Source organism: Hyperolius riggenbachi, chromosome 10 (genome assembly GCF_040937935.1).
Source record: "Hyperolius riggenbachi isolate aHypRig1 chromosome 10, aHypRig1.pri, whole genome shotgun sequence".
NCBI classification, from domain to species: domain Eukaryota; kingdom Metazoa; phylum Chordata; class Amphibia; order Anura; family Hyperoliidae; genus Hyperolius; species Hyperolius riggenbachi.
Genome location: NC_090655.1, coordinates 24,265,518 through 24,487,816, shown reverse-complemented (window position 1 = coordinate 24,487,816; position 222,299 = coordinate 24,265,518). Strand labels below are relative to the sequence as shown.

The 222,299-nt window shown below is 45.9% G+C and overlaps 1 protein-coding gene across 7 annotated transcripts; it reads right to left on the bottom strand.

Moving 5' to 3' along the window:
- Window positions 1-13,871: 13,871 nt before the first annotated feature.
- CTBP2 (C-terminal binding protein 2) lies at window positions 13,872-190,560 on the bottom strand. 7 transcript variants are annotated; one of them, XM_068258281.1, is made up of 11 exons: window positions 190,404-190,560; window positions 149,112-149,230; window positions 62,652-62,806; window positions 50,417-50,561; window positions 38,392-38,598; window positions 36,905-37,119; window positions 34,634-34,764; window positions 30,320-30,447; window positions 25,447-25,564; window positions 21,096-21,152; window positions 13,872-14,599 (listed from the first exon to the last, which is right to left on the bottom strand). In XM_068258281.1, exons 2-10 carry the CDS (start codon window positions 149,167-149,169, stop codon window positions 21,113-21,115), a joined length of 1,197 nt encoding a protein of 398 aa, XP_068114382.1. In that variant the 5' UTR covers window positions 149,170-149,230; window positions 190,404-190,560; the 3' UTR covers window positions 13,872-14,599; window positions 21,096-21,112. The 7 variants fall into 7 exon arrangements, with proteins under 7 accessions (XP_068114382.1, XP_068114383.1, XP_068114385.1 ...); XM_068258282.1 differs by lacking the exon at window positions 149,112-149,230; XM_068258284.1 differs by lacking the exons at window positions 149,112-149,230; window positions 190,404-190,560 and adding an exon at window positions 101,209-101,403.
- Window positions 190,561-222,299: the final 31,739 nt, after the last annotated feature.

Genomic DNA, 222,299 nt, shown 5'->3' with positions numbered 1-222,299 from the left:
CGTTTCTAAAAACTCTTGTGCATAATGTATTTGACTGAGATGGAGCATACCAGAGCGATTCGTTTTTTACCTAAATGCAACCTCAGGTCCTGCAGCATTTTTGCTGATTTGAGGTGATTTAGCCTCAATCCTAAAGTATGGGAAAGTTGAAAAGCGCTAGATCAGAGCGATTTTCCAGGTGTTTTTGTTACAGCTGTTCAGTTACAGCTGTACTGTAACAAAAAAAATAAAAACCGCTACACCAAAACGCTAGGCATGTGTAGAAAATCGCCCTTCACATGCCTAGAATCGCTCTGAAAAAAAAACCTTCAACAATCGCAGAACGTTTGCGATTACGTCAGCGCTTTTTGGTGTGCAGTGGGCCTAACTAATCTGGTCTGGGAAGAGTTGTGTACCTTTGAGGCTAGGTTTCAACACGTGCAAATTTTGTAAGCGAAATATCTTAAACACACACATTAATTTAGCAACAAATTGTAGTGAATGGGGCTGTTTTCATTCAATACAAATTTTCATAAGGGAAAAAAGAATTGAGGTCCGTATATGTTACACGTATCGACTGTGATTTGTGTAGAATGCTTTGCATTGGCATAGCAACGTGAATTTTTGCTTTATTTGAGCAAAAGTTCACATTAAATTCATGGTTACAGGAAGTTGTCATCAGTCATGACTAAGCTGTTACTAGGCAGATGGTTAAATTTGACTAATGCAAATATTTGCATATGAAAATGTGCATAAAAACCACATACAAATTTACTTTGCTGGGTAGACTCTTACTCGAGTCAATAAAAAATTCCAGTTTAAGGTCAAATATTGGAGTTGATTTAGACACGAGGTCAACTTGTATTCGAGGATATATGGTAGCTGCTGGGGGGCTGCAAATCACTGCAATTCAGCATGACCAGTTTTGCACCTCTGAAACAAATGACCACCATGTACAACTGTGCTGTGGCTGGCAGCTTCTTCTAGCCTCGCTCAGCCTTATAGCCTTTCCACCACATGTTCGTCAGATTTTTTTATTACTATAAAGGTGAGTACACACATCAGATAAGTCTTTGGAAAATGAAAGATTACAGACCAATCTTACCACCCTTCATGTAGTATGAGAGCCATACTCTACATAGTCTATTCTATGGCGCTGAACTCCCCATCAGATAAAAATCTTTGTAAAGGTGGCCACACACGATACAATAAAATGATCCGATTTTACGGCAATTCGATAAAAACGATCGTATCTCCTGAAAAAAGGTAGATTTTTTTTCATTCGACTGAAAAATCCGATCGGATTTCCCGTTTTCTTCAATTTTAATCGATTCGGATTGACAGATTTTTCTTCAATATTTCTAAAAATTGTATGATGTGTGTGTTTGTCAATTTATTAATATACACACCCTAGCAATTTTCTCAGATTTCCCAATCATTTTTATCATAATTGGGGAAAAATTGAACACAGGTGTGAGGTACATTGGTTATATTTTTGAAATGTTACAATCAGTCAGAAAAATTGATTGCAATTCTTAAATTGAACAGATATTTAAAAAATTGTATGGTGTGTGGCCACCTTAAGATGCTGCACACAAAGATGCTGTACACCTGCAACAGATCAGTATCTGCAAAGGATCAGTTCCTGCAAAATGAATTCATAGTCTATGATATCTGCAGATCCTCATACACACCTTGTTTAACTGACATTCATCTGCAGATATGACCATTATCTGCAGATCTGAAAATCCATCCTGGTGGATCTGATCTGTAGATGAATGTCTGTTAAACAAGGTGTGTATGAGGATCTGCAGATATAGACTATGAATGTAATTTGCAGGAACGGATCTGTTGCAGGTGTGCAGCATCTTGCAAAGATTTCTATCTGATGGGGAGTTCAGCTCCATAGAATAGACTGTGTAGAGTATGGCTCTTATCAGGGGCGTAGCAATAGCCATAGCAGCTGCTATGGGGCCCTGGAGCAGAGGGGGCCCAGGTGGTACTTGATGTATTCACTAATTACTTTCTTGTTTTCCTCCACCCTCTGACTTTGTCTCAGAGTCCATGGACTATGTGCAGTGTAGAATTTACAAGAATGTAAATTGCCCAATCAACTTATATCCGCGTAGGGTAGGGGCAGATGGCACTGCGCGAGTGCCTACATCTGAGGGCCCCATGATAGTGTTGCTATGGGGCCCCATAATCTCTAGCTACGCCACTGGCTCTTATACTACATGGAAGGGGGTAAACTTGGTCTGTGATCTTTCATTTTCCAAAGATTTTAGTGATGTGTGTATCCACCTTTGTCACTGAACCCACATCTGTTATCTGTACATCAGGTCTGATTTGGGCATAGACATGATAGGAATGGATTATGGAGAGTGCTGATCAGACTGCTTATTTGAAACCTGTATCAGATTTGTGAACTACATGCCAATATGTAGAATTGTTAAGGCACACAGGAGTAGTTAAAGGGAACTTTAACACTTGGGGGGGGGGGGGGAGGAGAAGTGCACATACCTGGGGCTTCTACCAGCCCCCTGCAGAAGTCCTGTGCTCGCACTGGGACAAAACGATCCTCCAGTCCCCACAGCGAGTTTTGATTCAGGCGACTGGCCAGTCTGCTTGGCCTTGCTGGGTGCATCCCCCTCCATTCTCATGGAGATGTCGCTCATCCTCATGAGTGAGGGATGAGCACGACCGGGGCCATCTGACTGGTCAGAAACAACTAGCTTACTGTGGGGGACCGGAGGATCGGTTTGTCCTGGCATAGACTTTACTAAACTTATCAAAGATGCGGCTTCCCTAATCGGTACTATTTTTGATCATTTTTTTTTTAATCTCACACTTTAGTGCCATTCTATAGGCAGATTTATGAATGGCATTTCCCCATTTTATAGCAAATCTTTTGAATGGTGCAGACTGAACAGAGCTGTATGGAGGGCAATAGAACAAATGTTAGCTGTTCTTTCAAGTGAACCTGAGGTGAGAGTGATATGGAGGCTGCCATATTTATTTCCTTTTAAACAATACTAGTTGCCTGGCTGCCCTGCTGATCTATTTGGCTGCGGTAGTGAACTGAACTACACCAGAAACAAGCATGCAGCTAATCTTGTCTGCTTCTAATACTTTCAACCACAGACCCTGCATGCAGCAGAGGACCAACAGGATGCCAGGCAACTGGGGTTGCTTAAAAAGAAATCAATATGGCAGCCTCCATATCCCTCTCACCTCGGGTTCCCTTTCAGACTCAAAATTGTATCTGCAAAGTGTGGGAAGACCTTCAAGAAGTTCATATGGATATCAGAAAAAGATGACCACTAAGGTGACTTGTTTCCAGCATTGTTTGGCTGAGTGTATGTAGACTAGAGGTGGCCATACACTGGTCGATTTGCCATCAGATCGACCAACAGATAGATCCCTCTCTGATTCGAATCTGATCAGAGAGGGATCGTATGGCTGCCTTTACTGCAAACAGATTGTGAATAGTTTTCAGCCTGAAACCGTTCACAAACCGTGAAGCTGCCGCTGTTCGGCAACCCCCCCTCCCCCCCGCTATACATTACCTGCTACGCCGGTGCGAGTCCCCTGGTCTCTACTGTTTAAACTTCCCCGGACAGACCCAGCAGAGGGCACTCTACTGTTTTACTTCCTGTCCCGGTAGGACGTTTAAGCCAGCCGAACCGGAACACAGCGGAGACCAGGGCACTTGCGCCGGCAGAGCAGGTAATGGATTGCTGCTGTATTGCGTCGGTAGTCAGAGATTTGAATGCCGCTATCGACTCACTCCCGACTCGCTGGCGATCGAGCAAAATCTTCCGCACGGGTGCATCGACGGGAATTGGCGGGAACGATTGATTTTGGATCGTTCGGTCAGCATTTGTGCAACAATTTCACAGCAAATTTGATCAGTGATCGAATATGCTGTATATCGGTGGGAAAATTGGATGATCAATGATATGTAAATGTTTGTTTATGCAAATATTAGCAGCTTCAAAATGGACCAATACATGTAAACGTGAGTTTAAATTGACCTCCCTGGTTGTATGATTATTTCCAAATTTATTGTCCAAAAGTGGTGCAATTTTAGCTCAAGCTTTTAGACCCTAAAAAAACATAGTGCTAGATAGATCTGTGGCAGCACTGCACCTTCCACACCTCCGATGGATCCAATTCTGGATGATCATTCTGAACTGCAGCTTTCCGTCCCGAGCCTGACTCGGGGTTATCGCGAAGGAGGTTAACTTGTCCACTTTCAAACTGCATATATTTCCATAAACTCTGCTAGGAATGATGAATGCGATGCACATTTGTCAGAGTCGTTCTCTGCTTCCTGGGTGAGTTGAGATTTTACAGATTGGGAAAATTGTCCCCTCTAGGCAGTTTCCTAGATATCCTGTCGCACAGGTGTATCAATCTGGCATCGTTTCACCTGGCCTGACTGCCGGGAGTACCAGTCTCCAGCAGGAAGCTGTAACACCATTCCGCAGCTCTAAACCGCACTGTTCCCATAATTGACTTTGCTTCACTGATGATACAGATACGTGTCACATAGAACCTGTTATCTTTCCATGCATGTTTATCCCCTCAACTGTAGGGCTGGTTAATGAGATGCAAATAATTTTGAGTTGATACAGCATTATTCAAATGTATGCAACTTGAAAATGAACCAATCAAAATCCTGCTGAGGTAAAATTCGATTGGTCCATGTTCAAGCGGCATAAATTGGCAAATAAAATTTGCATAATCCTGCATTCACTTATAATTATTTGCATCGCCTTAACATCCCTACTGCTGGATCCACACTGTCCTTTTCTGAGCGATTTGTGATTGATTAGTGCCTTCTGAGCGCTTCTTAAAAAAATTCTCATTCACTTTCATTAAAATCGTGGCAAAAATCGCGACGATCGTGATCGATTAGCATTGATTTTTTTTTTCACGTACACGAAGTGCTCAGATAAGTGCTTATAGTGTGGATCTGGCCTAAATGTCTGTGTTGCTTTGAGGGCTCGGTTCCACTGTTGTGATGCAGAATCGCCTGGATTCCACCGCTGATGAAATCGCATGCGGATGCGATTCCCCATGCGGTTTTTGCCGCGAATTCGCATAGGTGAGGGTATATGCGATTTTAACCATGTCACTGCCTGCGTGAATTTACATCGGTACCTATGCGAATTCGCAGCAAAAAACGCATGGGGAAAATGCATGCGATTTCCCTATTAAATACATTGCATGCGATTCGCATGCATTCCACTCTCAGGCAAATTCGTTGGCTCTTTTGTGCGTTTTTTTTTCACCGCTCAAAAAAATGCACATCATCAACGCAACAGTGGAAACGGGCCCATTCACTTGCATACCATGTGCGAATCTGCATGCGTTTAATGCATGTGGATTCGCGATAGTGGAAATGAGCCCTTATACTACGCATCTCTGGACTATCCGGTAAGGCTGCAGAACTCTATTCCAGGTTGTGGAACTAAAATTTACATTACTCAGCCAGTAGGTATGATCAATGAGATGTAAATATTTCTGTTTATGTAAATATAGGCAGCCTGAAAATAGACCTATTAAATCCCCCCAGGTTTAAAAAGATTGGTCCATTTTCAAGCTGTATATATTTGCATAAACTCAAGGATGATTAATGAGAAGGAAATCTTTCTAGCAGCCAGTCACACACAGTGTATGGAATTTTTAAAAGTGAATTGTATGCTATTTAGAATTAAACTAAATTACACTTGGAACTGAAAAAAGATTGTATCCAAGTTGGACTGATTAGTATATATCAAACTTTCTTTCACCAATCTGGCTCAAAGAGGACCTGTAGTGAAAACCTAATGAATAAAATAGCTTATTTTTACTTTATTTATAGTTTTAGTCAGTGTTTACTCATTGTAAAATTTTTACTTTCGCTAATCTACATTTGGAAATGCAGCACTGGTAGAGACCTCTTTAACTCTGCCAAGTGATCTGTATGGAATGTACCTATGCACAGAGAGAGATGTTGCTTGCTTGGTATTTGGAAAAAGCAATGCGGTTCACAGACAGCAAACTGTCAGGGCCATGGCCACACAGTGGGTGGGGTTGCACTACAATCTGCCATACAGAACCCCCCCCAGATGATGATGGAGAAAAGGTAAACATTTATGGGGGGGGGTGTAGTATCAGCTACTGATAAAGAGGAACTGTAACTAAAGGTCCGTACACACGCCGGACTGGAGGCAATGACTGGTCCGTCGTCACCTCCCGCTGGGTGGGCGTTCCAGCGACAGTCCGGCATGTGTATAGTCTGTCTGAGCGATCCGCCATATCAGTCCGCCGACAGACTGTACACACGCCGGACTGTCGCTGGAACGCCCACCCAGCGGGAGGTGACGACGGACCCGTCGTTACCTCCAGTCTGGCGTGTGTACGGACCTTTAAGGACCTTGCTGATTGAAATCTATGCCCTGGTTTGATGGCTGCCTGGGTGTACATTGCAATACACTGACGCCGCGTGTTTTCGTCACTCCTGACTATCTCACCGCTGCAGCTCACTCGCTCTGCCGTCTCATTGGCTCCTGACCCTGTCCATCAACGTAAGCAGCACCCATTGGCTTACATTGATAGGCAGGGTCAGGAGCCAATGAAAGTGGCTCCTGACCAGCTTACTGGAACTCTTCCAACATAGACAGCAGAGTGGGTGGCCCAGAATTCTGATGTGTGGTGATGGGCTTTGTCGCTATTCCGCCATTTCTTGTACCAGTGGTCTCTGGTCCTTAAGGGAGCAGAGACCGCTGGTACTTAGGTGATTAACGGAGACCAGAGATGAACGCTTTGGCACAAAATAAACCTATCCCCCGATAGATTTTACAACACAAATACTATACCTGGTATTTGTGCCACTCCGGTGTGCTGGTTTTGTGGGTTTTCTTTTACTAAAACTCCATACAAAGCACAGATCATCAGAAAAGCATATGATTTAGTGGGCGGTATCCAAAATGAAATCACCATTTTTAAAAAACCTCTTTTAACTAACAAATATAAAGTTTTTCAATATACCTTTTACGTTAGCTGCTCATAACGGCTCTCTGTGATGCTGTGAGTGTATACATAGCAGGAAAGCAGAGCCAGCAGGGGGCAGACCTGGACTTGAAGACATCAGAGAAGACAGACTCAGCTATAATGATTCCCGAGCAAAGCCAGACTGAATGCTCAGTCCGAGATTTTATCAGAGCTGATAACAGGCAGGCCGTGCAGTGCAGAATGAAACGGAGCAGGGTAGGTGTTTTCTCTAATGTTCCCACTGATATAAAAATACATGAGGGTGCTTCGTCTCTGGTATACTTAAAGGATTACAGAAGCCGGTGCTTCTGTGTGCAACTTTGCCTACAGAATAGGAGGAGGTGAGCCAATGTACCATTTATGTAATCCAGTGTTTTTCACAGGCACTTTTAGCAGGGTGCTCCACCCAGCTAGTTTTGGTGACCACCTGGCTAAAAGTGCCTGGGAAAAACACTGCTAACAAAAAAAATAAAATGTACCATTAATGTAATCCAAACTATCAGTTTTTACACCACAAAACAATACAGATTTTTCATATAGGATTGCAATCATTTCTTTAAAGCAGAACAATTTTTAAAGGACTTTCGAGGCTAATATGGTAAAAAATAAGTTAAATACCTATTCAGTTTTATGATCGTTAGGGGACTCCATCCGCATCCCCCCCCCCCCCTTCCATTCCGCCACGCTTGTAAATTAATTTCTAGACTCGTGGGGGTCCCGACCCAATCCCTCGGGTCGTCCTCAGTTGCCCCACTGAAGATGGCCACCAGGTCCGGCCACGCAGTTCTCAGCCGCAAGTGTGGCTGCGCAGCTCTAAGTCCACCTCCAGCTTCGACGTCATTACAGCAGTCTCGCGTGCTTTATGTACGAGACTGCCGTAATGAGGTAATCTATTTACAAGCATGGCGGAATGGAAGGGGAGACGCGGATGGGGTCCTTTAACGATCATAAAACTGAATAGGTATTTTTTTTTTTTTTTACCATATTGGCTTCGTAAGTCTTTTAAGGAAACTATTAAGAATGTTAGCATTCAGGATAGCTTGTGTATAATCTGCTTCTGATTATTCTGCTCATATTGCATAAAAACAGATGTTAAATATTTTAATTTGCTAAAATTGTACTGTTAATGTGCAACTTAAATTATCTCATGTAATTCTAAATGATACCAATTGCTTTTATTTTTTTTATATGAAATTGCATGCAAATTCATATAAATCTGTTTACATGCAAATTTGCATGTATAATTACAAATTAGCTTTTTTGTTTCCATCCAAATTAATGAAGACACGTGTGAAAATGTTCAAAAAAAACACACATACATGTGAAAACTGATGTAAAAATTTGATGTGGTGTCTGGAAACTTTCAGTACCACTATTCAGATGGTTTTCCCAGATGCAAATATTTGTAAAAGACCCATTAAAATACATTGATATGTGATTTCGTGTGCAGCAAATCCACACATATTCATCTAGTGGGAACAGGACTAAAGGTGCGTACACACATGCGACTATAGTCGTTTGTAACGATTGTTCCCCGATCTTTACCAACGACGGTCGTTACAAAAAACGAACCAACGACTATTAAGGCAAACGACGAACGAGGCAAATCGCTACAAAACAAAGTTCTGTCTTGGCAAGTTTTTAACACCGACGATCGTTAGCAAAAGTGGTACATCGTTGGAAACGATCGTTCGTACCAGGCTGGACATGCGCATTTCACTTTTGCTCCAAGGAACTTTACAATTTTATGCGCAGGCGCATTAACTGCTTTTATGTGGTGTAACGTTCGTTCTAACGATGTGATCGTTACACACTTTTTACAACTAACTTTACTTCGGTCGTTCTTTCGTCAATTAAAAGATCGTTCGTCGTTGCCAACGAACGATCGTTGTCGCATGTGTGTACGTAGCATTAAAGTGAACCCTAAACCAGAAAAAAAAGTTTTACTCACCTGCAGCAGTCCTGTGCCCTCGCAGCCACTCACTAATCCTCTGGTCCCCCGTTGCCAGCTAGTTTCGTTTTTGCCGACAGGCCAGTCAGGACTGGCCATGCGTAGCTTTTTCCGCATTCCCGACTGTAATTAGCGCTATTGCGGGCCATAACTCGTACAAAAATATGCATTGCCGCATTACGAGCACATAGATATGCGGCAACGCGTATTTTTGTACGCGTTGCGGCCTGCAATAGTGCTAATTAGTCGGGAATGCGGAAAAAGCTACACGTGGCCAGTCCTGATGGGCCTGTTGGCAAAAACGAAACTAGCTGGCAGCGGGGGACCAGAGGATTAGTGAGTGGCTGTGAGGGCACAGGACTGCTGCAGGGCGGAGCAGTGCTTTTCAGCGCTGCTAGATTTGGGCGCCTCCATAGACTTCAATAGGAATCATTCCTATTGAAGCGCTCAGTGAGTAACGTCGGCTCCGTCAGAAGACAGAGCCGAAGTTGCTTAAAAACATAATAATTCAGCCTCCAGCAATCGCTGGAAGCCGAATTATTTCATTCCCCCACTATCCATGGTGGCCTGGAGGGGGAATAGTAATTAAATCGGCCCGGACTTGTGCAGAAGCAGGATCAGCTATATACCGCTGTATCCTGCGCCCAAGTCTACCGGCGCCGATTTGAAATGTACGCGCTGCAGGGGGCTGGTAGAAACCCCAGGTGAGTAAAACATTTTTTTTTTCTGGGTAAAGGTTCACTTTAAGATTTAGATAGGCTGTGGCTGGCACTGGCAGTTAGCCTGCTGAACATTTGTATTGGCCGTATGAGTGCCCAACCACACTATTCCTGATGCTGGCTGTGCTACAGTCAGAACACATTTGCAGCCAGCCTGCTTCTCAGAATTACTGCATAGCTGCAGGCGGCTACCAATGATTGGGGTCTAGCATTAGGGGGCAGCAAATGGGCACTTACAATGGCCTCTGAGCTGTCTGTCATTCACTGAATGCGCTGCTCATCGAGTAATTTATAATCTGATCTCTGCCACCATGTCACTAACTGTCCACAGGAGTTTATAATGTAATCCCTGCCATGTTAAGGGGTGGGGGAATTTATGCTCTGTCCGGGGGCGGTTGGTGATAGTGGGTCTTGGGTGGTAAAAAGTACAAATCCAGCCCTGAGCAGTAGGGTATTGTACCGTGTTAACCATCAGTAAAAGCAAGAAGTTTTGAATCGGGAGAATACCATTTATTGGGTAACTTAACTACTTACGTACTGGCAGTTTTGCGATCCCCTTAAGGACCAGAGACTGCTGGTACCATAAAACAGCAGAATACCGATGAATGGCCACAATGATCCGCTGCTCTCCCATCACCGCCGTCTGTATGATGGCAGAGCAGGTCTGGGTCCACTTTTATTAGCTCCTGAACAGCTCACACAGCTTTGCTGTCATACCGAAGGCAAGGCGAGTGGGTTGGGGTGGAACTGCGCAGTGGCAATTGTTGAAATCTACATCCTGTCAGAGCCGTGCTATCACAAGCAGGATGTAGATTTCAACCATGCTGGTCTGGAAGTGGTTAATAAGAGAAATCTTTCAGCTGTGCAGCCTTCGTCAGACTCGATCCTATTTGCGAATAGAACTGTGGTGCTCTCTCCCGCGCACATCATCGCGAGCTTACTGCACAGGTGCAGTATGAATTTTCTTGTACTGCACATGCACACTAGGCTCCTGATGATGCGCGCAGGAGTGCAGCCACAGTTCTATTCATCTAGTTACAAATAATTAGCAGGTTACCAACGGTGGGCCATTACAGCTGCAGGGGGCCGATAGAAGCCCCATGTAAGTGGTACTTGTAAAAAAAAAAAAAAAGTTGACAGAGTACACCTTTTAAAGGGAAGGTCCAAGCAAAATAAGAGTTTCACTTACCTGTGGCTTCTACTAGCCCCATGCAGCCATCCTGTGCCCTCGTAGTCACTCACTGCTGCTCCAGTCCCCCGCTGGCAGCTTCCCGACCTCGGAGGTCGGCGGGACGCATTGCGTACATTTTTACAAATTCCCGCTAGTGCAGGACTGTTAACACATACATTTTTACGCATTACTGGTTCAATGCGTAAAAATGTATGTGTTATAATAGTTCATGCAGTAGCAGGAATGTGTAAAAATATACGCAATGCTGCCCGCCGACCTCCGAGGTCGGCAAGCTGCCAGCGGGGGACTGGAGCAGCAGTGAGTGACTACGAGGGAACAGGATGGCTGCATGGGGCTGGTAGAAGCCCCAGGTAAGTGAAACTCATTTTTTTTATTTTGATTAAACCTTCCCTTTAAGGTCCAAAGACTGCTGATACTATACAAAATTACCAATGAATTGCTGCACAGCCCCTCCACTCACCCATCATCACAAGCACCTTGCTCTGCCCCCGTTATGACAGCAGAGCTCCGTGCACCAGCCAGGAGCAGATTCCATTGGCTCCTGACTATCATCCATGCGATTGGCTCACAGTGCTTTGTTGTCATGTTGGCAGAAGAGCAATGCGGTGAGGAAGAAATCTGTGAGAGCAGCAGGTCTGTGTGGCTTGGTATTTGAAATCTACACCCTGGCAGGAATAAGCAGCCAGAAATGGGGCATAGATTTCAATTACTGAGGTTAAAGCCAATGGTTACCAATTTAAAAATAAAGTCAGATACTCACTTAAGGAGAGGGAAGGCTCGGTCCTAATGATCCTTCCCTCTCCTCTCCCGATGTTGCGCTGGCTCCCCCCGTTCGCGTCCGCCGCTGCAGGGACTTCGGAGGTCTTCGGGAGCACTCGGGCTTCCGAAGACGGGCCGCTCCATAGTGGGCACTTGCGCATGCGTAGTATGGAGTGGCCCGTCTTCGGGAGCCTGAGTGCTCCCAAAAGCTCCATTCGGCTGCGGAAGTGGCAGTATTTGACCGAACTGGTCGAATACTGCTACGCGGGATCCTGCGCAGGACCGGGCACCGGGAGAGGAGAGGCTCATTAGGACTGAGCCTTCCCTCTCCTTAGGTGAGTATCTTACTTTTTGATTTTTAAAGTGGTGAACATTCACTTTAAATAATCATAAAAATGTTGTACAATTTAATATAAGCATATAAAATGTAATTTTTCTCCCAGAAAAAAATGCACTATAAATGTATTTATGTTGCTGTCACTTACAGTAGGCAGCAAAATTTCTCTTTTCAGGTATATGGACTAGTTGATCTAATCATGGGAGATTCCTGGGTATTTATTCATTTACAAATGCATTTAATAGATGCTCAATTCAACTGCCAAAATCGGGTGCAGATGAGTAGGGAAGTTGGCTGGCATCTGTTGTATAGATTATATCCACGGTATGTTGTTGTAAAGAATAAAGGCAACTAAAGCTCCCCATGAGGAAATGGACTAATCTAATATCTGTAAGCTTTTTACTAACTACTGTAAGTGACGGTAACACAACAGGTAATTAACTCTCATTTTGCCCACGCTTTACAGACACTTTAATGCGGGAGTGTCGCCATAAAAATCAAATTTCAACAGCAACTGGTCTGAGTGTATTAAGTGACAAAGATGCTAATCCTACAGTCAAAACTTTTTCTGCGGTTATCACATACATTGGAAGCTCTGGCCCTTTAATAGCCATTCCTATTCAGTTGCATTCTGGGGATGCTATTTATCTATAATATATTCCTCCTCTTCCCTTTATTTTCCTGCCTAGCTGAAACATTATCCTCTGCTCACGTGTTTACAAGCAAGGCTAAGGTGACAACTTTTTTTCCTCCTCCAATCGCTAAGGGAAGAAATGACATCAGTATTTAGCCTCAAACTGTGGGCAAAAAACTACGAAACTACGTCCAGGAAACATGCGCGCTACCGCGGCCGATCGTGCGCGTGCACGCGCGCTCCCGGCCCGCGGTTCGTTAGCCAGGCAATCAGTGAATCGGGCTATGGTGCCCGAGCACTGATTCCTCTCCCCCGCTGAAAAAGCGACAGCTTCTCTCGGAAGCTGCGCCTTTTCTGGCTGTTACCTCCCCCATGCGTTGCTCTAAGCGTGTGTTACGCTTAAAGTGATGTCATGTAAACAAACTAATGGCCGCCATCTTGTGGCCAAAAAGTAATACTACAACCAAAAGTAAAAAAAAATTAAAATCACACACATTTACATTTTAAACCTATTGTTTACATCCCACCCTCCCAAAACTACCCAAATAAAATGTTTAATATAAAAAAAAAAAAATTACAATAAAAAAAACATGTAAATATTTACCTAAGGGTCTAAATTTTTTAAATATCAATGTAAAGATGATATTTCTATATTTTTTATTTTAAACTTGTAAATAGTGATAGATGCAAAACGGAAAAAATGCACCTTTATTTCCGAATAAAATATTGTCGCCATACATTGCGATAGGGACATAATTTTAACGGTGTAATAACTGGGACATATGGGCAAATACAATACGTGAGTTTTTATTATGGAGGCATGTATTATTTTAAAACTATAATGGCTGAAAAATAATGATTTTTTTTCCATTTTTTTCTTATTCTTCCTGTTAAAATGCATTTACAGTAAAGTAGCTCTTAGCAAAATGTACCCCCCAAAGAAAGCCTAATTGGTGGCGGAAAAAACAAGATATAGATCAGTTCATTGTGATAAGTAGTGATAAAGTTATAGGCTAATGAATGGGAGGTGAACATTTATCAAGTGAAAACGACGGAACGCGAATGGGTTAAGATACTAATAATACACTCTTGATTGTAGTCGAAAGGTAAACTGAGTGACTTTGTATCCCTCATAATTACCCAAGCATGGTAAGATTAGTGGGCACCATACATGGTGTGAAGTGGTCATCCAAACAATCGACGGGCATACTGGCTAGATCTTGTGGTGTATGGTGCTTTTAGGAAGCTGTAACAAGGCATTTCTTTACTTTTTTTTACACTTTATTTTAAAGTGACCGGTACAGACAGTTTGATTTCTTTTCCAGCTGGGACAACAAATTCAAACATCAAACGTAAAACCCAGAAACACACAGAAGTGCAACACCTACAGTCACTCTGCATCCATGGTAACAGGAACATGTAAATCATAATAAAAAAAAAGTGGAAAATCATCAGTGTAACAAAATACAGTTATTATTCTGCAGATAGTTTTCCTGAGTCAGTGGAGCGAGAGGGAAAGACAAGATACACGTCACACTAATGTTCCTTTAAGGTTTGGTGTCTTATAGAGGTGACTATCACCTGTCACACTCATGCTATGCTGATGTGATTGTAAAAACGTCCCAGCGTCTGTCAGCTGGCTCCGCCGAGAGGCGTGGCATTGTCTCAGCAGTGATGTGAAATGGTTGTGTATGGAATGATCTGGACCTCACATAATCCGGTCCTGGATAGCTGCAGTCGTGTGCTTGGTGGGTAGTCCTTGTCAGGTGGTCAGGCTGGCTGATTAGTCCATGTTGTGACCACTCTGTTTAGCTGCACTTTCAGGCGGTGATCCTGGTGTGTTGTGATTGGCTGCTGGTGCCAGCGGAGTTGTCCTATTGCTACATGCGGGCCTGGCGGGATGGAGTATGGTCAGGGGTGCAGAGACATCCCTTGTGATGAATTGTTCTTTGATATGCAGTAGAGTTGCCCATGGCCAGTGAGGAATCTGCAGACAGAGAGAGCAGAGTATTATACACAGCATGACATTATTTGGTGTATTTATCAGTCTCAGGGTATTTCCCCTGCTTGGATGTTACTGCAGGAATCTGCAAGTATGTGCATAAAGTACATTTAGCGCAGGTATATGGTACTGATATTGCTAACACACACTACCAGCTGATGAGAACAGTACATTACACAGAAAGCATGCTTCGCTGCAGAAATAGTTACTGTCACAGCGCAGGCATAATGTGCAATGTGTCTCTTCCCTGACATTGAATTCCCTGGAAAAACAGGATCACAATGAAGGAGAAAAAAGTCACCTTGTGGTTTACAGTATATTTTCATTATAGTAAACTCTGATTTAGTAAAATTCTGGTATAATATTTAGTATTTATATAGCGCCGACATCTTCCGCAGCGCTGTACAGAGTTTATATAGTCTTGTCACTCACTATCCCTCAGAGGAGCTCACAATCTAGTCTCTACCATAGTCATATGTCTATATGGGCAGCACGGTGGCGTAGTGGTTAGCGCTCTCGCCTTGCAGCGATGGGTCCCTGGTTCGAATACCAGCCAGGGCACTATCTGAAAAGAGTTTGTATGTTCTCTCCGTGTCTGCACGGGTTTCCTCCGGGCACTCCGGTTTCCTCCCACATTTCAAAAACATACGGATAAGTTAATTGGCTCCCCCTAAAAATTGCCCCTGGACTACAGTACTTACACTATATAATATAGATATATGGCAATGGTAGGGATTAGATTGTGAGCTCCTTTGAGGGACAGTTAGTGACAAGATACATATATATATACACTGTACAGCACTGTGTAATATGTCAGCGCTATATAAATACTAAATAATAATAATATCGTGTATTGTAGTCTAGAGCCAATTTAGGGGAAGCCAATTAACTTATCTGTATGTTTTTGGGATGTGGGAGGAAACCGGAGTGCCCGGAGGAAACCCACACAGACACAGGGAGAACATACAAATTCCTTGCAGATGTTGACCTGGCTGGGATACGAACCGGGGACCCAGCGCTGCAAGGAGAGAGCACTAACCACTACACCATGCTGCCCTGGTAAATGTCCAGGTCTCAGCCAAGCCCCATTATAAGTATATGGGTGTAACTGCTGGTATAGGAAACCGAGATATAATAGAACTGTTCTAATAAAACCTTTTTTGGCCCCAGCAGTATTCTGTATCCGGCTATACTGGAAAGGGGGCGGGCACATGTGTCATACGTCAGTCAGTCAGAGACCCAGGAGCGGCTGGCAGCCACTTGATGCCTGCTCCCTATCTGCACTAGTGTTAATTTTACCCTGTAGCTACATACTCATAAGTACTCGAAAATTAAATTTGACCACTGAGGGATTTTTACCCATTTAGGACCAGAGCAATTTTCAACCTCTCAGTGCTCCTCCCATTCTTTTGCCAATAACTTAACTACTAGGGGACCGCCTAACGCCAATTGGCGTCAAGTCCTAGGGCTGCAGTTTGCAGGAAATCGCATCTCCTGCTCTGGGGGCGGAGGACCGCCCCGCCTTCAATCTCCGAGACTGTTATAAATGTTATTTGTCTTGTCTAATTAGGTCTATCGCGCTTTTCTCCTGGCGGACTCAAAGCGCCAGAGCTGCAGCCACTAGGACGCGCTCTATAGGCAGTAGTAGTGTTAGGGAGACTTGCCTAAGGTCTCCTGCTGAATAGTGCTGGCTTACTGAACAGGCAGAGACGAGATTCGAACCCTGGTCTCCTGTGTCAGAGGCAGAGCCCTTAACCATTACACCATCCAGCCACTGTAATTACATGTACAGCGATGCAAGCAGCAGCAGCGCTGTACTGGGGCACCAATATTTTATTTGGAAATAGTAGGGCATTTTTTCAGTTTTGCATCCATCACGAATTACAAGCACATCCATTAAAAAAGAACAGTAATATAACCTCAACATATATATATATATATATATATATATATATATATATATAAAAAATTACATAAAGTTCAGTCCCTAAGATAACTATTTTATGTTTGTTTTTGCTGTTTTTTTCCCCCTATACATAATTTCTAAGTTTGGGTTCTTTGGAAGAGTGTGGGAGGGATATAGTTCATTTTAGTTACTAAAATACCAACATTGACTTCTAAAATGGATTTTTATGTAATTTTAGTATTTGGCCACAAGATGTCCTCACTCATTATTTCTAATTCAGGTACATAAGTATGTGAATCGGAAGTAATGCGTGGCAGTGTAACACCAGGAAGATACAATGAAGCAGGCATCTAACAGACGCCGACGGTCATTGACTTGGGGACTCAGATTAATAAATGGGAAAGCAGTTGAGGACTAAGATTCACAGCCCTGGGACTCAAGTGAAGTTTTCCAGGCCGTGATTATTCCGCACCTGGTACAGCAAGTAGTTTAATGAGACAGCTGTGGACACTGCTAACATACTCACATGGCAACCTGATTATTACCTTCTAAACAATAGCTGATTTATTTGGCTGCAGTAGGGTCAATCACACCAGAAACAAGCATTAAAGGACAACTGAAGCAAGAGGTATATGGAGGCTGCCATATTTATTTCCTGTTAAACAATACCAGTTGCCTGGCTGTCCTGCTGGTCTCTCTGTCTGCAGTCGTGTCTGAATCGCACCAGAAACAAACATGCAGCTAATCTTGTCAGATCTGACATTGGCCTCAATTCACTAAGCTTATCTCCTGTCTTTAATAACTCTTCTAGAGTTGTTACCATGGTGATAAGGCATGTAGTATTCAGGAAACATTTTACCTCAGGCAAGCCTAAAGTTAACTCTTCTGTTTTTAAATTAACTCTCCAATCCTTAAAATAACTCCAGAGTTAAAGACAGGCTGTTAATTAGCTGCATGTGAAAATAACTACAGAGGAGGTAAATTAACTACAGGAGAGGTAACTTAAGGAATGAAGCGGTAAGGGCCCTTTCACACCAGAGGGATTTTTCGGCGTTTTAACGCCACGGCCGAAGTTGGCGTTTTGCTAGGTAAAAGAAAGTCCATAGACTTTCATTTTACCTTTCACATCTAACTCGGCGTTTTGGAGCGTTGCGTTTCAACGCTCCCAGGAGCTTTTTCAGGGCTGTTTACAGCCGAAGTTGGCTGTTGGCGTTTCAATGATAGTCAATGGAAAACGCCAACTTCAGCGTTTTCAAAGCGTTTTCAAAGCGTTTTACAGCTAACTTGTTCACTTATTTTTATAGAAGAAAAAAAAAAGGACGTTTTCATATGAGCTGTAAAACTCTTTCAAAAGGCTTTGAAAACGCTTTGAAAACGCTATGTATTGGCGTTTAGCAAAAGGCTGACTTTCAGCCTTTTCTACCGCAGCCTCTAGTGTGAAAGAGCCCTAAGATAACTCTCTCACGTGTGGAGGTAAGTTTTCTCTTGCCTTATCTCTAGCATGATCTTAGTGAATTGAGGCCATTGTCAGAAACACCTGATCTGCTGCATGCTTGTTCAGGGCCTATGGCTAAAAGTATTAGAGACAGAGGATCAGCAGGATAGCCAGGCAACTGGTATTGTTTAAAAGGAAATAAATATGGCAGCCTCTCATTTAGGGTAATTATTTGATCAGCTGATAGATTTGTAAGGCTCTAATTTGCTGGTCCTGATCATGTGTTAATTTGTAAGGTTCTGATTCGCTGTGATGACTTCCTGGTTTATCAGCTGATCACATGCTTCTCCATGAGTTCTAAGCATTGCCATCCTTACCTCTCACTACAGTTAACCTTTAAAGGCGCATACACACGCCAGATTTTTTTTTAACTATGGGTCAGTAGACCCGCCTGCGGGGCGGCCGTTCTGATGACAGTTTGCATGTGAGTACAGTCTGTTGTCAGGCTTATGCTGGGGATACACGGTACGTTTCTGTACCGTGTATCGACCAGCTGATCTGGCCAGCTGATAATATTCAGCTGGCCCGATCATGCCGCTTGACCCGCGCCCGCTAGATTCCCACCGGCTGACAATGGCAGGGAATCGAGTGGTGATAAGGAGCCCCGGTGAGGACGCGGCGGGGGTCGATCCGGCAGCTAATCGGCCGCCGGATCGACCCATGCATGCCCAGCATAAGGCTGGTTTTGATCGATCTGCTTGGCGGATCTGTCAAAGCCAGCCTTATCAGCCTGACAACAGACTGTACTCATATGCAAACTGTCGTCAGAATGACCGCCCCGCTCCGGCTTTATCATTGGAAAGAAAAAATGACTTCCAATTTTTGACTGAAGTAAAATACAGTACCATAGTATGACTATTTCTGATAGGAACTACATTGCCCAGTCCCTTAAAAATTACTATGAAGGGATGTTACTGTATATGCAGTATCCTCTCTGCATGTATTGTATGCAGCTGTTATGCCAACTGATTCTATCACACTAATGTCAACAGCACCATTACAATGTAATTGCATCATGCCAGAAATGCCATATTATCAAACACAATCACTGCACAACGTTTGAGACAGATGATTCTTCCTAAAGGCATTTCCACAACCCAACCTTTCCCCAGCATTGGACTTTAAAGGATTAGCAGTGTTTCTAAATAAACTACTAAAGGTTACATTTTATTCAATCTCTTTACAAAATAGTTTACAGTAGTTTTCCAGTAACTTTATACAACCACAGCAAATCAGCACATGTGATTAGAATTAAAGCAACAGTTTTTGTGGCTAGCATGCAGATTAGAATTGTGCCAATAACATGCGTTTTTTGCTGAATTTGATTGGCCTAAAGAGACACACACACACATCTGAGTTCCATCTGAGGATCAATCATTTTTTTTTAGTGATTTTCTGATCGATTTCCATTTGCTTTAATGGAAATCGATCAGAAAATCACTCAAAAGAATGGCTCAATCCTCATATCGGACATACTGGAAATAATAGATCTGGCAAGGGTATCTGCCCAAAAAATTGCATGGTGTAGATCCATCATTACTCAAATTAAATCAGAGAGAGATCTGTTGGCTACCAATACTCTCCAGACAAATTACTGATCGATTTAATAATAAAATACCTGGGAATTTGTCTCATGACGCTGCCTGGTCGCGCCCCCCATCCCCCCCCCCCCCCCCCGAATGTTAACGTGGCCATACATCAGGCAACTTGGCGGCCGATTGACCATCCAATTTTATTATTATAATCGAATTGGATGAAAATCGGTGCCGCCAAGTGCATGCTGGACTAAAAATGTGACCGACAACACGACCAATTTTCGGCCTGAAATTGCGCATGCTGCAAGATGTTGGGCCGACCTGCTCAATCGCTGAGCGGTGGGATCGGCATCCGATTTTGCAACAAAACGCCTGGCGCTGACTGACCCCCCCCCCCCCACGTGGTTTCCTAGTAAGGACGCACATGTGATGTCACGCGCATGCCCTTACTAGGAAACCACGTGGGGGCGTGTTTGCACTGAAGCGATCTCAGTAGCCAGCAGTGGACAAGCGGAGGTCGCAGACAGATAATGTATTCCTTGAACTTCCGGGGGTGGGGGGGGATGTTACACACAACGCTGATTCCAGAACTATTCTAAAGCTACCTTTACTCCAGCACTGTGCGATCGCACTGACACTGGCTTGTTTCCAGAACTTCAGCTCTGACACGGGTTCCTGTTTCCAGAGCTCCAGCACTGTGCAACCGCACTGACAAGGGTTTCTAAGAACAGATGGGAAGGAAAATCCCTTCCCTGCGAATGCAGATTTGTGCTGGAGAATTAAGCTTTGTAAACCTCTTATGAACAGGCTTGCATTAAAGTTCCATGACCCGACCAATTTTACTTCCCACTACCTCCTGATTATATCAAACTAGTAGACATAGTAGACATAAGCCTGTTTAAGAACGGTCTCTAGGTCTCTCTCTCACCACCATCAGTGCACCCCCGTCCGCCCGCACCCCCTGGCCCCGTCCTCCTCCTGTCCCAACGGCTACACATGCGCAGTAGCCAAAGCACACAGGACAGGAGAATGACGCAGGGACAGTTAGGGTCTTATTACATAGGATTGGCAAATTTATATTTTACAATAATACCAGTTGCCCGACTCTCCTGCTGATCCTGTGTCTCTAATACTTTTAGCCACAGCCCCTCAACAAGCATGCAGATCAGGTGCTCTGACTGAAGTCAGACTGGATTAGCTGCATGCTTGTTTCAGGTGTGATTCAGCCACTACTGCAGCCAAAGACATCAGCAGGAGAGTCAGGCAACTGGTATAAAAAACATCCATATCCTACTCAGTTTAGGTTCCCTTTAAGATAAAGTGAACTAGACGCGTTATAACATACACTGGCCTTTCTTATTTATATGCCTCAGACGTCACATTCTTTGTGTTTCTAAACAATGCAAATAAATCTCCATGCAAATAGCAAAATACACAGAACAAGGCTGGTGATCCCATGACAGGTGCAGCTGCTGCTTGTGTGTGTACAGGTGTGTGTGTGTGTGTGTGTGTGTACAGTGTGTGTGTGTGTGTACAGGAAGTTACCTGGCGGAGGTCAGAGGTCAGCGCTTCTCTCCCTGCAGCGGCTGGATGCACACGGCTCTGTACAAGGGAAGAGGCTCACTATTATTACACAGTCTTTATGTACAATAGTAACTGACAGCCGAGAGGACCATGGATGACTCTATGCAAAGTATCCCCCACCTTTTTTAAAGGACAATGATCATGAGGTTGTACGTGTCAGAGTGAAATGAACTATAAATGCTATATTTCCTATCACAGTAGGCAACAGAAATGTGACAGGTTTTGGACTAGTCCAGCTCCTCACAGGGGATTCTCAGGAATTCCTTTATTTTCAAAAGCACTCCCTGGATGGCATTAGCACCCTCCTACTGCCAGAATAGTGTGCCCAGGAGGACACTGGCTTTCTAGCACCCTTCCAGAAAGTGCTTTTGAAAAGAAGAAAGTATTGAAAATCCCCCATGAGGAGATCGGCTAGTCCAAAACCGGTCAGATTTTTATTAGCTAATAGCTACTGTAAGCGGCAGCAACATAGGAAAAAAGAATCAGTGCAATGTACTGTGGGACAAATGTAAAAATTCAGTGTATTAGTAGTACATATTTTGCCTTCGTTGTCCTTTAAATTGACACTGAAGCGAATAAACATGATTTAATTATCTGTACTACACAAACAATTCATTACTAGAACATTAGTTTAGAAACCACACTCTGTCTTTTAAGCTATAAGACTAAGCAGAGCGAATGACCCTTTGAACTTATCTCAAGCTGTCTCTTGGCTCGGTTCCCTTTTAAGCCTGATCAGTGGGAGTGGACAGTAGTAACGTCTGCTGTGGTCCGGCTGGAGCCCAGGGCAGATGCATTACCCCCATAAGGCTATATGGGGGAACTCATCCACCTTGTGACTCCATAACACGGCTGATTGTGGAGATACTAATTATGCGGAGATGTTCCTTTCGATTTGGAGATCAACATGCGTCAACATCATAAATGTTCATTATAAATAAAGAATAATGAATTAATAATCTTCCTATCAAATGGATTAGAGTAGGCTCTGTTCAGTTAAATAAGGCTAAATTTAAAATGACACGTCTGCTAGGAAACAACATTATATTATTACAGTTTAGGTTTTGAATACAGCCACTAGTGGGCGTGCACGTTTTATGTAGCACTATATGTGACAAGGCTTCTTTAGCAGACACCAGATTGGCTGTACTGTGATCAGCTGGGAGGGATTCTGGGTAAGCCACACCCACCATCCCTGCACAGCCTCCTGCAAGAACTGATTTATTTTTTTTCTAGTGTGACGAAAGTAACTTCAACAAGTACTGAAGAGAAAGTGGCATATTGGATTTCTCCATTTTCAAACAAGCTTCTGCTAAATTCAGCCTGATATCAAATGGTATACAAAGGGAAGGAGAACCGAGAGCCCAATATGGTGTAGTAAGTTTAGGCAATTGGTATAATGAAAGGAGTAAAAATTATACTCACAAACCAGGGTTACCTCCAGGCAACCACTGTATAGGCAGGTGAGGAGTTTGACCTGTCCCCACTCAGGATTAAAAAGTCGCTCTCTGTAGCCGAGAAAAAAAGGGTATCCCCCTCCACCAATGGTGGATATATAATACAGTATAGGTAGAACAGAGGCGCCAAAAGAATAAAAGCAGTATTTAAAACGTTTAAAAATAGCTGAGGAGGCAGTGGTGGATCCGCCCCCTCCAAGCAAACACAGAAACACTGTGCAATATAACAAGAATAGATTTATTGGTACACTCCAGGGTATAGATATACAACGCGTTTCGCGGGTATAAGCCCGCTTCTTCAGGCAGTAGAAGTAGGAGTACACTATTGGGGGAAGAAAAAGGCACGTATTGGTATGTGGTCAGACAGACATGCTCAACTAATAGTTCGTTTATTTGTTTATTTGTTCTGGGGTGTGCATTTTGTTCTACGTTGGGTGTGGGGGAGTTGGAGCTCGTTTATACTGGGGGGAAGTTAGGGTTAAGTGTGCGTTTTTACTGAAAAGGGATGTGTGGAGGAGAGGGGGTTTATTTATACTGGAAATGGGGGAGAGGAGCAGCAAGGATGGTATGGGTTTGAGTGGCAAGGAAAGGGTGAATGAGGGGAGGGCTATGAATAATTAGGAGAAGGGGGAGGAGCAAGATTAGTAGGTATAGATGGTTATTGAAAAAAAGATCCGCGTCTATGTACTTAAAATTATCCGCAAACAAAGGAGGAGTGGGTTGTTTATATCAAAGGTGGATTGATCACACATAAAAAACAATTATAGAGGTGGATTAGAAGATAAAATCGAAGGAAAGCTTACCAGCAATCTGTCAGCAACACACCTGGCGCCTTAGTGCCTAGGTGTTGTTTTCTGGTCGCTTAAATAGTGACTGCACCGCTCCTGATTGGTTATGTGCTGGGCGGGCAGTCGTGATTACTCGTGCTGTGATGTGGCCATTAGTGCGTGTCATCAGTGGGCGCCTGAGTGTTGCCGTGACAACGCATAAGGGGAAACGTAAGACGTCTAGCTGCGTGCAGTTGCGTGCTAACTTCCGCATTGGGCGGAGCTCCGCAATGCATCACCACCGCCCAGCCGGAGTTTTGTCGTAGGCTGGGAGTGGGCGCTAGGTGTGCGCATGTGTGAGATTCTATGCGCCATGTCGGAAGTGGGCAATTGCCAGGAGGGGTGTTAATGGTGTGGGAACGAGGGTGCGAACCACTTATACCCTACGTGATTAATGCCATAAGTAAGGGCATTGGATTTAATTATTACACAATTTTTTTTAAGTACATAGACGCGGATCTTTTTTTCAATAACCATCTATACCTACTAATCTTGCTCCTCCCCCCTTCTCCTAATTATTCATAGCCCTCCCCTCATTCACCCTTTCCTTGCCACTCAAACCCATACCATCCTTGCTGCTCCTCTCCCCCATTTCCAGTATAAATAAACCCCCTCTCCTCCACACATCCCTTTTCAGTAAAAACGCACACTTAACCCTAACTTCCCCCCAGTATAAACGAGCTCCAACTCCCCCACACCCAACGTAGAACAAAATGCACACCCCAGAACAAATAAACAAATAAACGAACTATTAGTTGAGCATGTCTGTCTGACCACATACCAATACGTGCCTTTTTCTTCCCCCAATAGTGTACTCCTACTTCTACTGCCTGAAGAAGCGGGCTTATACCCGCGAAACGCGTTGTATATCTATACCCTGGAGTGTACCAATAAATCTATTCTTGTTATATTGCACAGTGTTTCTGTGTTAGCTTGGAGCGGGTGGATCCACCACTGCCTCCTCAGCTATTTTTAAACGTTTTAAATACTGCTTTTATTCTTTTGGCGCCTCTGTTCTACCTATACTGTGATATCAAATGGTGCAAGGCCATAAAACAGGGGCGTCAAACTCAAATACAAAGTGGGCCGGCAATGAACACTTGGACCTAGCCGCGGGCCAACCTCTATGTCTACTGGCCACCTTATAAAAGTTCCCTGGTGTCTAGTGGCCCTTCTCCCTCCCCTATACAGCTATCTGGTGTCTAGTAGTCCTCCCTCCCATACACAGATCCTTGGTTTCTACTGCCCCTCCCAATACAGTTCCCTAGTGCTTTTCCCCTACCTCCCCCATGACTTTCCTGGTGACTTAGGGCTTCACCTCCAATATAGCTTCCCTGGTGGTCTAGAATGGGACAAAGATAATGCACAGTGGGGAAACCCTTTGAGGGCCAAATTTAATGGCTCTGAGGGCCAGATTTGGCCCGCGGACTGGAGTTTGACCTGTATGCCATAAAACAATCATTACACAAAGTCACTGTCTTAATAACCTCTTGAGGACCACATGCTTACACCCCCTAGTGGCCAGGCCATTTTTTACAATTCAGCACACTGCAGCTGTAACAGCAGTGTCAGCACAGAAGTCCTCAGCAGACAGCTAATTTGTAAAAAAAAAAAAAAAAAAAAAAAAAAAACACGATGTTAATCCTTTGTTTCCATGAAAGCAGGACGTCGACACATTGCAGGAGTTCTGTATGCTGTTACAAAGAAATGTTTTTCTTTAAAGGTTATTTTGCTGTTGCTTATCTTTTAGAGCAGAGAGGAAGTTCTGAGTTCAGGTCCCCTTTAAGGAGATAGCACTGGTTTGCTCAATATGTGGGTTAGTTTATGGACACTAGAAATTCAGTGAGATGCAGAAGGTTCTGACTTGCAGGAGGATTGTAAGCAGCTTGATACCTGGGCCAATCAAAATCAGCAGGAAGTGTATTTGATTGGCCCAATCCTAAGCTGCATAAAATTTGCATCTCATTGACCCTCCCTAGTAACGTCCACATAAGAATGCGCACGTGATGCAGTGATTTGGCTCCTCACCTGTAGGTGGCACCGTTCAGTTCCATGTTGGTCCCGGTTTGCTCCATGGTAGGCCACTGGGTAGAGGTCAGCAGGAATTCTTTATTCACACAGTTTCTGAGACTATCCGGAATGCGACCTTCAGATAAATGAAGCGATGTCATTATTACAGCCGGATACACTGAGTGCAAGTTCTATGTGCAATGGGGATATAGAATAGAAGCACAAATCACAATACAAACATTGTTAAGCCACTCCCATGCTTAATAATCCACACCCTGTATATAATAAAATTATCAATAATCCCCCTATTAACCAATTCTGTCCCTTTTTTTTAACCCTAAAAATATTTTATTATATTTACAAGGTGAAAAAGTGCTCACTAACAAACAAAAATCACCTTCATTTCAAAATCGGAAATCTTAACCATACATTGTGCCAGCAACAGAATTCCATTTCACCTCGAAGGTTTTTTAAAAATAATGAAAATGTATTTCATTTTTCTATGGGAAATTGTATATTAGGGTATTTGGATGTGGTTTTACTTTTTGGCCACAAGATGGAGATACAGAGTTAGTGTGTTCTAAAAATAGAAACAGAACCAAGTGTTTGTATTTGTTTATATTTGTGTAAATACAGGGAGTAGATACTCCTGCTGGGGGAGGTGAAAAAGTTGTGATAAATAGCCCAAAAAAATGTGTTGGTTTTATCTACAGTAGCATAGAAAATAAAGTTATTCGTGGGGAGCCATTCAAAGAAAATCTCAATGTGAACATCAGGAATAGATAACTTTTAGAATATGTTAAAGAAAAAAAAAAAAAGATGAAGGCACCAAATCTGGGATGATTGTGACCTTAGTGATATTACACCAGTATACATCAGTAGAGTCCAGCCCCCATACTGCCATTACATAAGGACACCACTCAGTGTGGCTATCGTGACATCTTGCTAATTTACTTTTTCTCTCTTACTTGACAGTCAGAACAACAGAATACCCAAGCAGCTTGGGGTGACCCAAAACTACTAGGAATGTACAGGGGACAAAAAGAGACCGAATGTGAAATTGATAGGCTGTGTTTCCCCCAGCAGGTGGCAGCACTGTAATAAGGCAATAAGGTACGGTAGAAAGACACATCATCCTAAGAACGAACCTCAGCGCCAAGCACTGTCATAGCAGCAGTGCTATGATGCGCGCCCTGTGCAATAGTAATTTGTGCATCCGGCGATCACCAGACCCTAAATTACATCTCCCACCGTGCTGCAGTGACTCTGAGGGGGAACACCGCCGGGGAGTTTAGCAGCAGCAGGGAGAACCGTCATCAGAAGATCTGATACTAATTGGGACGACACACAAGGTGGTGGATCTTGGGTAGATAATCTATCTGGCTGATAACTTCATATATCCAGATACTATAACCATTTCAGCCCGCGGGGATTTTTCACCTTATGCATCAGAGCAATTTTCACCTCCCATTCATTCGCTAATAACTTTATCACTACTTATCACAATTTATTGATCTATATCTTGTTTTTTTCCGCCACTAATTAGGCTTTCTTTGGGTGGTGCATTTTGCTAAAAAAAAAAAATTTTTATAAATGCATTTTAACAGGATTAATAAAGAAAAAAAAATGGAAAAATTCATTATTTCTCAGTTTTCGGCCATTATAGCTTTAAAATAATCCACACTACCATAATTAACACCTATGTATTTTATTTGCCCGTTTGTCTAAATTGTTATGTAAAAAATATGTAATGTAGTTTTACTATTTGGCCACAAGATGGCCACCTCAAGTTTTTCTTCAACTTGTGCTTCTCGCTAAGCAGAAGCACAAGGGGGACGCGGAAAATTTACATACAGAAAGACTGAAGCCTCTTGTAAGAGCGCTTCGGATTTTCTGCTGGGGACACGGATCGGTGATCGGGAACCATGTTCCCGTTCACTGATCCCAGGGCTACTGGGGGACAGCACGGGGGCGTGCCCGCAATCGCGCACGGGAGCACGCCGAAGCGCGGCAGAGCAGCCACCCGGACGTGAGCTTCACGTCCGGGCGGCAGAAATGGTTAAAGCACTAAGATTTTTCCTGAGAGCAAAAAGGAAACGAAAACGCCCCAGTCGCAGTCAAACCCACCAGTACAGCATCTGCCTTGCCAGAGGTTATTCAGCTGCACCTGAGCCAGAAGCACCCCCCATAATGCATCAGTTCATGTCACTGAGTTATAGGCACATAGAGGAATGATTTGCCTATTCACACAAACATGCATGCGGAGGTGCTGGTGAACAGAGTACTGGCAATATACGGTAACCTCATGCAGTGAGCACTACTTGCCAGGGTGGTCAGAACACTGTAGAAAATACACCGCTTTGTGAAAAGGACATTGTGGTGAGAGCGAGGTGAAGGCTGCCTTCTTCCCTTTTAAACAATGCACATTTCCTGGCTGTCCATCTGATCCTCTGCCTCGAATACTTTCAGCCACAGAATGAGTATGATCATCAAGTGCTGTGACAATAATCTGCCCAGATTCGTTGCATGCTTATTTCAGGTGTGGGATTCAGACACTACTGCAGCCACAGCGATCAGCAGGACAGAAAGGGCAACTGGTATTTGCATAAAAGGAAATAAATATGGCAGTCTTCATATCCCTCTCACCACAGGATCCCTTTATGACAGTTTCATGACAGAGCTTACTCTCTGCTAGAACTACACATCCCGAACTATACTGTATACTAAAGCAGGTCCTTGTGTCTAGAGGACAACATATAACAGGAACCTATACCAAGTCTAAGAGTGGACTATTTCCCCTTCTGCACAACTCTGTACTCATCTTCATCTCCTGTATTCAGTGCTTGTTTATAGCTCACCTATAGCCTAGGAGTATTTACACAGCCAACTTGCAGACTTCTTTTTAGCCATCATCAGTACAAGGTGCAGACTCTGTAATTTGCCCATGTCCTAAAGTGATGCAATATGCGGGTCACTGCTGGCTTATGTGAAGATGAACACTGGCAAATACCTTCCATTTTAGGAAGGCCACCTTGTACTTTTCCTACTGTGAGGCCTGGAACCCACTGGAGCGATTCAAAGCGCTAGCGATTTCCCTAAACACTCAGCTAATGTTAATGGATGGGCCAAATTCCAGTGGAGCTATTGCGTTTACCAAAACACAAAACGCAGGACATGCTGCATTTTTAGCGTTAGCGGTTAGCATTTCTGCAATGTAAAGTATATCAAAGCTGGCCTAATCGCTGGTCAAAACCTACACAGAGCGATTTAGTTAGCATTTTGCTTGTCTGAAACGCTACCCAGAAGGCCTTGCGCTTCCCAGAAGGCCTTAGAAAACAGTCTCCTACTTTCTGGTGACGTCTGCTGGATGGTCGGAAGTGCTACAGAGCTGCAGGCTCTGTACACAGAATACATCACTCCAAAAATACTGTGGGTTATATGTGCTTCATACAGATACAAAGTTGTATTTGAGGTTGTTTTTCTCAAAAAAATAAAAGAAAAAGGTGCCAAACATTAAAAAAGCAAAAAGAAAATAAAAGTTAAGTAAACTACCACTATTGTTTCTGTGTGAGTACTTATTAGTATTATTATCATTATTAATTTATAGTTTGAAGTATGTGATGCTGCCACTCATACAGGTGTGTAGTCCCCTTTAAAAGCTCCAAAAATCCAACACCAGCTAAATTTGGTAAAAAATAAATAAATTTGAATTTAACCAATCATATTGCTAATCGCTATCGCTCACAAAACGCTATGCACTTTTTGCAAAACGCTCACCAAATGCCAGAAAACGCGGATGAAACCGCTCACAGAAAACGCTAGCGATTGCGTTGTGTAGTGGGTTCCAGGCCTTACTCAGTATGTACTGAGGCACATGAACTGCCCTCTGTCCTACACCACTGTTCCCCCAACCCGGTCTTCAAGGCCCGCCCACAATGCATGTTTTGTGGAAATCCACAGAGGTAGTGAAAATTGCAGCATCTAACAATACAAAAAATGCCCCAAAATAGCTAGTGCCCTAAAAATATTGCAACTGTTTTTAGAAAAGGGGTTTACATATATGTCCCCCATTTTTTTTTCCTCTTTTTACTTTAGGTGCCTTTGCCTAACCGCAGGAACTGTGCAGTGACAGCAGGATTGGGGAAAGTTTATCTTAGCATGCAAATAACAGAAAACTTCCTATTTAGGATAAGATAAGGAACATATGACCAGATGTTAACTCAATCCCACCTCCATTTAGTTTACACAGTGATGTAAGCCTGTCATCTTCAGTGTTCCCCAACCCCATCCTCAAGGCCCACCAACAGTGCATGTTTTGCAGGAAACCACAAACATTCACAGGTGAGGTAATTAGTGTCTCAGCAGAGCTGATTAACTACTTCTGGGAATTTCCACAAAACATGCACTGTTAGTGGGCCTTGAGGACAGGGTGGGGGAAACACTGGTCTAGGTGATTCTTGCTGTGGAAGGGACAGTCAGGGCCTGTTTCCACTGGAGCGGTTTCTGCGCCAAATCCGCAGAGCTTCCCCACAGGCAAATTGTGCGGGGAAACTGCCGTAGGATACAATGGCGCCACCGGCCGAATAGTTTGCTCTAGCGATTCGGCCGACATTTCCATTCGTTTTGGTGCATGAGGCTGCGAATCCCATAGCTGTTCCCCCCCCCCCCCCCCCCTTCCCCAATATCATTTCTCCTAAATCTGTCAGTGAACACTAAAAACAACTTGATAGGCAAACTAAATAATTTCTTATTGGATGATTATTTTTTTTTAATGGAGTTTTAGCCCACTTTAATCAGCACTGCTGAGACACTGATTACCCCCGCCTGTGAATGTTATGGAGGACGGGTTGGGGAGCTCTGCTATCCAGGCAGTATACTGCATTGTCCTTACCTGTAATTGCTCTCCTCATCTCGGTGGCAGCAGCTTCTCTCATCTCTAGGGAGGCCTGCTCGCTGTACCATGCTGTATGGGGGGTGCAGATCAGATTGGGGGCATCTTTCAAAGCACCCTGAGAATATCTGCAAAGCAAGACAGTAATGTCACTCTCAGCGGATGGCTCCGCCGTCTCCCATAGTTACATAGTTATTTGGGTTGAAAAAAGACACAAGTCCATCGAGTTCAACCCCAGTACAAGTATAAGGAAGTGAAGCCGGCTACAGGCATGACGTATTTTACCAGCAGCATCCATTCAGTGGCAAATCAGCTGAACAAACTCATCCCATCACCACACATTGTGCCCAGCGCCACTGATTCTGCAGACATTAGTCTATAGGGTGGAGAGAGTTTCAGGCTCTGTTCATACTGTGCCGGCGTGGTAGCATCTCCTTATAGTACTGATGCACATGCGCAGTACGGAAGCACTCTTCCTCTGAACTACTTGGGGATGTGAGTAGATATGAAGATTGGCCAAGGAGTTCCCGAAGAGCTATTAGGTAGAATAGCTACAACTATGGACTGAGCTGGAACGACAGGCCGCACAGGGGAATGGAAAGGCTCTATGCTATCCAGAGTCTTCCCTCTACTCAGGTAAGTAACACTTTAAAGCTGGCCACTAACGATACAATGTTTTTCATCCAATCTTGCCATTTTTATGTAATGCCACACGAGAGTCAATTTTGTCTCAAAATTCCTAGATGGAACAGGGTAGGCCTGAACGATTTTAGGGAAAAAATGAATTGATCGATTTCTGTCCGAAATCACAATTTTGATTCGATTTACAATTTCCTTCAAATCAAGCTTTGTTCCCCTCTGTGCCTCTCTGCCTCCTCTCTTTTTGTGCCCCCTCTGGGTCTCTCTCTGTGCCCCCTGTCCTCCAAGCTGCAGCTGTGCTGGGTATACCTACTAGCATGAGTCCAGTGATGCCCATTTATCCACTTAGCCTCCTGTAGGCTCTAATGCATGGCATACTTCCTGTATGTCACATGACATACAGGAAGTATGCCATGCATTAGAGCCTGCACAAGAGCTGGCGGGGGCTGAGGATAGAGAGTGTTCGACTCCTGTCAGAAGGTATGTCCAACACTGCTGATGTTCCGGGCTGCACACGCTGAGACTTGGAGGGAGTTTGAAGCCACTTCTTCAAACTTCTCCCATGTGGAAATAACGTCAGAAATTGCCACTTTGACAATCCCGAAATTGTGAGCTTGGTGATTTTAATTCAATTTATCTTTCAGGCCTAGTACAGGGGTAGTGGGGAGTATGGCCACATACATATAATGAAATCTAATAGACTGTATATTTATTGATAAAAGAGCTGAAAGCTCAAAAAATTGAAGACCTTTTGCTATTTCGGCATTGTCAAGATGTGCGTCATTGCTTATCCCCCCCCCCCCCCCCCCCCACACACACACACACACACACACACACACATCTATCTGCACTCGTATTGCTACTAGCTGCGTACTGAGTGCACGGTGAGTGGGGTGTAGCTGGCCCTTAGACCCCAAACAATGAGCATAGGTCTAGTGGTGTTGGAGAAAGCCATAGGTAACCATTGAGGGTTCAGACAGACCGTGAGTCATAACGACATTTTATCGGTTCTTTTCTGACCTCATTTTTCAGTCACGAATAGTTGTACCCCAAATCTCCCACCCCATTGGCAGTACATCTGTCAGTATCACTTGTGCATCCTAGACCTGCGCTCATTGTTTGGGGTCTAAGGGCCAGCTACACCCCACTCACCGTGCACTCAGTACGCAGCTAGTAGCAATATGAGTGTAGATAGAGGTATATGTGTGTATGTGGGGGGGATAAGCAATCACACACATCTAGACAATGCCGAAATAGCAATAGGTCTTCGATTTTTTGAGCTTTCACGTTTTTCATCAATAAATATACAGTTTATTAGATTTTATTATATGTATGTGGCAATACTCACCACTACCCATGTACTATCTAGGAATTTTGAGCCAAAATTAACTTCCGTGCGGCATATGTTTTTTTCCTGTACGCCATCAGCTTTGTTTTTATACATTTTTATATGATATAAGATAACTGCCTAAATTATCCATTCATTTTCTTCACTCAGTTTACCCTTATACTACATAGATTTGGTAAAATTGGATAGATTTGGTAAAATTGGATGAATGGATTGTATCATTAGTGGCCACCTTAACCTTTCCCTGTGAAATTGAACTTGTTCTTTGCTCGCTGCAGCGCCTAATTTTTCCCCCCAGCTCTGCCCAAAGCTATCTGAAGTGACATAACTCAGGTGGGGCTGTTAAAAGGTTAATGAAGTTTTGCTATAAATAATTTAAATTTGGTACCCAACATAACTATGAGATAAAACACAAGAGGACTCAAGTCTTAGAGGGCTAGTTTCCCATGTGATGGCATAGCCATTACATGGGAAACCAAGTAAAAGCGTGCTGACCTTACTAAACTCTCAGTATCGGAACAGTAACAAATAAGGGGGCAGGGAGGAGGAGGGAATAGGTGACAGCATCACAGCAAGCCCGCCTCTTCCTGTTTGAAAATCTGACTTTAGCCAAAAGTCATATTTCAAGAAGTGATTATGGGAGCTGGGGGTACAAAGAGAGAAACAGACATCACACAGAGGTATGTGAACCCAGCATGAACATACTTCCCTGCTTCCCCTCTAGTATCTTTGCCTCAGGTCATGTGCCCTTTAATTAGAAGTTGTCAACAAAATGCAAATAATTTCAGATTGCATGCAAGTTTATGCAGCCTACAACTGGCCAATAAAATACAGCATTTGCATGAAAGCCGGCAAGATTAACACCTCATTTACCCTCTACATTCTTCATGCATCAGACAGACATCACTGCATGCTTGTTCAAGGGCAGTGGTGCATTAGGCAGTGCTATGCAGGTGATATGGAATGAGCATATAGTATACACACACACACACACACCAATTTGAAGTTGTGACACCACAATATAATGGAAATAGTACAGAATATTCCTATTGGCTGTGAAAAGCAAAGGTCTTTCTGGCCTGAAATTGGTCAATATTTCTTTTAACAATGAGTTTGATTGGATAGGTTTGGGGCAATAGATCCTTAGCAGATCCAATGAATTTTAGAGATTTTATCAAGACCCCTCCCCCCAGTAAATGATCGCTGCACAGATGGGGGATCAATGGCTGCATGAGTTGGGCGGCATCCAGTGGTAAAACACTAGTGGACACGTCACATTAGGCCTGATGCAGGGACTTGCGGTAATATTGCTGTGCACAGACAGCGCACAACAATATTATCTTTGCTGTCGCAGCAAGTACTGCGAGTTACACTATTGTCGCGAGCCACTGTAATCTAGTAGCGTGACTGTAGATACGGTAACATACGTTACTAACGCACTATCATTAGAACCGCTCGTTACCGTAGTAATGGCCTCGCTGCTCGAGTACCGGGCATTGCTCGAATAGCGTAACTCGCAGTGCTTGCTGCAGAAGTAGGAGTAATACTGCCATGCGTTGTCTGTGCAGAGCAATATTAGCGGCACATAGTGCTTCAACCCCTTTGGGGTGTTTTTCTTGTCTCCTGGGAGCTCCGGGACACCCCGCAAGCGTCTTCACCAAACTGCCATTTCTTCATTCAAAATTCAGCGTATTCTTTGCTAGCAGGGAATGATTGGCAAAACTGTATCTAACTGCAAGTTACAGCATCAGGCCCCTTGTGTCTAAAGGTGGCCACACACGATACAATAAAATGATCCGATTTTACGGCAATTCGATAAAAACGATGGTATCTCCTGAAAAAAACAATTTCAAGTTTTTTTCGATTTTTATCGATCCGGAATGCCAGATATTTTTCTTCAATCTTTCTAAAGATTGTATGGTGTGTGTTGGATTGTCAGTTTATTAATATACACACCCTAGCAATTTTGTCAGAGTTTCCAATCATTTTTATCATAATTGGGGGAAAAATTGAACATATTTGTGGTACATTGGTCATATTTTTGAAATGTTACAATCAGTCAGAAAAATTGATTGCAATTCTTAAATTGAACAGATATTTAAAAATTGTATGGTGTGTGGCCACCTTTAATCTGATCAAATGGTAGTCTATTGATAGTTACTGCCTAATCGATTGCCGAATCAGGGAGAGGTTGATCTCATGGCAGACCGAGTGGTTATAGCCCCGTGTATGGTTGGAATAAAGCTAGAGGTGAGGGAAAGGGCGGGACAGGTAACGCCAATTCCTTGCAGACATACAGGCCTATGGTGTATGCGGGCGATACTCACATGAAAGGCTCAGCTTCATGCACATCCAATGCTGCCCCTCTGACTCTGCCTTCCTTCAATGCCTGAGCCAGCGACTTCTCATCCACTAGCCCCCCGCGGGCCGTGTTCACCAGGAAAGCCCCCTGTCTCATCTGCAGAGAGGAAACACAATGCATCAATCTCCCGCCATCCATGGCCTGCAATATCAGGGGTGTGAAATGTCTGTGTGACCCTACACTGCAGCAACGCAGCTCATACATGCATCAATTCTATTACCGGCAGATTCCACTACTCTCAGTGGCATAGCTGAGGAACTTGGGGCCCTGGAATATTCTACTACTCTCAGTGGCATAGCTGAGGAACTTGGGGCCCTGGTGCGAGTTTTACATGGGGCCCCATGCACTCTATTGATATGAAGCCCAAAAACCTACCAAGGACAGTTTCAGTGTCAAGAGGTCTAACACCCAGCATTTCAACTTTGCTTTAATAGATTGCTTACAGCTTAAAAACTATTATGCCAGAATTTTTTTTAAAGCAGAAATTCACTGAATAGTTAAAACTTAGCATTTTAGTGCTAAGCTGCTTCTGAGCTGAGATTTAGATACAAATGTATCATGTTTGGAATGTAAATAAACCTCTGCAAAGCCTGTCTGGGAAGCCCTCTGTGCTCTCTCAGAGAGACTTGTTTATTTACATTCCAAACATGATACATTTGTATCTAAAGCTCAGCTCAGAAGCAGGATTCCTAGCTGAATACAGCACTAAAATGCTGAGTTTTAACTATTCAGTGAATTTCTGCTTAGAAAAAATTCTGGCAATCTGTTAAAGCAAAGTTGAAATGCTGGGTGTTAGACCGCTTAGAAACAGTTTGTTAAAGATTACTACTATCCAGTGCACATATAGAAACAGATACACCAATAAAAATCTAATAAGATGGAAGGTGGAGGGCCCCTAATGGGCCCCTCTAGCCCAAGGGCTCCAGTGCAGTCACAACCTCTGCAACCCCTATTGCTATGCCACTGACTACTCAGATCAAACAAGCCAGGAATCTATTACACCAACATGTGCAATTGTTCCAAGATTTTGACCTCTTGCAAGAGGTATACAGAGGCTGCCATATTTATTTCCTTTTAAACAATACCAGTTCCCTGGCTGTCCTACTGATCCTGTGTCTCTAATACATTTAGCCATACGCCCTGAACAAGCATATGTAGATCAGGTACTCTGACTCAGCTAACTCAGGTTTTACTTGATTAGCCATATGCTTGTTCCAGGGTTTGACTCAGACACTACTTATGCTAGGTATGGGTTTCAGTCATACAAGGAAGGAAAAGCTGGCCCTTTAAGAACCGCACCACAACAGTAATTCAAAATACAAAAAGTAGCCTTTATCATACATGATGGTGCTGGTCCTAAGCAGTTAAATCAAGGTGTGGAATTCAGACACCACTGCAGCCAAAGAGATCATCAGGGCTGCCAGGCAGCTGGTATTTGTAAAGTGAACCTCCGGACTAAATATCGACTCAGCAGCACTGAAAAGGCTTAGTCTTTCTTTAACAGTTTCACAGCATCAGAACTTTGTTTCTCTTATACAAGCCTCATTTTTAGCTGCACAGAAGAAAACTGCCCGGGCATTTTTCCCCTGATGCTGTGCAAAGCATGATGGGATTTCTGATTTTGTTTTTCTCGTTCTGCTGTTTTGGTGCAATTTTTTTTTTTTTTTTTTTTACATTTTAAATTTGACATTTGAAGCCTAGCGTGTGCAGCTGGGAGGAGTTATCAGGACACAGGATAGTTGGAACTGTGTCTCCTGCTCCTTGTCACCTCCTTTCAACCAAAGAGATGGCTGCCCCCATGACAAAGATGGCAGCCCCCATGAATCACAAACATTTGCCTATACTTTTAAAACAGGGTGGGTAAGAGATTATATTACCTATCTATTCTAATTAACATAACTAATGTAACTTGATGACAGTATGTTTGTTTAAGCTGAAGTTCCCCTTTAAGAAATAAATATGACAGCCTCCATATCCATCTCACCTCAGGTTCCCTTTAAGTCAGTTGGCAGTCCCCATGGCTACCAGCGACATCTGCCTGTGCCTAGAACTTCCCGACACCTGTCGGCTACGGATAACGAGAACAGTGCAGAGTGGAGGAAGATCGCAGCAACGTCTGCAGGACATATATTGGGGCTGAAGCAGTCCTATCGCAGCTTATCACACAGAACCTTTCCCCAGTGACAATGGAGGATTATAAGGTTCGGTAGGGATGAGGTTACAGCAGGCCGGGTACCTGTTTGATGGTGAAGTCATTGATGAGATGATGGTTATGCTCATTCAGGTTACAGTGCAGAGACACACAGTCGCTCTGGTAGAGCAGGTCTTGCAGTGTGTAGACCCTCTGTACCCCCAGCGCCCGCTCTGTCCCGTCCTGCAGGTACGGATCATAGAAGATCACACTGAAGCCGAACACTTTGGCTCGCACCGCCACGGCCTGTCCAACGCGACCTGCAGAGAGAGAACACATACAGGCGGGTGACTGGCGCCCATTCTGCCCTCTCAGCACAGCTCTGTCTGAGGACAACGGAGGATTTCATCACTGAGTTACCAGGCTCACACACAAAATGTGTACACTTGTGTTCCTGTCAGTTTTGTATGAGATTTTATGGGTGTGGTTATTATGTATATATATAGCATGATCAGCTTCTGCAGCACATTACATAGTACATAGTCATGTCACTGGCTGTCCTCAGAGAAGATCACAATCTAATCCTACCATAGTCATAGTCTAATGTCCTACCATGTTATTATGTATTTACATAGTACTGACATCTTCTGCAGTACTGTACAGAGTACACAGTCATGTCACTGACTGTCCTCAGAGGAGCTTACAATTTAATCCTACCATAGTCCTAGTCTAATGCCCCTTTCATATTATTATTGTTTTTATATAGCACTGACATCTTCTGCATCACTTTACAGAGTAAATAGTCATGTCACTGACTGTCCTCAGAGGAGCTCACTCTCTAACCCTACCATGGTCATAGCCTAGATAATAATAATATGTTACGACATTAAACTAACACTATGGTAGGATTAGACTGTGAGCCGATCTGAGGACAGTCAGTGATATGACTGTGTACTTTGTAAAGCATTGAAGAAGACGTCAATGCTATATAAATGCATAATAATATGTTAGGACATTAGTTGTATTAGGACATTATTTATATAGCACTGACATCTTCTGCAGCACATTACAGAGTACAGAGTCATGTCACTGACTGTCCTCAGAGGAGCTCACACTCTAATCCTACCATAGTCATAGTCTAATGTCCTACCATATAATTATTATTATTATTATTATTATGTATTTATATGGCACTGACTTCTGCAGCACTTTACAGAGTACATAGTCATGTCACTGGCTGATAACACTGTAACAGGCTGCCTTCCTGGCCGATCTCACCCTATTCACTGGGTTTCAGAATATAAATGTTCCTATTTGATTAAAATACACATTAGACAGGGTTTCAAGTTACTTCTTCCTGCTGCTGCATTTGCTGCACCACAGAAGTTTCCTCCAGAGTAATCCTATAGAAGGATAATGATACAGAAGACGGTACACATTTACAAACATGTGCTGCCTGAAAGCAGCCAATGAGCTTCCCCCCCAGGGAAAAGTTAAACCTGATTAGTGTGTGTGGGGTGGTCCAGACTGTTGCTATTTCAGGCATTTGATGTATGAGGCCCATTACCTCTGATCTGCAGTGCTGTACTCACCAAATCCTATTAAGCCCAGAGTCTCCCCGCGGACCCTGGCAGCGCCAGATGCCACCTCTCTGATCTGCTCCACGCTGTGCACCCGCGTCCCCTCCCGCAGTGCCTGGTACAGCCATGTGTTCCTCCGGTACAGGTTCAGTATGTGACAGATGGTAGAGTCCGCCGTCTCCTCCACAGCCGCTGACGGGATGTTACATACAGCCACGCCTAGAGGAGAGACGCATTACATGTGTAACTATGGAAACAGCCGCTGACGGGATGTTACATACAGCCACGAATAGAGGAGAGACGCATTACATGTGTAACTATGGAAACAGCCGCTGACGGGATGTTACATACAGCCACGCCTAGAGGAGAGACGCATTACATGTGTAACTATGGAAACAGCCGCTGACGGGATGTTACATACAGCCACGCCTAGAGGAGAGATGCATTACATGTGTAACTATGGAAACAGCCGCTGACGGGATGTTACATACAGCCACGCCTAGAGGAGAGACGCATTACATGTGTAACTATGGAAACAGCCGCTGACGGGATGTTACATACAGCCACGCCTAGAGGAGAGATGCATTACATGTGTAACTATGGAAACAGCCGCTGACGGGATGTTACATACAGCAACACCTAGGGGAGGGAGGCCACGTCTAGAGGAGAGACGCATATGTGTAACTCTGAACACAGCCGCTACTGAAAATTACATCCTATATAATAATTTGCCTGTGTCTCTGCGTCCCATGTCCCTGTGTCGGTGCTTTTGCGCTACTACACATGTCCAGCACTGACAGCTATTGGGACAGGACGAGGACTGGCCAGGCGGGCGTGTGTGCGCGCACACAGACATGCGGCGGTGTCAGACCTAGAGCCCGTTTTTAAATGGGCTTATGTCGACTAGTAATGAATAAAAATAAAATTGCTTATTTTTCCTATATTCATTTATTCAGTCTTTGCCCATTGTAAAATCTTTTCTATCCCTGATTTACATTCGGAACTGTATCACTGTCAGTGACATCATTAGTTCTGCCAGGGAGTTCTATTGCACACAGGGAGATGTTGCTTTCTTGGCAGTAGGAAAAAGCCATTATTTTCCACACTGCAATGAGGTTCACAGACAGCAAATTGTCAGTGCCATGGCCCTTATATCACACCGGCACCACAATATCAGCCATACAGCGCCCCCTGATGATTCGTTTGTGAAAAGGAAAAGATTTCTCGTGGTAAAGGGAATATCAGCTACTGATTGGGCTGAAGTTTAATCCTGGGATAAAGTCCCCTGTAAAAAGCACCTGAAGCGAGAGGTGGATAGAGGCTGCTATATTTATTTCCTTCTAAGCAATGCCAGTGGCCTGGCAATCCTGCTGATCTATTTGGCATCAGCAGCGTCTGAATTTTCCCAATTTTTCGGGCTGACTGACCTTCATTTCTTAAAGGAATGATGGACACTCGTTTTTCTTTACTTAGCTGTTTTTTTCTTGCCATAATACAAATTCTAACAGTCTATTCAGTAGGACTATCAGCTGTGTATCCACCTGACTTCTCCACAACGCAACTGATGGTCCCAACTCCATTTATAAGGCAAGTAATCCCACTTATTAAACCTGACAGGACACACCTGTGACGTGAAAACCATTTCAGGTGAAGGTACCTCTTGAAGCTCATCAAGAGAAGGCCAAGAGTGTGCAAAGCAGTAATCAAGCAAAAGGTGGCTACTTTGAAGAACCTAGAATATGACATATGTTCAGTTGTTTCAAACTTTTTGATTATTTACTATACTTTCACGTGTTAATTCATAGTTTGGATGCCTTCAGTGTGAATCTATAATGTTCATAGTCACGAAAATAAAGAAAACTCTTTGAAGGAGAAGGTGTGTCCAAACTTTTGGTCTGTACAGTACACATGTATACACACACACACACACACGTATATACACGTGAATACATGCACATGTATATATACACACACACACACGTATATACACGTTTATATACATGTGTATACATACACATGTATATACATGTGTATACATACACGTCTATACACACGTGCAGACACACGTGTATACATACACATGTATGTGCATACATAACCGTGAATACACACACGTATATACACACACACACACACACACACACACACACACATACACACACACACACGTATACACACGTCTATACACACGTGCATGCATACACATGTATGTGCATACATACACGTGAATACACACACATGTATATATACACACACACACACACGTATATACACGTCTATGCACACGTGCATACATACACATGTATGTGCACACACACACGTGCGCACACATACACCTGTATATACATGTGCGCACACATACACCTGTATATACACGCGCGCACACATACACCTGTATATACACGTGCGCACACATACACCTGTATATACACGTGCGCACACATACACCTGTATATACATGTGCGCACACATACACCTGTATATACATGTGCGCACACATACACCTGTATATACACGTGTGCACACATACACCTGTATATACACGAGTGCACACATACACCTGTATATACACGTGCGCACACATACACCTGTATATACACGTGCGCACACATACACCTGTATATACACACGAGTGCACACATACACCTGTATATACACACACACACGTGTGTAAACATACACCTGTATACACACACGTGTGTAAACATACACCTGTATACAGGAAGTGCAGAATTATTAGGCAAATGAGTATTTTGACCACATCATCCTCTTTATGCATGTTGTCTTACTCTAAGCTGTATAGGCTCGAAAGCCTACTACCAATTAAGCATATTAGGTGATGTGCATCTCTGTAAAGGTGGCCACACACGATACAATAAAATGATCCGATTTTACAGTAATTCGATAAAAACGATCGCATCTCTCGAAAAAAATCGAAAGCTTTTTTTTCATTCGACTGAAAAATCCGATCGGATTTCCCTTTTTTTTCGATTTAAATCGATCCGGAATGCCAGATATTTCTCTTCAATTTCTACTAAAGATTGTATGGTGTGTGTTGGATTGTTAATTTATTAATATACACACCCTAGCAATTTTCTCTGAGTTTCCAATCATTTTTATCATAATTGAGGAAAAAATTTAACATATGTGTGTGGTACATTGGTCAGATTTTTGAAATGTTACAATCAGTCAGAAAAATTGATTGCAATTCTTAAATTGACCAGATATTTTAAAAATTGTATGGTGTGTGGCCACCTTAATGAGAAGGGGTGTGATCTAATGACATCAGCACCCTATATCAGGTGTGCATAATTATTAGGCAACTTCCTTTCCTTTGGCAAAATGGGTCAAAAGAAGGACTTGACAGGCTCATAAAAGTCAAAAATAGTGAGATATCTTGCAGAGGGATGCAGCACTCTTAAAATTGCAAAGCTTCTGAAGCGTGATCATCGAACAATCAAGCGTTTCATTCAAAATAGTCAACAGGGTCGCAAGAAGCGTGTGGAAAAACCAAGGCGCAAAATAACTGCCCATGAACTGAGAAAAGTCAAGCGTGCAGCTGCCAAGACGCCACTTGCCACCAGTTTGGCCATATTTCAGAGCTGCAACATCACTGGAGTGCCCAAAAGCACAAGGTGTGCAATACTCAGAGACATGGCCAAGGTAAGAAAGGCTGAAAGACGACCACCACTGAACAAGACACACAAGCTGAAACGTCAAGACTGGGCCAAGAAATATCTCAAGACTGATTTTTCTAAGGTTTTATGGACTGATGAAATGAGAGTGAGTCTTGATGGGCCAGATGAATGGGCCGTGGCTGGATTGGTAAAGGGCAGAGAGCTCCAGTCCGACTCAGACGCCAGCAAGGTGGAGGTGGAGTACTGGTTTGGGCTGGTATCATCAAAAATGAGCTTGTGGGGCCTTTTCGGGTTGAGGATGGAGTCAAGCTCAACTCCCAGTCCTACTGCCAGTTTCTGGAAGACACCTTCTTCAAGCAGTGGTACAGGAAGAAGTCTGCATCCTTCAAGGAAAACATGATTTTCATGCAGGACAATGCTCCATCACACGCGTCCAAGTACTCCACAGCGTGGCTGGCAAGAAAGGGTATAAAAGAAGGAAAACTAATGACATGGCCTCCTTGTTCACCTGATCTGAACCCCATTGAGAACCTGTGGTCCGTCATAAAATGTGAGCTTTACAAGGAGGGAAAACAGTACACCTCTCTGAACAGTGTCTGGGTGGCTGTGGACAGATCAAAACACTGACAGAATCCATGGATGGCAGGCTTTTGAGTGTCCTTGCAAAGAAAGGTGGCTATATTGGTCACTGATTTGTATTTGTTTTGTTTTTGAATGTCAGTAATGTATATTTGTGAATGTTGAGATGTTATATTGGTTTCACTGATAAAAATAAATTATTGAAATGGGTATATATTTGCTTTTTGTTAAGTTGCCTAATAATTATGCACAGTAATAGTCACCTGCACACACAGATATCCCCCTAAAATAGCTAAAATTAAAAACAAACTAAAAACTACTTTCAAAAATATTCATCTTTGATATTAATGCGTTTTTGGGGTTCATTGAGAACATGGTTGTTCAATAATAAAATTATTCCTCAAAAATACAACTTGCCTAATAATTCTGCACTCCCTGTATACACACACACACACACACACACACACACACACACACACACACACACACACGTGTGTACACATACACCTGTATATACACACACACACGTGTGTACACATACACCTGTATATACACACACACACACACACGTGTGTACACATACACCTGTATATACACACACACACACGTGTGTACACATACACCTGTATATACACACACACACGTGTGTACACATACACCTGTATATACACACACACACACACACACGTGTACACATACACCTGTATATACACACACACACACACACACACACGTGTGTACACATACACCTGTATATACACACACACACACACGTGTGTACACATACACCTGTATATACACACACACACGTGTGTACACATACACCTGTATATACACACACACACACGTGTGTACACATACACCTGTATATACACACACACACACGTGTGTACACATACACCTGTATATACACACACACACACGTGTGTACACATACACCTGTATACACACACACACACACACACGTGTGTACACATACACCTGTATATACACACACACACACACGTGTGTACACATACACCTGTATATACACACACACACACACACGTGTGTACACATACACTTTGTATACACACACACGTGTGTACACATACACTTTGTATACACACACACACACACACACACACACACACACACACACGTGTACACATACACCTGTATATACACACACACACGTGTGTACACATACACCTGTATATATATATACACACACACACACACGCACACACACACACACACACACACACACACACACGTGTACACATACACCTGTATATATACACACACACACACACACACACACACACACACACACACGTGTGTGTACATATACATGTATACACATACACACACATACATATACATGTATACACATACACACACACACACACACACACACACGTGTATACACATACATATACATGTATACACATACACACGCATGTGTATACACACACGCATGTATATACACATACACACGCATGTATATACACATACAAATGTGTATACACACGCATGTATATACACATACAACTGTGTATACACACGCATGTATATACACACACACACACGCATGTATATACAGTGGTGTGAAAAACTATTTGCCCCCTTCCTGATTTCTTATTCTTTTGCATGTTTGTCACACTTAAATGTTTCTGCTCATCAAAAACCGTTAACTATTAGTCAAAGATAACATAATTGAACACAAAATGCAGTTTTAACCACTTCCCAACTGAGGGGTTTTACCCCCTGACCACCAGAGCAATTTTCACCTTTCAGCGCTCCTTCCATTCATTCGTCTATAATTTTATTATTACTTATCGCAATGAAATGAACTATATCTTGTTTTTTTCGCCACCAATTAGGCTTTCTTTAGGTGGGACATTATGCCAAGAATAATTTTATTCTAAATGTGTTTTAATGGGAAAATAGGAAAAAATGTGGGAAAAAATTTCTTATTTTTCAGTTTTCGGCCTTTATAGTTTTTAAATAATGCATGCTACTGTAATTAAAACCCATTAAATGTATATGCCTATTTATCCCGGTTATAAAACCGTTAATTATGTCCCTATCACAATGTTTGCCGCCAATATTTTAGTTGGAAATAGAGGTGCATTTTTTTCAGTTTTGCGTCCATCCCTAATTACAAGCCCATAGTTTATAAAGTAACAGTGTTATACCCTCTTGACATAAATATTTAAAAAGTTCAGTCCCTAAGGTAACTATTTATGTATTTTTTTTAAATTGTAAATTTTTTATTTTTTTTTTAATTACAAAAAAAAATAAAATTGGGGAGTGTGGGAGGTAAGGAGTTAATTTTTTTGTGTAAAACAAGTTTATTTGTGTGTAAAAAATGGTTAGGGTGTAGTTTTACTATTTGGCCACAAGATGGCAACATTACAAATTTGTTTCATGCGACCTGCAAGCGTCCTTCCGGACGCTTGCAGGAAGTAGAAAGAGGCTGGGACTTTTGTTATTTTTTCACAATGATCGCGCTGCTCAGCCGAGCGGCAGCAGATCATTGCAGGGCTTAGATCAATGAACGGGAATGGATTTTCCCGTTCGTTGATCTCTGGGCGAGCGGGCGGCGGCGTGTTTACTAGCGGCGGGCGGCGTTTACGAGCGGGAGCGCGGACAGCGGAGGGAGTGCGCAGAGTACGGATTTCTCCGTCCCTGGGGGTGAAAGGATGGAAAAAGGGGCGGAGAAATCCGTACGCGCAGGGGTAAAGTGGTTAAATGACGTTTTTTATTATTTAGTGAGAAAAAAAAATCCAAATCTACATGGCCCTGTGTAAAAAAAGTGATTGCCCCCCTTGTTATATAATAACTTAACTGTGGTTTATCACACCTGAGTTCAATTTCTGTAGTCACCCCCAGGCCTGATTACTGCCACACCTGTTTCAATCAAGAAATCACTTAAATAGGAGCTATCTGACACAGAGAAGTAGACCAAAAGCACCTCAAAAGCTAGATATCATGCCAAGATCCAAAGAAACTCAGGAACAAATGAGAACAAAAGTAATTGAGATCTATCAGTCTTGTAAAGGTTATAAAGCCATTTCTTAAGCTTTGGGACTCCAGCAAACCACAGTGAGAGCCATTATCCACAAATGGCAAAACATGGAACAGTGATGAACCTTCCTAGGAGTGGCCGGCCGACCAAAATTACCCCAAGAGCGCAGAGAAAACTCATCCGAGAGGCCACAAAAGACCCCAGGACAACATCTAAAGAACTGGAGGCCTCACTTGCCTCAATTAAGGTCAGTGTTCACGACTCCACCATAAGAAAGAGACTGGGCAAAAACGGTCTGCATGGCAGATATCCAAGGCGCAAACCACTTTTAAGCAAAAAGAACATTAAGGCTCATCTCAATTTTGCTAAAAAAACATCTCAATGATTGCCAAGACTTTGGGGAAAATACCTTGTGGACCGACGAGACAAAAGTTGAACTTTTTGGAAGGTGCGTGTCCCGTTACATCTGGCGTAGAAGTAACACAGCATTTCAGCAAAAGAACATCATACCAACAGTAAAATATGGTGGTGGTAGTGTGGTGGTCTGGGGTTGTTTTGCTGCTTCAGGACCTGGAAGGCTTGCTGTGATGGATGGAACCATGAATTCTACTGTCTAACAAAAATTCTGAAGGAGAATGTCCGGCCATCTGTTCATCAACTCAAGCTGAAGCGATCTTGGGTGCTGCAGCAGGACAATGACCCAAAAACACACCATCAAATCCACCTCTGAATGGCTGAAGAAAAACAAAATGAAGACTTTGGAGTGGCCTAGTCAAAGTCCTGACCTGAATCCTATTGAGATGTTGTGGCATGACCTTAAAAAGGCGGTTCATGCTAGAAAACCCTCAAATAAAGCTGAATTACAACAATTCTGCAAAGATGAGTGGGCCAAAATTCCTCCAGAGCGCTGTAAAAGACTCGTTGCAAGTTATCGCAAACGCTTGATTGCAGTTATTGCTGCTAAGGGTGGCCCAACCAGTTATTAGGTTCAGGGGGCAATTTCTTTTTCACACAGGGCCATGTAGGTTTTGAGTTTTTTTTCTCACTAAATCATAAAAACCATCATTTAAAACTGCATTTTGTGTTCAATTATGTTATCTTTGACTAATAGTTAACGGTTTTTGATGAGCAGAAACATTTAAGTGTGACAAACATGCAAAAGAATAAGAAATCAGGAAGGGGGCAAATAGTTTTTCACACCACTGTACACACACACACACACACACACACACACACACACACACACACACACACACACGTGTATACACACGAATGTATACACACACACACACACACACACACACACACACACACACACACACACACACACACACACATGTATACACACACATGTATACACAGAGCGAGAGAGAGAGATTGTGTGTGTGTGTGTGTGTGTGTGTGTGTGTGTGTGTGTGTGTGTGTGTGTGTGTGTGTGTGTGTGTGTGTGTGTGTGTGTGTGTGTGTGTGTGTGTGTGTGTGTGTGTGTGTGTGTGTGTGTGTGTGTGTGTGTGTGTGTGTGTGTGTGTGTGTGTGTGTGTGTGTGTGTGTGTGTGTGTGTGTGTGTGTATACATATACAGTGGGATGCGAAAGTTTGGGCAACCTTGTTAATCGTCATGATTTTCCTGTATAAATCTTTGGCTTATTAAAAAATGCCAGTTAAATATATCATATAGGAGATATTTGAGAAATGAAATGAAGTTTATTGGATTTACAGAAAGTGCGCAATAATTGTTTAAATAAAGTTAGGCAGGTGCATACATTTGGGCACTGTTGTCATTTTATTGATTCCAAAACCTTTAGAACTAATTATTGGAACTCAAATTGGCTTGGTAAGCTCAGTGACCCCTGACCTACATACTCAGGTGAATCCAATTATGAGAGAACGTATTAAAGGAAGTCAATTGTAAGTTTCCCTCCTCTTTTAATTTTCTCTGAAGAGTAGCAACATGGGGGCCTCAAAACAAATCTAAAATGACCTGAAGACAAAGATTGTTCACCATCATGGTTTAGGGGAAGGATACAGAAAGCTGTCTCAGAGATTTCAGCCATCTGTTTCCACAGTTAGGAATTGGAAGTCCACAGGTTCAGTTCAAGTTAAGGCTTGAAGTGGCAGACCAAGAAAAATCTCAGATAAACAGAAGCCACAAATGGCGAGAACAGTCAGAGTAAACCCACAGACCAGCACCAAAGACCTACAACATCATCTTGCTGCAGATGGAGTCACTGTGCATCGTTCAACCACTCGGCGCACTTTACACAAGGAGATGCTGTATGTGAGAGTGATGCAGAGGAAGTCTTTCCTCCTCCCACAGCACAAACAGAGCCGCTTGAGGTATGTTAAAGCACATTTGGACAAGCAGGCTTCATTTTGCAATAAGGTGCTGTGGACTGATGAAACTAAAATGGAGTTATTTGGGCATAACAAGGGGTGTTATGCATGGCGGAAAAACAGCACAGCATTCCAAGAAAAACACCTGATACCTACAGTAAAATATGGTGGTGGTTCCATCATGCTGTGGGGCTGTGTGGCTAGTGTAGGGACTGGGAATCTTATCATGTCCAGGAATCAGAGACAAAGCTGAAGCTGCGCAGGGGCGGGATCTTTAAACAAGACAACGACCCTAAACACTGCTCAAAATAAAAAAAAAGGCATTTATGCAGAAGAACAAGTACAATGTTCTGGAATGGCCATCTCAGTCCCCAGACCTGAATATAATTGAAAATCTGTGGTGTGAGTTAAAGTGAACTTCCGGACTAAAAATCTACTCAGCAGAACTGAAAAGGCTTGGTATTTCTTTAACAGTTTCACAGCATTAGAACTTTGTTTTTCATACCAAAGCATCATTTTTAGCTGCATTTTTAGCTAAGCTCCACCCATCAAAGAAAACAAGCCCGGGCTTTTTTTCCCTGATGCTGTGCGGAGCATGATGGGATTTCCTATGTTGTTATTCATGTTGCCCAGCAACTGGGAGAGGCGCTCAGGACACAGGACAGGTGGTATGCTCCCTGTCACCTCCTTTCAACCAAAAACATGGCTGCCATCATGAAATCAAACATTTGCCTGTTCTTTTAAAACAGTGTGGGTAAGAGATTATATTACCTATCTATTTTAATTAACATAACTAATGTAACTTAATGACAGTATGTTTGTTTCGGCTGGAGTTCCTCTTTAACCAGCTGAGCGGTCTGGACGAGCTCAGCTCGTCCAACACCGCCAGCGGCTGCCGCTCAGGCCCTGCTGGGCCGATTTTAATGAAATAAAAAGCAGCACACGCAGCCGGCACTTTGCCAGCCGCGTGTGCTGCCTGATCGCCGCCGCTCTGCGGCGATTCGCCGCGAGCAGCGGCGAAAGAGGGTCCCCCCAGCCGCCTGAGCCCAGCGTAGCCGGAACAAAAAGTTCCGGCCAGCGCTAAGGGCTGGATCGGAGGCGGCTGACGTCAGGACGTCGGCTGACGTCGATGACGTCACTCCGCTCGTCGCTATGGCGACGATATAAGCAAAACAAGGAAGGCCGCTCATTGCGGCCTTCCTTGTTTATTCTGGGCGCCGGAGGCGATCGGAAGATCGCCTCCGGAGCGCCCTCTAGTGGGCTTTCATGCAGCCAACTTTCAGTTGGCTGCATGAAATAGTTTTTTTTTTATTTAAAAAAAACCCTCCCGCAGCCACCCTGGCGATTTAATCAGAACGCCAGGGTGGTTAAAGAGAGCTGTCCATGCTCGGAAGCCATCAAATCTGAATGAACTAGAGATGTTTTGTAAAGAGGAATGGTCCAAAATACCGTCAACCAGAATCCAGACTCTCATTGGAACCTACAGGAAGCGTTTAGAGGCTGTAATTTCTGCAAAAAGAGGATTTACTAAATATTGATTTCATTTATTTTTTTGTGGTGCCCAAATGTATGCCCCGGCCTAATTTTATTTAAACAATTATTGCGCACTTTCTGTAAATCCAATAAACTTCATTTCACTTCTCAAATATCACTGTGTGTCTCTCCTATATGATATATTTAACTGACATTTTTTATCGTAACAACCAACAATTTATACAGGAAAATCATGATGAATAACAAGGTTGTCCACATTTTCGCATCCCACTGTATATATACATGAATTTCTACAAAAAGTTCAGGTCCGCTTTAAAATCAGCCCCCCCTCCACTGACATTACGCCACCACCGCAAGATTGGCCGCAAGGTCCCCGGAACAGAAGCGCCGACATGGGGATCCTGGCGGCCGGATCAACGTAGAGAAGCCTTCAGGGAGAAGCCTGGGTCCTGCTGGGCAGAGCTAATCGCGCACGGGACCCAGAAACAGTGCTCACGCGGAGGTTATTGCCAGCCCGACTGGAGCACGGGCTTACCGCTCTCAGCTCACAAAGCGGACCCTGTGCTCAAGTCGGGATTACCGCCAGGGGGGTTAAAGTGTGCAGTGTTGTAGGCATTTAGCATACAACCCAGTCTAAGCATGAAAGCTGTTGCATATTCTATTCTAACAGATATAACTGCTTTTGACAATTTTTTGCCATGGAAAACATTGTGTATTTTTAGTAGTTTAACCACTTCATCCCACAGAGTATTTTACCCTTACTGCCAAGAACCATTTTTCCCTGTCAGCGTTCCTCCCATTAATTTGGCCATAAATCAATCACTGCTTATCACACCTAAATAGTCTATATCTTATTTTTTCTCACACATACCTGTTTTTAGTATTAACTATTTTTTATGCATTTTATAATAAAAAAACAAGGAAAAAATAAAAAATACAGTTCATAATAGATAATTCACATCACAGACATTCGCACATACCCAGGTCTCCAGCCGCCTTGATGTCAATGTTGTCAAATCCGCTACCTATTCGCACGATTACCCGCAGAGACTTAAACTTTTCCAGGTCCTCCCGCGTTAGCGTTATAGTGTGATACATCATGGCGCCCACTGCTTCATTCAGGACCTGAAACACAAACACGAGGTTATAAGGCCTTGTAGAATTCAGTGGGTTTTCTTTAGCGTAAAATCATAAATCATTCGAGTGCATATGCCAAATAACTCAGTCTAGTACAGTACTGCCATACACAGGGCACAATCATTCAGGGCCTAGTACAGTACTGCCATACACAGGGCACAATCATTCAGGGCCTAGTACTGCACCACTGCCATACACAGGGCACAATCATTCAGGGCCTAGTACTGCACCACTGCCATACACAGCACATAATCATTCAGGGCCTAGTACTGCACCACTGCCATACACAGCACATAATCATTCAGGGCCTAGTACTGCACCACTGCCATACACAGCACACAATTATTCATGGCCTAGTACTGCACCACTGCCATACACCGCACACAATCATTCAGGGCCTAGTACTGCACCACTGCCATACACAGGGCACAATCATTCAGGGCCTAGTACTGCACCACTGCCATACACAGTACACAATCATTCAGGGCCTAGTACTGCACCACTGCCATACACAGGACACAATCATTCAGGGCCTAGTACTGCACCACTGCCATACACAGCACACAATTATTCAGGGCCTAGTACTGCACCACTGCCATACACAGCACACAATTATTCAGGGCCTAGTACTGCAGCACTGCCATACAAAGGACAGCACACACTCACTCAGAGCTTAGTACTGCACCACTGCCATACACAGGACAGCACACAATCATTCAGGGCCTAGTACTGCACAGCACACAATCATTCAGGGCCTAGTACTGCACCACTGCCATACACAGGACAGCACTCAGGGTCTAGTACTGCACCACTGCCATACACAGCACACAATCATTCAGGGCCTAGTACTGCATCACTGCCATACACAGGACAGAACACAATCATTCAGGGCCTAGTACTGCACAACTGCCATACGAAGGACAGCACACCCTCACTCAGAGCTTAGCACTGCACCACTGCCATACACAGCACAGCACACAATCATTCAGGGCCTAGTACTGCACCACTGCCATACACAGGACAGCACACAATCGCTCAGAGCTTAGTACTGCACCACTGCCATACACAGCACACAATCATTCAGGGCCTAGTACTGCACCACTGCCATACACAGGACAGAACACAATCATTCAGGGCCTAGTACTGCACCACTGCCATACACAAGACAGCACTCAGGGTCTAGCACTGCACCACTGCCATACACAGCACAGCACACACTCACTCAGAGCTTAGTACTGCACCACTGCCATACACAAGACAGCACTCAGGGTCTAGCACTGCACCACTGCCATACACAGGACAGCACACTATCACTCAGAGCTTAGTACTGCACCACTGCCATACACAGGACAGCACGCAATCATTCAGGGCCTAGTACTGCACCACTGCCATACAAAGGACAGCACACACTCACTCAGAGCTTAGTACTGCACCACTGCCATACACAGGACAGCACACAATCATGCAGGGCCTAGTACTGCACAGCACACAATCATTCAGGGCCTAGTACTGCACCACTGCCATACACAGGACAGCACTCAGGGTCTAGTACTGCACCACTGCCATACACAGCACACAATCATTCAGGGCCTAGTACTGCATCACTGCCATACACAGGACAGAACACAATCATTCAGGGCCTAGTACTGCACAACTGCCATACGAAGGACAGCACACCCTCACTCAGAGCTTAGTACTGCACCACTGCCATACACAGGACAACACACAATCATTCAGGGCCTAGTACTGCACCACTGCCATACACAGGACAGCACACAATCACTCAGGGCAAGGTACTGCACCACTGCCATACAGAGGACAGCACACAATCATTCAGGGCCTAGTACTGCACCACTGCCATACACAGCACAGCACACGATCATTCAGGGCCTAGTACTGCACCACTGCTATACACAGGACAGCACTCAGGGCCTAGTACTGCACCACTGCCATACACAGCACACAATCTTTCAGGGCCTAGTACTGCACCACTGCCATACACAGCACACAATCTTTCAGGGTCTAGCACTGCACCACTGCCATACACAGCACAGCACACACTCACTCAGAGCTTAGTACTGCACCACTGCCATACACAAGACAGCACTCAGGGTCTAGCACTGCACCACTGCCATACACAGGACAGCACACTATCACTCAGAGCTTAGTACTGCACCACTGCCATACACAGGACAGCACGCAATCATTCAGGGCCTAGTACTGCACCACTGCCATACAAAGGACAGCACACACTCACTCAGAGCTTAGTACTGCACCACTGCCATACACAGGACAGCACACAATCATTCAGGGCCTAGTACTGCACAGCACACAATCATTCAGGGCCTAGTACTGCACCACTGCCATACACAGGACAGCACTCAGGGTCTAGTACTGCACCACTGCCATACACAGCACACAATCATTCAGGGCCTAGTACTGCATCACTGCCATACACAGGACAGAACACAATCATTCGGGGCCTAGTACTGCACAACTGCCATACGAAGGACAGCACACCCTCACTCAGAGCTTAGTACTGCACCACTGCCATACACAGGACAACACACAATCATTCAGGGCCTAGTACTGCACCACTGCCATACACAGGACAGCACACAATCACTCAGGGCAAGGTACTGCACCACTGCCATACAGAGGACAGCACACAATCATTCAGGGCCTAGTACTGCACCACTGCCATACACAGCACAGCACACGATCATTCAGGGCCTAGTACTGCACCACTGCTATACACAGGACAGCACTCAGGGCCTAGTACTGCACCACTGCCATACACAGCACACAATCTTTCAGGGCCTAGTACTGCACCACTGCCATACACAGCACACAATCATTCAGGGCTTAGTACTGTGCAACTGCCATACGAAGGACAGCACACACTCACTCAGAGCTTAGTACTGCACCACTGCCATACACAGGACAACACACAATCATTCAGGGCCTAGTACTGCACCACTGCCATACACAGCACACAATCATTCAGGGCCTAGTACTGCACCACTGCCATACACAAGACAGCACTCAGGGTCTAGCACTGCACCACTGCCATACACAGCACAGCACACACTCACTCAGAGCTTAGTACTGCACCACTGCCATACACAGGACAACACACAATCATTCAGGGCCTAGTACTGCACCACTGCCATACAAAGCACAACACACAATCATTCAGGGCCTAGTACTGCACCACTGCCATACACAAGACAGCACTCAGGGTCTAGCACTGCACCACTGCCATACACAGCACAGCACACACTCACTCAGAGCTTAGTACTGCACCACTGCCATACACAGGACAGCACACAATCATTCAGGGCCTAGTACTGCACCACTGCCATACACAGCACACAATCATTCAGGGCCTAGTACTGCACCACTGCCATACACAAGACAGCACTCAGGGTCTAGCACTGCACCACTGCCATACACAGCACAGCACACACTCACTCAGAGCTTAGTACTGCACCACTGCCATACACAGGACAACACACAATCATTCAGGGCCTAGTACTGCACCACTGCCATACAAAGCACAACACACAATCATTCAGGGCCTAGTACTGCACCACTGCCACACACAAGATAGCACTCAGGGTCTAGCACTGCACCACTGCCATACACAGCACAGCACACAATCATTCAGGGCCTAGTACTGCACCACTGCCATACACAGGACAGCACACACTCACTCAGAGCTTAGTACTGCACCACTGCCATACACAGGACAGCACACAATTATTCAGGACCTAGTACTGCACCACTGCCATACACAAGACAGCACTCAGGGTCTAGCACTGCACCACTGCCATACACAGCACAGCACACAATCATTCAGGGCCTAGTACTGCACCACTGCCATACACAGGACAGCACACAATCGCTCAGAGCTTAGTACTGCACCACTGCCATACACAGCACACAATCATTCAGGGCCTAGTACTGCACCACTGCCATACACAGGACAGCACACAATCATTCAGGGCCTAGTACTGCACCACTGCCATACACAAGACAGCACTCAGGGTCTAGCACTGCACCACTGCCATACACAGCACAGCACACACTCACTCAGAGCTTAGTACTGCACCACTGCCATACACAAGACAGCACTCAGGGTCTAGCACTGCACCACTGCCATACACAGGACAGCACACTATCACTCAGAGCTTAGTACTGCACCACTGCCATACACAGGACAGCACGCAATCATTCAGGGCCTAGTACTGCACCACTGCCACACACGGCACAGCACACAATCACTCAGGGCCTAGTACTGCACCACTGCCATACACAGGACTGGGAAGACTGGAAACAACCCAATGCTAGGTCCTCCACAATTAGATGCAGATGTCATATCATTATGGTATTAGTGTTGCTATTAAGTCGGTATGCACCCAATTTAATATGTTACTTTCACCATATGAGGTACCAGTGAACTTACTGATCATAATACAGTAAATATGCAATGTCTTCCACTCACACTGTAGAGAGCAGGTATTGAACTCCAGGCCTGGTGGGCCAGATCCATGCCAGCGTTTAGGATGGACTGAGAAAGAGGAATGTGTTCTAGCTGATAGATCACACCTTTCCTGATTCAGACCCATCAATTCATTTGAGCGGTGTCAAAAATGTGAGGAACTCGGCCCTTGAAGGACCGGTTGGACATCCCTTCTGTAGAGTCTTTCATTTCTCCCTTCCCCACGGAGATGATTCATAACAGGCGATCAATGTTAAAGGTCTTTGGTGGTTGGAACAACATTTGCAAGTCTGGATAGCATAAAGCCAACTTGCGTAGAGTTTTTAATTTGTAAATTTGTAACACAACTAGCGCTAAGTGGTATCTGCAGTGTAAGCTGCGGGCCACAAAACGGGGATCCCTTCAAACCTTAAAGACACTTAGTAACTTATAAATATTGTGACCTGCGCTACAATTCATAGGATCGTTTATTCAAAATTCAACAGTTTTAACAATATCTCAATTATGAACACACCACCTCAACATACACTCCCAACACACGCACTTGTCATAGAAGGGCCCTTCATAAAAGAAGCAGCTGTGATAGGGTAGAGAAAAGGACGGGAGGAAAAGCCAGGAGCCCAATCTAGTGCAGTATTGTGACTTTTGAATGGTTAAATAATTTTAAATCTTATATAGTTGTACTCACAAAATTGGGTTGCAAGTCAGGCAACCACTTAAAAGTGCATGCGGGGAAGTACCGTCCCTGCTCGGCCTTGTCCTTAGATGGTCGCTGCTCCTTCAAAAAGTCCACTTGCCAAAGTGGTAACCCCGAATCGGGGTGAGACGTCAGATAGGGTAGGGTAGGAGGCGCTCGTGGTGGACAAATGTAATGTTATGTGACTAATTAGAGCATTAATTGCCAGTCAATCTGGTAATAGAGAGATAGCCACTCTGTTACCCGGAGGGCACATCACTCGACCTGAGGAAGCGGTTGTTCCGCGAAACGCATTGTCATTTTAAAAGTGCCCAATAAAGCTGATATTTCTTTATACCATTTAGTGGATGGACTGCTTTATTAAGGTAGGACCATCTTTTACTCTCTATTACCAGATTGACTGGCAATTCATGCTCTAATTAGTCACATAACATTACATTTGTCCACCACGGGCGCCTCCTTCATAAAAGAAAATTAAATCAAAATTAAATAAAAAATCCACAGCACTTTCTTATACGGCCATATTGGCTCTAAATTCCACTCCAGTTGCTAAAAAAGGCACAAAAGGATTAAAAATGGGGATAGTCCTGTTTCCAGTAAAAGACAACAAGGTGAGTAACTTTGTAGTATTATTCCACTGTCCTCAGTTTATCGTAGTTTTAAGCGGTTTACCACTCACGGTTTAGTTGATCTCATTTGGGTCTTGAGATAAGTCTTTATCAGGAGTAAGTCTTTCTCCGGCTGCTCATCCCCTCACTGGTTACCACAATAATACGTCCGGACCGCTCTCTCATAAGTATCAACCCGCTTGCTGCGTCCCGCTGTCGGCTTCTCCTCGCGGCATACGGCACTTCCGACTGTTAAACCCAGAGCTCCGCTTGCCGCACATCCGCTCAGCTGGTCTCGGCTAGCTGTTACAACTTCGGTGCTGTCACTAGTAGATCTCTGGAACTTTGTATTCAGGCAGCCGCTGCGCGCCAACACGGCTAGCCAAGTTCTGGATCTTGTAGCAGATTGGTAAAAGCTTTAAAAGAACCTCAACGCGTTTCAGCCGATATCATCGGCCCTCACCAGGAGGATTAATTAATATTAGGCAGCCGGTCTTCACTCCCATATATATAACTCTTCCATCACTATTAGAGTCCGCCCAAATGCAAATAGGTGGGAGGTCCATCTTAAAGTTGTAGCCTCTAGATTCCACTTCCCATTACTGCTAGCTTGCATACTTCTGCATTAATAAAAAATCCCCAGACAATTCAGAGGAGTGAAATAAAATAATGTTTAAAATAACACCATTCATACTCTACCACATCCAAACTCCCAATTATTTCACTTAAAGAAGGCGAAAAGTTCCATCTCACTATTTTAACCCCTTCGGGGCCAGTGTGTCCAATTGATATATCCATTTCGATTCATTCTGAGACATCTTTTCTATGTCATTTCCACCTATTTGGCTACGCTGTATTACTTCCTAAGTGTCCTTTAGACTTCCACTATGTTTTTCTTTATAATGTTTAGACAGTGAGTGTCTCATTTTTCTTTTCAATATTATTAACCTCCCTAGCGATATGGACAGATATATCCGTTCATAAAAACATGCTGTGAACAGTATAAACGTGCATACACATCAATACTCTCCTGCACTGTATACTAGACCCTTGCTTGACACATTTTGGCAAGTTACAGGAAAAAAAAGTTTTAAAAATAAATTTTATAACTTTTTGCACAGAAATCCTGGGAAAATTGAATGCCAGGGAGGTGTTAAAATGTTCCCCTATCCTCCTCTGTAAGGCCCTTTTTGTCCTCCCCACATACCTTTTGTGGCAGGGGCACTGCATGCAACAGATCACCTCACTGTAACGATTGTGGAATTCTCTCCGTGGTCAGTGCACAGGACGTGCGCTGACACTGCGAAAATCCTCCACAAGCGTATAATTTGAGAGAACCCAGCAAAAGGTGGAACGCACCTGTAGAGGGAAATTCCTGTCGGCAGATGGAGCTGTGGAGTGCAGAGGAACAGATCCTCTGCCCTGCCACAGACGCCAGATAGGAATTGTACGAAGGGAAGAACGCAGGGCAAGATAGCCCTTAAAGAAAGAGAGTAAAGCGACAGAGTGTATGTGTGTCCACCAATCTAGTCGCCACCCAGCGACGATGAACATACAACCATGAAGATCAGGTGAGAAGGCAATCGCAAGAGATGGCGATTGCTAACAGTGACAAGACAGAATAAGCACAGAGGAGGAATGTATGTATGTCCACCAATCTAGTCGCCAACCTGCGACGGTGGACACACAACAGAGGAAACCAAGTGAGAACGCAATCGCAAGGGAAGCGATTGCAAATGAGAATGAGCACAGGGACAGAATGTATGTGTGTGCACCAATCTAGTCGCCAACCCGCGACGGTGCACACACAACAGCAGATACGAAGTAGGAACGCAATCGCAAGAGAGGCGATTGCCAGAGGTGACACAAGGCTAAAGCAAGACAGGGCATGAGAGTAGCAAAGGCACAGCAATCATACAATGAGAAGATAAGGAAAATAACAAGCGCTAACTAAACGTGAACACCGCACTCATTTGCAACAGCGAACGCGTTTACAGCGCGATCTCCGCACGTTAAGCGCAACAGAGACAAGCACGCCTAACTAACCCCTGATACCCAAACACGAAACAGAGAACGCGAGCGCTTGCTTAACGGTTACCTCACCGAGCCTCCAGCAAGCGTCCGTATCAGACAAGACAGACAGACGACCGGGAAACAGGATAGGAAAGATCCACTGCTCTTTCCGCCAGAGCGAGTGCGATCCAAGTAAAGCAACAGAGCTTAGCAGGATCCACTGCTCTTTCCGCCAGAGCGATCCAAGTTCAGGAACAGGATATGAAAGATCCACTGCTCTTACCGCCACAGATCCTGTCTGTGGGTGCTAACCAGTGCAGTGGTTGCTACTGGTAGCCCTTTCTGTTTCATCTGTCTTACTTGGATGGCACCAGCCTCTAGCGGTAGCGGCTGTGGATCCTTCTGATTTGCTTTCTTGGAGTATAGCTGGAGCAGCGGTTGCCACCGGCTATCTCATCTGCCTGTCTTGCTTGGATCTCCATGTCCTGGAGAACATGGGACAGAGAAGGAGGATGAAATGAGTGCGTACACGCACTCTTGCTTTGCCGTCTTTCCCGATGTCATGCCTGGTATTCAGTGGTCAGAAGCCATTCCTTGGAGCATCCATCCCATCCTGGAGTGAAGTGATTGGTCACAAAGATAAGTCTTCATCCCGCCCGCAAGACCAGCGCTTCCTATTAGCATAGGAGCAGGGAGCATTGAGCGTTGTGATTGGCGGTTGGGGCCAGCGCCCCCTGCCTGATTGGTGCATATCTCGGCGGTGACATCCTAATGACGGGCGCTTCGGCTGCTTATGTGTATGGACACTGGAGAACATGGGATGGAGGAGGAAGACATGGACGCTTTCTCACTCTTGCTTTGCTGACGTGCATGTGCACTCTTGCTCTGCCACCTAATTAGTGCTTGTCACAGCGTCAGGAACGGTATGTATGGAACGGGGACACAGAATAAAGAACAGGGGGAAGAGGCACAGGTTACATTCGGACTATAAGACGCATTGACTTTTCCACCTCACTTTTCGGGAAGAAAAAGTGCGTCTTATAGTCCGAAAAATACGGTAAGTTAAACAATGTGTTTATTTTCTCTCTACAGTTCCGCTTTAAAGAGTAACGGTCAGGCTGCAAAAGCCAATTTAAACCTCTATTCTCCTGTGTTAAACAGTTTAGAAGGAAGCCAAAAAGTCAATACTGAAGTTAAAAATCTCTCTTACTGTGATGTGTGCTGAACAGCTAGGCTGTTATTCCCAAGCTCCTAAGGAGGCCGGCAGGACGCATAACAGATACTGCAAAGCATTCTGGGGCTGCTTCTCCCCAGTGCACTACCTTGGGTCATCCCCTTCATTTCCCTATCACGCCCCAAGGCCGCTTTTACAGTGAGAAGTTACAGGCTCATGTTACAGCAGCTTGTAATTTGCAGCCAAGCTCACAACACTGAAAAATCACAGGGCACATGTTCCGTTAGAGTATACTGCATGAGTCCGCTATTGTTCCTAGCCACATGGCTAATTAATATTCACTGCACAGTAGTGTTGTCCATTAGGATTTTTTTGTGAGTGGAATTATCAGGAAGCAGGGAGGATATGACATAACAATTGGCTTCATAGGAGACAGACAAACATGGAACCTGCCATGAGCTGTCAGGAGCATCATTCTGTGCAAATCCTATATAAAAATTCAGTGAACTCCAAACGTGGACAGTGAAATGCATATGTAATGTAAGTAGAGCCAATATTTAGCTACTGATATATGTGTTTTTTTCTCTGAGACCTTATACCTAACAGCTCCTCTTTAAGTAAGATGGACCTCCCACCTATTTGCATTTGGGCAGACTCTAATAGTGATGGAAGAGTTACATGCAGTGGGTTGCAAAAGTCTTCGGCCCCCTTGAAGTTTTCCACATTTTGTCACATTATTGCCACAAACATGCATCAATTTTATTGGAATTCCACGTGAAAGACCAATACAAAGTGGTGTACATGTGAGAAGTGGATCGAAAATCATACATCATTCCAAACATTTTTTTACAAATAAATAACTGCAAAGTGGGGTGTGCATATTTATTCAGCCGCCTGAATAAGTCAATACTTTGTAGAACCACCTTTTGCTGTAATTACAGCTGCCAGTCTTTTGGGGTATGTCTCTACCAGCTTTGCACATCTAGAGACTGAAATCATTGCCCATTCTTCTTAGCAAAACAGCTCCAGCTCAGTCAGATTAGATGCACAGCGTTTGTGAACAGCAGTTTTCAGATCTTGCCACAGACTCTCGATTGGATTTAGATCTGGACTTTGACTGGGCCATTCTAACACATAGATGTGTTTTGTTTTAAACCATTCCATTGTTGCCCTGGCTTTATGTTTAGGGTCATTGTCCTGCTGGAAGGTGAACCTCCACCCCAGTCTCAAGTGTTTTGCAGTCACCAAGAGGTTTTCTTCCAAGTTTGCCCTGTATTTGGCTCCATCCATCTTCCCATCAACTCTGACCAGCTTCCCTGTCCCTGCTGAAGAGATGCACCCCCCGAGCATGATGCTGCCACCACCATATTTGACAGTGGGGATGATGTGTTCAGAGTGATGTGCAGTGTTAGTTTTCTGCCACACATAGAGTTTTGCATTTTGGCCAAAAAGTTCCATTTTGGTCTCATCTGACCAGAGCACCTTCTTCATGGTTGCTGTGTCCCCCACATGGCTTGTGGCAAACTGCAAACAGAACTTCTTGTGCTTTTCTGTTAACAATGGCTTTCTTCTTGCCACTCTTCCATAAAGGCCAACTTTGTTCAGTGCATGACTAATAGTTGTCCTATGGACAGATTGCCCCACCTGAGCTGTAGATCTCTGCAGCTCGTCCAGAGTCACCATGGGCCTCTGCATTTCTGATCAGCGCTCTCCTTGTTCGGCCTGTGAGTTTAGGTGGATGGCCTTGTCTTGGTAGATGTACAGTTGTGCCATACTCCTTCCATTTCTGAATGACCGCTTGAACAGTGCTCCGTGGGATGTTCAAGGCTTTGGAAATCTTTTTGTAGCCTAAGCCTGCTTTAAATGTCTCAATAACTTGATCCCTGACCTGTCTTGTGTGTTCTTTGGACTGCACGGTGTTGTTGCTCCCAATATTCTCTTAGACAACCTCTGAGGCCCTCACAGAGCAGCTGTATTTGTACTGATATTAGATTACACACAGGTGCACTCTAGTCATTAGCACTCATCAGGCAATGTCTATAGGCAACTGACTGCACTCAGATCAAAGGGGGCCGAATAATTATACACACACCACTTTGCAGTTATTTGAAAAAAAATGTTTGGAATCATGTATGATTTTCGTTTCACTTCTCACGTGTACACCACTTTGTGTTGGTCTTTCATGTGGAATTCCAATAAAATTGATTCATGTTTGTGGCAGTAATATGACAAAATGTGGAAAACTTCAAGGGGGCCAAATACTTTTGCAACCCACTGTATATGGGAGTGAAGACCGGCTGCCTATTTTATTTTTTATATGAAGGGCCCTTCTATGACAAGTGCGTGTGTTGGGAGTGTATGTTGAGGTGGTGTGTTCATAATTGAGATATTGTTAAAACTGTTGAATTTTGAATAAATGATCATATGAATTTTAGCGCAGGTCACAATCTTTATTTATGACTTTTTAATTTGGTCTATAGATGGAGCTGGGTTGTTACTGCTTTGTTTCCAGTAGAATGTAGAAAGATATAACCCTGGACATCCACTCACCAGTATATTATCTGTTTTTGTCCCAAAGTAATGTCATCTGTGCAAAGATCACAATTTCCCCCTTGGTCTGAGTCAGCTGGGTTTGAATCTGAAGTTTTACATAACGCAATATTCGGTTTAGTCAGCAAGAAGCACACTGCTATTTGTCTAAATGAATATCACAAGACTTTATAATCTGTACAGAGCTATGGAAGATGTCAGTGCTATATAGATACTAAATAATAATATAACTTTTTAGTAGTATAATTTAATTGGCACACACAAGCTCTGTGCTATTAATCAATCCTTATTTCCTGCAGGCAAAGATAAAAAAATCAGCAGCACACTAGCAGCCTGGAGAGTTCAGTGCAGCTCAGAGACTCGTAAGGCTCCAAGGAAAAAATGAAAGCAAACCTATTAACCTTTTCAGGCACATTTTTTTCCTAAGTTTGTGTAAAGTCGGCATCATTGTGAAGCTAACAACCCATTGGAGCGAAGGGGAATGTTTGACTGCAATTCCAAAAGAACTCACAAATGACACCCTGGACCTCACCTTTTCATGGATCTCCTGGGTGGACTGGGCATCGCAGAAGGCCACGGTGGCCAGATCTTTCAGGATAGGCATCTCCACCGTGCAGTCCCTTCCATCCAGTAGAGCTATGAGCGGGCGGGGGTGCATCGGACCATTGAGGGTTTGAGGCCGCATACCTAAGAGACACACAAAGAAAAGGGAAAGATGTTTATCCATTTTACCTACGTGTTCTCCTCACACACAGCAACATGTTTTATTATTCTCAACCACCTTCTGAAGTAAAAAATGTTTCCATACAACCAGACATGGCGGAGATCATGAGAAAGGTACAGTTAAAGTGGATCCGAGATGAACTTTTACTCGTTGCATTATTGTGTTCCTTACATATAGCTTATAGGGCATTCCTCAAGCCAAATACTTTTTTGTTTTGTTTTACTACTCTAATTCCCTAGAAACTAAACAAGCCTCACTCACAGCTTCACCAAAACACCAAAGCAATCAGACCCATGTAGCAAGGGCTTATGGGAGCTCAGTCTGGGCAGGAGGAGGAGGAGGTTACTATCCAGAGATTTCAGAGGCAGAGGGGAGGGGGGAGTGAATTTTTCACAGGCTGAGGGGTGGAGATGCAGTTGCAGATTACCTGTGTAATGATGACAAACAGAACATGGCTGCTCTCATTGTATCACAGGAATAAATCATCACAACCTGTTGAAGCTGTATGCAGCCAGCTTTGCTGTGTAAACTATCTAAAAGATAGATAGGATAAGATACTGTATATAGACAAGTTACTTGTTATAGTTAGTTTTTCATCTCGGATTCACTTTAAAGGCTCACACACATGTGCAACTTAATGCACAACCAACCGCACTACATGATCAGCCGCATGACTTTTTTGTTTACACAACAAGTACATACACACGCTCTGACCATCTAAGCAACCAACTCATTTAAATACTGCACACGCACAAACATGTCCACATTCAAAAACAACAAGTCGTTAAAATGATTTGTATACACGTGGCCAACCTGCACGATAGTTGAACAGGTTAATCCTCCAGTTGGATCAGGCAAATTGCCTGTTATCAGTTGGATGGCTTGTCGTTTACCAGCCACACACACGCCCAACTCTCGTCCAACAGACCAAGTTTGGACGATAGTTGGGCGGAATAGTTGCACAAGTGCACGAGCCCTAAAGTGAACCCTAAGGTCAAAACTGAACAGATACTTCGATCGAAGAAGAGGGAAGGGTCTGGGTCCTCCTGGAGACTACCGTGGCTACCCGGGGACTGTCCTGGAGATCATGACCGCTTTCCTCTTCCTGCATGAGCGTGGCTGTGCAGCACCAGTGCACTCGCACAAGCAGCTCTGCTTTACTGCACAGGCTAAGTCATACTCCTGCACGAATAGCAGCACGATTACAATCAGAAATTCGGGGAATTCTTATCACAGCTTAACCAGATAATTAAGCAGAAAAGAATGGAACTAAAAGCAGGGTAGATGTTTACTGTCATATTCCCACTGATAAATGTAATAAAATACATGAGGGTGCTTCGTCTCTGGTTCTCTTTAAAGGGATACTGTAGGGGGGTCAGGGGAAAATGAGCTGAACTTACCCGGGGCTTCTAATGGTCCCCCGCAGACATCCTGTGCCCGAGCAGCCTCTCACCGATGCTCTGGCCCCGCCTCCAGTTCACTTCTGGAATTTCAGACTTTAAAGTCTGAAAACCACTGTACCTGCGTTGCCGTGTCCTCGATCCCGCTGATGTCATCAAGAGTGCACAGCGCAGGCACAGTATGGTCTGTGTCTGCGCAGTACACTCCTGGTGACATCAGCGGGAACGAGGACACGGCAACGCAGGCGCAGTGGTTTTCTGACTTTAAAGTCAGAAATTCCAGAAGTGAACTGGAGGCGGGGCCGGAGCATCGGTGAGTGGCTGCGCCAACACAGGATGTCTGCGGGGGACCATTAGAAGCCCCGGGTAAGTTCAACTCATTTTCCCCTGACCCCCCTACAGTATCCCTTTAAAGGGAACCAGAGACGTTGGGGGAAAGGTTTTATACATACCTGGGGCTTCCTCCAGCCCCATACGCACAGATCGCTCCCACGCCGCCGTCCTCCGCTGCCTGGATCCGCCGATACCGGGTCCCGTCATTGCCGCGAGTCGGCCACGGCCAATTGTCCGCATCACAGGGGCTCCCTCCATATACCTACATGTGCGGCTGCCTACTGCGCATCCGCATGCGTAAGGGTATGGAGGGAGCCCCTCTGATGCGCCAATTGGCCGCGTCCGCCGGAAGTGACGGGGCCCGGTACCGGCGATACAGGAAGCGGAGGATTGCGGCGTGGGAGCGATCTGTGCGTATGGGGCTGGAGGAAGCCCCAGGTATGTATAAAACCTTTTGCTATTTTTTCCCTATCCTTCCTCTCTGGTTCCCTTTAAGGCTCCCTGCACACTGCAAATCCAGATTCAGTTTCCAATTTTCAATTCCGATTTTCCCTGAATACATTCAACAGAAAAACGGATCAAAAAACGCAGCATGCAGTAAAGATTAAAAATCGAAATCGCATGCAGTGTGCAGGGAGCCTTTATAGGCCGTTAGGCGTGGTCCACACTATCACAGAATTTTTGTCATACAGTCACCATCCACCCTACAAACCCCTTGTTCAGAGTGTCTCTCCTCCCTTCTCCATTAACCACTTAAGGACCACAGGCTTACACCCCCCTAGTGACCAAATTCATTTTTCCTCCTTTTATTGCCACCAACAGAACTCTCTGTTAGTGGCATCTGATCGCTGCTGCAGACTTTTTTTTATAATTTATTTGCTCTTTTATTTTAAATAAATGTTACTATTTCTTCCCTATCCCCTCCCTCCCCCTGAGATCCAATCAGGGCGATCGCGTAGTGAGGCAATCTAGGGGACAGCCAAGTGACAGTCCCCAGTACAGCGCTGTGGTAGATCGCAGTGTGGTACAATGTAAATGAATGGCCGTTTCTTTTCTTTTTTTTAGTCTGCCAGCAACGATCACCATTGGAAGACTGTTGACGGAGCAGCGCTCAGTCACTCAAGGGGGGACGCACGCACATCGGTGGGTGCAATTCCCGCAAGTCTCTTCCCGCAGGACTTGAAGCCTTTTGGCATTAGGCGTTCCTGGGGGAGCCACTCTGCGGCCACTGATCGGCATTAGGCGGACGCAGAGTGGTTAAGTAGCGCATCATTACCATGCTCACTCCCTCTCCCCCCGCAATTTAGCAACATATTTTGAAGGGTAACATTAAACACTAAACTTAGGATATTGCTGTAGAGTAGATGTTAAATATAAATCAAAACTAATCCTTGGTAAGAGTACTTGTAGAAGGTACAGACAGGGAAACAGAACATGGATCAGGCCCTAGGCAATGTAACTGTGGGTACATGTAAGAGTGATGTGCAGGTGCTCTGCAGGGGAATGAGGGGATTCTTCCTCTATTACACATTCTTCATGCATGATCTGAACATGGATCAGGCCCTAGGCAATGTGACTGTGGGTACATGTAAGAAAGATGTGCAGGTACTCTGCAGGGGAATGAGGGGATTCTTCCTCTATTACACATTCTTCATGTACAATCTGAACATCTATCAGGCCCTAGGCAATGTGACTGTGGGTACATGTAAGAAAGATGTGCAGGTACTCTGCAGGGGAATGAGGGGATTCTTCCTCTATTACACATTCTTCATGCACAATCTGAACATGGATCGGGCCCTAGGCAATGTAACTGTGGGTACATGTAAGAGTGATGTGCAGGTACTCTGCAGGGGAATGAGGGGATTCTTCCTCTATTACACATTCTTCATGCACAATCTGAACATGGACCAGGCCCTATGCAATGTAACTGTGGGTACATGTAAGAGTGATGTGCGGGTACTCTGCAGGGGAATGAGGGGATTCTTCCTCTATTACACATTCTTCATGCACAATCTGAACATGGATCAGGCCCTAGGCAATGTGACTGTGGGTACATGTAAGAGTGATGTGCAGGTACTCTGCAGGAGAATAAGGGGATTCTTCCTCTATTACACATACTTCATGCACAATCTGAGCATGGATCAGGCCCTAGGCAATGTGACTGTGGGTACATGTAAGAGTGATGTGCAGGAGAATGAGGAGATCCTTCCTGGTGTAATGGTTATGGGCTCTGCCTCTGACACAGGAGACCAGGGTACAAATCTTGGCTCTTCCTGTTCAGTAAGCCAACACCTATTCAGTAGGAGACCTTAGGCAGGTCTCCCTAGCACTGCTACTGCCTATAGGGCTCGTCCTAGTGGCTGCAGCTCTGGCGCATTGAGTCCGCCAGGAGAAAAGCGCGATATAAATGTTATTTGTTTTGTCTTCCTCTATTACACATTCTTCATGCACAATCTGAACCAGGTTTACGGATGACAGACAACACCTATGTTCTATGAGCACAACATTCTCAGTGTATTCACAACCGCTCTGCGGGGAGTGCATATGTACTACTGTGCAATTTCATTTTGTAGTCACCAAACCCAATTTAACTACATATCAAATTAATGGATTTCATGAGAAAAGGGAGTACATCAATTTGCATAACCATGCATCAATGCAGAATTATTTCAATCTCATTGATCATCCATACTAGCGATACAACTAAACATCAGACTTCTTACTGCAGAGGTGCTATTTATCCTATATAATAGAACCCTTGTCCCTGCATCCTCCTGTGTCCCTGTGTCTGTGCGTTTGGGCCAGTGCACATGTGCAGACATAGGACGGGTGGCAGGCAGCTGTGCACGTGCGCACACACGTTGGGGGACCTGGTCGTGCATGGGCATATTAGGGAGCGTGGCCGTGAGCATGTGTGTGGGAGCAAAGCAGCAGGCGGCTTGGGTAAGGTGGGAGAAGGTGGTGAGGGGGGTTGCAGCCGAGCCCTAGCACCCATTTTCAAAGGGCGGGCTTATTACTAGTTATATATAAAAGATTTGTGTGCACACATCAGATATACAGGCAGCATCCGATATGAATATCGGACTTTAAAGACACGGGGACTAATTTATTGCAGCAGCAGAAGTAACTATTTTTTGATTTGTTTATTTTATTTTTGTTGACTAAGCACTGCTATCACTGTATATACAGTATATGTTATTTATGGTTACCGTTATCTGAGAAATAACTTTATCGTAATTTTTCTTAAAGAGAACCCGAGGCAGATTTTTAAAATCTTAATAGGATACAGAGGCATGTTCTGTGCACAATGACCTGCCTGTGAGTCCTTCTGCTGCCCTTGCCAGCTCCCCTCGACGCTCCCCGCTAGCTTCCTCCAATCAAAAGCTAAGCTGCGACCCAGGAAGTACTCCTGGACTGCGGCTTAGTTTCCGATTGGAGGAAGCTAGCGGAGGCGGGGGAGCCATGCAATGGAGGAGGCAATGCAGGGAAACGGTTTGACAAGCCTCAGGTAAACAGACGGCTAGCGACAAGCAGATTGTCGCTAGCCTGGCGATATTTATCAGGGGAGACAGCAGAGACTGGGGGAGGGGGGGGGGGAATGGCAGCAGCAGGACACAGTGGCAGGTCATTGTGCACAGAACATGCCTCTGCGTCCTATTAAGATTCAAAAACTCCGCCTCAGGTTATCTTTAAAGAGAACCTGAGATGGGTTCTAAGAATCCAATTAGCATACAGAGGCTGGTTCTGCATATAATGACCAGCCTCTGTTGCTATACTGCTGCCCCCCATAAATCAATCGCCGACACACAGCATGTCGCCAGCCGGCTGTTTACATGTGAAGTGTCAGTCTGCCGCTCCCCTGCCTCCTCCATAGCGCCGGTCCCCGTGTCTCTTCCTTCCAATCAGCGGGGAGGGAAGGGACCCAGGCGGGGCTATGGAGGAGGGATGGGAGCGGCAGACTGACACTTTACATGTAAACAGCCGTCGCCAGCACGGCGATTGATTTATGGGGGATTGCAGGGCGGAGACAGTATAGCAACAGAGGCTGGGTATTCTATGCAGACCCAGCCTCTTTATGCTAATTAGATTCTTAGAACCTACCTCGGGTTCTCTTTAATGAATTACAGTTTACATTTATTAGGAGTCGGAATTGGTGCATTTTTTCCCCAACTCCAGGTACCCAAAAATTGCTCCCACTCACCAGCCCTGCTGCACATGCTCAGTGCGGATGCTCTCCTTTACGGCCGGGACATGAAGTGGTACCTTGCGCTGGAACGGTCGGCTCTTTAAGGATTCAGGAAACATCTGCGGCATCCAGAGCCTTCTAAATACTTAGTTAAGTATATAACTTCTTCCCTCCCCACGTCTGCTGTGCTTTACATTTCACTTTTTTTCATAGTGCCCTTTTAAAATGGACTCAAATTAAAAATACAAGATTTCAGAAATAAAATCTATTTTCTAAATTATAATAATAAATAGCATCCTTTTTTCAGCTGCATGATGACAAATAAAATATTTTACATTTATTGTAGGAACCCCTCCCTTCCTTTGAAATTGCCAGGACAGAATCCGGCAAACTGGTGGAGTAGGTGGTGTCCGGCAATGGAGGAATTGCTAATGGCTGACACCTGTATAACTAGTTATGCAAAGAGAAGGGTGAAAAGCAGGCACTGAAATGCTCATAGGCTTGAAGGAGTGTTTATTTATCGTTGTATGTGTCAGAGTGGTGCAACTAAATATTTTTAATTAAAAAAATGTTTGGTTTGGGTCCGCTTTAAGAACGCTATCATTTTAGATAAAATGTGACAGTTGTATTAAATAGCGTAGATGGAAACATTAGAACTAATCAATTCTTAATAGACCATGAAGAAAAAAAAAATCGAATATTTTTTATAATTCTTTTGCAATCATTTCAAAATCAAGTAGACTATATTAAATTCTATGTGCATTTGGCCAGCAGAGGAACTGTAGTGAAAAAAACATTGTGAATAATATTGCTTTATATATTATTCATTTATACTTAGTGTTTGCCCATTGTAAAATCTTTCCTCTCCCTGAGTAACAGTCTGACATTTATCACATGATGTCATTTTTACTGCTGGCAGGTGATCTCTGCAGAATGTTTGTTTCTGAGAATTCCAAAGCCAGCGAAATTCATGCCTGGTCCCCCAGAATGCTCTGGGAGGAGAATTCTGCATAGCTAAACAGCCTATGCTAAGCATCCCTGGGAGGGTGGGGCTACAATTAGGACATTAATGTTGCATACACACTTGAGATAAAAGTTTTTGGAAAAGGCAAGATCACAGACCAATTTTACCCCATTCCATGTAGTATGAGAGCCATATGCTACACCAGGGGTCTCAAACTTGCGGCCCGCGGGCCATTTGCGGCCCTCGATACAATATTTTGTGGCCCGCGCCAGCAAAACCTTCCTTACAGTTCGCTTCAGTGCTCCCAAGTAATCCGCCGCATCCCTGCCGCTAAATGAGGGCTGCAGAGCCCCCAAATCGCCCGGGGGGCAATCCGCCGGCATTTCCTGGATGGGGCAGAGCTTTCAGCTTCAGCTCTGCCCCTCCTGACGTCAATCGCGGCGCATCGCCACCTTTGCCCGCCCCTCTCACTCTTCCTTCACAGAGAGGGGCGGGGAGAGGTGGCGATCCGCCACGATTGACGTCAGGAGGGGCAGAGCTATAGCTGGAAGCTCTGCCCCTTCCAGGATATGCCGGCGGATTGCCCCCCGGGCGATTTGGGGGCTCTGCAGCTCTCGTTTTGTGGCGGGGACACGGCGGATTACTTGTAATGGGAGCACTGAAGCGAACTATAAGGTAAAATAGGCAAAATAGTTCACTTCAGTGTGAATTTGATTTTGAAATAAAAATCAATGCAAGGGATGGGGGGTTGGCGGGAGCTGCTGATTGACTTTTTTTGTGAAATCCCTTTTGCGGCCCAGCCTCATCCTGACTTTGCCTCCTTCGACCCCCAGGTAAATTGAGTTTGAGACCCCTGCTCTACACAGTCTATTCTATGGAGCTGCACTCCCCATCAGTCAGAAATATTTGCAAGATGCTGCACACAAAGATGCCCGTACACATTCAAAAGATCATTATCTGCAAAAGATCTCTTCCTGCAAAAGATACATTCCTGCAAAACACATTCATAGTCTAGGATATCTGCAGATCCTCATACACACCTTGTTTAACAGACTTCATCTGCATATCTGGCAATCATCTGCAGATCTGATAATCCATCCTAGTGGATCTGATCTGCAGATGATTGCCTGTTAAACAAGGTGTGTATGATGATCTGCATATCTCAGACTATGAATGCATTTTGCAGAAATGGATCTTTTGCAGGAACGGATCTTTTGCAGGAACAGATCTTTTGCAGATAATGATCTTTTGAGTGTGTACGGGCATCTTTGTGAGCAGCATCTTGCAAAGATTTTATCTGATGGGGAGTGCAGCTCCATAGAATAGACTGTGAAGGTATGGCTCTCATACTACATGGAATGGGGTAAGATTGGTCTGTGATCTTGCCTTTTCCAAAGACTTTTATCTCAAGTGTGTATGTAGCCTTACTGTAAAAGTGGGCACCCTGAATAATTAACTTACTGAATTATGTTACATGTCACTACAGGGCCTCTTTACATCTTGTATTCATATACAAGCTTTCTACGTGTGCTGCTGCAGTTTGCTGCAATCCCCAAACATCTGCTGCGCTCGGATGCAGCTCACGGCTCTGTGAGCAAACCTCATGCGCTCAGAGATACAGGATCCGATCGGAAGGCGGGAGTAATTATCTCATTAACACCCTCCTGTGACTCGGAGCCCTGCCATACATTATTCCCATGCTGCACGGAGGATAATAATAACAGTGCACTCACACTCTACAAATGGAAGGAATTAAGCAGTGTAAACAGTCAATGCAGAGTCAGCGAATGCCTCCATCCCTCCCCAGCACGCAGGTCGCGGAAGATAAATTTGGAAGTTACCGTGGAGATGCTCATCCTGGGAGCTTAGCCACACCCACTGGTTGCCTAACAACACGGGTATATTAAAGGAGTCCGCACACAGACTTAAAGAGGAACTCCAGTGAAAATAATGTAATAAAAAAGTGCTTCATTTTTACAATAACTATGTATAAATGATTTAGTCAGTGTTTGCCCATTGTAAAATCTTTCAAATCCCTGATTTACATTCTGGCATTATTACATGGTGACATTTTTACTGCTGGCAGGTGATGTAGCTGCTGCTTGCTTTTTTTGGCAGTTGGAAACAGCTGTAAACAGCGATTTCCCACAAGGCAGCAAGGTTCACAGACCGGAAACTGCCAGAAGTATGTGCTTTTCTTGTTTCTTGTGGGAGGAGTTTCACCACAATATCAGCCATACTGCGCCCCCTGATGGTCTGTTTGTGAAAAGGAATAGATTTCTCATGTAAAAGGGGGTATCAGCTACTGATTGGGATAAAGTACAATTCTTGGTCGGAGTTTCTCTTTAAGAAGCAATCAACGTGAAGTTTATTGTCCCATCACATTCATGTGCAAAAAATGTCTGACCCACATAGACCGACGATCGTTTGGGGGCCACAAAGGGTCCCCTTTATCAAGGCAGATAGCAGAAAAGACGCGATCTGCTATCTGCCTTGATAAAGTGGACCCTTTAAGGCCCCGAAACGATCATTGGCCTATGTGGGTCAGACATTTTTTTGCACATGTATGTGATGTGACAATAAACTTCACGTTGGTTGCTCCTTAAAGGGACACTTAAGCCAGAAAAAAAAAACGATTTTTACTCACCTGGGGCTTCTACCAGCCCCCTGCAGCAGTCCTGTGCCCTCGCAGCCACTCACTATTCTTCTGGTCCCCTGCTGCCAGCTAGTTTCGTTTTTTGCCGACAGGCCTGTCAGGACTGGCCACGCGTAGCTTTTTCCGCATTCCCGACTGTAATTAGCGCTACTGCGGGGCACAACTCGTACAAAAATACGCGTTGCCGCATTACGAACGCATAGATAAGCGTCAATGCGTATTTTTGTACGCGTTGCGCCTCACAATAGCACTACTTACAGTCGGGAATGCAGAAAAAGCTACGTGTGGCCAGTCCTGACGGGCCTGTCGGCAAAAACGAAACTAGCTGTCAGCGGGGTCCCAGAGGATTAGCGAGTGGCTGCGAGGGCACAGGACTGCTGCAGGGGGCTGGTAGAAGCCCCAGGTGAGTAAAACTTTTTTTCTGACTTAAGGTTCACTTTAAGTTGGTGTGTGGACTCCTTCATGGCAATTACTATTGAGCAGCCTAGGAGCCCGGCACCAGCATACAAACAGATGTGAGTGCGGTTCTATGTTGAATCGGGTATTTCCACACCAGCAAAAAAGTAAGCATTTAAAATATGACAGAACCAACAGGTTTTTGGACAAGTCCATCTCTGCATGGGCGATTCTCAGTGTTTTTTTTGTTTTCAATAGCATTTCCTGAACTGCAGTCTAACTGCCAAGATAGACACCAGCCCACCTCCCTAATCACTTGCACACTATTTTGGCAGTTAAAGAGAAACCCGTGACTAGGGTCTAGGTCTGTATGGCTGATATTGTGGTGAAACCCCTCCCACAGTGTGATGGCAGGACCAGGGTGCTGACATCACACTGTGGGAGCCTTGTTGCATTGTGGGAAATAACAGCTGCTTCCAACTGCAAAAAAAGCAGCATCTCCTTCCAGTGACATCACCTGCCAGCAGTAAAAATGTCACCATGTGATAAATGTCAGAATGTAAATCAGGGAGAGGAAAGATTTTACAATGGGCAAACACTGACTAAATCATTTATACATAAGGATTGTAAAAATGAAGCACTTTTGTTCAATATGTTGTCTTCACTGGAGTTCCTCACTTAGAATCGGACATTCAGGTTATCCTTTAGAAAACAAAGAAAACTCTGAGAATACCCCATGATGAGATGGACCAGTCCAAAACCTGTCAGTTCTGTCAGATTTTTACTGCTTACCTTTTTTGCTGGAGTGGTCCTTTAAAGGGGAAGGAACACTGCAGTTGCAGCAGCATGAATACAAGTCTAATAGGACAACTTTACAGTGAACTGTAGTAAAAATAACAATTGCTTTTGTTTTTACAATATTCTTTTATAATTTGTTGAGTCCATTTGCCCATCGTATAAGGTTTCCTCAACCCCAATTTACATTCTGAAATTTATCACAGGTGGTGGCATCTTTTGTCCTGTCAGGTGCAGCTCTGTTGAATGTTTGTGTACCGAGTCCTAAAGCCAGTACAAAATATATCTGATCTCCCAGAATGCTCTGGGAGAAAAATTCTGTGTTGCTTAACAGCCTAGGTTAAGTAACACAGCCAGGGCGGAGCTATATACCAATATACAGCATTATATAGAAAAGGGTTTCTTCTGCTGCTGAAACCAGGAAAATTACCATAAAAGTGGGTATCCTGAATAATTTACAGCATTTATGACTACAGGTCTTCTTTACCTCATTCTGTTGTCACATAGAGGCCAGAGGGTAATGTCATCTTTCTTGCACACTTGTCATGGGAGAAATGTGGAGGCTGACATAGCTGATCTCTGCCTAAGTAATGCCGGCTTGCTGACTGTAGCGCAGAGAACACAAGCATGCTGGGAAAGCGCTCTAGAGCTGCAAGCCCGTCCCAGACAGACCAGGGATTCAGTTATAATAAACAGAAGACTGTGTTCTCCCCAGAAATTTTTTCCAGCCGAGTGGCATGAAATGGTAGCCGGGTGGCATGAAAAAGTAGCCGGGTGGGTCGAGATGAGAGAATGCAGGGCCACTGCTTCTGTGACAGACTCTGCTTACCACATAGGAGGAGGTGAGCCGATGACAGCCGGGTGGTCATCAAAACTAGCCGGGTGGAGCACCCGCCTAAAAGAGCCTGGGGAGAACACTGAGAAGAGCAGAAGCATTGCTAACAATGAGAGCGTTATGCTAGCTATAAAGGGGACCCCCTCATAACTTTTATCCAATCTCCAGATAGAACAAGCAAGGACTGAAACCAAGGCACCCAAGGAATCTCGCCAAACAGGACCCAAACAAATGTAAAGGCTGGACTTCCTTTCACCCATTACAGGAAGTTAGAGTATCCCTCCAACAGCAATAAAACCTGCTCAGTTTAAAATCTGACTTAGCGTCTGTTGCCATTGGAGATATTCACTCTTGCTTATGTGTCACTGGTGACAGGAGGTAAAGGGAATCTAATGGGGACACAGAAAGCAAAGCAAAACAACTCCAACTCTTTGGGCCAGTTTTCACTATCGCGAATCTGCATGTGTTTTCTGCATGCAGATTCGCATAACCAATACAAGTTAATTAGCCTGTTTCCACTTGTCAGGAAAACAGAGTTTTTCTGTGCAGAAAAAATCTGCACAGCAGAGCCATCAGAATTCCCACTGTAAGAGATAGCGGACCCACTGCCAATATGCATGTGGCAGCGGGCTCCGCTTCCCAGGCTCTCACCGCTGGTGTGCCGCCAAGCGGGGCAGTGCGGACGGCGGAGTCCGCGTGCTTGGCAGACTCCGCCGCGCAGTTGCTTCCTGTGGGGTCCCCTTCGCCGGCCCTCACTCTCTGCATGACGCGCGCGCGAGGAGGCAGGATCTTTATGCCTCTAGACGGGGAGTCAGCTGACCAGGCGGTTAGCTGACTCCGGCTGCTCTGGTGATTGGCTGGGGCTCTGGGGCGGCGCTGGGCAGCTCTTTTGCTACATATAGGACTTGCTTGTCAGTAGCAAGTTGTCTGCTGTCGTGAATACATCCGTGTTAGCGCTCAGACCTTAGCTCAGTTTCCTAGGTGTTGATACCAAGGACGTCACACCTTAGATTAGAATTGTATTTGTATATTTACCTGTGTTTTGACTCTGGCTATCCTTGACTACTCTTTACTCTAATCGCTCTTGTACTTCTGCCTATCTGATTCAAGTTGCCGACCCTGCCTGTTTACCGACTCTGAATCAGCCTTCCGTTTCTGTACTGCTGCCGCCTTCTCTGTTGCCGAACGTCTGCTTGTCTGACCTTTCTCCCTTCAGTGGAACGTCTCCCACTGTAGGGTTATGTCTGAGGCTTGCCTCTCCGAGACGCCTGCCCTAGCAGACGATTACTGCCAGGGCCTGAGCTTCCTCTCTTTGCCGGGTTTGAGGATCTCACACATGGGGTTTCCATTCAGAGGTAACCACACCTCTGAGGAATTGCCGTGTGGTGGATATTTCCACGATCTTGTGAATTATTGCTGTCGTTATTGTTATTTACTGTGTTGGGTGTCCGGAGGTTAGTTTCACTTGTATTATTGGTGATTCTGCAGATCATCAATAATCAGGTGATATCTCTATTATTGGCGATACTGCAGATCACCAATAATCAGATTCTCTCTGTTTGCTGACACCAATCCTGACACCCACACAATGTAATTATTAGCAAATTTGCATGCGGTTTTGCTATGCGAATTTTCCATGCGAGTTCGTGTACGTTTTCGCATAAAATCAATGTAAAAGCACACTGGCACTGACATGGTGAATTCGCATACTTACTAACATATGCGAAAATGTACGCGAATTCGCTGTAAAATTTGCATCCGCAAGCTAATTCATTTTTTTGCGTTTTCCGCATCTAATTGGCACCGCACAAGTGGAAACGAGCCCTTTTATACTCTATCCAAAACTTTAAAAAATAGTTTTGTCTGAAGTTTTACCAAGCCCCCAGGTCTGTCCTCTTATAAAGAGTATGCCCGCCACTTCCTCCTCCACAAAGTATCCCTCCCCCCTCCCCCACAGAGTGCAGCAGGCTTACATGCTTACATGTCCACAGGGCTGTGGAGTCAGAGTCGGAGTAATTTTGGGTACCTGAAGTCAGAGCCGGTGGTTTCAATAAACTGAGGAGTCAAAGTTGGATGATTTTTTAACCAAATCCACGAGCGCTGTAATAACAGTGCAGGAGATTTGGGTGCAACCGGCACCACCATAGGTCGTAATAGGAATTACGGCTATAGCACAGTCTAAATAAGCCATATACCGGCTGTTTCCTGCGCCTAAGTCTCCCGGCGGCCAGTTCATATGTATGCCCAAATCCATAGCCTTTCTAAAAATTAGACTAAGGAGTCAGAGTTGAGGAGTCGGAGCAATTTTGTGTACCTGGTGTCGGTTTCATAAACGGAGGAGGCGGATAATTTTTGTACAGACTCCACAGCCCTGCATGTCCGCTGGCTCTGCATACCCCGGGGATCACATATTGGGGAATTTGGTCGACTGTCTATGAAAGTCCCACCTTTAGAGGACTTAAAAGGAACTGCTAACAATGTCCTGGTGTCAGATGGCAGAGGACACCTTCGTCACCTTTGTGAGGTCCAGACCTCGATGGGTAAGAGCTGTTTTGGTGGCACAAGTGGGATCTACTTATTATTCATTAGGTAGTTTTATAATATTTTGTCTAGTCAGTGTAAATGAGCTGTGTAAAGTGGTGACCTGTAGAGAGTTAGAACTATTGGCTTTTTTCTGTCAGATAAACAGTACAGTATTTTTGCACAGCTGTGTTACCATCTTGAAATTAATAACTATGGTCGTACAAGCATGTGACCAGTGCCTGGTGGCATCAAATGTGGCACTACTGACAGGCCCCACTGATTGACACTTTCTACACACACTACAATTTTTCCCACAAGTAAAGGACAAGGGCCTGTCAAATCTACTCGACACCTTGAAACACCCCCCCCCCCCTCCAAACACACACACCACACACAGATGTCAGGAAGACTGTTGTCCTGTCATAAGGGTAGCCAAACACAGGCAGACAGAGATATTTCATTTGACAGTGTGCAGAAGGAGAATTCCTCCTTTGGACAAAATAATAATACTTTGCAAAAAAACAAAAACAAAACTGATCTGCTTTGATAGTTCTTTAGGCCAAGCATGATGTTAGCACCCCGCTTCTATGGAAAAGTCACCCCACAGAGATGCATACAAACTGCAATCCTTCTCTACTACAGTTGCACAAGCAAGTTAGCCATGGGGCAGTAAGGCAGACCAACAAATGTTGATTTAGGTAAAACTGTACATGGTTTATTGCAAGCTTTTAAAACATTAAAGGATACCTAAGCCCTTAATTCTGTAATTGGTGCCCTGTGCGTGTGTGTGTGGGGAGGTAGCCGGCGTGCGCGGTCACAGGTGCTCAAGCGTTCATACTGCGCATGCGCGGGCAGTATGTCCGGGTCAGAGTGCACATACACTAGCTACAGTACATCTTCCCGCAGGAGAAGACATTGCAATGCCCCAGCACGCAAGCGCAGAAGCATATTATAACAATACGCTTCCGCATACCCGAAGCAGGAAGTGACACCAACTTCCTGCATAGCCAGTGGCCAGACAGGGACCACCGAGCAGTCTTTCGCAGTGTGATGAGGTACGTCGGGTGTGACGCATCGCTAATGTTGGTTTCTGCAGGCATTATACTGTACAGAACTGGATCAGAACCGTACGGTTCCACCAAGCAAGCCTTGGCCTTTTATGTCGGGATGTAATGTGATCCCCAGTTTCTACAGGTCCTCCCATATCTGTGGGTCTTCCCTCCAGCTGCTTCCTGCTCCACCCCCAAGCATACCTCTTGTTTTAACCAAAACGTAGCCTTAATCTATCTGACTGCACTGTAGGTACAACATTATAAGCTCCCTCATGAGAAGCAACTGGTGTTAAAGGGAACCGAGCACCACTTTTCTTTTCCTGGTTTCTAATCGCTATAGGAGCTGCCATGTTCCCCCTCCCCTTCTAGCTGCCTATTATTTATCCAGGGGAAGGTGTGAAGATGGCATCTGTGACTTCTGTAGACTCTGAAGCACAGTGTTTTATCTACCCACCCCCCTATTGATGAAAGGTTTCATTTGCTCTCTGCTAATGTGTGCATTAATTACTTCAGTTTCATCAGTCCTTATATACCTGAAACTTCTGCGGTCCGGCAGGCCCTGGGAGTAGGGTAATAAAACCCTCTGCTGAACTTTTAAATGTAAAAAGAAGAGGTAAAATTTTAATTTTTATTTTATGAAGAAGTCACAGTGTTGGCAAGCATATTTAATGTGCTATTGAGATGGCCTGGTTGCTAAATACGGTGCTCGGTTCACTTTGTTTTACGTATGCTGTCAAGCAATGCATGTCATTGAGGATTATACAAAGTAATAGAAGAAAAAAAAAGGGTATGTAAAGCCATTTCTAGACTCTGTCATCTGTATATAATAACTCAATAAAGGCGGATGACATGCAAACAAACAAGACCACAAGCCCTTTTTTGTATCCAACCCACCTGTCTAATTATAGCAAAGTCTCCAACAGCTCTGAGCCTGCAGGGAGAGCTGCCACAATCTATTTCCTCAACCACACAAAGTACGGCACACACAGTCTAACGAAGTTAAGATTAGCAGTCCTACCGAGATCCGTCTTTTCCACTCGTTCATCGAATTGCCTGAAGAAATGGACATCTGTCTTTTCAACTCTTGTAAGATCACTTCAGGTTCATCATCTACTGTCACGTAACAGCTCCTCATCCTAATCTGCTCATAGGTCACCTAATATAACCCCAGCAGTGACCATTCAGGATCGACAATCTTCCAGATGGGACATGGGCACTAGAAATCCATTTTGTATGATGGAGATCAGCAGTTGCCAATAAAATATATGTTCGGTGGTGTAACTACAATTCATTGGCTCCCCAGCGAGACTTTGATGAAATCCCCCCATTGTTCGCACTCCTTCCCTTACGGGAGGCAAGGAAAGGAGTCCATCTCACCAGAGTCATAAAACAATTATGGCTATCAGACCCCTGTATCGGAGGAAGGGATGGTTCGTTGTTAGGACCCCCCACAGATCTGGGCCACCCCATGATTGCAGGAGCTGCTCCCCTCTAGTTACGCCCGTGTCTGTTGATTCAGGTCAGTCAGCTGGACTTAAAACATTTTAACCTCAATTTTCCCCAGCAGGAGTGAATTGGTAAAAAATGTTTCAGTTTAGAACTTATTTTTCAGCCCCCCAGCGCATGGGTTGGTGTGGAGGCTTAAAACTGTGCACACACTGTAGATTTTTCTCAAGAGAAATGATCTTTTATGATCACTTATGTAAGAGTTCTTCATCGACCCTTGCGGATGCACGCCTGGTGTCTCCTAAACTGTGGATAACACTCTATGGTGAGATTGAAACATTCAGTTGGCAACCACTACTAGGAACTTAATACCAGCTGGCCACATAAGAGACAAGGTGACAGTCTGCTGGACAGGGGGGATATTGGAGGCCACTTGTAAAGACAGTAGTGGGTCCTCTAAACCAATCACAAATAAATGCTTCAGGTAACAATGGCCTACTGTCAGAACGAAGCTTTATAATAATCAGATATCATATGGACAACACAGAAGTTGTTATCTTATAAGTCTTACATCTCCAAGAGTATGAAGCCCTCCTAAGCCCACTTCTATTAGCCCTCAAACGTTATGAACTTTCAGCATTTGATTAGTGGATGTCAATGGATGGCTAAATCTATTGTTAGGTGGATCAACCATAGCCAAGATGGTAGAGCGTAAGTTTGTCTAGTCTTTTTATACATTAGTATTTAATTAATGCAACTGAAGACATAACGGCAAAAGTTGTTTAAGTGATACGTATAATGACAAACTGTTCAAGATTTCTTTGCAAGCTTTCAAAACTTTAAGTTTCTTCTTCGGGCATGTCACAGAACAGGTTTAGAACCATCTATATCATGCCTGAAGAAGACACTTAAAGTTTCAAAAGCTTGCAAAGAAATCTTGAACAGTTGGTCATTAAAGCTATCACCTAAAAAAACTTGTTATGTCTTCAGATTCTCTCCATGACTCATACTGGACCACACACAGCTAACACATCCAACTGTTCTGCAACACGTCAAATGGTCACTGAGGGCCTGAAAACATATCTCTGTTGCAAGGAGAAAGTCTGTCCACCAATAAAGATCTTGGAATAAGCAGTAAGATCTTGATAGCCTTTATCAGATATCCAATGCTTTTTGTATAAATGGTGCTGTGAGCACCACATCACACTAATCTTTACATTAACACTCTGCCTCCACCATGTCACACGTTATATTTATAACCTTTAGGCAATGACTTGCATCTAGAAAAGTCTTTCTTAAATCTGCTTTCAACGCAAGAGCATGGTTGGGGTACCTAACAAGTTCAAATTCTCAGACTTGCCCTCAACATTCTGTGAAGTTATAGACTATATCTAAAGGTTCATGAACAAGGCAGGCTTTGTTGGTGTACGGAACGCAATTAATGACAGCAGAACAGAGTTTTCTGAAAAAGGACGATCTAATGATTACAGAATTATTCACAGTGCCATACAGTACAAATGGTGATTACATAAGCTCTAATAATTGGGCAGCACGGTGGCGTAGTGGTTAGCACTCTCGCCTTGTAGCGTTGGGTCCCCTGTTAAAATCCCAGTTAGGGCACTATCTACAAGGAGTTTGTATGTTCTCCCAGTGTCTGCGTGGGTTTCCTCTGGGCACTCCAGTTTTCTCCCACATCCCAAAAAAGATAGATATGTTAATTGGCTTAACCCAAATTGACCCTAGACTACGTTATATACACTACACAATACATACATAGACAATATGAATATGGTAGGGATTTAGATTGTAAGCCCCTGAGGAACAGTTATATGACAAGACAGTATACTCTGTAAAACACTGTGGGAGATGTTGGCGCTATATAAATACTAAATAATAATAATGGTAATAATAGTAAACAAAGTTAACAAAGATCCCCATAACCCTTTGAAGCAAACAAATAATAATTACTTGGCTCTGGTGATGCCATGGTGGAGACAATGATGGGTGGTCCAGTCCTTCTAGTAACTTTCTGGTAGGGTGAGTGGAGAGAAGGCTGGCTAGGCATGGTAGGTGGTGGTAAGCTCATTGTGGTCTCCAGATGACTACCCTGTTTACGTAACAGCTGAGGGCTACAGTGAGGGCTGTGCACCGGGGAAGCAGGTGGAAGACGTTCCCTCTTCATAAGCTCCATGGGCACCGTGTAACTGGTAGGATAGGCGGTTTTTGGTACACTGCTGATGTTGGTGTGCACAACAGTCATTGGTATTCCTGACTGGGAAGGGTAGGCTGAGGCTGGCCGAGGTTGCACAGAGTATCCAGCAGTCTGCATGAATTGTGGGCTCTGAGCGTTCATCCCACAAGCTGGGTAGCTGGCGGTCTCCAGCAAGTGTTGAGATGGTGCACTAGAAGGTCGGCGGTTGAGCTCGGCCATTCTTGGCGAGACGGGTTGAAGCGACATGGAATGCGGTTGATTGGAAACACCGTCCATCAGAGCACTGTTAATGGGCTGTGCATTGAAATCTCCACGCATGAGATCTCCCCGGTGGCTGAAGCTATTGGAACGGACCCGAGACCTGAGGGAGTTGCTTTTCTGTGGATCTTGTCTTAGCAACTGCAAATCTGCCCTGTAGCTCTTGATAAGACCTAAGAGCAATCTTGCCTGGCCAAGATTAGCAGCCACTGATTTAATGTCGTGTTCTTCCATGACAGCCAGAGAGCTGGGCGTGTCGAACCCCTGTTGTATCAACGTGCCGATAGTAGCTTCAGAGAGGCCTTCGTTCCTCAAAGCAGCAAGAAACTCCATATCTGCAGCCCTCTTCAGCTCAGATCCGGACATCGACATTGGGGCCTGACCGTGCAACGGTGCAAGAGTCCCATCGTAGGCGTCGTAGGTCATCTTAGCAGTGACATTATCTCTAACTGATCTATAGCCACGATTTGTAGCAACAGAGGATGTCCCCAGGGTGCCGTCCATGGCAGCAGATTCACTGGGCTCCACCACTAGGCAGGTAGGAGCTGTCTGCCTCCCCGTTGTGGGATCAATGGACCGCTCTATTATCTCATTATAAATTGGTCTGTTGGGGAATGTGGAAGCCTCTGAGCCATACCTGGGGTTGGGTAAATCCACTGCGTATCGGGCAGGTGAAGAATCCCGACTTCTGGAATGTTGACCCTCGGTGATGACCCTACCTGTAGGATCTCTGTACAGGCGACCTACTTCTTGTGGGTGGTAAGGACGTGCGGGGAGCTGTTCCCAGGCCGGACGAGTGGTGGGAGGACCATAAGCGTGCCCTGTGCGATTTAGCATTGGGTCTCTGTAATAACGAGGATCCTCCAGGGATCTGCCAGGCAGTGAAGGCTCATTATAATAATCATGGGTTTGCACAGATCCACGCCCAGACATTGCCACTTGCCTCTCGTCGGGAAAGCTGAAGTCTGGGACCGAGTTATTTCTTACTGGCCGGCGCTCCTGACGCGCTAAGTGACCTTGCTGACCTCGGATCTGCGCGTCTGGGTAGGAAGAGAGGTCCGCCTTTATCTCCAAGCTGCCTGGCACGAGAATATCGCGGGATCTGCCTCTTGGCAGCTTGTAAAAAGCCTCTTCTCCGTTGTAGGTCAGAGAATTGTTTATGCCGGCTGCTCTGTGATATCCCGATGAGACGTCTGCCTCCCAGCCGCCTTCATACCAACCTGCAGCATCCCAGCTATGAGAACGGCTGATGTTTGCGTGCTTGCCTGGAACCGGCATTGGAAAAAAAAAAACCTTTCAGCTTAGATACAGCGCTAGAGGAGGAGGAGGAGGAGGCGGCGAGGAAACGTCTCAGTTAAAATCTTCTGTTACACGTATCAAAGGAAAAAAAAAACCCCACACACAATAAACAGATGTAGCTGCACCTGAGCTCTCGAGAGGCACAAACAGAAGCAGGCGGCTTGAGTTACCAAAGTATCGGCTGAATTATTAATCCCAGGTAACAGAAGACGACGCAGTACATCGCCCTGTAGATAGCGGTCTTCAGGCAACAGGCTGGGAGTCCGCAACTAATCCTCATGGATTTGCCTGAACGGCGGAGGGAACATTTTATTCCTGTGGATAACTGTGCGCAGATTAGGAAAAAAAAAAACCTTCAAAGCAGTAATCCGGCCACAAAGGGAGTGGGCCCTCCGTCGCAACGCAGCAGCCCCAGATATGGATGCTGTGCCGCTCAGCTCTCCTGGTCACTTGTGTCCGGGAGGAACGACTGGCAAAATTCTAGTAAAAAAAAAAAAATGATGTGGGAAAAAACTAAAAACGCCACATCTAGCAAGAAAATCTCCCCTGATGAAAGAGTAATCCAGCCAGGCTGGGATTTAATAATCACACTGCACAGCGTTCTCACTCGCGGGGGGATGCAGGAAGCTGACCCCAAACATTGATCAGTGCTGACAGCTTACATGAGATCCGCGGCTGGGCAGAGGGAGAAACAGCCCAGTATTTACAAGTAGCTGCTGGTATCACCTGTCCTGTACTCAGTGGGGTCCGAATAACCCGAATGAGGTCACAGGAGTCCAACAGCATCCATGAACAGTTTTCAAGTACACATGAGGTGAGAGCGATATGGAGGCTGCCATACTTATTTCCTTTTAAAGAGGACCTGAACTCAGACCTTCCTGCCTGCTCTAGAAGATGAGCAACATCATAATAACCTCTAAAGACAAACATTTCCATGTTAAAGGGAACCTAAACCGAGAAGGACATGTATTTTCCTTTTAAAATAATACCAGTTGCCCGACTCTCCTGCTGATCCCGTGTCCCTAATACTTTCAGCCACACCCCTCAACAAGCATGCAGATCAGGTGCTCTGACTGAAGTCAGACTGGATTAGCTGCATGCTTGTTTCAGGTGTGTAATTCAGCCACTACTGCAGCCAAAGATCAGCAGGACTGCCAAGCAACTGGTATTGTTTAAAAGGAAACATTCATATCCCCCTCAGTTTAGGTTCCCTTTAAAGTTGATACAAATCCTGAAATAAAACTGCAGTGTGTCTACTTCCTGCTTTCGTGGAAGCAGACATATTTTTAGCATCCTGTGTTCACCAATTAGCTCTCTGCTGTGGCAGGCTAGAATTCTGAGCTGACAAATCAAATTACAATGTGTGATTAGTCACAGATGAGGGGGAATTGGACAGGCTAAAGTCTCTAAATACATACAGGGTGCATTCCTCTATGCTTTCCTTCTGTCCTGTGCAAGAGTTCAGGTCCATTTTAAAAGGTACCAAGTGTCTCTGTTCCACTGTGGTATTTTCACTGTTCAAGAGGCCCTGTAGTGACATATAGCAGAATGCAGTAAAGAGGCCCTGTTGTGACATATAGCAGAATGCAGTAAAGAGGCCCTGTAGTGACATATAGCAGAATGCAGTAAAGAGGCCCTGTAGTGACATATAGCAGGATGCAGTAAAGAGGCCCTGTAGTGACATATAGCAGAATGCAGTAAAGAGACCCTGTAGTGACATATAGCAGAATGCAGAAAAGAGGCCCTGTAGTGACATATAGCAGAATGCAGTAAAGAGGCCCTGTAGTGACGTATAGTAGAATGCAGTAAAGAGGCCCTGTAGTGACGTATAGCAGAATGCAGCAAAGAGGCCCTGTAGTGACATATAGCAGAATGCAGTAAAGAGGCCCTGTAGTGACATATAGCAGAATGCAGTAAAGAGGCCCTGTAGTGACATATAGCAGGATGCAGCAAAGAGGCCCTGTAGTGACATATAGCAGAATGCAGCAAAGAGGCCCTGTAGTGACGTATAGCAGAGTGCAGCAAAGAGGCCCTGTAGTGATATATAGCAGAATGCAGTAAAGAGGCCCTGTAGTGACATATAGCAGAATTAAGTAAAGAGGCCCTGTAGTGACATATAGCAGAATGCAGTAAAGAGACCCTGTAGTGACATATAGCAGAATGCAGCAAAGAGGCCCTGTAGTGACATAGCAGAATGCAGTAGAGAGGCCATGTAGTGACATATAGCAGAATGCAGTAAAGAGGCCCTGTAGTGACATATAGCAGAATGCAGTAAAGAGGCCCTGTAGTGACATAGCAGAATGCAGTAGAGAGGCCATGTAGTGACATATAGCAGAATGCAGTAAAGAGGCCCTGTAGTGACATATAGCAGAATGCAGCAAAGAGGCCCTGTAGTGACATACAGCAGAATGCAGCAAAGAGGCCCTGTAGTGACGTATAGCAGAATGCAGTAAAGAGGCCCTGTAGTGACGTATAGCAGAATGCAGCAAAGAGGCCCTGTAGTGACATATAGCAGAATGCAGCAAAGAGGCCCTGTAGTGACATATAGCAGAATGCAGCAAAGAGGCCCTGTAGTGACATATAGCAGAATGCAGCAAAGAGGCCCTGTAGTGACGTATAGCAGAATGCAGTAAAGACACCCTGTAGTGACATATAGCAGAATGCAGTAAAGAGGCCCTGTAGTGACATATAGCAAAATGCAGCAAAGAGGCCCTGTAGTGACGTATAGCAGAATGCAGTAAAGAGGCCCTGTAGTGACGTATAGCATAATGCAGCAAATAGGCCCTGTAGTGACATATAGCAGAATGCAGCAAAGAGGCCCTGTAGTGACATATAGCAGAATGCAGCAAAGAGGCCCTGTAGTGACATATGGCAGAATGCAGTAAAGAGGCCCTGTAGTGACATATAGCAGAATGCCGTAAAGAGGCCCTGTAGTGACATATAGCAGAATGCAGTAAAGAGGCCCTGTAGTGACATATAGCAGAATGCAGTAAAGAGGCCCTGTAGTGACATATAGCAGAATGCAGTAAAGAGGCCCTGTAGTGACATACAGCAGAATGCAGTAATGATTCAGCCACTACTGCAGCCAAAGATCAGCAGGACTGCCAAGCAACTGGTATTGTTTAAAAGGAAACATTCATATCCCCCTCAGTTTAGGTTCCCTTTAAAGCTGATACAAATCCTGAAATAAAACTGCAGTGTGTCTACTTCCTGCTATCGTGGAAGCAGACATATTTTTAACATCCTGTGTTCACCAATTAGCCCTCTGCTGTGGCAGAGGAGATTTCTGAGCTGACACAGCTGAGAAATCAAATTACAATGTGTGCTTAGTCACAGATGAGGGGGAATTGGACAGGCTAAAGTCTCTAAATACATACAGGGTGCATTCCTCTATGCTTTCCTTCTGTCCTGTGCAAGAGTTCAGGTCCATTTTAAAGGTATCAACAAGTGTCTCTGTTCCACTGTGGTATTTTCACTGTTCAAGAGGCCCTGTAGTGACATATAGCAGAATGCAGTAAAGAGGCCCTGTTGTGACATATAGCAGAATGCAGTAAAGAGGCCCTGTAGTGACATATAGCAGAATGCAGTAAAGAGGCCCTGTAGTGACGTATAGCATAATGCAGCAAATAGGCCCTGTAGTGACATATAGCAGAATGCAGCAAAGAGGCCCTGTAGTGACATATAGCAGAATGCAGCAAAGAGGCCCTGTAGTGACATATGGCAGAATGCAGTAAAGAGGCCCTGTAGTGACATATAGCAGAATGCAGTAAAGAGGCCCTGTAGTGACATATAGCAGAATGCAGTAAAGAGGCCCTGTAGTGACATATAGCAGAATGCAGTAAAGAGGCCCTGTAGTGACATATAGCAGAATGCAGTAAAGAGGCCCTGTAGTGACATACAGCAGAATGCAGTAAAGAGGCCCTGTAGTGACATACAGCAGAATGCAGTAATGATTCAGCCACTACTGCAGCCAAAGATCAGCAGGACTGCCAAGCAACTGGTATTGTTTAAAAGGAAACATTCATATCCCCCTCAGTTTAGGTTCCCTTTAAAGCTGATACAAATCCTGAAATAAAACTGCAGTGTGTCTACTTCCTGCTATCGTGGAAGCAGACATATTTTTAACATCCTGTGTTCACCAATTAGCCCTCTGCTGTGGCAGAGGAGATTTCTGAGCTGACACAGCTGAGAAATCAAATTACAATGTGTGCTTAGTCACAGATGAGGGGGAATTGGACAGGCTAAAGTCTCTAAATACATACAGGGTGCATTCCTCTATGCTTTCCTTCTGTCCTGTGCAAGAGTTCAGGTCCATTTTAAAGGTATCAACAAGTGTCTCTGTTCCACTGTGGTATTTTCACTGTTCAAGAGGCCCTGTAGTGACATATAGCAGAATGCAGTAAAGAGGCCCTGTAGTGACATATAGCAGAATGCAGTAAAGAGGCCCTGTAGTGACATATAGCAGAATGCAGTAAAGAGGCCCTGTAGTGACATATAGCAGAATGCAGTAAAGAGGCCCTATAGTGACATATAGCAGAATGCAGCAAAGAGGCCCTGTAGTGACATATAGCAGAATGCAGCAAAGAGGCCCTGTAGTGAAATATAGCAGGATGCAGTAAAGAGGCCTTGTTGTGACATATAGCAGAATGCAGTAAAGATGCCCTGTAGTGACATATAGCAGGATGCAGTAAAGAAGCCCTGTAGTGACGTATAGCAGAATGCAGCAAAGAGGCCCTGTAGTGACATATAGCAGAATGCAGTAAAGAGGCCCTGTAGTGACATACAGCAGAATGCAGTAAAGAGGCCCTGTAGTGACATATAGCAGGATGCAGTAAAGAGGCCCTGTAGTGACATACAGCAGAATGCAGTAAAGAGGCCCTGTAGTGAAATATAGCAGGATGCAGTAAAGAGGCCCTGTTGTGACATATAGCAGAATGCAGTAAAGAGGCCCTGTAGTGACATATAGCAGAATGCAGTAAAGAGGCCCTGTAGTGACATACAGCAGAATGCAGTAAAGAGGCCCTGTAGTGACATATAGCAGGATGCAGTAAAGAGGCCCTGTAGTGACATACAGCAGAATGCAGTAAAGAGGCCCTGTAGTGACATACAGCAGAATGCAGTAAAGAGGCCCTGTAGTGACATACAGCAGAATGCAGTAAAGAGGCCCTGTTGTGACATATAGCAGAATGCAGTAAAGAGGCCCTGTAGTGACATATAGCAGAATGCAGTAAAGAGGTCCTGTAGTGACATATAGCAGAATGCAGTAAAGAGGCCCTGTAGTGACATACAGCAGAATGCAGTAAAGAGGCCCTGTAGTGACGTATAGCAGAATGCAGTAAAGAGGCCCTGTAGTGACATACAGCAGAATGCAGTAAAGAGGCCCTGTAGTGACATACAGCAGAATGCAGTAAAGAGGCCCTGTAGTGACATATAGCAGAATGCAGTAGATTAATCAGGATGCCCACTTTTACAGTAATCACCCAGGTTTCAGCATCAGAAACACTTCCTATATCTATATATTGGTATCTAGCCACCCTCCCAATGATGTTTAGCCTAGGCTGATAAGATATGCTGAATTTTCCCTCCAGAGCATTCTAATGCTAGGTACACACGATGCGTTTTTTCGGTCGATTTTCTGTACAATCGATTTTCGATTTGATTTTCCGATTGATTGCCAATTAAATTCTGTTCTCTTTTCTTATCTATTCCCATTCACTTCTATGAGAAATCGATCAGAAAAACAATCGAACATGTCAGAAATTATCAATCAAACCATCTAACACATGGTGTGTACCTAGCAGACCAGGTATATTTTATACTGGCTTTAGATCTCTTAGTAAACAAACATTCTACAGAGATCACCTGACAGAACTAAATATGTCCACACCAGTGAAACATTTCAAAACGTAAACCAGGGTAGGGAAAGATTTACAATGAGCAAACACTAAAGGTGGCCACACACCATAACATTTTCTAAATATCTGTTCAATTTAAGAATTGCAATCAATTTTTCTGACCGATTGTAACATTTAAAAAATATGACCAATGTACCACACACGTATGTTAAATTTTTTCCCCAATTATGATAAAAATGATTGGAAACTGACAAAATTGCTAGGGTGTGTATATTAATAAATTGACAATCTTACACACACCATACAATCTGTAGAGAGATTGAAGAAAAATATCTGGCATTCCGGACCGATAAAAATCAAAGAAAACGGGAAATCCGATCGGATTTTTCAGTTGAATTAAAAAAAAAAATTAAAAAAAAAAAAAAAAAGGAGCTTTCGATTTTTTTCGGGAGACCCGATCGTTTTTATTGAATTGCCATAAAATCGGATCATTTTATTGTATTGTGTATCTTAAGGGCTGGTTCGCAGTGGCATAAAAAATGGTCAGTTTAGAGAAATGTAACGGATTGCATCCTAACCAATGGCAATGGATCCATTGTTAAATCAGTGGAATCAGTTTACGTTGCTCTGCTCAAACGGATCTACTTGGACCTTTCCGTTAAATGTAACACAAGTTTGAGGAGGCTGCCATTGCTCTGGATGCTGCAGGTCAGGAGAGCATCCCGTATAGCGCTGCAGATGGAATTCGGAACCTCGCCGTTCGGACCCCAGACAGCAGGACTGGACGAGTTCCATTCAGCTCAGAGGCCCCGGTCACACCTAAAATCGCCAAACGCTAGTGATCACCGCTGGCGGTTTTCGGGAGTGATTTTTCCGCGACTAACACGGAAAAAAAAAATCACTGGACAGAGTAGTGTTTTGGGAGCGATCGCGATAAGCGGTTCTATACATGCTAATCGCGATTGATCCAGAATTGCCGCAAAAAAAACACTGCATATAACGTGTTTGCGATTAACACTAATTGCAAAACATACAAATATCCAGGCACATCGCCTCTAGTTAGGACATTAAATAAATTTTTAGGGAAAGGGAGGTGCTGAAGGGGGTGTGGCTAGAAACAGCAAAAATCAATTAACCCTTCGCACACTCACATGCAAATGTTCAAACAATTGCATTCACAGATTCACTCATCCAGGCACAACTGTTATCCCTACAGCTAAATTAAAAGCCAGGGTTTTAGTTCACAGAAGAATGCATTCTTATGCTTAGTCACCTATACTGCGCAGAAGTACCCAGGTAAACATAGGTGTCCTAACTCTGGCCCTGTAACATGCATAGTGCAGACATGCAAACACATTCATTGCATCAAACCTATCAATGGATTAGGAGCACACATCCTAACTTCCTCTCCTGGGAAAGACAGTGCATCTTACCAATCGCACAAGGGAGCTAATTTTATGTGTCCATGTGCACTATGCGCATACACCAGCATAAGCTGTCTGCATGCTGACAAACATACAGGGGAAGGGGGGAGTGCACCGAATTAGACCCTAGCCACAGGGGTCAATGATAAGAATAAACATACAAATATCCAGGCACATCGCCTCTAGTTAGGACATTAAATAAATTTTTAGGGAAAGGGAGGTGCTGAAGGGGGTGTGGCTAGAAACAGCAAAAATCAATTAACCCTTCGCACACTCACATGCAAATGTTCAAACAAATGCATTCACAGATTTACTCATCCAGGCACAACTGTTATCCCTACTGCTAAATTAAAAGCCAGGGTTTTAGTTCACAGAAGAATGCATTCTTATGCTTAGTCACCTATACTGCGCAGAAGTACCCAGGTAAACATAGGTGTCCTAACTCTGGCCCTGTAACATGCATAGTGCAGACATGCAAACACATTCATTGCATCAAACCTATCAATGGATTAGGAGCACACATCCTAACTTCCTCTCCTGGGAAAGACAGTGCATCTTACCAATCGCACAAGGGAGCTAATTTTATGTGTCCATGTGCACTATGCGCATACACCAGCATAAGCTGTCTGCATGCTGACAAACATACAGGGGAAGGGGGGAGTGCACCGAATTAGACCCTAGCCACAGGGGTCAATGATAAGAATAAACATACAAATATCCAGGCACATCGCCTCTAGTTAGGACATTAAATAAATTTTTAGGGAAAGGGAGGTGCTGAAGGGGGTGTGGCTAGAAACAGCAAAAATCAATTAACCCTTCGCACACTCACATGCAAATGTTCAAACAAATGCATTCACAGATTTACTCATCCAGGCACAACTGTTATCCCTACTGCTAAATTAAAAGCCAGGGTTTTAGTTCACAGAAGAATGCATTCTTATGCTTAGTCACCTATACTGCGCAGAAGTACCCAGGTAAACATAGGTGTCCTAACTCTGGCCCTGTAACATGCATAGTGCAGACATGCAAACACATTCATTGCATCAAACCTATCAATGGATTAGGAGCACACATCCTAACTTCCTCTCCTGGGAAAGACAGTGCATCTTACCAATCGCACAAGGGAGCTAATTTTATGTGTCCATGTGCACTATGCGCATACACCAGCATAAGCTGTCTGCATGCTGACAAACATACAGGGGAAGGGGGGAGTGCACCGAATTAGACCCTAGCCACAGGGGTCAATGATAAGAATAAACATACAAATATCCAGGCACATCGCCTCTAGTTAGGACATTAAATAAATTTTTAGGGAAAGGGAGGTGCTGAAGGGGGTGTGGCTAGAAACAGCAAAAATCAATTAACCCTTCGCACACTCACATGCAAATGTTCAAACAAATGCATTCACAGATTTACTCATCCAGGCACAACTGTTATCCCTACTGCTAAATTAAAAGCCAGGGTTTTAGTTCACAGAAGAATGCATTCTTATGCTTAGTCACCTATACTGCGCAGAAGTACCCAGGTAAACATAGGTGTCCTAACTCTGGCCCTGTAACATGCATAGTGCAGACATGCAAACACATTCATTGCATCAAACCTATCAATGGATTAGGAGCACACATCCTAACTTCCTCTCCTGGGAAAGACAGTGCATCTTACCAATCGCACAAGGGAGCTAATTTTATGTGTCCATGTGCACTATGCGCATACACCAGCATAAGCTGTCTGCATGCTGACAAACATACAGGGGAAGGGGGGAGTGCACCGAATTAGACCCTAGCCACAGGGGTCAATGATAAGAATAAACATACAAATATCCAGGCACATCGCCTCTAGTTAGGACATTAAATAAATTTTTAGGGAAAGGGAGGTGCTGAAGGGGGTGTGGCTAGAAACAGCAAAAATCAATTAACCCTTCGCACACTCACATGCAAATGTTCAAACAAATGCATTCACAGATTTACTCATCCAGGCACAACTGTTATCCCTACTGCTAAATTAAAAGCCAGGGTTTTAGTTCACAGAAGAATGCATTCTTATGCTTAGTCACCTATACTGCGCAGAAGTACCCAGGTAAACATAGGTGTCCTAACTCTGGCCCTGTAACATGCATAGTGCAGACATGCAAACACATTCATTGCATCAAACCCAGTGTTCTCCCCAGACTCTTTTAGCCGGGTGCTCCACCCGGCTAGATTTGGTGACCACCCGGCTGTCATCGGCTCACGTCCTCACCTCCTCCTATGCTGTAAGCATAGTTGCCCCGCAATTTCATCTCTCCCCACCCGGCTACTTTTTCATGCCACCCGGCTACTACTTCATGCCACCCGGCTGGAAAAAAATTCTGGGGAGAACACTGAAACCTATCAATGGATTAGGAGCACACATCCTAACTTCCTCTCCTGGGAAAGACAGTGCATCTTACCAATCGCACAAGGGAGCTAATTTTATGTGTCCATGTGCACTATGCGCATACACCAGCATAAGCTGTCTGCATGCTGACAAACATACAGGGGAAGGGGGGAGTGCACCGAATTAGACCCTAGCCACAGGGGTCAATGATAAGAATAAACATACAAATATCCAGGCACATCGCCTCTAGTTAGGACATTAAATAAATTTTTAGGGAAAGGGAGGTGCTGAAGGGGGTGTGGCTAGAAACAGCAAAAATCAATTAACCCTTCGCACACTCACATGCAAATGTTCAAACAAATGCATTCACAGATTTACTCATCCAGGCACAACTGTTATCCCTACTGCTAAATTAAAAGCCAGGGTTTTAGTTCACAGAAGAATGCATTCTTATGCTTAGTCACCTATACTGCGCAGAAGTACCCAGGTAAACATAGGTGTCCTAACTCTGGCCCTGTAACATGCATAGTGCAGACATGCAAACACATTCATTGCATCAAACCTATCAATGGATTAGGAGCACACATCCTAACTTCCTTATGCTTATGCTGGTGTATGCGCATAGTGCACATGGACACATAAAATTAGCTCCCTTGTGCGATTGGTAAGATGCACTGTCTTTCCCAGGAGAGGAAGTAAAAAGGTTTGATGCAATGAATGTGTTTGCATGTCTGCACTATGCATGTTACAGGGCCAGAGTTAGGACACCTATGTTTACCTGGGTACTTCTGCGCAGTATAGGTGACTAAGCATAAGAATGCATTCTTCTGTGAACTAAAACCCTGGCTTTTAATTTAGCAGTAGGGATAACAGTTGTGCCTGGATGAGTAAATCTGTGAATGCATTTGTTTGAACATTTGCATGTGAGTGTGCGAAGGGTTAATTGATTTTTGCTGTTTCTAGCCACACCCCCTTCAGCACCTCCCTTTCCCTAAAAATTTATTTAATGTCCTAACTAGAGGCGATGTGCCTGGATATTTGTATGTTTATTCTTATCATTGACCCCTGTGGCTAGGGTCTAATTCGGTGCACTCCCCCCTTCCCCTGTATGTTTGTCAGCATGCAGACAGCTTATGCTGGTGTATGCGCATAGTGCACATGGACACATAAAATTAGCTCCCTTGTGCGATTGGTAAGATGCACTGTCTTTCCCAGGAGAGGAAGTTAGGATGTGTGCTCCTAATCCATTGATAGGTTTGATGCAATGAATGTGTTTGCATGTCTGCACTATGCATGTTACAGGGCCAGAGTTAGGACACCTATGTTTACCTGGGTACTTCTGCGCAGTATAGGTGACTAAGCATAAGAATGCATTCTTCTGTGAACTAAAACCCTGGCTTTTAATTTAGCAGTAGGGATAACAGTTGTGCCTGGATGAGTAAATCTGTGAATGCATTTGTTTGAACATTTGCATGTGAGTGTGCGAAGGGTTAATTGATTTTTGCTGTTTCTAGCCACACCCCCTTCAGCACCTCCCTTTCCCTAAAAATTTATTTAATGTCCTAACTAGAGGCGATGTGCCTGGATATTTGTATGTTTATTCTTATCATTGACCCCTGTGGCTAGGGTCTAATTCGGTGCACTCCCCCCTTCCCCTGTATGTTTGTCAGCATGCAGACAGCTTATGCTGGTGTATGCGCATAGTGCACATGGACACATAAAATTAGCTCCCTTGTGCGATTGGTAAGATGCACTGTCTTTCCCAGGAGAGGAAGTTAGGATGTGTGCTCCTAATCCATTGATAGGTTTGATGCAATGAATGTGTTTGCATGTCTGCACTATGCATGTTACAGGGCCAGAGTTAGGACACCTATGTTTACCTGGGTACTTCTGCGCAGTATAGGTGACTAAGCATAAGAATGCATTCTTCTGTGAACTAAAACCCTGGCTTTTAATTTAGCAGTAGGGATAACAGTTGTGCCTGGATGAGTAAATCTGTGAATGCATTTGTTTGAACATTTGCATGTGAGTGTGCGAAGGGTTAATTGATTTTTGCTGTTTCTAGCCACACCCCCTTCAGCACCTCCCTTTCCCTAAAAATTTATTTAATGTCCTAACTAGAGGCGATGTGCCTGGATATTTGTATGTTTATTCTTATCATTGACCCCTGTGGCTAGGGTCTAATTCGGTGCACTCCCCCCTTCCCCTGTATGTTTGTCAGCATGCAGACAGCTTATGCTGGTGTATGCGCATAGTGCACATGGACACATAAAATTAGCTCCCTTGTGCGATTGGTAAGATGCACTGTCTTTCCCAGGAGAGGAAGTTAGGATGTGTGCTCCTAATCCATTGATAGGTTTGATGCAATGAATGTGTTTGCATGTCTGCACTATGCATGTTACAGGGCCAGAGTTAGGACACCTATGTTTACCTGGGTACTTCTGCGCAGTATAGGTGACTAAGCATAAGAATGCATTCTTCTGTGAACTAAAACCCTGGCTTTTAATTTAGCAGTAGGGATAACAGTTGTGCCTGGATGAGTAAATCTGTGAATGCATTTGTTTGAACATTTGCATGTGAGTGTGCGAAGGGTTAATTGATTTTTGCTGTTTCTAGCCACACCCCCTTCAGCACCTCCCTTTCCCTAAAAATTTATTTAATGTCCTAACTAGAGGCGATGTGCCTGGATATTTGTATGTTTATTCTTATCATTGACCCCTGTGGCTAGGGTCTAATTCGGTGCACTCCCCCCTTCCCCTGTATGTTTGTCAGCATGCAGACAGCTTATGCTGGTGTATGCGCATAGTGCACATGGACACATAAAATTAGCTCCCTTGTGCGATTGGTAAGATGCACTGTCTTTCCCAGGAGAGGAAGTTAGGATGTGTGCTCCTAATCCATTGATAGGTTTGATGCAATGAATGTGTTTGCATGTCTGCACTATGCATGTTACAGGGCCAGAGTTAGGACACCTATGTTTACCTGGGTACTTCTGCGCAGTATAGGTGACTAAGCATAAGAATGCATTCTTCTGTGAACTAAAACCCTGGCTTTTAATTTAGCAGTAGGGATAACAGTTGTGCCTGGATGAGTAAATCTGTGAATGCATTTGTTTGAACATTTGCATGTGAGTGTGCGAAGGGTTAATTGATTTTTGCTGTTTCTAGCCACACCCCCTTCAGCACCTCCCTTTCCCTAAAAATTTATTTAATGTCCTAACTAGAGGCGATGTGCCTGGATATTTGTATGTTTATTCTTATCATTGACCCCTGTGGCTAGGGTCTAATTCGGTGCACTCCCCCCTTCCCCTGTATGTTTGTCAGCATGCAGACAGCTTATGCTGGTGTATGCGCATAGTGCACATGGACACATAAAATTAGCTCCCTTGTGCGATTGGTAAGATGCACTGTCTTTCCCAGGAGAGGAAGTTAGGATGTGTGCTCCTAATCCATTGATAGGTTTGATGCAATGAATGTGTTTGCATGTCTGCACTATGCATGTTACAGGGCCAGAGTTAGGACACCTATGTTTACCTGGGTACTTCTGCGCAGTATAGGTGACTAAGCATAAGAATGCATTCTTCTGTGAACTAAAACCCTGGCTTTTAATTTAGCACTAATTGCAAAACGTCCGCGATCGCAGCAGTGAGAACACCGCTATAGGGAAACAGCTACGCGGTTTACAGAACCGCTAGCGGTTTGCGGTGAGCGGGAAAAACTCAACGATCCCAGATACTTTCTCCTTCTAGCTTGGAATCAGGAAGTATCCTGCTGTCCAGTGCTGAAATGGTGCTGAATGCGGCTGTTCCGGTTTTAAACCATGTGGTCCCAAACTCAACAACACTAATCACAAACATTTAGCCAGTCTTAAAGGAAACACAGAGGACTGGGATTCTTATTTTGAAAAAGATATTCTACCTGCTTGGCTGTCGTGCTGATCCTCTGCCTCTAATGCTACATACACACATGCGACAACGATCGTTCGTTGAGAACGACGAACGAACTTTTAATTGATAAAAGAACGACCTGAGTAAAGTTAGTTTTTAAATGTGTGTAACGATCTGATCGTTAGAACGAACGTTACATCACGTAAAGCAACTATTGCGCTTGCGCAAAAAAAATGAGAAGTTTCATGGAGAAATATCGAAATGTGCAGGTCAAGCCTAGTACGAACGACCGTTTCCAACGATGTACTACTTTTGCAAACAATCGTCGTTGGAAATAATCCGCCAAGCTAGATCATTCGGTTTTAACGATCTAGCTCGTCCGTCGCTAGACTTAATGATTGTTGGTTGCTTTTTTTTAAACAATCGTCGTTTGGAATGATCGGGGAACGATCGTTTCAAACGACTATAGTCGTATGTGTGTACGCACCTTAAGCCTAGGATCACACTACACAGGTTTGTGCCACGGACGGTTACATCATATACACGGTCACCATTCACGATCCCTCGTTCAGATGTTCTTTGCATCGGACATGTCATAAAAGCTCAACTATTGTGAACAAATCTTAGTACCATCCTGCATCCTTAAAGGACAACTTAAGCAAGAGGTATATGGGGGCTGCCATATTTATTTCCTGTTAAACAATACCAGTTGTCTAGCTGTCCTGCTGGTCTCCCTGGCTGCAGTAGTGTCTAAATCACACCAGAAACAAGCATGCAGCTAATCTTGTACGATCTGACAATAGTGTCAGAAACACCTGATCTGCTGCATGCTTGTTCAGGGTCTATGGCTAAAAGGTATTAGAGACAGAGGATCAGCAGGGCTGCCCGGTAACTGGTATTATTTAAAAGGAAATAAATATGGCAGCCTCCATATCACTCTCACTTCAGTTGTCCTTTAAGAATCATGCTGGTCGGGACTTAGCTTTTCATCACTGGACACAATGGAAGAGAGAAGCTGAAACGCGTCTGGACAGATTCTAGGCTTTCAATCTGGAACTAAAATACAATAAAAAATGGTTCCTACTTTCCATGTTGTCCATACAGTTATCCACCCTGCCTTTGTCTCAAACTAATACTATTAGTGTAAATAATAATTCACAACTTCTGCTTTATATTATTAATATGTTTACATTGTAAACATAATGCTATTTTCATGACAACATTTGCAGATTAAAGTTCCGTACACACACTTGCCAAGGTCGCTTGATACAAACAATCATCAAGCAATGACCAACTTCCATCAACGATGCTTCCTAAACGGCTTCTACCGACTGCACAAAATATTCATGTCTACCAACATGATTGTTTTGGACAGCCGGAAATGATGTGCTAATACAATGTGTATTACAGAAAGCCAAAAGTGACACCTGTGCTGGCCAGGAGGACAGTGAGAGAGATGAAAAAGAATCCAAGGATCACCACCAAGGCCATCCAGTTGAATCTGGGCTTTGCTGGTGGCAATGTCATCCAACGGACACTGCACACTGCTGGGTTCCATGGATGCAGACCAAGGACGACGCCACTTCTCCAGATAAGGCAAATACAAGCTCACTTAGCCTTTGCAAATGCTCATCTGGACAAAGAAGAAGACTTATGGTCAGATGCAACAAAAATTGAATTGTTTGGTCACAATGAGGTTTCCTTCATTTGGCATAAAAACAGGAGAAGCCTTCCACCCTAAGAACACCATCCCCACTGTCAAACATGGTGGTGGGAACCTAATGCTTTGGGGGCGTTTTTCAGCCTAATCACAGTAAACGGCATCATGAAAAAAGTGCAGTACATAAGGATTCTCAATGACAGCATCAGGCAGTCTGCAGAGAAACTTGGCCTTGGCCACCAGTGGACATTTCAGCATGACAATGACCCAAAACACACGGCAAAAGTGGTAAAGAAATGGTTAGCAGACAACGACAATGTTTTGGAGTGGCCTAGCCAGAGTCCTGACTTGAATCCAATTGAGAATCTGTGGAGGAAGCTAAAGATCATAGGGATGGCAAGAAGACCCTCCAACCTGAAAGATTTGGAGCTCATTGCTAAAGATGAATGGGCAAAAATACCTGTGGAGACATGCAAAAAGCTGGTCTGCAACTATAGAAAGCGTTTGATTGCTGTAATAGCCAATAATGGCTTTTCTATTGATTATTGAGAAGGGTATCAATAATTTTGGACTGGACACATTTTGCTCAAATGTAAATAAAATGTGAGAAATGTTTTTTTCCACAATAATGCCTCTTGTACATAGTCTTATTATCTTTTGGGAGACACCTGTGTCATTTCCCAACAAAAAAATGACTTACTGGTTGAATTAAAGTAACTTTAAAGAGACTTTGTAACAAAATGTTCAGCCTTATTTCTTCTATCCTAAAAGTTCCTATACCTGTTCTAATGTACTCTGTCTTACTGCAGCCTTTCCTAGTTGCACAGTGGCTGTGTTATCTCTGTTATATGATCTAATCTTCTCTCCTCTGTCGGGTCTGCCGGGTGCAGGTAGTCAGGCTGGAATGTGCTGTGCTGCTTGTGATTGGTTAGAAGCTATTCACACCCTCTCCAGGCCCCCTGCACACTCTGTATGACTCACACACTGAGCTACTCTCAGCCTATCACTTGCTATGTCTTTTGTTTGTAAACACTGCCTAAAAATGGCAATTACAGGCCAGGGTTGCAGCAGGGAGAGGCAGAAACAGCACAGAGGGGCCCAGGAGAACATAATGAATAGAATGGTATGCTTTTTATTGTAAGAATTTTACAGTACAGATTCTTTTTAAGTCAAAATTTGCCAGGGGTAAAAAAAAAAGTTCCTAAAAGTACACATACTTTTAGGAACTATGTTTTTTTTTCAGAGTAAAATGCACTATAAATCACCTTTTCCCCATGTTGTCATTGCTTACAGTAGGCAGTAAACGTCTGACAGATCTGACTTGTTTCAGGACTGGTCCATCTCTGCACGGGGGAATCTAAGCGTTACGGTTATGCTTTACAAACTCACTCTATGAAAAGGATCGATACAAAGCTGCTGACCAGCCTCCCTACTACATTATTTTGACAGTTGGACTCAAACTGCCATTTAAAAATAAAATAAAACCCTGAGAATCCCCATAAGTAGAGATAAAATAGTCCAAAATCTGTCAACATTTATAAAACTTACTGTAAGTGACAGCAACATAGGAAAAAGGTAATGTATAGTGCATTTAACTTTAGAACAAATGCAGATATACACGCACACATTAACCACTTTTGCGTCAGCTACAGTATATCTATGTCCTCTGTGACTTCATTTAAGTCAAGAGGCTGTAGATATAAGTCTTGTAGCTGAAGCACAGCTGTGCACGGTTGGAAATTGCTCCTGTGCACACCTCCGGCACTATCTGCTGCAGCACTAACTGGTGAAGGGGGATAGATGTTCCCTGAGCCAATAACATTGAATTTCACCATAAGAAAAAAACACATTTTCTCAGTTTATATTGAAAAATACACCTTAGAGCATTATTTCAGAATCAAATATCTTCACCATAAATTGTGACATCAACATAATCTCTAAGTTTTGTGATAAATGGTAGAAATAGCCAAACAAAATTTGTGGGTTTTTTTTCTACAGAAGCATTTTAATTTTTAAAAATGCAAAGAAAACAAAATTTGTTCTAGGGAATAAATGCCCTACAATGAGAGTCTAGTTTATCTTGAAAAAACAATATATATTTAATTTAGGTGTGATAATTAGGGATAAAGTTATTGCTGATTAAATAGCTAAAATGTCAAAACTGATTGGGTCCATAAGGGTTACCCCTTATGGACCCAAACAAGGTCTGGATGTGAAGATCACAATCTGTGAAGCTGCCGCTGCCCCAGACCCCCATCCCCCCCCCCCCCCCCCGCATACATTACCTGCTCCGGCCGGCGCGAGTCCACCGGTTTCCGCTGTCTTCTTCTTCTCCGCGCTCGGCTCCAGCTTCACTTCCTGTCCGGAGAAGTTTCAACAGTGAAGGCTCTACTGTTTAAACTTCCTGCCGGGACAGGAAGAAGTGAAGCCAGCCGGACTCGGAGCCCAGCAGAGAAGGAACAGCGGTGACAGCGGGGACATGCACGGGCGGAACAGGCAATGTATCTCCGCTGTATTGCGTCGGTCGTCGGACATTCAAACGCCGCTATCGACGCACTCCCGACCCGCCAGCGATCGAGCGAAATCTTCCGCATGGACAGGGACGGGAATGATCGATTTCGGTCAGAAATCGATCGTTTTGTCAATGTTTGCGCAACGATTTCACAGCAGATTCGATCACAGTGATTGAATCTGCTGTATATCGGCGGGAAAATCGTTAAGTGTATGGGCCCCTTTAAAATGCATCTTTAGTGTAATGAGTTTCCTGATCCGGCTTGTCACGGCACAAACCAGCAGCTTATTCCCGCCCATCACACTAACTCATACTGACCTTAATCCTGGCAGGATCACCCAGTAATCCTTAAATCTATATGCAGAGGACAAATACCCGGCCCAGGAGGCCCAGAGGTGTAATTATTTTCCTACAGAAGCATCCTCAGCGCAGAGGAAATATTCAGAGAGGCGCGAGGGCTGCAGAGGTTCAGTCGTATGGCTGGTGGCGGGCCAACGTCTTGTAGTCACACCGCCGCTCCGCTATCTCCCCCTCCGCGCCACACACAGAGGCAACAGATGTGCCAGTTATTAGCTGGTCATGTGGGGATTAAGGTGGCATTAACCCCTTCACAGCGGTTAAACCGACGCGTTAACCCCTTCACATCAAGTTTGCAGAGGAAACTGTTGAACGCTGCTGCTGGTTCTAAATAGTAACAGGCAGGGTTAAGGCCTTGTTCACACTAGGTATGTTTTTGTTCGCTTTTTACAGCATTCTGCAAGGTATTGATTTTCCCATGTAATTGACGTGCCTGGTTCACATCTATGCGCTGCACTGCGTTAGAAAAACGTAGCGTTGCATGCATTTCTGTGTGTTGAGCTGCAAAGAGCACATCATTGCAAGTGAATGGGTGCGCTTTTTTAGCGCATAGAAGCGCATGCATTTTTTCCCCTAATTGGAAAAAGGCAGGCAGGAGGTGCCCTCTGCACGCTCCGCAGGCTCCCGGTGGTCTCCGGTGGCGCGCCCGACCAGGCCAGGACGGCAGCCAGGTTGGGCTTCTTCTGTGCTCCAATCTGCGTCTCACTGGTGCGCGCCACCGGAGACCACCAGGAGCGGCGCCAAGGCCACCTCCTGCCTGCCACGGGCTGGAGGAAGCCCCAGGTAAGTGGATGTGGATTTTTAATTTTATTTGATCATCCCTGAACCTTTCCTTTAAAGAAAAGCGCACCGCAACACACTAAAACACGCACAAACGTACACGTTTCTCAACGCACCCAATGTGACCGAGGCCTTAAACTGGTCTGCGTGGGAAAAAAAAAAAGCAGACTTTTTTCGCACAATGCTTTTTGGACACTTTTGTGCATGTTTTTCCAAAGTAGCAATTTACGGTTAATGAGAAAACGTACACGGAAACCTCTTCAATTCACTTTTTTTCTCCCAAGTTTTCTCCCAGGAGATACTTCTTCCTTTTCTGATCAAAACATCTTTTCAGCACTCTGCAGTTGCAAAAGTACCAAAAAGTAGGCAAAAAAGTTAGTGACAAAATTATTCTGAAGTGAAAATAAACTTAAGGGGCCAATACACTCAGCCGATTATCGGCCGATCGATCAAAATTGATCGATCGCAAATCGATTAAACAATCGATCGTTTTGCGGCCTATTTCAATCGATCTGACATGTTGGAAAATTTAGGAAGATCTGTTGAGATTGCTTATCATTTTGCATTGGAACTAATGGAAATCTGATGGCAAAAAAAATTCCATCAGATCGATTTGCAATAGATTTCATACTGAAATCTATTGGAAATCTGTTCCTAGTAAAAAATGTTCCTAAACGCATCAGATAGATCAGAGATCTATCTGCTGCTAATCTAACGAGTGCATGGCCACCTTTAAGGGGCCCATACACCTTTCGATTTTCCCTCCGATATACAGCAAATTCGATCACTGTGATCGAATCTGCTGTGAAATCGTTGCGCAAACGCTGACAGAAAGATCGATTTCTGTCCGAAATCAATCGTTCCCGTTGATCCGTCCGCGCGGAAGATTTCCCTCGATCGCCGGCTGGTTGGGAGTGCGTCGATAGCGGCGTTCGATTGCCCGACGACCGACGCTAGCGGCAATACATTACCTGCTCTGGACGGCGCTACTCCCCCTCTGTCCCCGCAGCTTCTTCTCCGCGCTGGGTTCCGGACCGGCTGCTGCTTCATTGAACTTCCTGTCCCGGCAGGAAGTTTAAACAGTAGAGCGCCCTCTACTGTTTAAAATTACCCGGCAGGAAGTTCAATGAAGCAGCAGCCGGTCCGGAACCCAGCGCGGAGAAGAAGCTGCGGGGACAGAGGGGGAATGGCGCCGGCCGGAGCAGGTAATGTATGCAGGAGGGCGGGCGGCGGCAGCACCACCACCACAGATTGTGATCGGTTTCATGCTGAAATCGATTCACAATCTGTTTGCAGTAAAGGCAGCCATATGATCCCTCTCTGATCAGATTCGATCAGAGAGGGATTTATCTGTTGGTCGAATCTGATGGCAAATCGACCAGTGTATGGCTACCTTTATGATATAATGAATTGTATGTGTAGTACGGATAATGAATAGAGATGTGGAGAACATCTCTAAATCCATGGGCCTCTTACTACTTCCGGGTCGCAATGACCCGGAGTAGTACGCCTGTGAGTGACGTCACGCTCATGTGCAGAGAGTGCCCGGCAACAGGAGCGCGATCTAGGACGCGCTCCGCCGGGCAGCGCAGGCGTAGGCGTATTACTCCAGGTCATTGCGACCCGGAAGTAGTAAGAGGCCCAAAGAGGTTCGCCAGGCGAACTGTTCGGCCCATCACTAATAATGAATAGAACATAAGTAGCAAAGAAAAGTGTCATTTTTATTTTTAGTTATATAGCTTTATTTATAACATTGAAGACTATCACAGGTGGGGGTAGGTGTGTGTGTGTGTGTGTGTGTGTGTGTGTGTGTGTGTGTGTGTGTGTGTGTGTATGACCTACCAGTTAACAGGAAATTTGCCTGGGGGGGTCCCGTGGGTTATTGCTACAGCGCAGAAACACGGTCACCGGTGTGTGTTTTTTTCAGACTGGAAGGCAGTGTGCTGTCTCTTTCTTTTGCGGTTTACAAATGATAGACATTGGAAAACTTTGAGGGCCACACAAAATGGCAAGGAGGGCTGCATTCAGCCCACGGGCCTTGACTTGAACACCTGTGCTCGAAAACAAAGCAGAGCTACTGACCCTTTGAACTTTCCAGCAGTAGACCCTTCTTAAGGCTGTCTCTCACTGTTTCTTGGCTGTTTAAGTGGTTCAGAAAACAGGACTGAAGCTAAATACTACGCTGACGATGGATTGAGGAACCTTGTAGAAACCTGCGCGGGTGTAATTTTTTAGACCTGCACCCGCAGCCCCGCTACCCACACCCAACCCACTTTTTGATGGATCTGGTAATCGAACCCGACCCACACCCACAGACCTGCCACCTGATTAACTCAAAATGGGTACCCAAACCCGACCCGCATTTCGGGTAACCCAAGGGTACCCTACCTGATGCCCTTTGCGGGTCTAATTTTTCAGACCCACATCCGACCTGCACCCGCAGCCCCACAACTCCCTCTCCGGTGAATCTGGCACCAGCACTGGCAGACCCACTACCTGCAACCTGATTAAAATAAAAAAACCAGGCACCCCAACCTGACCCGCATTTCGGGTAACCTGCGGGTACCCGACCCAATGCAGGCCTCTACCTCACAGAGATGCCTCCCGAAGAACGAGGTTCCCCAATCCATCTTCCTGCCAGCGGGAACACGCGACGGGCACAAACGAGAGTTCAAACAAATTGTATGTTTGTTCTGAAACATCTCTATTTTTGAAGAGCTCAGTTTAGCTGTCAGGGTCATCCTACCTAATAATCTATAAGTGCCCCGTGTCCTGTCCCTTTGTCAGAGCTTTTGCGCTACTGCGCATGTCCTGCACTAACAGCCGGACAGGACGCAGGACAGGCCGGGGGGCGGGTCAGTCAGTAGTGACAGACCTAGAGCCCATTTTTAAATGGGTTGAGGTCACTAGTGTTCCTATATATCGCTGAGTGCTGTTGTAATTCGCACACTATCCCAATACAAATTAAATGTTGAAGGGAAATAAATGCAGAGCGAGAGAAGACCTGGTGACAAGTGCTGTATTTTTACACCAGGTAATCAGAGGGGTCGGGTTACTGTAGTGGGAACAGAAGGAGGGAAGCGGAGATCACACTGCACCCTAATGAAATGGGTCAGAGAAACATCCGTCAGTACACACACGATAAAGAACCACAGTCTATACAAGAAACTATTACATTAAAGGAGTCATCAGTGAAAATGAATAAAATAAGTGCTATTTGCCCGAGGCTTCCTCCAGCCCCAAGCTCCCAGCATGTCCCTCGCCGCAGCTCTGCCCGCAGCTGTTAGCCGCACCTCGCTTCCGGTCCCCGGCGATGAACTACTGCACCTGTGCACAGGGCTGTGGAGTCGGTCCAAAAATCCACAGACTCCGACTCCTCAGTTTAGGATTCCTCCGACTCCGACTCCTCTAATTTGCATATTACAATTTTGTTGATTAAAAGTATGTAACATGAAATTAGTCTCTTAACTGCCAACGCTTAGGAATTTTACAAGACAACTGAAGTGAGAAGGATATGTAGACTACTATATTTATTCCCTTTAGACTAAAACTAGTCCTTGGTAAGAGTACTTGTAAAAGGTACAGACCGGAACAAAGAACATCTATCAGGCCCTAGGCAATGTAACTGTGGGTACATGTAAGAGTGATGTGCAGGTACTCTGCAGGGGAATGAGGAGATTGTAAACAGACTACACCTCTGTGTTCAATGTGCACAGCATTCTCAGTGGATTCCCTGCAGCTCTGTGGGGAGTGCATATGTAGAGTATAGTACTACTGTGTAACAAAGTAAACCTGAGACAGATTGAATTAAAGTTTTATACATACCTGGGGCTTCCTCCAGCCCCCTTCAGGATAATCAGTCCCTCGTTGTCCTCCTCCACCACCTGGATCTTCTGCTATGAGTCCAGGTACTTGAGCCAGTCGGGCGTAGTGCGCATGCACACACTCCGCCGCCAGGAGCATACTACACCTGTGCAGCACTATTGCGCAGGTGCAGAGTGTTCCTGGCTGTGGGAGCGGCATGCGGCCGGACAGCGCTGACTGGCTGAATTACCAGGACTCATAGCAGAAGATCCGGGTGGTGGAGGACAGCGAGGGACTGATTAGCCTGAAGGGGGCTGGAGGAAGCCCCAGGTATGTATAAAACTTTACTTTTCATCCGTCTCAGTTACCCTTTAATTTGTAGTCACCAAACCAAATTTTAACAACATATCAAATTATTTGATTTCATCAGCAAAGGGAGTGCATACATTTGCATAAATCAGCATCAATGCAGAATTATTTCCATCTCGTTGACCATCTCTATTAGTGACACAGCTACACATCAGGCTTTATTCTTACAGCATAGATGTTATTTAGTATATATAAGAGATTCCTGTGTACACATCATATATACAGTCACAATCAGATATGTATAGCTGACCTTAAAAATACGGGGACTGCTTTATTGAAGCAGCACAAGTAACTCATTTTGATTGGTTTATTTCATTTTTGTGGACTGAGCACAGCTATTACTGTGTGTATAAATTATTTATGATGACTATTATCTGAGAAATACAACATTTTATCATATTTTCTATTTTAATTACAGTTACAAATTCATTAGGAGTCGGAGCATTTTTTCCCCGACTCCAGGCACCCAAAATTGCCCGACTCCACGACTCCGACTCCACGACTCCGACTCCACAGCCCTGCCTGTGCAGTCCGCTCTGGTCCACGTGGCGGTGATAGACAGCGCCGCTCGCTCCGGCGCAGTACAGGCCGACCTGGAGGTCTGCCTAATATCATCGCCGGGGACCAGAAGCGAGCTGCGGCCAGAGCTGCGGTCAATAGCCGCAGCCAGAGCTGCGGTCAACAGCCGCGGCCAGAGCTGCGGTCAACAGCCGCGGCCAGAGCTGCGGTCAACAGCCGCGGCCAGAGCTGCGGTCAACAGCCGCGGCCAGAGCTGCGGTCAACAGCCGCGGCCAACAGCTGCGGCCAACAGCTGCGGTCAGAGCTGCGGCCAACAGCTGCGGGCAGAGCTGCGGCTAACAGCTGCGGGCAGAGCTGCGGGCAGAGCTGCGGCTAACAGCTGCGGGCAGAGCTGCGGCTAACAGCTGCGGGCAGAGCTGCGGCTAACAGCTGCGGGCAGAGCTGCGGCTAACAGCTGCGGGCAGAGCTGCGGCTAACAGCTGCGGGCAGAGCTGCGGCTAACAGCTGCGGGCAGAGCTGCGGCTAACAGCTGCGGGCAGAGCTGCGGCAAGGGACATGCTGGGAGCTTGGGGCTGGAGGAAGCCTCGGGCAAATAGCACTTATTTTATTCATTTTCCCTGATAACTCCTTTAAAGCAGACCTGAACTCAGAACTTCCTCTCTGCTCTAAAACATAAGCAACAGCATAATAACCTTTACAGAAAAACATTTTCTTATTACAGCCGATACAAACCCTGCAATAAATCTGCAGTGTGTCTACTTCCTGCTTTCATGGAAGCAGACATAGGGTTAACATCCTGTGTTTACAAATGATCTGCTCTGACTAAGCAGCCAACTGACACAGCTGAGAGATCAAAATTACAACTTGTGATTAGTCACAGAAGATGGGGACTTAGACAAGCTAAACTCTCTAAATACATACAGGGAGCATTTCTCTTGGTTTTCCTTCTGTCCTGTGCAAGAGTTCAGGTCAACTTTAAAGAGGAAATGTAGTAAAAATAATGTAATAAATAAAGTTGCTTTTTTGTTTCTTCCTTACAATATTCATTTATAAACTAATGTTTCATATGGGGTTTTAGCTTGCAATTTGCTCCTTTTGCCACTAGATGGGCTACCCTTATCCCAGCCACAGTAAAGTGAACACCTTTCGGGTGTATGGGAGCCCCCTGATGAAGGGGGCAGCGCCTGAAACGCGTTGACATAGGCACTCCTGCTGGAGATCGTGTGGATGCGCTCTAAGGCCAGAAACCCACTGGGAGCGCTTTGTAAGCGTGAGTGATTTGAAAAAGCTCTTGGTAATGCAATGCTATGGGGGATTTTTATAAAATTACATCACTCTAGTGTGATCACACCCATAGCATTACATTAGCTAGAGCTTTTCAAATCACAAAGCGCTCAGAAAAGCTCCCCTAGTGGGTTTCTAGCCTTAAGGAGGATTTGAACCGGTTTTGTGCCATTTATCTCAGCGACGCTGCTGGTCACTGCGTTTACTGCACTCCTACCTTCAAATACAGGTATAAGTGCATTTTGTTTTCAAAGTTTTTTTTATTACTGAGACAAGGGCCTCAATTCACTAAGATCACGCTGGAGATAATAAGGCAAGAGAAAACTTACCACCACACATTGGCCTCAATTCACTAAGCTTATCTCCTGTCTTTAATAACTCTTCTAGAGTTGTTACCATGGTGATGAGGCATGTAGTATTCAGGAAACATTTTACCTCAGGCAAACCTAAAGTTAACTCATCTGTCTTTAAATTAACTCTCCAATCCTTAAAATAACTCCAGAGTTAAAGACAGGCTGTTCATTAACTGCGTGTGAAAATAACTACAGAGGCGGTAAATTAACTACAGAAGAGGTAACGTAAGGAATGAAGAGATAAGATAACTCTCTTACTAGTGGAGGTAAGTTTTCTCTTGCCTTATTATCTCCAGCATGATCTTAGTGAATTGAGGCCAGTGAGAGTTATCTTATCTCTTCATTCCTTAAGTTACCTCCTCTGTAGGCAAGTTACCTCCTCTGTAGGCAAGTTACCTCCTCTGTAGGCAAGTTACCTCCTCTGTAGGCAAGTTACCTCCTCTGTAGGCAAGTTACTTCCTCTGTAGGCAAGTTACTTCCTCTGTAGTCAAGTTATTTTCAGAATTCTGGAATTATTTTAGGAATTGAAGAGTTAACTTTAGAGATCTCGCCTTAAATTAAAGACAGAAGAGGTAACTTTAGGCTTGCCTGAGGTAAAATGTTCCCAGAATACTACATGCCTTATCACCATGGTGATCACTCTAGAAACCTTATTAAAGACAGGAGATAAGCTTAGTGAATGGAGGCCAATGTCTCAAATGAGCTAAATAGAGATATACAATGATAAACACACACTAGGCAATTGTCAAAGATATAATTAGTGCAGGAAATACAAAAACATAAAATAAACAATGCACTCTGAGATAAGAGACAGTCACCATGTCCCAAAAGGCGTACACAATGAAACCGTATAATTATAACAGTAACTCCCTCAAACAAGCATAGCAAAAAGAAGTAGCCCCCCCTCAATCTGCCCCATACAAGAACCGGAAAATGTAGAAAAATTTCCATCCTAAACTATGTCTTACCACCCCCTATACCCTCCCCCCCCCTTTCCTTCAGGTGCCCACCCCATCCATCCATTTATTAAAGGTCATCCGGGGTGAAAAATGAATGATGAGATACACATTTGTATCTATCCTCCTCCTCCTAAAAATGACTTTTTTTAGTTATTCCAGTTTTATTTTACATTTAAAGTGAATCAGACATGAAGCACCCTCATGTATTTTACCATATAGATCAGTGGGAACATTAGGGAAAACACTTACCATGCTCTCTGTTTCATCCTTCACCGCTCAGCCTGCCTGTTATCAGCCCTGATAAAATCCCTGACTGAGCATTCAGTCTGGCTTTGCTCAGGAATCATTATAGCCGAGTCTGTCTTCTCTGATGTCTTTTCAAGCCCAAGCCTGCCCCCTTCTGGCTCTGCTAGAATGACTCCGCTATAATGATTCCTGAGCAGAGCCAGCAGGGGGCAGGCTAGAGGTGCGTACACACATGCGACTATAGTCGTTTGTAACGATCGTTCCCCGATCTTTACCAACGACGATCGTTACAAAAAACTAACCACCGACTATTAAGGCAAACGACGAACGAGCCAAATCGCTACAAAATAAAGTTCTGTCTCGGCGGATTTTAACCAACGACGATCGTTTGCAAAAGTAGTACATCGTTGGAAACGGTCGTTTGTACTAGGCTTGACATGCGCATTTCACAATTTCTCCGTGAAACTTCTCATTTTTATGCGCAGGCGCAATAGTTGCTTTACGTGATGTAACGTTCGTTCTAACGATCAGATCGTTACACACCTTTTAAAACTAACTTTACTTAGGTCGTTCCTTCATCAATTAAAAGTTCGTTCGTCGTTCTCAACGAACGATCGTTGTCGCATGTGTGTACGTAGCATTGAACTTACAATTACATGAGAGAACACAGATTGAGCTATAAATATTCCTGAACAAAGCCAGACTGAATGCTCAGTCGGGGATTTTATCAGAGCTGATTACAGGCAGGCTGAGCATTGAGGAATGAAAGAGAGAGCAGGGTAGGGGTTTACGGTCATGTTCCCACTGATATATATGGTAAAATGCATGGTGGTGTTTCGTCTCTGGTTCACTTCTATTCTTATTGTTTAAATGAATCATACTAGAGGCGGCATTTTTGTCTTTAGTTTTTTACGTCTGTATTTTGTGAACAATGTATAACCTAATGCTGTTTTACGCACTATTCAATACTAATATTAGTTAAGAAAATATTGATGCGCCTATCCTTTTATTGTATATGACACACCTATCCTGGGCAAAAAGATACAGGAGTTCAGTACACAGCAGAAAATACTATTAGGAACTGTAGTAGAAATTAGGTATTTAATAAAAATTTTCACAATATTTATTCAGTGTTTGACCATTGTAAAATCTTTCCTCTCCCTAATTTCCTGTATATTCTGAAATGTATCGCGACTGTCAGGCGTAGCTCTGCGGAATGTTGGTTACGGAGAATTACAAAGCCAGTGAAAATAATGCCTTATCTCCCAGAATGCTTGGCGGGCAGAATTCTGCATAGCTAAAGGCTTAGCATCACTGAGAGGGCGGAGCTACATACTAAATATAAATGTATGAGTTTCTAAAGCTGAAACCAGGTTAATAACCGTAAAAGTGGATATCCTAAATAATTTTCTGCCTTCTACTTTTTGTCACTACAGGGCCTCTTTAAATGAAACAAACACACCAGAGTAAGGATCAGCTAAATTAACACCAGGGACCGATTAGCTGTGTAAAGCTGCTGAAGAGGAAGGCGGATCCGAGAGGAACCAGAGATCTATAATCAACATTCTGTGAGACGAGAGCCATGACACCTGACTGCAGCCGCTATCCGGCCGATCTGAATACAGGACTGCAGACGGTGTCACGGTTAAATAATGGGAAGTATCCATTACAGGATGAACGCGATCGCTCCATAGTAATGCTCCCGGCACACACAGCTTTCAAAGCAAAGTGTCCTCATCAAGTAGAGTGCGATACAAATTATAGAGATGGCAGACAAAGGAGCGGAGACGGCCAAAGGAGGCCGGGATCTCATGACAGCCGGGCCACAGGCCACCGGGATCTGTTACCGATCACCTGAGCTGCATGCATAATTCACACGCATCCAATCAGTGGCCTGACCATCATCATCGCATTTCAAAATGACTCATCACTGCAAATATTAGCCCAAAATCCTGTTACACTAAACCTGAGAGAACAACTCAAAAGTTAGAGGAAACTTGTACAAAGTGACACTGAAGAGACACTGAACAGGGATATTTTTAGAATACACCTTAAAGGAGTTCTCTGGGAGGTTGTTGAAAAAAAGAGACACTTACCCAAAGCTTCTACCAGCTCCCTGTAGCAGTAATGTCCCACGCCGTCCTCCAACGATCCGCGGTTCCCTGCCGCCAGTCCCAGTCTAACGCGGCTGCGCAGCCGTACGCGTGCTTGATCCCGCGCGCATCATTGGAAGCTTACTGCGCAGACGCAGTACAAGAAAATGTTGTACTGCACCTGCGCTTACCGATGACGACAACGGAAGCACGCATTATTTGCCTTGTTACACTAATAATTGGCCGCTGCCGGCGGCGGGGAATAGGTGATCGAAGGACGACGCCGTGGGACATGACAGGTACAGGGGGCTGATAGAAGCCCCAGGGAAGTGTCAGATTTTATTTTCAAACCCCCCCCCCCACCCCCCCACCCCCCAGAGAACCCCTTTAAAAAAAGGTAATGGTCATTAATGTTATGGCAAAAGCCAGAAGTGTAGCCATTTCCTACATTGGCCGGCCAATATGGGAAGTGGCCAAGCGTTGTGGCCAATGTCAGATGTAAGATAATACATCGCACCTTGGCTGGTGAGGTGACAAAAAAAAAAAAAGTTTTTTTCCCCATATGTGTGACCTGCCGGCCCATGCCTAACACCAACCTTCACCTGTGTAGTGCCTGACACTAATCTCCATTTTACTCTGCCTAACACTAACAGCCACTTTCTTTTACTTAAAATTAATCTCCACTCTCCTGTGCCTAACACTAACCTGCCCTCTTCTGTGCCTACCGCTATCCTGCACCTCTCCTTTACCTAACCCTAACCTTTCCACCTCTCCAGATTCAGTCATGTTCAAGAAAGTGACACAACACAAGGCAAATAGTGAAATGGCAGCAAAGTCATTTTGCACATTGGCCGGCCAATGTTGGACTTTGGCCAGCGATGTTGCAACAAAATTGGCCATTTTGAGAAATAACCGGCCAGTTCCCACTTTGGCCATAACATTAATATGTATTTACTGTATTTTTAGGAGTATAAAACTCACTTTTTCTCCCCCAAAAGTGGGGGAAAAAAGTCAATGCGTCTTATAGTCCAAATGCAGCGAGTTCCTGACTTGTGAACGCCTGCCAATACAAACCTCCAACCTGCTGCAATGTCGGGGACTCCCAGTACTGCGCCCATGCAGAGGAGGACACCGGGGGACAAACGGAGAATACAGGGGGGGGCACAAAAGGGCGCAGAGGAGGACACAAGGGAGACAGATGCAGACACATGGGGGACACAGGTGGACACAAGGGGGGCAGAGGAAGACACAGACACAAGAGGTACAAGGAAGCATGAGGTACAAAGGGAGCATAATCCACAAGATTCCCCTTCACCACGGATGCATCAGGTTTAGTATATATGTTTTCCCTGGTTTTAGACCTCTAAACCTAGGTGCGTCTTATGGTCCAAAAAATACGGTCTATAGCACTGCTCTCTTCTGCAGCTCTACAGAGGTGAATAGGTGGATTGGGTCCCAGGTTCAGTAGCCATGTAATAGCCAATAATGTTATATTGTGGTCAGGGCTGTAGAGTCAGAGTCGAGGAATCAAAACAATTTTGAGTACTCCGAGTCGGAGTAGAGGGTTTCATAAACTGAGGAGACTTGCGACGACTGAACAATTCAACGGATCTCACCACCGGACAATGAGCGGCCAGGGAGGAGGATGAGGAAGACTATGGACTACATGGGACTGGAGGAAGCCCCAGGTAAGTATAAATGATGTATCTTGTATCTCAGAGAGACACAGAAATGTAGACATCAAACCAACAAACGTTGATTCCGGTGATACCTTTAAAAGGAATACTGGAACACCTCAAAATGCCTATAAGAGTGGAGTCTGCATGAGGCAAGTGAAGTGTGGTCCGGTGCTTGCAATAAACCATGTACAGTTACTCATTAAAGGGATACTGTAGGGGGGTCAGGGGAAAGGGAGTTGAACTTACCCGGGACTTCTAATGGTCCCCCGCAGACATCCTGTGCCCGCGCAGCCACTCACCGATGCTCCGGCCCCGCCTCCGGTTCACTTCTGGAATGTCAGACTTTAAAGTCTGAAAACCACCGCGCCTGTTTTGCCGTGTCCTCAATCCTGTTGATGTCACCAGGAGCGTACTGCGCAGGCACAGACCATATTGGGACTGCCCAGTATGCTCCTGGTGACATCAGCGGGAGCAAGGGCACAGCAAGGCAGGCGCGGTGGTTTTCAGACTTTAAAGTCTGACATTCCAGAAGTGAACTGGAGGCGGGGCCGGAGCAGCGGTGAGTGGCTGCACGGGCACAGGATGTCTGCGGGGGATCATTAGAAACCCCAGGTAAGTTCAACTCATTTTCCCCCGACCCCCCTACAGTATCCCTTTAATGACTAACTGTACATGGTTTATTGCAAGCACCGGACCACACTTCACTTGCCTCAGGCAGACTCCACTCTTATAGGGATTTTGAGGTGAGAGGCATATGGAGGCTGCCATATTTAATAAACAATACCAGTTTCCTGGCAGTCCTGTTGATATTTTGGCATCAGTAATGTACGAATCACACACCTGAAACAAGCATACGGCTAATCCAGTCTGACTTGAGTCAGAGCACCTTATCAGCATGCTTGTTCAGGGTCTATGGATAGAAGTATTAGATACCCAGGATAAGGGGGGCTGCCAGGCAACTTGCATTGCTTAAAAGGAAATAAATATGGCAGCCTCCATATCCCTCTCACCTCGGGTTCACATAGATTTTGAATACTATGAATAGATTGTGTAGGTAAGCTCTCATACTACAAGGAGGTGGTGAAATCGTCCAATCATTGCCCAACCAAAACTAGATGTGTGTACCAGGCTTAAGCCTCAGTGGGACGGCATGCCTACATACCAATATACACTGAGTAGCCCAAAACATTAGAGACACCCCTTCGTTGGCCTCAATTCACTAAGCTTATCTCTTGTCTTTATTAACGTTTCTAGAGTTATCACCACGGTGATGAGGCATGTCGTATTCAGGAAACATTTTACCTCAGGCAAACCTAAAGTTACCTCTGCTGTCTTTAAAAAGGAACTCCAGTGAAAATAATGTAATAAACAAAGTGCTTCATTTTCACAATAATTATGTATAAATGATTTAGTCAGTGTTTGCCCATTGTAAAATCTTTTAAATCCCTGATTTACATTCTGACATTTATTACATGGTGACATTTTTACTGTTGGCAGGTGATGTAGCTGCTGCATGTTTTTTTGGCAGTTGGAAACAGCTGTAAACAGCTATTTCCCACAATGCAGCAAGTTTCACAGACAGGAAACTGTCAGGAGTACGTACTCAGAATTTCTTTGTGGGAGGGGTTTCACCACAATATCAGCCATACAGAGCCCCCTGATGGTCTGTTTGTGAAAAGGAATAGATTTCTCATGTAAAAGGGGGTATCAGCTACTGATTGGGATAAAGTTCAATTCTTGGTCGGAGTTAAAGACAGGCTGTAACTGCATGTGAAAATAACTACAAAGGAGGTAACTTAAAGGAATTGTCAGGCAAGGAAAAAAAAATGAGTTTCACTTACCTGGCCCAGCCCCATGCATCCATCCTGTGCCCTCGTAGTCACTCACTGCTGCTCCACTCCCCCGCCACCAGCTAGTTTCGGCTTTGCCAACCTCGGGGTCGGCGGGCATTTTACCTCAGGCAAACCTAAAGTTACCTCTGCTGTCTTTAAAAAGGAACTCCAGTGAAAATAATGTAATAAAAAAAGTGCTTCATTTTTACAAAAATTATGTATAAATGATTTAGTCGGTGTTTGCCCATTGTAAAATCTTTTAAATCCCTGATTTACATTTTAACATTTAGTACATGGTGACATTTTTACTGTTGGCAGGTTATGTAGCTGCTGCTTGCTTTTTTGGCAGTTGTAAACAGCTATTTCCCACAATGCAGCAAGGTTCACAGACCAGAAACTGCCAAGAGTACATACTTTTCTTGTTTCTTGTGGGAGGGGTTTCACCACATTATCAGCCATACAGCGCCTCCTGATGGTCTGTTTGTGAAAAGGAATAGATTTATGTAAAAGGGGGTATCAGCTACTGATTGGGATACAGCTCAATTCTTGGTCGGAGTTTCTCTTTAAAGGCCTGAAGAGATAAGATAACTCTCTCACTGTGAAAACTTATCTCTACACCTTAATAAGGCAAGATCGATGTGTGGTGTAAAGTTTTCTCTTGCCTTATCTCCAGCATGACCTTAGTGAATTGAGGCCATTGTAAGTCAGAATCAGAATATTTTATTTCGCCAAGCACGTCTGGGCCGTGCCCGGAATTGGATTTGGCAAGTACAGGGCAAGTGTGAAAAAGAACAAGACATACGATACAAATATATAGTAAGCAGCAGGACAATATAAGGGATACAGTTACAGCAATTGGATACATTTGAACACGTATACATGTAGTGTGCAGCCGTGCAGTCAGGCTAGGTGCTACCAGAAGAGAGACCTAAGAGTTAAGATAGTTTACGGCTCACTGGAAGAAACTGTTCCTGTGCCTTGTGGTCCTGGTGTAGATGGATCGGAATCTCCGGCCCAAGGGAAGTCTACTGAATAAGCGAAAGCCTGGGTGGGATGGATCATTAGCGATTTTACGAGCTCTGGAGTGCAGTCTAGAGTTGAAAATGTGGTCTAGAGAGGGGAGTGGTTTCCCGATGATTCTCTCCGTTGATCTGATGACCCTCTGCAGTTTGTGTCTGTCGCTGGCGGAGGAGCCAGCATACCAGACCAGGATAGAGGAGCAGAGGACAGATTCAATTGTGGCAGTGTAAAAACTCGTCAGAGGCTCGCGGGCCATACCGAACTTCTTTAATTGGCGTAGGAAAAATAGTCTCTGCTGGGCTTTTTTCTGGGTGGAGGTTGTGTTGGCTTTCCAAGTCAGGTCCTTAGAGATTGTCATGCCGAGGAGCCGTGCGCAGGGAACTTTCTCAACTGCCGTGCCGTCAATGCTGATCGGGGGTGGAGTGGTAGTGTGTTTCTTAAAGTCTACAATCAACTCAACCGTTTTTGCAGTGTTGAGGACCAGCCCATTCTCCCTGCTCCAGTGGCAAATTCTGTCAACCTGGGGGCGATACTCCTGCTCATCATTCCCAGAGATGAGGCCAACAGTGGTCTCGTCAGCGAACTTGATGACTTTGACGGAGTTCGCAGTGGACCTGCAATTGTTAGTGTATAGGGAGAATAGGAACGGTGACAGTACGCATCTTTGGGGGGCCCCTGTATTGGTGGTCCTTGGTTGGGAGAGGATAGTGTCCAGCTTGACAGCCTGTGTTCTGTTACTTAGGAAGTCTGTGATCCAGAGGCGGAGGGTAGGGTGGACCCCGAGGGCAGACAGATTCTCTTGAAGTATTTGGGGGCTGATGGTGTTGAAAGCCGAGCTAAAGTCGAGTAGAAGAATCCTGGCGTATGAGTCAGGTCTATCCAGGTGTTCATTTACGAGTTCCAGGCAGATGTTTATGGCGTCGTCAGTAGACCCGTTTGCTCTATACGCAAACTGAAACGGGTCCAGCAGAGACTCAGTGGATAGCTTGAGGAGAGGCAAAACCAAGCTTTCAAAGGATTTCATGATGACCGATGAGAGCCACCGGCCTGAAATTGTTGAGGTCTGAGACACCATGTCTTTTGGGGACAGGGATGATTGTGGACCTCTTGAAGCAAGCAGGGACTCTGCCTTCCTGGATGGATTTGGTGAAGATGGATGAGAGAGCTGGAGCAAGCTGCTGCGCGCAGGTTTTCAGACAGGCTGGTGACACTCCATCTGGGCCTGAGGCTTTCCTTGCATTAATCCCTGACAGGTGTTTCCTGACATTCTCCTCCACCGCTAGAGGGGGTGGGCTTGGATGTGGGGGTGCCAAGTCGGAGGAGGTGACAGGAGGCTCTGGGGTCCTTGCTGGGGCTGGCAGGTTCTCAAATCTGCAATAGAACTCACTGAGGTAAAGGGGCCCATACACTCAGCCGATTTTCTGGCCGATCGATCGATCAAAATCGATCGATCGCAAATCAGTTGGCCAATCGACCGATCGACTGCCGATTTCGATCGATTTCCATCGAACTGGCAGGGTGGAAAATCTAGGTTGATCTGATGAGATTGCTTATCATTTTGCATTGGCCCTAATGGAAATCTGATGACAAAAAAATGCCATCAGATCGAATTTCAATTCTATCCTAGTAAAAAATGTTCTAAAAACACATCAGATAGATAAGAAATCCATCTGATGATCTATCTGCTGCTAAGCTGACGAGTGTATGGGCACCTTAAACCAGTGCAAAAGTGACGTAACGACGCAGAGTTGCTTATATAACAGAAGTTAATGTCAAAATGGGTAATACAGAAGATTTAGGCTGCTTCCACACAGGGACGTTACAGGCGCATGTTAGTGCAGCCTGCAACGCTCCCCCAATGCACAGCAATGTAACACAAGTGGGCTGTTCACACTGCCCACGTTGCGTTACATGTAACGCTGCACGTTGTAGTGAAAGTGCAGCATGCTGTGCGTTCTAGCGGCTTAGCCGCGTTAGACTGCACATGCTCCGTGGGGGGCGGAGAGGAGGCGGGGAGATGCCGCAACAGTAGCCGCGCACATGGCTACTTAATATGCACTGCACTGGCGGCCGCTGATTGGCCGGTGGGACCACGTGATGCGTCACCCTCGGAGACCTTATGCGGATAGAGCCGCCCAACGCGGCTCACTCTACCGTCCTCTCCCGCACCACCATGCGTTGCGTTAGGGGCACGCTATGCGACCATAGCGTCCCCTACAACGCAACGTCTTGGTGTTTAAGTAGCCTTAACCTCATTGGCGGTTTGGTAAAATCCGCCAGGGGGCAGTAAATACGTTTTTTTTTTTAAAAAAATGTTTTTCTTCATGTAGCGAGACAACGTCTCGCTACATGATAGCCGCTGCTCAGTGGCATCCCCCCAGCCCCTCCGATCGGCTTCGGCGATCGGAGATCATGAGATCCCGCGACGGGGCGGGATGACGTCATCGACGTCGTGACGTCAAAGGGGAATCCGATCCACCCCACAGCGCTGCCTGGCACTGATTGGCCAGGCAGCGCACGGGGTCTGGGGGGGGCGGCTGCGGAACGACGGATAGCGGCGGATCGGCGGCGATCGGAGGTTACACGCAGCTAGCAAAGTGCTAGCTGCGTGTAACAAAAAAAAATTATGCAAATCGGCCCAGCGGGGCCTGAGCGGTGCCTCCCGGCGGCATAGCCCGACCTCAGCTCGGCCTTACCGCCATGGAGGTTAAGGGACTTTGAACGAGGGATATTCTTTGGTGCAAGAAGAGCTGGTGCTAGCATCTCTGAAACTACGACTCTTTTAGGATTGTCTTGCGAAACAGTATCTCGGGTATTTAGAGAATGGCAACTTCAAGAAATAAGTACTAATCTGCTTGGAAAAAAAGCGGTTGAACTAGAAAGGTGAAAGGTGAGCAGCACGTATAATCCACAGCAACAGAAGGGAAACACAACAAATTACAGCTGAATTCAATGCAGGTGTATCTCAAAAGCATAACACAGAACAAGCTGGACTTTGCAAAGGATGGGCTTTAGCAGCAGGAGACCATCAAGAGTGCCTTTAGCATCACAGAAAAATAGAAAAAAAGACGCCTATTGTGGGCCCTTGCCACCATGCTCAATCGGTCTCTAATTGAGATGAGGGACACTCCCCTGACCTCAATCCTATGGAGTATTTGTGGGACAAATTGAAAAGATCACTTAAAAGCTTGGAAAGGCCACTATCCAATCTGACCCAACTTAAAGACACTCTCTATCAAAAAAAAGTTCCCCTGGGGGGTACTCATCTCAGGAGGGGGAAGCCTCAGAGACCCAATGAGGCTTCCCCCTCCCCTGTAGCTGCAGGCAGTACAGCGCTGGCTCCTCCGAAGTGTCCCGGAATCCTCCCCCGATAAGCCTGATAAGCGCTGATTTATTTACCTTTCCTGGCTCCAGAAGGCGCTGTTGCAGCTCTCCGCACGGAGATAGGCGAATATAGCCAATCTCTGTCGAGTCCGCTCTACTGCGCAGGAGACTTGCCCCTTCGCAGGAGACTTGCACCTGCACAGTAGAGTGGCCCGATGGAGATCGGCTATTTCCGCCTATCTCCGTCCGTGCGGAGAGCAGATACTGCGCCTGCGCTGGAGTGGGGGAGGTAAATATTTACATCGCCGCCGTAGAACCGAGGAGGACGGGGGAAGCCTCAATAGGATCTGGTGGCATCCCCCACCCGAGGTGAGTACCCCACAGGGGAGGTTTCCTTCGTTACAGGTTTTCTTTAACCTATGTACTTATCTCGCGATGCAGGGAGATGGATCCAGTGACGTCTCCCTAACAACAAGCGCTCCGTCGATCCATCTTCCAGCCAGCAGGTATGCATGACATTACAGATGGGCGTGACAAGACTTCAAGCGATCTCTGTACTTTCCGTGGGATTCATCAGGGATCTATCCGATCTGAACCTCTGTGTCCATCGCTTAGCGATCTGAGATCACCGCAGGGGCAACATCAATGAACATGCTTATCGTAACATCGACAACAGTATTTCCCAGTGGGTACTTGCCATTAGAGCTGCCATTATGTCAGCATGGGTCAACATTCCTCAGCAACGGTACTGGCATCTGGTTGAGTCCATGCCGGGAAGAACATCGGCTGTGATCCGAGCTAAAGGTGGACTATTACTTGTGTCTTAGTGCATATGGCTATAGGAAGCGGTTCTGACTGAAACCAGGATATTTAACAAGAGGGTATTATGAATAATTTACCGCATTCTACTATATGTCACTACAGTGCCTCTTTACATACACATTTTTTTTATTTAAAGAGAAACTGCATTGAAAATAATGTAATGAAAAAAGTGCTTAATTTTTACAATAATTATTTATAAAGGATTTAGTCAGTGTTCGACAACTGTAAAATCTTTCTTCGCCCTGATTTACATTCTGACATTTATCACATGGTGACATCTTTACTGCTGGCAGATGATGTCTGGATGATGTATTTTTGGCAGTTGGAAACTGCTGTTATTTCCCATAATGCAACAAGGCTCCCATAGTGTGATGTCGGCACCCTGGTCCTAACATCACACTGTGGGAGGGGTTTCACTACAATATCAGCCATACAGAACCCCCGATGATCAGTTTGAGAAAAGGTAAAGGTTTCTCATGGGAAAGGGGGTATCAGCTACTGATTGGGGTGACGTTCAATCGGTTACGGTTCCTCTTTAATACACAGTGTATACAGCAGCAACAATGTGAAAAGTCCTCAGATTTACAGCCATCAGATTTAGCTCAGGTTACGGCAGCTGGATGATTTCTGATTGGCTGCTAGGAGTTTGGTCAGTCCTTATAGAGATGAGAGCTGGATGATTTCTGATTGGCTGCTAGGAGTTTGGCCACTCCCTACAGCATCACTGGACACTACCCGCTACCTAGTACTGTACAGAAATTTCTGGCCTCTCCCCCAACAGAAGAGAGGGGAGCTTCGTATGCTGGCCAGAAAGCAAATAATCCCCAAACGTAATTCACACACCACAAGCAATAAATAGCTCATAAATGTGATAATCAAGAGCCGTACTAAACCCTGAAGAAGCAGCAGCTAATCCTACTCCTAAAACAGATTAAAGAGACACTGAGGCGGAAAAAAATTATGATACCATGAATTGGTTGTGTAGTACGGATAATTACTAGAACATTGGTAGCAAAAAAAAAATTCTCATATTTTTATTTTCGGGTATATAGCTTTTTTTTATAACATTGCATCATTCTCTAATACTTGCAGTGTACACACTACTCAGCAGTGAACCTTTGACCTGTCCTGAACTGTTTTCTGCAAAAGAAAAACACAATACAGCTGAGATAACCTAATCAGAAGTCAGGAGCAGCTCAACAGATTGTGATCGGTTTCAGGCAGAAACCGATTCACAATCTGTTTGCAGTAAAGGCAGCCATACGATCCCTCTCTGATCAGATTCAATCAGATAGGGATCTGTCAGCTGGTCGATCTAATGGCAAATCGACCAGTGTATGGCTACCTTAACTCTTCCTGTACCGGAAACAAATATTAGACTTATGTTTTTGCTCCTAATGCTTTATTTCTTAGCTGTACTACACATACAATTCATTATATCATAATTTTTTTTTTCGCTTCAGTGTCCCTTTAAACGCAACCTTTTGTGTTCAGGGAAGGCCAGCTATTCGGAAATACTGACGCCTCGCGTACAACACGCCTGCGGCCTGTCCGTTCCCATCTCCCTGCCGCTCCTATTGGTCAGTTAATTTCACTCGCAGCTTTGTGTTCAGGTTATAAATGGAGGTTATATCAGGATAATATCCAGGAGTTAATCGCATGTCCAGAGCCAGTACTGTCACAATCAGCATTTACATACAAATTATACTGCAGCGTAATAGATTACCGCTTTATAAATAAAGTTTATTAATAATAGTAAAGCCAGTTGCGTTTGCTCCGGTATTCGTCATGGAGAAAATCCGAAGACAGAACAACAAAAGTTCTTTAGGCGATACCTTTAAAGTGTACCAGAGCTGAATCAAAGATTGATGTCAGATTGAGGAATGTACCACATTGATGAAAAATTAAAAAATTTAAAAATGCAAACAAAAAAGGTAAGTTCCTTTCTGAGTAAAATATGCTATAAATTACATTTTTCCTACATCAAGGTCACTGCCAGTAGGTAGTAAGAGCTGACAGCTCTGACATATTTTTGGACTAGTTCATCTCCTCAAAAGGAATTCTCAGTATTACCTTTATTCCTTGCAAAAGCATTCCATGGTGTGTAAACTATTTGGCAATTGGACTGAACTACAAATCAGAAGTTTTTTTTTTTGGTAAATAAAGAAAACTGAGAATCCCCTATGAGAAAATGGACTAGTCCAAAACGTGAAAGATCTGTCAGATTTTCACAACCTATACAATTATATGTGACAATGACAAGTCAAATTTAAATTATAGTCGATTACCCTCATGTATATTTATATGTTGTACGCATTTTACATTTTCATAATTTTTCATGATGATTGTCCTTTAAACACTTAGGCCTGGTGCACACAAAAACCCGCTAGCAGATCCGCAAAACGCTAGCAGATTTTGAAACGCTTTTTCTTATTTTTCTGTAGCGTTTCAGCTAGCATTTTGTGCTTTTGGGAAGCGTTTTTGGTGTAGTAGATTTCATGTATTGTTACAGTATTAGTCTTCTCAGACAGCACACCAAAACCGCCCGTAAGCCGTGCAAGGTCTAGTCGGTGCGGCTGACACCAACTTGATGCAATCCAATGAAAGATGACCAGCACCGGCTGTTTCTTAAGAAAGCAGGATTTTATTCACTCCAGACATCCGTGAATAAACATAGCTCCAGACATCCAGTGATATTCAAGATGTAATTATAGCTCTAGTATAGTAAGCTCTTAGATGCATACAGAGGGAAAGGGTCCTACATGGCAGTAGGAGATGTCCCCCCTGCAGCCAGGTCCGCCCACACAACGGACGCCGTTTCGAACGGGAACACCGTTCTTTGTCAAGTGAATAGCATACCAAACTATCCCAAAAAGCACCTTATTTATACTCCTCCCCTCACCTCTCTACCAATCACCAAGCTGGTGGACCTGATGGGGAACTGCAAGCTATCCCCACACATAGTATGACATACCTGGATGGGCAAGAATATAACATCAGTCTCACACGCCATGCCTATGCGAGCGGCGCATATCACCGCTCAACACGGACTTCCGGCTCCAAGGCCTAGCCTCCGACTCTCCGTCCTTCCCTCCTACGTCATCTGAACCATCGGCGCGGACATGCCGCGTCAATGGATACATAATGCGTTCCAGCGCCACTTCCGCGTTTGGCGCCATCTAGTGGTCAAAAAAGATACTGTTTGAAGGAAAAAATTCTTACAACAATAGTATCATATGTACCACTAAAATACCGTCATCTGGGATATAATCACAGCAATCTATACCAGACCAGATGTATAACAATCAATTTAGGCAAACTATGGGGAGGGGAAGGAAAAAATAGAATCGCACTTGCCCAAACCTGCTGCATACCAGTGTGAGGAAACTCCTACAGTTCCACCTAAGGATAAAAAGAAAAAAATTTTTACTAAAAAATTACAAAATAAGGAAAAAGTATAATGCTATATGACAATAAAAAAATTTTTGGTAAAAAATTGGCAGACATGGCCACTGATGGGGTAACATCTCCATCAACCACACATCCCTCCAAGGAAAACATTCATATTTATAGAATAGGAAGAAGGTCATATTCTCTATTTAACCCTTTAGGGTGCATTGTTTCCAGATGCCTAATCCACCAGGCCTCTGCCTTTAACAATAATTTAATTCTATCCCCACCCCTTCTAGGGCGATGAATCTGTTGTAAAACCTGAAATCTCAGTGTGGATACCCCATGTGATCTTTCTGTAAAGTGTGCAGACACCGCCTGATCCATTTTCCTTCCTCTGATTGCAGATTTATGGGCCGAGATCCTGTCCTTTATCCTCTGAGTGGTCTGGCCCACATATAACAGTCCACAGGGACATTTTATACAGTAAACTACATATCTTGAATTGCAATCAAAGAAACCTTTTAAAGGGAACCTCTTACCACTCAGAGGATGCAGAACAGAATCCCCTCCCTGAACATGACCACACTGAACACAATCCCTACATGGGAAAGTCCCCCCTTCTGCCTCTACTTATGATCTTATCTTTGGGCGGGCCTATATCAGATCTTACTAATCTATCCCTCAACGAGGGTGCTCTTTTGAAAGAAAACAGGGGGGGTCCCTAAATTCAGGAAATCTTGGTAAACCTTCTCTTAAGATGGACCACCTTTGTTGTATAATCCTTTTTATGTGATTAGACGCTGTATTGAACCTAGAAACAAACGGAACTCTACCTGTTACATTTTTCTTTGCCCTATCTTTCTGACTTTTGTTCTTTATTCTTAATACTCCTTCTGGATACCCCCTACTTCTAAATCTATCCCTTAATTCTTCCACACGTACCTCACAGGTGGTAGATGCTGATACAATTCTTTCTACCCTCAAAATCTGGGACTTTGGGATCGCACTTTTTAAAGACAAAGGATGGAATGAATCAAAATGCAAAATAGAATTCCTATCTGTGGATTTTCTAAAAAGGTCAGTCTGAAATACACCATCCTCCCATCTAACCCTCACATCAAGAAAATCTATACATTCATAACTACAGTGTGATGTTAATTTTATTATCGGGTACCTGGAATGTAGGTCCGAAATGAAGGCATCTAGGCTCGAACGTGGCCCCCCCCACAACAAAAATATGTCGTCAATATACCTTATCCACATCTTTGCATAATTTTGAAAAAGCGGATGTGTGTATACGAAGGCCTCCTCATACGCCTCCATGAAAAGATTAGCATAACAGGGGGCCACGTTCGAGCCCATCGCCGTCCCACGGACCTGTTCAAAGAAAACATCCTCAAAAAGAAAATAATTTTTGGTTAGAACAATATGTAGCAGAGACATCAAAAATTTACATTGACAATCATCATAATCATAGCGAGTCTGGAGGATATGTTGTATTACCTCCATCCCCTCTTGATGGGGGATAGAGGTATACAAACTCTCCACGTCCATAGTTACCATCAGTGGATTACTACCCAAAGATGATTGTTTTTTCAACAGATCCAGAAACATTCCTGTATCTCTTACATATGAAGTCTGGATTGGAAGATAGGGCTGGAGAACAGTATCCAAAAAAATGGCCAAAGGTGATAGAACAGAATCCACCCCGGAGACAATCGGTCTACCGGGGGGATTCCGTAGATCCTTATGAATTTTTGGTAGTATATAAAATACCGGTGTTATGGGATATTTTTTAATCAAAAATTTGGCCAACATTTCATCAATAATGCCCTTACTCAGGGCCTCCTGTACTATCTTTCCTATACTCCGTTCAATGGACTGTAGGGGATCCCCTTTTAAGGGTAAATAGGTTGAAATATCCTCCAATAGATGTCGAGTACTGGTGATATAGAATGACCGATCCATGACAACTAACGCACCCCCCTTGTCCGCCGATTTGATGGTTATCTCGTCGGCGGACTGTAGAGAACGGAGTGCTAGTCTTTCTGCTTTAGATAGATTGTTCCGATATCCATGTTGTTTCCCTTGTTTTAGCTCACACTCCAGTTTCTGAATATCTTCCTTCACCTGAGTAATGAAATTCTCAATTGTTGGATTAGAGGGAGGGGTAAAGTCACTCCGATTTCTAAGGCTGAAGTCATTTAAAGACAAAGAATGAGGGAGCTCAGTAGGAGCAGGATTTTCCCGAGATGGAAGTTGGGCAAAAAAACTTTTCAATCTAATATTTCGAAAAAATCTCGTCAGATCTATATCCAGTTCGAAAAAATCAGGCATGTATGTAGGGCAGAAGGAGAGTCCCTTTTTGAGAACCATTTCTTCCTTCACTGTCAAAACTCGGGAGGATATATTTACCACCAGATTGTCAACTACTTGTTCTTGACTGTACTGCGCAGACTCATCCCCTGTGGGGGGTCTTTTATGTTTACGTCCACCCCTCCTTGGCTTCCTCCTTCTCCTGATGTATCGCTCTGTGAGGAGTCTGTGGTCGTTGGTAAAAAATCGTCAGATGAACCAGAGATAGGTTTATTTTTAGGTTTACGTGGCTTTCGTGGTTTTGATGGATGAGGTTTGGGATTAGGGCGCCTTGGTTCCCCAGGGCCCTTCTTTTGCCACTTGTATACATAACCATCTTTATAGTCAGACTCATCCCTCAGGAATTTTGATCTTTTTGTTTCCTCTATGGATGACCGATGTTTTTCCAAAATTTCCTTTCTCTTTACTTCAAAAACTTTATAAATTTCCTCAGACACCACAGATTTCATCTCATCTTCCAAAGTTTGAATCTGTTGGTCCAGCTTGGGTAATTCTGGCTTGATACGTCTTATAGTATGGATCATCACATCAAAGCTGGCCTTATTCCAGATTTTTTCAATAATGGAAGTGAAAGAGGTATCGCCAGAAAACAGAGTAGGTGGTACATTCGATCTTCCTCCTCTTGGGATACGGCGAAACCTATAATATTCAGCTAGCGTCCTAGCGTGGAGATCCAGTGCTATCCGGTTCTTCTGCACCCGAATTATTGAACGTTCTATTAGTTTAGGGTCCTTTTTGGAAAGAAATGTGGTATCTGCCAAGTAGTCCCCAACCACTGCTGCAGCATCTTCTTCTGTATAGGCAAACGTGTCGCCATGAAGCTCCACAATAGGGTGCTCGTCCAAACGCCTCTCCATATTAGTCTTCTCAGACAGCACACCAAAACCGCCCGTAAGCCGTGCAAGGTCTAGTCGGTGCGGCTGACACCAACTTGATGCAATCCAATGAAAGATGACCAGCACCGGCTGTTTCTTAAGAAAGCAGGATTTTATTCACTCCAGACATCCGTGAATAAACATAGCTCCAGACATCCAGTGATATTCAAGATGTAATTATAGCTCTAGTATAGTAAGCTCTTAGATGCATACAGAGGGAAAGGGTCCTACATGGCAGTAGGAGATGTCCCCCCTGCAGCCAGGTCCGCCCACACAACGGACGCCGTTTCGAACGGGAACACCGTTCTTTGTCAAGTGAATAGCATACCAAACTATCCCAAAAAGCACCTTATTTATACTCCTCCCCTCACCTCTCTACCAATCACCAAGCTGGTGGACCTGATGGGGAACTGCAAGCTATCCCCACACATAGTATGACATACCTGGATGGGAAAGAGCCGGAAGTCCGTGTTGAGCGGTGATATGCGCCGCTCGCATAGGCATGGCGTGTGAGACTGATGTTATATTCTTGCCCATCCAGGTATGGAAGATCGAATGTACCACCTACTCTGTTTTCTGGCGATACCTCTTTCACTTCCATTATTGAAAAAATCTGGAATAAGGCCAGCTTTGATGTGATGATCCATACTATAAGACGTATCAAGCCAGAATTACCCAAGCTGGACCAACAGATTCAAACTTTGGAAGATGAGATGAAATCTGTGGTGTCTGAGGAAATTTATAAAGTTTTTGAAGTAAAGAGAAAGGAAATTTTGGAAAAACATCGGTCATCCATAGAGGAAACAAAAAGATCAAAATTCCTGAGGGATGAGTCTGACTATAAAGATGGTTATGTATACAAGTGGCAAAAGAAGGGCCCTGGGGAACCAAGGCGCCCTAATCCCAAACCTCATCCATCAAAACCACGAAAGCCACGTAAACCTAAAAATAAACCTCTCTGGTTCATCTGACGATTTTTTACCAACGACCACAGACTCCTCACAGAGCGATACATCAGGAGAAGGAGGAAGCCAAGGAGGGGTGGACGTAAACATAAAAGACCCCCCACAGGGGATGAGTCTGCGCAGTACAGTCAAGAACAAGTAGTTGACAATCTGGTGGTAAATATATCCTCCCGAGTTTTGACAGTGAAGGAAGAAATGGTTCTCAAAAAGGGACTCTCCTTCTGCCCTACATACATGCCTGATTTTTTCGAACTGGATATAGATCTGACGAGATTTTTTCGAAATATTAGATTGAAAAGTTTTTTTGCCCAACTTCCATCTCGGGAAAATCCTGCTCCTACTGAGCTCCCTCATTCTTTGTCTTTAAATGACTTCAGCCTTAGAAATCGGAGTGACTTTACCCCTCCCTCTAATCCAACAATTGAGAATTTCATTACTCAGGTGAAGGAAGATATTCAGAAACTGGAGTGTGAGCTAAAACAAGGGAAACAACATGGATATCGGAACAATCTATCTAAAGCAGAAAGACTAGCACTCCGTTCTCTACAGTCCGCCGACGAGATAACCATCAAATCGGCGGACAAGGGGGGTGCGTTAGTTGTCATGGATCGGTCATTCTATATCACCAGTACTCGACATCTATTGGAGGATATTTCAACCTATTTACCCTTAAAAGGGGATCCCCTACAGTCCATTGAACGGAGTATAGGAAAGATAGTACAGGAGGCCCTGAGTAAGGGCATTATTGATGAAATGTTGGCCAAATTTTTGATTAAAAAATATCCCATAACACCGGTATTTTATATACTACCAAAAATTCATAAGGATCTACGGAATCCCCCCGGTAGACCGATTGTCTCCGGGGTGGATTCTGTTCTATCACCTTTGGCCATTTTTTTGGATACTGTTCTCCAGCCCTATCTTCCAATCCAGACTTCATATGTAAGAGATACAGGAATGTTTCTGGATCTGTTGAAAAAACAATCATCTTTGGGTAGTAATCCACTGATGGTAACTATGGACGTGGAGAGTTTGTATACCTCTATCCCCCATCAAGAGGGGATGGAGGTAATACAACATATCCTCCAGACTCGCTCTGATTATGATGATTGTCAATGTAAATTTTTGATGTCTCTGCTACATATTGTTCTAACCAAAAATTATTTTCTTTTTGAGGATGTTTTCTTTGAACAGGTCCGTGGGACGGCGATGGGCTCGAACGTGGCCCCCTGTTATGCTAATCTTTTCATGGAGGCGTATGAGGAGGCCTTCGTATACACACATCCGCTTTTTCAAAATTATGCAAAGATGTGGATAAGGTATATTGACGACATATTTTTGTTGTGGGGGGGGCCACGTTCGAGCCTAGATGCCTTCATTTCGGACCTACATTCCAGGTACCCGATAATAAAATTAACATCACACTGTAGTTATGAATGTATAGATTTTCTTGATGTGAGGGTTAGATGGGAGGATGGTGTATTTCAGACTGACCTTTTTAGAAAATCCACAGATAGGAATTCTATTTTGCATTTTGATTCATTCCATCCTTTGTCTTTAAAAAGTGTGATCCCAAAGTCCCAGATTTTGAGGGTAGAAAGAATTGTATCAGCATCTACCACCTGTGAGGTACGTGTGGAAGAATTAAGGGATAGATTTAGAAGTAGGGGGTATCCAGAAGGAGTATTAAGAATAAAGAACAAAAGTCAGAAAGATAGGGCAAAGAAAAATGTAACAGGTAGAGTTCCGTTTGTTTCTAGGTTCAATACAGCGTCTAATCACATAAAAAGGATTATACAACAAAGGTGGTCCATCTTAAGAGAAGGTTTACCAAGAGTCCCTGAATTTAGGGACCCCCCCCCCCTGTTTTCTTTCAAAAGAGCACCCTCGTTGAGGGATAGATTAGTAAGATCTGATATAGGCCCGCCCAAAGATAAGATCATAAGTAGAGGCAGAAGGGGGACTTTCCCATGTAGGGATTGTGTTCAGTGTGGTCATGTTCAGGGAGGGGATTCTGTTCTGCATCCTCTGAGTGGTAAGAGGTTCCCTTTAAACTACATATCTTGAATTGCAATCAAAGAAACCTTTTACTGTATAAAATGTCCCTGTGGACTGTTATATGTGGGCCAGACCACTCAGAGGATAAAGGACAGGATCTCGGCCCATAAATCTGCAATCAGAGGAAGGAAAATGGATCAGGCGGTGTCTGCACACTTTACAGAAAGATCACATGGGGTATCCACACTGAGATTTCAGGTTTTACAACAGATTCATCGCCCTAGAAGGGGTGGGGATAGAATTAAATTATTGTTAAAGGCAGAGGCCTGGTGGATTAGGCATCTGGAAACAATGCACCCTAAAGGGTTAAATAGAGAATATGACCTTCTTCCTATTCTATAAATATGAATGTTTTCCTTGGAGGGATGTGTGGTTGATGGAGATGTTACCCCATCAGTGGCCATGTCTGCCAATTTTTTACCAAAATTTTTTTTATTGTCATATAGCATTATACTTTTTCCTTATTTTGTAATTTTTTAGTAAAAATTTTTTTCTTTTTATCCTTAGGTGGAACTGTAGGAGTTTCCTCACACTGGTATGCAGCAGGTTTGGGCAAGTGCGATTCTATTTTTTCCTTCCCCTCCCCATAGTTTGCCTAAATTGATTGTTATACATCTGGTCTGGTATAGATTGCTGTGATTATATCCCAGATGACGGTATTTTAGTGGTACATATGATACTATTGTTGTAAGAATTTTTTCCTTCAAACAGTATCTTTTTTGACCACTAGATGGCGCCAAACGCGGAAGTGGCGCTGGAACGCATTATGTATCCATTGACGCGGCATGTCCGCGCCGATGGTTCAGATGACGTAGGAGGGAAGGACGGAGAGTCGGAGGCTAGGCCTTGGAGCCGAAAGTCCGTGTTGAGCGGTGATATGCGCCGCTCGCATAGGCATGGCGTGTGAGACTGATGTTATATTCTTGCCCATCCAGGTATGTCATACTATGTGTGGGGATAGCTTGCAGTTCCCCATCAGGTCCACCAGCTTGGTGATTGGTAGAGAGGTGAGGGGAGGAGTATAAATAAGGTGCTTTTTGGGATAGTTTGGTATGCTATTCACTTGACAAAGAACGGTGTTCCCGTTCGAAACGGCGTCCGTTGTGTGGGCGGACCTGGCTGCAGGGGGGACATCTCCTACTGCCATGTAGGACCCTTTCCCTCTGTATGCATCTAAGAGCTTACTATACTAGAGCTATAATTACATCTTGAATATCACTGGATGTCTGGAGCTATGTTTATTCACGGATGTCTGGAGTGAATAAAATCCTGCTTTCTTAAGAAACAGCCGGTGCTGGTCATCTTTCATTGGAATGTATTGTTACAGTAAAGCTGTTATTGAACAGCTACTGTAACAAAAACGCCTGGCAAACCGCTCTGAAGTGCCGTTTTTCAGAGCGGTTTTCCTATACTTAACATTGAGGCAGAAACGCATCCGCAATCCAAAATCTGCAGCAGCCCAGGAGTATGCGTTTCTGCATAACGCCTCCCACTCTGGTGTGCACCAGCCCATTGAAATACATTACCGTAGCGGATCCGCACCCGCAAGCGGATCGCAAACCGCAGCAGAACCGCTCTGGTGTGCACTAGGCCTTAGACAGCTTTGGAAGGGCAATAATCTTTCCATCTATAATCTAATCATGCAAGTTACACTTTAGATAAGCGCTTCCTTAGTAAAATATGACTGTCTGCTACACCTTCACCGAGATCACCCTGTGAGATCCACACTCGCCAACAGCGGAGGGCCAGGATTACAGTGACCTTCATAGATTTTTGAGGCATTAACAGGCTTATCTAAAGTTGAATGTGCATAATTGGGAGAAAGAACTCATTCTTGAAACAGAAGCGCACCTGGATACAGACTGTGCTTTTTGGCCATTTGACCTATAGTTTCTTGGGACTGCTTTTGTATAAATCATACTGATTGTGCATATGTGATCGTATTGGTGTAGTTTTTTTCCCACAGAGACCTATTGAGATGTGTAATTACTAAGAGGCTTTAAGAGAACCAGAGATCAATGAAAAAAAAAAAAAAAAAAATGATTTTTTACATACCTGGGGCTTCCTCCAGCTTCATCAGCACAGATTGCTCCCACGCCGCCGTCCTCCGCTGCCTCTATCCGCCGGTACTGGGTACCGTCTCTTCGGCCAGTCAAGGCAAGCACAGTGCGCTCCCTCCATACTGCACAGGCACATGCGTAGAGCATGCGGAGGGAGCCCCTGTGGATGCGTACAACTGGCTGCGTCTGGCGGAGGCGACAGGACCCGGTACCGGCGATGGAGGCAGCAGAGGACGGCGGCGTGGGAGCAATCTGTGCTGATGGAGCTGGAGGAAGCCCCAGGTAAGTATAAATAACTTTTTTCAGGTTCCTTCATCTCTGGTTCCCTTTAAGCTCTGTGTATTTTTGTGCATATAATCTAATCATGTCATTATTAAGACCAGAGACATCTTGAATATTGCATACTGCACAGACCCCACTTCTCCCCCTTTAAGCAAAATACTTAAGGGGTGAGTTCTTATTGGTCTTCCTGCAGTCAGATGTGTGATTAGTTGCAGCTCAGCATATGGCCGCATATTGAATGTCAGCTGATCCAACCCACCATCTGGCTGACAAATCTATTTAACTCGCTAAACCAACTCCTCACAGGCATCCTTCAGAATATCAGAACATGAATTATTTTACCATCCCAATGAAATACACACACACACTATAATATAATATAATATATACATATACACACACACACACAAACACACACGTGTAACTTTTACCAAAATTGAAAAAGAATTTGTAATAAAAAAGTGCTCCTATGGGTACTTACCTCAGGAGGGAAAGCCTCTGGATCCTAATGAGGCTTCTCTCGTCCTCTGCAGTAGCCCTGATCCAGCGCTGGCTCCCATTGCAAATACATCGACAAGCTTGTCAGCAGATGCATGCAGGCGTGGTAGCGCCGGTAGCATGCAGCGATATTTACCTTCATCCGGCGCAGGTGCAGTAGAGCGGACTCGATCGGGCTCAGCTATGTCTGCCAGAGCCCGAGGGGGAAGATGGTACTGCGCTGAATCCTAAAAAAAGGTAAATATTGTCATCTGCAGCTCTCCAGGAGTCCCAGCACTGGATCCCGAAGTACCCCACAGGGGTACTTTTTTTATTATTATTACAGATTCTTGTTTCCCCCTTATGGACCAGAGCAGTTTTGACATTTTAGCTATGTCCCCATTTAATCAGCAATAACTTTATCCCTACTTATGACACCTAAATGAAATATATATTGAGTTTTTTTCAAGACGAACTAGGCATTGTTGTATGGCATTGTTTCCCTTTAACAACTTTGTTTTCAATGCATTTTAATAGAAAAAAAAAAAGAGTAAAAAAATAGAAAAAAAAAAGAAAAAAAAGGAAAAAAAACAAACAAAAAAAACAAACTTAATTTCTCAGTTTTACCAATTCCAGTTTAAAAATAAAAAGCGCTATTGTAGATAAAAAACACAAATTCTGTTTGGCTATTTCTACTGTTTATCACAAAACAAATTACATTCCTGTCACAACTTATGGTGAAGAAATGTGATTCTGAAATAATGCTACAGTGTATATTTTTCACTATTAACTGAGAAAATAAAAGTATTTTTAATGGTAAAAAAAAAACAATCTTATTGGCTCAAGGAACATATATTCCCTTTCACTAATTACTGCAGCAGCAGATAATGCTGGAGGTTTTGCACAGGAGCGAGTCCAATCGTGCACAGCTGTGCTTCAGCTACACAACTTATATCTACGTCCTCGTGGCTTAGATTCACAGAGGATGTAGATATACTGTGGTGGTGGAAAAAGTAATTAAGAAAATAGGAGGAGGGAGGGCGACCCCTTAACTTACTTAAAGAATACTTCCAGTGTAAAATAGAGAGGCTGTAATGTAAGGCTCTCTATTTCTGAAAGGATTGGTGGGTGGTAGGGTTAATTACTCACCCGCTCGCAGGGCTGTGGAGTCGGTACGAAAATCTTCAGACTCCAACTCAGACTCCTTAGTTTATGAAACCACGACTCCGACTCCAACTCCGACTCCGGGTACCCAAAATGGCCCCGACTCCACAGCCCTGCCCGCTCGCCCATAATTCTTTAATGACAGAAACTGCACCCCCTCCATCTGTAAGACACCCACAGCCATGGTTTTATGAAGTTCTCTGAAACTCTGTGGCCACCCTCCCCCACCGAATTGCCGTGTCTTCCCCCCAGCTCAGCAGCCACCAATTAGGCCTGGGCTGCCAAGTTGGGGGCAGGCCATGGAAAGTTGGTGGTGGGGGGCGGGGCACAGAGCTTTGGAAGGCTTTAGGAGAAAAAAAAATGCCACAGTGGCTTTGTCATGGAGAGGGGTGGAGTTTATCATTACTAAATTATGGGCCAGCAGGTGAGTGATTAATCCTACCACCCGCCGATCCTTGCAGCAATAATAGAGAGGATTACCTTGCAGGCCCTCTATTTTACACTGGAAGAATCACTTAACCACTTCAGTACCAGCAGTCTCTGGCCCCTTAAAGGATACCTTAGCTTTCAATAGATATCAAAACGGAGGGGGGGGGGGAATGTTTGGCAAGCGATCCACTGCTCCCCGACAGTTCTTCTCCGCTCAGCCCCATTATGCTGTAATTGCCCCCCGAAGTCGCTTCCTGGTTTGGAGAGTCGGCTAGCAATGCGAAGGCGCCAAGCGATGCACGTCCTTGGTGGCGGGTCTGTGCCAGAAATGCCACCACATAGTCATGACAACTACGTAGTGCGCATGCACACAGTGCTCCTGGCTCCGCAGCCAAGACCAAGGTCACGACTACATAGTGCGCATGCACAAAGGGCCTTTGGGAGGCAAATACAGCATAATGGGGCTGGATGGATAGGAACTGTCAGGGAGCAGTGGGCATCAGGATCGCTTGCTAAACATGCCTGCTCCCCAGTTTTGAAATCTATTGCAAGCTAAGGTATCCTTTAAAGATACGGGAATCTACGCCCCAGCAGGGAAAACAAGCCCTAAACAGGGCGTGGATTTGGGTTAGCAAGGTCCAGAAGAGGTTAAGGGAAAGACGTCTGCAATCATCAAAATAAAGTCAGGCATTTTAAAGTTGGGCAAAAAAGCACTGGTCTGCTTTAAATGTACAGATACCGGTGTTGCCGCCCCCATTCCCCCCACCCACCCCTAGCGTCTTCAGGTGTGTACACATGCACCAAGAATGTCACCCGCAGGTATCAGAACTCGAACCCACAGTTCGCGGATGAGTGCTGTACAGACGCTTCGCTCGCTAATATAGAACCTAGTGATGTGTTGCTGCTATGGAACAGGGCAGAGGGACGGCACTGGAAAGGGTAGGAAGAACAATGTGTTCCGGATGGCTCGGCCATACATCAGGGCTGGGGATCACACATTGGGACAATATTAGGGGCAATACTAGGCCACACATGGCAATACTTGTTTTTGTGCACAGAGAGAGTTCTGGAGTGACACACCTGACCTGTATGTTGGGTGCTAGACCTGGGTGCTGAGCAATGTCACCCCAAAGTCAATAGTAACTAACTTTTTTCACAACTTCTGTTAAGTTATGACTGCTAGGCTGCTTCTCTAAAGGACAACTGAAGAGAGAAGAATAATATGGAAAGAATATGGAGGCTGCCATATTTATTTCCTGTTAAACAATATCAGTTCCTTGGCAGCCCTGCTGGTCTATTTGACTGCAGTAGTGTCTGAATCTCACCAGAAATAAGCATACAGCTAATCCTGTCACAGTTGACAATGTCAGAAACCCCTGATCTGCTGCATGCTTGTTCAAGGTCTAGGGCTAAAAGTATTGGCAGAGGACCAGTAGGGCTGCCAGGTAACTGGTATTGCTTTAAAGAGGAGCTGTTAGGTATAGGGTCTCAGAGAGAAAAAAAACACATATATCAGTAGCTAAATATTGGCTCTACTTACATTACATATGCATTTCACTGTCCACGTTTGGATTTCACAGAATTTTTATATAGTATTTGCAAAGAATGATGCTCCTGACAGCTCATGGCAGGTTCCATGTTTGTCTGTCTCCTATGAAGCCAAACGTGTCTTCATGTCCTCCCTGCTTCCTGATGATTCGACTCACAAAAAAGATCCTAATGGTTCATGATCCGGACAACACTACTGTGCAGTGAATATTAAATTAGCCATGTGGCTAGGAACAATAGCGGACTCATGCAGTATACTCTAACGCAGGGGTCAGGCACCTTTTTGGCTGAGAGAGCCATAAACGCCACATATTTTAAAATGTAATTCTGTGAGAGCCATACAATATGTTTCAAACTGGGAGAGTGCGCATGTGCAGCAGAGGGCCATGTTGCCCTGTTGCCATGGTGAAGTGTATACAGTTGATCCACTGGGCAGCAGAAGTGTCGGACACTACTTCGGCGTCTCTTGGGTTTCAGCAACATCAGCAATTTCCCCCGAGAGCCAGACAGGATAAATACCGACTAACCGCTTGTACAATTAGCTAGCTGACTTGGGGGTGGATTCACTTTGTAGGACAAGATCCCCACACTTTGGCCCAATAGGCTGCCTGTTAAGTGCCAGGCAGCCTATTAGGCCAATCAAAGTGCGGGGATCTCGTCCTACAAAGTCACTGGACCTGACAGGATCCAGAGGGGACAAATGGAGCAGCTGTTCGTTTTGGGGTAGCGCAAGTTAGTAGTGGATACTACAGCAGTCAGTCTGAACCAACCCCTCCCGATTTGTATGTGAGCCAGATGCAGCCATCAAAAGAGCCACATCTGGCTCCCGAGCCATAGGTTCCCTACCCCTGCTCTAACGGAACATATGCTGTGATTTTTCAGTGCTGTGAGCTGGGCTGAGTTACAAGCTGCTGAAACTTGAGCCTGTAACTTCTCACTAGCAGCCGAGGGGAGGACCCAAGGTGGGAAAAAGCAGCCCCAGAATGCTTTGCAGTATGTTTTGCGGCCTCTCGTACTTTTAAGAGCTTAGGTCTAACATCCTTGCTGTTCAGCACACATCAAAAGTAAGAGAGATTTTTAACTTCAGTATTGCCTCCGGCAATGTCTCCGTGAACAGCCGGAAAGCCGCCGATCGCGGCTCGCCAGCGAACTGTAAACAAGCGGGGAAGAAATCCCCGCTGTTTACATCACACAGCGCTGCTGCGCAGCAGCGCCGTGACGCAGATCGGCGATCCCCGGCCTCTGATTGGCCGGGGATCGCCGGCATATGATAGGCTGAATGCTATCCTTCAATGCGCAGGACGGAAATCCGTCCAGCGCAGCCCATGGAGGGAGAGGGAGGTAATGGGAAGGAGAGCGCGCCGAAAACGCTGCGGAGGGCGGCTTTGAAGAGCCCCCCCGCAGATCACAAACAGCCGGCGGTGATCAGACCCCCCCAGCAGGACATCCCCCTAGTGGGGAAAAAAAGCGGGGGGGGGGGGGGGGCTGGCGGGAAGTCTGATCACCAAGGCTCAATCCTGATCGGTGCTGCGGTCTGGAGAGCCCACGCAGCACCGATCACTGCAGAAAGCCCTGGTCCTTAAGTGGTTAAATTAGCTTTTGCAGCCTGACAGTTACTCTTTAAAGCAATTAAATATGGCAGCTTCTATGTTCCTCTCGGATCGTTCAGAAACAGCCTTATCAGTCTGCCGACAGCGCATACACACGTGCTATTGTCGGCAGAACGTCCGCTCAGTGGGAGGGTCTGGCGGACCTGCCGTTTGCGCAAGTATGGCGTGTGTGCGCCTTTAAGCCCCAACAGCTGTCTTTTATGCAGCGCAATTATCAAACAACTTTTGTTGTGAAACAAGTTGAAACAACTAAATAAAGTCTTTTGCTATTGTTCAAACAGCTGATAAGACTGATATATCAGAATTGGTCCACATTTGCGCCCCACATGATTGTGAGCATTATAGCATGTGGGGGGGGGGGGTCTTGTGACATCACACAAGCGTGTGCGTGCCCTTCATATATGTCAGGAGTTATGTGGGGCCCAAAAGCGGAAATCGCTCAGCGTGAATGTTGGACAGGTAAATTATAATGGCACAGGGGGATAGGGGCACATATAAATGGGGGGGGGGGCAGCGCCAGGGATTCCGTCATGTTGGTTGCTTGTCCCGATATCGCACAAATTTCTGCCGTGCACCAGATCAAGCATGCCAACCCGAGATTTTCCAGCATTTCCAATTAATACAGGTGACCAATTTGGGCCCAAAATTGCTTACAACGTCGATCAGGCATACAATTGGTGGCACACACTTTAGTCCGGTTTGATTATAATTATTAAATCGGATGATCGATCGGCCAAGTTGAGTGATGTATGGCACCTTTAAGAGTTTGGTATAATTAACTCCTTATGTTTATAAGGGGGGAAAGCAAAGTGTGTGACAGCACTGCAGCACAGAAGGGATCGGAACTAGAAATGACAATTTTGCTGCGTATTTCCAGCCAGTGTGCCGGGATCTCCCCAGAAAGGATGTCGAGATCCCTTCTGTAAAGACAAACGGCCTTGTGGCTATTAATAGATACATCCAGCTTTGTCATCCTGTTACAGAGAGATCAGAAGCTCCGGCATCTATTTATACATAAAATCCAGATCAGGAGCAATTCACATCCCAGTGCTCAGCAGATACGCCGATGCCTGGTGCTTCAGGGAGAGGGCAGCAGAGGGTTCAATCGACTGCAGGAAGAAGCTGAGACTTGTCTGCCCCCTACTGATCACTGGAGGTACCGCACCTCAGGTCAAAGTGCCAGAAAAACCTCAATAAAGAGCTAAAGTGTTGTGAAAAGAATTTTGCTGCCTTAAATTTATCTTTGAAATTCAAAAAGATCTACTATTACTATAGCGTAATGAAGAACAGAGGCACCATCAGGATAAAATCAACAATTATTTGGTTTTGAATACACAGTTTGTGTGTCTGCTTGCGGGGGGCAAGTCCACCACTGCGTCCTAAGCAATTTTAAAAGTTTTAAGAATGCAGTGTTCTCCCCAGGCTCTTTTAGCCGGGTGCTCCACCCGGCTAGATTTGGTGACCACCCGGCTGTCATCGGCTAACCTCTTCACCTCCTCCTATGCTGTAAGCAGAGTTGCCCTGCATTTTCATCTCGCCCCACCCGGCTGCTTTTTCATGCCACCCGGCTGGAAAAAAATTCTGGGTAGAACACTGGAATGGATTTTATCCTGTTGGCGCCTCTGCTCTTCATTACGTTATAAATGATATCCACCCCTGGTGGAGGGGGATACCCCTTTATTTCTCCTGTCTACAGAGAGCGACTTCTTAATCCTGAGTGAGGACAGGCTAATCTCCTCACCTGCCTGTACAGTGGTTACTTGGAGGTAACCCTGCTTTGTGAGTATATATTCTACTCGTTTCATTTACCCAATTGTCAATACTTACTACACTATATTGGGCTCTCGGTTCTCTTTTTACATATACTATTACTATAGCACCTAGTTACACACACACATTCCGGAGATATTACCTTTTTTTCTGCTTTACACAGAATTGAACAAGTTCAGCACCTAATGGCGTAGCTAAGGATCTATGGGCCCCAGTGCAAGAAGTACATTGCCACCCCTCCCCCGCCTCAAGCACTCTATACATAAATGATATGGCGCACCAAAACCTGCCAATGGCAACCACAGTGCCAGAGGTACAAGAAGGGGATGGGGAATGGTTTAATAATGATTACAATTCACAGCATCTATAGAAGTGATCATAACCAGCACAGGACTAATACAGAGCTAATACTGTAGTTGAGGAAAGGCCACTAGGGGGGGGCCTGGTGCGGTTACAACCTCTGCATTTCCTACTGCTATACCACAAAATGCTTCTCAGTCTGCAACCACTCATGAAATGCACGGAAGGCCCATTCACATTGGGGCGCTTTGCAGGCATTTGGCTGACCGCCGGCGATCCGCAGTGTTGTGTACGATGTACAGCATCCCCATTGGACCGGCGGTCACGATTTGCGGAAATTGCAAACGCGCCGCATGCAGCATTTTTGGAGCGATTGCAATGCAATTCTCATTTCACCATTTGGGAACAGCGTAATCACTGTATAATTGCCACGAAATTAATTAATTTATTAATGTACACACCCTAGCTATTTTCTCAGAGTTTCCAATATTTTTAATCATAATTGAGGAAAAATTTAAAGAGAACCCGAGGTGTGTTTAAAGAATGTTATCTGCATACAGAGGCTGGATCTGCCTATACAGCCCAGCCTCTGTTGCTATCCCAAACCCCCCTAAGGTCCCCCTGCACTCTGCAATCCCTCATAAATCACAGCCGTGCTGTGAGGATGTGTTTACATCTGTAGTGTCAGTCTCAGCTGCTCCCCCGCCTCCTGCATAGCTCCGGTCCCTGCCCCCGTCCCTTCCCTCCAATCAGCAGGGAGGGAAGGGATGCAGGCGGGGACTGGAGTTCTGCAGGAGGCGGGGAGAGCAGCAGACTGACACTATAGAGATAAACACAGCCAGCTCTGACAAGCTGTTTGTCAGCAGCACGGCTGTGATTTATGAGGGCCCGTTTCCACTAGTGCGGTGCGAATCGCTGGGATTCCACCGCTGACAAAATCGCATGCGGATGCGATTCCGCATGCGATTTTTGCCGCGATTTCGCATGCGATTTCGCATAGGCAGGCTATCAGCGATTTTAACCATGTCACTGCCTGGCTCAATGTACAGCAAAAAACGCATGTGCGTTTTCCCCTATTAAATACATTGCCTGCGAATCGCCTGCATTCCACACGCAGGCGAATTCTGCAGGCCCTACCGTGCAGAAAAATCCTGCACAGAAAAACGCACCAAAAAACTGACAAGTGGAAACAGTCTCATCCACTTGTATTAGTTATGCGAATCCACATGCAGACAACGCATGCGGATTCGCTCTAGTGGAAACGGGCCCTGAGGGATTGCAGAGTGCAGGGGGACCTTAGGGGGGTTTGGGATAGCAACAGAGGCTGGGCTGTATAGGCAGATCCAGCCTCTGTATGCAGATAACATTCTTCAAACCCACCTCGGGTTCTCTTTAACATAGGTGTGTGGTACATTGGTCAGATTTTTGAAATGTTAGTCAGAAAAATTTATTGCAATTCTTGAATTGAACAGATATTTAAAAAAAAAAAAAAAAAAAAAATTGTATGGTGTGTGGCCACCTTTAGGGACACAAGAGAGTCCTCTGTATATGAGTACATCTGCTGTACCGTGCAGGGCAGGAGCCCAACACATCATAGACCTCTTAAAGGGGAACTGAAGTAAGAGGTATACGGAGGCTGCCATATTTATTTCCTTTTAATCAATACCAGTTGCCTGGCAGCCCTGCTGGTCTATTTCTCTGCAGTAGTATCTGAATCACACCAGAAACAAGCATGCAGCTAGTCTTGTCAGATCTGACTTTAAAGTCTGAAACACCTGATCTGCTGCATGCTTGTTCAGGGGCTATGGCTAATAGTATTAGAGGCAGAGGATCAGCAGGGCTGCCAGGCAACTGGTATTGCTTAAAAGGAAATAAACATGGCAGCCTCCATATACCTCTCTCTTTGGTTCCCCTTTAAGGGCCCATTTACACTTACTCAGTTGGTGTGCGTTAGTACGCGTTTTTTTCCATAGCAGTGCATTGTGAAAAAGATTTCAGTTTTCTTTCATTTATAAGTGAGAGCAACTGATTAAATGTAAACGGGGTCTTAGTGTGCTTACTGCCAGGGGCATAACTAGAGGGGAACAGCACAGGGGCTCCCAACCACTACCCTTCCCTTCCTCCGATACAGGGGATGCAGATGCAGATCAGGTGCGTTGTGGCTACACTGGTTATGGGTGTGAAGATCAGGCTGAGTCGAGGAGTCGGATCAATCCGCTGGCTTCATGTGAGCTGGAGCCGAAGTCCCTTTAGTTATTTCTCTGCATTCATCCAAAAAACACACGTCCCTGTAATACATACTGTAGGCTGATCCTCCTTTCTGCGTATCACAAAAGCAACAATGCAAGGAGAGGTACAGGAGGATTTTTTTGGCCCTTCACACTCCTAGGAGTTCTGGTTCACCAGAGCAGGATCATCCGCAAGGCAACCTAGGCAACTGCCTGGGGCCTAGTGGGAATTAAGGGGACCTAGCTGCAACTTTCTTTTACCACTCCCCCACTTCAGCTAGCCCAGCGCTGTCCAACTGGCGGCCCGCGGGCCGTATCCGGCCCGCCAGGCCTCCTGCTGCGGCCCGCTCTTCTCTCTGAGGTGCAGGCATGGCTTGTGCTATGGACGCCATCCCTGCTCCCTCCTATAGTGGCCTTGTCCCCGCTGCCTGTGTCCCCGCTGCTTCACACTCACAGCTCAGACCTCACAGATCGCGGCGACTGAAGCAAGGAGAGTGCGCATGGTACCCGCATACATACGGAGTACGTCACATGCGGAAGTGACTTCATTAGTCACTTCCGCATGTGAAGTTCAGCCGCGTGGGTGCTATGCGCGCTCTCCTTGCTTCAGTCGCCGCGATCTGTGAGGTCTGAGCTGTGAGTGTGAAGCAGCGGCAGCGGGGACACAGGAGAAGGCAGCACACGGCAGAGGTAACGCGGCTAGGAGGCGCTGGACACCTCTCGCTATTTAACGGGGGGGGGGGGGGGGTTCACACCTGTCACTATCTACCTAGGCTGGGGGGCACCTGTCACTAACTAGGCTGGGGGGCACCTGTCACTATCTAACTAGGCTGGGGGGCACCTGTCACTATCTAACTAGGCTGGGGGGCACCTGTCACTATCTAACTAGGCTGGGGGGCACCTGTCACTATCTAACTGGGGGGTCACCTGTCACTAGCTCATCTGGCCACACCACAGCATCACCGCAAGGCCTTTCAGCCCACACATCTCCAATCCGGCCAAAAACAGTATTGCCAGGCCAGCCAGAGGAGAATTTAGAAGCCAGGTGAGAGGTGTCTACCATATTAAAGGTGCATTCTGCCTATTTATGTGAAATGCTGTCTATTTATGTGCCTCATGACTGTTGAATTTGTCGTGTTGGGGGGGCCTCATGATTTGTTGGGGGCATCATGATTGCTGAATTTGGCTTGTTGGGGGCCTCAAGATTGCTGAATATGTCTTGTTGGGAGCCTCATGATTTGTTGGGGGCCTCATGATTGCTAAATTTGTCTTGTTGGGGGCATCATGATTGCTGAATGTGTCTTGTTGGGGGCCTCATGATTGCTGAATTTGTCTTGTTGGGGGTCACATGATTGCTAACTGCGAGACTATGGGAAAAGCTGAATCATCATCATCATATGAGACAATAGCATTAAACCTACTTTTTTAGCTTTTGAAAATGGAAAATAAAACTGGGAGGTTCTAAAAAAAATACATTTTTCAGTCGTAGGATGGATGAAATTGTTTATCTTCACAGTTTATTTTCAACTTGGATTTTCCATAATGTTCATGTATAAGTTAAAACATTTGTATGTAGTTTAAATTGCTGTTGCCACCTTGCGATAGATATCGGATAGATAGATAAGGTGACTTTTGGGTTTCAGTTTGGGCACTCGGCCTCCAAAAGGTTCGCCACCACTGTCCTAATCTAATGTCCCACAGTGCTAAGTTCATGTAAATTTGTCTCCACCCGTGGCCACACCCACATTCTGGTCCATGGCCACACCCATACGCGCGCCGCTGTACACACAACGGAACACTCATGTTTTTCAGCCACACAACTTCACCGAAATCTTGAATTGCATTTTGTGGAAAGTGCTGCCAATCTAATTGTTCTTTAATTGCATTTTTTTCCCGGGGGGGAGGGGGGAGAGGGGGTGTCTGCGGCTCTAGCAAGAACCTTCGGCCCTCCACCATGGGGTCTGAAAAAAAAATGGCCCTCCATGCCCATGAAGTTGGACAGCACTGAGCTAGCCAAAACGACCTTGTGGTGGGGATGGGAGGGTGTGGCCAGCTCCTTGCCTTTCGGCCCCATTTCATCCTGATCCTTTTCCGGGTTCACCATGAGCTTGCTGGGTAACCTGTTACTCTGGGTACTTCAAGTCCTCCCCATAGAGCCACATTAAAGAGGAACTGTAACCTCCTATTGTATTCAGCACCAGTGTGTACATCATGCCCACTTTATAGGGGAAAAACAAGTATCTCCTAGTAAAATAATATAAATTTACTTAGTTTCTGTAGCTTTAACCAGTAAGCCACGCCCACCACACTAGTTGCCTCCGCGGATGTATAATAATTAGCCTACTCTCAGTGCCTTCTGGGTAGTGACGTTTAGAAACGTCACAAGCTCTCTCCTGGTGTTTGGAGGAAAAAAAAAGTCTCCTTCAACAAGAGACAGGCAGCAGAGTGAGCCGGCCACGCCCCCAAATCTCGTGCAGTGCCAGCAGCTTTCAGGAGAGTGAGCACTGAGCAGCGTGTATCTAGCAGCCTGCTCACTCATCCACTGTCCTCCTCACTGTTTCTCTCCCACAGGCATGACAGGCAACAGGCAATCTCCAGCATCTGATAAAATGTATACAGTGTGAAAACGCTGCCTGTCTGATGCATCTGGGGGAGGGGGAGAGAGAGGTCTGACTTCTTAGCCTGAACTTTTTTTACTTTGAGTTCAGAAACAAAGCAGAGAGCAGTGCAGCCTCAGTGACAAGCTGCCAGCATGCTGTACACTGCTGTGTCTCCTGTGCTTTGCTTAGAAAGTAGTAAAAGTGCAGAGCTAGAAGTCAGACCTCTCCAGCTGTCCCTTATTTATGCCTTAAAGGAGTCCTCAAGGGAATTGAAGGAAAATAAGTGCTACTTACCCGGGGCTTCGTCCAGCCACAAGCTCCCAGCATGTCCCTTGGTGCAGCTCTGCGGTGAGCCGTTCGCTTGTGAAGCTTTCCGGTCCCCGGCGATGACGTCAGGCCGACCAGGAGGTACTGCACCTGCGTGAGGGGTGCTGTCAATCACCGCCACGTGGACCGGAGCATACTGCAGAGGCGCAGAACTACTACGCCTGCGCAGTACGCTCCGGTCCACGTGGCAGTGATAGCGACGCTCACACAGGTGCAGTACAGGCTGACCTCCTGGTCAGCCTTCGTCCTAGTCAGCCTGGACGAAGCCCCGGGTAAGTGGCACTTATTTTCCTCATATCCCTTGATGACTCCTTTAAAGAGAACCTGAACTGAAAATAAAAAGTAAAAATAACCATACACAGATCATACTTACCTCCTGTATACTCCTCAATCTCTTTCTCCTCTCCTGCGTCCCATTTGTCCACTGTGATCAATTAAGTTTTCCATCCCCCTGAGCTCGTCCTTGGAACTCAATTGCTATTTGAGGGCTTTTTTATGTTGGAAAGTGTGAATCATCAACCTGGAGGAAACGGGGACTATTCACTATTTGCCTTATAGCATTAACCACGCAATTTGGATCTGAAACTACAGCCCACACACATCTAATGAACATTGCAGTTGCAATTGAAACAACTCCCGGGAGTGTACCTTCTGAGTGTGTGGGATGATTGTGAGTGCAGTGTGAGTGACATGGCCGGCTATGTATGCCAGGTTTAAATACACTCAAAGGCTCGGTTTTATGGGGGTAATGGGGGACTTTGTATGCAGACATTAAATAAATTAAATGTGTTTATATGAGACTGAGTGATACAGTTTTTTTTGGTTATAATCAAATCAGATTAAAATCACGCCGCCAAGTGCATGCCTGATTGACAACGCAACCAATTTCAGGCTGATATTTGGGCACATGAGTCAATCGGAAATGCTGCAAATTGGCTATCGTGGTTGGTCGGGTGCATGGCGGTAAAAGGCAAGCGATATCGGGGTGAGTGACGAAACTCCTGGCGCTATGTGTGTGTGTGTATTTACACATTACCTGTCCTGTGTTCCAGTGACCGCCCTCTTCTGAATCCGCTGCTACACTTCCCATACTTGCTGCCGGCACATATCTCGCTGGCGTGCGTGTGCGACGTTACGTTGGCCGGCATTTATAGGGAGGAGCGGTGGAAGACAGATACAGGACAGGTAATGTATAAATACACATACATGTACATACATTTATACACAGAGGAACAGCGGCGGGCTCTGCCGATTTCCAGGAGATTTCATGCTGAAATTGATCGGGAATCGGCCTGTGGTGTATGAGCAGCTGACAGATCTCTCTCTAATCAGATTCGATTAGAGAGAGATTTGTCTCTTGGTCGAATCTGCCCATCATTGCCTGATGTATGGCTAGCTTTAGTTTTCAGTCTCTCAAGACATGGAAAAGAAACTTTTTTTTTTTCCTGGACTGCCAGAAAATTTACAGTGCCTTTGTAGACAGCTCTGTGCTTCAGGGCCCTTTTCCACTGCAAAACGCAACTACAAATGCATTTGCGTTTCCCCAATTTTGATGTTCGTTTTGTGCGTTTTTTATGCGTTTGCAGTCTCCGTTTTTCTGATTGGCAAATGGCAAGTGTTGTCTTGAAAATAGATACTGGTGGTTAAATCAATACATAACGCAAAACACATTTCTATGCGTTTTTCATGCGTTCCTATACTTTACATTGAAACACAAAACGCATCATAATCGCACAGACATGGGTTTGCGTTTTTAAAAACTGGAATGCAGCAGTGGAACAGGCCACCCAAGATTCTTATTTTAAACAAGCTGCACTTCAGAATCAGCAAACGCATGCGTTTTGCATTTCTGGCAAAAACGCAGCTAGTGGCCCTTATGCTGTAATGCCAGTGGTTTGAAACGCCTCTGCTATTCAGCTATATTACAATACAATAATCAGCATCTCCAGCTCATTCCCTGTCTGCTTCCGTTTACACATGTGCATATTATACTTCCTGGGCTTCTGCAAATTATGTCAGTTAGGAAAAAAAAAAGGTTGGGGAAGGAGGGTGTAACAACCTTCACTGTGGGCGTGTTTTCAACTGCTGGGATGAAGAAAAAAAAAAACTTGCTACTCCTGCCAGTAGTAAACAGGGATCCTCCCAGGCTGCCTATGGCATTTTTACAGCACCTTGCTGACAGGGTTACGAGATTTATTAGTCAATCCTTCTTATCTATATACTTAAATCACTGTCTTACACTGCTTTTTAAGGAATATTTATTCCTCCTTACAGTTCCTCTTTAATCCATGCCATGCACTGATGAGGATCAACCAGCCTGAAACAGTCTGTATGCATGTTGGATTATTGTTGCTCTGAACAATTAACAAGCTGACACATCATTGCATTTCAGCGGTTCTGGAGGTGTGGTTACATGGACAACAAAGGATGATTTGCATGTTCAGCAGTGATGCACCATGGGACATCATATGCTCATTCCAACCTGAATTATCACAAATACCTTCTGTTTTAAGAAGGCAAATTTCTGTTTGCAAAGCAGAGATCTGCAACATAAACCCAAAATATTGTGCAATGTACCAATCATAATATGAATGCTATATCACTCCTTACATCCTAACACAATAATCACAAGATCTGTGACGAAAAATTGTTTACTTGAAACATACAAAAACATGCAGTAAAGCCCCCCGAGTTCTTTCAGATCCCCCCCCCCCCACACACACACACACACGTTCGGATGTCAGGCTGGTTTAGGGCTCAATTGCACTTAGAAACGTACTTGCAATCGCGCTGCAATGCAATCGCATTCTTTCCCAACTTCCTCTATTGTGGATCAGGCTGAGATCTGTCGGGTGTATGGCGGAACTGCGGTGCATTTTTGCATTAAGCTTTGTGCAGGGGGGAGGGGAATATTGTGAATTGCCAAATTGCAGGGGAAGTCGCATAGCGGTTAAATTGCTACGTACTTTTCCTGCAAAGGATAGGCACTCAATCGCAACACAAATGCAACAGTATGACGATTTCCGCTTTGGAGAAAAATCACACAAACTGATCGCACTAACGGAAGCAGTTACAGCGGTTTCCCACACAATTACTGTACCTAGCAATTAGCGATCCGCAAGCCATCAGCATCAGATCACAAAACACTGATAGTGGAAAAGGGCTCTTAAGGTGCATACACACACACACACTACCGGCAGCAACGACGGGTCCACCGGACCCTCCCGCTGGGCGGACGTTCAGCCGACAGTAGCGCGTGTGTACGTGCTGTCGGCGGACTGATAAGGCTGTTTCTGAATGATCCGCTGATCGGCGGCTGAGAGCGCTTTGCTGCACATTCCATTTACTAGATCCCCCTCCCCCATCTATTAACCCATTCAGGGCTGGATTTAGGCCAAGGCCTCCTAGGCCATGGCCTAGGGCACCACAGGAGAAAGGGCATTAAAGCAGCAGGATAAACTGGTGCAGTATTTGCAAGCTTTCAAATGCTGCAATGCATGAAGATCAGACGAGTGCCTGACCGCGGTACTTTGCTGCTAGCTGCCTGTGCAGCGGCCACCATGCCCTCTGTGCACGTTTGCATTGTGGCTGGCGGCTATGGATTTGGAAGACAGAGAGGAAGAGGAAGCTCCTGCACTGGAGACGAGCGGAGAAAGGAGTAACACGAAGGCTGCCCCAGAGTGAAGACAAGTTGGCTACCTATACTGGAGGGAAAGGGGAAGGGTTATGTAGCTACCTATACTGGACGTAAGGGGGGAGGGGTCAACTTGCTACCTATACTGAAGGAGGGCGGCTGGTGACAGTGGCCTTGGGCGGTAAAGAGTACTAATCCGGCCCTGAACCCATTAGCAGCTTGAATAGAGTTATCTAGTTTGAGATAAGTGTGCTGCTTTTGACCTCAGCCGGCAGAGCTCGTTGTGTTGTAAATCCTTGGAATGCTTTCATGCCTCTCTGCTAGCAGAAAATATAGAAACTGAAAGCAGAAGTCCTCTGTTATTGTCTCACACTGCCCCCTAGTGGCAAGTGGCCATAAATACACATTACAGCACTACTAATTAGAAGCAAGGAAATGTAACAAATAGGAAATAAAAAATGTGCTGTCTGAAGCACTTGCTAGAATCTAAATACATTGGCTGCTAAAGGGTTAAAGCTCCTAAAAAAACTGTCTTTGCTACTTGCTAGCCAGCAGTCAGCTCGCCTCTTGTTTTGCTTGAATGGATTATAAGATTACAAGGGGGAGCGGATCACTCCCGTCGCATGGCAGGGTGTTTGTGTACAGGGATACCACAGGTGGAACTACAAATCCCAGCATGCTCACCTTCACAGATCTGGTCCAACCGCAGCCTCTTGACTTTCTGCCTCTCCAGCAGGTCCATGTTGTGCGGCAGCCAATCTGCTATACGCTGGCATATCTACCCAACGTCACTGCTGGCCAAGCTGCAAGAGAGCGAGGAGTCACATGATTTCTCCTTGTAACAGCCACTTATGATGATGCGAGTATATTTATATATAGTACAGAGGAGGACACGCCGGGAACCATTTTATTTACAGACATCACAGACACGCTGCTTCACAACAATATCTTCCTTCCAGTGCTGCCAACACAATGGAGGACTGGCAATCCACTTACCTAACCGTCCAACACAATTCAGAACTCTCTGTAAATAAAGCCTTTCTGCCATAGCGACTGTATATACTCGAGTATAAGTCTAGAAATTTAGGTCTGACTCACTATATAAAAGTATAGGGGTCGACTTATACACGAGTCACTGGCAACACTGAGCACACTAATGTGTGTGTACTATTAGTGACATTCCCATTTGCAGCAATGTACCCAGTGGTGATACTTTCTTGATAAAAGGGAATGCCAAGGAAACACAGGTCTGAAAGTCCTGACCACAACAATTAACCAGGAAAGGGGCAGGGGGGAAAAACTGGGCTGCACTTGTGGGCCTGGAGGGGTTATTGGCTGCAATACTGTAGGCAGTGCAGTCATTAAAGAGAACCCGAGGTGGCTTTTACGAATCCTATTAGTACACAGAGGCTGGGTCTGCATATAATGCCCAGCCTCTGTTGCTATACTGTTTGCCCCACAGGCCTCCCATGTGCTCTGCTGTCCCCCATAAATCATACAGCCATGCTAGCGACACGCAGCGTCAATAGCAGGCTGTTTACATCTGCACTCTCACTCTCGCCGCTCCCCCACCTCCTCTAGATCGCTGCTCCCCGCCCGCGTCCCTTCCCTCCAATCAGCGGGGAGGGAAGGGACGCAGGAAGGGAGCGGCAACATAGAGGAGGTGGGGGGAGCGGCGAGAGTGACAGTGCAGATGTAAAAAGCCTGCTAGCGATGTCGCAAGCACGGCGTTTGATTTATGGGGACAACAAAGCGTGGGGGGGGGGGCACTGTATAGCAACAGAGGCTGGGCATTATATGCAAAACCAGCCTCTGTGTGCTAATAGAATTCTTACAATCCACATCGGGTTATCTTTAACTCTTCCTGGGCCCCAAGTGCAGCTGTTAATTCTTTCTGGTCACCATGTTCAGCCATTAACTTTTCTGGGCAGACTTATGCTTGAGTCAATAAAAAAATCAGATGTAGATGTAAACAGACTGCTAGCAAATGGCTGCTAGCAAATTTCCATTAGTTTTACTGTACTCTGTGTTTTGGGATCCGTTAGCAGTCAGAATCAAATTGGCTGCAGTAGTGTCTGAATCACACACCTAAAACAAGCAAGTGGCAAATCTGGTCAGAAACTTCTTATCTGCATGCTTGTTCAGGGTCTATGCATACAAGTATAAGAGGCAGAGGATCAGCATTGTTTAAAAGGAAATAAATAGGTCAGCTTCCATACCTCTCTCACCTGTAAGATGGCCTTAGACGATTCAACCAAAAATGTTTGATTTTCCATTTTTTATTATAACAAATGATCTATTATTGTATGGTGTATGGCCACCTTAAAGGGAACCTGCAGTCAGAGGGATATACAGTAGAGGCCAACATATCCATTTTCTTTTAAAGTGTATACCCCAAATCAGTAAATGACAATCCGGAAGTCCTCTAACAGAATGTTATAATTACCTGCGCAGTCTTCTCCCCGGAGCCATCCAAAAGACCCCAAATCTCCCAACTTCTGGCATCCCTCCCCCCGAAGAAAATCATCATTCTGTTTACCATCTCTCAATAGAGTAGTTTACAGGCTGGATTTCTGCTTTCAAATGAAATGGATATGGCAACCGCCATTTCACTCTCACTCCAGGTCCCCTTTAACACATACCTACCAATCACATCCCTCCACTGGATAGGACCTATTCAGTAGGAGACCTTTGGCAAGTCTCTCTAACACTGCTACTGCCTATAGAGCGCCCCCTAGTGGCTGCAGCTCTGGCCTAACACTGCTACTGCCTATAGAGCGCGTCCTAGTGGCTGCAGCTCTGGCCTAACACTGCTACTGCCTATAGAGCGCACCCTAGTGGCTGCAGCTCTGGCCTAACACGGCTACTGCCTATAGAGCGCACCCTAGTGGCTGCAGCTCTGGCCTAACACTGCTACTGCCTATAGAGCGTGCCCTAGTGGCTGCAGCTCTGGCCTAACACTGCTACTGCCTATAGAGCGCGTCCTAGTGGCTGCAGCACTGGCCTAACACTGCTACTGCCTATAGAGCGCACCCTAGTGGCTGCAGCTCTGGCCTAAAACTGCTACCGCCTATAGAGCGCGCCCTAGTGGCTGCAGCTCTGGCCTAACACTGCTACTGCCTATAGAGCGCGCCCTAGTGGCTGCAGCTCTGGCCTAACACTGCTACTGCCTATAGAGCGCGTCCTAGTGGCTGCAGCTCTGGCCTAACACTGCTACTGCCTATAGAGCGCGTCCTAGTGGCTGCAGCTCTGGCCTAACACTGCTACTGCCTATAGAGCGCACCCTAGTGGCTGCAGCTCTGGCCTAAAACTGCTACCGCCTATAGAGCGCGCCCTAGTGGCTGCAGCTCTGGCCTAACACTGCTACTGCCTATAGAGCGTGCCCTAGTGGTTGCAGCTCTGGCCTAACACTGCTACTGCCTATAGTGTGCGTCCTAGTGGCTGCAGCTCTGGCCTAACACTGCTACTGCCTATAGAGAGCACCCTAGTGGCTGCAGCTCTGGCCTAACACTGCTACTGCCTATAGAGAGCGCCCTAGTGGCTGCAGCTCTGGCCTAACACTGCTACGGCCTATAGAGTGCCCCCTAGTGGCTGCAGCTCTGGCCTAACACTGCTACTGACTATAGAGCGTGCCCTAGTGGTTGCAGCTCTGGCCTAACACTGCTACTGCCTATAGTGTGCGTCCTAGTGGCTGCAGCTCTGGCCTAACACTGCTACTGCCTATAGAGAGCGCCCTAGTGGCTGCAGCTCTGGCCTAACACTGCTACGGCCTATAGAGTGTCCCTAGTGGCTGCAGCTCTGGCCTAACACTGCTACTGCCTATAGAGTGTGCCCTAGTGGCTGCAGCTCTGGCCTAACACTGCTACTGCCTATAGAGCGCCCCCTAGTGGCTGCAGCTCTGGCCTAACACTGCTACGGCCTATAGAGTGTGCCCTAGTGGCTGCAGCTCTGGGGCTTTGAGTCCGACAGGAGAAAAAAGTGTGATATAAATGTTATTTGTTTTGCCTTCCTCTGCAACACTAGGGCCCATATGCAATTCACTTTTTCTCCTGGAGTTTTCTCCTAGGTGGTACTTTCTCAACTTGTCTTAAAATGTCTTTTAAGCCACCAGCAAGCAAGAAAGTACTCAAAATAAATTTGATAGTACCTTTTCACCAACTTTTTGGTACTTTTTTTTTTAAGGCGTAAAATGCTGAAAAGCTAGTTTAGTTTAAAGAGAAGATAAATATTATCTCAAAGGAGATAACTCAGGTGAAAAAGTTTATTGCATATGGGCCTAGGAGTCATATTCACAAAAGATCTGCAACACCCTCTTTCCCTAAAAATAAGACCTACCCTGAAAATTAGCCCTAGCTGGAATTTTGAGCATGCTTCAAATATAAGTCCTGCCCCGAAAATAAGCCCTAGCAGAAGATGAGGAAGAAGAGGCAGCCAGCAAGTGGGGACACAGTGGTGCAGTAATGGCTGGGCACCAGTCCTGTCATCCCAGCACACAGCAAGGTCATCAGCTGTGCAGGTGACAGGGCAGGTGCCTGATCAGTACAGTAGCATTCCTTCAAATCCAGGAACAGCACAGTACAAAGGAACAGGAAATGTTCTGCTGACAGACACTTCTTAATATAAGACATCGCCTGAAAATAAGCCCTAGCACAACTTTTAGAGCAAAAATTAAATATAAGGCAGTCTTATTTTCAGGGAACACGGTATGTACTGATGCAACACCTACTTTGCCTGTAATATGAGCATGTATAAGGCATGTTATGCCGTTTGCGTATCTCACTGCATTGTTTACAGAGCAATGCCTGGTAAACGTTGCGTGTGCGCTCTGCATGCGTAAATTCCTAAAGTGGGTGCATTGTGACAATTCCTGATGATTCCAAGTCTCCACCACTAGAGGGCAATAGCTACATATCATATAGGAAATCCTGCATGCAATGGTTGTTCCAGGTTGATTTCTCCATCAAGTTTTATCCCACTAGTGACTGCATTCATTCATTCAGTTATTACAGTTGAAGTAGTAGCAGTTGCAACACAACGAGTTAGCCATCAGTAGATTTGGAACATTCTACAGTTAAAGGACCGTGAAACATTGTAAAATTTTATATAAATGTAAACACATACAAGTTAGAAATATGTTTCTTGCACAGTAAAATATCCATAAATGACTTTTCTCCTATGTTGCTGTCACAGTATGTAGTAAGAATCTGACAGAAGTGACAGGTTTTGAACTAGTCCATCTTTCCATGGGGGATTTTCAGAAAGGAGTTTCATCTTTATGAAGATATTCCCTGAAAAGGGATTTATACAATGATGCTGGCCAGCCTCCCTGCTCACTGCACACTTTTTTGGCAGTTGGGCAGAGCAACTGCCATTCACTAAGTGCTTTAGAAACTAAACAAAAACCTGAGAATCCACCATGAGGAGATGGGCTAGTCCAAAATCTGTCACTTCTGTCAGATTTCTACTACCTACTGTAAGTGGCAGCAACATAGGAGAAAAGTAATTTATGGCTCGTCATGATTTCCTGGCTGATTCGCAAATCCTCCACCTGTAAAAGGTGGCCACAGACCATACAATTTTTTTAAATATCTTTTCAGTTCAAGAATTAGAATCAATATTTCTGACTGGTTGTAACATTTCAAAAATCTGACCAATGTACCACACACATTTAATTTTTCCCCAATTATGAAAAAAAATGAAAATTGAAAACATAGAAAAAAAATTGGGTCTGTACATCAAGTAATTGACAATGCACAACATTCAATTTTCATATAAATTGATCAGAAAAATTCAACACTTCCAATCTTTTTTTTATCAAATAAAAAACGGGAAATTCAATTAAATTTCTTGAACAAATTAAAAAGTAAGCAGTTAAAATCTAACAGAACTGACAGGTTTTGGACTAGTCCCATCTCCTCATGGGGGATTCGCAGGGCTTTCTTTGATATCAGAAGCATTTCCAGAATGGTAGTTTAACTGCCAAAATAGTAAGATATCAGCCAGCCTCCCAACTCCCTTGCACTTAGCAGCTGACGTTCAGGAAATGCTTTTGAAATCAAAGAAAATCCAGATAATCCCTTATGAGGTGATGGACTAGTCCAAAACCTGTCAGTTCTGTCAGATTTTAAAGGGAAGATCCGCACATCAAAAAAAAAACTGCACTCACCTGGGGCTTCTTCCAACTCCTGGCAGTCGATTGGTGCCCTCGGCGCAGCTCCTCTCCCTCCGAGCGTCCAGCACTGAAGAAGCCGACCTCGGTAGGTCGGCTTCCGGGTCGGCGTCATGTGCGTTCCACGGCGCGGGTCACTTGGTGTACGTGACGTCATCGGGTCTCTACTGCGCATTAGTAGCAGTAGTTCTGCGCTTGCGCAGTAGAGACCCGATGACGTCCCTACACCACGTGACCCGCGCTGTGGAACGCAAATGACGCCGACCCGGAAGCCGACCTGCCGAGGTCGGCTTCTTCAGTGCTGGACGCCCAGAGGGAGAGGAGCTGCTACGAGGGCACCGATCGACTGCCAGGAGCTGGAAGAAGCCCCAGGTAAGTGCAGGTTTTTTCTTTTTTTTTTTGTACCGTGAACCTTCCCTTTAACTGCTTACTTGTAGTGATCCTTTAAAACCCAATGCGTTTTAACTTCCTATAGCAGTGCATTGTGAAAAACGCATAGAACGTGAACTGAGCCACAGGGAAACATGGACACTGGACTGCACGTCAGCTGCCCTTCCAGTTATAACTGACAGCAACTGATAGAGTGGATAGACTGTTTCCACTATCGGAGTTCCGCCACAGTTGCACTGCGCTGTGGTGTTCTGAATGCTGCCTGTTCTATTCTGCAGCATTTGGGAACACACAATGCCACACAACCGCAGTGAGGCCCAGTGCACACCAAAACCGCTAGCAGATCCTCAAAACGCTAGAGGTTTTTGGAGCTGATTTCAGAGCCATTCTAGGCATGTTTGGAGACGTTTTCTAAACATACCTAGCGGTTTTGGGAGCGTTTTTGTGTAGCAGATTACAAATATTGTTACAGTAAAAGCTGTTACTGAACAGCTTCTGTAACAAAAACGCCTGGAAAACCGCTCAGAAGTAGCGTTTTTCAGAGTGGTTTGAGCTTTTCCTATACTTTACATTGAGGCAGAAATGCTTCTGCAAACCGCAAAAATGCTGCAGGCCCCACGTTTGCGGTTTACTAAAAACCTCAAACTGCCGGTGTGCACCATTCCATTGAGATACATTAGGCAAGCGTTTTCACAGACGGAAGCGGTTTGGAAAATGCTACAAAAACCGCTCGGCGTGCACCAGGCCTAAGTGCACAATGCAATTACATATCCCGTTCCTGGTGGATTTACATTTAATGCAGTAGAAAAAAAGACTGATCCCAAGCTCACACCGCTAATTTTGTATTTAACAGGGAGTCAACCAGTTCACACCTGGATCCCATTGGGCCTGGAACCCACTGAAATCAGCAAACGCAAAACGCAACCACTAGCGTTTTGTCTGAGCGGTTTGCAAGCGGATTCATGCGCGTTTTTGGTTGTGTTTTGCAACATTGTATATTTTTGCCCAGCGGGTGCGTAGCGTTTTGCGTTTTTATCCTGATTGGTCCTGTGAATTATTTTTCATTTTGTTACAGTGTGCTGAACCGCAAAACGCTAGCAAAACCGCTCAGTTTAGGTTTTGCTGAGCGTTTCTGCTAGCGTTTCAATACTTTACATTGAAGCGCTAACGCTCCCAAAATGCTGCAGGTCCTGCGTTTGCGTTTCTGGGAAACGCAATTGCTTCTGTGGAAGTTGCCCCATCCATTAACATTAGCCCAGCGTTTTGGCAAACTGCTAGCGTATCGCAGTGCTGCCAAAACGCTGCCACAAGCGCTCCTGTGGGTTCCAGCCCTCAGGGTGCACAAATGGACTGTAGAAAGAAAAGGATGACTGGGTCCCCACCTGGATTTAAGCCTCAAAGGCAGCGTTTATTGTATCATAGTTAAACACACGACGTTTCGGCCTGAGGCCTTTATCAAATGCTTCATGCCGCGATTTCGCATGCGAATTCGCATAGGTGAGGGTATATGCGATTTTAACCATGTCACTGCCTGTGTGAATTTATATCGGTACCTATGCGAAATAGCGGCAAAAAACGCATGGGAAAAACGCATGCGATTTCCCTATTAAATACATTGCATGCGATTCGCATGCATACCACTCTCAGGCGTATCCGTTGGCTCTTTTGTGCGTTTTTTCACCGCTCAAAAAAAACACATCACCAACGCAACAGTGGAAACAGGCCCATTCACTTGCATGCGGATTCGCGATAGTGGAAACGAGCCCTGAGGCTTAAATCCAGGTGGATTCACATTTCATGTACAGGTCCTAAAACCCAGTCTCACTTCACCAGCTGCACAGTGAGTAGAGAGGGTCAGCAGCTTTCTTGCAAGTTGTATGCAGCTTGAAATTGGGCCAATCAAATAAACTCCCTTTTGATTTTCATTTACCCAACACCAAGCTGTATACAGAGATTATCTGCAATTAAAGTGAATGGGAACCGCATTTAAAAAAAAAAAATGAAGCAAATACTTACCTAAGGAGAGGGAAGGCTCTGGGTTGTATAGAGCCTTCTGTCTCCTCTCTCGGTGCTCTCTATCCTGTGCTGGCTCCCCCCCCCCCTTTTCAATCCCCCACCGAAAGGGTATTTGGAAGTCTTCGGGAGTCATGTCCTCCTGAAGACGTGCGGCTCCATACTGCGCAGGCGTGAGCGTGCAAGAGAGCGTGCTTGCGCAGGTGCAGTACAGGGCTGCCCTTCTTCAGGAGCACTCGGGCTCCCTGAAGACTTCTGAAGCCTCCTTCTGCTGGGTAAAGCAGTATTTGACTAATTTAGTCAAATACTGCTACCGGGCGAGCCAGCACCGGAACGGGGGGACCAGGAGAGGTGCTGGAAGGCTCTATAGGACCCAGAGCCTTCCCTCTCCTTGGGTATCTGTCTAATTTTTTTAAATGCAGTTCCCATTCACTTGACCAGCTCCATGAGAGCGCTTCCACTTGCAGCGTTGCAAGCAACATTTTAGGAGTGGTCAAAGGGCCAGACCGCAATCACCAGCAGTTTCCCAAATCGCGCAGCTGCTCTGTAGTGAGCCCCGGGCCTAATGGTGCAACTTACAAAATACTGACGCCAAAAGAACAACATCACAGCCAAGCAACTGGCATGTTTTAAAGTGGACCTGAACTCTTGCACAGGACAGAAAGAAAACAGAGAGAAATGCACCCTGTATGTATTTAGAGGGTTTAGCCAGTCTAATTCCTCCTCATCTGTGACTAATCACAACTGTATTTGATCTCTCAGCTGTCAGCTCAGGAATCTCCCCTGCCATGGCAGAGCAGCTAATTTGTAAACACAGGATGTTAACCCTATGCCTGCTTCCATTAAAGCATGAAGATTTATTGCAGTATTTGTATTAGCTGTAACAAATGTTTTTCTTTAAAGGTTATTATGCTATTGCTTATCTTTTTAAAACAAGAAGAAGTTCTGAGTTTAGGTCTGCTTTAAAGAACAAGCGACACCCATGCTAACCTAGAAATAAAAAACACATATATAAGTAGATAAATACTACTTCTACTTACATAACAGATGTATTGTGCTGTCCACGTAATGATTCCTGTGAATTTTATAAAGGAAAAGCAGAAAAACTTATTCTAGGCAGTGGCCATCTTGCCAAGCTAATGCTGACATCATATCCTCCCTGACTCTTGTTTCTCCCCCTCCCTTCTCATGCTCATTGTGTATTCATTAGCTGCCCTCCTCCCAGAGTCTTCAGACACTCCCACTGAGGTGGCCTATGGGAGGCCTGCAGCGCAGAGTCCCATGCATCCCTGCGGGACACAGTCTGGGCACACATCGGGCTACTTACCAGGAGGGCCAGGTGGGCCAGCAGAAGATACCGCCCCAGGGGAAAGAGAGCAGGAGTCCAAGTGAAGCTTAAAAGAAAGGGCCTGCGTTCACCCATCCCAGCCATTCTCCTGGCTAACGTCTGCTCCCTCCCAAACAAGCTTGATGAACTGCTCATACTGCTAGGACGCAATCGTTCAATGGGCACAAACACCCCAGTCCTTTGCTTCACTGAAACGTGGCTGAACGACACCATCCCGGACAACTCCCTCCAACTACCCGGCTTCAACCTCTTCCGCGCAGACCGTGACAGCGCACTCTCCGGAAAACAGAGGGGGGGTGGCATCTGCTTCTATATCAAGGCCACCTGGTGCACAAACACATCCATCATGGACAGTCACTGCTCCCCTGACATTGAGTTCCTACTCATAAATTGCAAACCTCAATATTCACCAAGAGAATTCTCCTCCTACGTTCTTGTAGGAGTATATATCCCCCCGAGTGCCAACACCAAGATCGCTCAGCGTACAATCAGCAACACCATCTCGAGGTGGGAGACATCCCTCCCGGACTCCCTCTTCATCGTCTGCGGGGACAACATTACTTGCCCCACCAGGAATCAGAACACCCTGGACCATTGCTACACGGTCCTCAAGAAGGCGTATAAACCTATTCGCCAGGCTCCCCTGGGCAACTCTGATCACTGCCTAATCCATCTAATTCCAACCTACAGAAGGCACCTTGAATCATCCAAGCCAGTCCTCAGGACTGTGAGAAAGTGGACAGAAGAAGCTAAGCTACAACTGCAGGCCTGCTTTGACTGCACAGACTGGGCCACCCTCGAGACAGCCTGCCTGGAGGAATGGACAGAGAACGTCATCTCCTACATCAGCTTCTGCGAGGAGCTGTGCATCCCCACAAAAACCTTCAGGGCCTATCCCAACAACAAGCCCTGGTTTAACGGCAAGTTACGCCGGCTCCGAAAAATCAAGGAAGAAGCGCACAAGTCTGGGACACCAGAGGAATTCAAGGCAGCCAGTTACACCCTCAAGCGTGAACTGAGCGCAGCAAAGAGGGACTACTCCAACAAGCTGGGGCTCCGCCTACGCTCAAACAACACACGGGAGGTCTGGCAAGGTCTTAGGGCAGCCACAAATTTCAAAACTTCTCCCCAACATGCACCCCCGAGCCTCGAGCTAGCAGAAAAACTCAACGAATTCTACTGCAGGTTTGAACATCAACCAACCCTGGTAGGAGATCTGAGGGCCAACCACTGGGCACCCCCCATACCCACCCCTCCTAGTACTGGTGATGCCCTCCCAGAACCAGCTGTGGTCCAGGCGACAGACGTACTCAGGCACCTCCGGAAACTTAATCCTAGGAAAGCCTCTGGCCCAGACGGCGTGTCATCCATGTGCCTAAGATCCTGCGCTAGCCAGCTAGCCCCGGTGCTGACCTCCATTTTTCAGAATTCCCTGTCGGCTGGCAAAGTACCCTCCTGCCTTAAAAGGTCCACCATCATCCCACTCCCCAAAAAAACAGGTGTCACGGATCTCAACAACTACAGACCCGTGGCCCTTACCTCAACGGTCATGAAGATCCTTGAAAAACGAGTCCTCACCCATCTGAAAAACTCCACCAACGCCCTCCTAGACCCACTTCAATTTGCATACAGGGCAAACAGGTCCGTAGAGGATGCCATCAACATCAGCCTGACATACACTATGGAACATCTGGACAGACCCAACACCTACGCCAGGATCCTCTTCCTGGACTTTAGCTCTGCTTTCAATACGATCTGCCCGAACATCCTGAATAACAACTTAGCGCAACTTGGGCTTGATGGTAATCTCTGCACATGGATCAAGGACTTCCTCACAAACAGGACGCAACAGGTCAGACTTGGTAGCTGCCTCTCCCAAACGAGGACCACAAATACTGGCGCCCCCCAAGGCTGTGTACTGTCTCCGATCCTGTTTTCCCTGTACACAAACAGATGCACCTCAACCGCTGACTGCGTTAAGGTAATTAAATTTGCGGACGACACCACCATCCTTGGTCTCATCAGTGAGGAGGACGAACGCACCTACCGCAGTGAGATTGAGCGAATCTGCAACTGGTGCAAGGACAACATGCTTGTCCTAAACGCTGCAAAGACAGTCGAGTTGGTTATCGATTTCAGGAAACGCCCCCCCCCACTCAGCCCGGTATTCATCGAAGGCACTGAAGTCACCAGAGTATCAAGTGTTCGGTTTCTGGGCACTACCATCACCAACGACTTGAGATGGAGTGAAAACACCACTAAATGCCAAAAGAAGGCGCAGCAACGGCTGTTCTTCCTAAGACAACTCAGGAAGTTTGGCATGCCGCAGGAACTGTTATCAAGCTTCTACACTGCCACCATCGAGTCAATCCTGTGCTCATCTATCATCGTGTGGTATGGGGGTGCCACCACGAGCGACAGGTACAGACTTCAAAGAGTAATCAAGGCAGCGGAAAGAATCATTGGGTCATCCCTGCCACCTCTGGACCTCCTCCACGCATCCAGATTGAAAACAAGGGCATACAGGATCACGAATGACCCGCACCATCCCAGCAGCCGCTTCTTCAACCGCATGCGCTCGGACCATCGTTTCAGAGCTATTTCCACCAAAACCTCCAGGCACAGGAACTCCTTTTTCCCCCAAGCAGTGTGCCTTCTGAACTCAAGTCACACACACAGAAAAACTAAATAGAACATCTGTGACCCAGGCCTAAATAAATTTGTACTTTTCCGTGGTTCCGCACATAGTTTTCGCACTACAATACCCTAAAGTCTTTTGTCTGCACATGTTTTGCTTGCACTAAGTTGTTTTATTGTTCTTTGTCTGTCATTACATGCTTTGCACTACTATGTTTTATGCCGATGTGTACCACAAACAATTCCGAGTGTGGCAACTGCTGCACTTGGCGAAATAAATCTGATTCTGATTCTGATTCTGATTCAGGTGTATACTAACAACTGCACTGTCTTTTTTTTATTTACACATCCAATCACTGAGTCATCTCAGCCTTGCTTGTAAACACAAGTGATCAGAGGGAGTTTCTGATAAGCAGCTAGGCAGGGAAATAAATGGAAGAGGAGGAATATATTATAGATAAAAAGAAACTCCCAGCATTCAACTCTTTGGCACTGTTTGGCACTAGGGCCAGTGCTCCTAAAGTATGTGATAACTACAACCCATAACAGCAGAAAAAGTTTTGCAAGCTTTGAATGCAGGATTAGCATCTTTATCACTTAAATTAGATTTTTATGGTGACAATACCGCTTTAAAAAGGAAGTAAAAATGGCAGCTTGCAGGTTTTCTTTAATCGTTTTCTATGGGGGAAAAAAGCAGAAATGCTGCCCAGTGTCCTCTCTATTACCGTTCTATAGCATGCTAACTGACTGCACACTGCATCCAGCTGTGACGCTATGGCTGGAAAATCCGGTTATCCAGGATTAATCCTGTTACCAAGGATTAAAAATCAATGTTGGATTTAAAGGACCACTATTGCAAAAAAAGTAGGCAGTTAAAATCTGACAGAACCGACAGGTTTTCGGCCAGTCCATCTCCTCAGGGTTTTCTTTGTTTTCAATAGCATTTCCTGAACTGCAATTTAACTGCCAAAATAGTAAAATACCAGTCAGCCTCCCTACTCACTTGCACAGTATTTTCTCAGTTACACTTTGCAACTGCTGTTTCGGAAATGCTGTTGCAAACAAAGAAAACCCTGAGAATCCCCCATGAGGAGATGTACGGTCCGAACACCTGTTGGTTCTGTCAGATTTTAACTGCCTACTTTTTTTTTTTTTTTGCGATAGTGGTCTTTTAAAGAGAAACCGTAACCAAGAATTGAGCTTCATCCCAATCAGTAGCTGATACCTCCTTTCCCATGAGAAACCTATTCCTTTTCCCAAACAGATCATCAAGGGGCTCTGTATGGCTGATATTGTGGTAAAACCCCTCCCACAGTATGATGTCAGGACCATGGTTCTGACATCACCCTGTGGGAGCCTTGTTGCATTGTGGGAAATAACAGCTGGTTACAACTGCCAAAAAAATTAAGCAGCATTTCCTTCCACTGACATCACCTGCCAGCAGTAAAAATGTCACCATGTGATAAATGTCAGAATGTAAATCGGGGACAGGAAAGATTTTACAATGAGCAAACACTGACTAAACCATTTATACATAATGTAACAATGAAGCTCTTTTTTTATTACATTATTTTCACTGGAGTTCCTCTTTAAGTTGTGTAACCAGAACTTTTTCCTGGCTAACCAATGCACAGCGGACTGGAAAGTCTTGTACACATGGACAAGGAGCGTCACCAGCGAGGGTTCAGTGCTCGATCCTTCGGGTGACAGTGCGGGGCCAATACAGTAAAGGTGAGTTTGCTATCCTCTATTCTAGGGACATGTTCTCCTGCTATGAGGGGGGAGGGGAGGGATAAGGCAGACGGAGCAGCGCACAAGTGACATCACAAGGTGGGTGGGAAGAACAATGCTCCCCATGCAGTGTGTGGAAGCATTCGGCGCCATTGTAAACAAGTCGTTTGCGGTAACCTCAGCAGTTTCATTTAGCGCGTGTCCCGCGCTGAAGGGTGCATACACACATCCAATTTTGAATGCCCAACGATAGGACAATTTTACCACCTCCATGTAGTATGAGAGCCAGCAAAGAATTTAAAAAAATAAATAAATAAATAAAAGTTTTCAAAAAGGAGGTGTGGTGACTTTTACAGCTATTGTCCTGGTTGCAGCATAAAAATACTTCCTCTATCTATATATATTGCTGGACATTGGTATTGGTATGTAGCACCACCCTCCCAGTGACGCGGCCTAGGCTGTTTAGCTATGCAGCATTCTCCTCCCAGAGCCTTCTAGGAATCCAGGCATTATTTTCACTGGCTACGGAATTCTCACAAACATACATTCCGCAGAGCTGCACCTGACAGGACCTGTGATAAATTTCAGAATGTAAACCAGTGTGAAGAAAGATTTTACAACAGGCAAACACTGAATATTGTAAATAAAATGAGCAATTCTATTCGTTATGCTCTTTTCGCTACAGTTCCGCCTTTACTCGACATGCCTTCCTCTGGTTAAGCGGAGGATAATCGGTCTCTGAAGGCGATCTTTCTGGTGAAACCGTAGCATCTGTCACCTGGGTCACCTGAGAAGTATAAACATCGTCAGCTCCGCGCATACAAAGGCTCGCATTTCTGAAGGTCATTATAATTGGGTTGCTTAGCAACATAATGGAGACTTAACTTTATATGCAAGGGGAAGCAGGATTTTATTAGCCTTGACAGTCATTTCTCCTGACAAGCACAGACTCATCCTGCGGAGCCTCATGGCTGCATGTAGGACGACAGCGCCGCGTTTCGTGGGCCGCTAATTAACGGGGGTCGGGGGTCAGCTCCTGCAATTATTGTGCTGATATTATCGAGTGTCATTCTAGAAGCCGTACAGGGAGCCCTTCTGCCCTCTCTGTATTCCGCGTGTATTTCTATGTCACACATGCTTAGCAACAACATCAGTCTAATCCTAAGATTAACACAACAGGCCGAAGGAAGTCATGGTATACATTTAGGCTGGTTTCACACCAGGACGTTGCGTTTTAGGGGACGTTAAGGTCGCATAACGTGCCCCTAACGCAACGCCTGGTGGTGTTGGAGCAGGACGCTACCAAGAGCCGCGTTACAAGCAGCTCTTGGTGCGCCTGCTCTGTCGGAGGCACTGCGGAGACCACGTGAGCGGAGCTCTCCGCATCACGTGGTCCCGCCAGCCAATCAGCGGCCGCTCCAAGAAGAAAACACTGCAAGTGCAGTGAATATTAAGTAGCCATGTGCCTGGCTACGTAGCAGCCTCTCCCCGCCTCTTTGCCGCGTGTAAAGTACTGCATGCAGTACGTTATCAGGACGTGCTGCGTTACAATGTAACGCAACGTGGGCACTGTGAACAGCCCATTGATTTTTCATTGCTGTGCGGTGGGGGTGCGTTACAGGCTGCTCTAATGTGCGCCTGTAACGTCCCACTGTGAAACCAGCCTTAAAGAGAAACCGTAACCAAGATTTGAACTTCATCCCAATCAGTAGCTGATACCCCCTTTTCCCATGAAATCTATTAATTTTCACAAACTGATCATGAGGGGGCTCTATATGGCTGATATTGTGTTGAAGCCCCCCACAGGAAACTGTCAGGACTATGGTCCTGGCATTTTGCTGTCTGTGAACTTCGTTGCATTGTGGGAAGTAGCTGTTTACAGCTGTTTTCAACTGCCACAAACCCAAGCAGTAGCTACTTCCAGTGACATCACCTGCCAGCAGTAAAAATGTCACCATGTCATAAATGTAAATCAGGGAGAGGAAAGATTTTGCAATGTGCAAAAACTGACTAAATCATTTATACGTAATTATTGTAAAAATTAAGCACTTTTTATTACATTATTTTCACTGGAGCTCCTCTTTAAGGTGGACCTGAACTTGCACAGGACAGAAAGAAATCAGAGAAGTGCACCCTGTATGTATTTAGAGAGTTTAGCATGTCTAATTCTCCCTCATCTGTGACTAATCACAAGCTGTAACAGGGATACAGAGGCGCCAGAAGAATAAAAATGTCTAAAAAGTTTAAAATGTGTGGAGGCCGTGGTGGACTTACCTCCTCCAAACAGACATAAGATATGCCAACAAAGTTTAGCAAAACAAATTGATTTACATACTCCAGGGGAAAATGTAATGTGTTTCACAGGTATCATCAGGCAATAGGTAAGAGTATAGACAGTGCAGGTCTGTAGCTGACCAAGGGTGCCTCTGTTGTAATTTGATCTCTCAGCTCTGTCGCCTCACTGCCACGGTAGAGCAGCTACTTGGTAAACAGAGTGTTAACTATATCTCTGCTGCAATGAAAGCAGGATGTAGACACTCCAGATTTATTGCAGGCCTTGTATCAGCTGTAACAAAGAAATGTGTTTTTTTTCCTTTAAAAGGGTTATTATGCTGTTGCTTACCTTTTAGAGCAGAGAGGAAGTTTTGAGTTCAGGTCCACTTTAAAGGTTTACAATTTAAAATGTTTCCTAAACCGAGTACCCTTGAAATGTCCCTGGTGCGTACATCAAAAAAGGTGCGAGGTATAGCCAACATTTATTATATGGTCTATAACCATATTTTATTGTCTATTTTTGTAATAAAATCTGAAAATATAATTTATAACATTGAAAAAGAAAAGTTAAATATTAGTAAATATTGCCAATATTTTACTACAACTAAACCTAACCCTACTCTCAGAACCCATCAATGTCGTATGCCTGGCATAAACGATTAGTTTGTTTCCTTATCAATCGAGCCGCTGATGGCTCTATTGATAATATCCGACAGGTCCAATGACCCGCCGGATAGATTCCCCGCTCGATCCCCCGCTGATAAGGCATGCCCGCGGGGATGAGCGGGAATCGATCTGCGCGCACGAGCGGCGACGCACTGGCTCGATACCGGCGCATAAACTTACCGTGTATGCCCAGCATAAGACTCCCCTGGTGGTGCCTAACCCTAAAGCCTCATCTACACGGGTAGATGAGGCTCCGATCCGGTGGCTCGATTAGCCGCCGGATCGCCTCTTCCGCGTGCCCGCTGTGTCCCCGCTCGCCGCGCGTGCGCCGGATTAGATTCCCCGCTCGTCCCTGCCGGCGCCGCTTATCTTCCGCTCTATTCCCTGCCATTGTCCCCTCGCAGGGAATCGGCGGAAGCAAGATCCGACCTGTCAGATCTTATCAATCGAGCCGCATTAGCGGCTTGATTGATAAGCCACATCGCCACCTCATCTACCCGTGTAGATGAGGCTTAAAACTCCCCTGGTGGTGCCTAACCCTAAGACTCCCCTGGTGGTGCCTAACCCTAAGACTCCCCTGGTGGTGCCTAACCCTAAGACCTTTAATATACTGCCTGGCCTGCCTTTCTAATTTCTGTTTTGGGGAGGGGACACCATCCAAAGTTTTGCATGGGGGGGGGGGCAGTGATTTCTAGTTAGGCCCCTGCCCTCTCTGATCCAATTCAATCAAAGAGGGATCTATCCAATGGTCCCTCTGGTCAAACATCAAGTAATGTAGGGTTACCTCAAGCGAGTTCTGTTTCTTACCCAAACTGGAGTTTGGTTTTCTCATAAGAGTGACCACACAAGTCCTGGCTGACTGAACATTCTTTTTCTTGGAAGGCAGAGGGAGATATCTCCAGCCTGTCGGGGGAAGACCGGGATGATGTTCCTCAGGATTTCCTGCACTCAGCAATATCATCTTGAATTATTGATGGTCAGTTCCCACATAACGTCTCTTTTACCTCGGCCAGACATTAGAACATTGTTTCGCCAAGGTTAGATACTGAAGTCAAGGCCATCACGGTCAAGCCCACTGAAAACCACCTGTCTCAAATATTATCCTGGCTGGTGAACACTCAGACAGTAAACACCAAAGGTTCCAGTTCAAAGTTGCTCTATTTTTGATTAGCGCACATTAAAAAACGCAACAAGTCTTCCTATGAGCTGTGAAGCCTCTTAAAATCAGTTTAACAAAAACAGGCCATGTGTCAAACCACACTTCATGGGTTATGTACAGATATGGACAGGCATGGCCATGCAAGACAAGCTATAGTGATCAAGAGGAAGCCACCAATTTCACACACAAACTCCCGATAGACTCTGCTACCTCAATTTGTCATGACTATCGGTTAAAGTAAACAACCTAAGACATATTACTGAACCAAATACCAAAATATTGACGCTCAGAATGAACGCTGAAAAAAGTTCTGCAACATACCTAAAGTCACAGTGCTTTGGAGATTTCGGTACCAATGGATCCTTCACACCCAGCGGGAACCAGAAAACACAAATTTTATTTGGAGGGAAATTGGAAATGTCCTTCTTGAGGGCAGGCGTTATTAGGGAAGAATGAGAGGCGCAATATGAATTAGATGTGCAAAGAGGGATTCAGCTGATATCTTTACGTCTCACCAACAACTGCCACTCAACTTGCATGCTTAGCTTAGCCAAGTGTCCTCAATGTGAGAAGAGCTGGAGGTCTCCTTGGATGGAATACAACGTTCTACTGGAAAAACTAACCTCAGTAGACTATGCTACTATTCCACTGTCAGTTACAAAATTATGTAGGTTGAAAACAAAAAGACACAGGGCTGTGGATTGAGACCAGTTTTTTTTATTTATTCATTTATTTAATTTTATTTATTTATTTATTTATTTTTTTTTGGGGGGGGGGGGGGGGGGGGGAGTGTAAACCTCCCTACACTAGCTGTGCAGTGTAGAATGAAACAGAAAGCATGGTAGGCGGTTTTTTTAATGTTCCCACTGATATACATGGTAAAATACAGAGATGAAGACTGCCTAAAAAATGAAAAAAAGATTTTATACATACCTGGGGCTTCCTCCAGCCCCATCCGCACAAATCGATCCCATGCCACCATCCTCCGCTGCCTCTCTCGCCGGTACCGGGTCCCGTTACTTCCGCCGGACGCAACCAGTTTTCCACATGCGCAGGGGCTCCCTTCGGCTCTTTACGCATGCGCCTGTGCAGTACGGAGGGAGCGCACTGCGCTTGCGTCGACTTGCCGAAATGACGGGACCCGGTACCGGTGGACAGAAGCAGTGAAGGATGGCGGCGTGGGAGCAATCCGTGCGGATGGGGCTGGAGGAAGCCCCAGGGATATATAAATCTCTTATGTTCTTGTCTCTGGTTCTCTTTAAAAGCTGACAGCATTTATTTAATCAAGCTCACACTGAGATAACTCGAGAGAAAAGTTTAAAGTGATCCCGAGGTGAGGCTGATATGGAGGCTGCCATTTTTATTTTTAAACAATGCCAGTTGCCTGGCAGTTCTGTTGATGATCTGGCATCATTAGCTTGCAGCTAATCCAGTCAGAGCACCTGATCTGCATGCCTGTTCAGGGTCTATGGCTAAGAGTACTTGAGGCAGAGGATCAGCAGGACAAGTAATTTGCATTGCTTAAAGAGAACCCGAGGTGGGTTTGAAGAATATTATCTGCATACAGAGGCTGGATCTGCCTATACAGCCCAGCCTCTGTTGCTATCCCAAACCCCCCTAAGGTCCCCCTGCACTCTGCAATCCCTCATTAATCACAGCCACGCTGATGACAAACAGCTTGTCAGAGCTGGCTGTGTTTATCTCTATAGTGTAGGTCTGCTGCTCTCCCCGCCTCCTGCAGAACTCCGGTCCCCGCCTGCATCCCTTCCCTCCCTGCTGATTGGAGGGAAGGGACGGGGCAGGGACCGGAGCGATGCAGGAGGCGGGGGAGCAGCTGAGACTGACACTACAGATGTAAACACAGCCTCACAGCACGGCTGTGATTTATGAGGGATTGCAGAGTGCAGGGGGACCTTAGTGGGGTTTGGGATAGCAACAGAGGCTGGGCTGTATAGGCAGATCCAGCCTCTGTATGCAGATAACATTCTTTAAACACACCTCGGGTTCTCTTTAAAAGGAAATAGAAATGACAGCTTCCATATCACTCTTATTTCTGGTTCCCTGTAATATCTCAGGGCCAATGCAAGATTACTCAGGCAAAAAATGTCACACATCATGGTCTATGTATCTATAAACTGATTCAGAGGTCAGTCCAGCATACGTTGCACCTCCTAAGAAATAATCCAATGCTAGCAGCTAGAAAAGCAGCTCTTCTCTTCCTAAAGAGCCAGAGATCTGGAGGGAATCTCCCCAAACCAGCTACCAGATTTGTCAGAGCGTTTCACTTACGATTGGTCCGTTTGTGGCGTACATGTGCGCTCATCGAAACGGAGGACATCGCAGACATGGGTGCTGGTGGATCAGACATTTCTCCTTGTCTTGATTTGCCCTGATGAAGGGACCCTTATGTGGCTCTGAAACATTGGCTTTGTTACTTAAAACAGTTTTGAGTCATCCTTGTACCCATCCACACCCCAAGCCCTTGACTATATTGAACATTGATCATTTTATGGGAAATGGCAGCAGGCTCTTACTATAAATACTGACATTTTTAGATTATAAGGGCTTGTACACACTACAAGAGCTTTTTAAGCTCTGGTGATTTTGGAAAGCTCTTGCTAATGCAATGCTATGAGGGATTTTTATAAAATCACCTCACTCCAGTGTGAACACACAGATAGGACAACATTAGCAAGAGCTTTTAAAACCACAAAGTGCTTAGAAAAGCTCTTGTAGTGTGGACATGCCCTTAGAAGACTCACTTTTTATCCCCCAAAAGTAAGTGTGTGGGGGGGGGGGGGGGGGAAGGGAAAGGGGTGAGGTTGTGGAGTCACTACGTATTATAGTCCAAATGCAGGGAGTTCCTGACTTGTGAACGCCTGCCAATACCAACCTCCAACCCGCCGCAATGTCGGGGAATCCCTGTACTGTGCTCATGCAGAGGAGGACACAGGGGACAAACTGAGGATACAGGGGGACACAAAGGGACAGAGGAGGACACAAAGGGACAGAGGAGGGCACATGGGAGACACAGGAGGTAGAAGGGGGCATGAGGTACAAAGGGGGCATAATCCACAAGATGTCCCTTCACCATGGACGCACCAGGTTTAGTATATGGTTTCTTCCTCCTGGTTTTTGTCCTCTAGACCTAGGTGCGTCTTATAGTCCGAAAAATACAGTAATTAAAAATCTTAAGTATAGCGTGTAACTATCATTGCGCTTCTCTTATGCCTAGTACATACCATGCAATTTTCTGTCAGATTGACGGCCGAATCGATTATTTCCAACAGGTCCGCTCTGATTTCTGATTGTTTTTCTGGTCGATTTTCCGATCACTTCAATACAAAATTGACCAGAAAAACGATAGGAAATCAGATCGGACCTGTCAGAAATAATTGATTTGACCGTCAATCTCACAGAAAATGTAATTGTGTTAGCAATTAAACGTAAAACCGTAGGTTATTTAATCTCTATCAGGGCCTGATGCCATTAATATAAAATGCTATCGCACTAAACCGATAAACAGGTTCTAATAACAATGTTAACTTCACCCTTTGCTAGTAAGTGTGCCGTTCATAATATTGCTATTTATACCTACTTTCATGACACTATAACAAATACACTTACCTAGTTCTGTGCTATTTATAGAAGTCTAGTGTGTTGCTGGGTAAATACCAGGTATGTATTCATCCCCTACCGTCACCAGCTCCTGATCTCATGCAGCCCCCTCAGTGTGACAGAGGAAACCCCCACACTTCTATCAGCATTGTAATATGCAGGCACGTTGCCGGGTGTTTGTAGGCACTCTGTGAAAGTTTAGCTTCGGAAGTCACATTCACACGCACGTTGAATGCAACAACAACATTATAAATGACTGAGTAATGCTCAATTCCACAGAGCCTGGCGACAGGGACAGATTAATATGTTCCTGCCCTCAATAGCTGGACACTTAAAGGACAACTGAAGTGAGAGGTATATGTAGGCTGCCATATATAATTTTCTTTTAAGCAATACAAGTTGCCTGGCCGTCCTGTTGATCCTCTATCGATTTTGATCAAAAATCAATCTTAAAGAGACTCTGTAACAAATTGTTTATCTTTATTTCTTCTATGCTATAAGTTCCTATGCCTTTTCTAATGTGGTCTGGCTTACTGCAGCTTTTCCTAATTGCACAGTAGCTGTGTTATCTCTGTTATATGATCTAATCTTCTCTCTATAGTCGGCACAGTCAGGCTGAGGCAGTCAGACTGGAATGTGCAGGGCTGCTTGTGATTAGCTAGAAGCTGTACACACCCCCTGCAGGCTCTGTGTGACTAACACACTCTGCTTAGCTGAGCCTATTAGAAGCTGGTTAGTTTGTTTGTAAACACTGCCTAAAACTGGCAATTACAAGCCAGGTTTGCAGCAGAGAATGGCAGAAACAGCACAGAGGGGACCAGGAGCACATAATGAATAGAATGGTATGCTTTTTATTGTAAGAATTTCAGAGTACAGATTCTCTTTAAGTATCGATCGGACTGGATGGAAGTTCTGGGTTGATCATCAGCCCATAGAGCTACACTGCATCAAATAGAGCAACACAGGAGTCCGATCAACCATCAATAGATTCCCTACAGAAGTCTATTGAAAAACAAGGTGTGGTAGGAATCAATTAGGGCCCTTTTCCACCAGCGCGTTTGCGATGGCTGAATCGCAAAGACGCAAACCGCTAGCGATTTTACAATCGCTACGGTTTGCTTTTTAACATAGGAATCGCGGTAGGTCATTTCCACTACCGCGATTCGTTTTTTACGGGAACGCGAACGCGCGGCGGAGCGATATTTGCCGCGATTTTGATATGCAGTGCATAGCAAGGAAATGAGCAGCGCTACTTAAAAACAGACTAGTGCCTACCTGCAAAAGAGTGCAAGCCCCACTTGTGGGATATAATACACACCGAGCATACACATGACCTGTCTACCACTAGAGGAGGATGTTGGTTTCCATTAACAGCTTGCATGCAACCTATTAAGTACTCGTCCCTCCCACTGCGAAGAAGTCAATCATCCATAGGAGGGGCCAAACACTAACTGAATCCTATCCTATGTATATGCATAGCCTGGGTGCGGCTAATCAAATAAAATCGAAAATTGCGCAAAAGGTGGATCAGCGCAGGATTGACTTATTCGCAGAGGATTGACTTCTTCGCAGTGGGAGGGACGAGTACTTAATAGGTTGCATGCAAGCTGTTAATGGAAACCAACATCCTCCTCTAGTGGTAGACAGGTCATGTGTATGCTCGGTGTGTATTCGACCCCACAAGTGGGGCTTGCACTCTTTTGCAGGTAGGCACTAGTCTGTTTTTAAGTAGCGCTGCTCATTTCCTTGCTATGCAGTGCATAGCATAGCAAAATCGCGGCCGCAAACGTCGGGGAATCGCCGGTAATTGCGATTCAGCAATCGCTAGCGTTCAGCGTGAACGCTAGCGACTGCTAGTGGAAAAGGGCCCTTAGTGTATGGGCAGTCTTTGACGCTGAACAAGCATGTAGAATAGAGGTTTCTGACAAAAAACTGACAAGAATAGCTGCATTTTAAAGGAGAACACAGGCGCCAACAGGATAAAACGTACTAAAAACTTTAAAAATCTCAAAGGAGGAAGTGGTGGACTTACCTCCCCGAAGCAGACATGAAACTGTTTATTCAAAACAGAAACATTCATATACTCCAAATAGACAAAAGCAACGCATTTCGCATGTACAATCCTGCTTCTTCAGGCAATAACGATAAGGAGTACACAACAGTGTTGTCTCTAGATCACGCTCAGCGCCTCAGAGGGAGGCAAGTCCACCACTTCCTCCTTTGAGATTTTTAAAATTTTTAGTACGTTTTATCCTGTTGGCGCCTCGGTTCTCCTTTAAAGTACCTGTGTCCACCCCTGGTGGAGGGGTTTTTATCCCCTTTCTTCCGATCTAGGACGGACAAAAATCTCACCCAGATTGTATCACCCTAGCTGAAAAGAACATTATTTTGGTACTGTGGAGTGCCAATCTGCACACTCATAGCGATAAACAGAACCAAGTCAATGAGAAGAGGTGGAAGATTGAAGAGCTGCCTGTTCTTACAGAAGGTTCCCCACCCCCCTCACAGAAAATCCATGAGTGTTTGTGGCAAACATAGAAGAACAAGTAGTCTTCTACTCAGCTGTGAAGAAGTGGGGCATCAGCATTCAGCGAGACTGAAACATCTGAGTGGTCTTCAACTGTGTCATCTCCTGATATTGTTGATCAGGCGAATGACCTGATTTTGGCAAATCAGCCTAAAGTCCTGGCCAGAAAGACTGCTGAGCCACTAGAGAAATCCAAAAATATCTGGCATTGGGCTAGTCATTCTTGAGCAGTTGGCTATGTACGAGCTAGAAGCTGTTGATCAAGTGGCCACTGAACGGTTTAAATGCTGACAAGAAATGAAATCAAGTGGACACCTTCATGTTCAGCGGCGTAGCAGAAAACATTGTTTAAGTAAAAACATCAAGCTCAAAAAATGGTATCGAATAAAAAAAAAAAAATAGCATTTCAAAACTATGACTTGCTTCATTTTGAAGCAGTTAAAAGTTTGAATCAAGGTCAAACGAGAAGACAGGGTCTTGGGTAGCAATCTAAGAGTCAAAATGTCTGGATATAGTGAAAGCACATTTTAATTAAAAACAAGTCACAGTAAATCTTACACTGCCCCACCACCAACGTGCATATATACAATATAGTAACTGCAAGATCCGGAATGATGATGATGATGATAATAATAATGCAAACAATTGTATATCGCTTTTCTCCTGTCGGACTCAAATCGCTCAAGAGCTGCAGCCACTGGGGGGCCACTCAAGAGGCTACCCTGCAGTGTTGGGGAGTTTTGCCTTGAACTCCTTACTGAATAGGTACTGAACCTGGCCAGGATTCGAACCCTGGTCTATGTTGAAGGTAGAGCCCTTAACCAGTACACTATCCAGCCACTATAAAACCTGGTTTCCAAGGCAGCCTATTGGGGGCTAATTGTCAGTGCTGGTAACTCTGTGCCAAAAAACCAACATACCCCACATTGCCTCTTTAGGAATGAACTTTGTTTTTGCTCGGAGTTCCACCTTGGAAGTACAGCAAAGTCTCTATTATCCAGAACACAGGCAACTAGAAGTCTCAACTAACCAGCACGCCTGAGGGCATAACGGGAACTGTGCTTTGGGGGGTTTCCGTTTCCAGTGATTAAAATACTCTCAGAGTGTCCAGCGCAGCCTTCTAGCCTTCCTGTCGCTCCTAGTGGCTTTCTGGCGTATGTGCAGAGCTCCCTCTAGGTCATGTGACCTGATGCAGGTCAGGTGCTATACACACCATGGCTCGATGAGTCATGTGACAGGCTGGGAGCCATGCATGGAGGACCTCGGAAAGCCGCTACGAGCAACAGGAAGGAAGACGGCGCTGGACACTGAGTATTTTATTTAGCACTTGTGGGGAAGGGTGGTGATTTTTCAGCCAGTTGCTCAAGCAACTGGCAAGCACATGTATCCGGCAACAGGCAATCCCCAACGGTGCCGGATGCCGGGGACTTTGCTGTATTCTGAAATAAAGCTCATTCATATATCCATCTGATGCCCCCAGAGACACAAAACCCCTCTTCAGACCATAATCTGCAGCTGAACTGCACCGAGAAGCGGAATACGAATGTTTTTCATAAACGGGATGGACAGCAAATAGGAATTGTACCCTTAATTGGAGCCAGATAAATAGCGTTCTCTAGAAGCCTATCACCGTATTAAACAGAACGCCGATGCATACAAATTAGCTACGAAAAAGCGAAGCGGTGACATTTGCAAGCCCGGAGCTTCATTTGCAAAGCGTTCTAGTGCGGTTTTCTGAAGTGTCGGATTCATTTCCCCCCGCCGATCAGTTAAATGTCACTGATCCCACAAGAGCGATGGCGGCACTGATCTAAACCGGCCGTTTCATTTGGTCCAAGGTGAATCATCCATCGGTCACAGAGCGGGCCTGACATTCGCGGTGATTATGTCTTACACTCTGCGCTCTCTCTCCCGGCGCTGACAAGCGATTTGTCACAACAGATAAGGATGCAGCCACTTCCCAGCCCAAGAACGCAGCCCCCCCTCGGTGACATGAGACGATGGAATCAGCACATGAACTCCCACCGCTCCTTATCTCCCACCTCAATGTTCTGCTGGAACAATCAGATTAGCGCTTGTACCGCCACATGGCAGGAAGTGCCCGGAACCCCGGCCTCTGATCGTTCACCAGGCAGACAAGTCAGTGAGCGGCGACTTACAACGGGTTTCTCTATTCTGTGACTTTGTCAAGGTGACCTGTCTGAGGCCAGAGGTGAAGATCTTCATACAGATGATGTGAGGAACATTATTCATATTTAGGACATGTAGATCTTGGTAAAACAGAAGAGGAGGGGCCGTGAGACGCGTACGAGAGGAATCGCCACCGGGAGACTTGGGCGCAGGATACAGCCTGTGTGGCTTATCCTGCTTCTGCACAAGTTCCCGGCGATGTTAATTACTATTCCCCCTCCAGGTCCACGTGGATGGTGGGGAATAATGTAATTCGGCTTCCAGCTATTGCTGGCGGCCGAATTACAGTGTTTTAAAAGTAACTTCAGCTCTGTCTTCTGATGGCACCGAAGGTACACTCTGTGCGCCGCTATAACCGTAATTCCTATTACGGTCCATGGTGGCGCCGGCTTCGCCAAAGTCTCCTGCGCTGGATTGCCAGTGTTTGCCATGCGATACTGGAGGAGAGGAGTGTAGAATAATGGATGGGACTTTCGCCTTGCAGTGCTGGGGTCTGCGACTCAAATCTGGGGCATAGAGTTTGTATGTTCTTCTCATGTTTGTGAGGGTTTCCTACGGGTACTCCAGTTTCCTCTTGTATCACTAAAACATACAGATTGGTGAATTGGCTTCAACCTAAAAATTTGGCATTGTAATACAATAAGAGCACAAGACAATGACCGACTATGGTAGAGATTAGATTGTGAGCTCCTCAAGGGACAGTTAGTGGCCTGACTATGTACTCTGTAAAGTGCTGCAGAAGATGTCAGTGCTATATAAACACATTATAATTATATGGTAAGACATTAGACTATGACTATGGCAGGATTAGATTGTGAGCTTCTCTGAGGACAGTCAGTGACATGACTATGTACTCTGTAGAGTGCTGCAGAAGATGTCAGTGCTATATAAATACATAATAATATCATAGGACATTGAGACTGACTATGGTAGTATTAGATTGTAAGCTCCTCTACTGAGTACAGTCATGTCACTGACTGACTGTCTTAAAGAAAACATGTAACACATAAAAGTGCCCCTGAGGGTACTTACCTCGGAAGGGAGAAGCCTCTGGATCCTAGTGAGGCTTCCCTGTCCTCCTCAGTCCCACAGTGATCTTGCTGGGCCCCTCCAAACGGCGGCCATCTAAATACTTACCTTCCCCGTCTCCAGCACTGGCGCAGTAGCGGATCTGGGCTCGGTATCAGGCGGAAATAGCCAATACCAGTCAGGTCCGCTCTACTGCGCAAGCACAAGTCGCCTCTGCAGTAGAGCGGACTCGATTGGGATCGGCCTGATTCCCAGCCAAGAGCCGCTACTGCGTCAGTGCTGGAGACGGGGGAAGGTAAATATTGCCGGCACTACTGCGTCCGCGCCACAACCTGACTATATGTCGGCTGTGGCTTCGGAGGGGAATAGAGAGACCACCGTGGGAAAGAGGAAAACAGGGGACGCCTCGGAAAGTACCCCCCAGAGATACTTTTTTTTTGTGTTACAGAGTCTCTTTAAAAGTGCTGAAGAATAATAATAGGGTAGAGTATTAGACTAGGACTATGGTAGGGACAGTCAGTGGCAGGACTATGTACTCTATATAAAGTGCTGCAGAAGATGCCAGTGCTATATAAATGCATAATATTGTAGATATTAAATTGTGAGCTCCTCTGACCGACAGTAATAGGACTATGTATTCTATAAAGTGCTGCAGAAGATGCCAGTGGAAGATGGAAGGGGTTTCTGAATGGGAGTGGCCTTATAGTCTTGCCTAGGCACTTCAAGGTGGCTGTCCACTGGTAACCCATGCCTGTGACTAGATTATTTGTCTTAGGCCTGGTTCACATTAGCGTTCCCTGTCCGGATCCGCCTGATCGGATCCGGACCGTATACTGTACAAACGGAACGTACGCTCCGCATAGCAATGCAAAGTCTATGTGGACGTTCACATGCGTACGTTCCGTACAGAACGGAGCCGGATCGGATCCGGACTCCGGACACTTATCCAACATGCGCTATTTTCCGGGTCCGGATCATCCGGCCCACGCACCCGGACCGGAGCCTGACTGCACCATCCGGAAATAGAAACCTATGGGGAACGGAAAGCACAGAACACACAGGATACAAACACCTGACGTTATACCCCACTTCCTATGCGTATTCTAGCGGCCATTTCGGATGGGGACACATGGGCAGCAGTGGAGCAGCAGTGACTAACGTGCTGGAGCTGTTTGGCAGTATGTCGGAGGTGGAGGTGAGGCCTACAGCGGAGGACCTGATTCTACAGGTGCACCAGGTGCACCTTCTGCTGACCCCAACAATTTTTATAGTAATTTTGCTGGTTTTACCACACGGATCCGGATGGCAGCCTGATGCATGCCTGATGCAAACGGACCGGATCCGGATCGGAACCGTACGGTTCTGATCCGGATCAGGTCCTGATCTGATCCGGATCCGGTCCGTTTGCATGCCAAAACGCAAGTGTGAACGGGGCCTTATATGCATCCATATTGTACTCGTAGGCAGATGTATCCGTTATTGCACAGGAACGGGTCAGTAGCGACTAGTAAGGAAGGCTTGAATTGTACATCACCATGTGATCACAGCAACATAGTAGTGATGGGTCGTTCGCGAACGACAAGAGCCGGTTCTCAGATTCAAAAGAGCCGATGCCTCAGCCCCCCCACACAGCCCTGCTTTGGTCTGTAATAAAGGGCGCTGAGGCATGCTGGAAGATGTAGTCCTCCTCTCACAGCTTGTAGGAGTGTATGGGGCGGAGCAGAGCAGTAGCAGGAGGGATTGCACCAGTCAGAGAAGCAGTCTGGAGTGGTCATGGAGACGGGAGCGGGGCTTTTACTCCGATTCTGATTGGTGTCTAGCCATATTTAACGAAGAGCCGATTGAGAGCCGTAAGAGCCGGCTCTTTAATGGGAGCCGATTCAGAAGAGCAGATTCTCTGAGAAGAGCCGGAATTCCCATCACTACAACATAGTAACGTGACATCTCACACACTGGAAGGAAACAAGAAAACACACAAAACAATATAGAGTAGAGTGGCTCAACTGTACATTACACTGAACATGGATAAAATGCACAGTGCCACCCTGTGGCTATGTAGCATACACACAGTTTAAGCATTAACGTTATTGCATGCATACTGTATATTCCAACAGTACTGATCTGCTACACAAGATTGGCTCCCTTTGCTTGCATCTACTTGGGATAGTACTTGGTTTAATCAAAACCAATAACTTAATCACATATACAGAAAAGATTAAGCTGCAGAAAAACGTTTATCAGGCTAATGGTTCCCATAAACGATACAATAAAAACGTTTGATTTTCCCATTTGACCAAAACAATTGTAGCGAATGAAAGTCAAAAATAATCTTTTTTAAATCAAGAATGAACGAATGATTATCCAGTTTGTTCGATAAAAATCCAATAGATTGAATACAAAAGTTTTTCCAACCTGTCCTAACGCAATAACTGAATGAAATTATCTGACCTAAAAAAAAAAAAATATATATATATATATATATAATGAAAAGGTGTGCCCTGTATGGGCAGCATTACGCAAATCAACCTGTGCACAATTGTTTTATACAGTCTGCAGCACAACACATATGGTCAATCAAATGTCAAATGCCAAGCAGTCCCTTAGCAGACACTCCAAAGGTGCGTACACACATGCGACTAGAGTCGTTTGAAACGATCGTTCCCCGATCGTTTCAAATGACGATCGTTTAAAGAAAAGCAACCAACGATCATTAAGTCTAACGACGGACGAGCTAGATCGTTAAAAGCGAACGATCTAGCTTGGCGGATTTTTACCAACGACGATCGTTTGCAAAAGTAGTACATCGTTGGAAACGGTCGTTCGCACTAGGCTTGACATGCGCATTTCGCTATTTCTCCATGAAACTTCTCATTTTTATACGCAAGCGCAATAGTTGCTTTACGTGATGTAACGTTCGTTCTAACGATCAGATCGTTACACACAATTTAAAGGGAAGGTTCAGGGAGGGTGCTTAAAAAATAAAAATCAATTTCCACTTACCTGGGGCTTCCTCCAGCCCGTGGCAGGCAGGAGGTGCCCTCGCCGCCGCTCCGCAGGCTCCCGGTGGTCTCTGGTGGCCGACCCGACCTGGCCAGGCCGGATGCCAGGTCGGGCTCTTCTGCGCTCCAAGGCCCGGCACTTCTGCGTCCCACGCCGGCGCGCTGACGTCATCGGACGTCCTCCGGGCTCTACTGCGCAGGCGCAGAACTACTGAGCATGCGCAGTACAGCCCGGCGGACGTCCGATGACGTCAGAGCGCCGGCGTGGGACGCAGAAGTGCCGGGCCTTGGAGCGCAGAAGAGCCCGACCTGGCAGCCGGCCTGGCCAGGTCGGGTCGGCCACCAGAGACCACCGGGAGCCTGCGGAGCGGCGGCGAGGGCACCTCCTGCCTGCCACGGGCTGGAGGAAGCCCCAGGTAAGTGGAAATTGATTTTTATTTTTTAAGCGCCCTCCCTGAACCTTCCCTTTAAAACTAACTTTACTTAGGTCGTTCTTTCATCAATTAAAAGTTTGTTCGTCGTTCTCAACGAACGATCGTTGTCGCATGTGTGTACGTAGCACAAGGAGTATAAAAAGACTAATTCTGTTTCAAAACCATTAAGCGGTCTTATATAGATCTATCTCACACCCTCACATTGCATATAACTGGCACTGCAGAACCACAGCACAAGAAAGCTCATGACTGGGTACAGTGGACTCACTCCTATCCTTCAATGAACTTCGCCTGACTGCCCCCGCATCACCCAATCTAATGCACGTCTCCAGAACTTCTCAAGAGCTGCTCCAACACTATGGAACTCCCTACCTCCACCCATTAGGGCATCTTCAAGAAGGCCCTCAAAACTCACATTTTCACTCTGGCCTACTACCCTTCACAAGTGCTCTAAACCCACAGCTGAACTCTGGTCCCCCTACCTCTCCCTCTAGATTGTAAGCCTTTGGGCAGGGTCCTCCTCCTCTTGTGTCCTACCTGATCCTGCACCTCCATTACCGTGCACCCATGCTATGCATCTGAGTGAACCTAACTTGCCTAATCTCCATGCTCCCCTCCAGTGACTAAGCATTGCCTGGCACTCATACTGTGCTGTGTGATCTGGTCTTTCTTGTATTCCTGTATTGTCATATTGCTGTTTGTCACCCCTAAATATTGTCTGTAACCTAAACTAATGTCCAGCACTGCGTAATATGTTGGCGCTTTATAAATACAATAAATAAATCACATTTTTTCGCCTTCCTCTGGATCAACAGGGATATGGGAGGGAGCAGGCTGGTGTTGTACTTTAGGCCTCGTTCACATCTGCTGCTCTGAAAAACGCGTGAAAGCGAGTGGTAAAAAACGCATGCGCTTGTGCGCGCTTTGGTGCACGTTTCTGTGCGTTGCGCTGCACTTCTTTAAAGCACGTTTTGCTTGTTGTACCAGCAGCAGTTGTCAATAAAACTTTGTTTTTGTATGTAAATGTATTTTTTTCTCCAATTAGGGGTAAAAAACGCATGCGCTTCTATGCGCTTGTACGTGCTTCTATGCGCTAAAAAAGCGCACCCATTCACTTGCATTGATGTGCGCTTTCCAGCTCAGCGCACAGAAATGCATGCAACCCTACGTTTCTGTAATGTTGCTCAGCGCAGCGCATAGATGTGAACCAGCTACATTTAGTTACATGGGAAAGTAAATACCTTGCTGATCGCACAGGGCAGTGCGCTGTAAAGCGCACAGAAACGGCCCTGATGTGAACGAGGCCTTGTACTGGTTGAACTCGATGGACGTATGTCTTTTTTCAACCAAAATAACTATGTGTAACTATGTAACATCTACATGTATCCCCTTTGCTGAGATTCGGCCTGACTAAAGCCAGTGGGGCATCAGTGTAGTGGGCATACTGCTACACTGCAAGTGCCACATTCCATTATCTCCAGCCTATATATAGAGCCCGCCATTGGGCTCTATTCACAAAACTAACCTTTCAGCACAAAATAAACCTGTCGGCACATTTTTTAAAGCAAAACAATCACTCAAAGTAAGTTGTTCCTGATTAACTTCATTTCAATATGACTTTTCTTATCTTAATTACATTATATTTTTACTTTTGGGGAGCTTAAAAATGTAACAGGTAGATAAGATGAAAACAGATGAAAAAAGGGAAAAAGCATTGTGAATCCTGCTCATTGCTGGGAAACTGATGAATATCAACTTCCTGTTAGGGCTCATTCACATCTAGGGGCGTTTTTTGCCCTTTTTCGAGGGTGATTTTCAAAATCGCCCCAAAACACTTGTGCAATGAATCTCTATGAGAAGGTTGCGGTCGGCAAAGCGGTGCCTGGACCATTTTTGAGGAGATTCTGCCTCAATGGAAGGTATAGGAAGAGTGCTAAACACTCACAGGTACTTTTCCGTTAGCCGGGCGCATCCGGCAGGTGGCGCTAATTTCATTAAAAGTTCACATTAACACAAAAGTGTTAATGTAACCGTTTGTCGACAGGTGGTGCTGATTACATGAATACTTGACGTCACTTAAAATGTTAATGTTGCCGAATGTATAGTGTTTGAAGTGGCCGGCTCGCTGCGGCCAAATGTATATTAAAAAAGTGAGTTAACTAAATGACAAGCCGGCGGCAATGTAACAGATCAAGCCGCCGGCTTCGGTTCTCGCTCTCCTCCCCCCATGAGTGTCCCCCCAGAGTCGTTCGTCGCGGCAGGGAATCCTGCTTGTTTTATTGCGACGAACCACTCTGGGGGGACATGCATGTCGTCGTCCCCCCCCCCCCCCCCAGGGCTGCCGGTATTGTATAGGAGAGAGGGCAAGATAGGAGGAGAGCGAGAGCCGAAGCCGGCGGCTTTATCTGTTACATTGCCGCCGGCTTGTCATTTAATGAACTCCCTTTTTTAATATACATTTGGCCGGCACTATACATTCGGCAACATTAACATTTTAAGTGACGTCAAGTATTCATGTAATTAGCGCCATCTGCCGACAAGCGGTTACATTAACACTTTTGTGTTAATCTGAACTTTAAATGTAATTAGCGCCACCTGCCGGATGCGCCCGGCTAACGGAAAAGTACCCACTCACAAAATCGCTTTGTGGGGCGATGGCGTTTGCGTTTTAAAGAAAAGATACACTGTATTTATTATTTTCCGGTTCAAAGAGTTCACTTCCTGACTTGCGTCAGGGAGTGACTGAAAAAAAGCTCTTGAAAAGAGCTTAGAAAAGTGCTTTTAATAATAAACGCAACGCACAGTGGAGCGCCGGGAGGGGGGAAACAGCGCACAAAAATGCAAAACGTTGCCTTTTAGGTGTGAATGAAGCCTCACTGCTGGAGTATTGAGTCTCTGTCCACTTACTGCAAAGAATCCTTACTACTATCTACTGACCGTTATTCACAAGGAGTGTATACATACTCACACAACATACATACATATACATACAATTATACTTGTGAAAAAAAATCTGCCAAGTTCAGTTCAGAGCTGGAATCACATTTGCTGGGGCAGATTTGGAAACTGCAGGTTAACGGACTGACATCTGGTAAATTTGCCAGCTGCTGGTTAATTGATGGCCAGCTCTTGAATCTGATTGGCTATCGGCCAAGTAGAATCTGCAGTATTCATCACACATGCATTATATGTATATCGTGATACTTTACCACCCCAAAGCAAAGAATGAAATATCCCTGAGCATTAACAAGCAAATCTGAACTTACCTGGGAATTCCTCAAGCCCCCATCTCTCCCCCCCCCAAGGTCCCTCGGAGCCCTCTAGGTCCCGCTGGCGGCCCTGTTACGCAGCAAGTCATGAACAACTGCTCCTGCGCTGGTCCATCCGCACAGCTAAAAAAAGCCTCCTACGCGTTCATTTTTTCAAGGACCGCACATGCGCAGGAGGCTTATGACAATTGGCACGTCATCAAATCGGGTGCATGGACATGCCGCGCAGGCACTCACGACTGCTTGAAGTCGCTACACTAACTGGGCCGCCAGTGGGACCACGGACAGGACCCAGAGGACACTGAGGGACCTCGCGGCCTATGGGGGGCTGGAGGAAGCCCCAGGTAAGTGCAGATTTGCTTTTAATAGGTCTGTTCAGGGTCCCTTCAATATACGAGTGGGTAGAAAAACTGGGATTCTAGGCCTTTATTTTACTAAAGAGGAACAGAAGTAAGAGGTATGCGGAGGCTGCCATATTTATTTCCTTTTAAGCAATACCAGTTGCCTGGCTGTCCTGCTGATCGTCTGCCTCTAATACATTTAGCCATAGACCCTGAACAAGCATGCAGCAGATCAGGTGTTTCTGACATTATTGTCAGATATGACAAGATTAGCTGCATGCTTGTTTCTGGTGTTATTCAGACACTACTGCAGCCAAAAGGACCAGCAGGGCTGACAGGCAACCGGTATTGTTTAAAAGGAAATAAATATGGCAGCCTCCAAATACTAACTTTGCTATGCTAGTTTTGTTTTTACTGACAGGCTTACTGCGCGCCTGGCCACGCTTCTCCATTGTGCTTCCATCTGCTATTGCGGACAGAAGCGCAAAGGCGGCTACGTGAAAGAAAACTAGCTGGGGTGGGGGACAGGAGGATCCGTGAGTGACAGAGGGCATGGGATAACTGCAGGGGGCTGGTAGAAGCCACAGGTAAGTTTTTTTTTACATTGGCTTAAGTATCCCTTTAAATATTGTGCAAATGTCTATTAACCGGCATTTCAGTAATACAACTTAACCACTTGAGGACCTAGGGCTTTCTACCCCTTAAGGACCGGCCACTTTTTTTCCATTCAGACCACTGCAGCTTTCACGGTTTATTGCTCGCTCATACAACCTACCACCTAAATGAATTTTGGCTCCTTTTCTTGTCACTAATAAAGCTTTCTTTTGGTGCTATTTGATTGCTCCTGCGATTTTTACTTTTTATTATATTCATCAAAAAAGACATGAATTTTGGCAAAAAAATGATTTTTTTAACTTTCTGTGCTGACATTTTTCAAATAAAGTAAAATTTCTGTATACATGCAGCGCGAAAAATGTGGACAAACATGTTTTTGATTAAAAAAAAAACCCATTCAGTGTATATTTATTGGTTTGGGTAAAAGCTATAGCGTTTACAAACTATGGTGCAAAAAGTGAATTTTCTCATTTTCAAGCATCTATGACTTTTCTGACCCCCTGTCATGTTTCATGAGGGGCTAGAATTCCAGGATAGTATAAATACCCCCCAAATGACCCCATTTTGGAAAGAAGACATCCCAAAGTATTCACTGAGAGCCATAGTGAGTTCATAGAAGATATTATTTTTTGTCACAAGTAAGCGGAAAATGACACTTTGTGAGAAAAAAAAAGTTTCCATTTCTTCTAACTTGCGACAAAAAAAAATGAAATCTGCCACGGACTCACCATGCCCCTCTCTGAATACCTTGAAGGGTCTACTTTCCAAAATGGGGTCATTTGTGGGGTCTGTTTACTGTCCTGACATTTGGGGGGGTGCTAAATTGTAAGCACCCCTGTAAAGCCTAAAGGTGCTCATTGGACTTTGGACCCCTTAGCGCAGTTAGGCTGCAAAAAAGTGCCACACATGTGGTATTGCCGTACTCAGGAGAAGTAGTATAATGTGTTTTGGGGTGTATTTTTACACATACCCATGCTGGGTGGGAGAAATATCTCTGTAAATGACAATTTGTTAATTTTTTTTACACACAATTGTCCATTTACAGAGATCTTTCTCCCACTCAGCATGGGTATGTGTAAAAATACACCCCAAAACACATACTACTACTTCTCCTGAGTACGGCGATACCACATGTGTGGCACTTTTTTGCACCCTAACTGCACTAAAGGGCCCAAAGTCCAATGAGTACCTTTAGGATTTCACAGGTCATTTTGAGAAATTTTGTTTCAAGACTACTCCTCACGGTTTAGGGCCCCTAAAATGCCAGGGCAGTATAGGAACCCCACAAATGACCACATTTTAGAAAGAAGACACCCCAAGGTATTCCGTTAGGAGTATGGTGAGTTCATAGAAGATTTTATTTTTTGTCAAAAGTTAGCGGAAAATGACACTTTGTGAAAAAACACAATTAAAATCAATTTCTGCTAACTTGTGACAAAAAATAAAATCTTCTATGAACTCGCCATACTCCTAACGGAATACCTTGGGGTGTCTTCTTTCTAAAATGGGGTCATTTGTGGGGTTCCTATACTGCCCTGGCATTTTAGGGTCCCTAAACCGTGAGGAGTAGTCTTGAAACAAAATTTCTCAAAATGACCTGTGAAATCCTAAAGGTACTCATTGGACTTTGGGCCCTTTAGCGCAGTTAGGGTGCAAAAAAGTGCCACACATGTGGTATCGCCATACTCGGGAGAAGTAGTACAACGTGTTTTGGGGTGTATTTTTACACATACTCATGCTGGGTGGGAGAAATAATCTTTTGATTTTTTTACACACAATTGTCCATTTACAGCGGTATTTCTCCCACCCAGTATGGGTATGTGTAAAAATACACCCCAAAACACATTGTACTACTTCTCCCAAGTACGGCGATACCACATGTGTGGCACTTTTTTGCACCCTAACTGCGCTAAGGGGCCCAAAGTCCAATGAGTACCTTTAGGATTTCACAGGTCATTTTTGTTTCAAGATTACTCCTCAAGGTTTAGGGCCCCTAAAATGCCAGGGCAGTATAAGAACCCCACTAATGACCCCATTTTAGAAAGAAGACACCCCAAGGTATTCGGTTAGGAGTATGGTAAGTTCATAGAAGTTTTTATTTTTTTGTCACAAGTTAGCGGAAATTGATATTAATTGTTTTTTTTCACAAAGTGTCATTTTCCGCTAACTTGGGACAAAAAAAAAAAATCTTCTATGAACTCACCATACTCCTAACGGAATACCTTGGGGTGTCTTCTTTCTAAAATGGGGTCATTAGTGGGGTTCCTATACTGCCCTGGCATTTTAGGGGCCCTAAACCGTGAGGAGTAGTCTTGAAACCAAATGTTGCAAAATGACCTGTGAAATCCTAAAGGTACTCATTGGACTTTGGGCCCCTTAGCGTACTTAGGGTGTAAAAAAGTGCCACACATGTGGTACCGCCGTACTCAGGAAAAGTAGTATAATGTGTTTTGGGGTGTATTTTTACACATACCCATGCTAAGTGGGAGAAATATCTCTGTAAATGACAATTGTTTGATGTTTTTTACACACAATTGTCCATTTACATAGAAATTTCTCCCACCCAGCATGGGTATGTGTAAAAATACACCCCAAAACACATTATACTACTTTTCCTGAGTACGGCGGTACCACATGTGTGACACTTTTTTGCAGCCTAGGTGCGCTAAGGGGCCCAACGTCCTATTCACAGGTCATTTTGAGGCATTTGTTTTCTAGACTACTCCTCGCGGTTTAGGGCCCCTAAAATGCCAGGGCAGTATAGGAACCCCACAAGTGACCCCATTTTAGAAAGAAGACACCCCAAGGTATTCCGTTAGGTGTATGGCGAGTTCATAGAAGATTTTATTTTTTGTCACAAGTTAGTGAAAAATGACACTTTGTGAAAAAAAACCAATAAAAATCAATTTCCGCTAACTTTTGACAAAAAATAAAATCTTCTATGAACTAGTCATACACCTAACAGAATACCTTGGGGTGTCTTTTTCTAAAATGGGGTCACTTGTGGGGTTCCTATACCGCCCTGGCATTTTACGGGCCCAAAACCGTGAGTAGTCTGGAAACCAAATGTCTCAAAATGACTGTTCAGGGGTATAAGCATCTGCAAATTTTGATGACAGGTGGTCTATGAGGGGGCGAATTTTGTGGAACCGGTCATAAGCAAGGTGGCCTTTTAGATGACAGGTTGTATTGGGCCTGATCTGTGGATAGGAGTGCTAGGGGGGTGACAGGAGGTGATTAATGGGTGTCTCAGGGGGTGGTTAGAGGGGAAAATAGATGCAATCAATGCACTGGGGAGGTGATCGGAAGGGGGTCTGAGGGGGATCTGAGGGTTTGGCCGAGTGATCAGGAGCCCACACGGGGCAAATTAGGGCCTGATCTGATGGGTAGGTGTGTTAGGGGGTGACAGGAGGTGATTGATGGGTGTCTCAAGGTGTGATTAGAGGGGGGAATAGATGCAAGCAATGCACTGGCGAGGTGATCAGGGCTGGGGTCTGAGAGCATTCTGAGGGTGTGGGCGGGTGATTGAGTGCCCTAGGGGCAGCTAGGGGTCTAATCTGATAGGTAGCAGTGACAGGGGGTGATTGATGGGTAATTAGTGGGTGTTTAGGGTAGAGAACAGATGTAAACACTGCACTTGGGAGGTGATCGGACGTCGGATCTGCGGGCGATCTATTGGTGTGGGTGGGTGATCAGATTGCCCGCAAGGGGCAGGTTAGGGGCTGATTGATGGGTGGCAGTGACAGCGGGTGATTGATGGGTGGCAGTGACAGGGGGTGATTGATGGGTGGCAGTGACAGGGGGTGATTGATGGGTGGCAGTGACAGGGGGTGATTGATGGGTGATTGATGGGTGATTAATGGGTGATTGACAGGTAATCAGTGGGTTATTACAGGGGAGAACAGATGTAAATATTGCACTGGCGAATTGATAAGGGGGGGTCTGAGGGCAATCTGAGCGTGTAGGCGGGTGATTGGGTGCCCGCAAGGGGCAGATTAGGGTCTGATCTGATGGGTAACAGTGACAGGTGGTGATAGGGGGTGATTGATGGGTGATTGATGGGTAATTAGTGGGTGTTTAGAGGAGAGAAGAGATGTAAACACTGCACTTGGGAGGTGATCTGATGTCGGATCTGCGGGCGATCTATTGGTGTGGGTGGAGGATCAGATTGCCCGCAAGGGGCAGGTTAGGGGTTGATTGATGGGTGGCAGTGACAGGGGATGATTGATGGGTGGCAGTGACAGGGGGTGATTGATGGGTGATTGACAGGTGATCAGTGGGTTATTACAGGGAAGGACAGATGTAAATAATGCCCTGGCGAATTGATAAGGGGGGGTCTGAGGGCAATCTGAGCGTGTAGGCGGGTGATTGGGTGCCCGCAAGGGGCAGATTAGGATCTGATGGGTAACAGTGACAGGTGGTGATAGGGGGTGATTGATGGGTGATTGATGGGTGATTAGTGGGTGTTTAGAGGAGAGAATAGATGTAAACGCTGCGCTTGGGTGGTGATCTGATGTCGGATCTGCGGGCGATCTATTGGTGTGGGTGGGTGATCAGATTGCCCGCAAGGGGCAGGTTAGGGGCTGATTGATGGGTGGCAGTGACAGGGGGTGATTGACAGGTGATTGACAGGTGATCAGGGGGGATAGATGCATACAGTACATGGGGTGGGGGGGTCTGGGGAGAATCTGAGGGGTGGGGGTGGGGGTGATCAGGAGGGAGCAGGGGGCAGGGGGGGGATAAAAACAAAAAAGAGTGTACAGATAGTGACAGGGAGTGATTGATGGGTGATTGGGTGCTAACAGGGGTCTGGGGGGTGGGTAGGGGGGGTCTGATGGGTGCTGTGGGCGATCTGGGGCAGGGGGGGGGGGGGAATCAGTGTGCTTGGTGCAGACTAGGGTGGCTGCAGCCTGCCCTAGTGGTCCCTCGGACACTGGGACCACCAGGGCAGGAGGCAGCCTGTATAATACACTTTGTAAACATTACAAAGTGTATTATACACTTTGTATGCGGCGATCGTCGGGTTAACATCCCGCCGGCGCTTCCGTATGGCCGGCGGGATGTTGCGGCGGGTGAGCGGTGACAGGCGCCGGCGGAGGATCGCGTCACTGATGACGCGATCGCTCCGCCCATGCCCCTACAAGGACCGCCGCCATTTGTCAATACGGCGGTCCTTGCGGGGTCCACTTCCCGGCCGCCATTTGTATATACAGCGGTCGGGAAGTGGTTAAAAGGTGAAACGAATATATGAAATACACATTCATTACATGTAAAGCGAGATATTTCAAGCCTTTATTTGTTATTATGTTGATGATTATGGCTTACAGCTTATGAAAACCCCAAAAGCAAAACCTCAGACCATTGGACTATTGTTAAGATGTTCAATATTCTGGGCTCAAAGTGTCAGACTCTAATAAGCTAATTTACCCAAAACACCTGCTAAAGGTTCCCATTTCATATATTAGTTTCACCCTGTATGTTAAATTACTGAAACAAACTGACTTTTGCACGATATTCTAATTTTTCGAGTTTCACCCGTATTAGGCTAAGGACTCGGAGTCAAAGTCATTTTGGGTACCTGGATTTGGAGGTTTCATAAACGGAGGAGTCGGATGATTTTCGTACCAAATTCACAGTCCTGTTTATTTTCTTTATTTCCAAATAAAGTGGATCTGAACTGTCGATCAACTGTACAGAAAATTTCAATCAGTGTGGGCAGTAGGTGATCGCTTGCACGGCATGGAGCGGTGAAACGCGGTGGTTCGATCGATTTTCAGGATCGTTGTGCTGTGCGTGGAAAGAATCCATCACTCTCTGATCAAGTTTCTGATCGTTGCTAAATCGGGAGGCAATATATATTGTGTGTATGTATATACATTATTGTGTGATGACATATATAGAGATGGACAGGTAGGAAGATGTGTGTGGCTATAGTATATTATTATACAGTAGTAGTAGTAGTAGTAGTAGTAGTAGTAGGCAAGTTATACACATCATAGAACATTTTGTCCCTCAGTGAATCATCAATGGCATGTGTGTGCCTTACAATCAGGTCATGTGCAGTACACACCCTCCACAGGGTCCGAAAAAACACATCCCACCTGATCCTAATGTGGCTCTCCATCCATGGGGCTCCCAGCTCGTCAGTAATTAGCATTTCTAATATAGTACATTTTATTTAGCACACAGCATAATATCCCCAGGCACAGGGGACTGGCAATTGTAGGCAAGGTCACATCCAGCTGACACAAAGGGCTGGGCAGAAAGTTCATGCCTGCAGCCCTCTGCTGTACCCCCAGGAGGGGTGGTAGAAGTCACCCCCTAATCTGATCCCCCCATACATGTCACTGACTGCAGCCCCAGCCTGGCACAATGAGAGCTCTGTACTGCCATACATGAGATATATAATACATATAAATGGGTGTATATCGGAGCACAAAGCCGAGCCCCCCAGCAGCAGCCGGTCACACCCCGCAGAGCCCCCCAGCAGCAGCAGCCGGTCACCCCCTCCTGCAGAGCCCCCCAGCAGCAGCAGCATGCGCGGCGCAGACAATGGGCAGCCCGTACCTTGTACCATGCTCTCTCCAGCTGCTGTCCCGACAGTCCGGGGAGATGATGGGCGATCCCCGGCAGCCCCCGGCACACACACCGCACCCGTGCTGCAGGAAGATGGACAAGAGCTGCGGGGGGCTCCGGCTTCTCTCCCCACCTCCCTTCACTTTTGGTTAGGCGGGTCTTGCAAAGTGCAGACCAATAATGAGCGCCTGGGCATCGGGACTCCGGACCACTCCTCAGCGCGTCACTGCCCCCCGCCCCCCAGCAGCACAGAGACAGGGGGGTAAAAACAAGAGAGGGAGAGAGAAAGAAGGAGGCAGGGGGTCCACACAGGAGAGGAGAGATGCAGGAAGTCCACACATGAGGAGAGAGATGCAGGGAGTCCACACAGGAGGAGAGAGATGCAGGGAGTCCACACAGGAGGAGAGAGATGCAGGGTCCAGGAGTCCACACAGGAGAGGAGAGATGCAGGGGGTCCACACAGGAGGAGAGAGATGCAGTGAGTCCACACAGGAGGGGAGAGATGCAGTGAGTCCACACAGGAGAGGAGAGATGCAGGGAGTCCACACAGGAGAGGAGAGATGCAGGGAGTCCACACAGGAGAGGAGAGATGCAGGGAGTCCACACAGGAGAGGAGAGATGCAGGGAGTCCACATAGGAGAGGAGAGATGCAGGGAGTCCACACAGGAGAGGAGAGATGCAGGGAGTCCACACAGGAGAGCAGAGATGCAGGGAGTCCACACAGGAGGAGAGAGATGCAGAGAGTCCACACAGGAGAGCAGAGATGCAGGGAGTCCACACAGGAGAGCAGAGATGCAGGGAGTCCACACAGGAGAGCAGAGATGCAGGGAGTCCACACAGGAGGAGAGAGATGCAGGGAGTCCACACAGGAGGAGAGAGATGCAGGGAGTCCACACAGGAGGAGAGAGATGCAGGGAGTCCACACAGGAGGAGAGAGATGCAGGGAGTCCATACCGGAGGAGAGAGATGCAGGGAGTCCACACAGGAGGAGAGAGATGCAGGGAGTCCACACAGGAGAGCAGAGATGCAGGGAGTCCACACAGGAGGGGAGAGATGCAGTGAGTCCACACAGGAGGGGAGAGATGCAGGGAGTCCACACAGGAGAGGAGAGATGCAGGGAGTCCACACAGGAGGAGAGAGATGCAAGGAGTCCACACAGGAGAGGAGAGATGCAGGGACAGGGGCGTAGCAATAGGGGTTGCAGAGGTTGCGACCGCATCGGGGCCCTTGGACTAGAGGGGCCCCGAAGGGCCCTTCCTCAACTACAGTATTAGCTCTCTATTGGTCCTGTGCTCATAATAATCACTTCTATAGATACTTTGATTAGTGGTAATCATTAACAAGCTATTTCCCATCCCCTTCTTGTACCTCTGACACTGTAGTTGCCATTGGCAGGTTTTGGTGCACCGTATCAATTGTTATGTATAGAGTGCTTGGGGGGCCCCATTGTAAAACCTGCATCGGGGCCCACAGCTCCTTAGCTACGCCACTGTGCAGGTCGTCCACACAGGAGAGGAGAGATGCAGGGGGTCCACACAGGAGGAGAGAGATGCAGTGAGTCCACACAGGAGGGGAGAGATGCAGTGAGTCCACACAGGTGAGGAGAGATGCAGGGAGTCCACACAGGAGAGGAAAGATGCAGGGAGTCCACACAGGAGAGGAGAGATGCAGGGAGTCCACACAGGAGAGGAGAGATGCAGGGAGTCCACACAGGAGAGGAGAGATGCAGGGAGTCCACACAGGAGAGCAGAGATGCAGGGAGTCCACACAGGAGAGCAGAGATGCAGGGAGTCCACACAGGAGGAGAGAGATGCAGGGAGTCCACACAGGAGAGCAGAGATGCAGGGAGTCCACACAGGAGAGGAGAGATGCAGGGAGTCCACACAGGAGAGGAGAGATGCAGGGAGTCCACACAGGAGAGGAGAGATGCAGGGAGTCCACACAGGAGAGGAGAGATGCAGGGAGTCCACACAGGAGAGCAGAGATGCAGGGAGTCCACACAGGAGAGCAGAGATGCAGGGAGTCCACACAGGAGGAGAGAGATGCAGGGAGTCCACACAGGAGAGCAGAGATGCAGGGAGTCCACACAGGAGAGCAGAGATGCAGGGAGTCCACACAGGAGGAGAGAGATGCAGGGAGTCCACACAGGAGGAGAGAGATGCAGGGAGTCCACACAGGAGGAGAGAGATGCAGGGAGTCCACACAGGAGGAGAGAGATGCAGGGAGTCCACACAGGAGGAGAGAGATGCAGGGAGTCCACACCGGAGGAGAGAGATGCAGGGAGTCCACACAGGAGAGCAGAGATGCAGGGAGTCCACACAGGAGGAGAGAGATGCAGGGAGTCCACACAGGAGGAGAGAGATGCAGGGAGTCCAAACAGGAGAGCAGAGATGCAGGGAGTCCACACAGGAGGAGAGAGATGCAGGGAGTCCACACAGGAGGAGAGAGATGCAGGGAGTCCACACAGGAGGAGAGAGATGCAGGGAGTCCACACAGGAGGAGAGAGATGCAGGGAGTCCACACAGGAGGAGAGAGATGCAGTGAGTCCACACAGGAGAGGAGAGATGCAGGGAGTCCACACAGGAGAGATGCAGGGAGTCCACACAGGAGAGGAGAGATGCAGGGAGTCCACACAGGAGAGGAGAGATGCAGGGAGTCCACACAGGAGAGCAGAGATGCAGGGAGTCCACACAGGAGGAGAGAGATGCAGGGAGTCCACACAGGAGAGCAGAGATGCAGGGAGTCCACACAGGAGGAGAGAGATGCAGGGAGTCCACACAGGAGAGCAGAGATGCAGGGAGTCCACACAGGAGAGCAGAGATGCAGGGAGTCCACACAGGAGGAGAGAGATGCAGGGAGTCCACACAGGAGGAGAGAGATGCAGGGAGTCCACACAGGAGGAGAGAGATGCAGGGAGTCCACACAGGAGGGGAGAGATGCAGGGAGTCCACACAGGAGGAGAGAGATGCAGGGAGTCCACACCGGAGGAGAGAGATGCAGGGAGTCCACACAGGAGAGCAGAGATGCAGGGAGTCCACACAGGAGGAGAGAGATGCAGGGAGTCCACACAGGAGGAGAGAGATGCAGGGAGTCCACACAGGAGAGCAGAGATGCAGGGAGTCCAAACAGGAGGAGAGAGATGCAGGGAGTCAACACAGGAGAGCAGAGATGCAGGGAGTCCACACAGGAGGAGAGAGATGCAGGGAGTCCACACAGGAGGAGAGAGATGCAGGGAGTCCACACAGGAGGAGAGAGATGCAGGGAGTCCACACAGGAGGAGAGAGATGCAGGGAGTCCACACAGGAGGAGAGAGATGCAGGGAGTCCACACAGGAGGAGAGAGATGCAGGGAGTCCACACAGGAGGAGAGAGATGCAGGGAGTCCACACAGGAGGAGAGAGATGCAGGGAGTCCACACCGGAGGAGAGAGATGCAGGGAGCCCACACTGGAGGAGAAAGATGCAGGGAGTCCACACAGGAGAGCAGAGATGCAGGGAGTCCACACAGGAGAGCAGAGATGCAGGGAGTCCACACAGGAGGAGAGAGATGCAGGGAGTCCACACAGGAGAGCAGAGATGCAGGGAGTCCACACAGGAGAGCAGAGATGCAGGGAGTCCACACAGGAGAGCAGAGATGCAGGGAGTCCACACAGGAGGAGAGAGATGCAGGGAGTCCACACAGGAGGAGAGAGATGCAGGGAGTCCACACAGGAGGAGAGAGATTCAGGGAGTCCACACAGGAGGAGAGAGATGCAGGGAGTCCACACAGGAGAGGAGACAGGGAGAGAGAGACAAGGAGGCAGGGGGTCCACATAGGAGCGGAGAGAAACACTGGGAGTCCACACAGGAGGAGGGAGGCAGGGAGTCCACACAGGAGGAGAGAGAGAAAGGGGGGTCCACACAGGAGGAGAGAGAGACAGGGGGTCCACACAGGAGGAGAGAGAGACAGGGGGTCCACACAGGAGGAGAGAGAGACAGGGGGTCCACACAGGAGGAGAGGGAGACAGGGGGTCCACACAGGAGGAGAGAGAGGCAGGGGGTCCACAGAGGAGGAGAGAGAGGCGGGGGTCCACACAGGAGGAGAGAGAGACAGGTGGTCCACACAGGAGGAGAGAGAGACAGGGGGTCCACACAAGAGGAGAGAGAGACAGGGGGTCCACACAAGAGGAGAGAGAGACAGGGGGTCCACACAAGAGGAGAGAGGGAGACGGGGTCCACACAGGAGGAGAGATAGAGGGAGGCAAGGGGTCCACACAGGAGGAGAGATAGAGGGAGGCAGAGGGTCCACACAGGAGAGATAGAGGGAGGCAGGGGGTCCACACAGGATTAGATAGGAGGCAGGGGGTCCACACAGGAGGAGAGAGGGAGGCAGGGGGTCCACACAGGAGAGAGGGAGGCAGGGGGTCCACACAGGAGAGAGGGAGGCAGGGGGTCCACACAGGAGGAGAGAGGTGCAGGGGGTCCACACAGGAGGAGAGAGATTAAAGGGAACCTAAACGGAGAGGGATATGGATATTTCCTTTTAAACAATACCAGTTGCCTGGCAGTCCTGCTGATTTCTTTGGCTGCAGCAGTGGCTGAATCACAGACCTGAAATAAGCATGCAGCTAATCCAGTCTGACTTCAGTCAAAGCACCTGATCTGCATGCTTGTTGAGGGGCTGCGGCTAAAAGTATTAGAGACACAGGATCAGCAGGAGAGTCAGGCAACTGGTATTATTTTAAAAATAAAAATCCACATCCTTCTCAGTTTAGGTTCCCTTTAAGGTCATAGATGCCATACCACACATTACTACATGGCATGGGGACTTTTTACGGTGTGTTGCCATATCTGTTCATCTACCAAGACTGTAATTGAAAGCTATATTTTATAATATTTGATTATTAGAGGCAGAGGATCAGCAGGACAGCCAGACAACTGGTATGGCTTAAAAGGAAATAAATATGGCAGCCTCCATATCTCTCTCACTACGGGGTCCCTAAATGACACCGGTCATGAAGAAAATAAAGATACTAAAAGGTTTCCTGATCCCCCAACTGCAATTATGTCTGAATCATTTACTTAAACAGGTATTAGGATCAGGTGTTTAGGTCTGCATAATTGTTCCAAATCAGTGCCCCAGGTGTTACAACCAGAGGCTCAAGAAAACTCAGCTTCTCAGAGGCGCCAGCTGCCACTGATTTACCAGAATGGACGGAGGAGTTTGGAATCTGTCCTTGAATAAGCCCCGTATTGTCAGGATCAACAGAAAAATAAAATTACTCTGTCTTTTATAGCAGTGTTTCCTCAGCATTGTTAGACTGCATGAATCTCTGTAGTAGGCCTGGAACCCACTACAAATCCCTAGCATTTTTAAGTAGCGTTTTGTAAGCAATTTATGAGCATTTTCTGGTGCTTTTGGGAGCAAATTTAAAAAGTGTAAGCTTTTTGCCAGCAATTGTGTAGCGATTAGCGATTTTAATTCTGATTGGTCCTTTCAATGTATCCAATTTTTTTTACTGTTTGCAGTAATTTAAAATCGCACTCAAATCACCATGTGTAGCAATTCATAAGCTATTTGCCAGCTCTTCAATACTTTACATTGAAGCACAGGTGCTCCCAAAATGCTGCATGTCCTGCGATTGCAATTTTGCTAATCACAATCACTATTGTGAAATTGTTTACATTGGCAGAGCATTTAGGGAAAGCGCTAACGATTTAAAGTACTCCCTAAACACTCAAAAAAGCGATCTAGTGGGTTCCAGCCCTTAAAGGGAACTTAAGACGAGAAGCATTTAGGTTCCATACTTAGCTAGGGCTACCTTACACCCCCTTGGGGCCGCTCAGGTTCTCGTCCCTGGGCACGTTCTGCGCCTGCGTAGTCTTGTGCAAGTGTAGAATGCTCCCTGGGAGGGGAGCGCTCCGGGCCACGCATGAGCGATGAAGCACAACTTGGCCAGGCTTTTGAGCTGAATTGTGGGGGACAGAAGCCACCCAGGGAGACGGCAAGAGATGAGTAGTGTTGGGCGAACATCTGGATGTTCGGGTTCGGTGTGGTTCGGCCAAACATGCCCCTGATGTTCGGCATGTTCGAGCCGAACCCAACCCGAACATGTCCCTTTGGGGCCCCTATAGGGTCCCAGCATAAAGGGAGAGCATGCCCCGAGCACGGGGGGGTCGGAAATGCCCCCCACCCCTCCCCGCTAAGCTCTCCCTTCTGCCGGTACCCTATAATTAAATTTAAGTGCCCAAAAGTACCTGAGGAGGAGGAGGGCAGGAAGAGGGAAGCCGGAGTTCTTGGGCACTAATACCATCTGGTGCTTCCGCCCTCTCTTGACGCACTTCCTGTTTACATTTGAAGTCGCGTCAAGAGGGCGCAGAAGTACCGTGATGACGCGAACGAGGGTACGCGTCATCTACATGATGACACGTACGCTCGTATGCGTCATCGCGGTACTTCTGCGCACTCTTGACGCGACTTCAAATGTAAACAGGAAGTGCGTCGAGAGAGGGCGGAAGCACCAGATGGTATTAGCGCCCAAGAACTCCGGCTTCCCTCTTCCTGCCCTCCTCCTCCTCAGGTACTTTTGGGCACTTAAATTTAATTATAGGGTACCGGCAGAAGGGAGAGCTTAGCAGGGAGGGGTGGGGGGCATTTCCGACACCCCCCCGCGCTCGGGGCATGCTCTCCCTTTATGCTGGGACCCTATAGGGGGCTATGTTCGGCCGGACACGGCTGTGTTCGGCCGAACAAAGAAGGCCTGTTCAGGTTCGGGCAGCGTGCCCGAGCACCCTCCCGAACACCATGAGGTGTTCGGGGGGGTGCCGAAGCGAACCCGAACAGGCCAAAATCCGGGCGAACCCGAACAGTGGCGAACACTGTTCGCCCATGACTAGAGATGAGCAGCCTGAAGGGGGCTTTAGGAAGCCCCAGGTAAGTATGGAACCTGAGACGCTTCTCATCTCTGGTACACTTTAAAACAAACCTATGAGATCCACAGGTCTAAAATTTAGATAGATACTGACCTTGGTAGAGGCTTCCCACATTCCCACCAGACCACTGATCCGGAGTTGGGACCCTCAGACGTTTGTGACTGCACTCCCGTACGTGAACGAATGCCGCTGCACAGGCACAAGATTGGCTTGTGCCTGTGTAGTCGCAAAGAGCCGCTATTTGGGGTCAATTGGCTCACAGTGATCACAAGTTCAGGAGCCAATGAAATCTGCTCCTGACCGGCTTACGCAGCTCTGCTGTCACGCCTAGATGGGTCCATAATCTTCTGGATTAAGCCCTGCATGAGTCCCTGCGCCTGAACGAAGCCCCCGCCCCTCTGAGATGCAGGTACTTCTGAAGGCTGCCCATGGAGTAACAAAGCAGAACTTCATCGGGGGACAGCGCTGGGCCGAAGGGATGGAGCAAGGACCAGAGAGGCTCTATACTATTCAGAGCCTTTCCTATACATAGGAGTACATTTGAAAAAGTCGAGAGCTAATTTAGGCGCGACTTTAAAGGGAACCTAAACTGAGAAGGATATGGATTTTTCCTTTTAAAATAATACCAGTTGCCTGACTCTCCTGCTGATCCTCTGCCTCTAATGCTTTCAGCCACAGCCCCTGAACAAGCATGCAGATCAGGTGCTCTGACTGAAGTCAGACTGGATTAGCTACATGCTTGTTTCAGGTGTATTATTCCGCCCCTACTGCGGCTAAAGATATCAGAAGAGCTCCCAAACAACTGGTATTGTTTAAAAGGAAAAATCCATATCACTCTCAGTTTAGGTTCCCTTTAACCACTTCACCACTGAGGGGTTTTACCCCCTGAGCACCAGAGCAATTTTCACCTTTCAGCACTCCTTCCATTCATTCGTCTATAACTTTATCATTACTTATCGCAATGAAATGAACTATATCTTGTTTTTTTCCGCCACCAATTAGGCTTTCTTTAGGTGGGACATTATGCCAAGAATTATTTTATTCTAAATGTGTTTTAATGGGAAAATAGGAAAAATGTGGGGAAAAAAATAATTATTTTTCAGTTTTCGGCCATTATAGTTTTTAAATAATGCATGCTACTGTAATTAAAACCCATGAAATTTATTTGCCCTTTTGTCCCGGTTATAAAACCATTTAAATTATGTCCCTATCACAATGTTTGGCGCCAATATTTTATTTGGAAATAAAGGTGCATTTTTTTCAGTTTTGCGTCCATCCCTAATTACAAGCCCATAGTTTATAAAGTAATTGGCGGCGTGTTTACTAGCGGCGGGCGGCGTGTTTACGAGCGGGAGCGCCGACAGCGTCGGGTACGCGGAAAGTACGGATTTCTCCGTCCCTGGGGGTTAAAGGATGGAAAAAGGGACGGAGAAATTCGTACGGGCGGGGGTAAAGTGGTTAAATAACAATATTACTAGCAATATCGATAAATAACAATTTAAGTGCAACGTTAAGTAACAAAAATTATAACAAACGGTAAATAACAATTTAATTGCGGTTATTACATTATCGGTAAATTTACAGATAATGTTGAACCTAACTATAACCTAACCTCTCCCTATTCTCACACAGAACCCTCCCCTGGTGGTGCCTAACCCTATGACCCCCTTGGTGGTGCCTAACCCTAAGACCCCCTGGTGGTGCCTAACCCTAAGACCCCCCCCTGGTGGTGCGTAACCGTAAGGCTTCTTTCACATTACATGACGCTTGCAGGAGCCAATTTCCTGCAAGCGTTATGATCTGCGTTGTGGACGTCGGGATGAAGCGGTGCGACACTGATTAGCGGCGGTAGTTATAACTCACCCGACGGGAAAACGCCGGCTCCAGACGATTGAAAGCTCCCAGATGCGTCAAACCGCAATGCACCAAAACGCAGCGTCGGATGGGAAAGGTAAAATGAAAGTCTATGGGACTTTCATTTTACCTTGGTTAACTCAAAGTATTGACTTTGTGTCAAAACTCAGGAAATTACCTCTGGTGTGAAAGAAACCTAAGACCCCCCCCCCCCCTGTTGGTGCCTAACCGTAAGTCTCCCCTGGAGGTCCCTAACCCTAAGACCCCCCCCCCCCCCCCCCTGGTGGTGCCTAACTACTTAAAGACCAGCTCAAGCCAATTGGCATGACCGCGGCAGCAGCCCCAGGACTACCTAATGCCAATTGGCGTATAGTCCTGGGGCAGTGTTTTGCTGGGGATCACACGCATCCACGCTTGAATGACTCCGCTCCGTCATCAGTTTCTCAGCGGTGATCGCCGATAGGAGACTGTTAAACAGCAAAACCGCCATCTATTTACACTGTACAGCGCTGCGATCTACAGCAGCCCTGTACTGAGGACAGCCGTGTCACTTAGGAGGCACAGAGAGCAATCGGCTCTCATAGGCTGATGTCTATGAGAACCGATCGCTGTGATTGGCTGGCGGAGGGAGGGAGGGGGGATATAAAAAATAAAAAAATAGGGAAATTTATTGCAAAAAAAAAAATACACAAATAAATAAAAAAACAAAATGAATAAACATTGTTGGAGCGATCAGAGCCCCAAAAAGCCCTGTTGGTGGGCAAAAAAGGTGGTGGGGGGGAGGGATCACTTGTGTGCTGGGTTGTATGGCCTTGCAGCGAGTCCTTAAAGCTGCAGTGGCCTGAGTTGTAAAAAATAGCCTGGTCACTAGGGGGGACGTAAGCCTATGGTCCTTAGGTGGTCTAACCCTAAAACCACCCTGGTGGTGCCTAACCCTAAGTCTCATCTAGTGGTGCCTAACCTTAACAACCCCTGATCCCTGCTAACAATAATACAATAAATTTCAAGTTAATTCCAGCCGCCCGCTAAACAGCGTAACGGCTTTCTATATTACAATAAATAACTATTGCTCCCATTTCTGGCCACAACTTTTTCAACTGCTCCTATACATAGGTTTCCTCACTTCGTTTGCTTTAAATCTAAAATAAGCCTGGGATTCCTGGAAATTCTGGTTTAGGAAAAGATCCAAAGATACTCATTAGTTCATTATCACTTCAGGTTAACTTTAAGGCAATCTTTCCACTCTAGTTCAGAAAGAGCTATTGCTTCTTGTCACAAGATGCCATGTACTTCTGTGTTAGCGAAGGCATGCAGAGAAAAACAAGCAATGCTTATTATTTGTTGAGAGCACAAAACAGAAGTAAACAAGCAGTTGATGCTATGACCGCCGTTTGCTATTCCTCTGTGCGCACAAGTCTGCGCACTCAGGAAAACTCGCAGGCTGTTAGAGATGGCGGGTTAAAAGGTCACATTTATGGACTGCAGCCGTAAACATGGCAGGGAAGAGATGTTTCCTTATTAATGGAAAAGGGCATCTTTACTGAGCGACTTGCAAACATTTCCGTCCTCAACAACCAGAGCAGCGTGTAAAACTATAAAGCTGTTATTATGGAGTTTCCATAGCGACCACATTGCCATTAATGAATAGGTAATGATATACTATTTTTCTTTATACGAGTGGTAGGTAATTGCTGCATTTCTTAGGCAGTGAATGCAGGCTGGGGGCACCTAGTCATTTTCATAGCAGAGTACATGATTTCTACAACTCCGCGCCTAATCTATAGCGGGAATCACAATGCGCTGGACTCCTCATTAAATCCTCATTTTGCCAAAATAGTTGGCAGTACCACGTGTGCATGCCTGCCAATTACATTTATTTTTCATTAGGAGAAAAAAAATCATAAAAACAAAACTGGATAATGCTTAGAATCTAATGCTGGTATTTAGTACCCAGATGATACCAAATATCACCCTAAACTGCATTATTTTTGAGGGTGGGGAGTGGTGATAACCAGGGCATCATGCTGGGAAGCAACATGGCATAAAATCACTCTGCATGGGGTTTTGTATGTTTTGCTAGTATTAGTAGGAGGGTCAACAGATATTGAATACTATGCCATAGCTGGCAGCACAGTGGCGTAGTGGTTAGTGGTGCTCTCTCCTTGCATCGCTGGGTCCCTGGTTCGAATCCCAGCCAGGTCAACATCTGCAAGGAGTTTGTATGTTCTCCCCGTGTCTGCGTGGGTTTCATCCGGGCACTCCGGTTTCCTCCCACATTTAAAAAACATACAGATCAGTTAGTTGGCTTCCCCCTAAAATTGTCCCTAGACTACAATACATACATAGACATATGACTATGGGACTATGGTAGGGACTAGATTGTGAGCTTCTCCAAGGGACAGTTAGTGAAAAGACTATATATACTCTGTACAACGCTACGGAAGATGTTGGCGCTATATAAATACTAAATAATAATAATAATAGCTCCCAACTGTCCCTCTTTTGGAGGGACAGTCCCCTCTTTGGGAACCAAACCCCTCTGTCCCTCTTTCTGGGCTGATGGCCAGATCTATGTAAATATATGTATTTTTCTACTGAAAAATGTGTTCGACTCTAAACTTTATTCCCATCCTTTAAATAAATATATTTCTTATTTTCAAATATTAATATGGAGGAAAATAAAGCAGAATAGAAAGGATGAGTGTGGTTTGAATGATAACAACCAGGGGCGTAACAATAGGGGATGCAGCCCCTGCTCCCGCGGGGGGAGGGGGGGGGTGGGCCTCCCCCTGGGGCCCGCTCAGGGGCATTTTGAGGGGCTGGAGGGGACGCAGCATGAGGAGAGAGCTTGGCCACACATCGGCAGGCAGGGGGGGACGATCCCCCCTCCCTCAGGCTCTGCCCTCTGCACTCCCCTCCAATTAGTGTCTGTGCAGGCGGCGGGCCAGCGGCAAATACACATAGCTTCCTTGCGTTCCAGCGCGGATGTTCCTCTCTCTAGCGTCTGATGCTACCTTCCCGCCGATGTGTGGCCAAGCTGTCCCCTCATGCTGTGACCCCTCCAGCCTCCCGAAACGGCCCTGAGCAGGCCCCGGGGGGCGTCAGAATTTCTGCAGGGGGGCCCGGAGATTCCTAGTTATACCCCTGATAACATATTTTTCCTATGAAATCTTTATGATATGCGTAACTAGGGGTGTGTTGGGGGCGTGGTATGGGGTGTGGCTTAAGTGTCTCTCTTATCTCAAAATGTTGGGAGGTATGCTATGAGAAGATTGTGTAGGTAATCTCTCTTACTACATGGAGGTGGTAAAATTAGTCAGTGATTGGCCAACAAACAAAAAAAATGAAGGTATTTATCAGGCTTTACACTTTCTGCCCAGATCTCAAAACATGCTTGTCATTTAATTGCCTTAAGCCTGGTACACACCTTCAATTTTGATTAGCCAATCACTGACCAATTTTGCCTCCTCCATGTTGTATGAGAGTTTACTTACACAATCTGCTCATAGTATGCAAAAACTGAAGAGGTCAGTGCTATATAAATACATAATAATAATATGGTAGGACAATAGACTATGACTTTGGTAGGGATTAGACTGTGAGCTCCTCTGAGGACCTGACTATGTACTCTGTACAGTTCTGCAGAAGATGTCAGTGCTATAGGAGAACTCATGGAGAAGCATGTGATGAGCTGATCGATTTGTAAGGTTCTGATTAGCTGGTCCTGATCATGTGTTAAACCAGGAAAACATCACAGCAAATCAGAACCTTACAAATCTATCAGCTGATCTGATCACATGCTTCTCCACGACTTCTCCTAAGCAGGGCCATCCCTACATATATATTATATTATGTAGGACATAAGACTATTGTAGCATTATACTGTGAGCTCCCCCCGAGGACAGTCGGTGACATAACTATTTACTCTGTAAAGTGCTGCAGAAGATGTCAGTGCTATTTCAATACATAATAAGTGTCATTCTATAATGTGTGTGTGGTGTGTGCAGATCCCAATATCCAGCTCTGCCTCAGCACTATCATACCGGGTAACTAAAATGATTCAGCCATCTTTCCAGAGACCATATTCTTGTTAAAAGGCAATAAAATGCAGGATCCGTCCAAATGGCGGTCTTGCGCAGGCGGCAGCTCTCAGAGAGGATACTTGAGATAATAAAGCTGTGGCGGAAGCTGCAGAGGTAGATTACGAGCGTGGTCAAACGGCCAAAAATACATAAATAAAAACTAGCAGCCTCTTAATGCGAGCCGGTGCAGCTCACGGCGCGCCGCGGCTACGCACAAACGTCTATTTGTTCCCTCATAAGATATTTCGACAGGACATCTTTCTGGGTTGCCATGGCAGCAGAATGGAGAACATTAAGCAGGTGTTAACAGAATGGCAATCAATATGAATCAGTTCATGGCCCATCATGCCAAGGAATGCGAGGGGATAAATCAAATTATATTTGCCTAAAGATTCACTCTGCGCCGTATACGTCAAAATAAAATGGGATTTATTGAGCGGCGGCCGGGCCAGGCACGGCTCTGCTCATCCGAGCCTCGCGTCGGGGGGACGAAGATGGTGGGGCAGAAAAAAATGGTAAACCAATTTACAGTGTTGGCTTTTTTCTCCCCCGAATGGCAGCACATAAATCAGGGCCGGCAGTGACTGAACCGCAAACATAAGAGGGCCGGATAAGTGCAACTATTACTCTCTATATGCCATCAATATTGTCTCTGGTAATGTACAGCTAGAGAGACAGGAGCTTGCAACCTCTAAGTGTACGGTGTACCGGTGTATACACTGTGTATAGTGACAGATACATACTTTTTTGTTAGGCTTTGTTCAGATCTAAAATTGAAATAGTTCATGCCAGCGATTTTAAATTTTTATACACTTTTTTCCCCTCCCGGCACTCCACTGCGCGCTACAATTTTGTACAAATCGCTTTTGTAAGAGCTTTTGCAGAGCGATTCCGTTTTTTCATTTCCTGGCGTTAGTCAGGAAGTGAACTCTTCGACCCGAAAATGAATAAATACAATGGGCTTGATTCACAAAGCGGTGCTAACTGTTAGCACGCTTGTGAAAAGCCACTAATATACTTTGCGTGCGCTAATTAACAAAAAGTACCGCGCCCACCGGCCTTTGCGCGCATAGGTGCGACGTTTAGGGTGCATCCAATGCGCCTTTATAGGTGCATCGGGTGTGCCGTGTCAGGGATATATTGAGGTGCTGATGATATTAGGGAGTACAGGAACGTATCTCTGTCATTTATCTGTCTGCTATATCTAACATGTGTATTCTGCTTTGAAGGGATGGTCATCTGGCTGTACTACATTTGCATTGAATTTCTCTGGAAGCAGGGGGCTGGGACATTAGCATACAGTTCCTCTGGACAGCCAGAAAACAGGTAATTAGGAAACACTTAATCAGACAGTTGCTTTGAAGCCTATACAGGTGGTCCGACCCTGTTGTCTGAATACTGTAGCAGAGGTGTATGGTACTTGGAAGCAATTGTCACCTGGACTGGCTGCAGTATGCCTTGAAGCAGCTCACACCAGCCTGAGCCAGGAATTCACACAGGACATCCTGCTGCAATGTGAAAGCCTTAATCAATTGCCACCTGTAACCTGGGGAGATTGGAGGTTAGGGAAATCTTTTCATGTATGTGGGCTAAAGTACATTTTTCCCATATGGATGTTAGATCTCTGGAAATCCAATTATGACTGAGGATGTAATTAAATCTAGGTCCCGTCCCCCCCCCCCCCCCCCCGTCCACACAGGCTTACAGCCTCGAGGCGAATATTTCATTATAAAAACCAGGGGACAGCTGCCTCAAATCAGTCCCCTCCTGACGGTAGCGGCAGCCGGTCTCCTGGCCCAAGCTAGTGGACTCCTGGTCTAACCAGAATTGTGTCCGTCCACAAATTCCAAGGTTCTTCTATCTGGATTCCTGTATTTTGGTAAGCAAATTGCTTAGTGTGTATCTTTGTAACCTCTTATTTTTGTAACTTTTTATCTTATTTTTGTACATCTTTAGTATATATTAAGTTCTGCATTGTTCCTCGTTTTTTTATGGAATATTAAATCGTTATTTAATAAGCTTGACTTCTGCTGTGCTAAACTAACACTCATAGCCTAGAAGAGACTGAAGTGTAACCGTGTATAAGTTTCATGCCTAATTGTACGCTTGAGCAACACTACCATATGAAATTGTAATTGCATTGTGTGTGGGGGCGTTTGTCATACGTTGGCCTAAAGCGCGCAGCTGACCCAACGTACGAAAAACGCCAGTGCGAGTAGCGACAGCAGAGTGGCTAACAGTATCGTTCGGAACAACTGTTAGTGTTTTTTTTGCTTCACTATAGTGTAAGGTTGCAACTGCGTGTGTGTGTGTGGGTTGCGTGGCGTTCCCGTATTCAGCCTAAGCGCAAAGCTGACCCGAATACGAAAACGCGGTTTGCGCGCTGAGGACTCGACAGCAGATTGAAAGTGTCTAGCGAACCGCTAGTGGTAGCAGTGAGAGGTGTTCTGAGGGGTCCCAGCCTTGTTTTAGCTCGAATAAGGCTGCTCCCCGCTTGATCTGGTCAAACCTGCAGTCGGGAACTGTATACGCAGGCGTGCCGCGGGCCGGTTCCTGACATGCCGTTTTTGTCAAACCCGATGCAGCGTTTCACACGCACCGGCCTTTGCACGCGATCTGATTTACTTTGGTGCGTGCTAAGTACTTAGCACCCTAGTTAGCATGCCCAAACTGTTTAGGCGTGCTAACTAGGTTAGCACCACTTTGTGAATCAGGCCCAATGTATTTATTTATAAAAGCGCAAACGCAATTGGCGGATAAAGCGATTTGTTCGCTTTCTCTGTGGGGGAGAGGAATCAGTGATCAGGCACCATGGCCCAATTCATTGATTCCTGGGCTAACCATCCGCGGGGGTGCACATGCCCTCCTTGACGTAGAACTACGTCAAAGTACTAGGTACTTTGGATACATATGGCCTTTCTTCATTCATTTGTGTGCTAAGTTGTATGGCCGTGCAGCACACTGTTAAAGCTGCAGTGTGTTGAATTGTAAAAAATGGCCTGGTCACTAGGGGGGGGGGGGGGGAGGGGGTGAAAGCCTGTGGTCCTCAAGTGGTTAAAGAGAACCCGAGATGACTTAAAAGTAAGTCATCTTAAAACTTAAAATTCATACGTACCTGGAGCTTTCTCCAGCCTTCTTCAGCCTGATTGCTTTCTCGGCACCATCCTACCCCTACTAAATTCTCCGCTATAGCTTCCGGTAACTTCAGGAGTCGAGGCTTACTGCGCATGTGTGGGCCGGCCGTTCGCGCAGCTGCACTGCACTTGCGTTGACTGGCCCCAACTGGCCCGAAGTTAGCGGGAGGATTGCGGGAGATCCAAGAGGCAGAGGACAGCACAATAGGGAGCGATCAGGCCAAAGGGGGCCACTGAGCAATTAAGAAATCTGCTTTATTGGACAATTAATAACAACAGCCCTGTCCATCAAATGTCAATTGACTTTTGCTGGATCTTTATGGGACATTGCGAGACACCTGTGGAACTGCTAGATTCTCAGCCCAGGTGGACCTGAGTGGCCTCTTCTGCCAGGTGACATCGAGCATGTGTATCTAGTTTAATCCATTCTTGAGCTGAGGATTAATTAGCTAACCAGCAAGCTTAGCTTTCATTTTTAGGCATTTTTCAGCCATTGGGTGGCAAAAGTTATGAACTCGTCCTGTTGGACAATACTGTAGTTTGCTGAAAGAGTCTTTGCTCTATCAGCAAACCCCAGTATTGTCCAACATGATGACTTAAAGGACAACTGTAATGTCCAGAAAAAAAAGTTAAGTTAAATACTCACCTAAGAGGAGGGAAGGCTCTGGACCCCTGAAGACCTACCTGTTCATTTCTGCTTCTCCTTGTTCCACCACCAGGCCCGCCCATTCCAGCTTTCAACTTTAACGTCTAAGACACCTTCGGGTCTCCTTAGAAGGCTATGGAAATGCTCGGCCTCCAATTACTTCTGAAGACCAGCAGCTCCAGCCTGCGGACAGGTGAGCCAGGAGTACAGTAAAGAGCAGAGTACCTGAGAACTTCTGAGGAGACTCGAAGACGCAGCCAGTGGGAGACTTGAATGGGAGCCTGATAGCAGAACGAGGGGATGCAGAGAGGAACGGGAGGTCTCTAAGGGATCCAGAGCCTCCCCCCTCTTAGGGGAGTCTCTAACTTTTTTTTTTGTTTAGGTACATTATAGTTGTCCTTTAACGATCACAGGCTTTATTCGAACCCCCCCTGCGGTGACCAGGCTATTTTTTACAAATTAGGCCACTGCAGCTTTAATGGCTCGCTGCAGGGCCATACAACTCCGCACACAGGTGATTCCCCCCTCCCCCCTTTTCTGTCCACCAACCGATATTTCTGTTGGTGGGCTCTGATCCCTGCTGGGATGTTTGTTTTTAGTTTTTTATAATTTTTTATTTATTTATTTTTCATTAGACCCGCCAGCCAATCCCTGCGATCAGCTCTCATAGACATCAGCCTATAAAATCCGATCGCTCCTGTGCCTCCAGAGGGGACAGCCGAGTAACACGGCTGTCCCCAGTACAGCGCTGCTGTAGATTGCAGTGCTGTACAATGTGAATAGACGGCAGTTCCGCTGTCTCACAGTCTCCTAATGGCGTTTGCCGCTGGCTGACTGATGACGGAGCGTCATTTAAGCGGGAATGCGTGCGCGATCCCCTGCAATCTCTGCTCCCAGGACTTCACGCCGATTGGCGTTGAGCGTTCCTGGGGCTGCCGCGCGTTCACTCCAATTGGTGTGGAGAGTTCGGCAAGTAGATTTACATATGATTTACATTAAACTCAGCCAAGACCACAACTATATTTTGTGTAGATCTGAATAAGCCCTCCCTTATCCTCCCATGCCATAAGTAGCTGATTGGTCCTGGGGTGGGAAATTCTTCCTGGGGTGGGAAATTTGGGGGCTTGTGTATGAAAGGCCGGTATTTTGCTTTGTTTTAATGGAAGAGATGGATTTTGACAGCTGGCATATATCTTACATTCTCAACCTTTTGTTTAAGGCATCTTTTGAGAAAGGTGAAAATACAGTAACAGCAGGGGCGTAGCAATAGGGGGTGCAGAGGTAGCGACTGCATCGGGGCCCTTGGGCCAGTGGGGCCCCGAATGGCCCTACCTCAACTACAGTATGAGCTCTATATTGCTCCTGTGCTCATAATAATCATTTCTATATATACTTTGAATAGTGGTAATCATTAACAAACTGTTCCCCATCCCCTTCTTGCACCTCTGACACTGTAGTTGCCATTGCCAGCTTTTAGTGCGCCGTATCAATTGTTATGTATAGAGTGCATGGGGGGGGCCCCATTGTAAAACTTGCATCGGGGCCCACAGCTCCTTAGCTACGCCACTGAGTAACAGAATCTGTCCTGCAGTCTGCCAATTCAGGCCTCTTGCACACTGCAAGCAAATCAGATTCAGATTCAGATTTTTAATCTGTTTTTACATCCGATTCCGATTCAGATTTTTAATCTTAAAGAGAAACTCCAACCAAGAATTGAACTTTATCCCAATCAGTAGCTGATACCCCCTTTTACATGAGAAATAGAATGATTTTCCCAAACAGACTATCAGGGGGCGCTGTGTGACTGATTTTGTGCTGAAACCACTCCCACTAGAGGCTCTGAATACCGCGGTACTCCTGGCAAACTGCCACAATGTAACAATGTTCACAGACAGGAAATGGCTGTTTAGAGCTGTCTAACAGCCAGAACAGCTAGAAACAGCTACATAACATGCCCACAGTAACAATGTCACCATGTAATACATGTCAGAATGTGAATCTGGGAGAGGAAAGATTTTACAATGAGCAAACACTGACTAAATCATTTATACATAATTATGGTAAAAATGAAGCACTTTTTTTATTACATTATTTTCACTGGAGTTCCTCTTTAACTGCATGCTGCGTTTTTTGATCCGTTTTTCTGTTGAATGTATTCAAGGAAAATCGGAAACGGAATCGGAATCGGAATCGGAAACGGAATCGGAATCGGAATCGGAAAACGGATTTGCAGTGTGCAGGGAGCCTTATAAAGACATTCTGGCCATTTTCCTGTCAGACATTTAACCAATAATTCACGTCGCCCTGAAGATTGAGTAATCCATTATTTGCAATGGACTAAAACTGCAGGAGGTCATTCTTCAAGGTGTTTTTTGCCTTTTTTCCCTATTCCATCTATTTTATACACTATACATAGTGCAGCTTCTACCTCCCTCCACCATGGACATGACTGACTATAGTGACATACAATGCATTGAGTGCTTGGCAATATACCTGAGGTGGGCAAACTTTTTCAGCTGCTGCCACATTCTAAATCCAAATCCAAAAAAGCTTTATTGGCAGGACCAAATACATTTAGCTTTGCCAAAGCAAAACAAAGCATTAAAGAGACACTGTAACAAGAAAAACGTCCCCTGGGGGGTACTCACCTCGGGAGGGGGAAGCCCCCGGATCCTAATGAGGCTTTTCCCGTCCTCTTCTGTCCCACGGGGGTCTCGCTGCAGCCCTTCAAATCCGGAGCGACAGATCCGACAGCCTGTTCAATATTCACCATTCCAGGCTCCAGCGAGGGCGCTGTTTCAGCTCTTCTGACGGAGAAAGGTGGAAATAACCGATCTCCGTCGGGTCCGCTCTACAGCGCAGGAGCAGGCGACTTGCGCCTGCGCAGTAGAGCGGCCCGACGGAGATCGGCTATTTTCACCTATCTCTGTGGGAAGGAGCGGATACTGAGCTTGCGCTGGAGCCAAAAGGTAAATATTTACATCACCGCCGCTCCGGGAGGATTGTCACCGCCGCCGTATGATCCGGAGGCTTCCCCCACCCGAGGTGAGTACCCCCTAGGGAAGGTTTTTTTGTTACAGATATTCTTTAACATGGGGGGGAGGGGGATGGTTGTGGGAATAAGGGAAGGGTATAGGGGGTTAGGGTATACAGTCCATAGGGTTGTGGAGGATGCAATGCTAGGTACACACGATACAATTTTCTGGAAGATTTACCTGCCAGATCGATTTTTTACATGTCCGATCTAAATATCGATTGATTTTCTGATCGTTTTTCCGATTGATTTCCATAAAAGTGAACGGAAGTCGATCAAAATTCAGATTGGCCATGTTGGAAAAAAATCAACCTGGCAGGTAAATCTGTCAGAAAATTGTATCATGTGTACCTAGTATAAGGGACAGTATGGGGGGGCTGGGATATACAGTCCGTAGGGGAGGGGGTATACAGTCCCAGTCGCTCCCCCGTTCTCCTCTCTAGCCCCCGGTCATAACGGAAAGCCCCCTGGGATCATATTCTAAGTCTCTAGAGTCGGGCTTACTGCGCAGGCGCTGGCTGGGCTGTGTGCATCCTGTGGCCGGGAGCGCACTGCGCATGCTTATGACGTCATGCACATTATGTAGTGACTTCATGCGCAGCAGAGCGTAAAATTAAAAAAAAAAAGGCTCTGGCCCTTAAAGAAAATCTGTAATGAAAAAAAATCCTGTGGGGGGTACTCACCTCGGGTGGGGGAAGTCTCCGGTTACTATTGAGGCTTCCCCCATCCTCCTCGGTCCCACGGCGGTGAAAATCCTCCCGGAGCGGGGGTGATGTAAATATTTACCTCTTGGCTCCAGCGCAGGCGCAGTATCCGCTCTTCCCACGGAGATAGGCGAAAATAGCCGATCTCCGTCGGGCCGCTCTACTGCGCAGGCGCAAATCTCCTGCACCTGCGCAGTAGAGCGGACCTGACGGAGATCAGCTATTTCCGCCTATCTCCGTCAGAAGAGCCGCAACAGTGCCCCCGCTGGAGCCAGAAAAGGTAAATATTGCACAGCGCGACAAATTGTCGCCTGTGCGTTCCGGGGGCTGCAGCGAGACCGCCGTGGGACACAGGAGGATGAGGGAAGCCTCGATAGGGTCTAGAGGCTTCCCCCTACTGAGGTGAGTACCCCCCAGGGGAACTTTTTTTTAGTACAGGTTTTCTTTAAGGGGCCCAGAGCTTGTAGTGTACTCAAGGCGGAAAAAAAACCAAAAAAAACCCCAGATACTTACCTAAGAAGAATGAAGCCTCTGGATTTGCAGGAGGCCTCCCACACCCTCCTGGTCCCCACCGTTTACCACATATGGACCCCCAGAACATATCCGACAAGAGCTATGGAAGACGTTGACATTGGCTCCCTGGCTGCTACTGCACATGTACAGCAGTACTTGCACGGGTGCAGCATGGCCACGCATGTGCATGAAGAGTACTCCCGAGCAGTGGTCTCCAGGTGGACACGGGAAGCTATTGGCTTCGCTCTTCTAGGGTATGTATTTTTCTTCTCTCGGGTTTACTTTAAGGGCGTGCATTTTCCACAGGAGGCTTCAGATTAACATCCCCACGTGAATGCACTGCATTCTGCACGTTCCTCTTTCATTTTTCTTTTGAATTTACTGTTCTTATTTAATGTATGTTCTTATCTGTTATGAACCCGACAGCTCTGATACATGAAGCTAGTTAAAAGATACCTTAACTCTAACCCGATTTAAAAAGTATGCCTTCTGTGTATGCGTGGGGAGTTGTGCGGAAGCTTACCACACATCCCGTGTCCCGGCATCACCCTATCTTCTCCTCCAGATTGTACCCATTCTGTGCCCCCTGGTTGGGTTGCTGTGCAGTATGTCCGCTAGGGCGCCTTACAACCGCGCTCCCTGGCCACTCCATATGACCGCGCACACGATTGTAAGGGCAACCTAGTGCACATACTGCGCAGCATAGTGTGTCTGGGTTGGAGGTCGCCGACCAGGTGGCACAGAATGGGCATGAGTTGGAGGAGAATGTAGGGTGGCGCCAGGGCACGGAGAAGTGGTAAGCATCTGCACAACTCCCCATACACACAGAAGGCGTCCTTTTTTAAATCAGGTTTGCTACTGGAGTAGTAGCAGCAGTGTGTGCAGAGCATGGAGCAGCAGTGTGTGTACAGAGCATGGAGCAGCAGCGTGTGTACAGAGTATGGAGCAGCGGCGTGTGTATAGAGCATGGAGCAGCAGCGTGTGTACAGAGCATGGAGCAGCAGTGTGTGTACAGAGCATGGAGCAGCAGCGTGTGTACAGAGCATGGAGCAGCAGCGTGTGTACAGAGCATGGAGTAGCAGTGTGTGTACAGAGCATGGAGCAGCAACGTGTGTACAGAGCATATAGCAGCAGCGTGTGTACCGAGCACGGAGCAGCAGTGTGTGTACAGAGCACGGAGCAGCAGTGTGTGTGCAAAGCACGGAGCAGCAGTGTGTGTGCAGAGCATGGAGCAGCAGTGTGTGTACAGAGCACGGAGCAGCAGTGTGTGTGCAGAGCATGGAGCAGCAGTGTGTACAGAGCATGGAGCAGCAGTGTATGTAGAGAGCATGGAGCAGCAGTGTGTGTACAGAGCATGGAGCAGCAGTGTGTGTACAGATGTTATATTTTCTCCCTGTTGGAGCTATACTGCACTGTAGTTTGCACTTGCACAACTGTTTACATATGTTTAATTCTATAATTAAAATGTTCAATAAACATTTTGAAAACAAAAATAAGTGTGCGTAAAGTAATTTATATGCAAACAACCAGAGCATACCGAGTTTCCTGTTAGAGAGACTAGAAAGTACTCGAATGACAAAAGCATGCCACATGGCCCTTAAAATGGATTTGTAACCGATGATCTAATTACCAAGATGCAGAGCCCCAAGTTGTATGATGAAGGGCATGCCCGCTATAAAGATGTGCACAGGAACAAGATTGTGTATTGTGAGTTATATCCAGAGGGGCGAGTCTAGCTTGGCTTTTGGATTTATATAGTATAAGCATAGGCAAGCGCAAGGGGGGGGGATTACAGCTGCCCAGAATCCCCCCTCAGACCAGGGCCAGTGCAGTGTCTGGGGACAGGCACAAGTTGAGACACCCCCTTTCTTTCCCTGCTACACTTGACTTTGGATGTAGCGGCAGCGTGTGTACAGAGCACGGAGCAGCAGCGTGTGTACAGAACGTGGAGCAGCAGCGTGTGTACAGAGCATGGAGCAGCAGCGTGTGTGAAGAGCGTGGGGCAGCAGTGTGTGTACAGAGCGTGGAACAGCAGTGTGTGTATAGAGCATGGAACAGCAGTGTGTGTATAGAGCGTGGAGCAGCAGCGTGTGTACAGAGCATGGAGCAGCAGCGTGTGTACAGAGCACGGAGCAGCAGCGTGTGTACAGAGCACGGAGCAGCAGCGTGTGTACAGAACGTGGAGCAGCAGTGTGTGTACAGAGCATGGAGCAGCAGCGTGTGTGAAGAGCGTGGGGCAGCAGTGTGTGTACAGAGCGTGGAACAGCAGTGTGTGTATAGAGCATGGAACAGCAGTGTGTGTATAGAGCGTGGAGCAGCAGTGTGTGTACAGAGCGTGGAGCAGCAGGATGTGTACAGAGCATGGAGCAGCAGGGTGTGAGGGTGTGTACAGAGCATGGAGCAGCAGCGTGTGTACAGAGCATGGAGCAGCAGCGTGTGTACAGAGCGTGGAGCAGCAGCATGTGTATAGACCGTGGAGCAGCAGTGTGTGTACAGAGCATGGAGCAACAGCGTGTGTGCAGAGCATGGAGCAGCAGCATACGCAAAGCATGGAGCAGCAGTGTGTGTACTGAGCATGGAGCAGCAGTGTGTGTACTGAGCATGGAGCAGCAGCGTGTGTACAGAGCATGGAGCAGCAGCGTGCGTACAGAGCATGGAGCTGGAGCGTGTGTACAAAGCATGGAGCAGCAGCATGTGTACAGAGCATAGAGCAGCAGCGTGTGTACAGAGCATGGAGCAGCAGTGTGTGTGTACAAACCATGGAGCAGCAGCGTGTGTACAGAGCATGGAGCAGCAGTGTGTTCAGAGCTTGGAGCAGCAGCATGTGTACAGAGCATAGAGCAGCAGCGTGTGTACAGAGCATGGAGCAGCAGTGTGTGTGTACAAACCATGGAGCAGCAGCGTGTGTACAGAGCATGGAGCAGCAGTGTGTTCAGAGCATGGAGCAGCTCTGGGGAACTTGACAGAGCACAGAGTCAGGTAAGAGCACAGCCCTGTGCCCTGCTGTGTGAATGCTTCACTTTCCCCTTCATTAGCAATGTCGGCTGTCCTCATCTGTATCCAAACTGTTCCTGATCGATCCTGTTGTGGATCGGGAGCTGATCGGGCATTTAGGAAATAATTGTCAGATCCTGTCAGTCGGACAGGAATTGCATTATGTGTACCCAACATGATGTCCCAACAATAATATTATTATACTGTATTGTGCGTGGCTGAGGGAGACCTTTCAGGAATTCCCCCCCTTGAAAATCCTGGATTTGCCCCTGGTGTAGGAAGATGTCGTTTAATTGCCAAGTCTTGCATCATCTGATTGAGGATCAGGGCTGGGATGGGGGAATCTGTTGGGGAGGGGAGTTGTTATTTTTTATCATTTATATTGCACTTTACCAGGTACCGGCTAGTGGGAACACAGAAAAAAACACACGGACGCTGGGAGCCCGATTACCAGTCATATTTGTAACACAATGAATCAAAAGGTCTAAAGAGTATATACTCACAATTGTGGGTTGCTTTCAAAGGCAACCACAATATGTGCATGTGGAGAAGTGCCGCCCGTCTCCACTTGGCCTAGAAGATGTCGGTCGCGGCTCCAGAAAATCTTCGCCCTATACAGCTTTAGTGGCCAATACCCCACCAGGTAGGGTGACATAGATTTATCATGCACACATGTAGGAGGCACCCATAGATAACATTTTTACCAAGAACTTTTTGTTCCGCATGATAAGAATTACTGCTCTTACCTTGTAAGAAGACTCGTAAGACAAAAACAAAGTTAATTTATTATGCACTTGGACAACGCGTTTCAAGATCACAAAGTCGCTTCCTCAGGTCAAATAATGCGCCCAATCGCTGTACCTGTAGAGTGTGAGCGCCCACAGCATTTGGGATGTGGGTGGAAACTGGAGTGCCAGGAGGAAACCCACACAGACACGGAGAGAACATACAAACTCCATGCGGATCGTGCTCTGGCTGGGATTCGAACCGTGGACCCAGCGCTGCAAGTTGAAAAAAGCTAACCACTACGCCACCTTGCTGCCCGGTTCTCTGTATTCTATACGGTTATTTATTCCGACACAAGTACAGAATTGCCCAGAGCCCGGCGCACAGAGCGTTAAAGATTCCCGCTATCTGATTTAACATTGTCCTTGGCTCAATAATCAACCCAACAGCTCTGCTTTCAGGAGCCCAATCAGCAGTGTGACAAATAGCACACTCTCACCTAAGTCCACTTCTCCTCCTGAACAGGCTTATAAAGATGTGGCTGCCAGATAAGTGTGAAAACCACTCTCTGTATTCCAAACCAATCGCCTGCTGGGGGAGGGGGGGGGGGGGGTGATGTGCATGGTAGCCAGTAGGAGAAGTAAAATACATGTAGTATTATTATTATTATTATTGGGTTCAGCTGAGATCAAACATTTCAATATTCTCTGCACTCTTGTATTTTATTGTTCCGCCTTCACAGGATCAATATTTTATGTTGCATTCAAATGTTGGAATTACCTTGTACATTAGATTGCATTCTAAACCGTTCATCTCTCTTAGCCAATTATATTCAGCCGTGATAACTCAGCCAGCCTCATGGAGACCAGGGATGGACAGCGATTTAAAGGGGGAAAACTGGTCCTAGCGGGGACAAAAAAAAGTAACAAAAAACCCACAGCACAATTTTACCATTATTTAACTAAACAATGATTACAAATATATCCTTAATACTAATCTGGCTACCCATACAGTACGGTGCACTCCTATAGTTGGGGTTAATCTGGCTAGCTATACTGGAGGTTAGTGGGTAAGATTGATGCGCCCAATGTGGGTTCTATTTTAGTATTTTTAAAGAGAACCCGAGGTGGGATTTACTTATGTTAGTGGGGCACAGAGGCTGGTTGTGCACACTAAGACCAGCCACTGTTGCCCCATGGTGTGCCTCCAGGACCCCCCTGCGCGCCGCTATACCCCCCGCAGTGCTAGCGACACACAGTGTGTCGCCAGCACAATGTTTACCTCTGCCTGTCTGTTAGCACCGCTCCCCCGCCTCCTCCGTATTGGCGCTACCCGCCCACGTCACTTCCCTCCAATCAACGGGAGGGAAGGGACACGGGCGGGTAGCGCCGATGCGGAGGAGGCGGGGGAGCGGCGCTAACAGACAGGCAGAGGTAAACATTGTGCTGGCGACATGCTGCGTGTCGCCAGCACTGCGGGGGGTATAGCGGCGCGCAGGGGGGTCTTGGAGGCACACCATGGGGCAACAGAGGCTGGTCTTAGTGTGCACAACCAGCCTCTGTGCCCCACTAACATAAGTAAATCCCACCTCGGGTTCTCTTTAAAAATACTAAAATAGAACGCACATTGGGCCCCTCTATCCTACCCATTACCAGTCAGACCTCCTTTGGAGGTAATAGCTTTGCAGTATCCAGCAGGACCTGGAGTACCGAGCAGGGCTACAGGAGAGTGACCATCCAATATCCAGCAGGACCTGGAGCACCGAGCAGGGCTACAGGAGAGTGACCATCCAATATCCAGCAGGACCTGGAGCACCGAGCAGGGCTACAGGAGAGTGACCATCCAATATCCAGCAGGACCTGGAGTACCGAGCAGGGCTACAGGAGAGTGACCATCCAATATCCTGCAGGACCTGGAGTACCGAGCAGGGCTACAGGAGAGCGACCATCCAGTATCCAGCAGGACCTGGAGTACCGAGCAGGGCTACAGGAGAGCGACCATCCAGTATCCAGCAGGACCTGGAGTACCGAGCAGGGCTACAGGAGAGCGACCATCCAGTATCCAGCAGGACCTGGAGTACCGAGCAGGGCTACAGGAGAGAGACCATCCAGTATCCAGCAGGACCTGGAGTACCGAGCAGGGCTACAGGAGAGAGACCATCCAGTATCCAGCAGGACCTGGAGTACCGAGCAGGGCTACAGGAGAGCGATCATCCAGTATACAGCAGGACCTGGAGTACCGAGCAGGACTACAGGAGAGCGACCATCCAGTATACAGCAGGACCTGGAGTACCGAGCAGGACTACAGGAGAGTGACCATCCAGTATCCAGCAGGACCTGGAGCACCGAGCAGGGCTACAGGAGAGTGACCATCCAGTATCCAGCAGGACCTGGAGCACCGAGCAGGGCTACAGGAGAGTGACCATCCAATATCCAGCAGGACCTGGAGTACCGAGCAGGGCTACAGGAGAGTGACCATCCAATATCCAGCAGGACCTGGAGTACCGAGCAGGGCTACAGGAGAGCGACCATCCAGTATCCAGCAGGACCTGGAGTACCGAGCAGGGCTACAGGAGAGCGACCATCCAGTATCCAGCAGGACCTGGAGTACCGAGCAGGGCTACAGGAGAGCGACCATCCAGTATCCAGCAGGACCTGGAGTACCGAGCAGGGCTACAGGAGAGAGACCATCCAGTATCCAGCAGGACCTGGAGTACCGAGCAGGGCTACAGGAGAGAGACCATCCAGTATCCAGCAGGACCTGGAGTACCGAGCAGGGCTACAGGAGAGCGATCATCCAGTATACAGCAGGACCTGGAGTACCGAGCAGGACTACAGAAGAGAGACCATCCAGTATCCAGCAGGACCTGGAGTACCGAGCAGGGATGGTCAATTCCCTGCAGGCCTATACGGTTGTTGCAGGAACTGCAACCCACCTCTGTGAGTATATATTTATACAGGTTTATCCTCCCTATACCTAACGATACTACACCACTGGGCTCGCTGTCTCTCCCTACTTCTAACCTAGGTATTCTTGCCCCTATATACTGGAGGTTAATCTGGCAGCACTGTGGGGCCTGAAATACCTATAATGGCAGTTAATCTTGCTACTTCTATATCTGGGGGGAGGGGGGGGGGGGATAATCGGTCTACCTATATTGGGGCAATCTGTACTGGAAAGCTAATCTGGGTACCAATACTGGGGAGGGAATAATGTGTCTATCTATACTAAGGTACTAGCCATGTTAGTGGAGCTGCATGGCTGCATTCAAAATCTTTTAGAATAGATATTTCACATATACTGTATCTCAGTTCTGCAGTATTTCATGCATTTGAAGCTCTGACATCTTCTGCAGCACTTTATGGGGCCCACAAATTTCTCAAGGCGGCCCTGCATCTTCTGCAGCACTTTACAGAGTACATAGTCATGTCACTTATTGTCCTCAGAGGAGCTCACAATCTAATCCTACCAAAGTCATAGTCTAATGTCCTACCATATTATTATTCCTTCAAGCAAGCCCCTCACCCCCCATCTACCACACTAAATACAATTAGTAATAATAATAATAATAATAATAATAATAATACTATCTTCTGCAGCACTTTACAGAGTACATAGTCAAAGAGCCACTGACAGGGCATCAAAACCAGTACCCCTGTAAGGGGCTGCAGTGACTGGGGCCTACCTCCCTCCCTTCTGAGTAAGATACATTGAACTGTTTCCGGGCTCTAGCAGTGTGCACTGAACAGGAAAAACAGCTACAGTATTAAGGAATTCCACACTGAGGTACTCAAATGGTGTGCATTTTTTTTCAGTCACAGAGCTGAATTCCTCTGTTATTAGCTCATTAATTCACTGGCTATCCAGATCAGGACATACCTTGTTTAGCATAGGCAAATAAAATGAAGATTTTGTGTTGGTTATAAGCATTTTTTTTATTATAGCTGAATAACAGGTCAGATTACAAGAGCAGTACAGAATTTCTACACACGTGTGCTGAGATGCACTGTGACAGCAGCAAATACTACAGAATCCAGAACCCTGCTAGCTTGCCCCTAATCTGCATTGCTCACTACCTCTACTCCCTACCTTTCTACTCCTAGCTACAAATTATCCCCACCCCCTATCAATGTTCTCTCATAATCTGTGGTGCTATCCCCAAGTATTGCAGAATTCTCAGTGTAGCCATGTCAACGATGGCCAAGATTAGAACATTGCTGCAAGGCTAAAATGTTGTCTTCTACCCCCTCTCACTCTCCATTCCTCCCTTCTCTTGCTGTCTTCCCTTTACTTCCTCCTTCCCTCCTCTCCTCTTCCCAGGCCCAATGTTACGCTCCTGACCATGACAACAATGCCAGGCGCGTCACTAGGGGGTTTGATCCGGGGCACCGACCCCAAACCTGTTGCCATGATGCCCCGGATCCATTATGGCTGGGTGCCCCGTGACGCAGGGGCGTTTCTAGCCACGGGCGAATAGAGCAATCGCATGGGGCACCAGACTGAGTGGCAGGAGGGAGGTTGTTGGGCGGAGTGGCGGGGGGAGCAGGCATAGTGTAGCTACAAACTTACCTTCCTATCCCCGCAGGCAGCCTCCATTTCCTTCCTACTTCCTCCCCTAGCATCCGTCGCCTTGGTTACAGCTCCCCCTGTGATGACGTGACTGCATGTCATCACAGGGGCGCTGTTACCAATGCGACAGACACCGGGGGAGGAAGTAGGAAGGAGATGGAGGCTGCCTGTGGGGATCGGAAGGTGAGTTTGTAACTACACTATTCCCGCTCCCCCTGCTGCTCCACCAAGCTCCCCCCTTATCTGCCGCTCAATCTGGCACCTACCTATCTAACCTACACTGGAGGCACCTACCTATCTAACCTATACTGTGGGAACCTACCTATCTAACCTATACTGGGGGACTTAGGAGAGGGTAGGTAGGCACTCAGTACAACTGCAGATGGAAAAGGTCTCGCTGAAAGGCAGTGTATAAAACTTCAGCAGAAGCTACGTGCTCACGACAAAGAGAATTCAAACATGGTGACCATTTCATGTAGAAAAGAGAACAGAAGATGTCTGGCACTGTAGCTTTAATGCATGACAGCAGGTGTACAGTAAAAATGGCATACAACACACACAAGGACAATGTCCGTGGAGGTGGTGGTACTTATCGTGCTCTGCTGAAGGTGGAGAGGCAACTGTGGGCGCCAGTGGGTGCACGGCCTTACAGCCGTTTCGCAATGGGGTGAGCCTTGCTTCTTCGGAGGCTTCTCGTGCACAATGTGCTGGAGGGAAGCGGCCATTAAATCGCCTACTTCCGTGTAGGTCCCGCCTATCTGTGGAAAATGACATGGGGCTGTGTCATTGGCCAGTAAGGGCGCGTCATCGTGGGCGGCGCGCATCCGTCACACAGGACGGGGGCGCAAGCGCGTCACTGCATACAGATGAAGCGTACATGTAAGGCTTGGGCATGTTGCCCTGGCAACCTGAACCGCCCCAACCCGCAAAGACAAGCGGCAGCTGGCTCCGCCGGCCAATAAGCGGAGAGAGGGGCGGGTGCGAGAGCGCACAACAGCGCTGCCTAGCAACAAGCTGTAAACAAACAATGTTCCGTCCACATTAGGGATAGGACATATTGTCCATATTCCTGAGCTTAATTAGCTAAATCTCGTGGAAGGGGCTTTACAGTGCTTATAGATGCCACATACTGGATGCGACTATGAACAGTCCCACGTAAAAGGTGGACAGGAAGGGAGGGAGGGAGAAAGGGGGGTGAGGAAAGTGTGGGTGAGGATAAGTGAGGATAGAAGGGCAGTGAGGCGAGGCACAAGTCCTAGATTCAGAGGCCCCTAAGGAAGAGAGGGATGGGACAAGGCACAGAACGGAAAGACCACTCCATTACAGGTAAAAGCCTGGAATAGATGCACAAACACCCATTCGCCACATAGACCGACTACAATATATATATAAATGTTGTGAACTATTACAAATTTAAAAATTTAGAAAAAGGCAGACTCAAAGATTAAATATTAAATATAAAAGGACGGTCAAAATGTGGCGAATAGGAGAAAAAGGGAAAGAGGGGAGGGCATGCATCAGGGGATAAAGAGAAGAACCATCATACGGAGAGGAGATCTCAAGGGTCAAGAAAGCAGGCTAAGTCCAAATGGTCGTTGAGACCAAGAGGGCCCATAGCGTCTGTCCTAAGAATCCACTTTGATTTGAGCTTAAGGAGCAGTTTTTTCCTGTTGCCACCTCTGCGTGGAAGAGTACAATGGTCCACGCAGGCAAAGGACAAAAGGCTAGGATCAGAGCCGTGGGCAACAGTCATGTGCTCCACGACCCTGGGGCAGCCCTTCCCCTTTGGTAGCAGGCGGACATGCTCCAAAATTCTGTCTTTCACCATTCTTGTGGTCATGCCAACATAAAAACGTTGGCACGGGCACCATAGGGCATAGACCACATAGCTAGTTCTGCAAGTGGCAAAGAAAGGAACCTTGAACTGGATTGAACCCAATTGATAGGACTTGCCTGTCCTCATGTGTCGGCATGCCTTGCATGCCCCACATCGATGGTTACCTGCAGTAGCCACCTGGTCTAGCCAAGTGTAGCGTGGAATCTCGCGGAAGTCGCTATGGACTAAAAGGTCGCCAATAGTAGGTGCTCTTTTAAAAGCCACCAATGGTTTAGGAGGTAGACACCCCTTAAGAATGGGGTCCTGAAGCAGAATAGGCCAATTTTTAGTGACCACCCTTTTGATCTCTCTCTCCATAGGAGAAAAGTCAAAAGTAAAGACCCCTGAGCCTTTTTTCAAATGGCTAGAACTGGGTGCTTTCCTCCTAATGAGGTCAGATCTGTCTTTTTTCAAGGCCTCTTTGATAGCAGACTCGAGTTCGTCTGCATCATAGCCTCTTAAGAGCAAGCGTGATTTTAACTCCATGGCCTGTTCCAAGAAGTCCTCCAAACTGGCATTATTCCTGCGTAACCACAGGAATTGGCCAAATGGGAGGGACCTCGTGACATGGCGGGGATGGTAACTTTCGGAATGCAAAATAGTATTAGAGGCTGTCGATTTCCGATAGCCCTTGGTTACAACGGTGCCTTCTTTAATCATTAGTTCAAGATCCAAAAAATACATTTTGTCAGGTGAGTATTCCATCGTGAACTGCATGTTCACGTCATTGGTATTCAGATAGTCTAAAAAAACAGACAAAGATGCAACATCACCCGACCAAAAGGCCAAGACATCATCCACATACCTGGACCACATCCTCAGATACGATCTGAAAGGATTGTCCA

Excerpts from the sequence above, each read along its gene's own strand:
- CTBP2 (XM_068258280.1), bottom strand. The coding sequence starts at position 83,177 with ATGCCGGTTCCAGGCAAGCACGCAAACATCAGCCGTTCTCATAGCTGG. Across the intron at positions 50,562-62,651 it reads CCCAGGAGATCCATGAAAAG|GTCCTGAATGAAGCAGTGGG; the intron begins GTGAGGTCCAGG and ends TTTGTGTTTCAG. Across the intron at positions 21,153-25,446 it reads CTGAACGGTGCCACCTACAG|AGCCGTGTGCATCCAGCCGC; the intron begins GTGAGGAGCCAA and ends TCCCTTGTACAG.